Below are 265,366 nucleotides of genomic sequence, written 5' to 3'. Positions count from 1 at the left end.
CATTTTCACAACATTTGTTCTTCCTATCCAGAAGCATGGAATCTTTTTCTATTTTTTTTTTTGTGTGTGTCTTCTTCAATTTATGTCATTAGCTTTCTATAGTTTTCAGTGGATAGATTTTTCACCTTTTTGGTTAGATTTATTCCTAGGTATTTTATGGTTTTTGGTGCAATTGTAAATGGGGTTGATTCCTTGATTTTTCTTTCTGTCGCTTCATTGTTGGTGTGTAGGAACGCAACTGATTTCTGTGCATTGATTTTATATCCTGCCACTTTGCTGAATTCATGAATCAGTTCTAGCAGTTTTTTGGTGGAATCTTTAGGGTTTTCCATATAGAGTATTATGTCATCTGTGAAGAGTGAAAGTTTGACCTCCTTCTGGCCGATTTGAGTGCCTTTTATTTCTTTGTGTTGTCTGATTGCAAAGGCTAAGACTTCCAATACCATGTTGCATAACAGTGGCAAGAGTAGACATCCTGTCTTGTTCCTGACCTTAGGGGGGAAGGTCTCAGTTTTTCCCCATTGAGGATTATATTAACATTGGGTCATTCATATATGGCTTTTATGATCTTGAGGTATGATCCTTCTATCCCTACTTTCTTGAGGGTTTTTATCAAGAAAGGATGCTGTCTTTTGTCAAATGCTTTCTCTGCATCTATTGAGAGGATCATATGGTTCTTATCCTTTTATTGATATGATGAATCATGTTAATTGTTTTGCATATATTGAACCAGCCCTGCATCCCAGGTATAAATCTCACTTGGTCGTGGTGAATAATTTTTTTTATGTATTGTTGGAGCCAGTTGGCTAATATCTTGTTGAGAATTTTCGCATCCATGTTCAGCAGGGAAATTGGTCCATAGTTCTCCTTTTTAGTGGGGTCTCTGTCTGGTTTTGGAATCAAGGTAATGCTGGGTTCATAGAGTGAGTTTGGAAGTTTTCCTTCCATTTCTATTTTTTGGTTCAGCTTCAAGAGAATAGGTGTTAACTCTTCCTTGAATGTTTGGTAGAATTCCCCTGGAAAGCCATCCAGCCTTGGAATCTTGTTTTTTTGGGAGATTTTTGATTACTAATTCGATTTCCTTACTGGTTATGGGTGTGTTCAAATTTTCTATTTCTTCCTGTTTCAGTTTTGGTAGTGTATATGTTTCTAGGAATTTGTCCATTTCTTCCAGACCACCCATTTTATTGACATATAATTGCTCATAATATTCTCTTATTATTATTTTTATTTCTGCTGTGTTGGTTGTCATCTCTCCTCTTTCATTCTTGATTTTATTTATTTGGGTCCTTTCCTTTTTCTTTTTGATCAAACTGGCTAGTGGTTTATCAATTTTGTTAATTCTTTCAAAGAACCAGCTTCTGGTTTCATTGATCTGTTCTACTGGTTTTTTTGTTTGTTTCTTTGTTTGTTTTTTGTTTTGGTTTTGATAGCATTAATTTCTGCTCTAATCTTTATTATTTCCTGTCTTCTGCTGGTTTGGGGTTTTATTTGATGTTCTTTTTCCAGCTCCTTAAGGCGTAAGGTTAGGTTGTGTATCTGAGATCTTTCTTCCTTCTTTAGGAAGGCCTGGATTGCTATATATTTTCCTCTTATGACCGCCTTTGCTGCATCCCAAAGGTTTTGGGTTGTGGTGTTATCATTTTCATTGGCTCCCATATACTTTTTCATTTCCTCTTTAACTTCTTGGTTAGCCCATTCATTCTTTAGTAGGATGTTCTTCAGTCTCTAAGTATTTGTTACCTTTCCAAATTTCTTCTTGTGGTTGATTTCAAGTTTCATAGCATTGTGGTCTGAAAATATGCACGGTATGATCTCGATCTTTTTGTACTTGCTAGGGGTTGATTTGTGTCCCAGTGTGTGGTCTATTCTGGAGAACGTTCCCTGTGTACTAGAGAAGAATGTACATTCTGCTGCTTTAGAATGAAATGTTCTGAATGTATCTGTTAAGTCCATCCAGTCCAGCGTGTCATTTAAAGCCACTGTTTCCTTGTTGATTTTTTGATTAGATGATCTGTCCATTGCTGTGAGTGGGGTGTTGAAGTCTCCTACTATTATGGTATTACTATCGATGAGTTTCTTCATGTTTGTGATTAATTGATTTATATATTTGGGTGCTTCCACATTTGGCACATAAATGTTTACAATTGTTAGGTCTTCTTGGTGGATAGACCCCTTGATTATGATATAATGCCCTTCTGCATCTCTTGATATAGTCTTTATTTTAAAGTCTAGATTGTCTGATATAAGTATGGCTACTCTGGCTTTCTTTTTTTGGCCATTAGCATGATAGATGGTTTTCCATCCCCTTACTTTCAATCTGAAGGTGTCTTTAGGTCTAAAGTGGGTCTCTTGTAAATAGCATATAGATGGATTTGGGTTTCTTATCCATTCTGTTACCCTATGTCTTTTGACTGGAGCACTGAGTCCATTGACGTTTAGAGTGAGTACTGAAAGATATGAATTTATTGCCATTATGTTGCTTGTAGAGTTGGAGTTTCTTGTGGTGTTCTTTGGTCCCTTCTAATCTTTGTTGCTTTTTGTCCTTATTTATTTGTTTATTTATTTATATTTTCATCTTTTCTCCCCTCAGAGAGTCCCCCTTAAAATTTCTTGCAGGGCTGGTTTAGTGGTCACAAACTCCTTTAATTTTTGTTTGTCTGGGAAACTTTTTATCTCTCCTTCTATTTTGTTTTTTTTTTTAAAGAGGATTTTTTTTAAATGTTTATTTATTTTTGAAGGAGAGAGAGACTGAGTGTGAGTAGGGGAGGGGCAGAGAGAGAGGGAGACACAGAATCCAAAGTAGGCTCCAGGCTCCGAGATGTCAGCACAGAGCCTGATGCAGGGCTCGAACCCATGAGCTGTGAGATCACGACCTGAGCCAAAGTCAGACGCTTAACCAACTGTGCCACTCAGGCGCCCCTCTCTCCTTCTATTTTGAATGACAGACTTGTGGGATAAAGAATTCTTGGCTGCATATTTTTCTGATTCAGCACATCGGCTATATCCTGCCACTCCTTTCTGGCCTGCCAAGGTTCTGTGGATAGGTCTGCTGCAAACCTCATCTGTCTTCCCTTGTAGGTTAAGGACTTTTTTCCCCTTGCTGCTTTCATGATTCTCTCCTGAGTATTTTGTGAATTTGACTATGATATACCTTGTTGAAGGTCAGTTTTTGTGGAATCTAATGGGGTCCTCTGTGCTTCCTGGATTTTGATGTCTGTGTCTTTCCCTAGGTTAGGAAGATTGTCTGCTATGATTTGCTCACAAAACCCTTCTACCCTTATTTCTCTCTCTTCCTCTTCTGGGACCCCTATGATTCTGATGTCCTTTTTTTTTAATGAGTCACTGATTTCTCTAATTCTTAAATCATGCTCTTTTGCTTTAATCTCCCTCTTTTTTTCTGCCTCATTATTCTCCATAAGTTTGTCCTCTATGTCACTGATTCTCTGTTCTCTTCATCTATTCTTGCCACTGCGGCATCCATTCGTGATTGCAGCTCAGTTATAGCATTTTTTTATTTCATCTTGACTAGTTTTTACTTCTTTTATCTCCACAGAAAGGGATTCTAATCTATTTTCGACTCCAGCTAGTATTCTTATTATTGTGATTCTAAATTCTGGTTCAGACATCTTGCTTGTATCTGTGTTGGTTAAATCCCTGGCTGTCATTTCTTCCTGCTCTTTCTTTTGGGGTGAATTCCTCCATTTCGTCGTTTTGAAGGGAGAAAAGGAATTAATGAGGTAGAAAAAATTAAAATTAAAAAATATTAAAATTAAAAAATTATTAAAATTAAAAAATTAAACACACACACACACACAAATCGAATAAGTGATGCTAGATCCTAGGTGTGTTTGGTCTGGGTTGTGAAAGTGGCTTGATAGAATAGAGAAAAAAGGGCGGGGGGAAGAGAATAGTTTGAAAATTTGAAGACATGAATACACTTAAGGAGACTATAATGAAATGATGGAAGTAAAATAGAATTTGTTAAAGTGTACACAAAAGTAAAGAATATAGTAAAAAAATTTAAAGAAAAATATTTTTAATAAAAATGGAAAATAAAAATTAATTTTTTCTTTCTATATTCAAGAAAAAGAAAACAAATGAACAAGAGAAAGAAGGACAAAAAGGAAATCGTTTGAAAATTTGAAAAAGTGAATACACTGAAGTAGACTAAAATAAGATGATGGAAGTAAAATAGAATTTGAAAAAATTTACTTTTTTTTAATGTTTATTTATGCCATACAGAGAGACAGAGCATGAGTGGGGGAGGGGCAGAGAGAGAGGGATACACAGAATCAGAAGTGGGCTCCAGGATCTGAGCTGTCAGCACAGAGCCTGATGCGGGGCTTGAACTCACAAACCATGAGATCATGACCTGAGCCGATGTCGGTCGCTCAACCGACTGAGCCACCCAGGCACTCCTGAAAAAATTTACTTTTACAAAAGTAAAAAATACGGTAAAAAAAATTAAATAAAAATATTTTTAATAAAAATTGAAAATAAAAATGACTTTTTTTCTTTCTGTATTCAAGAAAAAGAAAAGAAATGAAAAAGAGAAAAAAAGAAAATTGAATAGATGGACCTGCTAACAGCCTGTAATATGACTGAAATTACTTCGTTTTCCCCTAGAAGTCAGAATATGAAGCACTTTATAGTCCATAAACTAACCAGGTGGTGAGACTTCTGTTCTTGAAGAGCAAGGTTGGCCCAGTTGGGTGGGGCTCAGTGTAACAGCGCTGTTCTCCACTAGATGGTGCTGCTAACCTACTGGGGTGGAGTGTTGCCCTCGTAGGTGGGTATGTGCATGCGCGGGAACAGTGAAAATGGCGTCACCCAGCTACCCAGTCTCTGGTATCGGAACTCTGCTCTCCCCGATCAGCAATTGCACATTTGTCCTCTGTCTTCAGCTTTCATCCATTCCCTGCTTGTTCATTGTCCGCAACCAGGCCCCAGGCAGTACCTCTCTCCCTAGTTTTGTCTCTGATATGGCTGTTTTCCCCAACCCCTTACTTCTGAGGGACTGAGGCTTTGACCCGATCCGCCCCTCTGCAGAGGCTCTCATCGAGCAATGGCTGGGTGCTGCACCCAGGAAAGTTCATGGGACTGTGCTGTAGCCGGTGCCCTGAGACTGTGGCCAGGTGCCAGCCCACCCCAGATAAAGTTCACGAGACAGTGTAGCAGCAGCGTTTCAGGGATTATGGAAAATCACAACACATGTGGCACCAGGCTTCACCCTTAATGACCTTGTTCCAGCACCAGTGAATGTCGCCATTCTCTTGGATCTGCTGGGCCCAGGTTGCCTCACAGCCTCTTACAAATGTCTTTCCAGCAGTGGACCCGCCTCTCCCTGTGTGACCTGAAGAACCCCGGACTCCACTCTGCTCCTGGAAATTTGCCCTTCCCACCAGAGCACCACCAGGTATCAAGCTGTGGAGTTGCAGACTCTGCACTCCCCCTATTTACAGTCTTAATGGAATTTAAACTGTCTCCTTTCTCCTTTCTCCCTTTTTTAGTTTAGTCCCTGTGGCTGTTTCCAATTTTCCACTTTCTCTCCAGCTGATTTTGGGGGGGAGGGGTGCTTTTCCTGAAACCTACCCCCCCACCCTGTCTCCATCCTCTCTCTGCATGTAAAAGTGACTCCCTGCCCTCCACGTCTTCTCTCTCCCCAAGTTCATCTCTCTGCGCCGTGTACCTGCTGAATTCTGTGGTTCAGGTTGTGCAGATTGTTGTGTTAATCCTCGGATTAGTTTTCTAGGTGTGCAGGATGGTTTAGTGTTGGTCTGGCTGTATTTCACGGACGCAAGACACACAAAAAACTTCCATGCTGTTCCGCCATCTTGGCTCCCTCTCGGCTTGTGCACTTTTAATGAGCAAATATTAGTTTTTATAACTAAATTACACTTTGCTATTTTGTATTCAATTACAAATTAGTAATTAGCAATGATTCTTTATTATTTATTACTACTTAGTAATTTTTTAATAATTAAAACATATTAAAAATTCTTTTTTTTAAGTCTTGATATGCTCTAGAAGTGAGGCCCTCAGTGGAGAAGGTCATGGATAGTAAAGAGATAATGAGTAGATTCTCTAAAGGGCCTGGTAGCATGAGAAAGGCTGTAGCAGTTCTTGGAGTCACTAGTTCAGGTCCTCAAGCCCCGCCCCAAAGAGGTCAGCAGGAAATGCTAGTCACACTCTTCTCAGTCTGTATTTTCCCAGTGTCAGAACCATCCTGGGCACTGAGTCCACCTTAGTGATATGGGGAATCATCCTTAGTAGAAAGCAATAAAGCTGGATAATGGAAAGCCACATGCTAGTACTTTGGAAGAAGAGAGGAGAGGATATGTTATATTATTTTTCAATATACGGTATGTTTTAAAAATAATTTTAATCATACTCCATTTATAATTGTATATCCTTTTCACTTGTTTTATCATAAGCATTTCTATGACATTATATATAATTGTAAAATTTTCTAATAAGATTTTAGTATTTTCTTGGATAAGCAAATGCTACTTTTTATTTAGGCTACATTAATTCTTCTTTCATTAATACAGATGGTGACAGAGAGATCACCTTAGTGCATACACTTTCTCATTTTTTAAAATTATTTCTTTGGGATAGAATTCTTATCCTACAGTGATAAAACTGAGCCACTAAAAAATATCATATTGGCCATGTTACAGAGCCTGCTCAGCTCGGCCCCTATTTCAAGAAAGGAAACCCAAAATCACAAATAATGCTTTATAGAAGTGATTTATGTACGAAAAATGAAAGTATACAAATACATTATGTACATATTATTTTATAATAGGTCAAATGAGAAGTTTCTTCAGTATTACCTATTTTTCTCAAGGGAAGTATAGTCAACATCTGTGTGTACCTTCCCAAAACACAGAGTATGACTTTGTTCTTCAGAAGGGTATTTGTGATGTTTGCAATTTTCCTATGAAGAACATCTCTATAAAAATATTATGCTGGTTATTTAAAAAATATTTCCATTAAGGAAAAAATTTTTCATCCATCATTGTCTCTGAGAGTTATGACTGAGTGTCTCTTCTAGTTCACATTTTATGTCCCAAAGAAAGAAATGAAAGCCTTCAGGACACCTCTTTTTGGAACAGTCTCCTGCTCACCTTGGCAGAGATTCAATGGCCTGGGGTGGGGACAGCCACAGCCCTGCATGACCCACCCCATTTTCCGGGGTCCTGGTGCTCTGGACTATTTGGATAATTAAGACATGCTCCTTCAGGCAGAGGTGCAATAACAGTGCAGGTGAGCTCAGGGTAATAACGTCTGGTCTCGTATTTCATCAAGGACAAGAGGGATAGTAGCATCCTTTTGTCCATCCTGTGTCTTCAGTTTCTTCATCAATAATAATGCCAATGATGACAACAATGATGAAAGTTCTGTCCCAGGCAATGAAAGCACCTTCAGTTTTGACAGATCATAAAATGGAGTCTTTTCTAAAACCACTAAGACATTTTTTTCTGTCTTGAGCTATACAGATGATTAAAAACCCTGGCCAATTGCAAACTAGTCCTTCCCTCATTTTTTCCAACTTCCTGAAGCAAAACCAACAGTCAGCATATATCACAAGTGTCCTGAATGAAGTTGAGTACTCTGATTGCTTTTTCCCTGCCTAACTATTGTCACAGGTAGCGTGGTCATTACAAGAAACTTCATAGCTGAACTTTGTCTTCAAAAACTTATTTAAATCAAGCATTTGTGGTTTCCAACAGTGACAGTAGGAAGTGGGGTAACCCACACTCTGTCTACCCAACCACAACATGTTATTAATGCCCTTTGTTCTAAATCATGAAAATGGACTGGTGGAGCACCCCAATGGCAGATTGGGGGGGGTGTCAAATTTTGAACTTGGGACATGGCTAAGACATCGCTGTTTCCTGGATTAATTGTATATTCTCAGGGAACTCTCATACCCTCCTTTTTTTTTTTAAAGCATATGACTTAAGGGGTGCCTGAGTGGATCGGTTGGTTAAGCAGCTGACTCTTAGTTTCCAAGCAGGTCATGATCTCATGATCTTGAGATCAAACCCTGCCCCAGGCTCTGCACTATGCTTGGAGTCTGCTTAAGATTCTCTCTCCTCTCCCTCTGCCCCTCCCCAGCGCTCGCTGGCTCTCTCTCTCAAAAGCATATGGCTTAAAAGATGATTAAAATGGTAAATTGTATGTTATACATATATTTTACCACAACAAAAGAAAAGTTGTATCAGAAAAAAAAGGTTTACTCTGAACTTCCTGTTCCCAGATGAATGGACTATCAAAGAAGGAACTTTAGAGATCACCTAAACATTTTGATTGTCAAGTGCTTACTCTTTATTCATTTATGCCCCAACTTATTTCAGAAAGGATTTAAGGCAACTTAAAAACTATATAAAATATAGCAAGGCAATAGAAAATCAAAGTAACATAAGATTTTTTTAGAAAAAGATAGAAACAATGACAATTTTCAAAAATATTGTTTTCAAAATAATTTCATAACTTCAAAAGTGATCATTTCAAAATATAATTTTCAAAATAAGGCAGAACCATGACATAAAATATAGATATACAGTGAAAATGTGTTAAAAGATTTTTTTCATGAGACTGGTAAAGGTCTTACAATGAGTTTAAGGAAGAAGTTAAAAAAATTAAATATTTAGGAATGTCTTGATGGCTCAGTCAGTTAAGTGTTGGACTTTGGCTTGGGTCATGATCTCACAGTTTGTGAGTTTGAGACCCATGTCAGGCTCTGCTTCAGATTCTGTGTCTCCCTCTCTCTCTGCCCCTCCCCTGCTCATGCTCTATCTCTGTCTCTCTCTGAAAAATAAATAAACATTAAAAAGATTTTTTTAATGAAATATTTAAAGAGCAGGAATATTGAATGTACAAATAGAGGCAAAACTGACCCCTTTCACTGTAGGAGTAGGAAGTCCATTGAGCCTCTCCTAGACAGGACAGGATTTGCATGTCTATTCACAAGAATTACTCTGCATCCCTCCTGCATTATTACTATCAATAATCTACAGTTTGCAAAGTTACAAAATGGCTTCCATGTCATCAGAATCCTGTAACAGCCAGAGGGGTATCCTCTAGAGTATAAACAGCATACAATTTCCAACGAAACACAAATTTTTCCCTACATATTAAAAGTGCCAAGAATGAAGCTAATATAAAAATACACACCAGGCTGGAATAGAATGGCAAGCAACCTGTTTTCACAAAGTACTTGAAAACCAAACTACTGCAAATCTAGAGAGTTACCAGCACTTTGCCTTGTGTTTTTCTTTTGCCTCAGAATCCAAATGAGAAGTTGATTTCCAAGCTCATCCGGTGAATTTTATTCATCTCCTAATCCCTGTAATACTCCCATATGTGTCATGATCTTTTATGGTATTATTATGGTAAATACTTCAGGGTAGAAACATTTTTTCAGCTGTGTGAGTTTCTTCCTTTATCATTTTGGATGTTTTCATTTATTTGCACAATTTATTCGTTTCATTATTTAAAATAAAGACTCAGAATATGATGTGCCTGTGACACTAATAAAATTGCAGGAGCTCTCGCATCTGGGGAATCGTAGACTGTTGAGGACATTCTGCAGCGTCAAGCGAATGGCAAAAAAGATGAAATTTAACCCTGCTTTTAAAATTGACTGTGGTGCTCCTCTTGTTCTTGAGAGAAGCTATAAATGAAGAGCCAACCAAAATTCATCGGAAACGAACACCTGCTATGCCCCTACTCCATAGTTCGAAGTCGTAAATTGAGACTTTCTGTAGACCAGTCTATTCCAACCCTCCGCTCAGTTTATTTAGCATACAAATTGTAGGTAACAGCCCAAATTATTTCTCAGAAAATTCAGGTCAGGGGAGAACCTAACCCCCAAAGTTACTCAAAGAGCATTTAAGCTCAGAAGAATTTTTTCCTATTACTCAAATTAAATTATGACTCTCAACCGACCCCCCTCCCCCCCCCCCCCCCCCGCACCCCCGCCCCGGTCCTATCCACCAAGTAAGTGGCTTTTTCCCTTCTCTGGGGACTTCCCTCCTCAGACGACTTCAAGAAACTTTATGGATGTTTATTCAATACAAAGGGTCGGTCTCAGTTACTATTACCTGAGGAAGAAAAAAAATGGAAAATTGGCTCAGTCAGGAATTCAATTCTTTTCAGCTAGAGCTACTTACTGCCACTAGGTGTCGCTATTGAAACCTGAGTTATCCGCCCTACAAGGGTCCAATTAACTCTTTTTCTTGTTTTAAGAGATTTTTTTTTAAAGGAACAGATTGAAGAATGTAAACATAAATGTATAATCCTGTTATTAAATGTCAAGATATAATAAGATTATAATTTACAAGAGAAATTTGAACATTTGAGTACATGTGTTACCTATGATTACCATCTACCTGCTCTAGATCTGGGACCCTTACCAATTTATACTCTTGATGTTAGTGAAGCAGGTAGGGAAGGAAGGGAGCATACATCCTGGGATCCAAAAGCTTTGAGTAACTGGGTTATTTGTTTTGGGATTCATTTGGACTCTTGCGTCATCACATTTTTTCTGTTCTACTGAATCATTCCAATCAGCAAACAAACATGCTACAATATCTCCCATTTTAAAAAAAGTCCTCCCTTGGCCCCACACCACCTCCAGTTTCTGTCTGATTTCTCTGCTCCGATTCAGAGGAAAATTCAAGAGTTTATTACACTCAGGGTGTCTACTTCCTCTTCTCCCATTTTCTTCCCCCATCAGGTTTTATGCCCACTATGTACCTTGAAAACCCCTCTTTTCTCTCTGTTGCCCAATCCAATGGTCAGTTGACTCATAGTCCTCATCGATCGTGATTGTAATTGTCAGGGTTGATCACACTCCAGTTCCTACTGAAACCCTCTCATCTCCAGGTTGCACTCTCCTGACTTGCCTATGACTTCCCTGGCTTCTCCTTCTTAGTCTTGGCTAACTCCCCCCTTCATGATCCCTCACTGAGGAGTGCTGGGCCATGGACATCTTCTCTAGCTGTGCCTCTCCCTAGGTGATCTCATCCAGCCCAGCGACTTTGGATATCATCTATACTCTATAATTCCCAAATTAATATGTTATTCCTGACCTCTCCCTCTGCCCCAGCCTCCATATCTAGCTGCCTGTTTGACATCTCCACTTTGTCACTGAACAGGTGTTGCAAGCTTAGCCTATCAATAACTAACTCTTACCTTTCCCTTCAAAGCCTGTTCTTCCTCAAGTCTTACCCATTTCAGTGAAGAGCATCTCTATTTACCCAGGTGCTCAGGTCAAACGGCGGAGTCATCCTATGCTCTTTTCTCTCAGATTCCATCATCCAATCCAATCCAACCCAACAGGAACTCCTACTGGCTTCAGCTTCAAAACAGATCACTTCTCACCATCTCCGCTATCACACCTCCACAAGGCACGTCACCACTGTCTTACAACTAGGACTGGCCCAGCTGTCCTGACCTTACCTACCACCTGCAAGCCAATTTTTGCATGGCAAACAGGGAACTTCTTCCCAAAAACTGATTTAACAAGGTAGATTCGATCAGGTCGCTCCCCTGATCAAAATGTTCCAGTGGCTTCCATTCCACTGAAGATGACATCCAAATGTCTTACCAGGGCCTGCCTAGGTCTACCTGACCTCACTCCTGGTTCTCTCTTCAACTGTAGCTCCTAGGGCTCTTTCATGTACTCACCTCCCTCATGTCACGGGAGTTTTCTGACAGCCTCAGGAGCCACTACGGGGCCTTTCACTGGCCACGTATGTTCAGAGTCCTCTTCCCCCTTCAGGACCTGGCTCCCAGGTGGCCTCATGAGGGAGGCCTCCCCTGATCATACTATCTAAGATGACATACCCCTCCCCACTGCCCTGCTTTATTTCTCGTCAGAGCACCCATCACCTCCTGACATTAGGCTATATGTTAACATATTTGTTTATTGTTTGTTTTCTTCTGCTACAAATGGAAGGTACATGAGGTCAGGACTTTGCTGAGTGCTCTCTCTCCAGCACCCAGACTAATAGCTGAGATAGAAAGGCCAATCAGTAGATATTTACTACAACAATGGATGGAAAGGAAGCCGGCTATAAGTGGGGGCAGTCTGCTGGAATTGGCTCCGCCAGGATATATTGATCTGGGGCGTTAACCAGAACATTACCTGGTGCTGACCTGTATTGTGCCTGGGCCTCAGGAGCCAGCCAGTCAAATTATGTATTCCCCACATACTGTCAGTGCCACACATAAATGCTTCCAACTATTTATTTGTTTGTTTGTTTTTAATGTTTGTTTTTTTTTAAGTAATCTCTATACCCAACACGGAGCTCAAACTCACAATCCCTAAATCAAGAGTCACATGCTCTACTGACTGAGCCCGCCAGGCACCCCTAATGCTTCCAACATTTAAATCCTCTCACACGCTGACACTTCGAACAGCCAATCAGCCATCCACAGTTCTGACATCATCTTACCAAACATCCTCACAAAATCAATGAAATTTATTGCATTTAAATATTTAGTTATTGTTAATAGTCAATAGAAAACAATTGTAATTGATTTTCTTATAAATTCACAACCGTTTTTGGTATGATTTACAAACTCACTAATAATATCCCTAAACTGTCACTGCAAACATTTTCAAAGCGTCCTGTCCAGGGTAAAAATGATCCCTATAAATGAGCCAGCCGGGGATGCCTGGGTGGCTCAGCTGGGTAAGCGTCAACTTTGGCTCAGGTCATGATCTCACAGTTCATGAGTCCAAGCCCCACATTGGCCATCAGGCTCTGTGCTGACAGCTCAGAGCCTGGAGCCTGCTTCAGATTCTGTGTCTCCCTCTCTCTGCCCCTCTCCCACTCACACTCTGTCTCTCTCTCTTCTCAAAAATAAATAAAGATTTAAAAAAGCAAAAAAAATAAACGGGGCCAGCCAGTCACCTGATACCCTCTTTCCAGTCACCGTATGATCATCTGTGGTGTTGCACAGGCAGATTTCACCACCGATACCTGTTGATAGTATAGTCTGATATGATCTCTGTTCACCCAAGTGAAGGCTTTGATGAGTTAGAACCACTGATGAGCTCATGATTGCTGGCCTACCATCATGCCTCTGAGTCCTGGGTCACTATGGGCACTTCAGGCCAACACTATAGCCCTTTAATGACATATCTCTTTAGATGCGAACACACACATTTTTCCCCAGAGACATCCCATCAGCACCAAGGTGGCTGGGTCCACAGAAGGTTACCGACTGCAGCCCAAGAATGTCCTGGAGAATCCCCTCTACCCTGACCTGTGCATCTTGGGGTCCACAGTCGGGGGAATCCTTTCTCTCTTTTCATCCTCAAGCCTCAGACCATTTCATATATGTAACATTCCTGGGGGGTAAGGGAATTTGCCCATTATTATGTAATCATCAGTGGTTTTTAGGCAAATATCAAATAAGCCAAAAAAGCAGAATGACAAAAAGTACAAACTACCTTTACTTGTTTAAAGACAGGGGGTCACCATTAACCTGCAAATGTGTAACTTTGAAGTAAGGTAGTATTACCTCAGAGCCAGAAAGCAAGCAACAAAAATTAACTATTATACCTGGCTTGTTCTTTTGGAAAACAAGTAAATCAAAATGTAGGTGGTTCTTAACCTTTTAGATTATATGCTAATTACACCGTTGTTAAAAGGGTAATGGAAAAAAATATCTCCTGGGTAACGTTTCCTACCAGGGGGTGAGATGGTCTGAGGTGGGGTGGGGGTGGGTCCCCCCAGGAGAAGCATGACTCTGTGTATTGGCTAAAAGGTCAAGAAAAAAAAAGTCATAAAATGACTTTGTGAAGGGGTTGGTGCAATTAAATGTTAATCTTGCACTCTGTTCCTGGCTAAGGAGCCTGTTTGAAGCCATTCTATCCACTTGCTTTGAAACCTTTGCTCTCCTCCTTTTGGTTTAGCACAGCAACATTTTTAAAAGACAGAAGGACAATTTAAAGGGGGGACTCCTGTTAACAGATTTTATGGTGGCTTATTTATGGTGAAAGCTCCTAACATGGCCTCAGGCTCTTTTGCCCTTCGGGATGAAATGCGCTCGCCCCGAAAAGCACAATCTCCAGAACTGTAGCCTGACATTATGGCTTCAAATCAGAACATCTGAGTTCTTCAACCTTTTTTTTTTTTTTTTCAAAGTTGTTTCTTTGCTTTTCTAGATCCTGTGCAGTTTCATATAACTTTTGGAATCAATTTGTAGATTTTGCTTGGGATTCAATTGAAACTCTTGATTGATGCGTAGATAAATGGTATGTTCGGGTTGATGAGTATTCCAGGGCACAGATATGACATCTTCGTTTATTTAGCTTTTATCAGTTTATCTTAACAATATTATAATTTTCGGAGTGTAAGTCTCGCACGTAATTTGTGAGATTTACACCTAAGCATTTCATGGTATTTTTTTAAATGTAAAAAGTATTGTTAAAAAAGAATACTACCAGGATGAAGGACAGATATTTAATTATTTACAAAGTACTTTGCAACACTTTTATTTACTTTTCTTCACAGCACCCTAATACTGATAGCTTCAGATGGGGTAATGCATAGGAAAGATTTTAAAGTAGAGTCAGATGATATTATTATATCGTTATTACTACTATTATACTTCATTATATCACTGTTAGAACTATTCATCTTTCCAGAAAGCAGTGGTTGGAAAGCGGCGGCTAGCTGAGACTTGCTCCATTTCAGAGAAGCAGCTCGGAAATGGAGAACACAGCTATCTTCCTAAAACTGCTCTCTGACCACAGTGTAGATGACATAAGGAGACTGAAGAATCCCCTCCCCACCAACCCTCACCTTCACTGAGCATGCTCATGCATGTGCATTGTGTGCACATGTGCCCCTTCATCCGCTCCTAATCTTTCCACTCCTAGTCTTGGGAAGAAAGGACAAAGAGGGTCTGGAAAGTTTTTCCATTGTAGAAATCTCTTTGCTGATGTTTGCTGACTTGCCACTCATGGCCAGTTCATCATTAATTTCACCCTTAACTTCATCACTAATTTCTTTATCAGTCTCTAACCAGCTCATTCCCCACACAGACTGGGTCCTTCGCAGAAATCATCTTCCTCTGGTGTCACCTGTTCCACCAACCCACGCAACCACTAATTGACATAATGGGCAACTGACAACTTGTTTTCTCTGTGGTGACAGTCTGCTTGGCCCTGGTCACCTAAGCCTCAGTGTCTGCGACTTCCTGCCACCCCATGCAGTGCAGCCCTGCTTCCTGGGGCAGTGACAGGCATTTAAACTATCAGAGTGCTCTGGGCTGAACTGTTTAATATTTCACACCCTCTGCTCAGTGTGACTCATTCTATCCAAACAGACAGCCTGAGCTTTCTCACGCCTCTGGTTTCACTCTGAGCACATTCAAGACCACCTAAGGGACCCTTGAATGTCACTCTTTAAGACGTGTACAGGCACCCCCTCATTTGCAATGCCTTATGGAGTCACGGAGCAGGAAAGGAGAAACTTTTGCTACCCAGGCAAAGGAAACCAATCCCCCCCCCCCCCCCATTGCATCTGAGAGGTAGCACCTGCAGCAGCTGGGGGCAGGGCAGAAAGGGAGAGTACTAGGCTTCATCCTGCCTGCATTTCAGACAGAGGCCTTCTTCTCCAGGGACAGAAAGGGGTTGAAGGTCCTTGGGGGGGCAGCACAGCAGGAGCACTCCTCTCCTTTAACCTGGGTGGGAGGGCATGCTGGGCACCTTCGTGCTTAGTGATGCTAGCACTTGCTCTCCCGATCCTTTGGGCTGATATCAGCAATTGAAAGCACAGGATCCACAGGGCTGAATCTGCCTCACATGTTTCAGGAGGGGGATAGTAAGCTCTCGAGGCCCCTCTGTGTCAGGGACACTGCGGCTAGTCCTTCTGGTACCTTTTTGTGAAATAGAAAGGATGTCCCTAGTTGACGGTATTGTAATAGAGCTGTATGGTGATAGATGGTAGCTACACTCGTAAGCATAGTGTGATGTATAAAGTTGAGTCAGTACCGGGGCGCCTGGGTGGTTCAGTCGGTTAAGCGTCCGACTTCGACTCAGGTCATGATCTCACGGTCCGTGAGTTCAAGCCCCACGTCGGGCTCTGTGCTGACAGCTCAGAGCCTGGAGCCTGCTTCGGATTCTGTGTCTCCCTCTCTCTCTGACCCTCCCCTGTTCGTGCTCTGTCTCTCTCTGTCTCAAAAATAAACATTAAAAAAAAATTTTTTTAAGTTGAGTCAGTATGTTGTACCCCTGCAACTATACTCAAAAACAAAAAGCATCCCTTCCTGAAGGCTCCAGACTGCCATCTGTTGGAGTGTTTTTACAATTGACATGCATATGTACAGCCTCCGGGGTGTGAATGGTGCTGTAGAGATTTACGCTGTGTGGTCAGAGGAGTGGGTGAGGGGACGGTAATGAGGCCTGGCTTCGGGGACCTCATTGGACAGGCCTGGGTGGGCACACAGTCCTGCAGAACTGGCATGTGGGTGGTAACAGCAACAGTGTAAACCCTGTCATGGGGCCCCCACCAGGTAACAGGTGGAGACCTGGAGAAGGTAGGTGTTCATGGGTCCGGCTGTGACTTGGCTCAGGACATGGCCCTAATCTCACCAGTTTCGCTGAGGCTGCCGGAACATTAGCAGAGGATGGAGGGAGGTGCTGCGTACAAGGGAGCACAGGCAGGGTCCACTGCTAGAGAGTAGTGGTTAGAAATGTAATCTGCAAGAGGGATAGCTTTTGCATTGCCCCACATCTCCATTGGGACTGAAAGGCTCTTGTGGGGATGGGAGCATAGTTTGGAGGTCCTATAATTCTGCAGGCCGGGGCTTCCCCAGAAAAACGCCCTTTGGTTGCTATTATGGTAGCCAGTTTTGCTCCCAGGACCCTGACCTGGGAAAACACGTGTTAAGCCATGAGTGAAAATGGAAGAGGCCACCAGCCAAGGAGTGTAGGCAGCCTCTAGAAGCTGGAAAAGGCAAGGAGACACAGGGGGATGGCAGCCGTGCTGCCATCTTGATTTTAACTCAGTGAGACCCACTCACGACTTCCGCCCTCCAGATACGTACATTTGTTTAAGCCACCACATTTGTGTAAGTTGTTAGAGCATCAGTAAAAAACTAATATGGTAGGTATTCTTGTCTCCATTTTACAGGTGAGAAAAACAAAACCTGGGTCAGGATCAAAATCTAGTTCTCTATGACTTCAAAGGCCACACGTTCCCTATACTCCTCTGATGCCTTCTTAAATTTTTGTAACTAATTTCCTTACTGAAATCATCAAATATTTAATTGCTAGAACAACCACTTTAGAAAGAATCACTAATGGCATACCCCTGAATATATCTGCTTGCTACAAATAATTTGTTCAACAGCAAAGAAACCGTCAGTTGAATCTTGCCTGGAGAGTTCATGCGAAGAAAACCAGAATATCCACATTTTCCTGCGGAAGCCCTTAGGTCTAAGGATACTAACAAAATTATCACTCTTTAGCTTGTTTGTTCATTTGGTTGGATTTATAAATTATTCTGTATATGCTTAATAGTACATTGGTCATAATAAGATGGATTTTATTAATCATCAGCTAAATATAAATTAAAACTGTAATAAGAGAGCACTATACAGTCGCTAGATTGGTTAAAATTTAGAATACCGAGCATACAAGTGTTGGTGAGGATGTGGAGAAGCTGGAGCTCTCCAAGTTATGTATCTACCCTATTACCCATTATTTGACTCCAAGATACAACTTTTAAGGTGATTTTATTTGTCAAGATTCATCAATCTATTTGCTTAAAACCTCTGTGTATAATTTATATCTCAAGATTCGAAAAAAGAACCAGGAATTGAAACAAGAACCCCACCCCCACCCCTCACACAGGGATTTTTCGAATTATCAGTGCGGCAAAATTAGGGCTTTTAAAAGGGAGACCGCTAAGTGGAGTGGTAGAAAGAGCACCAGGTAAGAACCAGAAGCTTCCTTCTGGTCTCAGTCCCTTCCCTGACTTAGATATATACATGACCTTGTGGGGTTCATTTTGCCTCTCTGGGTCTCAGGGTCCTTATCTGCAAAATAAATGAACTGCGTTAGATGACCTCACAGTTCCTTCTAACTCTAAAATTCTATTATTTGCCACTTTAAGCGGTAAATCAGATAGCTTTAGAAGTTTCTACTTGATATAAAACACTGCTTTTCCAACACACTCTGATTCTAATCTGTGATTCAGTTGATACTGGGTCATTGGCAACGTAATTCTCAGAGATTACATTTTTCTACGGGAAACTTGGATTGGCTTTATCAGATAGTTTCCAGGAATATATCTTTGAGCAAAGCAACCATGGACAACATACATTCAGATTATGGACATTTTCCATATTTAGATATAGCACATACGTGTATATTAATAGAGATATGGGGATTACTAAAGAACACGTTTTTTTTTTAAAGCTTTAAGCAAAAGGGTAATGTGACCACAGTAATGATAACACTGGACTGAAAGGCTCTGTGGCCTCAGACGAGCCATTTTCATGTTCAGAGGACATGTCAATATCTGCACTGTCTGCTTCCTCAGGGTTGTTTAAAGATGAAGTGACGCTTTGTCAGATAGGTAAAGCACGTTTTAACTTGCAAAATGTTGTACAATTATAAAGTGATTTTTTCTTATAGAGAATGAGAGGACACTAACCTAAAAAGTGTCCAGGAGAGACCACTCTATTAACAAGCTGAGGTCTGGTCAGTACCAATCACTGCTCTGATGTGATGCAGGAGATAATGAGAGAGGTGAGCTTTTTAAATTTTCCTAATGTTTATTCATTGCTGAGAAGGGGGTGAGGGGCAGAGAGAGAGGGAGACAGAGGGTCCAAAGCAGGCTCTGCACTGACAACGGTGAGCCTGATGCAGGGCTCAAACTGACGAACAGTAAGATCATGACCTGAGCCGAAGTTGGCTCCTCAGCCGACTGAGCTACCCAGGCACCCAGAGAGAGGCGGACTTTTTAAGGACACAGAGATAAAGGTATTTTAGGTAGTTTAGGATTCCCTTGGTTTCATGAACTCATGGTGATTTCAGCTGCTTCCTGCAGTCTCTCAGTTCATCCCTCAGATTGTGTCTGAAGAAAACCCAGCCTCGCGTCATCTGCAAGATGACCAGTCTTTGGTTTGCCAGGCTAGATTGGGAAGACTCATGAGAGCCGAGTGACCATAGCTGGAGGTAGGGGAAGGAAAATAGAGCGTCTTGGGGAAACTGACTGCATAAGCCTGCTGAGGCTCTGCCCAGGGTGGAGTGAGGATGGAGGCGGAAAAGTTGGATGGGAGGGTGGATTGGTGGAGGGATGACCCAAAGAAAGCTTTATGGCACAGTGGGGAGGTTGTAAGGAAGAGGGAAGAGAAGGGAGGGATGGCGAATAAGTCTCCCACAGAGCACAAACTCTCCCAACAAACTGTTGATATTTGATGGTGTTATTTCCCTCCTGCTGTAGTCCCAAGACCTAAAACAGTGTTAGCCATGCAGGAAGTGCTTAATAAATACCGGTTGAATGGGTTGAATGGATGCACAGTGAAAGAGGATCAGAAGGCAGCACTAGGCAGTGCCCCATCACCTCTCCTGTGCCTGGAGAATGACAGTCTTGGCTCATCTCTCTGGTCTTGGAGGCAGGCAAAAAGAAGAATTCAGAAGGATAATACGGCCAGATATCAAAACATGCACCATTAAAACCCTTTGTCTGACTATCCAAACCCAGGAGGCTTATTTGATTCTTTCCTTTCCTACACATCCAGTCAAGGAGCCCCATCAGCAGCACCCCCAAAATGTTTTTCGAATCTTCCGGTCTTCACTGTGGCTCTTTCCCAAACCCATCATCTCCCACTGGGACCGCTACAGTGGCCTCCTAACTGGTCTCCCTGCTTCTTCTCTGCCCTCTCATCTGTTGTCCACCCAGCTGCCCTACAGTCATTTATAAAGTTAGTCCTCTGCCTGAAGTCATCTAGTTGCTTCCAACGGCACAAAGAACAGTGCTCTAACTCCTCATCGTAGCCCTTGAAGCCCTGTGAGGACTGACCTCCACTTTCTTTCTCTCCTTGGTCACCCACCACTCTGCTCCTCGCTCACTTTCCTATAGCCACACTGGCCTTCCCTCTGTTCCTCAAATTTGCCAACTCTGTCTGCGTCAGGACCTTCGCACTTATTTCCCTGGCCCCAGCTCATGTGGCTGGCTTTTTCTTGTCATACTTTCCCAACTAACACGCCTTCCCCTCGTCACCCAGTACACCTTATCTCCTCGTCTTGTTTTATTTTCTTTATAGGACTTATCTCTATCTGGAGATAGTTTTAATTGTTGTTTACTTGTTTCTTGGCTCCTCATCCTTAGGAATGTGCCCCCTCCATGGGCAGGGATTTGTAAATATTGTTGCCAGTTGTAACCTCTGTTCCCAAAGGTTTCTGGTACCTCTAATAGGCACTAAGTAAATTTTTCAGAATGAATGCTTGCTCACCAAGTGACCTTCTGACTCCAGTATTGTTTTCCAAATAGACTGCTTATAGAGAATGTGCCAGCCAGAGGACACGGATATCTCCTGTTCCCTGCATTTTTCATATAAATAAATACAGGCATGCTTGTGTTTGTGTACTTTAGCTTCTGTGAGTTTAGTTAATGTGAGCCTGTTCCTAAAAGATGGATTCTCTTTTGAGGCACTAACAAATCAGGTATCTGAGCTTGTGGACCTGAGAACGGTGTTCCACAGTGAGAGAGGCGTTAACAGGAAAGGCACACTGCCTGAATGAGCCCTGACCTTCCACTCATGACCTTTATGGCCTTACCATGAGTGTTCCCTGGGCTTCTTTTTGGAACTCCTCTAGGAACAAGAGAAGAGCTCCTGATAGAGAAAAACCTCCAAAAAGGAAAGGAAGGCTGTATAGATATTCAACAGGTCTTCATGTCGAGCGTTTGTATTTGTGAAATCTTTCAACTCTATCCCACATGCCACTGCCACATGGTGCCCTCTCCTGTTTTCCATCAGCATAACTGAGACAAGCCTACGCATCTGAAGAACAAGAAAGAGGATAAACTAGTATTGAATGCTGTACTATGTATCAGGCACAAGGGTTTTACAAATATCTCACCTAAAGCGATATTTCTAAAAAAATAAGGGAAATAAAGAAATATAAACTATGTATAAGACTTGGATATTCAAGATAAGATAGCACAAAGGGTCAGATTGTCAAATCAGACTCACAGGAGATACGATCTTGCCCAGTAATAAGAGTTACTAATAATTTCAAGAGTAAAGGTAATTATGGGGTACAGGTGAATTCTGGAAACCCTGGGTCTGTGAAAACTGCCCTATGGGTCCTTTCTTGCTATGTTAGAATTTGCTCTGGCCCAGATTTAACATAGGAGATCTTCAAGTGATACATGTTGTCATTACTAAAGCAAAAAGAACGACATGGGTCATGAAATACCTCAGTGTTATACTCACATAGTTACATAGTTTCCATGCCATTTTCCAGAGAGCTCTGCCCCATAAATCCTTAGATTCCAGGCGTGTTTATCATAAGCCACCCTAGATTGACCAGGTACATCCTGCTAAAAAGTTTTCATAGATAAGGGCTCTCTCATTAATAAGTACCTATTAGTTTCCTTTCCAGGAGGCATATCGTTAGAATTTCACAAGGAGATTTGATAGAGTCAACTGCCTTTATTTTCCTTCTTTCCTTCGTTTCTTTCCCGTGGCTTCTCAAGGAAAAAGGGAATAGCCAGCTGCTAATCCTTTCCTTTCCCCAAAGAATAGATCTCTGATCCTAAGAATTCCGTTGAAAGCAGTGCAGTGATTATTTTCCTATGCCCCTAAAGCCTTTCACCCCAAATTAACTCTGCCCCCGTCTTCTTAACCAGCCTCTTGTCCTCTGTGGCTTCCAGACCTTTGCTGCTGCAGGGTTTCTATGTCTCATCACTAACTATATTTCTACCACTAAGTTCACATTTGGTTATTTTTCCACATAGTTATTAGTTTTTTGTTGTTTTTTGGTTTTGGGTTTTTTTGTTTTGTTTTGTTTTGTATTTGAGTAAGGCTTCATCTCATGCAGAGCCAACAGCACGGCTTGGACTCATGACCCTGAGATCAAGACTTGAGCTGCAATCAAGAGTCAGACACTTCACTGACTGAGCCACCCAGGCGCCCCTGAAGAGCTCTTAATAGTAATGTTTTGTTTCTGTTGTTCCACTGATGGACATATACCACCACCAACCAGTAGGACCGGGGTGATGGAAGCAGTGTTAGCACGCTGAGTCCAAGTTCTAGTAAAATGTTACCGAAAGCTCACCACGTGCCTACTAGCGGATAAGAAAGACGCGATCCCTGTCTTCGGGAAACTAACAGTCCCCTGGGAAATGAAAATGCGTCTATCCCCAAAGCTTCCAATGTTATGGAGTCACCTTGCTTTTAATATCTAAGTAAAAATGGCTTGTGCCCTCAAAGAGGACACAAAGACAATTCTGTCCCCAATGGTATTCTGAAACCAATTTAAAGCGAACATTTGTTCTTAATACACCGATAAATAAATAGTAGCAATGGAGTGTGTTTGACAGGAGGAAGCAAATAGTAAATCCTAATTGGAGATGTAAAAGAAGGCTCAGAGAGGTGATGGTTCAGCTGGGGCAGATGAATGACTAGGAATTTATCAAGTGGGAGAAGAGCCTTCCAAGCAGCAGGCTTAACATATACACCAGACAGAGGTATGAAAAGGCGAAGAGTATTTGGGACCTTCCGAGGGTTTAGTAGGACGAAAGCATTCTGTAAAAGAGGAGACTGAAGAGTGGCAAGGTTGGTGTCATAGACAAAAGACAGCTTGCTGTCCTCAGCTAAACCTAAAAGCAAGTTGGCGATAGTATCTTAAACAATCCAGGAGTATCCCAGCCAGGGCCAGGGCTAGGGTAAGGCAGGTGAGGGCAAGGCAGAATTTAAGGGGGTGCCAAAGCCTCAGTCATCAAGATAATATTTTAACACAAAATTTTTAAAATAAAGATAGGATCAGAGTTACTGAGTTTTCCTTTTGCCTCAGGCTCTAATATGGCTCCGCAAGGCACTTCTTTATTTAAAACTTTGGCATTTGCTCATCATTTCGCACTGATTTTTATTTTTAAAAGATATTGCATTAGGAGCACCTGGGTGGCTCAGTCAGTTAAGTGTCTGACTTTGGCTCAGGTCAGGATCTCATGGTTCCTGGGTTCGGGTACCCGTCGTGTTCCCCGCATCGGGTTCTGTGCTGACAGCTCAGAGCCTGGAGCCTGCTTCAGATCCTGTGTCTCCCTCTCTCTCTCTCTGCCCCTCCCCCCCTCACACTCTGTCTCTCTCTCTCAAAAATAAGTAAACATTAAAAACAATAAAAGAATTGCTGAATCACTGTGTCGCATACCCGAAACTAACATAGCCATTATATGTCAACTATACTTCAGTAAAAAATTAAAAACAAAAACACCTTAGCACTCAGATGTCAGTTTCTGGATAATGATTTTCCAGTACAAGGAATCAAGGCTTCTTGGAGAAGTGGTTGATTCCAGAGTTTGGGTAGGAAAAATTCAAAATGAGCTTGGAACATTTTATGGTACCAAAAAATAAAGAAGTGCCTGAAAAAGTTTGGGGGCTTCTCAAAAAAACTATAAAACCAACTGAAAGTGGGCTCCCAGAGGGCAAAGATGGAACAATTTAACCAACAAAGTAAATGATACCACATTGATTATAATCCATAAAATAAAATGAATCCGTGATTTTAATTAATTAACTTTTAAAAGGAAAAGCAGGGATGAGTCTTTCTTATAGAAAAATTCTCATTTAAAAATGTTGAACAAAGGAAGAAAATAGCAAATCACCATTGCAGGAAAGATCAACCTGGATGTTAATATCAGTGGGTGAAAGCTTGAAAAAAACAGTACGTAAGCATAGTCTCAAAGCCTCTCCTCTAGGATATTGGGTAACTTTACAGTAAAAAAAAAAAAAAAAAAAATCCAGCAGACATCCCCTTAACCAAGCAATCAAAGGTTTAATATCACTAGTCGCGAGACATCTGGACATCATGTGCCCCCAATACTATGCACTCAGAAAGTCCCAACATCATTTCTGGGGGATTCCTCCCCCAAGTGTAGGATCTCAATCTATTAAACATCAGACAAACCCCAAATGAGGACCATTCCACAAAATCACTGACCAGTACTCTTCAAAAGTGTAAAGGTCATGAAAGTCTCTGGAATGATCACAGATCAGAGGAAAGTCAGGAAACATGACAACTAAATATGACGTGGATCATGGATTGGGTCCTGGGACAGAAAGAAGACATTAGGGAGGAAATGGGTGGAATTCAAACACTGTGCTAATTTAATTAACAGTACTATACTAATGATAATTTCCTGATTTTTATACAAGTACTAAGGTTATGTAAGATGGTAACGTTGGGGGAAGCAGTTTGAATGCTATACGTAAACTCTGTACTTTTGGGAGCATCTTTGTATTTTTTTTTCTTAATGTTTATTTCTGAGAGAGTGAGAGAGCATGAGCGGGGAAGGGGCAGAGAGAGAGGGAGACACAGAATCTGAAACAGGCTCCAGGCCCTGAGCTGTCAGCACAGAGTCCAACATGGGGCTCAAACCCACAAACCGTGGGATCGTGACCTGAGCCAAAGTCAGACCCTTAACCGACTGAGCCACCCAGGTGCCCCCTTGTTGAGCAACTTTGTGTGTTTAAAGTTATTCAAGAAAAAGTGTTTTTTCTTTTTTCTTTTTTTTTAAGTTTACTTATTTTGAAAGAGAGTGAGCAGGGAAGAGGGAGAGAGAGATAGGGAAACAGAATTCCAAGCAGACTCCACGCTGTCAGCACAGAGCCTGACATAGAACTCCAACTCACAAACCGTGAGATCACAGCCTAAGCCAAAACCAAGAGTCAGGGCCTTTAACTGACTGAGCCACCCAGGTCCTCCTCAAAAGAAAAAAAGTTTTTAAAATTCCTAATGGACATAACTTTATGAGGGAAACCTCCACAATACATTTCATTATTTTATGAATTAACTACAAATGCTCTTCTGATATTTTGCTAAAGACACGTTTCTCAATATATAGTTATAGCCAATGTTTACATACTGGTGTGGTTTTTTTTCTCCTCTTAAATACATTTCACACATTCTTTAAATAATTTGACTAAACAGTGGTATTTTGTCACTATAAGTGGCCCTGTGCTAGGCACTGGGAACATAAGGATGCTCTTGGAAAATGTACAGAATAGTGGGGATGATAAACATGAAAAGAAGAGAACTAGGTATCATGTGTTAAGCTTTATAAAGGGTAGGTAAGCAACAGGCCATGAGATATAGAGAAGCTACTGTCTTTCCCTTTTTAAAAAGAATTCAGAGTTGAGGCACCTGGCTGCCTCAGTTGGAAGAGCATGTGACTCTTAATCCCGAGGTCGTGAGTCTGAGCCCCATGCTGGGCATAGAGATTACTTCAAAAATAAAATCTTTAAAAAAAATTTTCAGGGTCTAACATGTTGATAGCATCTGCATAATTATGTGTGAAGAACATAGAATCGTCTGCAATGTAATGTACTAACGTTGGCAGAGCTTTTCTTTCCTGGGAACAGAAGTGTTGGGGATCTGGTTCTCTTCCCACTGTTTGAAGAAAGAGAACATCACCGTAGGCCGTCCTTGGGATCAGAGGGTAGAGGAGGTAGAAAGACTGTCTTCTGCAGCGGGGAGAGCGTTCCCCACCTCCCAGCTCTGTACCTATGGGCTGTGCCTATGCTATTGAAAGCCATCAACTGCAACCGAAATCAATTTTCCTAAAAGGAGACAAGAGATGGCCAGAGCTCCACTAAATGAAGGGAGAGGTCAAAGAGATTCTCATCAAGGAGCTCAGCTAATCTATCTCAGTTTTGAATTACAGCTTCCCCTGAGCTGCCTCTTGCAGGCACCAACTATCATGCCAATTTTTATAAGTGCAGGTAATTGAATAATTGGCACAATTCATTTCTGTGAGAAGACTTTCCCACCAATTCTGTCCCTAGGAGCCTGTAAGGACCTGAGGCATCACTGAGGATTACTGCTCTCAGTGTCCCATCCAGCAGACGCCCCCGTGACTCCCCTCGCTCCTGTGTCTGCAGCATCCTCCTCTTTTCTGGTTCCTCTCCTCCTGCTGGAAACATGCTGTCTCTATCTCCCTGCTTCCAGGCACCCATCTGAGTTTGCACTCTCCTTGGACAAAAGTCAGGTGGCTGGGAGCAGAAAGGAAATACAGGAAAACCTTGGTTAGCGAGCATAATTCATTCTGGAAACATGCTTGTAATCCAAAGCACTTGCATATCAAAGCCAATTTCCCCGTAAGAGATAATGGAAACCCAGATGATTCGTTCCACAACCCAAAAATATTCATATAAAAATGATGATAATACTGTAATATAATATGAAATAAAGAAAATACAAAATGCAAAGAAAAATAAATTAACCTGCACTTACCTTTGAAAACCTTCGTGGCTGGTGTGAGGGAGACAAGAGAGAGGAGAATTATTGTGTAGGATGATTTCACTATCACTAACGGAATCACTGCAATCTTTTAGCTCAATGGAATCTTTTTCTGGATGGGGGCCATTGAATATGCTCACACAGATGTTGACTACAATACAGTATTCGTAAACTTTTGTCATTTACTGTATGTAATGTAACTGGCAATAAGGCAGCAGAGAAAAATGGTCTATATCTGTAGGCAGCCTGACCTAGAAGGAAGCAAAGCATTCCTAAGCTTACTTTTGTATGGAAAAACAAAGGACCGTTCATAGGTGCTTTGAAGTGACAAAAAATACACTAGTGCCAGCTGTGGGCACCTTCCAACGTTCTGAAACATCACTGATTTCTGCTAAACACCGTGGCCTGAGACCGAGCATCCGAGTATGGGAGATGATCACCCACAATCCCACAGGGAAAGAGAAAGGAGAGAGACAGAGAAGAACCATTGGCTCAGTTGTGATCACATGACGTTTGGCATCACAAACTATGTGTATTGCAAGACATTGCTCGTTTATCAAGTTAGAATTTATTAGAAATGCTTGTTCATCTTGTGGGACACTCGCAGAACAAGTTACTTACAATCCATGGTTTTACTGTATCTTGCTCCACTCGAGTAAATAAATAAAGGTAGCAAATAAATGTACAAATATAAAAATTCCTTCCTTGATCCTTTACCCATCTATAGCCACTCCCCTATCTCCTTCCCATCTCATAGGTAGCATTTGGTGCCTCTAAGTTGTTGGGTCAAACACTGAATCTGTGGTTTATCTCCACGTTGGCAAACAATCTCACCAAACTGCTCTGCCCTGGCTTCACCAGGCTTTTGGTTGCAGGACCCAACATGCCTTTCTCTTCCTTGAGAACTATGCCCATGCGGGTCTTCTACCCAGAACGCTCACCCTGTCCCTGCTGCCCGCTGTGCCCCGTTGCCTCCTGCTTGCTCTTTGGGTTATAGCTTAAATCTTTGATCCTTCAGGGGATCTTTCCTGGCTCTTCAGACTTTCAGTGCCCCCTGACTGCACTTCTGTGCCACATTGAACTCATCCGTGAGGATTTGTTCAATATCCGGCATCCCCTCTAAATAGTATGCTTCATGAGGATGGGGCCGTGACTGGCTGTTCACTGCTATCTCCCCACCACTTAGCCCAGTGCCTGGTTTGGGAAGGGATTAACAAATATTTGTTTAATACTTGTTTGTTAAAACCCACCTAAGGATTTTAAGTAGGTTTAAGAGAGATGATCTTATGTAGGATTTTTAACAGAGGTTCTCAACGCTGATGTCCGAACATGTCTGGGGGCATTTCCTTTCTCACAGTGACTGAGGGGTGCCTCTGCTAACAGTGGTGCAAGGCCAGGCTTGCCAGACATCCTCGATGCTCAGGACAGCTCCCTGGAGAAACACTGTTTACAAAAATCACTCTACCTGTGCCGGGGAAACATGTCAAGTGTGGAGGGAGAGGAAGTGGAGGAAGTCAGAGCGACTGGTAGGAACACTATTGCAATCACCCCAAATCAGGAGCTGGCCAGGTGGCTGGGGAGGAAGCCTGAACTGACTTGAAAGAAGGCAGGTGGAGAGGTAACTGAAAAATAGAAGCAACAAACTCTGTCATCAGTGGGATGAATCACCCTTCAAGGAGCGAGAAGGGATGTAAACACAAAGGAAGGTAGACAGATAGATAGGAATTGTGTGACCTTGGGCAAGTGACTTAATCTCTCTGTGTCTAATTTCCTCATCTGTAAAATGGAGATAAAAACAATGCATCACAGGGTCGCCTGGGTGGCTCAGTTGGCTAAGCAACCGACTCCTGATGTCGGCTCAGGTCATGATCTCATGGTTTGTGAGTTCAAGCCCCGCATCAGGCTCTGCGCTGACAGCACAAAGCCTGCTTAGAAATGTCTCTCTCTCTCTCTCTCTCTGCCCTTCCCCAACACATTGTCTCTCAAAATAAGTAAATTTATAAAAAAACAATACATCACAGGGATGTGAAGATTACAGGAACTGAGTTCATTCACATAAAGTGCACTGCCTGACATAGGGGAAGCACTAGGTGAGGATTTGACATTTTATAGCTGTAGATACATGAATAAATAGATACATAGAAATATTAGCAGATAAATGGTGAGAAGGATAGGTGGGTGGATAAATGAAGGGGTGGAAGGATGGACAGTTGGACTGATGGATGGGTGGATGGATGGATGTTGAAGAGACTGATAAATGATTTTTGGATGTGGAGGATGAAGGGGAGAGTATAATCCCCACAATTTTTTCCAAAAGCAGCTTTGAGCACAGATCTGAGTGATTCTACCGACCGAGAGTCTCTCTCGTCTTCTTCCTTTATGTCCAGTGATCAGGATACCAAGGCGTCTGGTTTACAGAACAGCTGTGACGACTGACCTACATGGACCACTGGAAGCATACATTAGGCAAAGGGCTGATGGACAGGAATGTGCCACAGGAGTCTCCTGCTACACGGAAGAGCGAAGTCAGAGAGTTCTTGCCACTCTGGCTCAGGGTACTCACAGGGGCTCCTAAACAGCCTCGCCCTTCTCAGCTCTTTGAACATTTTGTCACTCACCCACTTTCTCTATTCTGTTGTTTATAACATTCACCACTGCACGATACATTTAGGAATCAACACATAATACCTAGAAGGACACTGACCTGGGAGTCAGAAGATCTGTGCTCTAGCATGGACATGGAAGCTAGTTTTTTGGTCTTGACCTGGTCAATGTCACCTCTCTGGCTTCAGTTTTTGGATATGTAAGATAAATGGATTGTGCGAGAACAGATCCAAACTTTCTTGTAGCTCTAACGCACACACACCTGCAACCTGACCAGCCTCTTCTCTCGTTGTCCTTGCCCCTCAACTCAACTCTGTAACTCGACCCTCTCATCTGTATCTTTGCCATTTCCTTGGTGCGCAATGCCCTCCTTTTCTTGCGCTTCTGCTAACCTCCTCAGTGTTTCAGATTTCAGTGCTGCCTTCAGTGAATCATTCCTTTGCACCCTCAAGTTTAGATATTTGCTCTTCTTTGCGTCCAGGGTACTCTGTATGCACCTGAATTACAGCAACATCCTCAGGGACGTGTTCACATGCCTCTCTTCCCAAAAGGCTGCAATGCCTTTAATGCAGAAATTACATTTCTATCAGTCAGGGCTCAATTTCAGAGAACAGAATCCACTCCAACCAGTTCAAGCAGGAAAGGATTTACTGCGGATATATTACGTGGCTTATCAAGTCATTGGGAGGGGAAAAGTACGCTCAAGACTAGGCTTTCAGGAACCACTCACAAAGCCACACTGCAGATAGTAAGCCACTGAGAGAATTGCTACCTCTCTTGGCATCAGGAAATCTCCACCTTCACAACAGTACCACCACTAGAACAATCGGAAACTAAATTCTCTCCACATATACCTCATAGTCAAATTCTCAAAAAGAACGAGAGGCCGCGGAGCCATCGCCATCCGTTGTTTAGACAATGTTTCTTGCACCAGGGCCGACCCTGAACTTCTGACCAACTTGCACACTGATTACACAGGGGTCAAGTGATGCATGTGGTCCAAAGAACTGCAGCTAAAGGAAGTTATGTTCATCTGGCACAAACATGGTGAAGGGGTCTGCAGGGGATGAGGGTGTGGCCGCTACGTTTCCTCTTTCCTTTGAGGAGAGCAATTTTCCTGCTGCCAATAGTGGTGATGGATGGCGAGTGAATCACCTGGCAAGATATCAATTAAATATAAATCTGCTCTTAACTCTAGGAATCTGTTCAGCTTGTGCCTTCTACAGAAAACAAGCTGTGTTAACAAAATAGGGCAGGATCATAGAATCTTGGGAATAGGAAGAGGTTCAGGGGTCATAAAATCCGGTAGTTACCAAACAGCTTTGTAGCAAAAGGAGAAAAATCAGACAACATAGTGTTATTTTATCTAAATGTATTCAATCTAAAGGCCTGGCCTTATTCTAAGATTTTTCTTATCTTACTATTTTTTAGTGATATACAGTATTTGTAGTTTTCATAGGTTGTTTGTTTGTTTGTTTGTTTAGGCTTTTCTTGGCCAAATAACAATTAGGTGATCACTGTTAGTCCTCCCTTTGAGTTGCCTGCCGATTTTTAATCATTCTGATCACATCCCTAGAGGTCTATACCCCAACTTCATCATGACCCCTTGTGTTACTGTCGCTTTGTCCATTTCATCCTTTATTTCTGATCATTTATCAGGATATAAAGTACAGAGTCTCCGGATACTGAACATGTGCCTGGACATGCAGTTAAGACTTCAAGATAGAGAATCATACCTTCTATGATTCTTTGTCACTGGCCCCACTCACGTCATAATGCAGGGAATTACTTTGACACTCTACTGTTATGAGTAAGGCCCAGCTCATTTGTGAGAAAGTAAACCGTAGTGTGTAGTTTGCCTTGGCTTGTTTTCTCTGTTTCGGCCAGGGTTATTCCCCTCTCTGTCTCTTATTACTTACAAATATGTGTTCTACTTTCATCTATCTGAACTCTAGCTTTTATTCCACATATATTTGTTACATTTCCGGGACCTCTTATCCTGGAGTGCTTCTGATGATCTCGTTTCTCTTAAATCTAAACTCTTTGTAAGAAGGGACAGGCATCTATGACCTCACCTACCTATTTGCAAGCAATTTACTTATCAAAATACATATTGTTTCACTCTAGGTTGCTTTCCTGGGCCTGTGAGCCCTCAGAGCCACTTCTTGCCCTCCCTGAAGACTCTGTGTCCCTGGCAGTGGGAAGACCCTGCAGGCTGGCCTCCTCAGATTCCTGTGTCCATCCATTTCCAGGGGGACTTGTCCAGTGGGAGGTAAGAATGGGAGAGGGTGGAGGGGCCTTGGGCTCCTGCACTGAGTCTTTCTCTCCTCAGTGGTCCCACCACTGCCCGGCAGGTGCATTGAGGTCCTCGCTTCCATCAGGTGACTCTAGACCCTGGTCCTCTCACCTACTTCCTCTCTGGCTAGGGAGCTGGAGAGGCTTCTTGATGGTGCTCCGCTCTGGACAGCCCTGCTGTAACCCCTCAGAGAGATTGCTCTTTTTCAGGTTAGACCCCCACTGATGGAAGGATAAATTCTCAGAAGTGGAATTGCTGGGTACAAGACTAGGATTTTCAGAGTGAAGTTTAGGGGGCCTGGGTGGTTCGGTCGGTTGATCATCTAACTCTTGATCTCTGTTCAGGTCATGATCCCAGGATTGTGGGATCGAGCCCCATATTGGGCTCTGCTCTGAGCACGAAGCCTGCTTAAGATCCTCTCTCCTTTCTCTTTCTCTCTAAACTAGAAAAAAAAAAAAAAATTGAAAAAAATTGAAAAAAATAAAGGCAAAGTGTAAGGACATTTATTCCTGCTGTCTTTCTTTCGTGTAAGTCCTGTCTCCCACCTATAGATCTCCATATACAGTCAGGGCCCTTCTCCTTCTGCCATCCCAATCTGTTTACATGTCTCAGCCTCTGGGCACTGGAACTATCCGTCTGATCACATTACACTTTTAAAAAAATGATAAAACAAAGACGTAAGGGGGAAAACCACTTCCTGGTGGTAATTGATATCTATGCTTTTAGAACATGCTCAGGCAAGTGGAAAGAATAAGCAATTATCTGGATAGTTCAAACAAACATTGACTCCCCTTTGTCTGGCATGAGTGAGTGGTGGAAGGGAGGGAAAATTGGAATTAATTATTAACATCTTTAAAGTTGCTGGAATTAGGTAGAGAGTTACTGAATTCACCACTTTATTTTCTATGAGGAGTCTGGTAAAAGAAAGACATCTGCTCGGCCATTCCAACGCCAGGTTTTTAATTTTGGTAGGAGTCAGTTGAGGAGCGAAGTGTCCTTTGCTATCTGTGGAACTGAACCAGTTGGGGACTTTGACTCCACGCTGCTGGTTCGAAGTCTCCAGGCACTGCGTCCGGGGCAGTGGTGATGGGTGCTGTAAATCTTTTCATTGCATCAGTCTCAGCTCTCAGGAGAAATGAGTCTATCACCCAAACTTGGGGAAATGTCTGATTTAGTGTTGTAATTTACCAAATAAAAGCTACCAAGTGTCTCTTACAGGCTGCTGATTTATCTTTAGCTTTCCCTGAAGTTGTGGCCCTCAAAGACTCTGCGTATTTAGCAACACAACATAGTTATGAAAAATAATTATTATAGCAAAACCATTCTTTGAATGTAAAGATAGAAAGTCAGGTGCAGTGGGAAGAGCCCTGATCTTGGAGCCTAGAGGTCTGAGTTTCAATTCTGGCCTTGCCACACTAACTAGCTGAAGAACCCAATCCAGCCATGTATTTCATCATGGTGAGTTTCTTACTTACTAGGTGCTGTGAAAGTGAAGACATTAGGATCATTAAGAGTAATGTGCAGGCACGAACTAATCAATAGATGAAACAACACATGTGTTAGGGTAACAAGTTAGGAGCCATCATTAACATTGGTATATGCGTTAGGGGTGGGGGACAGGATCTACAAGCCATAACCAAAGTGACTCCCTGTTTGATAGTGCGGTTTCAGAATTACACAGTGAAAGAGCCTGGAGAGGCTCCGATGAGAGCATGGGCTATTTTGTCTGCCTCCTCCCTCAGCTTCCAAGTGAGTCTCCAGGAGGTTTCCTCCTGGAGGGACGGGGTACCCTCAGCAAGCCAGAACCTGCCTCAGGCTGACACGTGAGCTCAGGGACAGTGAGAATGACAAACGTGAGCATCCTTATGGAACGGACCCAGAAAATAATATTAACCCAAGAGCAAAGTAGACATCGTTTGCAATTTAACGTGTGGCACCATGGGAACAAGAGTACTTTTACTGTCATTGGAGCTCTGTTTGCCCAGGCCAGGGAACTAACTAGGAGACAACAGCTAGAGATGAATTTACCAACTTTCAGTTCGGTTCATATAAATGCTGGGCCACAGCATGCTGCCTCAACTTCCCTCATGCCTTCTGTCCCTGCGAATAGCCAGCACTTCCCTTTGTGAAGATGAGCCAACTTTCCCCATGCCCTTCAGACATGAATTTCATCCTTAATCCAGTGGTTCTAGAATTGTATCATGCACTGTGAGACCATGAAAATAGCATGGAAGTCAGAAGCAGATCAGAGTTGTTGTTGTTTTTTTCAATGTTTATTTATTTTTGAGAGAGAGAGTGGGGTGGGGGAGGGGCAGAGAGAGAGAGAGAGAGAGAGAGAGAGAGAGACAGAGAATCCCAAGCAGGCTCCACACTGTCAGCGCAGAGCCCAACATGGGGCTTGATCCCATGAACCGTGAGGTCATGACCTTAGCTGAAATCAAGAGTTGGACACTTAACTGATACCCAGGTGCCCCAAACAGATTGGACTTTAATAAAGTGGTTAAACAAATATCTGTTGGGTGCCTTCTGTAAGTCAAATACTATTCCAGCCAGCATACTGAAAATATGACGATGAACAAGAGATGATCCCAGGCCCCAAGGAGCTTATATTCTGGTGGGAGCAGATAGAGAAATAACTATGTAACATAAATTCAGGTAGTGATAAGCGTTGGGGAAAAAAATCATAATAAAACAGAAAGAGGCTGGAGAGTGACTATTTTAGGTGAGGTTGTTAGGGTAGGTATCTCTGAATGACAATTGAATTGAGACCTAAATGCGATGAAGGAATGGCCTTTAAGCCTGTTCTGGGCAGGGGGAAGGGACCCCACTAGGCTGGGCATTAGCTTGTGTTTGTGGGATAAACAGTCTGGCCAGTGTCACTCAGCAGAGTGCGAGGGGGAGAGTGCACCAGGGTCTGAACCCCATCTCCTACCACTAAGTAGCCACAGAACTTTTCTCAACCAATTTAATCTCTAGCAACCATAGATTCCTTGTAATTATGAAGATTTTCAGCCACAACCGTACCCAACTTTGAGCTAGGCTGAACTAAAAAAGAGAATTTATAGTAAGTACACAGTATGTCATCCAGAAAGCAGGGGCAGGAAAGAACTTGAACCAAGACCTGGGAATAACAAAACACCACCCACAAAACAAGACTTTTACTCTGTTACTCACCTTTTTTTCTCTTTTCATGTCAGATTTCCTCGCTGTCTGTTATCCAGCTTTACCCATTCCTTCTCCACATGGACCTTCCACAGCCCCTGAGTTTACCCACTCAGCCCAAATAATGCAGGTTGTCCCCATGTTCACTCCCTGTTCTTGTCCCACCCCTGACACCTGACTCAGCACCACTCTGGAAACAACCTGCTCTCTGGAGTCTCTCATGAGCAACTCAGCCACTTGTACTGTGGAGTTCAAGGGAAGGACAGAGAAGGGGTCACCCTGCACACTGCCCAGGGTATTTTCCAAATCTCTCCAGTGTTCCCAAAGTTTCCCAGCAACGCGCCAATCAAGGGCTCCTCTCTTTTGTCCCTACACATCATCAAGTTTGCCCCGGAGTTTCCCCTTCCCCACCCACTTCACCTCCACCAGACTTACCCATCTCTCACCCTTTGTAAGCAGGGGCATGAACTTCTCCCAGCTTCTAGAGTTGACTGAATTCTCAACACACGACCCGACCCACCATGGCAATCCTCCAACAATGATTCTCCAGACATGAGGACCCACTCTCGGAGAGGATTAATTGTCTTACAAGTTCTGGTTCCCTCTCTGAATCGCAATTCCAAATTTCTGCGAGAGAATATCTGATTGGCCCACTTTGTGTCACATGCTTACACCAGTCAGAGCTGGCCAGAGAAGCCAGTCCCTTTGTGGACCAGGAATTTGACAGGACAATCCCTGGAGAACGCAGGGCTCCTTAGGAGATGGATGGACAGATACACCAAAGGTGTCTGTTACATTTCTCACATATAAAATGTTCTTCTCAGGGTTGTTGTGCCAGTTGAACAAAATCACATGTGAATCCACATGTATTCCACAGTATCTTACACTCAATACATGTCACTTTCTTTCTCTTCTTAAGAAACAAACAGACCACAAAAAACCTCTCCCTTGATTTTCCAAAATAATCTGAGCTTCAATATGTTGCCCTGTTGTCGACTGTGCATATAAATTGTTCATCTGAAAAATATAGTCATGGTAGGTTTAGTTAACATGCACAAAAAATATATTAAGCAGAACTATCTAGATTTTGTCCCATCTCTCATGCCTTCTCCCCTCCTGCTAGGTTTATTTTGGTGTTGTCTGATGGGATTGTGCCCTTCCTTGTCTGCCCCCTACTCCAGGGTTCCAAAGAATGCATCGGGGACAATTCATTGGGAAGAACAGAGAAGTGAGGATGGGGATTGGCTTTGGAAAGGGAGACACTAGAGAGAGCTACAGGAAGAAAGGCATTTAGCCAGACTTTTGAGAAAGATAGGTAATGCAGATGACTAGGGAAAGAGCATTTGGAGAACTGTCACCATAGGCTATGATTTGGATCCACTTTAATGATATTTGAGAGATGCCAGTAAGATTGGAATTACTCCTAATTACTCTTGACTGCTGGAATCAGTCTGCAACTCCCTGTTGAGACAGAGCCAGGTGGGTGCCTGGGTTTTATTTTGTCTACATAGAGATTCAAGAATCCTTTTCTCCAAGAAATTACCATATTTGGGGGATTCAGGGCTTAAATATTTAAATGAAATGATTGGAATATATAATATAAGACAGTATGCAGAAATGTATGGAACTGAGTATAATCAAAGATTTAAGCTACATCTAGAATGACAGAGGCAATTGTGAATCACAAAATATTCAACCAACTGTTTTCTGGGCATGAGAAATATTTACAAAAATTATAGAGTCCTTTGACATTTAGACAAATAATCCATTCTGTGCAAAAAGCAAGTTTCCTCAAGGGAGTTTCTAAATAATAATTTGGCTTTTCCACTGTGCAAACAGGAGTCTTTCTTGATGTAGCATTCAGTATAAGAACGCCTTCCAGATCACTGATGCACCCTTTCACAAACCATCTTTGATGAAAAATTAAACAGGGACTAAAAGACTTCCTGCTTCATACCTAATGAGCTATGTGAGACAAGAACACATTCTGGAAACTTGAATCAAATTGAAAATTTGCATCTAAACTCCTTTAAAATAAAATATGTGCTTTCCAAAATCTTGATTATAAAAATAATGGGTACTATGGAATGCTAAGTGGAAAAGAATGAGGCAGATATACTGATATGCAAACATATTTATTATTTGGTGTTTTGTGGGGTTTTTTTTTGTGTTTTTTTTTTTTAATTTTACAAAGCAATATGTTAAAGAGATGAGGGTGACAAAGACAAAAACCTAGGTAGGTCAGGCACGTATTAAAACTGTGAAGGGCCAGGTACATGACAACAGGTGCCAAGCTGTTTATGTTGTAGAAGAGTACTATTTGTGTAGCTATGCAACCTTTTAAATCATTATGTCTGTCAAACAAAACACTATACTGGGAGTAGCCAGTTTCCTGAAGGCTGTTCGTAAGTAATAATTTAAAAAACACTAACTAAAGAGGTAAAAGATCTATACTCTGAAAACTGTAGAGCACTTACAAAAGAAATTGAAAAGCATTCCATGCTCCTGGATTGGAAGGACACATTTTGTTAAAACGTCCATACTGTCCAAAGCAATTTACGCATTTTATGCAATCCCTATCAAAATAGCACCAGAATTTTTCACAGAGCTAGAACAAACAATCCTGAAATTTGTGTGGAACCACAAAAGACCCCAAAGAGCCAAAGGAATCCTGAAAAAGAAAAACCAAACTGGAGGCATCACCATTCTGGATTTCAAGCTATATTACAAAGCTGTAATGATCAAGACAGCATGGGACTGTGCAAAAACAGACACGGAGATTGATGGAACAGAATAGAAAATCCAGAAATGGACCCACAACTATATGGTCAACCAATCTTCAACGAAGCAGGAGGGAATAGCCAACGGGAAAAAGACAGTCTTCAACAAATGGCGTTGGGAAAACTGGACAGCAACATGCAGAAGAATGAAGCTGGACCACTTTCTTACACTACACAAAAATGAATTCGATATGAATGAAAGACCTAAACATGAGACAGGAAACCACCAAAATCCTAGAGGAGAACACAGGCAGAAACCTCTTTGACCTTGGCTGCCTCAAGTTCTTACTAACCACGTTGCTGAAGGCAAGGGAAACAAAAGCAAAAATGAACTAATGGGACCTCATTAAGATAAAAAGCTTCTGCACAGAGAAGTAAATAATCAACGAGACTAAAAGGCAGCCTACAGACTGGGAGAAGATATTTGCAAATGACATATCTGATAAAGGGTTAGTATCCAAAATCTATAAAGGACTTCTCAAACTCAACACCCAAAAAACAAACAACCCGGTTAAGAAATGGGCAGAAGGCAGGAATAGACACCTTTCTAAAGAAGACATCCAGATGGCTAAAAGACACATGAAAAGATACGCAACATCACTCATGAGCAGGGAAATACAAATCAAAACCACGATGAGATACTACCTCACACCTGTCAGAACGGCTAAAATTAACAACTTGGGAAACAACACATGTTGGTGAGGATGCAGGGAAAGGGGAACCCTCTTGCACTGCTGGTGGGAATGCAGACTGGTACAGCCACTCTGGAAAACAATATGGAGGTTCCTCAAAAAACTAAAAATAGAATTACCCTGTGATCCAGAAATTGCATGACTGGGTATTTATCCAAAGGATACAAAAATGCAGATTCGAAGGGGTACATGCACCCCGCTGTTTATAGCAGCATTATCAACAATAGCCAAACTATGGAGATAGCCCAAGTGTCCATTGACTGATGAATGGATAAAGATGTGGTATGTACACACACACACACACACACACACACACACACACACACACACACACTTTGGAATATTACTTAGCCATCAAAAAGAATGAAATCTTGCTATTTGCAATGACACGGATGGAGCTAGAATGTATTATGCTAAGCGAAATAAATCAGGGAAAGACAATTACCATATGATTTCACTCATATGTGGAATTTAAGAGAACAAAATCGATGAATATGTGCTAAGTAGAGGGAAAACAAGAAGAGAGGGCAACAAACCACAGAGACTCTTGACAGAGAACAAACTGAAAGTTGATGGAGGGAGGGAGGTGGGTGAGAGTTGGCTAGATGGCTGATGGGTATTAAGGAGGGCACTTGTGATGAGCACTGGGTGTTGTATGTGAGTGATGAATCACTGAATTCTACTCCTGTATGCTAACTAAAATTTAAATAAAAGTAAATAAATAAAATAAAAAACTCTGATATGCATATTTACTTATATATGTACGCATGTTTACAAATACAAAATAAAATACCTGGAAAGATACATATAAATTTTTCTTGGTCCTTATCTTTAAGAAACCAAACTTGGGGAAGGGGGATTGGTGAGAATATGTTAAAGGGGACTTATTATGTTTTACTTTATCTTTCTCTTGTTTGACTTGTGCAATGGGGTTTAGTCACTCATGTGTGAATGAATAATTATGCTTTATAGAAATAAAAACTTAGGGGCATCTGGCTGGCTCAGTCAGTGGAGCATGTGACTCTTGATCTCAGGGTTCTGAGTTTGACCCCCACTTAAATGTATAGATTACTTAAATAAAGAAATATATCTTAAAAAGAAATTAAAAAGTAATTCATAAAGATTGCAGACATTTTGAAAAAAATGAAAAGAATAGATAAAAAAATATTCATAATCTCATAAACCCAAATCTGACTATTGATCACTGCCCTAATTTGCTCTGTTAATTTGGCTGTTATAACAAAATACCATAGACTGGGGTGGCTCCAAGAACAAATATTTATTTCTCACCGTTCTAGAAGCCAGGAGGTCCAAGATCAGGGTGCCCACATGGTCTGGTTCTGGTGAGATCTCTCTTCTTGGCTTGTCGATGGCTGTTTTCTTACTGTATCCTCACATGATGGAGAGAGCGAGAGAGAGAGAGAGAGCGAGAGTGAGTGAGCGAGTGAGAGCAAATGAGCGAGTGAACAAGCTCACACGTCTCTTCTTAAAAGGGTACTCTTGGGGCACTTGGGTGGCTCAGTCAGTTAAGCATCTGACTTCAGCTCAGGTCATGATCTTATGGTTTGTGAGTTCAGGCCTTGCTTTGGGTCCTCTGTCCCCCTCTTTCTCTGCCCCTCCTTTGTTCATTCTCTCTCAAAACAAATAAACTTTAAAAAGGGGGGGGGGGTACTACTTTCATCATGAGAGCCTCACCCTCATGATCTCATCTTAACCTAAATACCTCCCAAAGGCCCCACCTCCAAATACTATGACATTGGGGATTAGGATTTGACACATGAATGTGTGTGTGCAGGTGGGGGACACAAACATTCAACACATAACAATCATATTTGGGCATGGTTCCTTCCAGTGTTTTCTTTTTGTTCTAAATGTATTTAAAATAGTTGGGATTGTATTGTGTGTACGTTGTTTTAGGCATAGCTTTACATCCTGTCATCAATCTTTTTCCTTGTCAGTTTTTTGAGTGGATAATCACCTTAAGATAGATTCATGTAGATGGAATTAATCGGTCAAAGAGCATAGACTTTAGAAAAATTTATGCATATTTTTAATGTGTTTTCCAGGAAGGTAGAATCAATTTGTAGTTCTGCCAACAGTATATGAAAGTACCCATTTTCTGTTCCCTTGCCAACCTTGAGAATTATCAATTTAGAAATAACAAAAAATGCTATTTGGTTATTATTTTTAACCCTTTTATTGAAGCATAAAGATATATATAGAAAAGTGTCTGATTATCACAAGGCAAACACATCTAAGTAATCAGCATCCACAACACTCACCATCTTCAGAAGCTCCCTCATCCCCCAATCCTGTTATTACTGACAAAGGGATAACCGCCATTCCGATTTCTAACAACAGATTAGTCCCATTTGGTTTCTCATTCAGGTGCAGCATTCCATTTTATAACTACAATGTATTACAATGTACATAACTGTTCTGCTGTTAATGGACATCTGGGAGTTTTCAGTTTGGGATTAAGAACAATTCTGTACATTTCCTTTGGTGACTATATGTATGCATTTTTGATAGGCATGACCCGGGGAGTAGAATTCCTGGGCCATAGATTATGCCTATATTCTGTTTCAATACATACCACCAGAAAGCAATTTCCAGAATGGTTGTGTCAATTTATATTTCTACCAGGAGTATATAAGAGCTCTAGCTTCTCCAAATTTTGGTTAACACTTAATACTATTAATCTTGGGGCACCTGGGTGGCTCAGTGGGTTAAACGACCGACTCTGGATTTTGGCTCAGGTCATGATCTCACAGTCATGAGATTGAGCCCCATACAGGGTGGGAGTGGAGCCTGCTTGGGATCCCCCCCCCCCCCCATCAAAATAAGTAAATAAATTTAAATAAAAGAAACAGTATCAGTTTCTGACTGCTGTATCTGACTGATAGAGCATCTGACTCTTGATCTTGGCTCATGATCTTATGGTTCCTGGGTTTGAGCCCCATATCGGGCTCTGCGCTGACACTGGAGCCTGCTTGGGATTCTCTCTCTCTCTCTCTCTCTCTCTCTCTCTACCCCTCCCCTGCTTGCACACATTCTCTCTCTCTCAAAATAAACAAACATTTTAAAAGTAGTATCAGTCTTTTTTCACTTTAGCTTCTTGGCTGGGCTATGTAGGGATTTATCATTGTGGCTTTAATTTGAATTTCTTGGTGATTTGTAAAGTTGAACTATTTTTCATGTGTTTAGTGACCATTTGGAAATACCCTCTTTTGTAAATAGTCTATTTGAGTATTTTGTCCTTTTAAAAAACATGTTTTTTTTTAAGTAGCCTTCATGCCCAGTGTGGAGCTCAATGGCTCAACTCAGAACACTGAGATCAACACCTGAGTGAGATCTAGGGCCAGATGCTCAACTGGCTGAGCGACCCAGGTGCCACCCAGGAGCCCTTATTTTGCCCATTTTTAAATTAAATTGTCTCATCAACTTGTATAAGCAATTTTAATATTTTATTTATTTTAAATGTTCATTTATTTTTCAGAGAGAGAGAGAGCATGACCTGGGGAGGGGAAGAGAGAGGGGGAGACAGGATAAGCAATTTTAATATTTTATTTATTTTAAATGTTCATTTATTTTTCAGAGAGAGAGAGAGCATGACCTGGGGAGGGGAAGAGAGAGGGGGAGACAGGATAAGCAATTTTAATATTTTATTTATTTTAAATGTTCATTTATTTTTCAGAGAGAGAGAGAGCATGACCTGGGGAGGGGAAGAGAGAGGGGGAGACAGGATCTGAAGCAGGCTCTGCACTGAGAGAGGAGAGCCTGATGTGGAGCTCGAACTCATGAACTGTGAGATCATGACCTGAGCAGAAGTCGAACACTTAACTGACTGAGCCACCCCACAATTTTAATATTTTAGATTAAAATCCTTTGTAAGGTATCAAGTATCTTCTACCTTTTGGGTTGCTGCCTTCTTCTTTAAGTGGTATTTTGATGAACAAAAGATACACTTTTTTTTCTTTTTTTTAATTAAAATTTTTTTTCCTTTTCTGCGATTGGGCAGCAGCATGTATTCAGTGTTGTTTTTTAATTCCCATTTAGGTAACATATAACATAATTCTGGTGCACAAACAGTTCTATACATCATTACTTAGTGCCCATCATGGTAAGTGTACTCTTAATCCCCTCGATTTATTTTACCCTGTCCCTCACCCACCTCCCCTCTGTTCTCTACAGTTAAGAGTCTAGTTTTGGTTACTTTTTTTTTTCCTCTGTCAATTTTTTCTTTTTTTAATTGAAATATATTTGACATATGAAATTGTGTGAATTTAAGGTGTGCAATATATTGATTTGAAACATTTATATATTGTACTATGATTGCAATTGTAGTGATAATTAGCACCCCTATAGTGTCACATAATTATCCTTTCTATCCATATCTATCCTTAATGGTTGGAATAAGTACGGTCTAGTTTCTTAACATGTTTGATGATTACAATACAGTATTGTTATCTATATTCACTATACTTTGCATTAGCAAAAGATGCCCATTTCAATAGACTCGTTTATCCATGTTTTCCCTTTATAGTTAATACTTGTGTCTTTTTATTTTTTTAAAAAAAATTTTTTTTTTTAACGTTTATTTATTTTTGAGACAGAGAGAGACAGAGCATGAACGGGGGAGGGGCAGAGAGAGAGGGAGACACAGAATCGGAAGCAGGCTCCAGGCTCTGAGCCATCAGCCCAGAGCCCGATGCGGGGCTCGAACTCACGGACCGCGAGATCGTGACCTGAGCCGAAGTCGGACGCTCAACCGACTGAGCCACCCAGGCGCCCCGATACTTGTGTCTTTTTAAAGAAAATTTGTACACCTCAAGGTCCTGAACATATTCTCCTCTTATTAAATTTGCATCCTCTGATGCTCAATGAGACTGAACTTTTTTTTTTAATTTTTAAAGAATGTTTGTTTATTTTTGACAGAGAGACAGAGCATGAGTGGGGAGGGGCAGAGAGAGAGGGAGACACAGAATCTGAAACAGGCTCCACGCTCTGAGCTGTCAGCACAGGGCCCGACGCGGGCCTCGAACGCACGGACCATGAGATCATGACCTGAGCCGAAGTCGGAGGCTCAACCGACTGAGCCACCCAGGCGCCCCTGCCTTGTAATTATTTTTAAAAGATTTTAATATAATCATATCATTTCTTCTTTTGTGACTATTTTCCATTTACTTTAGGTTTAAAAAGTCTTAGGAGGGGCACCTGGGTGGCTCAGTTGGTTAGGCATCCGCCTTCGGCTCAGGTCATGATCTCACGGTCCGTGAGTACAAGCCCCGCATTGGGCTCTGTGCTGACAGCTCGGAGCCTGGAGCCTGCTTCTGATTCTGTGTCTCCCTCTCTCTGTTTCTCCCCTGTTCTCACTCTGTTTCTCTCTCTCTCAAAAATAAATAAGGATTAAAAACAAAAATTTAAAAAATAAATAAATAAAAAGTCTTAGGACAAATATTTTTCCTCTAATTTTGTGGTGATTTTTTAATCTTATTTTTTTTTTTTTATTTAGCTCTTAGACTCATGTAGGATTTATTTGGATGATATTGTGAGGTGAGAATCTAAATAGATTTATTTCCCACTAATACCTAAGTCAATTTCCCTTTTATTAATGGCATGATTCTTCTTTTTCTAATTGATTTATAAGGTTTCCTTTATAATAAATTGAGTCATTTTGTATACTTTGGTTTGCTTTTTAGCTATCTATCCTGATCCACTGGTTTGTATGCCAGTTCTAGTATATATAGATATAAATTAAAATTAAAATTAAAATTATGTATATAAATAATATATATTTAAATTTAAAAAAATGTGTGGGCTTTTTGTGGGCAGGGCTAGGTATGTTTTCCAATCATTTTCATCTTTTTCACACATGATTTTGACTATACTAGTCTGTTTACCCTTATGAATAAACTTTGGAATCTTCTTTCTCTTTTGAGTTCCAAAACAGTCTTTTGAGATTCTAGATTCTAATACTTTAAAATTATAAGTTAACTTGTGAAGAGCTGTTTCTTTTTTGAAACATACCTTTTTTGAAGCATACCTTCAACATTTAGTCTTCTAAATACATAATTTGAGAAGTTGGTAAAATTATTATTTAAAAAAATTTTTAATGTTTATTTATTTGAGAGAGAGAGAGAGAGAGAACGCATGAGCAGAGGAGGGTAGAGAGAGAGAGGGAGACACAGAATCCAAAGCAGGCTCCAGACTCCCAGCTGATAGCACAGAGCCTGATGCGGGGCTCAAACTCAGGAACTGTGAGATCATGACCTGAGCCAAAGTTAGTCGCTTAACTAACTGAGCCACCCAGGCACCCTGAAGTTGGTAAAATTATTAAAGAGACTGCATCTACAAAATGTAATAAAGGGTCTGCAGGCAAAGTTAAGGTGCACAGAGATAGTGCATACCTCATGGCTGGAAACAGTGGTCATTTCCACCCCTACATGTAAGAAGAGAGGATCAGTTACCAGAACACAGAGGAAGCACATCTTGTAGAGGCCAACCCGACAGGAGCTACACCTTTTGTGGAGACTGATGGGACCGTACGGGTGAGCAGCTGGGGAAACAAGTAACCTATGCTCAGACACCTCCTCCCTCTCACCTGTCACACGTGCTTCCTGGTTGATGAACCTAACCTGAATCCAGAGGGCAAGAGGGCCTTCTGATGAAGTCTAGTGGTTCGGGCACTTGAGCCAGCATCAGAATCACCTGCAGGTCTTGTTGAAAAACAAACTTTGATTCAATGGGGGCTGATGGGGGATGGATTTTACAGTTCTAACATGTTCCCAGGTGATGCTGATCCAGCTCATCAGGGAATCACACTTGGAGAACCATTGATGATGTCCGGGTGCAAAGGTGGAGAACGGTAAGGAGTGGCTCTGAAGGCATAGGCAGAATATGCCAGGCATGATTTTGCTAGTGTCGTTAGTGGATTAAGGAGGATGTGTGTTTAGAGTGCTTGTCATGCTGTAGGTGATCCATAAATATCCCCTTCCCCTGACTTTGTGCCCCAAAACTGGGTCCAGAATGCTCTTAGACTTCTCCTGACCCTTTTGTCTTCTACCAACTGCTTTGCTCAGATCTCCAAGAACTGAAATAGAGGTTCACCAGCAACCTGACTCTGAAGTTAGCCTCACCATCTAGTTTCTGCAACTTTCAAGCTCAGACCCCTCCTGTGCCTGCCTCAAGTTTGCTCAAATTCTGACCCTGGGACATGTTCTTCTCTGCAAGTATCACTCTGGGCCCAATGTGCCAACACTCTCGTTAGTGTCTGAGTTTGATGCTAACTCTCTTTGGTTGTGTGAAAATGAGTAGAGGAAACCTTGTTTAAAATAGAAATGGGAGGGGCGCCTGGGTAGCTCAGTTAGTTAAGCATCCGACTTTGACTCAGGACTGCAGTTGGTGAGTTCCAGTTGCTATTTTGCAACTCTTTGTAAATTGTAGGTAACCAGTATTATGTAAATTCCATCTTGTCAGGTAGTGATTGTAACTGACTTCCTCTCCTCTGTGGAAAAACTAGTTTGTCTTTATTTGCAATTGTTATGTGAGATAATAAGTGTTTCTTATTATGTAAAGTGGGTTTTCCATTACTTGCTGCTGAAGTTCTCCTGACAGGTGCCTCCTAAATTGGGGTCAGTAATACTTCCTGCCTGTCCCAAGAGATTGTTCTTTGAAAGCACTTTGAAAGGTGTTTGACGATACATGTTCTAAAGGATGATATACGGTAGGTGGGAGGTATGATATATAGACCCTGAGGGTTCTGGATGCTTAAATATCCACTTCTCTGCTTCGAAAGATTAGAAAAGAAATTTGTTCACACGCACTCCCTCTAGGCTTTAACATAGCTGCAGTGCTTGCTTTTTTTTTTTTTTTTTTTTTAAATTTTTTTTTCAACGTTTATTTATTTTTGGGACAGAGAGAGACAGAGCATGAACGGGGGAGGGACAGAGAGAGAGGGAGACACAGAATCGGAAACAGGCTCCAGGCTCTGAGCCATCAGCCCAGAGCCTGACGCGGGGCTCGAAGTCACGGACCGTGAGATCGTGACCTGGCTGAAGTCGGACGCTTAACCGACTGCGCCACCCAGGCGCCCCTGCAGTGCTTGCTTTTGATAATAAACTACAAAACCAGATCCCACGTATTTGCAGTAAATTGGAAAGTGCCTGTTGGAATTCAAGGACAAATGGTCAAGTAGGAAGGCCACCATGAGAACCACAGTGATCAATATTCAAGATTTAATTAGCTGCCACTGCCTTTCATTACCAGTGTGTCATCTGTGTTTGATCATTTGTCTCAGTCCTGCGGGTGGTTGAGTTTCTAGCTCATTGTAGAACTGAGTGCTGGTTCCTAGCAAAATATGTAAGACCCTTCTGTCATCTCTCAAGGGTGTTAGTTTGGGCAAGTTTTAGCACATAAACAAGTGACTGTTTATGAAATCCCCTTCAATGGTTAGAGTTACTACAGAACTCCTCTCCACTGTTCCCTCCCTCCAAAATAGTTGCAAGCATTTGGACATTAGAGTCTAAATTTTTTTTTTCTGTTTGGCTCAGCATGTTTGGAAAATTGGGTCAGAGTTAGGGTTTATGAACATTTGGTCTTCAGACTACAAATCCCTTCATCCCCAATGTCCTCAGTCTTCCAGCAGCATCCATTGAATGGACAGAGAGGAGGAGACACCATCAAGAACATTTTTTTTTTTTTTTCTACAGGGTTTGAAATCTTGTGGTCAAAGTCACAAAGTCTTGTGATTGTTAGAGTCAGTAGGGGCCAGGCTTAGGCTAGCTAATCTTTGCTATGGTTTAGAATTTAATATTAAATCATTTTAAAAAGCCATTTCAGACTCCTCATATCTTCTATTTCTAAGCACAAAACTCTGGCCAACCAACCCACATATCTGTGAATCTATTGTGTTGTGTTTTTTTAATGTCTGCTTTAAAAGGGTGTGTGTATATGTGTGCATTCACTAGTTTGTTCTGATTTTCAGATAATGTAGGTATGTTTGCTATTGATAAGAGGTTCTCATTTCCTCTTCCTCTTCCACTGTTGTGTATTTTAAAGCCAGTAGTGATTCTCAACCCTGACTGCACACCAGAGTCAGAAATATAATCAAAATATAATCAGTATAAAAATTATTCACGGCGTATTTTACTTTTTTTTTCCATACTAAGTCTTGGAAATCCAGTGTGTATTTTATACTCAAAGTGCATCTCAATTCAGACCAGCCACATTTTAATGCTCAATAGCCCCATGTGTCTAGGGTGACCATATGGGACAGCACACATCTAGACCTAAGAGTGTAAATGACTTTAAGAAAATAAAGAAGTAGATGGGGAGTAAAAGCATCCTAAGAGACTTGTCTTATTAGGTAGGTAGTAAGATACAGATCCTGACAAAAATATCAATTAATCAACACGAATACCATGTATAAGTTCCAAAACACTGGAGAAAAAAGTAGAACCAATCAAACAAAAAGCAGGATGTGAAAAGAAAATTCAAGAAAATAAACAAGAAATCATGGCTAATAGTTAAGAAATTAGTCTGTCCAAACTTTGGAATACTGTGTTATAACTTAAAGGAATAAGGTAGGCAGTCTCTGGTGGCCCCCCAAAATCCCTGCCTACTAGCATTCATGTCCCTGTGTCATCCCTTCTTCCTGAGTGTGGCTGGACTTATTGATTCTCTCCTAATGAACAGAATAGGACAGACGTGATGAGATGTCACTTCCAAGATTAGGTTATAAACAGGATTTGGTTTCTGTCTTGAACACACTGTCTCTCACTCTCTTAGATCACTTACTCACCGTGGGGAAAGCCAGCTGCCATGTCCTGAGGCAACCTTGTAGAGAGGCCTGTGTGGCAAAGGACTGAGGTCTGCAAGCATACGCATGAGTCTGAGGCTCAAGAAAGTTTTGTGATGTAGTGTACCAGAGATCCCAGAGGAGCTTGAAAAGTATAGGAGATGCTGTGAATTATAGTATGTGCCCTGAAGTGCTTTAGGGCAACTTGAAGGCTTTTCATGAAGTGGGTACAAGGATTGGAAATGCTTCTTAATTAATATTTTGTGGATGAACTACATTTCTTTGAAATCAACACTATTCAGAGACTGGACTATGTGGAAAACAGACTCATCACATTGTCCAGCATCAACCCAAGGAGGTAATTTGGGCATTTGTAAAAAGGTTACTGAGGGGAGAAGAATTAAGGGACTTACTCAGAATCAAACAGTGACCTTTTCCCCTCCCTCTCTCCCTCTCTTCATTCCTACCTAGCAAATGTTTATTGAGCACTTACTATGTGCCAAGCTCTATACTAGGTTCAGGGAATAAAAAAGTTTAAAAAACCCTGGCCTTCAGGGGCACCTGGGTGGCTCAGTTAGTTTAGCGTCTGACTCTTGATTTTGGCTCGAGTCATGATCTCACGGTTTGTGGGTTCGAGTCTTGAATCAGGCTTCCCACTGGTGGTGCAGAGCCTGCTTGGGATTCTCTCTCTGTTTCTCTTTCTGCCCCTCCTGCATACTCTCTCTCTCTCAGGATAAATAAATAAACTTTTAAAACAAATCCAAAAAAACCAGGCCTTCAAATTTCTTGGAGCATGTAGGGGAGAAATTCCATATAATTACACAAATAAATATAAAATTATAATTTTGGTAAAGTTACAAAGGAAAACTATATCACTATGAGATTATGTCACATCATTAAGTGGGATTTAAGTCTAGTTCGACTCCAAATTCCCTACTTCTCCTACTAACCACCTTTGCCTTTTGCAAAGTAGACAAAATCCCATTCTAAAGACATATGACTAATCCTACTTTTGGAATTTCCATTTCTTCTTTGAGGCTGTCATGGTAGGTCACTGTGCTTGCATCATACTTGTCATTGCTGGGGTGTCCAGCATGATGTCAGGTTTCAGATTCAGAGAGCCCCAGTTTTAAATGCTGAGTTTGTCATTTCCTGTGACATGGGGCAAGCCATTGTCAGGAAACAGTCTCAGTTTCCTCAACTGTAAAATGGGAATAATAGTACATGTCAAGCACGTGGGATATGATATACATGCAATAATTGGCTGTTATTATTACTTACAACTGAGAATGTATTCTCTTTAAATCTGGACTTCTAAACCCAGGAAAATTGGGTAATATGTCCAGAGTTAGAGCCATATCTGATATCTACATTAGAATTTTGTAAGCTATGTTCACAAAATCTTTCTCAGGATAAAAAATAAATGTTGCAGGTTTGAAGACAGAAAAGCAATGGAAATATATATCCACAAGAGGAAAAGACAAGACCTTTATTACTTATGTTTATGGAGCCATCATTGTCTGTTAAAGAAACCCATTTGAGTAAGAAGCTTCTAGCTAAAGCACTTTAGCTGTTGGTTTGGCAGCAGTAAAGGGCATAGTGTTGGAAATTTTAAATACCCTAAGATTCTGAAAAGCTAGAGTCAGGGGTTTTTGTTCCTAAAAAAGTGACGTTAGATTGTTTGTCCATTTACATTCAGCAAGACTATTATTCACTGATTGCAATGCATCACCACCCTCTGGAGATACTCGGACGTCAGTTCTGTTCCATTCTTGGCTTCTGGCTACAACTTTTTGTTTTGTTTTGTTTTGACACCTCAGCTTTTCCAGATGAACAAATTGTTGCCAATGGACGTACAACATTGTGATTAGAGCTCAGGGAGGAGGCCAGCCGTGCAACTGGAGCTGGTCACCAACCTCTCTGAACGTCAGCTTCTATGACTTGGTTTCCTGTGCCTGGCCCATAGTAAGCTCTTCTTAAGAGTTTTAGGTATTACTCCTGTGCCATAGGTTTTATTTGCCCGATTTTTCATAGGGGAAGATGGAGTGAGGTTCAGCGGGGTTAAGCTCAAGGCCATGATAGTGTTTAAACCAGGGTTTCTCAACCTCAGTACTACTGACCAAATAATTTTGGACCAGATAATTCTCTGCTGTAGAAGTTGTCCTATGCATTTTGGATATTGAAACAGCATTTCCAGAAGTCAATTTAAGGCTAATTGTGAAGTCAGAACATCTTGTCCTAAATTCCCCCCTTTTGCTCTTTGGCCTTTTATCTATTAGTGTTCCGCCTTTGACTTCAGTCTACTCCCTCCTCAGGTGCCCACTGATTTCATGGTCTTCTTTTCTCCATCAGAATCGTCTTTCTACCTTCAGATGGCTTAAACCTTTAGCTATTAAAAGTTTGTTTGGGGGGCGCCTGGGTGGCTCAGTTGGTAAAGCATCTGACTTCGGCTCAGGTCATGATCTTGTGACTCACAAGTTTGAGTGTTCGAGCCCCACGTGGGGCTCTGTGCTGACAGCTCAGAGCCTGGAGCTTGCTTCGGATTCTGTGTCTCCCTCTCTCTCTATGCCCCTCCCCCGCTCACACTCTGTCTCTCAAAAATAAATAAACATTAAAAAAAATTTTGGGGCTCCTGGGTGGCTTGGTCAGTTAAGCGTCCAACTTCGGCTCAGGTCATGATCTCACGGTCCGTGAGTTCAAGCCCCGCGTCAGGCTCTGTGCTGACAGCTCAGAGCCTGGAGCCTGTTTCAGATTCTGTGTCTCCGTCTCTCTCTGCCCCTCCCCTGTTCATACTCTGTCTCTCTCTGTCTCAAAAATAAATAAACGTTAAAAAAAATATATTAAAAAAAATTTAAAAAACACAAAGTTTGTTTGGTTGTTGTTTAGATTTGCCTTTTGGTTTTTAATGTGGAGTCCAACATTTTGAATTAAAAGCATGGATGCCCCACTAGCAGTTCTCAGTAGAGGTTGTTCATTCAAATCACCTGGGGCATGTTTAGAGCTCATTCCCTAGACCACTGATGGGGGCTCTGCTTCAGGTGGACAGGAGAGGTTGGGAGTTTTAAAAGCTACTCAGTTGATTCTAAAGGGATAAGTGCAGGAAAGTTCTCCAAAGGTAGCAGAGTTCATTTCCTGCATTACTAGTGCCGGTCAAGGGGCTCCTGGCTGGCTCAGTCAGTGGAGCATGGGACTCTTGATCTTGGGGTTGTGGGTTTGAGCTCCATGTTGGGTGTTGTGACTATTATTTTTCTTAATCTTAAAAAAAAAAAAAAAAAAAAAAAAACTAGTGCCTGTCAATCAGAGGCACCAGGAGACTTTGTGTTGACAAACAAACAAAAAAAGATTTCTCAGGAGCAGGGATGAAGTAATTCAGTAATTCTGGGATTGGGTCCCAAACTCTTTATCCTCTCAAGTGACTAGAATGATCCTGATGTGGCGGGCCACTGACCAAATGCGTTGAAACACTGTCCGGAGTTGAGTGTGTTGGAGCCATACTGGGTTCTGTCACATGAGAAATGTGTAACCTGGGATAAGAGGTGAAGCTTCTGAACCCCAGTTTCCTAGTCTGAGAAATGAGGATAAATTGAGAGCCATCTTGCAGAGTTTGTGTGAGATTAAATGAGATGTTACATAGGTGTAAAGCCTCAAGAAGGCTTTATGGTCATCAATATTATTAATGGTTTAGAACCTTAAGCAATCTTTTTTTTTTAAATTTTTTTTTTTTAAGGTTTATTTATTTTTGAGACAGAGAGAGACAGAGCATGAACAGGGGAGGGGCAGAGAGAGAGGGAGACACAGAATCGGAAGCAGGCTCCAGGCTCTGAGCCGTCAGCACAGAGCCCGACGCGGGGCTCGAACTCACGGACCGCGAGATCGTGACCTGAGCTGAAGTCGGACGCTTAACCGACTGAGCCACCCAGGCGCCCCAAGCAATCTTGATTAGTACTAAGTTTTTTTGTTTTTTGTTTTTTATTATTTAGTTAAACCTAACAGTATAAACTACTTATAGATACTTTTTGGGGAGAAAGGGATCCTCCTGAAAAACAGACAAAACAAAGCTGGGAGTTTGCAGGGGTGCCCGGCAGCCCACAGTGTGTCCGCCTGGGTGTCTGTCTGTCTCTCCCCCTCCCCCTGCAGCATGCCACAGCGTGTTTTCACCCCCATGGCACCTAATTGTCTTCTCTGCCCTTTCTGGGCTCTGTTGACTTTTGCTGAATTGAATGACTCATCCTCTTAGTTTCCTAGAGCTGGTGTAACAAAGGACCACAAACACAGTGGCTTGAACAACAGAAACGCATCCTCTCGTGGTTCTGCAGACCGGAAGTCTGAGAGCAATTTGTCAGTAGGATTGGTCCTGCTGGGACTGGTGAAGAAGAACCTGCTTCACGTCTTTCTCCACCTTTTGGTAGTTTGCTGGCAATCTCTGCCATTCCTTGGCTTGTAGACATGCCATCCCAATCTCTGCCTCGCTTTCCACATTGTGTTCTCTCTGTGTGTGTATCTGTGTTTGGATTTCCCCTTTTTACGAGAACACTGGTAATGCTGAACCAGGACCAATCATAATTACCTCAATTTACCTTGGTAAAGATCCTATCTCCAAACAAGGCCACAGTCTGAGGTACTGGGGGTTAGGACTTAAACACATGAGTTTTCGGGGACATGATTCAATCCATAGCAATGGTCCACTTAGTTGCAAATTAAAGGCACTGCGAAAAGCCAAGATACCGATTTTTCACTGCAGAATGAAGAACATTCTATTCTTGCCACTCCCAACCAACAGCTTGAGCAACACAAATCCATCATCATACTTGGGAAAATAAATCAAACCTGCAACTACTTTGAAGGAAAGGCTCCATAGGATTGCTAGTGATCATCCTCTTCCTAAACCAGGGGCAACACCTGCTGCACAGACTTGGCTACTATGTCCCTACCATGACACTGTGGGATGTCCCTGACATGTTGGCTGACATTATGAGGCCTTCGTTTCTCTATTATGAACATCATTTGAAAATGTGACTTCCCTTCCATTAGCGAAGCCAACGATGGACTTATTTTCTTGCTCATTATTAAAATAAGGGCAAGTGCTTAGAAACAGATGACTACTTGGTTTGTATCTCATGATGACCAATGACACTGATGGCAGACAAGAGAACGGACAAGATGGACGTGAAGATTATATATGCCACTGAAGAGTAAGGCCCTTTAAAAAAATGAGAGTGAATACGTGTACTCATTATTTTCTCATGTGGCCAAGGCCTCACTGACATGTCTTGGCTGTTCTGTGAACAGCCCTAGAAGGGCTTCCACACTAGCTCCCGCAGTCTAACTTTACACATTTCCCAGGAAAACGTTGCTTCATTTCGCTGAAAGCAGTTGTGTGGGTCCTGCCGTGAACACACAGCCAAGACAGAAAAGAGGTCCTTGAAAATGCACCTGCTCCGCCCACTCTTGAGAAGCAAAGAAAGTTCATGATCTTAAGGAAGTTTGTGGGTAGGTAAGACACGCTTCAAGTGTAGAGAAGATGTGCGGAAAAGAGTTAATGACAGGCCTCACACTACTATCCTGTGAAAGGCTCGCTTGCGAGGTTGACTGTTGGCTGGCATCAGGAACTTAGATGTGGGGAAGTTCCCACAATTCCCTAACTGCAGAGTGGCTTGCTGTGCCTGAAGTATTGGTACAAACCATGCGGCTTATGCTCAATACCTGCTCTCCTTTTGGGCATCTGGAGTTGCGGCATATGCTAGGCAGGGGGTACCTACGGGACCAGCCCCCAGTAAAAACCCTGACACTTAGCTTTCCTTGTTGGTGGCCCTTCACTGGCTTGTCACAACACTCATTGCTGGAGAAATTAAGCATGTCCTGTCCTGTGTGACTCTATGGAGCGAGGATTCTTAGTTGTGCCTTGTGGCTGGTTTCCTCCAGACTTCACCCCATGTGCCTTTTCTTTTTGCTGGCTTTGCTTCGCATCCTTTTGCTGGAATAAATCATAGCCATGAGTATGGCTGGGTGCTGGGTCCTGTGCATCCTCATAACGAATCCTCCAACGTGGAGGTGGTCTCGGGGCTCCTTGACACAGAGAAGCAGTTGTTAGCAGAAATAAAAGACTCTTTAAGCCAAATGCTTACAAAACTGATTGCTTGACCTCATTGGAACTTTTACATCATTCAACTGATAGTACTCCCATTGAGGTAACTATAGAATATAGTCTACTATACAAAAAATAATTTTCTGGGTTACAAGCAGGAAAAGTCAATCAAACAAATGGGAGACTATTTTTACCTTTCGTGGAAAACACACTAAGAAAACCACGAGGGTGCTGGAAAACAGGGACTGGCCAGCTGACGTTAATTAAGCCAGTTTTGTTTTCTCCTTAACCGTTAAGTGGCACCCGATCTCAGGTCATAACTCATTTGGAAAATTCAATTTTTTTCGTAGAGTTAGGCCAAGCTTTGTTTTTACTAAAGTGATAGGTGCTGTAGAAATATATACAAACGCTACCCAAAGCTTGAAGAGAACAAAACTTCAGAGGCGTGACATTTTAGAGAATGACCTAAAGCTCTTTAAGAAAGGGAAACAAAAATGAATAATGAACAAGGAGTATACAGGAAGCTGAGGTTGACTGTCCTCAGGGAGTTATTGGCTGAAGCTTGGACTTCCATTATGTGCTTCTCAGAGATTTCTTTGAAGTGAGTCTCTCATCCAGACTAGGTGTTTCAGAAGCTGGAACTCTGTGCCACACCCTGGAATTTCTCAGTGCACTTTTTTACCAGTTGGATCATTCTCAGGGTGCTCAGGACAGATTCAGGAACCAAAAGATATGCTAATGAACAGTCCATGATTCACCCATTTCCCCTCATCTATGGTGGAGCCCACATGGCCCAGAACCTGGCAGCCCCAGGCATCGAGGGCAATTTTCTGCTGTCCAACTTTGGGAACGACAACTCCAGAATGCTTCTGACTTTTGTGTGACTCGTTTGTTTTGACTAAGGAATGGGCAGAGAGGTGACTGCAGCTGTGTTAGCCAGGAGGGCAGATCCAGCTACAATAAACAGACATGCATTGCTGATAGCCTTTGGTATACATAGCATGGTCTGAGGAAGCAGGGAGCAGTAGAGGTAGAGAAACCATTCTTGGCCTTCAAACTGTGTACAATTGAAATGTATGTAGAATAAATGTAGCCAGAAGAGAGAAGAGTGTTTTGAAGGATTGATTATCTGGTAATCCCAGCTTTCTGAAACCCAGAAAAAACTTAAAAATTAAAAACAAAGGTCCCTGTACAGTCCCTGTATGCTTCCCTCATGGCCTAGAGTACATTTATTTTTTATATGAATCATAAGTGAAATCATAAGTGAAAGTTTAACAGTGAAACTATGGTCAGTATATATTAAAATATTATATATATATATATATATATATATATATATATATATGTCTTTAACCTCTAAAACTGCTCTCAACAGACATCAAAGCCTTCCTTGGGAAAGTAACACTCCTTATTTTATGATTTGTTTCTCTAGGCAGCATTTTTTAAATGTTGACTCTTTCCCTGTCCCCTGACTTTTTAAAAATTACTTTATTGAGGTGAAATTCACATAACATAAAACTAGCCATTTTAAGGTGAGCAGTTCAGTGGCATTTAGAATATTCAGTGTTGTGCAACTACTACCTCTATCTACTAGTAAAACATTCCTATCAGTCCGAAGTCATACCTCATACTCATTAAACAGTTACTCCCCATTCTCCCCTCCCCCTAGTCCCTGACAACCACAAATCTGCATTCCATGGATTTCTATGGATTTCTGTATTCTGGGTATTCCATATTAATGGAATCTTACAATTCTTTTGGTGGTCTTTTGTAAAAAGCTCCATTCCCTCAGCATAAGTTTTCCTCAAATTTGAACCACACTAGACATCTTATCAGTACTCCACTCGATTTCATGGTTAAATAATATTCCATTGGATAGATATTCCAAATTTTGCTTGTCTATTCATCAGTGTAAAGATGTTTGGGTCGTCTTTACTTTTTGACTATTATGAATAATGCTGCTAGAAACATTCATGTGTTCCCTGACTTTTGCCACTCTCTACAATGGTGGTGAGAATAGTACCTATCTTTTGGGACCCTAATGATTAAATGAGAATTAACCATTTAGAATAGTGCCTGGAACATGGTCAGAGTTCAACAAATTCTTATTATTGTTTTATTATTATTTTTTAATATATAAGAACTCAAAAAGCACCAGGAATCAGTGTGCATCAGGGTGGATAACCTTATATATCCCAGTAATTCTCGAGGCCATCATTGTATCACTTCAACAATCAATGTAAGAAATAGAGACTCTGAATCATAAGTGAAAGTTTAACAGTGAAACTATGGTCAGTATTTTCTGGGTAAAAAGGCAGGGATGATTATGATACCACATTGATGCATTTCCATCAAAACTTAGTGTTAGGTATGGGAAACAAACATGACTTTACAGAGACCTGCAACAGAATGTCTTTATTATTATCATTATTTTAAAGACAGAGAGTGAGTGTGTGAGTGGGGGAGAGGGGCAGAAGGAGAGAGAATCTTTTGTGTGTGTGTGTGTGTGTGTGAGAGAGAGAGAGAGAGAGAGAGAGAGAGAACCAGCAAGCACGAGGTGGGGGGGCAGGACCTGGGGGGGGGGGGGGAGGGCGCAGAGGCGGGGAGGCAGAGAGACAGAATCTTAAGCAGGCTCCATGTTCAGCACAGAGCCCGGCATGGAGCTCGATCCCACGACCCTGGGACCATGACCTGAGCTGAAATCAAGAGTCGGATGCTCAACTGGTTGAGCCATCCAAGTGCCTTTGAGGGCTATTTCTTGAGAAGTAGAATTGTGTGTGGGGAGAAAACTGTAAATGAAGAAGAGCGTGCCAACATTTCTGAGCCCAGTGGATTTGAGTGTAAGCAGGAAGACCAGCATGGATACTTGTGCAGGAATTACGGAGTTATCCTTGACAGGTGGCTGGGCTTAGAAGCAGCAATGTGCCTGTGAGTCACCTTTATGACAAATTGACAGCAAATGGGAGGAGACTGGCAAGAGAAGGGAAAATTCAGAACAAGTGCTGTGAACTCCGGTGAAGGGAAGGGCGGTGATGCCGTGACTGGTGACTGGAGAGTTGGGAAAGCACAACTAAGGCAGCTGCTGTGCGCAAGGGACTGCTTTGTGTCATGTCACTTCTATGTTCATACAGGTGATACTTTCTATTAGGAATGAAAGGAAACACAGCAACCTCTGGGTTGCATTTCAGTGTCTAGCTCCCACTTTTTCCTGCTATCACAGTAGGAAGGGGTTAAGATATGCTACAGTAACAATTCCAAAATTTCAACGACGTAACAACAAAAGTTTATTTCTCATTTGTGCTGAGAGAGCATTTCAGCTCACTTGGGTCCGACTCCTGCCGCTTTATCTTGCCAGGCAGATGGAGGCCCTCACTGGAATAGTGCTGGTGCCTATGGTAAGGGGACGTTTGCATAGCAAAGCAAGGACTGGCTCTTAAAGCTTCTACTGTCATTTTATTGGCCGAAGTAGGTCATGTGGCCAAGACTGAGCCTTCTTCAGTGGGTGGTAGGGATGGGGTTGTGGGTGGGAGGAAGGGGATCATAATTCTGTTTTAGTGAAAGAGGATATTGGTGAAATGTGACACATTCTACAACATTTGCTGATTGAACTCCAGCTTTTTGTTTTGTTTCATTGTTCTGGTATGAGCCTGTGGTCTAAATCAATCATGGCTGACACTTGGCCAGTGACTGCTGTAAGTGTCAATGGGCGTGTGCCCCAATTCTGGCCAATGAAACATGAAGATCACCTGGCTGGGGGACTTGTAGCAGAGGCTTCTTATAGAATGTGACTCAAGGAAGGGATCTTCTTTCTGCCTCTGAACATGATGTTGGTAACTGCTGCATCTGCTTCACATCCAGCCTGAGGAAGAAGCCCTCAGGGCGAACCTGGCAGAGCAGAAAGACAGAAAGAACCTGGGTCTATTGCTGACATGTTTGAGCTACTGAATAAACCGACACTGAAGTCACTATGTGTACAGACTTCCTGTTATGGGAGGTAAAACATCTCCTTCTTGTTTAAGTGATTTTGAATTGGTTTTCTCTTGAAAAAAGAGAACTTCCTATTGAAGCCAAAGTGTTCTAGCAGACAAAAGGAATATAATTTTACTACCTTGCTAAGTGAATTTAGATTATAGTTTTGAGGAAAATAGGTCTATACATTTGTTCAATAAACAATTGTAACACATCTTTTGTGGGAGGAACACTGTGCTATGAGAAGGGAATACATCCTGGAAGAATAAAAAAAAAAGGGTTTATAACCCAGAGGGGAATATAAGATGTGCACCCAATGAAATATAGGCAAGAAATGATGGTGGTTTGGACAACAGTGGTGTTGTTGGTGGAGACAGAGATGGATATTTAGGGGGATTGGTAAAGGAGTAGGCCTTCTGGGTTACTCTGTAACAACTGAAACACATCAAAGAAGGTATAACATGTAAATCTTTTTTCTGCCAACACTCTTGGAGTTTTGAAGGAAAAGGCATGGTGGATGCTGTGGTTTGGTTCACTCCAAGTCTTACCCAACTTCCTCCTGATGTGCCTTACTGCAGAGGCTGGAAAGCCAAAAATCACATTTGCCAGCCTTCCTTGCAGCTACTTTTGTGACTGGGATTTGGAGTGTACCAACCAGCTACCTTTAAGCAAGGCATGAACTGGGAAATGAGGTAACAAAGGAGAAGCAGGATTCGAGGCATGGGGTTTGCTGGTGTGGCTTGTAGCGGGAGGGGTGTGGTTCCAACAGTTCTGCCGAGCCTTTCTGGTTTGACAGGCAGCCTCCTGGCAGTGGCAGGAGTGACAGTCATCTTAGCAGCTTAACTGCGGCAATGGCTGCTACATAAATGCTTAATACGTGTGGGCTGTTATTATACTTAGTATTTACCAAAAAAGAATACTTACTGTTGGATGTCTGTGTGCTATGAAGATAGTACTTAATGGATAATGGAACGCTCAGCCTGACTTCTGAGGTAGTTCAGTCCTGAAGGAAATACTGGCTTAATGTATATGACGTTGATGTCCCTTCACTCCTTTTATGTTCCTTTTTACAACTAGCCTATGCTCCCAAGGTATCAGGTGAAAAACTGGTTCTGTCAGATGCTTGGGAGAAAGCTAGACTGTTGTCATTAAAGATGAGCAGTCTTCCTCTAGAACATCCCAGAAATTTTAAACATCTGATGACAAATGCTATGAGAGTCAGAAGGAACTGTGCCTTTCAGCTGCACTGATAGTATCCACTTAAACTAAGCAGAAACTGTGTCTAAACCAGGAAGCCTAACAACATCGCAACTTCCTCTACGGGGGATAACTCGGCTGTGATACATAAGAATTTTTGGTCAGAAAGTTAAAAATGTCAACAAAGACATGCAGGAAGTGACTCTTTGCTCCCAATTCCCAAAATAATTTCTTCCTTCTCTAAACATATTTTTGGTACATTTTTCAGCCTGTATCAGAGCTATATATATCCATTTCTGATCTGTCCAATAGACAAAACTATAAAAACATGGAGGGCAGGTCACCCACTGATTCATCTTTGGATCTCTTAAAGTGCCTGCTAAGAATGGATCCTTTTACAAAGGAAGCTGTCAATCTATAGTTAATGGAGGAATTGGTGAATTCTTGTGCCTTAGTCATGAGGACTAACACCTTTGAAAGAATGCTTAGAATGTGTTGTAACTATTCCACTAAATACTTTGATTCATACTCCAGATTAAAGTGAAGGAGAAGAAAAAATGGGTACAGGATGGGGAGGGTTGCCATACTGCTTCGGACTAGTGTTTCTTCCACCTTCCATTGACGGGGACAGTAGTAAAAAGAGGACAGACACTTTAAGAGGGTAGGGACCCAACCTCTAACCACTCACGGGCTGTATGATTTTAGTCAAGATGCTGAAACTCTTCCTCTCCCTCATAAAAGGGATTGATGAGGTGATGGCCTATCATTCCTTCTCATCACATTGGTCTCGTAGAGTCACCATTCTAGAAGATCGAAGCTCTCATCTTATGATGATTTAAGATCTTAATCTTAAAAAACTTAAAGATCATACGACCCCAGCATGATAAATCTGCATCACCTACATGCTGACACTGATCTATCAGTCGTAGCTTCTGAAAGCACAGTGTTGAGAAGGATTCTGAGGCCCTTTTTGGACTCAGTGGGAAAGACAGCCTTGACTCCATAGTGATGTCTGGCTTGAGGCATGGACAGGAGTGGCAGCAAACAAGCCAAAATATGTCACCCCTGATCTAGTCCAATGCCTTTATTTCACAGGAGGAAAATGAGAAAATGAAGAAAGGTGCTCTCAGGGTCAGGAAGTGGCCATGCAGGACAGGAACCCAGGTCGTCTTGATTCGGTCTCTGGAGTTCCCCACCATGAGCCTCTATTATCACCAGCTTCCTTTACCATCAAAATATGTATGCTCAAGACATGTCTGCTTACCTATTATGAATTTCAGAAGCTTAGAACATTCAGCCAGCTCTGCAAAATTCCCACCGTGGTGGGTATGTCTCCAAAGATAACAAGTATTTGTTCAACAGTTCAAAGGAGAAGGTCTTTAGAAGCTCTTACTATGGCACCATTGATCTCTACCATAGTAGACATTCAGATCCTTGCTTTAAAATAAAACTCTGAGGAGAAAGCTAATTTAGGACATTAATGAGCTTTTTCAAGAATAATTAGCTCCGCGTGGTATTCAACTTCAATTTTTTTTTTTTTTCTTTTTGTGTTTTAGGAGCTGGTAAGCCTGGAAGCTTGTTTAGGAGAAGAGGAAATGAAACCATGAAAAGGCACAGTACTATTCCTTTTTTTTCTTGGAGGCAGGGGACAATATGAATATGAATAATTCTCTCATCCTGTCCAATTAACTGCCTCAAGTACGGATAGAAAAAAACAAATAGACACACTTGGTGAATTTGGAAGAAATTGAAGAAAAAGCCAAGAACAGTAAGCTAGTTTCAACAATGACGCCCTATGCAAATCACTTCCTTTAGGATTTAAGGCTTCTCTCCCGCAGGGAAAAAAACAATGCTAATGAAACAGGGCGAAGAGTGGGAGGTGGAGAGAGGAAATGAAAAAAGAAAAAAAAGAAAAAAAGAAAAAAGAAAAAGAGCTTGGAGGAGGAGGAAAGAGCGAGCTTCTCGGTCGAAGAGGAATCACCGAAAAATGGAGGAAGGACTGGGAAAACAAAGTCTGGGCTTCTCAGACATTCCGGGAGGGGCGTGGGCCTGGTGCCTCCTTGAATTCGGAATGAATGGTCCGGGTACCTGCCAGACAAGTTCATCCACCTGGCGTTCCTCGGGTGCCGGTGGGGGAGGGGGGTGACTTAAGAATTCCCGAGTCACTAAGATTTGAGATCTCCGCTAGGGTTCTCCGTGTGTCCGACGAGGGCAGCAGCACAGTCAGTTCGTTCTGCCGCGTGTCCGGCCTCCCAACCTCGCTCGCCGCCTGCCACATCGAAAACTGACAGTCCCAGACATTCCGCGACGGGGACGGTTCCAGAGAGCGGAAAAACCGCGAGCTACGAATGACATGTGAATAGTGGGGCTCCGGCAAGAGACTTAAAAATTTCAGTTTGGGGTAGTTGGGAGACTGGAAATACGTCGAGGGCCACAGGTCATGTGTGGCGCTGGAATTTAACATTTTGGAGCCTGTAGTCTGTGCCAAGCACGGAGCCTAGGGAGCCACACTCCTTGTTCAGCTCGGTCAGGTAGGTTAGTTACATGGGTCTTCAGGGAAGTTAAACAGCTTACGTTTTCCATTTCCTTTGCCTGGAACGCTCTTCCCGGAGACTGGGGTGTGGCACCTCTTACCCGGAAAAAAAAAAAAAAGCCACCTCCTCCAAGAGGCCCTCAGGGCATTTCACAGCTCCCTGTCTCATACATCAACACTTTAGGAAAACTCTGCTTAGCAATTGCGTCAGTGTTCATAGTTCATCAGTACTTTCCCGTTTATATTTGTGTATGTTCTTGGTTTATGGTATGTCTCCCCACCAAGACGTAAGCTCCTTGAGAGCAGCAACCTGGTGTGCCGCTATCCCTGAAGCAAGGCCACATCTGCTTCAGGCGCACATAGTCAGGCACCCCGTAACTGGTCATTCCTTTTCCACCCCGCCACCTGCGGCACTCGCACATCTTGCAGGCTCCAAACTGACCCCAGGTGAGCAGTTGCTGCATTCACGCTAGGATCAAAGGAGGCCGAGGAGCGACTGGGCAGTTAAGTCGGGTGGACTTCCTTGTCTACCAAGGGGCTCTGGCATTTTAATTGTAACGATGATGCTCTCTCTTCCTTCCCCTTTGCACAGGAACAGCTAAAACAAAACAACTACACTCCCCTCAGGTCTTCTCTTGGGGCCCTGGCACCAAACTGCGCCACTGCCTCTGGATGTTAGGGTCACTGTCTTGGGCGGGGTCCCACACCGATTCTGCTCTTCGTCGTCCAATGCCTGCAAGCCTCCCTTCACCACGTTTTTTCTCCGTTCTCAATCCCTTTGCCTCTGACTTCCTCAAGAGATGGAGTCCTCTTTGCCTGTTCGCACGTGTATCCCCAGGAACATTCTCCTTAAGCCCCTCCCACACCGCCCTCTCTTCTCCCTCCTTCCCGGTCCTGGAAATGCCACTCGACCAACATTTATTGAGCTCCTACAGCACGCAGTTGCGCGCTGAGCTGCCAGTAGCCCCTCTTTGACGCTGCTGCAGCTCTCCCCTCCTTCCGCCCTTCCCACCTGCGGAAAACCAGGGGTCCCAACTGCCCCGACTGCGTCATGGAAACCGCTCGCTTTTTACGAGACCATCGCCCCACCTCCTTCCTCGGGTCGACTCCCGATTGGTGGGAGTGTGGCCACTTTGCCACGCCTCCCGCGGCCCTCCTCTGTGTGGCTCCGCCCCCGAAGGCTCCTCCTCCTCGCTCCCGCCCCTGGCGGTGCTCCTCCCGCTAATCTACTGGCGGCGCGGAGAAGTTCTGGGCAAAGTACTGGGAACCGGCTGCGCGTCCGCAGCGCCAGCAATCGTGGCATCGCCGGGGACCCCAGCGCACGGCGGCCAGTACGCGGCGCGAACTCCGGCCCGGCTGTCCATCCGCTAGTGGCCGTCCCCGCCGCCGCCTATTGCTGCTGGCACGGGAACTGTCAGCTGCGCGTTGCAGGGGGACCGGAGAAGCCGGCTTTGCCTCCTCCCGGGTCTGCGGGCGAAGCCGGGAGACGGGCACCGGAGAACTAGGCGGAGTCCCCGACGGCGGAGCGTGCAGGTAAGCGCCGGGAAGCTCGCCAGAAGGGTTCTGGGGTGGTGAGGGCCAGAGGCGGTGCTGGCTCGCAAGGACTCCGGTTTGACGGACGCCAACAGTCTCGGTGGGACCAGAGTCTGCCTCCTGTCGCTCCTGGCTGGTGGGGCAGCCCCGAGCAGGAGAGATTGCTGTCGGGGCCGGCGCCAGCTTCCGGGGAGGTAGGGCCGGGGTGCTGCCCACCCTGGAGCTCCGTCCTGGGAGGGACGGTTTGGCCAGGATCGACGGCGAGAAGGCTCGGAGCGCCGGGGCCTGGGTCCGGGCGCCGGGGGGTTCGGCACGGAGAGGCTGTCCTGGGCAGCCGAGAGGCGCGGCGCCGGGGCGAGAGGCACAGGAAACCTGTTTGTGTGCCGAGCGCGCGGCCTTACCACATCCGCGGGATGGGGCGTGCTGGGGGGACGCGGGCGACGCTGGCCTTGCAGCGCCCGGCTCGCCTGGGTCCCCTGGCTCGGCCCGCCCCACTCCCGGTTTTCCCGGCTGAGGGCATCCGCCCCTTCGGGCCTTCCAGCGTCCTGGGAAGCGTTTGCAGCCTCTAGAGTCATCGGAGGGCATAATGGTAGATCGTTCAGGTACTTCTTAACAGGGTTAATGAACTTGCCAGCCACCTTCTGCACACTTGTACTCTTCCAACCCCGTTTCACAAACTACCAGGCTCAGTCGGAACCCCTTAGCCGAGGGGTCTGTAAAGTTTGTGCATCTGAAGGGGTCTGTGCTGAAGTGCATCCGAAGCCTCCACCGCCTCCCCCTCCCCCGCTGATGTTGCACTGAGCCTCAGATTTTGAGAACTGGGTTGAGTCGTTTAGAAATATTTTAAGCTGCAGCTGCAAAAGAGATCCTCACACAGACAGGAAAAAATGTAGGTCTGACTTCTGATATCCACACTCTACCCCTAAGCATCATACAAGATGAAGTTCCCCCTTCTGGCCAAAGGAGACCACTCACGCAGGCCTGGGCAGAAATGCACCTAGCTAAATGAAGATTCCCCCTCGCCACCCCACCCCCCCCCCCCCCCGCAGCTTGCTAGCATCCACCCCCCTTCCCAGTTTGGTGTTCCTCTTAGCTCTGAAACGGTCGCCTTGGGCTGTTTACTGTCTGGCTTCCCCTACCAGAATGGAAGTTCCAGGAAAGCAAAGACTTTGTCATGTTCATCGCTGCATCCCCAAAGTCAACAACAGTGCCTGCAAGAAACGAATAAAAACTTCTCTGTAAAATATGAAGAATGGTGATTACATAGCTGGTTTTGATTTTCATCCTTTTTTATCCTTTTTTTTTTTTTTTTCTATTCAGAAAATTAACAAATACCAGTAACTACTATTGTTTGAGTACCTACTAAGAACTGGATATGTGCTGGGAACTTATATTGATTACCTCATTAAACATTACTGTAATGTTATTATTAGGTATTTCTAAGCAGATGGGACCTTAGGCTCTAGCAGGTTAACCAATTTCCCCAGGATTATCCTGGCAGAACTAGAATTCCATTCCGTTTTCTGTTGTGCTGGACCACTTCCAAGAAATTAAAATGTATTTTTCACCATTAAAACCAATAGATGTTTAGCTTTATTTGTTTTTTTAAATTTTTTTTATTAAATTTTTTTTTTACATTTATTTATTTTTGAGAGACAGAGTGAGACAAAGTGAGAGTGGGGGAGGGGCAGAGAGAGAGAGAGGGAGACACAGAATCCGAAGCAGGCTCCAGGGTCTGAGCTGTCAGCACAGAACCCAACCCCGGGGTTGAACCCACAAACCATGAGATCATGACCTGATCTGGAGTCAGACGCTCAACGGACTGAGCCACCCAGGTGCCTCTGTTTAACTTTATTTGTGACAAAACTGTATTGCTTAGCCAAAAGAATATTTGTTGCTTTATCATTGAGGTAACAGTTTCAATAATAGCTAATAGTTATGTTGTAGGACAGATACTACCAGGCTGCAGTAGGTTGTATTATCTCATTTAATTTTTACCATCTTATAGGCAATGTTGTGAGGTTGTCTCCGTTTTTTTCAGATCAAAAAACCACAGCCTAGGTTCAGGAACATGCCCAGGGTCAATAGTAAATTGCTGAGCTCGGTTTTGTCAATGGTTTTTCTGACTCTAAATCTTTAGATCGTTCTACTACATAGAAATCTCTCCTGTTCCCACTGTTTGATTAGTTGTTAACTTGTGATAGGGTCCAATGATACAATATATTAAAACCATGTGAGGTTGGGCTATAAAGTTATCACTGACGATGTCAAGTGTCTAGTTGTACTATTTTCTGAATTGTTGAGACTCTTACTGCCATTGATTTTTGTGGTTGAGTTTATGGTTTTGTGGGCTTGGTAGATGGGGGACTTTTAATAATATAAAAGGGAAGGAAATTCTTCTTCCACATAAATCTAAATTGAAACTTTCACTTAAATCTGAAGAGAAATCTGATGGGTTTTATTCACTGTGGTAAATGAACTTTGAACGCAGTAATGCTTTATGCTTCTTAAGGAAAGTGCTGGAAAGACAGCTAGTTCCTCTGTTCCCATATGTAGAACAGAGGAGAGTCAGAAATCACTACTAATTCTAAAAGCTTCTGCAGCAACCTTTTAGTAAAATAACTACATTTCAGCTCTGTACTCTTGTAATAAAACTGAGGGCAAGAAGTTAGATAAGAGTTTTAAGGTTACCATGCCTAAAGGGCTAATGGCAGAATAGGGTGGAAAGGAATTTGCGATCATTTGTTTTTCTTCTTCCATTCCCATTTTAGGGGGTAATATAACATTTTTCCCTGCATGAGAGTCTGGATAATCCAGTTTTATAATGTGCCTCTTGGCAGTACTATATTTTCTTAATGGTTAATTCCATTTTAGGAGTACTCCAGCGAGGGTTGGGGAACCCTCCAACCCAGAATGTCCACAGAAGTGATGGGCGGGTGCACAGGAAGGAAGATAGAGCCTTCCAGGCATAATTGAGAGCTGTCTAGTTCTGTGTGAATTTCTTTTTTGTCTACATCTCACTCATCTGCTTTTTAACCCCCTTCTTCTGGAAAATTCCCTCTTGACTTTCCAGTCACTACTTCAGGCCACGTTTAAGCTCACCCCAACTCTCGTCCCTCTCTTCCTCAGCATCTTTCACACGGATCCATTCCCATTCCCCCTGCACCATCTCAGTTCGGGGTCTTAGGGACTGCTGCACTGTCCTACCATTACTTACAGGCAGATTTTCCTCCTACAGTGTCTCCTTCATATCACATTCAGGTCAATGCTTTAAGTGCTGTCCTTATGTGGCTAAAACTTCCTGAGTGGCTTCTAGAGTTAATAGTAATAACATTAATAACAGCAGCAGTAGTTGCCAAACGTCTTGTGCCCTATTGTCATGCGTGCCGTATATGAGTTACTACCTTTAATCCTCAGAGCAACACCAGAGCAGGCACTGTTATTATAATTCCGGGTCAGGGTTGGAAAAGTTGTGCTCCAGATGAGGCTGCTTCACAGCTAGTACAGGTGGATCTGAGCCTGAAATGCCAAGTCCTTTCTCTTCCCATTTAAGTGTAGAGTCCCCAGCCTATAGTCAGGATTCTGCAGCCTGGGCTCAGGGCCGCCTTCCCCCTTCATTCCCCAACTCTGTGCACCGGCAGCAACTGAGCACTTTATTCAGCAACTGAGCATTTTGCCTTGGCCCATACACTCTCTCATTGCCTAGAAAGCTCTTTCATTGTCTCTAGCTGTGAAAAACCAACTCTTTAAAGGCTGAACTCATAAGCCACTTCTGCCACAATAATGTCTTTGAACTTAATCTCTCACAGCATTTAAAAAAAAAAATGAGCCCTCAGTTTAGTTTCTGACCACTGAATATGTTGGCTTCTTTCTTTCCTTTAGTACTTTGTTCCTTTCCTACCTCCGCCCACCCAAGCAATCCCCCTACCCCTCTGCCTCCTGGCCTAGTTATTTATTCAAATGTATTGCTTCCCTTACTAGATTGTAAATGCCTTAAAAGCACAGCTAGTACACTTTCCTCATATTTCTGTTCCTCAGATCACTAAGTGTGGTATCCTGTCCACAGCAGGTGCTCAATTAAAAAGAGAATATGAAAGGATTGTATTTGGTTATATTCTGTTAGAATATTCTGTGAAAAATGTAATTGGAATGTGGCATTTTGTTTCCTACTTTTTGATCCACAATATTGTAATGCCTTCATCAACTTATGATGAAGTAAAAGAAATCCTAGTTATTTAAATCCCTGGGGAAGTACCTATTCTGATTGTTTTCACCTTGGAGATATTGTAAGGAGATCTCAGACCCATTCACAAATAAACATTGTAGAATAAATGCCTTTTATATGCACTATTTTTTCATATATATGGTGGTGTTATTAAAAATGAATTAAAACTTATGGAATTTGAACTATATTTTGGTCAATTTTTTATCGATAAATGAGCATTTCACATTTGTAACCTGATTTACCAGAACCTTTGTGAATCACCTCTGGCTCACAGTTCATCATTCATCACTTTGCTCTGTGGTTTCCAGTCACATTGAACTAAATGCAGCACCTTGCCTGTATCCCCAGGGCTATGCATAATGTGCTCTGGCCTCCCCATTTTGCACTTACGTCTTCTTTGTAATCTCTTCTTTCTCACCCATATTCACCTGGTTAATTCCTACTCGTCCATCACATTTCAGCGTGGATGTCACTTGCAAGAAGTCTTCCTCTCCCACCTCCAAGTTAAAGTTGGAGAACACTCTTGCCACTCTGCCTACCCATTTTATAGAGAGCCATTATCATACAGTTTTGTAACTGTTGATCACTTGACTGAATCTTCCTTGAAACCGCTGACCCTTGTTTGACTTACATTAGAATCCCTTAGGGATCTTTTAAAAAATTTTCCCTACCCAGGCCCCACTCCCTAAGCTTCTGGATCAGGTGGCTGGGGGTAAGGAGGGTTGGTCACTGGAATTATTTTGTTTTAAAGGACTTTTCTCATTCTGTATTATAGCTGGATAGTATTCCATTGTGTGTAACATGCTTTATCTAGTTACTTATTTTTAAATAACAGCTTTATGGAGATTTTCATATTTTATACAATTCACCCACTTAAAGTATACAAATCAATGATTTTTTAGTATATTCACAGGTGTGTAACTATCACCATAATTAATTTCAAAACATTTTGTCACCCCCCCCAAAGAAATCCGCCCCTATCTGCAGTCTCTTCTTTCACCCTGAAACCACTAACCTACTTTATGTCTGTATGGATTCACCTATCCAGGACATTTCATGTAATTGGAATCATACTCTGTGGTCTTGTGTGTAGCTTCTATCAGCAAACATATTGTATTCAAAGTTCATCTCTGTTACAGCATGAATCAGTACTTGATTCGGTTTTATTGCCTAATAACGCCCCCATTGTATGTAATACCATGTTTTATTTATCCATTTGCCCATTGATGGAACTGTTATTGTTTATTAAAGCTTCCTTGAGTGGTCCTATTGTGCAGGCAGGAACTAAGCCACAAGTTCCTTTGAGTCTTGTTTGTGGTTGTGTCTTGGGACTAGACCAGTGTTTGACACAAGATAGATGTGGAATAAACATCTGAATGAAGGAAGCATTTTACTAAAAGTACAACTCCTGTTATGTTGGTGTCATCAAAAATGTCATTAAAAAGAGATCCTCATAGTTGATTGTTTAGATTCCAATTTGAACAAATGTACAACTGTTAAAAAAAAAGATGAAGGAAATTTGAACATGGATGAAATGCTATGATTTTTAGCATTTGCTTCAAAATAATCTGAGGTTGGGGAGAGAGTTTAGAGGAAACAAGGCTGTCTATGAGTTAACGATTATGGAAGTTGGGTGATGAATTCATGGGATTTTTAAAAAAATATTAATTAATTAATTTATTAATTTACATCCTAGTTAGTTATCATATAGTGCAACAGTGATTTCAGGAGTAGATTCCAGTGATTTATCCTCTATGTATAACACCCAGTGCTCATCCCAACAAGTGTCTTCCTAATGCCCCTTACCCGTTTAGCCCACCCCCCTTCCCAAACTCCTCCAGTAACCCTCTGTTTGTTCTCTATATTTAAGAGTCTCTTATGTTTTGTCCCCCTCCTTGTTTTTATATTATTTTTGCTTCCCTTCCCTTATGTTCATCTATTTTGTATCTTAAATTCCTCGTATGAGTGAAGTCATATGATTGTCTTTCTCTGACTAATTTTTCTTAGCATAATACCCTCTAGTTCCATCCATGTAGTTGCAAATGGCAAGATTTCATTCTTTTTTGATTGCCGAGTAATACTCCATTGTATATGTATACCACATCTTCTTTATCCATTCATCCATCGATGGACGTTTGGGCTCTTTCCATACTTTGGCTATTGTCAATAGTGCTGCTATAAACATGGGGTTGCACGTGCCCCTTTCAAACAGCACACCTTTATCCCTTGGATAAATACCTAGTAGTGCAATTGCTGGGTCGTAGGATAGTTGTATTTTTAATTTTTTTGAGGAACCTCCATACTGTTTTCCAGAGTGGCTGCACCAGCTTGCATTCCCACCAACAATGCAAAAGAGATCCTCTTTCTCCACATCCTCGCCAACATCTCTTGTTGCCTGAGTCGGTAATGTTAGCCATTCTGACTGGTGTGAGGTGGTATCTCATTGTGGTTTTAATTTGTATTTCCCTGATGATGAGTGATGTCGAGAATTTTTTCATGTGTCTGTTAGCTGTCTGGAGAATTCATGAGATTTTTAGCACTATTGTCTATATTAGCTGTTTACTAGGGCAGCCATGGGCCACAAATGGCTATTGAGCGCTTGAAATGTGGCTAATCCTTATTGAGATATACAGTATGGGTAATATACAAAGAGTGCAAAAAAGAATAAGATTATCTCAATATTTTTTGTTTATATGTTCAAATGATAATATTTTGGATAATTATGATAATATATAATTAAAACAAATTTTACTTATTTTCTTTTACCTTTTTTAACTGGTTTCTTAAAAATTAGAATTCATATATGGGTCATATTACATTTCTTTTGAGACAGTGTTGCTGTATACTTTTGCATATGTTGGAGATTTTTCGTAAGTTAAAATCAAAGACATTTGAATTTTTTTAAAAGTCTGTAGTAGGGGCGCCTGGGTGGCTCAGTTGGTTAAGCGTCCGACTTTGGCTCAGGTCATGATCTCACGGTTCATGGGTTCGAGCCCCACGTCGGGCTCTGTGCTGACAGCCCAGAGCCCGGAGCCTGCTTCAGATTCTGTGTCTCCCTCTCTCTCTGCTCCTCCCCCACTCAGGTTCTGTTTCTCTGTCTCTCAAAACTAAATAAACATTAAAAAAAAAATTAAAAAAAAAGTCTGAAGTAAAATATTTTTCGGAAATGATTCCTCTTATGTGAAAAGATTGATAAATATGGATTTATTCAAAGATCATTCTTTGTAGAAGCTTACAACAGGCAGACTGTAGCCTTGTACAGCCCTTCCTGGGCTGCTTGTATGTGAAAATTTAAAAATTCTTTTATAATAGATGGAATAGCAGCATGAGGGAGTTGTTCCTTTAGTTATTTATCTGATTCTTTTGTTTTAAAGTTGATTAAATATTTCCTTCATCTTGGAGAAATACAGAAAATGCAATGGTAACTTCATTGTTCTTAGTCATAGTGTTTATAGCCTGAAGTTGAATTTTTCTGGACTTGATTTATAATCACTTTGCCTAAATTTGTTTGTTTGTGAGTCAGAATGTGATTGTTTCTAGGCTCCCCAAGACCCCTGAAATATGAGTGGAATATAATTCTTAAATAGCAATACATGTATTTACAGCTGAGAAACACATTGCCTTCATATAAAATTTTTTAGATGATTATCATGTTGCTCTCTGAATGTCTGTGTTTACTCCTAGAGAGTGGACCTGAATTGAAAAATAGCTTTACTGTAAGCAGAACAGAATTAAATCACCATGAACAGCCCAAGAGATCATCAAGGGATTTGTGACTGTCAGTATAAAATCAAGTTTATTATTTTGTTTACTCTCTACAGTTAACATATTAAAACCTGATTTTTCAAAAATGTGTGGGTCACTTTTCTCAATATAACATTTCTCCACATATGTATTAAAATATAGTGCCATTAAAGATTCCCACACTTATTTTCTTTCTTGGTATCAAATGTTATAATACAGGAAATGTAAAGTTACAGTGTAAGTCTAATAAAACAAATTTCTTTCCCCAAATCATTTGTGAGTGGGCAGTGATCTTACATGTTTCGAAGCAAGAGTTATTTTTTAAATCTCACTAAATAATATTATGTTTTTAGTCTCACAGACATTGTTAAACTTGAAGTAAATGCCTCCCTGGAATGAAAACATGGAATATGATTTCTGCTCAGACACGTAAGAACTGTTTATTGAGGACACACGCTATGTCGGGTACCACATTGTGTACATAGGATATGGTGATGAACTGTCCAAACGTAGAACCTCCCCTCGAGGAGCTTACAGTTTCAAAGGGGACAGAGATATTAAACAATCACAGAGAATTTGTTTGTTACAGTGGGGATATGTGGCTCAAAGGGAATGAGTCTGGATTTTAATTGGGGCCCTGGGGAGGAAAGTTCTATTTTTCTGTAGGTCATGATTCAGGCTGCTGATTGTCTGAAGAAGGAGGAGGGGAGAGAATGGGGTTCGGGATCCTCCGAGGATGATGGTCCAAGCAAAATCTTACCCTTTTTGTGTCTTTGTACTGCTTGCCGGAGGCCAGGTGGAACTGACTAGAAGGAGGGGTTTAATCCCTGTCCTGAGCTTTTGAATTGCTTTCTTTGTTGCTACACAAGGTTTGTTTATTTGCTGCTGGGAATTGAATCCAAAGTTGAGTTTTTACCACCTTTGTAACTGAAACTGAATGAGCTATAACAATCTGTTCTCTAGCATAGCCATGAAAGTAGCTTAAAGTCATTTGCTGGCTCAAATTCTAGAGTTGCTCCGTTGTCTAGCATCTGAGATGCAGTGAGTGTGGGGTATTTGAAAGCCTCAAAGAATATGGGGAAGACCCATGTGGGTTTTTTCCTCACAGGTTCAGGACTGCTTCAATAAGATTTCTGCTGTCTATAGAATTAACTGAGGTGTCCTTTGGAGTCATTGGGGAATTTGGAGCCATGCTGCCTTTAAAGGCATGTAATTACAAAGAATAATGAAAATAGCAATGGCACCTAGTAACTGTGAAGCACTTAACCGCGTGCCAGCCCAAGCGCTTTGCTTATACTATCTTGTTAGATTTTCAATAACTTGTAAGGTGGCTATCATCATCTTAGTTTACCAATGACTGAACAGAGGCTCAGGAGCGATTACTTGCTCTTTAGTTGTCCAACATCCACTTACCCTTCCTGATTTCCATTTGAGGAATCACTTCTTTGCCTATAGTTTGCTGAGTCCAGAACCAGGGCTCCATTCTCCTTGGCCATGGGTGGCCCTGTGAGCCAGGCCAGTCACATGCCTCTTGCTGGACTCTGGGTGAGTGCCAAGGGCCATGGAGATTCTGCTGCTGAGGGTGTGTCCTGACGGGTCCATTCCTGTCTGTACCACATTGTTGTGGCCTGGCTTCCATTCCCAGGAAGCTATGCCAGTGCTTGCCTCTCCAGCCTCCTCTTAAATTCCTTTAAGTGGTTGTAGAGAGCAAAATGGAGTCTCACATGTCAAGCAGGGGCCTTAGTCAAGCAATGACGCAAAGAGTTAAAGGTAATGCAGCTATGAGGTATCTCCGGGACCAGCATCAGCTGACACCCCAGAACTGATAACAAACAGAAACAGAGGAGGTCTGCAGGGGCCCATGACCGATTCAGTCCCTTTAAAAAGGGGAGGATTTTTGCAGCAAACTGTCAGATCCTTCAGTCCTAACCCCTTAAAAAAAGACAACTGCTGCTGAAAAGAACCGAGATCCTTCCTGCTTGAACATAATAAGCAGTTAGTGCCCAGAGCTGACCTGGGCCTGCCCAAGGCCTTATCTCAACTACATGCTCGCAGATTGACTTCACATTTGGTTTGTTAACTTCCTACACCCTTCTGTTGTCTGTTGTGTGGTTTGTCTTAGGTTCTGCTCTGTGTGCTGCGTAAGAAGGCAGGTTTAATCACATGGTGAAATGTCACTGAGTTTGGAATCCTGAACCTGCTTTATAATTATGATTAACTTTGCTTTAGGATTGAATAAAACCGACATGGTGGAAAGACACAACTTGTATGTGCGCCTGCATAGCGTGCTCATGACACTGGTAGTTTTCCAAGATACTGTGTTCGGTTTCATTTGCCAGGTTGGTTTCTTTTGCTTCCACTCAACCCCTGACCATCACAGGACTAGAGTGGCTTAAATAGTTTACTCACATTCCCTAAGGGAACAGTCTGGTCATTCTGCTTCTAATGCCAGGCCCTTGACCAGAGGGCCCCTCAATGCGGGGAGAGCACTGGACTGGGAGCCAGAGAATGGATCTAATTATAGCAGTGTCTCTACCTTGGTGGTCATGGGCCATTCACTACCTTTTTAGGATGAACTGGATGGACAAGAAAAAATCTACCCATATCTAAATGACACCCAGCCTGAGAAGATTTCCTTCTCCATGAGATTTTTGGACATACTGTGTCCTAGTTTCTAAAGGCTTTCAATTTGAGGTTTGTGATGTGGTTTGAGGCAGTGGTTTTCAAAGTGGGTTCTAGCAGTTGCTGTATCAGCATCACCCAGGAGCTTGTTAGAAATGTGGATTCTTGGGCCTCCCCCCCAACACCTACTGAATCAGAAGTTCTGCAGGTGGGCCCAGCAATCTGTGTTTTTACAAGCCCCTCGGGTGATTCTGATATACACTAAAGGCATTTTCATTTCATTAAAAACAATTTCTTGTGCATGAGGTGCTACGTAGAAGCAGGGAGCATGAAAAAATTAATTGGTCATAGCCACTGCTCTTAAGGAACATTGTGAGAGACAAGGAGGGGTGGTCCTTGCTGTGAACAAGGTATTGCCATGCTAGAGAAGCGCAGAAAGAGCAATGTGAGGTGCTTTTGCAGAGAAGTGGGCATTTGAGCCAGGCTTCAAAGGACACATAGTATTGGGACAAAGGAAGGGAACAGAGGACTATGTAGAAAGCACAGCCTGCCGAGAATGCTGGATGAGTCAGGGTGTAGCATTTTTAAGGAGTGAGGAACCCTCTAGTATGATGATAAGGACTGTTTTAAGGAAAAGTAGACTGTTTTTTATGGGAAAAGTGACAGGATATGAGAATGGAGAGGTAGGTTGGGGCCCAACTGGAGTGGATCCTGGTCTCATTCTGTAGACAGTGAACAAGGAGGTGACATGGTGGGAGCTATCTTTGAGGAAGTATTCTATAGCTGGTGGAGAACGTCAGAGGCTAGGAGTGCTGGCACGGTGAGCCCGAACTGGGGTGGTAATAATGGAGAAGAAACGAAAGATCACTCAGAAACGCTGGAAGGTTAGGATGACGGCCCCTTGGAACTCCAGGGATCTGAGGAACGGGGTTGAGGGAGAAGGCAAATAGGATCCAATGGGAGATCATAAGCAGAGTTGGTACAATCAGGTAAAAATGTTAGAGCCTTACCTCGTAACTTCCACTAAAATAAATTCCACATGGATGCAAACCTTAGCATTGAAATAACTCGGAAAAAAACCAAAATGTCATCTTAATAATAATGGCGTTAAAAAATTCTTTCAAGATATGACACAAAATCTAGACCTTATAAAACAAAAGATTGAATCATTTGACTACATATAATGTTTGCAGGGCCAGATTTTTTTTTTTTTTTTTTTAAACTATGTCAAGAGGTGCCTGGGTGGCTCAGTCGGCTTAGTGTCTGACTTTTGATTTTGGCTCAAGTCATGATCTCATGGTTCATGAGATTGAGCCCTGTGTCCAGCTCCACACTGGACAGCACGGAACCTGCTTGGGATTCTCTCTTCCTCTCTCTTTGCCCCTCCCCACCCCTCAAAATAAATAAAGTAAACTTAAAAAAAAAAAAAAACAGAACAAACAACTACGTCCAAAGGCATACATGATACGCTATGTAGAAAACCTGAAAGACTCCACCAAAAAAATTACTAGAATTGATACACAAATTCAGCCAAGTTGGAGGTTATAAAATCAATGTACCGATATCGATTGCATTTCTGTTTAATTAATTAATTTATTTGAAGAGAGAGACACACACAGTGATGCAGTGGCAGAGGGAGAGGAAGAGGGAGAGAGAGAGAGAGAGAGGGAGAGAGAATCTTAAGTAGGCTCCATGCGCAGCGTGGAGCCAGTTGGGGGCTCAATCTGACGTCCCTGAGATGATCACTGGAGCTGAAATCAAGAGTTGGTCGCTTAACTGACTGAACCACCCAGGCACCCCAAGAAATCTATTACATTTCTACACACCAATAATGAAGCAGTAGAAAGAGAAATCAAGAAATCAGTCCCATTTACAATTGCACCAAAACCATAAGATACCTAGGAATAAACCCAACCAAAGAGGTAAAAGATACATACTCTGAAAACTATAGAACACTTAAGAAAGAAACCGAAGAAGACCCAAAGGAAAGGAAAAACATTCCATGCTCATGGATTGGAAGAACAAATATTGTTAAAAGGTCTATACCAGCCTAAGCAATCTACACATTTAATGCAATCCCTATCAAAATACCACCAGCATTTTTCACAGAGCTAGAACAAACAATCCTAAAATTTGTATGAAACCACAAAAGACTCTGAATAGGCAAAGCAGTCTTGAAAAAGTAAAGCAAAGCTGGAGGCATCACAATTTTTGACTTCAAGCTGTATTGCAAAGTTGTAGTAATCAAGATAGTATGGTACTGGCACGAAAACAGACACTTAGATCAATGGAACAGAATAGAAAATTCAAAAATGGATCCACAACTATATGGTCAATTAATCTTTGACAAGGCATGAAAACAGACACTTTGATCAATGGAACAGAATAGAAAATCCAGAAATGGATCCACAACTATATGGTCAATTAATCTTTGACAAAGCAGGAAAGAATATCCAATGGAAAAAAGACTATCACTTCAACAAATGATGCTGGGAAAACTGGACAGCTACATGCAGAAGAATGAAACTGGACCACTTTCTTACATCATACACAAAAATAAATTCAAAGTGAAAGACCTAAATGTGAAACAAGAAAGAATCAAAATCCTAGAGGCAAACACAGGCAGCAACCTCTTTGACCTCGGCTGTGGCAACTTCTTACTGGTCTCTGGCAGTAAAGAAAACAAAAGCAAAAATTAATTATTGGGACTTCATCAAGATAAAAAGCTTCTGCACATAGAAGGAAACAATCAACAAAACTAAAAGGCAGCCAACGGAATGGGAGAAGATATTTGCAAATGACATATCTGATAAAGGGTTACTATCCAAAACCTATAAAGAACTTCTCAAACTCAACACCCAAAAAACAAACAAGCTGGTTAAGAATGGATAGAAGGCATGAATGGACACTTTTCTAAAGAAGACATCCAGATGGCTAACAGACACATGAAAAGATGCTCAAAATCACTCTTAATCAAGGAAACACAAATCAAAACCACAATGAGATATCATCTCACACCAGTCAGAATGGCTAAAATTAACAACACAAGAAACAACAGGTGTTGGTGAGGATGTGAAGAAAGGGGAATCCTCTTGTGCTGCTGGTGAGAATACGGACTGGTGCAGCCACTCTGGAGAAGAGTATGGAGGTTCCTCAAAAAACTAAAAATAGAGCTACCATACCATCCAGCAATTGCACTACTAGGTATTTACCCAAAAGATACAAAAATACACATTCAGAGCAGTACCTGCACCCGATGTTTATAACAGCATTTTCAACAATAGCTAAACTATGGAAAGAGCCCAAATGTCCATTGACTGATGAATGGATAAAGAAGATGTGATATTTATATACAATGGAATATTACTTCACCATCACAAAGAATGAAATCTTGCCATTTGCAATGACATGGGTGGAGCTAGAGTGTATTATGCCAAGTGAAATAAATCAGAGAAAGACAAATACCATATGATTTCACTTGTATGTGGAATTTAAGAAACAAAAGAGATGAACATAGGGGAAGGGGAAAAAAAGAGGGAAGCAAAGCATAAGAGACTCAACTATAAAGAACAAACAGAATTGATGGAGAGAGGTGGGCAGGGGATGGGCTAAATGGGTGATGTGTGTTCAGGAGGGCACTTGTGATTAGCACTGGGTGTTATATGTAGGTGATGAATCACTAACTTCTACACCTGAAGCCAGTTTTACCATATATGTTAACTAACCTGAATTTAAATAAAATCTTGAAATGAAAAAAAGAAAACTGTGTCAAAGGCAATCAATAAACTTAGAAATATAATTTCAATACATGTCACAAAGATGTAATTTCATCAGTATATAGAGAACTACAGGGGCATCTGGGTGGCTCAGTTTACGTGTCCTGCTTGATCTTGGCTCGGGTCATGATCTCAAAGTTTGTGGGTTTGAGAGTTGTGTCGGACTCTGTGCTGATGGCAAGGAGCCTGCTTGGGATCCTGTCTCTCCCTCTCTTTGCCCTTCACTGGTGTGCACGCATGCACGCTTTCTCTCTCAAAGTAAGTAAATAAAAAAAAAATTTTTTTTTAAGTATATAGAGAATTACAACAAATCAGTAAGAGAAAGAAGAGTTACTATAGAGACAAAGAATATGAACAGTTTACAAAAGAGCACACAATTACTCTTAAACATATGAGAACCTTAACCTCATAAATAAAAAGAGAAATGCCCATTAAAACTTTGATAAGATGCTGTTTCCCACCTATCAGATTGACAAATATAATGAGATGTGTTAACACTGTTGGCAGTAACCTATTTGAGGACTCACTATTTAGGGTGGATGGAAGTGAAAATGGCCCTGTGTAGCGCTGTTGGCAGGATCTATCAAAATTGCAAATGCATGCACCCTTTGAACCCGCCATAACAATTCTATGAATTTTATCCTACAGATATGTGTATGTGCACAATGACCTATGTGGAAAGTTATTTATTGCAGCATTGTTCAAATAAATAAAAAATTGCAAATAATCTAATTGTCCATCAGTAGGGACTGGTTAATAAATGATGGAGCAGTTAAAAAAGAGGCAGCTCTACAGTTGCTGATTAGGAACAATCTCTGAGAATATATTTTGTATCTATCTATACATAGACATGTACATATTTATGCTTTTGTACACACAGTCCTAAACTGGTGGGCTGAAGTCAGCTTTTACCAGCTTGTGAGAACCAATTGTGTGCATCTCTTTTTAATTCCTTGGTCAATGACTTTGCATTGGTTGTTTTGACATTGGCCATGGTGGGAGTCTTTAGACCATGGAAATCAGCAAAGGCAATAAATCAGGGCTTTTGTTTTTGTTTTTCCAGAGAACTGGTTGGTAAGCAGGTATTCTGATACACATACCCACGGTGTATCAGAAGTATAAATATCTTTTGAAGGATCAGCAAGAGGTTGGTAACATCAGATTCCCCAAGAAAGGGAGAATAGGTGGTAAAGGACAAGTGTGAGACTGAAATTGTATCTCTCAAATTTGGTTCCACATAAATGTATTATTCTGCAGTAAATATTAAAGCAAACAAAAAAAGTAACTCTAGAATTTCAGGCCTATATGACTATTTTATTTAAGGTGCTATGAACACTATAAGGGAAAATAGAAAGATGAATAGATTTTAGGGAAAAAGAATGCTTTTGGTTTTGAACAGACTAAGCTTGAAGTATATGGGTGACATCAGTGGAGATATCCAGCAGGTAACTCCGAAGAGAGGGTAAAGCTGGCGATCACCTCTGTGAGCCTGCGGTTTTAGTTGAAATTACGGCATTTGAGGTTTCCAAGGGAGGCCCCAGCTGTACAACCTTTTGGGCAGGTGTCCGGAGAGAATGGGGGATGGATGCATGTGGTCCCTTGGGGAAAGCCAGCTAAGAGGTAGGTAGGTTGGGGAAGGGTAACTAGTCATGAGGTAGGAGGTATATAATGATAATAACAGTAGCTTTCTTTAATGGATTATCTACAAAAAGTGAGACACTATTCTCAGTACTTTTTGAAAAAATGTTACCTGATTTAATTCCTGGAACCAATCAATGGCGGGGGGGAGGGGAGTGTTACTTCCATGATTGCCAGTGAAGGCAGGAGAGTAATTCAAAAGAGTAAACTTGGAGAGAGCTCCTGGGGGGGATGTTAATAGAGCAGGTGGTAAGATTTTAAAGGTCAAGACATTTCAGGCAGAGGGAGTATTGAGCAATGGCCGAAGGAGATGCTGTCTGATGTAGCTGGAGGATAGAGATGCAGGGAAGCTTGAGGGCAGTGCAAGGCTACCCGTTTTCTGCATTCGGAGAGCCACAGAGTGTTTCTGAGCTAGGGAATATGCTTTCACTAGTCTGGCTGGTATTCAAATGCTGTGTTACTGTGTGTTCATTGGTGGGGAGGAGGGATGGTGGGAAACAGGAGAAGCTAGCTCATGTAGATGGCCTATGAATACAGGTATTCCGAGTATCTGCAGGCAGGAGCTGTGATGGTTCAGTCGGGGTGAATTTACCTATGTGATAGGCATGTCATTTATCTTGTTTCTTTTCATCTGTCAGTAAATTATGGGATACGGTCTATATTTTCCAGAAGACTGTCAATGAGGAATAAGGAAAGTGGAGGTGAATGAAGGAATGATTATTGGATGACATATATGTTTAAGCATATGTTTTCTTTGTCAGTTGTGCTGAGACATAATATTTCTGTCTCCAGACACAAGCAAGTCCTGTGTCTGTTCTTCTGAGAGACACTGTTCGTGCCAGCAGCTCTCCTATCTTGTAAATATACCTGTGCACAAGCAGCGTGAAATTCACCCTAATTAGGTGTTTAACTCCATCTTTTTCTAGCCCAGTATTGTCTTACGTTTATTGTATGTGTATCCTTGGGAATAATATCAATAATGAGTTAACAAGGAAAAGGGTAATAGCTGTGGCCTAAACGTGGTTCCGGAAAGGATTGTATGGACTTCATGCAAACCTGCTAACATGGGGCTCTCTTGACTGGTAATTCCTGTTTTTCTAGTAGTATTCTAGTTTGTTTATTACTTTTCATTCTGCATTTTTTGTGCCTTGCTTAAGGGCCTGGAAGTCTCTTTTGTTTTCTGGCATTTAAAGGTTTTGTTTTCATAGGTGCGTATAGATAGGGCGGATGGATGTTTATCTACCTTTTCTGATCCACAGATTAAGACACCTTGTTTGACAAATTTGCCTGGGACCAGAAGGACAGAATGTTGGAATTTGGGTGTTTGTAAACTGGTGTATGGTCCCGAGAGGTGCCCTGATTTTCCTTTATCGCTAAGAATTTCACAGATTACTTGGGAAAAATAACTATGTACTTGTGTCTTGCTCTAGCTAGTTAACTCACACGTTAGCATATCACGGACTTCCCTACATCCCTGTGGATAATACTGTTTCTCCTCCACTCTCTCAGGAGTTATGAGAATTAGCCAAGTGTTAGTAGATGTGAGGGAGTTTCTGGAGAGTCGCATGGTTGCTAGTTGGGCAGGAAGCCAGCTAGAGGAATGTGGCCCATGTGAATGGGCCTCACAGTTATCACGATTATCTGTCATTTTCTCTGGGGAGGTGGGTCCAAGCTTCAGCAGCTCCAAAATGACCTTCAGGGCCTGTCAAAACACAGGTTACTGGCCACCACCCCCAGAGTTTCTGATTCAGTGGATCTGTGGTAGAGCCCGAGATACTGTGTTTCCAAGTTCTCAGGTGATACTACTGCTGTTGGTCTGGAGACCCCTTTGAAAACCCAAATACTGGTTCAGTAGGCAGAAGACTGAGTTTCAGTAACCCTGAGTCTGCTCTGATTTGGGAAGGGACCAGAGAATTCTGGTTAACATCATGGTTAGGTTATCATAACCCCCATATCTTATATGGTTTTTCCACATTTGTAACTCACATATATACTTTGCTTCTCACAACAAAACAACCCTGTGAGGTAGGCTGGACAGGTATGAAACCCTGTTGCATAGTTGGGGAAAATCAGACTGAGCACCTTGGTAAGTGGAGTGCGAATTGCAGAGCTGAGACTGCGTCTAGATTTTCTCACCGTAGCTTTAGAGTTTCTTCTAGTTTCACTAGCCTTTAAAGCCACTGAAAAGCTTAGAGATTAGCTGCTCTGATAATGCTCAGAGTTTGTTTTAGTCACCCTCCAACTCCAAAATAGCTTTTTATTTTAGAACAGTTTCAGATCTCCAGAAAAGTTGTGAGTTCCCTTATGCCTCACACTCAATTTCCTCTGTCAATTCTGTTGGACATTTTGAAGGTCCATTTGTCACAGTGAATGAACTAACACTAATACATTATTCTTTTTTTTTTTTTAATTTTTTTTAACGTTTATTTATTTTTGAGACAGAGAGAGACAGAGCATGAACGGGGGAGGGGCAGAGAGAGAGGGAGACACAGAATCGGAAGCAGGCTCCAGGCTCTGAGCCATCAGCCCAGAGCCCGATGCGGGGCTCGAACTCACGGACCGCAAGATCGTGACCTGAGCTGAAGTTGGACGCTTAACCGACTGAGCCACCCAGGCGCCCCACTAATACATTATTCTTTTTTTTTTTTTTTTTTTTTTTATAAATTTTTTTATTTATTTTTGGGACAGAGAGAGACAGAGCATGAACGGGGGAGGGACAGAGAAAGAGGGAGACACAGAATCGGAAACAGGCTCCAGGCTCTGAGCCATCAGCCCAGAGCCCGACGCGGGGCTCGAACTCACGGACCGTGAGATCGTGACCTGGCTGAAGTCGGACGCTCAACCGACTGCGCCACCCAGGCGCCCCTCTAATACATTATTCTTAACCCAAGTCTCTACTTTGTCCAGATTTCCTTGGTTTTTACCTGCTATCCTATTTCTGTTCCAGGATTCCTTGTTTTTTATGCTCTTGACAGTTTTGAGGCATGCTGGCCAGGCATTTTATAGAAGGTCCCTCACTCGGGATTTGTCTCTTGGTTTTCTCATGATTAGATTAGTGTTAATGGGTTTCTGGGAGAAAGATTACAGAGGTGAGGTGCCATTCTTCCCGCATCATATTGAGGGTACATACTGTCAACATGATTTATCGCTGTTCGTGTTGACCTTGATCACCTGGTTGAGGTAGTGTTTGCCAGGTTTCTCTACTGTCCTGTCACTCTTTCCCCAACCCACTATGTGCAGTCCACATGGAAGGAGTGGGGGGTTATGTTCACCTCCTTGAAGGTGGAATATCTACATACATTGTTAGGTATTTTCTGCATGTGAGGTTTGTCTGTCTTCCATTTATTGATTTATTCGGTTAAGCAGTATTTATATCCGTGTGGATTCATGGATATTTATTTTACACTTTGGGCTATAATCCAATAGTGCTTTATTTATTTTGTCACTATAATTGTACCAGCTTTGACTAGTAGGTGCACTTTCAGTTGGCTCTTGTGTTGTTTTTTTTTTAACATTATTATTTTTTTAATTTTTAGAAAGTGAGAGAGTGGAGGAGGGGGCAGAGCAAGAGAGAGAGAGAGAAAAAGAGAGAGAATGAATTTTGAGCAAGCTCCAGGCTAAGCATGGAACTTGACACAAGTCTCAATCCCCAGACACTGGGATCATGACCTGGGTCGAAATCAAGAGTTAGATGCTCAACCGACTGAGCTACCCAGCCACCCTTCCTGTGTTCTTTGACATAAACCCATCGTTGTCGATTTTTTTTTTTTTTAACATGTTCTTACTTTTTGGAACTACAAGATGCTCTAGACTCATCTTGTGTGATTCCTGCCTCAGCCCTAGAATAGTGTTTTTAATGTTGGTCTTGATCCACTAAATTGATTTCATCATCTGCTACCTGAGTCACCATCCGCAGTGAAAACACTGATCCATTTCTACCCATCACGTGTGAAAAGTAAGGAAATCAGCATCTTAAACAGTGAAATGGCTTATCCAGGGTCATGCATAGTTGGAAGCAAAGCTGGTGCCAGGACCAGGTCCAGGTCCTCTAGACTTCCAGTCCTGGGTCTTTTCTATCATTTTATGTTGGCAGATTTTCCACTCAGAACCTAGTTCAGCACAGTCCCACCTCACCCACTTTGTGTGTAGATAGTCAGATGTGAACTCAACCGGATGTCCTGCTGTCTACTCACAATAGATATAAGAGAGTACTGGCCAGATTCTTTGTGGAATCTGCCATGGCAAGTGTGTGTTTTCCAATTAGAATGGGATTTTGTAATGGTGGACAACTTACAAACCAATAGTATGTTACTGCTGACATTAGCACTTAGCAACTGAGGTTCAATCACACGACTGGCTTCTGTTCTCTGGGGAAGTGGAGACAGAAGGGAGGTTCGTAGAATTCATGCACTCTTCAGTGGAGTTCTCCCCTTTCAATGGAGGGGGCAGAAAGAATTGAATTCAAGCAGCAAAAACCTTCAAATTTTACTTCATCCTGTGAACTCCTGGGATGCACAAAGACAGAGCTGAACAAAAAGGTTTTCAGTGTTCTAAAGGCCCAAACAACCTGTTATTAGGAGCTGGTGTGAATAATCAATTACCCTGAGAAGCTTATTTTCCTCTGTGGGAGGAAATAATCCAGTCACCAAAAGGTTCCTAAAATGTAGGGAATAATAAGGGACAAACTTATTTCATATCCATTTCTCAGAATGTTTCATTTCAAAAGGTGTTTTTAAAAAATTTAATAATTGAGGGGTGCCTGGGTGGCTCAGTCAGTTAAGTGTCCGATTCGGCTCAGGTCATGATCTCGTGATCTGTGAGTTCAAGCCCCACGTCGGGCTCTGTGCTGACAGCTTGGAGCCTGGAGCCTGTTTCGGATTCTGTGTCTCCCTCTCTCTGACCCTCCCTCGTTCGTGCTCTGTCTCTCTCTGTCTCAAAAATAAATAAATGTTAAAAAAAATTAAAAAAAATTTAGTAATTGAGGGTGAGTTCTCTGGCTGAAACATTATTCCTACAAAGGGGTTTAAAGGACTAGGGTAGTAGTGATACATTAGGGCATTTTGTTTGTAAGTAATGAAACCCATTGAGCTTAAAGACAATTTAAAAGAAAATGTGCTGGCTTATGTTGCAAAAAGTCCAAGAGTAGGTCTGCCTTCAGGCATGGCTGGATCTAGGGGCTCAAACCATGTCATCATGGCCCTGTTTCTTGCCAGCTTCCACCCTGTTCTTATCTGGCCTCATTCTCAGGCAGAATTTTTGCACCTGAGTAGCTCTTAACAGCTACTGGCTTATTTCCTACATGCCAAGCACCTGTATTCTGCAGATGTTTATCGCCCCCGATTGCCCCTGCCTTTCGTCATGCTCCTAGTTCTGAGCCAGTGACTGGAACCAGAGTTATCAGGGCTGTCATTGGCCAGGTGCGTGTCTGGTGTTTCCTGTGGAACAGGGAAGGGGAAGTTTAGGTGCTGGTACCAGACAGATGAATTGGCTGGACAAGCAAAAATAATGGATGTCCATTCTTCATAGTGTTTTTAACCCTAGAGTAAATGCTTGGTGGGTGAGTAAATGCTCAGCTCTCATGCTCTCTATACATTTGTTGATTTAGTCCCTTCTCAAGCTACTCATTTATTTTGTGGACTTGTGAGTTCTTTTAGGGAGACTGCCTAGTCATTCCTTGATTAATGTACTAACTTGACTGCCAGCCCTCGTTAGGCCTTCAGCAAATACTCTTCTTGCTGTTTTTGCTCATTTCAAGGCCAGTTTCAGTTGGTCTTGGCTAGATGATGGTGATCCTCTCTTTGAACCTATGTTAAAGCTAAACAATTTATGATTGGTTTTGGCAGAATAGTCAGCATAGATGCCTGTAATAAATCTGCTTTGCTATTGGGGGAAGCGAGGTAACTTCTGATCTTTTTTTCCTTACTGCTATTTCTAGCTCAGATCAATGTAGTTACTTCTAGTCCTTCTTTCTATAAAGGGAGACCAGTTTTTATTTTTTATCATTACATGAGCCAAGAATTATAATAAAAAATTTTTTAAAAATGTTTATTTACTTTTGAGAGAGAGAGAGAGAGACAGACAGACCGAGCACGAGTGGGGGAGGGCAGAGAGAGAGGGAGACACAGAATCCTAAGCAGGCTCCAGGCTCCGAGCTGTCAGCACAGAGCCCCACGAACTGCTAGATCATGACCTGAGCTGAAGTCGGACGCTTAACTGACTGAGCCACCCAGACGCCCCTCCATGAGCCAAGAATTATTAGTTCCAGGTTTAAGAAAAAACTTACCTGAAAGTTTGATTATGCAAATCTCTTGCTTGTTTTCCTTGTTGCTACCTGCCTTCTGCAAATTTCACTGCTTATTAGCACCTTTGCCTGAAGGTAGATAAGATAAGATCAAGGAATCTATGTAATTAAAACTTTGACAGCATCCCATCTTTTTTCTTTTCTTTTTTCCTGGAGGGCTACCTCCTTGGCGAAGTTTCTGTGCAAAACCAGTTTGTACGTTGGCCAACATGAACTGTGATGGATTATGTGAATTCTACTTAATCATCTTTCTCATGTCTAGTTTTACAACAGGAGTTTGAATGTTGACTGCAAAGTCACCTCCCTCTACTAGTTGCCTGGACTTCAGCTCTTTCTCTTTGCTTTCTTGAGTCCTGTTGAGGTCAAGTTAAACATGAAGTAATGTCAAATTCAGAAGAGGATAAGGGTTTGTGTCTGTTCATCAGTCTTGGAGTGTGTGTTATTTTTATATTTCACAGCCAAATAGAAAAGATTTTTCTTTTAAATTTTATTTATTTTTGAGAGAGACAGAAACAGCGCAAGTTGGGGAGGGGCAGAGAGAGAGGGGGAAAGAAAGACTCCCCAGTAGGCTCCACGCTGCCAGCACAGAGCCCAATGCAGGACTCGAACTCATGAACTGTGAGATCATGACCTGAGTTGAAACCAAGAGTCAGATGCTTAATCGACTGAGCCACCCAGGCACCTCCAAATAAAAAAGATTTTTAAAAATCTGCCTTCATTAGCACAGACAATTGAGTTTACATTTATTTTGTCTATTTCTGTGTTTACTTGAAGCACTGCTTGACTGGCTCAGTGCCATTAATTTTTTAATTTCCATTTTGAATCTCTAAAGTATTTGTATCTGGGCTATGGTCGAGATTCACAAAAACCATTTTGATTAGGTTTCTCATTCATGTATATATACTACATATGCAGGGCATGCCTTTGTATTACGAGAATATTTTTAGAACACTAATGAAGTGGAAGGGTTTGTGTTTCATTTCCCTTGGTTTTCCTCTACTCAGACACCTGCATTTGCCATTAATTACTACTCCCATGGCACTCTCTCTTTCTTTGTCTGTTGTGCAGTGTTTTAAAATAATACTGGGACAGAAGCAGGGTTCTGAGGCACATATCTGCATTGGAATAAATAGTTGGTTTTTTCTTAGTAGCTCAACAGAAGTCTCATTTAGGAGTAATTGCTATTTTTGTGCATTTTAAGGAGCTTCTGTTTCTTTTCATCTTTTCTGCAATCTTTGCTCATTCCCTATAGCTGATCTCCTTTGGTCATCTCATTTTTTTTTTCCTTAATCAAACAATTCTGAATAGCATTTGCAGCTCCTGCCTTGTTTCAGAAATAGAAAATTGCTTTTTCTGGGTTCTCTTCTTAGCAGTAGGCTCTTGGGTCAAACCAATGCACATCATGTAGGTTTCCAAGTGGCTGGTAATCACCATGACATTAAAAAGAACCCATTTATTCATGAAAGATATTTTGGGAGAAATATATTCTCTTTTGGAGGGTTAGCCTATTGCTTGTATTTTAGGTAAACTTTTTACCGAGGTAGAATGAATACATGTGCAGAAAAGTATACAAAGCACCAATGTATAGTTTAATGAATTTTCATAAGGTAAACACATCTGTGTAACCAGCATCCAGATCTGGAAAACCAGAATATTATTTGCTCCTCAAAAGCTCCCTCATATATCTCCCAGTCCCTATGCCTACTCCAAAGGGCTTTCTTGATTTGTAGCACCACCAGATTAGCTTTGCCTATTTCTGTAATTTATATAAATAGGATCGTATAGACTCTTTGAGTGTGTGAGGTTCACTGATATTCTGGTGTGAAATTGTGGTTTGTTCAGTTCCATTGCTGTTAGAATTCCATTGTATGAACGTACCGAAATTTCTCAATTCTGTTGATAGAATTTGGGTTTTTCCCATTTTAGACTGTTACGATGAATGCTGCTGTACAGCTTTTGGTGAGCAGCATGTGTGCTTTTGTGGAGTATATACCTAGAGTAGAATTTCTGGGTTACAGGGCTGGCATATATGTAGCTTAAATTGATTTCCCCCAACAGTTTTCTAAAATGGCTGTACTCATTTACATTTCCTCTAGTGGTATATGAGAGTTCTAGTTGATCTATATTCATACTCGACATTTTTTGTCTTTTTCATTCCAGCCATTCTGTTCGTTGTTTATTTATTTATTTTTTTTTTTTAATTATTTTTTTTTTAATCTGTTCGTTGTTTAATGGTATCTTGTGATTTTTAGTTTGCATTTCCTTGATTAATAAAGAAGTCAATTCCCTTTCCTTGGGCTTATTGGGAATTAATATATTGCTTTACAAAAATACTTTGATCTTACTTATGTTCTTTAGTCATTTAAGTCACAGCCAGGATTTTGGTGTTCAAACAAACATTAAACAAAAAACTTAGAAGAAGGCTTTACTAGCATTTATTAAGTTGTGATGTGATGTTCTAGGCCAAAGAACAAGTCTCTAGATCTTTATTTTATTATCCCCATCATTAGATTTACAATGTTGTTTTGGAAGGTTAAGGATACACATACAATTAGAAATTCATGGTTTCTATTTCTTTCTTTTTTTTTTTCTTTAAGTTTGTTTATTTAAGTGATCTCTGTACCCAACATGGAGCTTGAACTCATGACCCTGAGATCAAGAGTCGCATGCCCCTCGGCCCAAGCCAGTCAGGCACTCCCACAGTTTCTATTTCTAATTCAATCTTTCATCTCACATTAGTTGAGCAAATGTGTTGGACATCATAGGGGATGCTAAGGTGGAGAATTTGGTGTTAAACTTTAAGAAGCTCCTATATGTACATAGCAGAGTGAAATGATGCTATATAAAGTTCTAACACTGCGCCCTGGGCTCCTTAAGGAAGGAGGAATTAAGTCCTGTGGGAGGAATAACCAATGAAATGCCTTTAAACTTGACTGTCAAAACATTTTGTGAGTGGAACTGGAAGGAATGGGCATTTCCCAAAATGTGGCCCATTTAGGGGTAGCAAGCAGCACAGAGTGCCTGAGTCTTAGAATGTGCAGAGGGATATAGAGGAGGAAAGTTAAATAAATTTTCTCAATATTCATAGAGCGACTATCAATCAATAAAGGACCAAAACAACTCATTAGAAAAAGCAAATTAAAACACACAGAGATACCATTGTTTACTCTCCTATTGGCTGAGACTTAACAGTATTTGACAAGAGATTGTATTGACAAGTATGTGGAGAAATTGTTTCCATTTATGGCTGGAAGGAGAATAAATTGCTATGAGCTCTTATGGAAGGCAGTCTGGCAGTCTTTTTCAAAGTTGAAAATGTGTATACATTTTGACCCAGCAATTCCCTTTTGGAAATGTATCTTACAAATATGTTTATATATGAGCAAAAGGCTATAACAGTAAAAGATTGGAAATAACCTAAATGTGGGAGACGGGGAAATAAGTCATGGTTCCTCCACTCAATGGCTTGTTGTGCAGCCAGTGAAAAGAATGGCTGTCTCTCTCTCTCAATGGATATTTGGAAATGAAACAATTCCCAAGATGTATTGTTAAGTTGGAAGAAAGGTGTGAAATGGTGAATAGTACAATAGCCTTTATTTAAAAATTGAGGGAAAATGCCCATGTATCTGAAAAAATAAATAAGAAGTTGATTACATTAGTTGCTCCCTGACAAGAGAATTAGGTGGGAGACTTTTTGCTATACACCCTTTGGCAACTTTTACATTTTGAACTGAGCGAATGTATTACTCATTCAAAATAAGAAAAATTATCCCCTGCCCCCCCAATAGGAAATGAGATCACAGAGTACTTTGAAGTGTAGTCTCAAAACTATGCTTATGTGTATTCTGTTAGGGTTTATAAACTTCTTTCTCATGTGTTCCCTCTTTTAATCTTTACAATAGCCAAGTGAAGAAGCAGAATTTATTTTTGTTTTACAAATGAGCAACCTGAGACTTAGACCTTTAAGCGATTTGCACAAAATCTTTCAGTGGCTGATATTAGATTTGAGGCCATCAAGTATATTATTTAAGAAATGACTTCTTTTACCAGAATTTTAATAAAAGGGCAAAAGGTGAAATGTGAAGGTAGTTTTAGGCAGAAAGAATATGTTCTGAATAATAGTAGTTGAAGCTGTGATTTGAGAAGTTTTTTTAGCAATTTTTATCTGCATCCACTGTTAGTGCTGTGATCAGATCTCAGCTGTTCAATTTGGATTAGAGCTGGGTTTCAAACTATCTCTGGGTGAAAAAGTTGAAATTCATTAAGAAGGAGGTGGTTGAAGGCTTGATAACACTTTGCTTAATGCAACCTGTGGATTTGTTTGTTTTGGGGGTCTGGAAGTATAGTATTGTTGTATCGATGGGAAGCATTTGTTTCTCACAAATCTTAGTTGATGAGGGTGAATTTTGTGTGTGTGTGTGTGTGTGTGTGTGTGTGTGTGTGTGTGTTCTGCCATGATCTCAACAAAGACCACATGAGTGAATTATGTTGCTTCAGTAGGATTGGACCCCTTCCTTTCAGAGTATTAAATTACTCTTTTGTCAGAAGCAAAGGGCCTATTCAAGTATAAAGACAAACTTTCTAGAATGGTTTGAGAAACCATTCCTATCCAGTTGGTCTTATTTGACCAAGTACCAGGTGCCAGGTGAGACAGATAGGACATGATTTATTCCAGTTACACTGATATGCAGTTAGAACATTCTGTTGAGTATTTAACATTGGAGCTTTGGATTGGGGGAGGCATTGATGAGGAGGAAAAAAAATGTGAAAGGACATGCCCAAGATCTCACTACTTCAATTGGTGGAGCCAGCCATGAACCCAGGAACTAGAAATTCAGTAGAGCAGAGGGAATCTATCGTAAAAAGAAATTTCAAAAAGAAGTTTCAGAGGAACTCCATGAGAAGAGAGTAATAGCTGAGAGTAAAAGAGTTTTTAAAAAGTAGAGGAACAAAACAGTATGTACTCACTGAAAAATAAAATTTGATTATTAAAATGAAATTACGCAGGTAGCCTAAAAACAGTTGGGAAAACCAAAAAATTTAGAAAAAGGGCCAAATTCACAAGGAAGAATACACAAAATCCAGAAGTTTTAAGTAGAACAATAAGACCAGCTTTATAAACAAAAACACCTTCTGTGAGAAAGACACTTATCCTGTGCACAAGACAAAGACCAGAGAAGATGCTGATTTGGTAGTTAAGAGAAGGAAGACAGGAAGAAGGCAACAGGTATTCTAGTCTTTGCTCTTCAGTTCTTCATAACAAGTATGTGGAATAGGCAGGTGGGCAATAAAGCCAGAGTAGAGAAAAGCTCCCAGCTCATTGCAAGTGCTCAGTGTATCTCTGTTGCAGGGATAAATGAATCCCTGAATGACATGGCGGCACCCAGTCTTATGGGAAAGGTTTAAGTGTTTTTTGCCTTATTATTGGGGAGCTAATTGGTAAATTCATGTGCTATCGTCTTTAAGCAAATTCATGAGTACCTGCACTGTAACAGTGTATTAATTCAGAAGTAGTTTTTTTGGGGAGCCTCTTATGGGCCCGACACTGTTCAAGTGCTGGCGTTATGTATAGCAGTAAACAAAATAAAATCCCTATTCTCATGAAACTTCTGGTGATCAGAGGATATCATGGGTCTTTGAAGTCCTGATTATGGAGGACATAATAACATTTTCCTTATTTGCCCAATTGCTTTATCCTTGACTCCATCCCCTTTAGTACCATTGGCAAGAACCCTTGGCCGGAGTGACCACTTACCAAACTCAGTATGATATTTCTTATGCTTAAAAAAAAAATCCTTTTGATGTGTCTTCTACCCTTACTATTTCTAGGTGACATGGTCTGCCACCATAGTCCTGCCAAAAATTTTTCTAGGTTTGAATGCAAAGAGAATGTGTCAATGCAGAATGATTTTTTGTTTTGTTTTATTTTTGTTTTTGTTTAGGGGTGAAGTTTTAAATTCTTTTTACTATGCTATTTGGACAGAACCTAAGTTTATCTACAGGAGGTGGGGTGAGAAGGATTGTAGGACTTCCCTTTTTGCAAATCCCCTCCTCTCCTTTTCCTGATCTGTATGAGAAAATTATCCAGGCAGCACTGAATGATATGGTTGGAATGGTGAGAGTGCTGTTTGTCTAAATACTGTCTTTGGAGTGGAAATACTCAGGTTAAATGGGTCTCCAGGGAATGTGTTTATATGAATTCAAGTGGTGTAACATGATTCTTGGCATAAGAGTAGCTGTAACAACATTTATAATTGTATGGGACTTTTTTTTTTTAATTATATGGGACTTTTAAAGCCATTTTGGTTTGAGGCCTTACCTTGAGGCTGAAAGATTTTGACATCCATATGGAGAAAGGATTAAAAAATAACAGCCTGTCTTGGTACAGACAATAAATAATAAATTCATAAAAATAGAACAATCCAAAATGTTTGACTCGAAAGACTTTTTGTAACTTAATAAAGCAGCTAGTTTATTCCTGGGATTCAGGACAGTATTTTGGGTTGAGTGACTGTATATTTGGACCTCATAGCTCCTTTGCTTGCCTACATGAAAACTGTAATTTTTGGGGAAGGTAGTAGAGCGGAATACAATGAAAGAGGAAGAATGGTCTTGAGTGGAAAAGAGCATCATGTGATTTAGTTGGGGCTGCTCTCCCTGGTGTTACCCAGACCCTTTCTCTGAGTGTGTTTCTAAAGCCTGTCCCAACGATGGAGGATGTGTTTCCGACTATCACTGTTGCCACGTTGATTAGCATGAAGATTATTTTCTTTGTGAACTGTTGTATCTAACAGTTTAGCAAGAGGTATCCTGGGCTACATGCAGCATCCTTCTAGCTCATGCCATTGAGCATGTAATGCAGTGCCAGATGGCGTTGACCGTCTATAAAATGGAGCCTCGGCTGTGACTTGGTGTGAAGTGATGTGGGGTTTTATCTTCATTCATTCATGCAGCATTCACTGAGGATCTGTTGTGCCAGGTCCTGAAATGGGAAGTGGATATAAATCTGCAGCTTCTGTGTAAAGCAAGCTTCTGGCCATGGCCACAAAGTACTTAATCAGTGATACCATCTGACTGTTTTTTAATTCACTAAATCCTTTTTCTGTTAATCTATTTGGCTGTCATACTGAGAATAATAACAGGTGCTCAGTTAATAAACTCCTCTTTAAGGTGATGATTGAAAATTTGGTCGTAAATCAGCAGGCAGGCTATACTTCAGTAAGGGGCATTAAAACTCAAGCTCTGAGCAACCTTTCCTTCAGGGATGGGAAATTAGAACTTGCTGGTGTAATTCTCCCTGAAAAAAACAAAAACAAACAAACAAACAAAAACCCAGGGAAGAGTTGCCTGCTTTGGAGAGATACGGACTGATTCCCTGGCAAAGCTGACAAATGGTTGGGTATTTATTGGGAATCGAGCTGTCAATGGGTCACCAGAACAGTTAGATTGATGAAGCCACACTACTCAAGTGAGTTAAGGTTTTCACCTTTTAGGGTGGTATTGAGTTTGAAAAAGCGCAGAGTTATTTTGGGTGAGATGGAGGAGGGGAAAGGGAATTTGTTGGGGGGATGTTTAGATCTGGGAACTCTGACGGTATTCTTAATGGTACTCTTATTTATAGATGTAGATGGTGGTTTGCAGATTGTTAGGGTGGGGGAATCCTGGAAATTACCTAAGCATAATCTCTTTAGGGTTGAATTAAGAATAGAATTAAGAACACAGAAGTAAGAATGTTGTAAAATTTTGTCTATAAATATATGTCTGCCTGGCATGAATTACGTTGAACTAGGTGAAAAATTTTAACACCTAGTCGCTTGAGATGGCTCAGGGAGGCTTTCCTTAATTAGTAGAATGACACCAAAAATGTCACCCAATTGTATGTACTGTTTAAGGATGTTAAAAATAGGGGCACCTGTCTGGCTCAGTTGGTAGAACATGCGACTCTTGTTCTCAAGGTTGTGAGTTCAAGTCCCACTTTGGGCCTAGAACTTGCTTAAAACAAACAAACAAACAAAAACAGCAACAAAAACCAAAAAACAAAAACCACACACAAAGTGAAAGGATGTTAAAAATAATTTTTCAGACAGGGAACATTAGAGCTTATCTTCTGAGGTTTCTATCTGCTATAGTGCATTATACTGACTGTCAAAGCAGTCACAAGATAGACCTAGATAAACAGCTATATGGTTGCTGTCACATCTATGGGCCTCAGTTTCCCTGCCCCTAAGATAAAAGGCGGACCTACTTATGTTTTAATTAGCTTCTTAAATTCTTTTCCTTAATTTTGTTTAGATTATTGATCCTAACCCAATCAAATACTAGCCTTATTCATAGAATTTTGTGTGTCATTTTGGTACCTGGGTAGTTCAAGTGCCTCTTGATTGTTGCATTCTAAAGCTATCCATGCCTGAGCTCTGTTTTCAAAGCATTCAAAGAATGGCTGGGAGGAGGCCCCTCCACATTCACTAATGTTCTTCCTTTTAGTTATTCGGAGATATAATCCAGTTAATAGTATCTCCAAGAATTGCTGCTATCAACAATATAAAAGCTCTCTACAGTCCCGTTCATGCTTAACTAACATGACTCCCTTTTATGTTTTAAGAAAATGAAAACATTTGAGGTCTTGCTAGAAGTGTTTATTCATTCAAGCTGAAAGATGTACTGTGGCTGTTATGTCTGATTTCTGAGAGCTTTTGCAGCAGGTAGTGTCTAGAGTGTTTTGTCTCTGTTTACTCGTATTTGTTTAGACAGAAATTAATAAAGAGCTTTTCTTGCAAACCATGAGGATGATTAATACAGGTTTCTCCCCTGTGGTGTTTTTTGTCAGCCCTTACATGGGAGAAAAAAGTGAAAGAATATTGTTTCTTTAAGCTCAACTCTTATGTCTTTACCAGTAAACTAGGGAACTTGGGGGAAAAGAAAAAAAAAAACAAAAACAGAACATGTACAATAATAAGATTTAGGTCATAAGCACTAATAATCTTCTGGCTTTTGTAATCAAATTTTTTTTCCTGCCTCTGGGAGTGTTTTTTGTTTTGGTATCCACATTTTTAGCCATGGGCTGTATATATATAGTTAATATCTCTTTGTGATGGTTTTGGTTTGCATTTACCTTTCATTTTTCTCTTCTTTTGACTGGAAGGGATATGAAATTAAATACAAATCCTCTGTGCACAATTGAAAAAATAATTATGGTTTACTTTTTACTTGATCAAGGAGTTGTTTTCCTTTAAAAGCATTTTTATTTTTAAGAAACTTGAAAAAAGATCACCTAAGGATCCACTCATGTTAGGGCATTAAAAAAGATTTTTACATAAGATTATGAGTAATTTATTTGACAATTTCCATAATCCCAGATTTCTTCATTTTTCTCCTATCCACTTTCTATTCCCTGATGCCCCAGTTATCAGTTAATTGGTGTTAGGAAAGTCAGTCTCCCTCCCTCCTCCTCTTCCTTCCTAGAACTTTCAAGGTTTACTCTCAGCAACTTTTAAATATGCAATACAGTATTATGAACTGTAGTCACCATGCTGTATGTTACATCCCCAGGACTTATTTATTTTATAACTGGAGGATTTTATCTTTTGATCACCTTTACTCATTTTGCCCACCCTCCAATCCCCACCTCTGACAACCACCTATCTGTTCTCTGTACCTATGAGTTCATTGTTTTTCTTCCTTCCTTCCTTCCTTCCTTCCTTCCTTCCTCCCTCCCTCCCTCCCTCCCTCCTTCCCTTCCTTCCTTCCTTCCTTTCTTCTTTTTAGATTTCACCTGTAAGTGAGATCATATAGTGTTTGTCTTTCTTTGTCTGACTTACTTCACTCAGGTCCATCTATGTTGTCATCACAAATGGCAAGATTTCCTTCTTTTATGGCTGAATGATATTCCATTGTATACAAATACCACAACTTTTTTTATCCATTCATCCAACAATGGACACTTGGGTTGTTTCCATATCTTGGCTATTGTAAATAATGCAGCAATCACCATGCAGGTAAAGATAGCGTTTTGAGGTTGTGTTTTCATTTTCAGATAAATCCCAGAAGTGGAATTGCTAGATCATGTGGTAGTTCTATTTGTAATTTTTTGAGGAGCCTCCACACTACTATCCACAGTGGCACCAATTGACATTCCCACCACCAGTGCACAAGGTTCCCTTTTTTCCATATCCGTGCTAGTATTTGTTTCTTGTCGTTTTGATGATAGCCATTCTTACAGGGATGAGGTGCTATCTCATAGTGGTTTTGATTTGCATTTCCCTGATGAATAGTGACATTGAGTATCTTTTCATGTACCTGTTGGCCATCTGTATGTTTTCTTTGGAAAAATGTCTATTCAGATCCTCTGCCCATTTTTAATCAGATTGGTGTTTTTGCTGTTGAGTTGCATGAGTTCTTACTATATTTTGGATATTGACTCCTTGTGAGATATGTGATTTGCAAGTATCAGGAGAGTCTTTTTATGAGGGTGGGTGGTGGTGGTTGGTGGTTGATTTAAATGTTAAGTGAACAAATATTATTTGTATGGTTTTTATAGAATTTCATATTTCATAGATGCAATTTTGATCTATTAATTAAGATTTAAGGCTTAACCTTATATAAATATGGAACTGTTTTTTTTTTTTAAACTCAGATTTGGTCTCTTGTGATTTTTGTAACTTGGTTTTCAGCTGTTGGGCATTGACTTTAAACAGTCCTTTGTGGTGATCTGAGTTCCATATTATATAACGACTTTAATTCTGAGCACACTTGTTCTGAATGGCCCTTTTTCTTTCCTTTTACTCTTGTCTTTGGCCAAGAAGTTTTACATGTTTTATTGAACTTAATTGTCTCTGTTTTCACCTTTGAGAGCTCTGGTGAGAGTAAGGTTTTTTTCTTGATTTACCTTCACTTCAACACCAATTATAAGGACTTAAATGAACGTGGTATAGGCATTTTGATTCTTGAGAAATTATCTTTCACCAGAATGTGTGTTTGTAGTCTTTGTGTTGGGGTGGGGTAAATATTTGTTCTGGGAGTCTTGGTTGCATAACTAAATACTTTCTGCGGTTAAGAAATGAAGCGTGGTAAAACTATGTGTTTCCTTAGGAACTTTTTTGCGGGTGCTTTTGCAGAATAAATACTTTCAATGGCTTGGCTTGGGAGCCTAATCATTTATAGCATTTCTGAGGGAAAAGTAAATTGCAAATGCTGAGCAGTTGATTTACAAACATACTTTTGAAACATAAAACGTTGGAAAATTGGAGGCTGTTTAAGTAGTCCGTAAGGTCGGCTTTCCTGTTAGGCTTATATTTCTCTGTGTTAATGATTTGTCGAGTGAGTTCGTTAATGGGATTATCACCATTTTGAAGCAGATCACTCATCAACTATGGCATCTAAGAGTGGTTCATGCTTCCTCTTTGTCCTACTTCAAAGGCCTGGTCCTATATTTACCAAAAAGTTTCATGATTAAGTTTCGGAATATCAGAGCTTATTGGTGTGATGACGGGTTACCAAGCTTCAGAAGAAAGTAAGAAGCAGTTTGCTCCTCTAGGTTGAAGAGGTCACCCTCATTATGATATAAAGAAGGAGATCCCTTAGAGTCTAAGAATGTGAGAGTTGGAAGGGATTTTAGTTCCATTTTCTCATTTTATAGATAAAGAAACAGACCTAGAGATAACCGAAATGACTTAGAGATAACCGAAATGACTTAGCTGCCTTAGTTTTGATTTCCCCCAAAACACTGCCTAAGGAAGAAGTTGTGTGCGTGGTAGTTTATTTGGGAGACAATCTCAAGAAGCAGTATTGAGGGAACAGGGGAAGGGGTAGGGTGGCAGGAAAAGCCAAAATTAGAATGTGTAATGATGCTGATACTATAGGCAATTGGGGCTTGATCCTACCCCCCCGATTCCTCCTTTGGAAAGGAAGGAGGCTAGTGCATTTACACAGCTTCCCTGCAGCCTCCTGGTTGAGGTTGTAATCTAGGCTATGAATGCCTTCATACTTCTGTCGTCAGACTTAGTTGGTGTTTAGCTTCAGAGATGGCCCTGGAAAACAAAGGAGGTCCTTGGATTGCCTGTGGTGGGAGTCGTCAGCCTGTATCTTCCCCATTTGGAATTCCCTACCGTGGCTATGGCCAAAATCAGAACTAGGCTGGGGGAATGTGATAAGGGGCATCAAGAGTATCTGTTGTCAACACCAACACCAAAAGTAGATTGGTTATGTAAAGTACGTGTGAAGTACAGCTGACTATATCATTGAATCAAAGGCTGTTAATAGTAAGATCCACCATTAATTTATGTGTCACTAAGAAAGAAAATGTACCACTAAAGAAGAAAAATATGCTGCCAAGTAAACTATGGTGGCCATTAAATGTGAGGCACACCTAATATCAGAGATGTTAAAATGTAGGAAAAAGCATTTCCTAAAATTGGTGAAACACAGTATATAATGAATACTATGAAGCTATGCTTTGGTCTGTATGTATCATGGAAGGATACCCAGAATGTGTTGTTAAATGAAATCTGCAGTATACATTACATACAACAATATGTAAAACATGATTCCATTAATGTAAATAAATAGATCCGTAAATTCTAGGTGGATTCCCACCGAGCTGCTAACATTAATTCTTCCCGGTGTGAGATTGCCTAATGATATTTCACAGTGAGAATGTATATGGTGCCAAGAAATTGACAAGGAAGAAATGGAGCCCCAGAGAAATCATGACTGTGGTGTCTTTCGGTAACTCAATGGCAGATCATGACAGTCACGTCTAAAACTTTCTCCTGAATATTGTTCAGTTAATTACTGCTCTGTTGACTAAGTGGCGATACCGCCACTAAGAACAACTGGTTTCCTTTGCTGAATCATATGCAACCGTATACTCTCCATACACATCTTAGAAAAGCTGTTTTCCAGAGAGTTCCCCCCATGCCCTCCCAACTAAGATGCTTTATTCAGAGTTTCCTAGCCATCTTTTTCTCTATTTTTAATACATTTTTGGAAGGATAGTGAAGTTAATTTGTAACACATTTATCGGAATTCAATTTTGCTTTTATTTTATAAATCCTATATTATGGAGTTATGGAGCTCTTGCTCAGAAAGGCCCTTGAGAGTCTTTGAGTCCAATCTCCCTGTGGTGTTTTACTCCTCTTTACACACCTTGACTTGACCATTGTCAGCAATGGGCAACTCCCCATCTTTGCTTTAGACAGCTCTAAGCCTCTCTAGAACTCAGTAGTCCAGCCTCTGTCATCCAGATTGTCTTCTTTGTTTCAGTTATTTAAAGGTATGAATGGGGCAAGAATAATGAACACTAAGACTTTGAACACAGGTGAAAAAGCAGACCTTTTTTGGGTGGCTGCTAGATGCTGTGGGATAGAAAGAATTCAGATAGTTCTTATCCTTACAAAACTAATCACAAAGATGGAGTCTCTTCTCTGTCTCTCTCTCACTGCCTCTGCTCCCACCTGCTTCTGTAGCTCATCAATTCCAAGTACATGATGAGAAGTGAAGGGAGCAGAGAAGAGGAGGGAGAAATCATTGCTACTTGGAGCTGGTAAGGTGGGCCTGGAGCCTGTCCTTAAGAAGTCCTTACGAGCAGGACTTCCGTGCTCTTGTGGCCTTTTGTTGCTTAGGAGTACCAAAGTTTGAAAGCTGTTCTGTGACTCTCTTGTTAGCAAATCAATTGGGTAAGCTTAACTCATTTAACAAAAGAAGACATTTGGACTGAGCAAAGTAACAGATAATATTTCCCTCATAATGACTCATATCTAGAATGCAGTATTTTACCTAGCCACATTTTATTTTATTTTATTTTATTATTATTTTTTTTAATTTTTTTTTAACGTTTATTTATTTTTGAGACAGAGAGAGACACAGCATGAACGGGGGAGGGGCAGAGAGAGAGGGAAACACAGAATCGGAAGCAGGCTCCAGGCTCTGAGCCATCAGCCCAGAGCCCAACGCGGAGCTCGAACTCGCGGACCGCGAGATCATGACCTGAGCCGAAGTCGGATGCTTAACCGACTGAGCCACCCAGGCGCCCCCCTAGCCACATTTTAAAAATAATTGAAACTTATCCCTTAAGAACCGTGGCAGTTTTTAAAAAGTGGCCAGGATTCTCCTGACATTGATAGGTGGGGCCTGTGTACCCTTCTTCTTAAATATGAGTTGGCTTGTGGCTGCTTCAACCAATAGAATATGGCAGAAATGACACTATTTGACTTATAATACTAGGTCATAAAAGGCCATCAAACTTCTGCCTGCTTCTATTGGGATATTAGTTCTGGGGAAGCTAAGTGTGGTATAGAAATAGGACTACTCTGAGGTTTCCATGCTGGAAAAGCGATGTGAAGGAGCTCCCAGCCAACAGCCACCATTAGTTCCCAGCCTTGTGAGGGAGCCATCTTGACATCCACCCAATTGGGCCTTCAGATGACATCTGCCCCATCTAGCATCTGAGACCCTGAACTAGAACTGTCCAGCCAAGCCTTTCCTAAGTTCTTGATCCTTCTGAATTATGAGCCATATAAAATAGTTGTTCAAAGTTGCTAATGTAAATAGCAATAGTAATTGGAACAAGTACAAAGAAATAAAATTTTTCAAATCATCTGTGTCTTGCAACTCTCTAAAATGTATTATCTGCACTTTTGAACAGAGTGCAGACATAATTTAAACCTCTTATGAACCATGAACATCTTATATCTTACACTGTGACTAACGTAGTTATGTCCTTGAGCTATACAGTGAGTTGCAAAGAAAGTCTAGACAGGTAAGCTTTTCAAAGTCTTGTACCTACTACTAGTTTTTTCTTTTCCCTAGCTGTCAGTAATCATGTCACTATAACACATATAAAAGTATGCCACTTTTAACACAAACTTTATATTTGGAATCATCGTGTTCAAATGCAGGTACTACATTTCATGAGAGATATTTAAAAAAAAATTTTTTTTAACGTTTATTTATTTTTGAGACAGAGAGAGACAGAGCATGAATGGGGGAGGGACAGAGAGAGGGAGACAGAATCTGAAACAGGCTCTAGGCTCTGAGCTGTCAGCACAGAGCCCGACGCGGGGCTTGAACTCATGGACCGCGAGATCATGACCTGAGCCAAAGTCGGACGCTTAACCGACTGAGCCACCCAGGCGCCCCTCATGAGAGATATTTTTAAAAATAATTAGTGAGTGCTTACTTTGTGTCAAGCATTGTTCTAGGTGCTCCATGAGATGCTAAGCTTGGAGAGGGCAGTGACTTTGCCAGGGGTGTATCCCCCATTCCTAGAGTAACACTTGATGCTCACTAAGCGTTTGTTGAGTGAGTAGATACAGGACGCTATGTCAGGTGGTCAGAACATGTACTCACAACAGACTCTGTCCTTAGGGGAGTGGCAGGGATGGAGAAGAGACAGGAAACTGTTGTGGGAAATGAGTGAATGAAATGGAGATGCTCAGCCTGGAAAAAGAAGACTTGCTTGAAGGGAGGAAAGCTTGTCATGTGGAAGAGAAATGGTGCTTGATTTGAAATAAAGTAGATTTTCTTTTGTCTCTTTATTATCAAACAGTGCCTTCAGTGGAATTTATCAAGTAACTTGGCGGTGGCTGTTTTGGCTTATGGATGTTGCTTGCTCAAATATAAGAAATAAGCTAACCATGGAATACTTCGGGGAAAAAAATTAGATGTTGACTCACTGGGCCAGAGTTATTGCTGGTTATTTGTGGTTTCTAAAGTATTTTTGATGACAGTGTAGATGTAGGTTGCTCATTAATTATAAGAAAATAAGAATGGCCTCACAGAGGAGTTACATACCTTGCCCAGATGAGAAAAATACAAATACCATTTTGTGGTACAAACCTTTGGATAAAATAGAGCCTACAGAAGAGTCCTTGGCATTCCTTGTCTTTTGGGAGGGAGTGAGGGGTCAGGTTTATTGACACTTTTAATTCTTTTTTTTTTATATTAAAAAGATGTTTATTTATTTTGAGAGAGAGAGCATGCGAAAGAATGCCTGTGTGCAAGTGGGAGAGGGGCAGAGAGAGAAGGAGAGAGAGAATCCCAATCTCATGAACCCTGAGATCATGACCTGAGCCAAAATCAAGACTCAGATGCTCAACCGACTGAGCCAACCAGGTGCCTTGAGATTTTTGATTCTTAAAGACATTGTTAACACATGAAATTTCTTTTTCTTAGCATCACCGTTGTAATCTAAGTAACTGAGTCAGGTAAGTTTAATGCAAATAAGAAAATAAAAGCTTTTGCTCAAAGTTTCGTCATAAGTGTAAGTAAGATGTTACAGCCACATTTGTAACCAGAAAGTGGTATTTTAGAATATAAAGAATGTGTTCACCCCATTATCCCTCCAAGTCAAATAGCTTTTTAATCTTTGGTTTCTCCCCAATAAAATTATTTTTATTTATTTATTTATTTATTTATTTATTTATAACGTTTATTCATTTTTGAGACAGAGAGAGACAGAGCATGAATGGGGGAAGGTCAGAGAGAGAGGGAGACACAGAATCCGAAACAGGCTCCAGGCTCTGGGCTGTCAGCACAGAGCCCGACGCGGGGCTTGAACTCACGGACCGCAAGATCATGACCTGAGCCGAAGTCGGACGCCCAACCGACTGAGCCACCTAGGCGCCCCAAAATTATTTTCTTGAATTATTCTTGACTTCAGATTGACACACTTTAATTTCTTCCTTTTTTTTTTTTTTTGCATTTTAAAGGAAATTATTGACTACTTATAGTTTCGTATTCGTGTGGGGAAGACTGGTTGAGTAAAGGATTCTTAATTTGACTGTTATTGCCTCTTCTAGTTTGTGCTTAACCTGAAACACAAGGTAAACATCAGACACAGATTACCCCAGAGTACAATGATGAGTGTCAAGGAAGATTCAGAATGGACCAGCCGAAGTCATATCTGTTTATAATACTGACTCTGGTTAGTGACATTTTCAGTAGTTCATCCCAATTTAGTTGTGTCATAGTGAGGATACAGTCAGCATCAGGGAACATGAAAGCTCTTCTTAGAGTCACATTTCCATTTTATTAAATTCTACTTGCCTGGTTTCTTTCAAAATTGAATCTGTTTCTTAGCATGGCTCTAATATTAGATGGGTTTCCTTGGAGATATGCATAGATATAGATTTATGGTGTTAACCCTGATCTTCTTTAATGGCCCTCTTAGAAAAGTATGTTCTTATTTAGGTCATTAAAATGTCTAGAAAAGCAAATATAGAAGCTATGAAGATGAGATTTGAGGTGCTACATTTCTCATTGTGAGTTTGGTATTTTGTTGTAGGGGTGATTTTGAAGGTGGAGATATGGATGGGGGGAAATAATGGCATTTTTAGGTGTCACTACAAATAGGTCTTCCAAAAGGAGCAGATAATGTGGATCCATGTATCTGGCAAATCCCAAGCCCCATCCCAGCAACTTATGCAATTCATTGGACTGTTGAAAGAGAGTGAGCATTTCCTATTTATTGATATGAGAAAAAGGATTCTCCTTTCTCAGTTGTAAGCTTTGAAGACTTTAGAGAAATATAGAGAATATAGAGAAATATAGGTTTTGGTTTTGGTTTTAATATTGGGCTATGTTTCCTCCAATCTATGTCAAATACAGGTGTGCCTTTATGCCAAAACCTAATCTGTGGAAATGCAAACTGACATCACACATAAATAATGAGACAAATTGACATAAACACTTTTATTTACATCCCTGGGTATGCATGTGCCCATTTTTTTCTGGCTCATTTTTGTTTATTTCCTGTTTAAACTTTATGCTGATGAACTTGCTGATTACTAAATACCAGGAAGCTGGGTCCTAGAAAGTTGTAAATGGGCGTGTCCTCATGCTCAATAATCTTTGGTGGAGAGGGGCCAGTTGAGAAGCTGGAGTCCTTTTTTGTGATTTTTGTTTTGGAATGAAATGACTGAATGAATGAACACACTGACTTATTTCCTCTCTGTTCCTTGAACTTGTAGGAGTAACAAGCAGATATGTAAAGCTGCCTCTGTGACATAAGCATTCTTGGCGTGGCTCACTGTGTCATGACTTGCTATGATCTGAACCAGAGCACAGTGGAATGAGTCAGATTCTTGGGTGTGAATATTGCCATACAGCACTGTGCCTAGTGCAATTATGAAAGTGGCATAAATCGGTTAAATCCTAACACCCTGCACTGCCACAGTCAGGATACATATTAGTGATATATGGCGCTTAAAATAACTAATAAATTGAGGAAATTTGTAAGTTATGGGGGAGCCCTCTGAGCATCCATCTGACTTGGAAATTTCTTGTGGTCCCTGAATCCGAGTTCTCTTCTGAGCCACAGAGGATGGCCTTTCCAGGCAGGCATTGCCATAACAGCCTGCTGACTTTGCAGAACGGACAATAGCAATGGTCACCTCCTTAAGCTCAGCATTGCACAGTTAGTTATAGCTCGGTCTCTTCCCACAATTGTGAATCTGAATAGCAACAGGTTTTGATTTTGTTTTATTTTGTTTTGTTTTGTTTTGTTTTATAGCTCATTTGATGGCCAAGTCTGGCCTGAAGCTATTTATGTATGGTCTTTGTTCGAGTTAATAGGAGCGTTCACACATTTTGCTATAAAAATATTAATGTGTTGGACCATGAGATGCCATTCCAGGTCCTGCTGGAGCTGTTCTTATATGACATACATGCCATATTACCTTTCTAAAATTAAAAACAAAACTAATTCTATATATTTCTGGCCTCAAAGATTTCAGCAAAGGGACTGAAGACTTGCACCCAACAGGAAGAAGAATGGCCACGATCCTAGAAGCACAGAAACATTTGTATTTCGCATTTGTCCTAATTTCCCATTTCGGGACTTTGAATTTTCTCTCGCTTAGTAAGTGAGACCTGCTACCAGGACGTTCCTATTCCGATGACCAGCAGCATGGCATATGTGGATTGTCATGCGGCAGAGTAGAGGCCTGTGAAGGATCTAAATCCAGGGAACAAAGCAGCAAAGTGTCTGGATAGGAGCTGGACGGTCATGAGTTTAGTCACCCACGGCTTCTAGTGAACTTAATGCTGTGTCAGGAGGGGCGGCTCTTCTCTTTATTTTGATCTCTGCACTCATTATTATCGTGGTATATGGGAACGTCTATACTTACCAGGACTATTTAATAAATTTGGCATAGAGTATTCCATACTCTGCAAGTTCTGTTATTTTCAGGTAATCCATTATTTTCTTTCTAAAGTTTCATAAAATAAATTCCTGAGATTTTTAAGGTAAGGTTACTTGAGTCAGGTGGACTCAACATTCATTTATGGTTGTGGCCAAAGTATGTGAAGCAGATAAGCAGCGGGCCTGCAGAGCAAAGCTTTTTCCTTCCTGTTGTGTTATATGTGACATAGATAAGTGTGAGCAATACGCAGCTTGTGTCCTTAGGGAGATCAGTGTGGATATAAATAACTAGGAAGCCGGTCCAGCTTGCTTCGCATTTTAGGGTAAGTGGACTAAAGTGTGAGAGATAAGATTGGAAAGGGAGGTTGGTTGGGTCAGAACTGGGGAGGGCCTCAAATACCACCTGTACATAGATAGACTTTATTTTGTGTATCATTTGTTTGCAAGATTTGCACACAGAAGAATTCTATGAAATGATGTACTCATGCTTCAAGTAACTAAATCCATTACGTTACATTAGGTATCTCTTCTATTAGATGGTAATGCGGACAAGAGGGAGTTGGTGAAAAAGAGAGAAACTTAAAATGGAAGAAAAGTATCTGTTACATCTATTATTTTTTTTCTTCTTTCAGTTTGAGAAAAGATTGCCTCATTTGATTTCCATGGTGGGAGCACGTGGAACCCTCTCCGGGAATGTAGTGGCTGTAAGAGCTCAACCTTGAAAGCCAGTGCCCTGGGCCATGATGAGTCACTGCAGATATTTGCAGGGAGGAGAGATGTGATCACAGAGCTACTCTAAGAGGACTGGTTTGGTTTGAGCGAGGAGCGCCCAGCGGTTGGCAAGCTAGGCAGGAGCTTATTATAGTCATCTAGGCAAGGAGCAGTAATTTGTACCTGAGCCTGTCAGGTGGCAGTGGGAAAAGAAAAAAGGGAAATGCTGGAAGCAGAAACTTTAAGAAACATCTTAAATGCAGTTTTCCCACTTCATTCCTCAAGGGCATTTTAAATTGGTAGGAAGGAAGACCCAATTAGGAGGACTTATCTGGTAATACACTGGGTTTTCTAGGATTTACCTAGGGTTCATGGTCACATTTTGTATACATCTGTAAAAAGCTACCTGCCTGAAACCGTTGCCTAGGCTAGAAGAGTTCTCCTTCTTAAAAGAATCTTTGGATTTCGTTAAGTGTCCAGAAACGAGAAGAAACATGAGAAGAATTGTTTGGGGCAGGTATCAGCTCTCAGTTTGTAACTGTCTCCTGATTTCCTTTGGGCTCCTGGCCTGGGCTGCACTGTTTTGGGGACTAATCTGATGTCCTCATTCACTGTGCCCCGTCTTCTTGGTGTCAGTGCCCTTCCTCTTCACACCACCTTGACAACCCACTCAGTGGCCTAGGACTCTCGCTTCTGAGATACTTTTCCCTCCATCAGAGCCTCTACCTTTCCTGTCTGCGTTCTCTCACTAAACCTGTTCTTCAGACTGTCTGTGTATTTATTCCCTTGATCCCCACCCTGTTTTCTGTGTTTGGCCTTTACTTTCCCCACTCCTTCACTTTTTCCCTGGTGTACCTGGACGGCATAGTCAATAGTTTTGATTATCTGTCACTGGCGGATGACTGTCACTGTCAACAGCAGTTTCTTCACGATTGGCCTTCTACAAAAGTACTCACTTCTCTTTCCATCTCTGAATTGAAACCACAGACTCTTCTAACTCTGAACTCTATAACTGGCCGCTGGCTTCCTTACCCCAGTGTATGATTTTAAGGTTAACAGAAGTTAAGAGATTACTTGGAAATCTTTTTGCTGGTCCAAAGTTGCACCCCTTCCCATTTTCTGTAGCAGCTGTTCTAAACCTTTATTATTTTCTTTAAGGATGCAACTTTTGGGGCGCCTGGGTGGCTCAGTCAGTTAAGGGGCCCACTTCAGCTCAGGTCATGATGTCACTGTTCCTGGGTTTGAGCCCTGCCTCAGGCCCCACGTAGGGCTCTGCACTCACAGAGCCTGCTTGGGATTCTGTCTCTCTCTCTTTCTCTCTCTGTCCCTCTCCCACTTGCATGCATTCTCTCTCTCTCTCTCTCTCTCAAAATAAATAGACTTAAAAAAAAAAAAAAGATGCAACTTTCTTCCACCTCGTTCTCAGCATTTGAACTTACCCTCATTTTATCTAGAAATAGGTCACTAAGGAGCAATTTTCCCAACTTTATATGCAGCCCCCAGAGTTATTGATACTTTCCCCCCTCAGTGACAGAACTGTGTTATTCCATTCTAAATCCCATGTCCCAGGGCCTCCCAATGACATCTTGCCCGTCTGTAAGTTTGATACTGTTGACTATTCCATCATTTGGAGTGATTTTGGCCTAAATTACAGGAAACCCAAACACAAGAGGCATAAATTAGAGGCTACATAAAAGAAATCTAGAAGTAGGGCAGTTTCAGATTAGCTTATTGTAATGGTTTGACAGCATCATTAGGATCCCATTTCTTTAGTCTTTCCTCCTTGCCATTCATAGCATGGTAGATGTATTTCCTCTTCAAACTGGCCCTGGGCTCCCATTGACCAGGATTGTATCATGTGCCCTTGCCTAAGCCAGTCGATGGAAGGGGAATGGGACTCACGAACTGCGAGATCATGATCTGAGCCAAAGTCGGAGGCTTAATCGACTGAGCCACCCAGGCGCCCATCCCATGACTTTATTCTTGCTGGTGGTATAGAACTTGGCTTATTGAATTGCAATTTTGACCTTGTTAAGAGCAGGATATTTGTCTTCTGCATTTTGAGGTCCGTGGAACCCTTTTGTGTAAGTTAGCCCATGGTCTGTGGTCATTGAAGTTTGTATCTAAAGAATGTAGTGGTTTTGTTTTGTATTTGTAAATTGTGAGAGGAAAAGTTAGCCCTAAATACAGTCTGTATTTAGTGTGTCAGGTTCCTTTGAAAAATCACGACATATTCTAACACACTGAGCTTCAGGAAGAAGGCCTTTTCAAGTTCATCTTTTACTAGAACTGATAGCCTGAGGCCCATTCATTGTAAAGTTGACTTACATTGCATTTTAGAGGAGTGATAAAAAGGATTGTACTGGAGGTATAAAAGTTAACTTTTCAACCAGGAGAAACCTAAGAATGAATTAGGTGGTGATAAAAAAAAAAAAAAGATTCCCTCCTTGAAAATATATGCATTTGGGGGGGGGGGTCTTTCCCTCTGTTTTATTAAAGTAATTCTTATACATTACAAAATAAATATTCAGAAACATAAAACATAATTTTTAGAAGATAATTAAATTTTAGCATTTTGGGATTTCTTTTTCTGGGTACATAGAGACATATAATTATATGAAAATGGGATCCTCTCATAAAGACTGTTTTATAACTTGTTTTAACCTAATCTGAAATATTTGTCCATGTCAATCAATAAAGCTTTATCATCATTCTTAAAAAAAATTTTTTTAGTGTTTATTTTTGAGAGTGACAGAGAAAGCATGAGCAGGGGAAGGGGTAGAGAGAGAGGGAGACAGAATCTGAAGCAGGCTCTAGGCTCTGAGCTGTCAGCACAGAGCCCGATGCAGGACTTGAACCCACAAACTGTTGAGATCGTGACCTGAGCCGAAGTCAGGCGCTTAACCAACTGAGCCACCCAGGCACCCATCATCATTCTTTTTAAATTCAGGCATAACTTACATTCTAAAACACATAAATGTTAAACATCACCCATATCACCAGATGGTGTTAACCATCACCCAGATCAAGACATGTTAACACTTAGTGGTACTTCCAAAGGCTCTCTGTTTTAGTTCCTTTGTGGTGATGGAACAATTCTGTAGGTTAGTTGTGATGGGTACATGAATATACACGTGATAAAATTTTATAGAAAACTGTGTACATGCGTACAAAATAAATGCATGTAAAAACTGGTGAAATCAGAGTAGGCTCTAGTCTAGCTAATTGTGTTGTACCAATGTTAATTTCCTGATTTTTTTTTTTTTTTAAATTTTTTTTTTTTTAACGTTTATTTATTTTTGAGACAGAGAGAGACAGAGCATGAACGGGGGAGGGGCAGAAAGAGAGGGAGACACAGAATCAGAAGCAGGCTCCAGGCTCTGAGCCATCAGCCCAGAGCCCGACGCGGGGCTCGAACTCACGGACCGCGAGATCGTGACCTGAGCTGAAGTCAGACGCTTAACCAACTGAGCCACCCAGGTGCCCCGTTAATTTCCTGATTTTGACTAGTTATACATAACTAGTCCCATTGGTGGGAGCTGGGTGAAGGGTACACTGAACACTCTGCATTGTTTTGGCAACTTCTTGTGATCCTATAATACTTTTTTTTTAAGTTAAAGAAATCTTCCTCATTCTTGTTTTACTATTTTAATGGGTGTCTTACAGGTTACTGTATGGATATACAATAGTTTATATAACCAATTCTCCATTCATTTTCTGGAGGTTTTATTTGTACAAATAACTTTGTGATGAGCGAACTTGTACGTATTTTTTGAAAGGGATCTTATCTCAAAAAAGAAAAAGCTACTACTATGTTCTTAAAAATCACTTTTCAATGACTACATACACTTTTCAAGATCATGCATTACATAAAGTGAGTCAGCCCTGTGTGGTGGGGATGCTTAACTCTCTCAGGAAGAAGGCATTTCAGCAAAATTGTAACTTCTGTTTTTTCCATCTGCCCAAAGCCCAGGGATATTGAACTCTGCACCAAGGAATAGAAGATATAAATGAAAGTACATCCTGTCTAAAACATAGGTCATTACATTGCTTCTCCAGGGTGAAATTTTTCTAGAAGATTCATTCAAAGGTGAGTTGCATGGCAAACTCAGTTTTATAGTCTTTAAAGGATAAAACCATCTGAGTAGTTATACTAAGTTTTTCTGGTGGTGTTCATCCTGATTTATTTATTTTATTTTTTATTTTTTATTTTTTATTAAATAAAATTTTTTTTTAATGTTTATTTATTTTTGAGACAGAGAGAGACAGAGCGCAAGTGGGGGAGGGGCAGAGAGAGAGGGAGACACAGAATCTGAAACAGGCTCCAGGCTCTGAGCTGTCAGCACAGAGTCCGATGCGGGGCTCGAACCCACGAACCGTGAGATCATGACCTGAGCCGAAGTCGGACGCTTAACCGACTGAGCCACCCAGGCGCCCCCATCCTGATTTTTTTAAAAGTAAGCTCTACCTACCCCATCGTGAGGCTTGAACTCATGACCCCAAGATCAAGAGTGGCATACTGTACCAACTGAGCCAACCAGGCACCTCTGTTCATCCTGATTTTTAATCTGATTTTAAGAAGACCAGCCTGGACACAGGTTTCTGGAAAACATAATGTACTTCTTACTCCTCAGTGCTTAGGGGGAACAAAGATATATTTTTTGGCAAAGTACCTGTTAAATGAGGGTTGTTTTCCATTTTGGCTCAGCAGGTACCTTATACTCTAATATTTGCTGTAGGTATTTTTTTCTTGTTGTTGTCTTTTGACAGTTGTTTTCATTTTACTTCTATTACTGGGCAATTTTGTCTTTGATCTCAGGAACTCAGTCATTTGTCATTAAAGCTTCTAACTCAGACACAGGAGAGGAATATAATGAAAAGATTATTGCTTCTCACATGTCCAACAAAGAAGACTTCTACTTGTCCATGAGATCAGTGTTGAGCATGCTGTGGTTATCTGTTAGCATTTGAATAAAAATGTGTTGAGGTCATGGATGTTGGTGTTTTATACCGGAGGCAGGCAGAAAAACTCATTCAAGTGGTGAGATTTACCTTTTCACATGTAAAAAACTGCTCTCACATGACCTTTTTCCTCCATCACTTCCAGACTCTTTACTTTTGACTCCAGCTGAGAAAATTGACTTTCTCTCAGAGTCCCATTTTAGAGCAATTACACATATGGCCTGCTTTTTCTCATCCGCTTCATCACATTCTGTCTCTTCCTTCTTTTAAACTTTGCTTTTCTCGTCTTATCCATGCTGCTATTTCTAGATTAAACCACTGTAATGCCAATGAATTTTAGTGTTTATTCTTTTACCCTTTCCATTTGTGCTGTATGTAACTCTTATATGTTATCTTTGCATAGGTATGTTTGACTCTCTTTGGCTGAAGTACCAAATTCGGATAGCAAAAGCAGATAGTGATTAATTTTGTGAATTACCCATCTGTGTACTTGTCTAATAGCTAATTATGTAAACATTGACTTCAGATCAGAACTGGAAGCATGTGCAAATACTTGCCTCAACTGGAATTTAAGATAGATTAATTATCGAAAAGCCAATTTTCTTTCTTTCTTTCTTTCTTTCTTTTTTTTTTCTTTTTTTTCTTTTCTTTCTTTTTTTTTTTTTTTTTTTGCATAGCATGCTTAAACTTTTGCTCAACTGTTAGTTTTCTTTGGGAACAGAAATATAATCAGAAATATCATTAATGACCTAAGTGTTCTGTATTGGGACATTATTCAAGTTTGGTTTTTAGACTGGCTATTATTGTTGGTATCTTTATGATATTCTGAGTAGTTTTGTTCTCCTTTACATCTTCTGTTTCTTTTCAACTATTCATAAACAGAAGATAAATTTTGATACTAAATCAGAGAGCCTTTGAGAGAGAAGACATGCTAAAGGCTTTTGTTTGCATGGTTGCTTTTGACCTTTATGAGTCTATTGCTTTTAGAATCTAGGACAGCATTGGGGCACCTGGGTGGCTCAGTTGGTTAAGCATCTGACTTCAGCTCAGGTGATGATCTCACGGTTTGTGAGTTCAAGCCCCGCGTTGGACTCTGTGCTGAAAGCGTGGAGCCTGGAGCCTGCTTCGGATTCTGTGTCTCCCTCTCTCTCTGCCCTTCTCTGCTCTCTCTCTCTCTCTCTCTCTCTCTCTCTCTCAAAACAAACAAACAAAGCCATTAAACTCTAGGACGGCATTAATAAATTGTCAAGGTGAATTACCTCATATTTGATTTCCTTTTTGGGATTTTGCAGGTGGTACTAATGATCTTTCCCTCCTTGAACATGTGTAATGAATGTCCTCTTTGTTCTCTGTTGTAACCTTGAGCCGTGAACCCCCCTCTCAGCTGGGCCCCAGTTCTGCAGGCATCTGCCTGCTTGGCCTGTTATTACTCCATGAATCATTGCTGGCCTTATTAAACTATTTTGGGCAGCAGCCTTTCCATTCTCCTTCTGTGAACCGTGAAGACTGGAGTGGCTGCAGCAGTGTAGGCCCAGTGTGGAATTTGAATGTGAAGGAAAGACGTTTCACTGGCTTGTGACATAGCATTTTACTCTATAGAACAGTTGGGTGTCTGCCCTCTGAGGCCACCTTGTGTCTTGAAAGGTTTCTTTTGTTTTAAAAAGTCATCCCAGAAAGTTCATTCTTGAATGTCTGGCATTTAAAATGCTTGGATAGGGGCGCCTGGGTGGCTCAGTTGGTTAAGCGTCTGAGTTCAGCTCAGGTCACGATCTTGCGGTCCGTGAGTTCGAGCCCCGCGTCGGGCTCTGGGCTGATGGCTCAGAGCCTGGAGCCTGCTTCTGATTCTGTGTCTCCCTCTCTCTCTGCCCCTCCCCTGTTCATGCTCTGTCTCTGTCTCAAAATTAAAATAAACGTTAAAAAAATAAATAAATAAAAAAAAATAAAATGCTTAGATATGAGGCAGTTTAGTCTTCCCACTGCCCTACAATGTTCTCCAGCATAACCATGCTCCTGGTTTGTGTTGGTGGCCATCAAAGATAGCACAAAACAATGAATAAGAAGGTGGCCTCCAGTCAGATAGACCTATATCCAAATCCCAAAGATGATGAGCAAATGACATCACTTCTTTCAGGTGAGAACAGGAAATGTGTGGCCAGCCTCACAGGGTGGTAAAAGGATTCAGAAAAGACATGTAAGAAGTAGGTAATGCGAAAACTTAGCCGCTGGTTAGAACTAATCAGTAGAGAAAGTCCTCTGGCCTTTGTTAAGGAGACGTTAGAATTCGTGTAGTCTGTGTTTCATTTTAAAAGTCAGTCACTGGGGCGCGTGGGTGGCTCAGTCGGTTAAGTGTCCGACTTCAGCTCAGGTCACGATCTCGCGGTCCGCGAGTTCGAGCCCCGCGTCGGGCTCTGGGCTGATGGCTCAGAGCCTGGAGCCTGCTTCTGATTCTGTGTCTCCCTCTCTCTCTGCCCCTCCCCCGTTCATGCTGTGTCTTTCTCTGTCTCAAAAATAAACAAACGTTAAAAAAAAAAAAAATTAAAAAAAAAAAAAAGTCAATCACTGAGACCCAGAGTTTGTGCTTGCCTGATGACACATAGCTGTACTTAGAGCGAGGATGAGAATCCATATTTTCTAACTCCTAGTTCAGTGTCTTTCACATAACTTTCTCATGTGTTGCTAGCTCAGAGCCACATCTGAACTATTCTTAGCCTTGTCAATGGAGGTATTTGTTGTTCATCAGAAAATACTTTTTTCATATGCAGTTTCATACTTCCCTTTGCTTCCTTACCATCTAAAAAAAAAGATGGAAAATGTATTAGTTTCCTATTGCTGCTATAACAGAACTAAATTGTTTAGTTTCGTGGCTTCCAACAATACACATTTGTTCCCTTACAGTTCTGGAGGTCAGAAGTCTAAAATCAGTTTGTCAGCAGGGCTGTGTTCTTCTGGAGGCTTTTGTGGAAAATGTACTTCTTTGCTTTCTCCAACTTTTATAGACTACCTGCGTTCTTTGGCTCGTGGCCCCACATCAATCACATCTCATTTTCCATCCTCGCATCTCAATACATTGCTGTCTACTAACTGATCTCTTGCCTTTCTCTTGTAAGGACCCTGTGCTTGCATGGGCCCTGCATGGATAATCTTGAATAATCTCCCCGTCTCCAGGGCCTTACTTTAATCACATCTCTAAAGTCCATTTTGCCATATAAAGTAACATTCACTGGTACCAGAGATTAGACTGTGGATATATTTGGGGGTTGTTATTCCACTTACCACAGACACTTGCCTTATGAGCCAGAATTCTCAAATTATCTTTTTTTTCACCCAGATTTCTGAATGTCTCAACATTAAATCATATCAGTTTGTTCACATACATTTTTCTAGCCATTTACTCTCCTTCCTCTGTGCCCCATAATGAATTCCTCCTTTTAGAATAAACCTATTCTAGAAACAGAAGGCACTGACATCACCCACTCAAATGACTATGCATACTTGTTGGCTTACTCTGATGTTGGAGGGGCCATGATTGGGGAATGGATGTCCAGGAGCATCCCCAATACTCACTTTCTACCTGTGAACATATACTTCTTGAGAGAATATTCAATACTTTTTGGAATTAACAAAAAAATCTTCAGCTTATACCATGTATATATTGGGGATTTGGGTTAGGAGAGGTTTGTTGCCTTCTTTTTGGATATATAGGCTATGTTTGAATTATTGTCAGCAGAAATCACACTGACGAATTTATTTAATCGTGCCCTTCTTCTAAGCCCGGGGTCCTTGAGCCTTTAAGGCTCCACAGAAGGCCTTCATGGTGCTGAACCTCTTGGGGCTATGCAAAGCCATAGGATTGTTTTTCTGGAATGTCTAATTTTCATTAGACTTTTAAAGATGTTAGTGACCCAGGAAAGGCTAATGATCAACTGAATTGATGGCAGGTGGATTATTTTCCTTTTCCCCTTGATAGATAAAAGCCTTTGGAAGTACACTGCATACACACACACGCACACACACGCGCACACACACACACACACACACACACACACACACTCACACACACACACACACGAGCGAGCAGGGGAGGGGCAGAGAGAGAGGGAGACACAGAATCCGAAGCAGGCTCCAGGCTCTGAGCTGTCGGCACAGAGCCCGATGCCGGGCTTGAGCTCACAGACTGCGAGATCATGACCTGAGCTGCAGTCTGACGCTCAACCGACTGAGCCACCCAGGTGCCCTGATACAAATTCTCTTTGATAACTATGGGACATTATGTAAAAATAATGCATAACTATTTTGAAAGGAATTTGTTGCTTTTGATAAAACTCACTTATGTTCATTTTTATTTAGAGCAAGAATTTAAGACTCATTTGGGCTGACTTAACCGTTTTATGGAGAGGGGGAAAAATGAGGTCAGGATGGATGGGTTTTACAGCATTATGCAACTGTTTAGGGACAAAGTTGGTGATAAAATTCAAGACTCCAGAAACTGACCCAGTGATCTTTTATTATACCATCTTGCCATGTAAGGTAACATTCAGTTCCAGGACTGAATGCTGAAGGAAACAGGATTCATACCTTGTAAATCAAACCACAATGAGGTACACCTATATCCACCAGCATGGCTAAAATGTAAAAGACTGACAATATCAAGTGTTGACTAGGATATAGAGCAACTGGAGAGGTCAGGAGGCATGGCTGGTAGGAGTAGAGAAAGACACAGCTACTTTGGAAGGCAGTTTGGCAGTTTCTAATGTTAAACACACTTTCCCTGTGGCCTAACAGCTCTGCTCCTATGCATTTACCCAAGAGAAAGGCCCATATACGAATATTCAATGCAGCTTTATTATAACAACTAAAAGCTGGAAACAGTTCATATGTTCATCAGCTGGTGAACAGATAACTTGCGGTATATATTTATACAATGGAATACTAGTTCGGCAAAGAAGGGGAAGGGATTGCTGATATACCGTAGCTGGAACCCAAAACCATGTGGAAAAAAGCAGACACAAGAAGCAAATTCTGCATGATTCCATTTATATGAAGCTCTAGAACAGACAAAACTAACTGAAAGTGACAGAAATCCGAGGGGTGAGTGAGTGTGGGAGTTGATTGCATAAGGGCACTTTTTGGTGAGGGAGGTGTTCTGTAGTTGGCATAGGTGTATACCTGTGTCCAAATCATCAAATTATACACTTAACAGGGGTGGATTTTGTTGTATATAAATCATACCTCAATGTAGTTGAATTTTTTACAAAATAAGAAATAGGATCATGAGAAGCCAGGGTGTCAAACAGCAAAGCACACTTGGTATAAAGCATAAAATATTTTGACTATGCCATTGAATTTTCTGTGGTCCCATTTTCTCTCTCAAAATATCTGTGGTCCTTGTGTGATGGTCCCTGTGGCACTCGTCTGAGAACACAGATGTAACTACAAGCAAGCCTACCATGGTGAAAAAAACTGAACAATCCACCCATGTACATTTCCATGAGCAAGTTTCTTCTGTGCTTGAGGATATTTTGCCAACTTAAGCAGTAATCATGGGAATCATTTAGAGCTTCAGTTATTAATTCTTCTCTAGTTACCAAAATTTTACCAGCATAACTACATATGCAAATAAAATAATACCCGGAGAAATGCCAAGTGCTTTTCTGTTCTCTAGGAGGAAGTTTAGAGGATTTGTAGACTGAGTAGATTGAATTTATAGCCATATTCTCTGCTAAAAAGTCTAAAAATAGAAATGTTGGCATCACAGTCGATGTTCTGAGTCCTATTTTAAATTCTGTAAGCCTGTAGCTTAGCAAAATGCTATTCAGAAAAGTCTCTACTGCATATACAATATATCTTTGTCTTGCCAATTCTCCTGCAAGCTTCTTTCAGAGACTTCTTTCAGCAATATCTGAGACTAGAAATGAAGTCATAGGAGTCCCCTTGAAATGAGTTCTAGACATAAGATGAAAGCCGCGTTGCTTCTAGCAGAGTCTGAGATTCCCAAGAGCTTTCCCTTTAGTGTGCTTGAGGATATTTAAGTAACTTTTAGAACCCAAGGCACCTTATGGAGAATCTAATTGAATAAAAATGTGATTTTTATTTATTGAAGTTTTCTTTTCCTCAGCTGAAACAAAAGAATGCCAACAGGATCCTTTGTTACACTTTTGGTTATGTTACTTTCACAGGGGTGCGTTTATTAGTTCATTCACCAAAAATTGATTGAGTACCTATCATATGACAGGTATTTTTCCTGACAGCAGGATATAAAGAAGAAAAAGAGTAATGTGGGTTCTCCAGGAGCTCACAGTTCAGTAAGGAGGCATGCAAATAAATACTGCATCGTGACAAATGTGATTGCTAGCATAAGTTATGTGCACGGGCGGGCTGTCTGGTTGGTGTATGCCAGCCTGGGGATGTTAAGTCCATCTAGTCTAACTTGTCATTTAAGGCCAATGTTTTCTTACTGATTTTCTGTCTGCATGATCTATTCATTGACAGAAGTGGGGCATTAAAACCCCCTGCCATTGTCGTATTGCTACCTATTTCTTCTTTTAGATCTGTTAACCTTTGCTCTATACATCTAGGTGCTCCTATGCTGGGTGCATAATAAATATTTACACACATTACACCTTTTGTTGGATTGACCTCTTTATCATTATATAATGACCTTCCTTGTCTCTAATTATAGTCTTTGCCTGAAAGTCTATTTTGTCTGGTAGAAGTATAGCTATCCAAGTTTTCATTTCTATTTGCATGGAATATCTTTTTCTAATTCCTTCACTTTCAGTCGATGTGTCTTTACTTCTGTCATTTTTTTTTTACCCGTTCAGACACTCCATCTTTGATTGGAGAATTTAGTTCATTTACATCTAAGGTGATTTTTGATAGGTATGTACTTATTGCCATTTTTGTTAATGATTTTCTGGCTCTTTTGTAATTCCCTTGTTCCTCTGTTCTTTTCTTGTTCTCTTCCTTTGTGATCTGATGATTTCTGTAGTGGTATGTTAACATTCCTTTGTATCTATTGTGTATCTGAAAATGTTAGGGAGGGATGGTCAGAAAGCCTCATTTGAGCTGCAACCTGGATGGTGGCTAATCTTTCATACTCACAATGGGGGCAGGGGTGGCTCCTGCAAAGGCTCAGGGACAGTTTGTGCAGAACTGCACGTGGTTTGGTGTCCTTGGAAGGTGAAGTTGGAGGTGGCTAATTATGGGAATTGAGGCTTGTGTGTAGCACATAAGGCTTGAGACCTCTTTCAGTAAACCGGTAGCCCTCGATCCAGTGTGTTTTAATCATCTGGAAAACTTGTTTTTAAAATGTTCATAGGGGCGCCTGGGTGGCTCAGTCGGTTGAGCGGCCGACTTCGGCTCAGGTCATGATCTCACAGTCCGTGAGTTCGAGCCCTGCGTCGGGCTCTGTGCTGACAGCTCAGAGCCTGGAGCCTGTTTCGGATTCTGTGTCTCCCTCTCTCTGACCCTCCCCCGTTCATGCCCTGTCTCTCTCTCAAAAATAAATAAACGTTAAAAAATTAAAAAATAAATAAATAAATAAATAAAATGTTCATACCTAGATCCCAAGACTGTTGAATTAGCATCTTCAGGAAGAGGACTTGAGCATGTTTGGTTTTCTTAAATGTGCACAGATGATTCTGATTTACAGCCAGATTGTCAGTTATTTGTAGGTCATGAGTATCCACTGAAGACGTTTGAACAGAGGCATGACACATCCTGACATGTTCAAACCAAGTACCGCAGAGCTTTATATGAAGGGTGTCCATCTCGTAAACACTGTTTCCATAGCTGCGAATAGTTACTATCATTTCCCTCAACTCAGAACCCTCAGAGGGTCATTGTTCTAGTCGTAAAGATGTAACAGTTTCCAGTGGCCACTCGTCCCAAATGAGAGGGGTCCACCTAGCAATCTTGTCTGCCTCTTCACCACACGGGTGCGACCCTGAAGGCTGACAAGGTTTTACTCTAGAGCTATTTAAGGATCATTTTAATGTACCAGAGTAAGTTTTATATCTTAAAACTCTGTCTTAAAAGTGATCCACGGAAGCCGAAACAGCTGTTCCACTCAACCTTTTTCGTGTCACAGATACGGGGAAGATCATGGCTGCGGGCTTGTCCATGTCAAACCAGCCAGCTCTCTGGCATCTAGCCACACTGAAGCGTAAAGGAGAAAACCTGACTTCAACACACTGTTAGTAGAACCTGCTCTCTTCCTGTTTTCTCCTCTTCTGTGCAAACCAGCAATACTGTTTGCCACAGTTGACAGAGAAGGGCAGTGGAACATTCCCATGGGAGTAGGAACTGCCGAACGCATTTGTAGCCCCGAGAAGTTAGCGATTGCTCCTGCGGTGAAGTTTTCCATCCTCAGGAATTGAATCTGAAAGAAAAGCCGTCCTTGTAGAAATCATCTGATACCTTTCAGTACTACTCGCTTCAAGCAGGCCTGCCTCCTGGCCGCTTGGAAGGAAGAAAGTTTTTGTTATTAATTGAGAGGCCCAGCAAGGAGAGGTGTAGGAAATGCCTTGGGCCTTGGAGTATTTGGGCCGGAATTAGGATATTACTTCCAGTCTTGAAAAGGCATCTGGCCACGTTATGACAATAGGTAGGCATCCTTTCTAGGGTTCCAAGGCCTGGATGACAAATAAGAAAGTCAGGTAAATACACCGACCTTACTACCTTCCATCTACCCATGCTTCTGGGCTGCATGTTAAAAGGGGTGACCTACCAGGGTGATATGTTTCATCTGTTGGCTCCTTTTACTCAGACCCCATGCTCACCTATGTGGGATTTGAAATCTTGAATTCTGTGGCACTTAGTAATCTTTATTTACTTACTTGTTTTTTGCCATTTAGTAATCGTTAATAACACTTTTGAATGTCTATTATATGTATAGGTCTCCTGTGCTCTTACGTTGTAAAGACCCGAAGGCATATGTAAAAACAGTAAATTACTATATGCCTCCTCCCTTGTCCCCTTTGCATGTAGGCACGTATGTACGTAAAAAAGAAATGAAAAAGGGGACACGAGTGACAACTGTATGTAGCTACTTTGAATTATCCCTAAAGAAGGGAAAATCAACGACCAGCCTGAGCCAGGACAAGTCTGATTCCCTGGGCAGAACTTTGAGCAGCACAGCTATAAGTCTCAGTATCTGGGGGGAGAGGGGACCTTGTGGGACACGGGATAGTCTTCTGACTTCCGGGAGGTTGACAGGCCTCTCCCATAAGCCTCGGGAATGCAGATTAAGCTGGACATCATTGACATCATCAAAACATTTAAAAGTGGAATGGCTGCCTTGGAAAGTAAGAAGTCGCCCCATCAGTGTATCTGCACCAGTTAAACTCAGTTTCATACAAGGTGGGCAGGCATGTGTAGTAAATAAATGTCCACGTAACAGTATTGGCAAGAAGGTTAACTGGGCGACCCCGGTTCTTGGAGTAGCGGTTCTTTGCACGAATCCATACCGAGACCGTAGTAATAGGGGTGAGTCACAGCCTGAGAAAATCAAGTGCAAAAGTGGAAGGGAATAGATTCTCACTATTTCCTCCGCCTCATTTTAAGTGATCAGATATATCATCCTGAATATATTCTTTTATTTTTTTAATTTTTTTTAACGTTTATTTATTTTTGAGACAGAGAGAGACAGAGCATGAATGGGGGAGGGTCAGAGAGAGAGGGAGACACAGAATCTGAAACAGGCTCCAGGCTCTGAGCAGTCAGCACAGAGCCCGACGCGAGGCTCGAACTCACGGACCACGAGATCACGACCTGAGCCGAAGTCGGCCGCCCAACCGACTGAGCCACCCAGGCACCCCCTGAATATATTCTTATTAAAATGTTGAAAGTACATTAATAAGAAGGAGAAAGGGAAAAACCCCTTCAGTTTGCCATCCAAATGTAGTCTCCCATTATCTCTTTGAATGTTAAGTGTATGATCTTTATAACTTATATTTTTAGTTTTCTGCACTTTTATATTTAGCATGTTTCTTTTAACATGAACGATTTACAGATTACATTCCTCACAGATGATTTTAGAGGCAGTATTACTCCTGACATGAAATAATATATTCTAGTGTTAATTTGCTTAACTTTCCCCCTACTGTTGGGCCTTAAGATTGTATCTACTTTTTTCCCTATTATAAATATTGAGTGAGAATATTTTATAACATTTTGATAAACAATTGCTCAATAGGTTTCCCAAATATTTTTACTTATTTATACTGCTATCAGTAATAGGTGTCAAAATTTTCCAGTCCTTCCCATCATTGGGTATTGACATTTTAAATTACTTTTCTAATTTTCCATGTGGAAATAGAACATACAACTGGGTCAGGTAAGGAGGGTTTTGTTGCATGACTGGGGGGGTGGCGGGTCATGCCCAGGGCAGGCCATAGGAAGCACAGCTGGAACTTGGCAGCAATCCACCAAAGTCTGCATTCTCCCGCCAGGTCTCCCACCCCGCTCGGCCTCTCCATCTAATTTGTCTCTTCTGTTCTCTTACTTTGCCCCTGGCTGCGTCTTGTTGCCTGTGTGTGTTGTCTGTCTGTCTTTCTGTGAGCCTCGTTCTGCATTCCTCTGTGTTTCTGGTCGGCCTGTCTCTCTTCGTCTTTCAGTCCCTCTCTGTCTGCCTACCCTGCCCTGCGATTCTCTCATGTTTGCTTGGTGCCTATCGTAAGACTGTGTATAGTCATCTCTCTCTCTCTCTCTCTCTCTCTTTTTAATGTTTATTTATTTTTGAGAGAGCGAAAAAGAGAGAGAGAGAGAGAGAGAGCGAGCACAAGCAGGGGAGGGACACAGAGAAAGGGAGACACAGAATCCTAAGTAGGCTTCAGGCTCTGAGCTGTCAGCACAGAGCCCGACACGGGGCTTGAATTCACAAACCGAAAGATCGTAACCTGAGCCGGTCAGACACTTAACCGACTGAGCCACAGTCACCCCAGACTCTGTATAGTCCTGACACCACCTTCCCCCATTACCCCCGTTGTGATGAGCTCCTCTCTGCAAAGACAACTCAAAAACGTGTCTTGTGTTCTTTGTGGGCCTATCCAAGAAAGATTACTGCACACCCTCTCTTGAAAGGTAATCTATGACAGTTGATGGAAACTATCTCTTAGGATGAGATTTGCTGTCCCTGAAGTGGAGAAGAATTTGCTCGGCTGGCCCATCTTTGACCCCATGTGTGCAGGATGGGCAGATGGGGTATACTGCAGAGTATCTCTGATGGTCCTACTTAAACAGGTTTGCTTTTCTCTTTTTCTTTTTTTTCTGCTCCTAGAAGTGTTAACTCATCCCTGCCATTTCTTTTTTCTTTCCTTTTTTTTTTTCCTCTTTCTGTATTGACCCTAAGGTAATAAGCTCACTTTGTATTCAGAATCGACCCTGTGGCTTTCTGTAAGGAGGGCAATTTGTCACTTTTACCCAAGAAGCTCCAGGTTAGTGCACGCATGGCAGGTTGTGGTTAGTGTGGCGGAGACAAAGATCCTTGACCTGAAAACCTGAAGCGGGGCTGGGGGATTAGCCAGGAGGGTGAACGGCAAGGCTGTGAGTCAGAACCAGGTGGTCAGACTAGAATGAGGTCAGACTAAACTGGGGGCTGAGCCGGCAGCTCAGGGTACATCAGAGGAGAGCCAGGAGGTGGTGAGAGAAGGGCTTCGGACAGGTGGCCTCAGCTGTTCCACGCTTCCCAGTTCTCATGTGGGGTTGTTGTAACGGTCAGTCTCCTGATGCATCCTGTTTCTTCAGTTGTTCAATGAGTGGTTCAAATTTGTGAAACCACATTCTGAAGTCACCAAGGGTATCCACTGAAAATTTAATTTCCCTCCCACCTTGGCCACTCAGCCACACAATTCCCTGAGTGAGACTAGTTCTGTGGTTGAGGAACTTGGGGCACAAAGAGGGAGCTCTTTCAAAGTCATGCCGTGGTGAGGTCAAGCCTGCCTTTCTACCACCCAAGTTTGTGCTTCCCCCAGTGTATCTCACTGCTTCCTGTTGGAATTCTTTTTTTTTTTTTTTTTTTTTTTTTTTAAATTTTGAGAGAGAGAGAAAATGTGCATGAGTAAGCAGGGGGAGGGGCAGAGAGAGAGAGGGAGAGAGAGAATCCCTAGCAGACTCCATGCTGTCCATGCAGAGCTCGACATGGAGCTCAGTCTCACAACTGCAAGATCATGACCGAGCCAAAATCAAGAGTTGGACACTTAACTGACTGAGCCACCTAGGCACCCCTGGAATTCTTTGTGACACAGCCCAGACACTATAGCATTTGTGGCCAGTTATTATTTTTTAATCATTATTTTCTATTTTTCACCGAAGTGATATCTCTTCTAGGGCAGGCCAATCCTGTTAGTCCCTGTCACAGTGTACAAACACTAGGGTATTTTAAAAGTAAATGACATGTACAATACTGATGATGTTAATAGTACAGATTCCACGGGTGTCCTTGCGGTGTTTGCTATATGCAGCCTCTCTACTAGGTACAGGATACAGGAGTGATGAAAAGCGGAATCTACAGTGACCGTGGAAACATTGGAGAAGTTGCTGAAATCCATCACTTTTCATGTATCTTCTCTAAAACATGTATTTTTATTTTTATTATTTTTATTTATTCTTAAAAAATTTTTTAACGTTTATTTATTTTTGAGACAGAGAGAGAGCATGAACGGGGGAGGGTCAGAGAGAGGGAGACACAGAATCCGGAACAGGCTCCAGGCTCTGAGCTGTCAGCACAGAGCCCGATGCAGGGCTCGAACTCATGGGCCGTGAGATCATGACCTGCGCCGAAGTCGGACGCTCAACCGACAACCAACCACCCCGGTGCCCCTAAAACGTGTATTTTTAAAAATTCAGCAATATGACTTGCTATATGAATGTTGAAGTTCAACAAAGGTTGAAAAAAACCTTGCACTGTGAATTCTTTGGTTTGCTTTCGTTTCCGGATAAGCAGACATTTACTGAAATTAGAACTTTGGGAGAGGAGCAAAGAACCACATACTCACCCAGCCTTAGAGGTCCTTGTGAAGGACTCTTGTGTCTGCATGGGAGTAAGAAGGGGTTCCCACTGTGGACTGTGTCTTGTATTTGTCCACCAGTTTGGAACATCTGGGGAGTGATGGGACCAGAGCATTCCCATCCTATTTCTGGATGCTGCGGTTGGGGTGCTGCTGCTGAGCTGCATTCTGGAGTTGAACTTGGAAGGCATTTCCCTCCCTGTAAGAAGTGCCATCGTCTCTCTACTATAAGTGCATTGCATAGGTCTCTCTGGGCTAGCCTGAGTATATGATCACAAGCTAACAGCTTTCTAGGGAAAAATGTTTTGAGTTTCAAACAGCTGAGTTATAACTGCCTTTCAGAACATAACCTCTCAAAAGTTGGAATTACTTGTGCTTGCTCAATTTTATCCTGCTCTTTTACTGTAGACAATGGGATTCAGGGTTTTCACTAGCTCGGCGTTCTTTTGACTGGTGATGGGTTGGCTCACGTGACTATGTGTGTACACGTTATCTATTTTAACCTACATGGCGGTATTTCTGAGAATTAAAGTCATAGTAAACTTTTTTCTTTTTTTTTTTTTTTTGTGACGTGGGTCTGAGTCATTGCTAAATGTAAAGCAGGTGTACAGATCAAAGATCAACCGTTTCAGAGCTTGAAAGTCATTGTAATACCATATCCAGATTTGGCTTTTAATCATTCGGTGAGGGTTTTCGTTAGACCCCTGATTGCTTGTAAATAGTCCCTTGGTGGGAGAGGCTGGTACTGCCTTCCAGAGAAGAACGGCTTCGAGATCTTGGAGGGAAGACCCTGTGTTTCACTTCTGGGTATGCTTGTCAGCAGCCTCTCACTTGAGGAGGCGTGTCCGTGATCTGTTCATGATTTGTAGGATGACTAATGAGGCATGCAGGGTGGGCCACTCTTGTCATTTGTAATGGTGTCTCCATGTGTTGGAGTCGACTTTGACCTTTGACTTAGCTCTTTCATTCTCTCCTTTCTAGTGCATTCACTAGAGCATCTAGATTCAGAGGCCTCATGTAGACTGATCTGAAGTGATAGGCTCCCATGTTGATATTAACATTGCTCATGTGTTTGTAATTGAATAGCCTGCGTTACAGCAGTCACGGCAGGGGGTTCGTAAAACTTCCCACCGAAGCGTCGTCTCTTTCAGAATACAGAATAGTTCTTTTTTGGGTCTTAGGACTAGATCCCAGTGTCACATATCTGACTCAGCAAAAGTGGATTTACCTCGTGCCAGTGGTTGTTGTGGAGAGATGGATAACTGAGTGTCTGGTTCTGTTTTATTCAAAGGTTATTTTTAGGAGGGGGGATTATTTTATCGATATACAATTCATATACCAAAAAATTTACCCCTCTAAAGTGTATAAGTCAGTGTTTTTTTTGTTTGTTTTTCTTTTTTTTTTTAGTAAATTCACAAAATTGTGTGACCATCACCATCATCTAATTCTGGTACATTTTTGTCACCCAAAAGAAATTCTGTCCTTCCCCATTTGCCCACCTTCAGACCACTGATCTACTTTCTGTCTCTGTAGATTTGCTTATTCTGACATTTCATGTAAATGGAATCCTATGATATGTGGCCTTTTTTTTTTTTTAATCTCTCTTCCTTCACTTAGCATGTTTTCAAAGCTCATCCATGTTGTACATGCCTCAATGTTTTATTCCTTTTTATAGCTGAATAATATTCCATTATATGGTATCTTAGTCAGTTTGGGCTCCTCTAACAAATGACTGTAGACTGGTTGGCTTCAATAGCAAGTAGGCATTGCTTTCTTACAGTTTTGGAGTCTGGGAAATCCAAGGTCAAGGTACTGGCAGATCCAGTGTCTGATGAGAGCCCCCTTCCTGGCTTGTAGATGGTTATGGTCTTCCTATAGTTTTACGTGGCTGACAGCAGAGAGAAGCAAGGTTTCTTTGTTTCTTTTTTTTTTTTTTTTTAATAAGGGCACTAATCTCATTCATGAAGGCTCCACCCTCATGGTCTAATTAGCTTACAATGGCCTCACCTCCAAATAACCATCACATTGGGGATTAGGCTTCAATTTATGAATTTTGGGATGGCAACACTTTCAACACATAACATATAGATATTCCACTTTTTGTTTATCCATTCAGTAGTTGATAAGACATGGGATTTTCCGCTTTTTTTAAAGTTTTTTTTTTTTAAACATTTTTTTAATGTTTATTTATTTTTGAAAGAGAGAGAAACAGCACAAACGGGGAAGGGACAGAGAGAAAGGAAGACAGAATCTGAAGCATCCTCCAGTCTCTGAGCTGTCAGCACAGAGCCCATCGTGGGGCCTGAACTGACGAACTGTGAGATCATGACCTGAGCTGAAGTCAGACGTTTAACCGACTGAGCCACCCAGGCACCCTGTGGATTTTCTACTTTTTAATGTTTATGAATTAGGCTGCTGTGAACATTCTTGTATAAGTTTTTCTGTGGACATGTGTTTTCAAGTCCCTTGGGTATATACCTGGGCGTGGAATTGCTGCCTCATATGGTAACTGTGTTTAACATTTTGAGGAACCCTCAGACGGTTTCCCAATGTATACATCCCCACCAATTTCTCTACATCCTTGCTGACATGCCTGTGGGCTTGTTGGTTTCTTTGTTTATTATCGTAGCCATCCTAAAGGGTGTGAAGTGGTATTTTTTTGTAGCTTTTATTTGCATTTCTCTCATGATTAATGAGGTTGAGTGTTTTTTTCATGTGCTTATTGACCATTTGTGTTGTTTTCTTTGGAGAAGTATCTCTTCAGGTCCTTTGCCTGTTTAAAAAAAACTGGGTTGCTTTTTCACTGTTGAGTTGTAACAACTCTATGTTTTCTGGATACTAGACCTGTCTCAGGTATATGATTTGCAAATATTTTTCCCATTCTTGGATTGTTTCTTCATTCTGTTGATGTTATCCTTTGAAGCATAAAGGTTTTTAATTTTTATAAAGTCCAACTTACTACTTTTTTCTTTTATTGCTTTTGCTTTAGGTGTCATAGCTAATAGAGCATGACCTAATTTAAGGTCAGGAAAGTTTATCCCTGTGTTTTCTTTAAAAGATTTTAGAGTTTGAGCTTTTACATTTAGGTCTTTAGTTTATTTTGAGTACATTTTTTTATATGGTATGACATTGTGAATATCCACTTTTACATGAGAATATCCACTTTTTTTCCAGCACCATTTGTAGATAAGACTGTTCTTTGCCCATTAAGTTGTCTTGTCACCTTTGTTCCAAATGAATTGACCACGTTGTGGGTTTAATTTCTGCATTCTCAATCCTGTTCCCTGCATCTGTATGCCTCCCTTTAAGTCACTGAATACTGGCTTGATTCCTGTAGCTTTGTAGTAAGTTTTAAAATTGGAAACTGTGATTCCTACAGATCTGTGAAGATTATTTCTTGATACGATGTTGATGTCCACTCTCTTACATCACACGTTTTGATACATCTTTTCTCTGCCATCTTAAAGTGCTAGGAGAAATGTTGCTTTGAAGCAGCCTTGAATTCTGTTTCTGGTTGAGTCTCACTATCCACGTATGAAATGTATGGATTTGGAATCGGGCATGTTGCAAAAGTTTGACCACTAGCTTTGTCTCGGTTTCTTAACCGTAAGGATGAAGCTTAAAGCCTAAGTCAAGGCAGCATTCTGAGAATTAAATATCCTAACATATGTAAAAGCATCTAGCATGGTGTCTGGGAAATAAAAGGTCCAAAATAAGTATGTATTGCCTTTCCTGTCCCCTTTTCATGGATGCCAGAAAATTTTCTTTGTGCCTTATGAGATGGTTTTAAGGTCTTCCTTAAAATCAGCCTTCTTCAGTTTAGAAACTGTTTTCCCCAAGGTTATCATATGGTTAAGTTTCCTAGTCTGGTCTGTAGGATTGTTTGTAGTACACTGTTTCAGGCTTTGTTTACTGTTTGATCCCCGCCGTCTAGGATTGTCCCTGACCAATAGTAAGTGCTCAGTAAACATTTGTTAAGTAAATACTAAGTGTTGATCCCATTTTCTTCTTTATTTGGGTAAATACAGTGCAGATTACTGGAGATGTGTTTTTTTTTTTTTTTTTTTTTTAAATTTTTTTTAACGTTTATTTATTTTTGAGACAGAGAGAGACAGAGCATGAACGGGGGAGGGGCAGAGAGAGGGAGACACAGAATCCGAAACAGGCTCCAGGCTCCGAGCTGTCAGCACAGAGCCCGATGCGGGACTTGAACTCACGGACCGTGAGATCATGACCTGAGCCGAAGTCGGCCGCTCAACCGACTGAGCCACCCAGGCGCCCCTGGAGATGTGTTTTTAAGTGAGCCTGCATAACAGTGGCATAAGTGCTTACTTTCTGAGATAATTTCCACAAGATTTCTTTTAGCAATTTGTCCAGTCAATTTACAGTACCTTTCTCTGGAATGCTACTTCTTTTCTCCAAATGATGCCATACTTCCCATTCAGATGTCCCCTCTTCGGGGCAGTTTCAGACTGAAGTTGAAAGGACTGAGTCCCGAGTATAAATTTGAGAAAGCAATAGGGGAACGGGAGTTGGGAAGTTGGGTTTGGGGGAAGGTATGTGATAATGCGAGACAAGGGAAGGGCTTTTAGGGGAAAATTGGGTCAAATAGGGAACTGTGTTCTCAGTTCTGAGACTTGCTTTTGTTTTTTATATATGATTGTCATGGTTTCTTGTGGTTTCTCTAGACCAAGTCTAGACATGAAATTATAAGCAAAGAATATCTAAATGTTATTTACTGGCTGTTGTGAGCCTGAATTGTAACCAAGAAATGGTGTCTGTGCATGTTAAGCTATTATCTGCATGATGGATAGACCAACCTTTAAAGGTAAAGGTTCAAATCATTTCATGCACTCAGAGGATAACTGAGTTTTAAAGCTAGACAGGATTGCCCGGCTGAGGGAATATCTTAAGTGTCACCTCAAAGAAGACATTCCATGGTCAAATAGGTTTGGAATAGGTTCAACAAAATTGTTTAACAGATTTGGTATTTGTTTTAAGTGCAGGACTTCTCAGAGCCTTTAATGTGCCCACATATATTACACTGTGTCTTCAAGAGGGAAGGTAGGAGCAGCAGTTCCCAAGGTGACTGGTGTGGGGGGACTTATTTTTCTCTTCACAGAGAATCCTGTGGGTCTGGTATTTAGCAGAGCACATTTTGAATAATTATGATCCAGGGTAACACCTTAATTTTTTAAACATGAACTCTGATTTTATACTCTTTTTGAGTTGCTGTTTCTAGGGAGTCATGACTTTGGTATACGTAGAAGCTGATTGTGTCTGTTGTGTTACTAAGAGGCCTGTCCAAAAAAGTCAGCCTTTAAACTAGGAGCTCTAATCAAACTCCTGAAACCCATATATATGTACATAAAATTTATAAAATACCTTATCTTCCAGGATCTAAATATTTATTTATTTTTAATCTGTTACATGCATGGCTTGGTTTAGCTAATGCCTATTAATCCCTGATCTGATGAATTTGTCAAATTTAATTTCTGCAGCTTTTTTGCTCTGATACATACCCCTTAAGGTAAAGGACAGGAAGATGCAGGGGAAAGAGGACCCTTAGAGAACAAGGCCACTGACTTCTATGGCATAAACAAAGCATGGACAGCCACCTTGTTCTGGGTTGTCAGACCCAGCTTGTTACGACTGGATGCCTTCCCGGAGTTCTGGGGTAGAGCAGACTGTATCCAGTCACCAATGTGGATGCAGGAGACTCGGATCCTCCCCTTCTACCTTCCCTCCCTGCACCCAAACACCCACCCTTCCTTCTTGCTTCCAAGTCTGATGGGGGCTTATTTATTTAACTGTCTTTAAAAGAGAGGGGGTGAAGGGGTGGGGAAGAGTGGAGCGAGAGAGGGAGAAAGAGAAAGAGATAGAGGTTAGAAGAAGACTTAGTGGTATAGCTACCTTCACTTCTGGTAAATCCCGTGGGTTGGTATGTCACCCTTGTGGTGGCACAGCAGCCCAGATGAGATTTCCAGTGTCAACGGTTTCCAGTCAGACCTCTAGTTAAAAGACCCAAGCACCACTGTTTTTTCTCATCTACGTTCTTGGGCGTTTCTGCATTGCCCTCCTTGATGACGGTGGAGGCAGGGTATGACACAGGCAAGTTCCCTGTCCAGGAGCAGAATGTTTTTCAAACAAACAGGGACATAACCAGAAAGAAAGAAGGATCAGAGATGAAGGACTGCTGAGGGTATTCGAGTCCAAATCTGAGGTTGGTGAGTATTGGGGAAATAAGAGAAGCATGGATCTGGTGACCGTTTGGGGAAAATGGACCGTGCAAATAAGAAAAGTAATTGTTGTTTCATTTTTGTATCCCCGATACGTGTTCGTTATTTTTAAAAATCAAGCAAAACAAAACAAAAAATCGAAGGAGAACGTGTTCGTTATTTTTAAAAATCAAGCAAAACAAAACAAAAAAAATTCGAAGGAGAAATTAAAACATTACCCAAAAAATCTCAACCAGAAAATAACCAGTGTTGACGTTGATTTCAGGCTTGCCTCTATGCATAGAGTGAGAGAGATGGACAGAGGGGGATGGACAGATCAACAGTGGGCAGAAATAATTGTATAAGCCTGAGGTCCAACTAAACAGTTATACAGGAAAACTATTCTAGTTGATCTTGCTTACATTTAACAAAAGGAAAATAAATTGCCAATCTTCTGAAAAGTTATCCTTTATCCGAAGAGGTTAGTTCTGTTAGTTCAGAAGAAAGACGAACACCTCCAACAGCTTGGGAGTCCAATGAGTTGCACACACTATGGCAATATAATAAACAATCTGACACTTTTGCCTGGTGTCCCTCCCTGATTTCAGGTGTCTGTCACTTGTTTTATTTTTAATCTTGTTAGGATTTATACTTTTTAAAATATTTTCTTTAATGTTTATTTATTTTTGAGAGAGAGAGAGAGAGAGAGAGAGAGAGCGAGCATGAGTGGGGGAGGGGCAGAGAGAGAGGGAGACACAGAATCCGAAGCAGGCTCCAGGCTCTGAGCCATCAGCACAGAGCCCGATGTGGGACTCGAACTCACAAACCGTGAGATCATGACCTGAGCCGAAGTCGGACACTTAACTGCCTGAGCTACCCAGGTGCCCCAGGATTTATACTTTTAACACTCACTAGCTTTAATTCCCCTGGTTGTTCCCCTGCTTCTTTAATCCTAATCAGTGCACTGTTAACCATTGGTCTTTTCTCCGTGACTTTGTCGTTCTTGGTAATTTAACGTTTGGTGGGCTTCATTGTCATTAAGGTTTTTCTTTTTGGGGGGCGGGGGAAGGGCCTGTGGATGCCATATTTTCTGAGTTGTTTTTGGAAACTGTTGCCCATTGCCTTTATTTTTGAAGGACAACCTTGCTGTGGCCACATTGTCTTCTGAAGAGGTAGTGCTGATTTACAGTCTCCTTGCAGTTTGTGAGAATATGCCTGTCATGAATTGGGAACTTTTAGGAATGTCTGCTTGCCTGAAATGGTCGTGATTATTATACTGGGCAGTGGCTGAGAAGTTTAAGTTGGTAAATTAGACATCAGATTATAAAAGCCCTTGACTGTTGGGAGACTGGCTGTTTTCTTGGTGAATTTCCTATTTGGTTGCCACATTTACAGCTTTCCTGCGGGCCAGATGGTAACTACTGGACAGCTTTGTGGAACTGTTTCTAGGACCTCGTCACTTGTGCAGGACCACTCTTAAAAGGCTTCTCACATTCACTCCCCACTCTGTGAAAAGGCACCTGGCTGGTGGAGAGTGGATTTTGATGACTTCTGAAGATAGTGGCAAGTGGAAAATATTTTTATCTCCCAAAAAAATTGGTGTCTGATAGTTGTGTGAACTAACTTTTTTGTTGTTGTTGTTCCGAAATATGATTTTTTCCTATCACCGACTATTGCCTTAAAACTAAGCAGCCGTTATAAGCCATTCCTTAAATGACATGTGAACTTTTTACAACTTTTTGTAACATTCCTAATGGTTTTCAACTGAAGCTTTATGAGTTGGAAGATCTGATGTTTTTAATGTTTGTTTATTTTTGAAAGAGAGAGAGAGAGAGAGAGAGACAGAGTATGAGTGGGTGAGGGGCAGAGAGATGCCCAGGCTCTGAGATGTCAGCACAGAGCCCGACGCGGGGCTCGAACTCATGAACTGCGAGATCATGACCTGAGCCAAAGTCAGATGCTTAACCCACTGAGCCACCCAGGCGCCCTGAGGATCTGATCTTTTTAAAGAAGCTCATCTCTGTACTGGCATAGTTTGAAGTACCTGTTGGGCTTCTTACTAAAATTCCCCTCTGATCTTATGTAGAAAACTAATAGCCCATCTCACCTTTTAATTCATTCTCTCCAAACGATGGAGAGGATGGGAAGGAAAGTTTCCCAGATGAGTTACAACATTTAAATTTTGGCCATCATCCTTTATGGTGACTCAGCTGTATACCAGCCGTTGACTTTTTCTAGTTGGTATGGGTGAGCACACATCTGGAGGATTTCAGGAGCCAGACGTCCCGAGGTGTTCTCTCGTCCTGTGCCAAAGCAAAGCGCAGAGAAAAATCAGCCGCTCAGAATGGTGTGGTAAAGCTGTGTTTCTGACATGGCAGCTACCAGCCACATGGGACTATGTGAGTTTAAATTATTTAAAGTTAAATAAAATTTAAAACTCAGTGTCTTAGTTGCACTGGCCACATTTTCAGTGCTCAACCGCCACATGAGGGGAAGAGACTGTGGTATCAGACAGCACCTAAAGTTCTATTGGGTAGCTTCGGTTTATATGCTGATCATGATTTCATGATCATCCGGGGCTCATTATAGCCCTTATGAGTTGGTCTTCTGTTTTTTTTTCCTCCCTCCCTCTGCTTTCAGTCATTCATATGCTCCAGCTCAGATGGTGAGGCGGTGTTCTTACTGCCTCGCTGGTGCCCTCTGGGAACCCTGTGTGTGGCCCAGATTAGATCGTTGCTCCGAAGGGTCAGCTGGACAACTCTCTGGCCAAGGCCCAAGAGTTCTTAGTTGTAGTCAGTGTTCTTACCAAAGGATTCAATGGTTCTTGGGATTTTGACTCTCTAACAATAAAACCGCTCTTTAGAAATATTTAAACGTATCTGCTTAGGACTTTTACTTTACTTTCCTCTTAGTCTCTGGATGTTTGCTCCTGATGGAGAGTACAGCCCTGGGTTCTGTCCTAATATGCCCATGCTGACCCTATGACCTCAGTAAGAATTTCTGTGTGGCTCATTTGCAAGCTGAGAGTTTACTCCCAGCCACTCACTGCTTAAGCAGTTGATAAATGCCCAATGGTATGTGAGAAATTTTAAGGTTTGTGCTAAAAGGTATATTTAGGGGGTTTTTAAGGGTTGGTTTGTCTTCTCATCTTTGCGCCTAGCTTTAGATCCCAGTGTCCCATTTATTGTCTCTCACTATCAGGCACATACCCACCTTGATCAGCTAATTGACCCATACGCTATACTATGTACTTTGTATAAGTGACTTTCTAGGGGACGTCTGGGTTTGTTGACCAAGGAGCCCTCTTTTAAGTCTGACCTACACGACAGGAGCAGGATGCTCTGGTAGGAGGAGCCTGCTGGTCTGAGGGTCAGAAGAAGGAGACATAACCACTGAGTGAACTGTCTTTTGACCCCATGTTCTCATGCTTCCCACCTGGAGGGGAGTCTGCCAGGGGTTCCCACCTAGTGTTACAGTCATCTGATGCCATGTGACAAACGACCCCAAGACTTGGTGGGTTAAAACATTGACATTTAGCCCTCAAACCTGCAATATGAACAGGATTTGCGAGGGCGGGAGGGGGGGAGGTTGGATCCCACTCCACTCATTGTTGGTTGGGATGGTGAGAAGGCAGGGGATAGGAACCTCTGAAGACTCACTCACATGCCTCAGAGTTAGTGGTGGCTGTTAGCTGCTGTGGGAGTGTGGCCTCACTTCTTTTCAAAATGGACCTCTCCAAGCGTTAGTCTGGGCTTCCTTATGTCATGATGGCTAAGTTGTAGAGTGAGCATCCCAAGAGAGACACAACATCAAATGGAAGCTGTGTTAACCTTTCTTTCTTTCTTTCTTTCTTTCTTTCTTTCTTTCTTTCTTTCTTTCTTTCTTTTATTTGAGAGAGAGCAAGCAAGTGAGCATGTGCGAGCAGGCAGAGAGGGGCACAGGGAGAGAGAGACAGAGAGAGAGGGAGAGAATCTTTTTTTTTTTTTAACATTTATTCATTTTTGAGAGACAGAGACAGAGCATGAGTAGGGGAGGGGAAGAGAGAGAGGGAAGGCACAGAATCCGAAGTGAGATCCAGGCTCTGAGCTGTCAACACAGAACCCGATGAGGGGCTCAAACCCATGAACTGTGAAATCATGACCTGAGCTAAAGTTGGGCACTTAACTGACTGAGCCTTCCAGGTGCCCAAGAGGGAGAGAATCTTAAGCAGGCTCTATGCTCCTCACAGAGCCTGACATGGGGCTTGATCCCACAACCCTGGGATCATGACCTGGACTGAAATCAAGTGTCAGATGTTGAACCAACTGAGCCACCCAGGCACCCCATGTGTTACTATTTCTAATGTAACCTTGGAAGTCACATAGTGTCACTTCAGCCATAATGACAAGCCCACTGAGGTTCAAGGGAAGGGAACATAGACCCCAGAAATCAATGGAATGGTGTCAATGTTACTTTGTAAGGAATCTTTGGAGATGAAATGTATGTTTGTGTTGTCATCTTTGAAAAATATGTCTTCCACACCCGGTAATGATGAATCAGAATTGGCATGAGCTCTCTCTAAGCCATAAATAAGGCTTGAGATCTGACCTGTGTCTAGAAACTGGGGCACTTCTCCTTTTCAGGAGATGAATGTCATTGCTGGGTGCTGGAGCTGCCCTGCCTTTGGTGGGGGATTGCTATTTGCATAGCAGTGGGACTTCTTTGATGAGAGATGCTATCCGAATACAAAGTAGGGTATTGAAATGCCTTCAGTGTGCTAACCTCCCTGCACAACACAAGGGAATTCAGGATGAAGAGCGGGATCCTGGCTGCTGACAATCATTTCTAACATTAATTTAATGGAATCCAGCTAGAGTTTCGATACATTATTTACACCTCACATTCTGACTTAGGTTTTCTTGTAATTTCTATTACGTACTACTCTTTCATAGTGCCTTCATAAGATACAAGCTTCTAAACAGGATCCATTCAGCCTTACATGTGTACGTTATTTTTTAAATTTTTATTAAAAAAGGTTTTTAAAAAATTTTTTTTAAATTTGTTTTTGAGAGAGAAAGAGAGAGACAGACAGAGAGGGAGACACAGAATCCAAAGCAGGCTGCAGACTCTCAGCTATCGGCACAGAGCCCAACACAGGGCTGAAACCCATGAACCGTGAGATCATGATCTTAACTGAAGTCAGACGCTTAACCAACTGAGCCACCCAGGCACCCCACATTCTTACATTTGCTAAATGGGGATACTTGTATCTTTTTCCAGTATTGAGATTAAAATAAATTTCAGTAAAAACCTCCTAGTGGCTAATGTAATGGGGGAGGGGACACACAGGCCATCAATTTGATAAATAACCTGCCACGTGCCAGGTTCTGTCCAGTTGTAGGCAATTTAGAAGATAAAACCAAAAAAGAATAAGACACTGCCTTCAAATAGCTTCTGGTCTGTGCACTACTGGAGAGAAAAAACAACCGCGGCCTTGTCAGCATTAGTTACAGAGGTGCTTTTACGTTTTTCTTCCCTTTTTAGCTCTAGTCTCCTGATATCCACCCCAGTTTTTAAAAATCTGTTCTCTCTGCCTTTTCCATCCAGTTCTCCTTGTAATTTTGTTCAGCTTGCACAATTTAAATGTGTTGCACATTCATTTTCTTGCAACAGTCCTTCCCCTAGGAGTGTGTAAAAATTTCCTATGTCCCTTTTTCTCCCTGCCTGCATTCACTAATTTAGTGATTTCTTGCTTTCTTTCGAGCCTCTTACAAGGCATTGTTTATTTTATTGCAGTTCTGGAAGGACACCCCCAAACTGTATATCGAGAAATTCGTTTCATAGAATTTTTTTTAAAGCTTAGATTCTCCATCCTAGGGTTATTTTTAGTCGGGCCGACAAAGGGACATCAAATGTGCACATCTGATACACCAGCCACTAGGTATTTAGTTTCTTGTCATTTGAGTCGGTTCGGCTAGTGCTTCTGGAGCATTATTCGTGTTTACGTTTAGCTTCATGTTTACATTTCTGAAAAGACAATTAGTAGATTTTTAAAGGAGATAGAGAAGTTTTTAAAATGTGTATTCACATTTCACAGTGACTCAGTTGATCGTCTTTTTAGATAAATACTGAAACAGCCTGTGGTTGCCAATTGTTAAAACTCTACCCCGCTTCCCCCGGCAGTTGTCAGTTAAGGATGGATAACAACACCCACTGATAAAATTCAAACCACCAAGATGTTATTTTAAGTTCTTGGGTGGCGCTCTCTCTTCTTACCCTTCAAACTGCTAAGTCACATCCTGTTTTGCATTTTAATTTGCTATAAATTAGATGCAGTAGACGTAGGTCTGGCATTAGATACTAAAATGAAATTTAGTGCCAAAATAAAGGAAGGCAGTTCTGTGGAGTAAATCTTTCTATCATTTCTGGATGCAAGATTTAGGGCAGTGGTTCTCCACCCTCACCGTGCATCAGAATCACCTCGGGAGCTTTTTAGACGCCTTCGTCTGGGCCGAGACCTCATCCCAGAGAGCCTGCATGAATTGGTTTGAGTGGGGTGACACTGGTATTTTGTAGAAACTCCCCAGGGTGATTCCATCATGCAGCCGGGCTTGAGCACTATTGCATGAGGTGTCCTCTCCGCCTCCACCTTCCCCTCTACCTGGTCGGGTCCTATTCCCATTTTGCTCCCTGCAGTCCATCTCTTTCAAGCTTTTGCTCACAACTCCAACCCCACTGAGCTGTTCACCAGTGACTGCCCACAACACCGACTTGATATCCCGCCCTGAACTGGGTTCTCATTTGTTTCATCTACGCACATCTTATCTCTTTGATCAGAGTGGTTTCCTCCTTGCATTCAGCTTCAGTCACTCAGTTTCCATCATTTCGGGGTTAGCACAGCTGTGGATGTTCAGTATGTACTTTATAGACATGTACTGAGTTGGATTTTCATCAGTGTAGCCATTCTCCTTTGGCTTCTTGCATTTTCACTGTAACTTTATTAGCCCACATGCATCCATAAGTGTTTCTTCTCTTTGAGATGTGGCATGCCAAGTAAGAGTGGCCACACTGTAGGAGGAGGGAGCACAGCCCATTTCTGATTGTGCCATTCAGGCATGGAGGGGTTGACCTGTGGACTCCACCTTCTCCACACAGAACATCTTGTTCTAGAGCGGCTCTCGGGACCTCGTGGGTGAGTGGCACATACAACGTGAAGCGGGGTGTCCGGCTGGAGAAAGAAAAAAAGCTTGGGGGAGTGGATCTCTGCCCGAAAGCCCAAGAATATGGGGTTGTTCCAGGAGAAGATACCCCTAAAACTGGAAAACAGTAGCTTTCTTTACTTTGTCAAACTGTGAGGATTCTCACTGCCGGTGTTTCAGGGGCCCCTGTTTCTGGCCCAGGACGCTGACCAGGGAATGGCTGGTTGGTACCTTTCTGTTGATGGGTACAGAGGTGACCAAGATTCCTAATTTTTAGGTATGCTACATCATTGCCATAATGATAGCATACGTTATTGGCACTAAACCACCGTAACCGAGAGATCCCCGAATTCAGTGGTTTTTGACAAGATGAAAGTTTATTTCTCTCATGTAACCGTCCAGATATGGTTATTCCTGAGCTGGCACAGTGACACTACCATCCTCCACCAATGACTTTCATTTTCTGTGTCTAGTTGTCACCGTGTCTCAGCCCTCAGAAATGGAGAAAGGGCAGAGAGCGTGTGCACATCTCTTGTTAGCACAGCTTCCACGGTACCTCATTGGAAGAACTTAGTCATAAGCCCTCACCAAGCTGCAAGGACGGCCGGAAGTGTAGCTTCTATTCAGATGACCTTGTGGCCAAGTACAACTTGAGAGTTCTCTTAGTAAACAAAGAGAGAATGGATACCAGTGAGCAGTAACCCAAGTGATGCATAATAACCTGCCCAAATAGTAGATGTACCAACTATCACCCCTGTTCACTGGTTTGGTTAAAAATACACTAAACTGTCAAAAATTCAAATGAATGTCTAGTGCTGTAATGTCATGGTAGGAAACTGAAGGTCTCGAGGGGGCCATGTGGTGTTTCTACCTTTCAGAGGAAGGTAGCCCGTGAGTTGGAAGAGGATATAGAAAGTGGACAAATAACCATAGCACAGGTGGTGGTGACAGACAGATTTGGTTTATGGGGAAGCCTCATGGCATCTTTGAGAATGAGCGTGTTTGGCAAGAGATTTGCCATCCTGATCAATAGAGTTCAACTGAAATTTAATGGCATGGAAAAAACATTAAAACTTGATTGGACGGAGAACAATAGGCATAGCAAAGGGGGAGTGCGGTAACAGAGGAGAACTTTAGCAGTTCATAAAAACACCTGGGAAGCAGGGTGGTTGTGTATTATCGGCCTCTGTGCAGCCTATGAGGACTAAGCAAAATAAACGGGAAACATTAAAATTTGGACATAGATAAGATGGTCTGATTCATCTCATCAAGAAGGTGAGGGTGGTTCTCATGGCTAACCTATGATTCTAGAAGGGAATATTTTGCTTTAAAGAAGTAGACAAATGAAAATCCAGACCTTAAAGGTGAATTTCTGGGTTAGAGAGAAAAAAGCCACAGAAATGTTGTTGTAGTAGGACCGATATTATGGATTACTAGACCGATGATGCTTTCTCCCCAGAGACTGTAAGTCTAGAGGGGCTGCCACATGTGCTGATAAAAGCACTGGAAGTTTCATTCCGCTAATTTCTGATAAACTTTTGACTTGTTTTGATGATTGTTTAATTTTTAAGACTGAGAAAATAATGCAAGGGTTGAGGTATTTGGATTTCTGGGAACTCAGCCCAGGTATCAGCATGAAGGATGGATGAGTTTGCTCTCGAAGTAAGCAGTAGGCTTCGTGTTCCAGTGACAAATCCAGGGGCCATCCACCAGGCTGTGGTCTGGAGGAGGGTGAAGGTAGCAGGGTGGGTAGACAGCTGCCTTGCTAAAGTCAGGGGCATGGGTGAGATGATTAAGAACTAAAGCTCACAGAAGGAAGTGGAGGAAGGACCAAACTTGAGTCAATGCCTATGTGCCTGGAGAGAAAAACAGGAGCTAAGGAGCCACACTTGAAAGCTAAGAGGAACGAACTAAGAGTGTTACATGAGCATGCTAGAATAAGGTCTGCAGAACTAACGTCAGGAAATAGCTGAGGCTTTCAAAAAGTGGCTAAAAGCTACAAAACGTATATCCAGAGCCAGATGAACCAATAAAAGTGAGCTTCTGAGCGTGGAAACTCGCTCTTTGCAGAACATCATGAGTGAAAAGAATTGTTCCAATTCTACTTTTTTCCCCCTACCTCTATTTTCAAAAGGAGAAGTACTATGAAAAGAACTGAATACACATAGAGAAGAGGGAATTGAAAACCAAGACAGGTGAAGGAATAGGAAATAGGTACCTAGCCCTGTGAAACAGGTTCTGGATGCCAGTTCAGACTAAAACCAAAACTGAATTACTTCGGTCTTCTCGAACCTCTGAGAGTAAGTAGTGTCAGATGAAAAGGATTGCGATAGGTATCAGAAGCCTAAAAATGGGTAGATGTTGTCAAGATCATTAGAAAGAGAGGAAATTTCTGGAAACTCCAGAGCAGTGGTCCTCAATCCTGGCTGCACATTGGAATCTCCTGGGGAACTCTTACCAAACCACTGCTGCCCATGTCCTACCCCTACATTTATGATTAAAGCATGCTAAGGACATGATACCACCCTGTAGGATCTTCCCACAAGCACCCAGGGGTCAGAATCCCAACTGCATACAGATGAGTTCTGTCCATCCACGGCAGAATTCTTTAATGTAGTATTCCTAATCAGGTGAACGTTTTACGTTTAGAAAAGGAGTCAGTGTGGGTTTACTTAAGACAAGTCATCCTGAATTATTCCAGTTTCCCCTTGTGGTTTGGTTACTGGATCATAAAAATGAATAAAAAATTAAAAACCTCACAGATATGATAGATCTTCTTTCTGCCAGTTGATATGTGAGGATTGGGGGAGGGTCATTCTGAGCTCAGGAACTTGTTCTGGGAGGGTTGGGACGGACTAATACATGTGATCCACCACCTCGGGACCACCTGGGAGGCAAAATAGTGAGAATGTGGTAGCTGGGGAGGAGGACACAGCCTCATGAAATCATGCCAGCAGTAAAAGCCACTATCCTGATCCCTGTGAATCAGGCAGAAAACTAAGGTCTGAGTCCAAAGCTCCTCTTTTGGGAGGGGATTCATCTAGGTGTAGGGATGGGATTCAACTAGGTTGTAGGACATGGACTTTTCATAATAATCATTTGGCAGGTACCTTTACGTCCTTCCCCATATCTGTGTGCAAGTGCTCTGTCCTAGAAGCCCTGCCAGCTTTGAGTCGTCCATCTGTACACTTTGGAAAGGCTAGCGTGAGCAGCCGTGGCCACCAGGATCTCCCCCAATTGTCCTCTTCCCTTTCTTCACCAGCGGGTACCTTTGATACGCTCCTTTCCAATCCTGTGAGCTGGGGGTTATTGTGTGTCTTTCCCTCCCTCCCCACTCACTTGTTCCAAGCATCTCGAGGCAATTGGACTGTCAGGCTGAGGCCTGCAGCTCCCCCGAAAGACAACACGGAGGCATCCTAGAGAGCTGAGTAGAAAACTGCCCACTATCAGGACATCTTGCCAACAGCAGCTTGTGTAACTTTCTAGCTTAAAATAAAAATTAAATATAAATATTGTCTTATTTCATAAAGTACTTGAAGTGGTTCCCAAGAATACACACACTACCCAGGCAAATAGTGGGAGGTTGAGAGAATTAGAACACAGTGGCAATAAGGTAAGCCAGGCACAGAAATGCCCTTCTTGGCCACTGTCGTTCAGCAGCAGCATGCCATTAGCCTGACTCTGTCCGTCCTGCTACCCCAGAAAAAGAGGGGTATGTTCTCATACATAAGTTCCCAGGGTCCAAAAGCGGAGAACACGCCTGTCATTTTAGAAGTGGCACCAAGTCCTGGAAATTTTCTTGTGAAGGTCCTCTCTCTTTTAGAAAATCACACCACGGCCTCACAAGGGGTGGACCCCGCAGCACTGTTTCTAAGAGCAAAGAGACAACCCGAAGGAAGAGTAAGTTCAACAAGGAGACTCATACCATGAAACCGTGTTACAGGAATGAACTAGAGTGTGTGCAGGTGTAATGACTGTAAGTGAAAATAAGCCAGCTGGAGAAAGAAATGTATGCTATGATATTATTAGATAAGTTTTTTAAAAGCCAGGAAAATGGTAGATATAAAAATAAAATACTGTATAAATAAGGATGGAGACCTATTAACGTTGGGGGGATAGGAATGTGGATATTAATGAATTTTTAAAAAATGCTTTATTTTTTGAGAGACAGAGACAGAATGTGAGTGGGGGAGGGGCAGAGAGAGAGGGAGACACAGAATCCGAAGCAGGTTCCAGGCTCTGAGCTGTCAGCACGGAGCCGGACGCGGGGCTAGAACCCACGAACTGTGAGATCATGACCTGAACTGATGTTGAATGTTCAACCGACTGAGCCACCCAGGTGCCCCACAGAATATGGATATTTATAAATATCCTTTTTATTTTTCTGATGCTAAGAGAAAAGCAGCCGCTGTGATGTTGTGCACAAGAGTAACAACAACTTCGTTCATATACTGGCCGTCACCTTTCATGTGTTTCTGTGCACTTAGCTCCTCTAATCACCTCAACAGCCCCTTTGGGGTGACCCTTTCATTATTTCCATTTGTCACATGGAACACTGATGACATAGAGAGGCTCAAAATTTGCTGAAAGCCACTTGATACGGATGGTTGGGGACCCAGGCAGTTTGAATCCAGAGCTTGTGGCGTTAATTATCACACTATTCCATAAAGCTTCCCAAGATCAGAGGGTGGGTTGTTCGTTTTTGTATATTTGACCTCTCTCATTGTAGGCCAAGGGCATAGCCCAGAGGGCACTGCTGGCAAAGAAGTTCTTCCGAGATGAGGCAGTGCCGTTTGACCAACTCCTCTATGTGATGATCTGGCATGAGCTATGTGCACACACTGTGTTAGCTTTTTGGATCAGAACTCATGCCTCTCAACTCTGGATCTGCATCAGAGACACCTGTGGAGGTTTTAGGACTTTTAAAGTCTAGCCCCACCATACTAGATCATGGATAGGGCCTGGTCATTAGCATTTTTAAAAGCTCCCCGTATAATTCTAATGTGTAGTCAGAGTTGAGATCCACGGCTCTATAGAGTCTGGACAATACAGCATTCGAGGTTATGATATCTGGCAAGAGCCTCGAGCGTAGATATTTTGTGTTGAGGATCAAGGACAGATGAGTATATGGTGACTTTTGTGATCAGACGGCAGTTAGTGTCTCATGAAATGAAGGCTCCTAATCGGGAGAAAAGAATGCAGGGACCTCCACGTACCCCATCATGCCCATGTGGGCCTCAGCAGGATAGGATCTATCTGGCCTATTCTCTCCTTTAAGTTTTTTGAAGGGTTGTTTAAGAAAATTTGCCATGGTGAGTAAGCATGGGAATGGGGACTGGAAGCACATGTATCTGGCATTTGCCATCTCTGGTTTAAAGGAATAGTTAAGCAACAGGACAGAATCTTCCTCAGAGGAGAGCTCAGGGTCCATTCCAGTCTCCTGACAAATAGATACCAGAGGCCTCAAGGATCTATGCCATGGGTAGCATATTAACCTAGGGCAGTGGTTCTTAAACTTGTGTATCAAAATCACATAGAAAACTTAGTACGAATGGGTTACTTGGTCCCACCCTTAGCTCCTGACCCTGCAGGTCTTTGATAGGGTGTGAGAATTTGCATTTCTGAGAAGCCCATGTGATGGTGCTGATCTGAGGACCACTTTTTGAAAACCACAGGTCTAAAATAATAAAAGGGATTTTGGGCTTCCTATCCACTCTGCTTATCACAGACACACAAATAGAAAGATTGGCTCAGTAAAATAAGAAGGGTTAAAGACTACTGGCTGTGTCATGCACAGAATCCCACGAGGAATGTGTTACTTGTATAGGTTAGCAGGCCCATCCCCAGATATTCTGATTTGATCCATCCAAAGTAGAGCTTCCAAAGTCTGCATTTTAAACGAAAATCCAGGAGACTTAGAAGAAGATGGATCTGGACACTTTGAGAAATTGGATGTGACCATACCATTAGAGGGTTAGAGTGGGTTGGCACATTTGAACCCAGAAGTGTGAATTAAGGGATAAATTAACATCAAGCTATGGAGAGGATTTCAATGCCCTTCATGCTCTTCTTAGTAAGTCTTCCGGTATAATTTATTAGATGGAAGACAGAATTCACATGCCTACGCAGTCTGTGAATGCTTCCACAGAGGAAAAGCCGGCCAAATACACTGAATGCCGACTGGTCCCAGAAATGTCTTGACAGACTGGAATCATGGGTCAAAACTAATATAAGGATAGACGATAATAAAAAAGAATAGTCAAGTCCTGAATTTCAGCTAAAGGAAGGAGTCTTGTTCAGAAAGAAAAGCCCAGCTTCTCCACAGTCCCTATCACTTCAGAGTCCTGGAGAGCACTGTCCAGACAGCAAGTGCCAGGAAGAGGTATAGGTATCCCCAAAGCTAAGACAAACTTAGGCATTGGTTCACAGTTGCTGTGTGCACATGGCAAGGGAGGCGAGTGTTCCCCTCTCTCCTACTCTGAGCCAGACCACACCTGGAGCTTGTTGTGAGATCTGAGCACCATTTTTGGGGAAGCACAGACAAACTGAAGTCTAATCAGAATTGGATGTCTGATCATAATGATCTGACATACAAAATGGCGGATGAAAATGTGACCGTGTGCTCTGGAGAGGAAAAGGTTTGCTGGATAGGATAGGGATGGTGCTGGTTCCAATGCAGGTGTTGATGAAAAAGAAATTATTCATCTCGTCCTCTGTCATGGCAGAGGGCAGGTCTAGGAACAATGTGTCCTACTGAGACAGATTTCAACTCTACATGAAAAACCCTCTAGGACAGACTTCTTTGGAGATGAGGTTGTCTCGTGAGCCTCAGTACTCATCCCTCCCCCAGGGATAGTCAGCAGCATCCCAGCATCAGGCCAGCCGTCCAGGTAGTCAGATTGGCCGGCATTAAACACAGAGGTCCGGGATCAGCTATTTGAGGGCATTGTGGTTAGAACCCACTTCCAGAAACCTCTGATCAATTTTTGGATTTTAGAGCCAAATAACCAAAGCCCTACTGTTGATCATGTAACATCTTGAAAATCAAGGTGTTTCAGTGGGCATCATTTCTAAGGATTTGAATAATTTGGATTTGAACACCTAGGATTTGAATAATTTTCTTTTACCAAAGAAGACCAGAAGATCAGAAATGGATATTCCAGTATGTATTTTTCTGGTGTTAATTCCGGAGATAATTTTTCGATATATTTTACCGGGAAATTTTAAGTTAACTAGAACTATATGCCCTCTGGTCTTCATGTGAGTTGTTTTCAAGGATGGAAGCAAAACCTGGTTCTCAGCCAAACATGACCAAGTGTGTGAGTGCAGACCCCAGGCCTAATAGCATAAAAAATAGCTGTGTTATACGCCACTGTTTCAAACCCACTAGTTAATATTAAATTGGTTTCTTGGAAAGCCAATGATGAATAATGTGGCTTTCTTTCTTTCTTTCTTTCTTTTTTTTTTTTTTTTAATAATGTGGCTTTTATCTTTTTGCATTTATGTCTTGTTCAAAGTAAGCATGCTGCTTTGTTGATTGCAAAATCTGTTCACACTTGTGTTACTGATTTGGGGAAATGTTAATAATGTTTTAAAATTTCATAGAGTCCTTATTTGTTTGTACTTATTTATTTGGTTGCAAGGAAAGTATAGGATCTAATTTGGTATTGTATATGCCACTTTCAGGGAGCCAGGAGAGGAGGAAACGGAGCTAAAATCGGTGGAGTATCTATTCTGTCCACACCAGACACCTCGTCCTCATTTTTCATTTAATCCTCACGATGCCCCATTTCCTCCATAAAAACCCTAAAGATCAGAGAGGTTACTACATCTGTCAGGGTGCACAGTTTATAATAAGGGAGCACCGATTCAAACCTAGGTCTGGCTGCTTCCAAGGCACCTACATCTTGCTGTGTACATCTCCTTTGCATTTTTTCCTAAACCATGTATTCTTTTTTACGGGAAAATGGCCAAAATAAATCTTAAAATCAGCCTTGTTTCCAAAAGGCATGGCAGTGCCATGATCATTTATTCTTCCCCATTCTTGGTGGAAATCAGAATTCTGTTTTCCCTAATGGAAGCCCCATGCTTGTGTGTCTCATGCCCATTGGACTTTTAGTTGGAACCCATTTTCACCTGGGCCTGACCCCTCTGCTCCTAAGGTGAGGAGCAATGGTGAGAGAGGACCTAGCTCATCTCAGAAGCACACGAAGGATATTTTAATTTAAAAAAAAATTTTTTTTTTAACGTTTATTTATTTTTGAGACAGAGAGAGACACAGCATGAACGGGGGAGGGGCAGAGAGAGAGGGAGACACAGAATCGGAAGCAGGCTCCAGGCTCTGAGCCACCAGCCCAGAGCCCGACGCGGGGCTCGAACTTGCGGACCGCGAGATCGTGACCTGAGCTGAAGTCAGATGGAAGGACATTTTTAAAATTGACCTAAGCACATTGAGCTTTTCACACCTGTTGGATTTGGCAACAGGTGGTTTGTTGAAATGAAAGCAGGTCCCAAACTAAAATCTGTAATGCATCACAGTTGTATGAGCAGTCATATAAGCTGTTACTGTAAGTTCAGGAAGTCCCAGCAGTCTCTCCCTGGGGATTAGATAGAAGCCCCAGCTGCCCATCCCTGGGGCACAGACAGGTACTTGCCAGAGAGGGCAGGTACAAAGCATTCAGCAGGAGGATAGCCCCCCCTCCCCCAACTTGTCAGATCAATGCCCAAGCGATGGAGGAAATTTCTGAGGAGGCTGCAGACATTCTTTTTTTTTTATTTATTTTGAAAGAGAATGAGTGCAAGTGGGAGAGAGAGAGAGAGAGAGAGAGAGAGAGAGAGAATCCCAAGCGGGCTCTGCACTGTCAGTATGGAACCCGATGCGGGGACTGGAACTCATGAACCTGGAGATTGTGACCTGAGCTGAAGTTGGACTGAGCCACCCAGGCGCCTCTGCACACGTCCTATTTCTTGATCTGGGTGGTGATTATTTCAGTATTTGCAAATGTAAAATTTCATAGAGCTGTCTGCGTGGTTAAGATTTGTTCACTTTCCTATGTGTAAGTTATGCCTCAGTAAAAAAAAATAAGGGAGGAAATAAATTATTATCCTTCACAGCATGTTCACAGCGTGTGAGCAGGGAAACTATTATATTTTATACAGACCCCTTCAGGTAGAGGTTTTCCACGGAAGGGTCATGGAGAGATGGAAGCACCAAAGCTCTTTTGTACCTGCCTCATCATCCATACACCCCTGAATCAGCAGCCCCTGGCCTATATCTGTCGCCCCTAAAGGCTTTGTCCTCCCCATTTTACTAGGTCAGCACCGTGAAGTCAGCTAGTTGGAGTAGAAGACACCAACCTTCAGTGTGACCCCTCTTTGTTAAGGTCCTCTGTATTGGGACTCCCATCAAGGTTTTCCCTCCGATGACCCGGGCCAGCCCTTGGGGTCCCCTAGGGGGACACAATAACGACCTCATTCCCCATGACCACTTTGCTCCTAGGGCACCTTAGTCTCAGGCCTCTGTTGCCCTCACATTTTGACCTGCCGTGTTTTAAGTATGTCCTTTCCCCAGAATTTGACCTCTTTTGTCCTTTGAGCCCATAAGTGAACTGAATTTTAACTAGTGATTTTAACTGAATTTCTGATGACGCGAGGCAGGAAGGTTCTGGCTGATGAAACGAGACATATTTCCCCAGGTGATAATCCCAGGCTCACTCCGGATGGATGTGGGAGGGGCTGGAGTCCCACCCTCTTATTTCTCTGAAGGAGAAAAGGAGGCACCACGAAGGGTTTCTGTACTTGAGGAGAAGCCTTACTTCTAAATACCAACTTAAATGAGTATGGTGGTTGGCCTGCTCACAGCCCTGGCCTTGGTAGCTCTCTCCTCCAAGGGGAAATGCAGCAGAGCTGAGAGATAAAGATGACCCTATATATCAGTTGACTCTGGGACAGGGTTATTGTGTTTCTAATTTGGCAGTTTCAGGATTCCTGTGACTCTTTTTTCCCTGAGGATTCCTTTCTGTTCTTGCTGCACCTGTTATACAAGAACCCTCATCCTGCACTCTCCCTGTCAGAACCTCAGCTTTTTAAAACACAAAAAGAATACTGTCACACACAAACAGAAACCCTTGGTTGGTATTCCCAATCCACTGTGGAATTAGTTGTCATGGCAATGGCTGCACCCCCACCCCCTACCCCCAACACACAGAGTTCATCGTTTGGGGTTCCCGTCATGGTTCTTTTCCTCTTCTCTTTCTTAAACAGCAACAGCCAACATGCTATTAAACAAACTATTAATATATCTGTACAGACTTTCTTGGCAGTTTTGAACTCGACTGCACTGGCTTCTGACTTCAATTAGTCGTGCCCCACAAGTAAAGCTAACTTTATGAAGAAGCTGGGGTTGGTTTGGTTTTAGTTTTAGTTACTGTTGGATCTAACAAATAATGAATACAGAGATTTGGGGGGGTTTCTATGAAAGCAACATGGGAATTGAGTTCTACAGCTACAAGTACCTTTATTTTCTGAGATGTTGATATTTCTCATTGTGTTGGTTGTAGTTGATGGCTTTAGCATAGTCATTTAAAAATTTTTTTTAAATGTTTATTTATTTTTGAGAGAGCGACAGAGTGTGAGCCGGGGAGGGGCAGAGAGAGAGGGAGACACAGAATCCCAAGCAGGCTCCAGGCTCTGGGCTGTCAGCCCAGAGCCCGATGATGTGGGGCTCAGACCCGCGAACTGTGAGATCACAACCTGAGCCGAATTCAGATGCTTAACCGACTGAGCCACCCAGGCACCTGAACATATTCACTTTTTTAAGCTTTTATTTAAATTCCAGTTAGTTAACAGACAGTGTAATTGGTTTCAGGTGTAGAATTTAGTGGTTCATCACTTCCGTACAACACCAGGTGCTTATTAGTATACTCAGTTGTAAAGAACTTGGTGTTAATGAAAGGCACAGGAGATTATGTACTTAATAATTAACCAAACGTTTGATATAATATCTAGCTGATAGACAATTATGTAACATCCTTCTTCTAAAATTAGACTACGTGGGGGTGCCTGGGTGGCTCAGTCGGTTGAGCGTCCGACTTCAGCTCAGGTCATAGTCTCGCAGTTCATAAATTGGAGCCCCGCGCCGGGCTCTGTGCGAGCACACAGCTCAGAGCCTGGAGCCTGCTTCGGATTCTGTCTCTCCCCCTCCCCTGCTCATGCTCTGCCCTCTGTCTCTCAAAAATAAATAAATGTTAAAAAATTTGTTTTTGGATTGGATGTAATTTTTTTTTTTTTATTGTTGTTAACATGCCTGGGAAAATTGTACAGTTTATTTGAACTTAGTGCGTCACATAAAAGGCTGGCCTGCTGAAGGCAAAACCAAACATGTCTGTCATGCTTAACTCAGGGCTGTGGATGAAGGTTCACCCCTGAAGAGCGGCAGGTGGCAGGTGGCAACCCAGCTAGCTACTTGTAAGGGTGTCCCTGTGTCTGCCTTGGTCTGTCCCCTTCTCCACTGAAGACGCGCTGTCATCTTAGAGATTGGTACTGTGCTGGGGGAAGGGATGGGGCAGTACCTCTGCAAAGCTGGCTTATGACATGCTTCCTCCAGAGTCTTTCCGGTCAGCTCCTCAGTTCTGTAGGTCGCAGAGTTGGGCAGTAGCGCGTATCGCCAGACCTGACTATTAAAGCACGCTCACTTCTGACAGCAAGGTTAAAGCCCTGGGGTCTAGCCTGAATTCAGTCTCTTGGCAGCTGCATGACTGCGCAAGTTATGTAACTTCTCAGAGACTCAGTTTCTTTTCTGATAGATGTCTGTGTGCTTAAGATTTGTTCACTTTACTGTGAAAAGTGAGATAATCCCCTCCCATCAAACGGTTGATTAAATGAGATCATGTTTATGGGAAACTCTTACTCTAGGATGTGGCCGTTAAGTAGTGTGGACACCACAGATGATTATCGTTTCAATTACTAGTATACTAATAGATGATACGGGAAATTCTGTTTGCCGTTACAGTTGTGTCACACAATGAAATAGTGTTTTGAGAAGATGTCTCCGAAACCTTTGGCAGAAAAAATCCTCCACCCCATCCCCTCAAAAAACAAGAGATTTTTTTTAATTGTAGTAAAATGCACATAAAATCAATTTTTAACCATTTTTAAGTGTACAATTTAGTGACATTTAGTAATTCGCAGTGTTGTGCAACTATCACCATTATCTAGTTCTAGTTAATCACCCTTAAAGGAAACCCCATAGTCATACGCTGTTTCCCGATTCCCCCAGCCCTCGGCAACCACTACTTGGCCTTCTGCCTCTAAGGATTTGCCCACGGTGGGTATTTCGTATAAGCAGAAACATATGTATATGGCCTTTTGTGTCTGGCTTCTTTCACTTAGCATAATGTTTTCAAGGTTCATCCATGTTATATCACGTATCACTACCTCATTCCTTTTAATTCCTGAGTAATATTCTGTTGTATGGATATATAGCCTTAGTCCATTTGGGCTGCTGTAACAAAATACTACAGACAGCAACAGAAATTTATTCCCCACAGTTCTGGAAGCTGGGAGCCCAAAACCTCTTCAGGTTGCAGACTTATTGTATCTGCTCGGGAGCTCTGTGTGGTCTCTTTGATAAGGGCATTGATTCCACCCATAAGAGCGGTGTCCTCAGGCCCTAGCTGCCCACCAACCACTTCCTAATGGCATCACATTGGGCTTAGGATTTTTAACATAGGAATTTGGTGGTGGGCAGGGGTGGGGGTGGAGGGACACAAAATTCAGACCATAGTGTATACCATAGGTAGTTTATCCATTCGTCACTTGATGGACGTTGTGTTGTTTCTGCCTTTGGCTATTGCCAATAGCATTGCTATGGACATTTTTGTACAAGTTTTTGTTTGAATACTTGTTTTCAGTTCTTTGGGGTATGTGCCTAGGAGTAGAACTGATGGATCAGATGATTGTGTTTAACTTAAAAAAAAAAACTGCCAAACTTCTTCCAGCCGTGCTGTTGTGCCTCTTTATATTCCTACCAACAATGCCCAAGGGTTCCAATTTCCTCCAGCACTTGTTATTTTCCAGTTAAAAAATGATGCTTAGGTATCTCACAGTGGTTTGGGATGGTTTGTATATACTGATTTTGTGTGGGTCTGGACCCATGTTTTTCTTACTAGTGTTCGTAATTCTGTCATACCGCAAAGCTACATGATGAACCACCTATACATAATTGCCAATAAAAGATGGGTGTAAAACATCTTTTCCTTCACAGCTCCTGACATGGCTAAGCATGGCTCTGTAATCTGTAGTGTAGACAAACCACTTGTAGAGAATCAGTGGCTAATCATAGATGGTGTCTGATTCCTCTGACCTTTCTGTAATCCTTTTCTTTTGCTTTTAGAGATTTCCTCTGGGTCATCCAAAATGCTGTTAAAACATATTGGATAAGAACTGAGCCACCTGCCTGTGTGGGACTTCCATACTCTCCTGTATTGTCTTCGGATGGCATTTTGATTTTCATCGAGGCCAAGTGACCTGCTGTTCAGGATGAGTGATGAGAAGAACCTTGGGGTGTCTCAAAAACTGGTCTCACCTTCAAGGAGCACCAGTAGCTGCTCCTCCAAGCAGGGAAGTCGACAGGTAAAGTTTAACCAACGCAAATTTTAAGATGCAAATATATACCAAGAAATTTGCAGATTAAGATGTGTACATTTACTTGGGAACCTCTACTATTCAGTGTAATAGCATTTGCTTTCAGTCATACCTTAATTATATGAGAAGAGTAAATTTTAGGTAATTTTTAAAAATATTTGAGAGAGAGAGAGAGCGCTTGCATGCATAAGCAGGGGAGGAGCTGAGGGGGGGTGGTGGGAGAGAGATAATCCCAAGCAGGTTCCATACTGTAGGCTCAGAGCCTGATGCAGGGCTCAATCTCATGAACCATGGAATCGTGACCTGAGCCGAAATCAAGAGTCAGATGCTTAATCGACTGAGCCACCCAGGTGCCCCAAACTTCAGGTAATTTTAATAATGCAGCTCGAGTGCTCACCAGATGGGAAGGAACTGTATTTGGCTTTTTGCATTATTTCATCCAATCCTTGGAACTGCCCTCTGACACAGATATTAATATCTCTTTTTTTTCCATGAGGAAGCTGAGTCAGACCAACTGAGTTATTTGCCCAAGGATACACAGCTAGTAAATAGCAGAATAAGAAACCACAGCTCAGTCTGACTCCAGAGTCCACACTTTCCTTTGTACCCTACTAACCCAAACAAAAAAACCCCACAATCACTTTTCCAGTAAGCTTAATATCCTCTTGCCCTCTTCTTCCTTCCCTTTATAAGTCATTTACGACCGCTTCCAAGCGCAGATTGCCCTGCTGGTGACTTTGAGTCTCACCTGCTTTATTTCTCCATGGATGAGGGAATCGAATCCACAGAGCAGTGGTCAAAAGGTATTAAGTAGGAAGAAGCAAGAAGTGAAGCAAAGAACTGAATCATTAACTCCTAAATAACTGTCAGCTGTAATTCTATGTCGTTTCTTGGTTTTCTTTCTAATAAATCTGTTGGCAGAACTCGCGGGTTTTAGGTCAGGGGCGGTAAATGCAGATGAATCATTATAATTCTACCACCATAAGTTCAGTAGAGAGAGAAGTTGTGTCAAGATTGTGGCTTCACAATCAAAATGGTCTCTGAGCCTTTTCAGCATCTGCTGGCTGTGTTGGCATTATCTTTCCCTCATGGGAAGTGCTGGCCTAGGAATTGTCCCAGCGAGTTCTTGGTTCCAGATTTGGAAGCACCGATCAGGCGACCTCCCACGGCAGGCACGTCCGCACATTTATGACACATCATCACGGGTCTCTCCGTCGGAACACTGCCTGGGCCATGGAGCTTGCCACCTCATGGTGCTGCTTCATGTCATCAGAATCTGTGATTGTAGACACATTAGATTTTGCCTGAGGCTGGACATTCACGGAGCCCTCCAAGATCTCCTGTGAGGGGTTTAGGAAGAAAAATTTTTTCAGCACAGTAATCACTTCTGTCTCTGATTAAAAAAAAAAAAAAAAAAAAAAAAAAAGACTAAAATTAGTCCCTGGCTAATGCATCATGACTCCTTTTGGAGTTCTAGTTTCGTAAGGGTGGCTGTATGCTCGCCCTCCTTGCCAGCTTTCCATGGGGGTGGAGGGGTAGGGGGGTGGTTCTCTCCCTGGCCAAAATTCTGATTGGGATTAGAGGTTGAATATGTGATCTTTCCCTCACCCTTTGCACCTAGTAGCATCCGTTGATATCTCCCTCTTGGATAAAAGGAGAAAGAACATGATTCATTTATTTATTTATTTTTAAAGCTCATTTATTTATTGAGAGAGAGAGAGAGAAGGAGCAGGGAGGGGCAGAAAGGGAGAGAGGAGAGAGAGAATCCCAAGCAGGCTCCATACTGTCAGTGCAGAGCCCGACGCAGGGCTCAATCCCATGAATGTGAGATCATGACCTGAGCCAAAATCAAGAGTCTGATGCTTAACCGACTGAGCCACCGAGGTGCTCCAAGAACATGATTCATTTCAATGGCCAGTGCTTATAACACCAGAGGAATTGGAACAGTGCAGTGACATCCTACGATTGAATACCACAGAAACTTCTTTTACTGTGTTATTTGAATTGATTAATTTTGGTTTTCAAAGGACTCTTTTGAGCTTATGCCATAAAGACTAAGAGGAGGGGCTCTCTCTCTCTCTCTCTCTCTCTCTCTCTCAAAATAAACAACAAAAAAGAAATTTAATGTGAGCAATGTTGAAATCTGATAATCTGTGCAACAACCTACTTGTTTTTATTTTTTTTATTTTTCCATTTTTTAATTTTTTAAATGTTTATTTATTTTTGAGAGAGAGAAACAGAGACACAGAGCATTAGCGGAGGAGGGGCAGAGAGAGAGGGAGACACAGAATCTGAAGCAGCCTCCAGGATCTGAAGCTGTCAGCACAGAGCTCAACATGGGGCTTGAACTCATGAACCATGAGATCATGACCTGAGCAGAGATCAGATGCTTAACTGACTGAGCCATCTAGGTTCCCCCAACCTACTTGTTTTTAAAGCCCCAGTTTAAAGTCAATATTAGCTAGTTCTGTTCTTTTCACTTCATGGGGGAGTGGTGCAGAAGTCTGATGTTGACTGTACTTGACCCTCTAAAAGGCTGGTTTTTGTCATGTGCTTTGGAATTATGGTTTAGAGTGTCATCTTGAGTTTGTCTCTCCATGTTCTTTCTCTGCTACTCACCCTGCCGTATCTAGGGATCTGCTATTTCCTGCTTCTTACCTCTGGGGACCCCGGTTCAGAGCCAAGTGTTGTATTTGCAGTTTGGGGTTTCTGTTCCACGTTGATGATCGAATATCCAAGATCCACCAGCAGCCAGCACACATGGGCCAAGTCTGGTGGTGGTCTGCCTCCTGCCACCTCCCAGGATGAGGAGTTTTCAAGCCCCCTTTCATTGTGGTGTGGAGCTCTGCCTCCTTATTTGCTTATTTCCAGCAGTGAGGCTAGCTCAGATCCCAGCCTTTTCCTGTGGACATTTTTAGCCTCATTCACCCACAGAAAGAGGGCTCCTGGACACGTCTGTCTACAGTATCCTTTGCCTTTCTATTTTGTGTTTGAGCGACTGAGATGTTTAATCTTGTGTTGTTGTTTTTTTAAATCACACACACACACACACACACACACACACACACACACACACACCCCACCCCCCCCCACCCCCCCACACCCTACATGCTTGTAACTTTGTATATTTTTGCTGTTTGGAGCTAGGGTGGTAATCGGAGAGGGCCACTAACTGCAAACTTACAATACAGACCTGGCTGAAAAACTTGGTTGTCTTAAATTCTCCTTCGTCATCACCAGGTGACATGGAGAGTCTCTATACTCCAGCCACACTGGCTTTCTTTCGGTTCCTTGCATTGGCTTTACCCTTGTCCTTGTTTCTTGAAGTGAATTTGAACTTGTCCTTCCTGTCCCAGAGCCTCCTCATGTAAGATCTCAAGGAGCTAGTCCTTTATGTGTCTTTTATCTAAATGTCTGTTAGAAGAGCTTGCTTCCTTGAAGGACAGAATGATCGAGACCTGGGCGTTAATTGTGATTGGTGTCTTTGCTTTTACATGTGACCTAAGACAGAGTTTACAGCTTGGAACCATGAAAACCCAAGGAGAAGGGTTCTATCATCTTTTAACTTAAATACTAGGGCTTTTGATATTTTAAATGCGGTATGCCTCATTTTGTCAGTATGGAAACAACCTGCAAATACAATCTTACCCAGATAATATGGGGAGGAAGGTATGTGCGGTGATTAGAACCTGAACTCCCAAGTCTGGGTTCCACCCATTCATTGGTTCTCTGACCTTAAACACTGAAACTTAAGCCTCCGTTTTCTCTTCAGTAAAATTGGAATAATAAGAGTTCTTTTTGCATAGGATTATTGTGAAGATTGAAACTAAAGCGTTTAGGGGCACCCAGGTGGCTCAGTCAGTTGAGCATCTGACTTTGGCTCAGGTCATGATCTCGTGATTTGTGGGTTCAAGCCCTGCGTCAGGCTCTGTGCTCATAGCTCAGAAACTAGAGTCTACTTTGGATTCTGTGTCTCCCTCTCTCTCTCTGCCTCTCTCTCCCCTGCTTGCCCTCTGTCTCTCAAAAATAAATAAACATTAAAAAATAAAAAACTAAAAAAAACTAAGGCATTTAATCCAGGGTCAGACTCAAACTAGGTGCTGAGTTAATATTAACGCTTATTTTTGTTATTATAGTTAACATTAACTTGAACTTCATTCTTATTTATAAAAAGATAAGTGCTCATAGCAAATAGATCTGCTTTTTGCCCCAGAAACTTGTACAGGTGTCATACGTGTGCCTACCCATACCTCTTGAGTATACAAAAGCCCACAGAAGTATACGATGTACATATGAATATATATGCTTAAAATAAAAAGTGCCTTCCTTTATACACATTAACAAAATGCTTCTAGAGAAGAATGTAATAGAATATTTAACACAGGGGCTGCATTTGATATCGTCAATACCTGGCATAATCCATACCTAAAACAAGTGAAAAGAGTTGGTGAATTCTTAACGCTATTATTCCATTCTACTGAGGCTTGTCCTTTCTGGGTGTAAATGCTTTTTGTCTTCCCATGCCAGCAACTGTCCATTGGTCATAGCTGCTTAGAGCATTGTGTTGAGAAGGATTCTACAGTTGAGTCTGAGTTCAGTGGGAGAGAGTGCCTTGCTTTTAGCTCTGGCTCCCATAGGCAGGGTGAACGGCAGCACAGGTGCCACATTGGTCACCCCCTAGTGACATTGGAGTGTTGAAATCAAGCCGTCTCTGCTATAGACTCTGGATTCTGCTACTTGCAGGAAATTTAGGCAAGTGCAGTTTGCCTCCATTCTTGTTGCATAAAATGGAGACAGAGCTCTCCTCCTGCTTCCTATGCAGGGTTGTTGTGAGAGAAAATGGAGTGTTTTTACTGACCAAAAAACTGTTGAAACTCTTGGGAGAAAGATCCTCTATAAATTTAAGCAACTCTTACAATCACAGATCATCTCCCTTTGAACCCAGGCCAGTTCCAGAGCCAGAATGGAAATGGTCTTGTTTCCAGAACCCTGATAGTCTGTGGAAGAAGTGGATGTCTTTGAAGAAGAGCAGAGCATCCTTCAGATATAGTGCCTTTCTTTACCTATATGCTAGGAACCTGTTCTCCTTGAGGAAGTCCCCGGCTGACTGTCGCACTCATACCCTATTTATACAGTGTTCTACGTCAGTCTTTGCTTTGGCATTCCTTCCCTGTCTCGGGCTTTGGTTCAGCTACCCCTTTAGCTAGACTGATCCATGGGAAACTGTTCTGTCCTTTTGAATTTTGTGATTTTTTTCTGGAAAAGAATCTTCATTTATTGCTGTAACACTTTAAAAATAACTTTTATAAAAATAATATATGCTCACTCTAGATCACTGCTGAGGCACATGCAATCTATGTTAAAGTGCAGTACTTTAATTCATTTACTTTTATTTATTAAAAAAATTTTTTTTAATGTTTAGTTATTTTCGAGAGAGAGAAAGACAGAGTGCAAGCAGGGGAGGGGGCAGAGAGAGAGGGAGACAAAGAATCTGAAGCAGGCTCCAGGCTTTGAGCTGTCAGCACAGAGCCTGATGCGGGGCTCAAACTCGTAGACTATGAGGTCATGACCTGTGCCCAAGTTGGACGCTTAACTGAGTGAGCCACCCAGGCGCCCCTAATTCATTTACTTTTAAATGGCTGCTGATAGATCACATAAACTGAAGCCTGAGAATGACTGTTGGTTGTGAAGGTCATTGGTGGCATTGTCTAGTGGGTGAGGTAGGTGTGAAAGGCGGATTAGAGCTCATTCATGACAGAAGAGGAACAGAGAAAGAGGGCACCCCAACTTTACCGGGCCTCCAGACGGGATTTGAGAGAGGCCTTCACACATGTTCTGTGTGGGAACCTTGAGCCTGATGAATGCCATGCTACCTACCCACTGCCCTTTTCTCTCCCCACGTGGATAACCCTCTTTTGATTAATTCATTGGTTGAAAGAGTGTATAGTTTTCAGAGTCCTGGGTTTCTATTTACACATCTTTTTAGTTCTCACAGCACCCAGCACAAGGCTTTGCACATGGCAGATGCAAATTACTGAATGCCAGCAGCAAATATCCAACAGGGTAGCTTAGAATATATGGCCAGGTATACATGGGGAATGGGAGCAAAGGCCCACAAATTCCTGAGCTCCCCTCCTCCAGTGACATATTGTGAGGATCTTCAAAAATGAACAAAGCCTTCGGCATTGAGTTTCTTCTGCCAAACGATGAAATCCTTAAATGCTTTTTATACCCGTGGTCTCTGCACAAGCACTCTATTGGAAGGTATGGAACAGAAGCAAAGATTGTCTTTGTCGAAACTGACCTGTATTCCCACTCACTGGCTCTGCTTTTTGCTAGCTGGGTGACCTTGCCATGTTATATAAAACCTCTGAGTCTCCGTTCTTCAGCTGTGAAATTAGGATCACTGTGCTTACTTTGGAGAACTACATGAAATAATAAATATGAAATACCTAGGCTGGCACATGGTAGACATTAGGTAAGTGTGGATTAATGAATTGAATAAGCATGCAGTTGCTGGGTTGAAAGATGACTGTTTGCAAAGCTCTGTGGATATATTAAGTAGGTTAAGGGATACCTAAGTGGGAGAGAGAATTGCTATTTCCAAACTTGTAAAATATGAGTAATTTCCTCTCGTCTTTTTCCCACTGCCCCCTTACATTTCCTTCCTAGAACTTTCAAAATAACACATTTCAGGAGCCAGACTGAGCTAGATAAAGATGAATGAGTAAGTTTTGTCTTTATCGAAAGAGGTCCTACATGCCCAAGTTTTATTTCTTCGGCCAATATGTATTGAGAAGCTATTATTAAAAGACCCTGGGCAGGGATTTGTGAAGCTACAAAGGACAGGACAGCTGAATAGACCACTATAATTAAGAAATTGCGGGGCTCCTGGGTGGCTCAGTCGGTTAAGCGTCCGACTTCAGCTCAGGTCATGATCTTGCAGTTTGTGAGTTCGAGCCCCGCACCAGGCTCTGTGCTGACAGCTCGGAGCCTGGAGCCTGCTTCGGATTCTGTGTCTCCCTCTCTCTCTGCTCCTCCCCAACTTGTGCTCTGTCTCTCCCTCCATCAAAAATAAATTAAAAATGTAAAAAAAAAATTAAAAAGAAAAAAAAGAAATTGCCTCTGTTGGGAAGACTGCTTTGTAAAGAGAGCATGCTTCCTTTCTTCTTTATGTGTTGTTAGTATTTGCTGTATAATAAGCTGGAAATCAGAAAGTGAATCCTTTTAAAATACTTGGCAAGGGCTTCACTCATGATTCAAGGGGATTTGAAATGGAGAGAGCCATTACTAGGTAAGTCTCCATACAATTATGCAGTTTGCTCTTGCCACAGTCCTGCCCCTGGGCCAATCTGGGGTGGTGGTGTAGTTCTCCCAGGGTCACCCGGTGAGAGTTTATTTAGGCAGGCTATTAGATTATGTTGTACTTCAGGGAGCCCAGGCTGTCTGTGTTTGGTGCCAGAACCCATAAGACAGGGGGCCGAATGGGAGAGGATATGCCAAGGGGTGAAAAGTGAGTTGAAGCTACAATGCTCAGGTGTTTATATTTTCAGCTGTCTGGGCATTGAAAATGCTTAGTCCTACTTCTTCCTTTTAAATAATCATGTCTTTAGAGACGCTGCAATTTGACAGCTGCCTTTTGTAAGTCTCAGCTGTATGAACACCACCAGGAGGGCCAGTCAAGGAGGAGGCATGTGACGATGTCATGATTGTGTCAGTTGTTCTGGGATGGTCACAAAAGGTGACAGGCAACAAGCATGAACTTGCTTGGGAGCTGGATGGCCTGAGTTTAAATCTTGGGCCGTCTATAAACAGTTTGACCTTGGACAAGTTACTTAATCCCTCTGTGCCTTGGTGTCTTATAAGACTGTGCAAACTGCTTCGTTAGAAGAAAAGCCTGCATTCAGTAGGTGGTGTGAGTGTCGGATACATTAACCATTCACCTTCCTTCCATAAGCAGGAGGCCCTGGAGCCCTCCAGCAATACCACATGGTGACTGCTTCCCTGCTTCCTCCTTTCAGCTATAAGGCGCAGTCAAATGGCTTGGCTGCTTCTGTCTGGGCTGCTCTGAGAGGAAGAGTATTAGCAAGGGACGTTAGAAATGACCAGTTATCTGTTAGCATTTTTACAGTTTGTACTATCCTTTCACACTATCCCTTGGAGTCTCAAAACAACCCAGCGAGATCCATATTATTTTCTACACTTTGGGAAAAAAAATATGGCTCAGAGACATTAACCGACTTGTTCATCACACCTCTCCTAAGTGGTAGGGGAGCAGGTAACCATGTATTTGGAGAAAACTGGATTTCTTTAGGTACTAGAAGCTTATAGCTTCTTTATAAGTTCATTCAAGTTCCAGGTGCCTTATGTACAAATGATTGCTGTTGAAACAAACCTCCATGAGCTAACATCTCTGTGAATGCAGGGATAAGAATAACATCCATGAGGGGCGCCTGGGTGGCGCAGTCGGTTAAGCGTCCGACTTCAGCCAGGTCACGATCTCGCGGTCTGTGAGTTCGAGCCCCGCGGCAGGCTCTGGGCTGATGGCTCGGAGCCTGGAGCCTGTTTCCGATTCTGTGTCTCCCTCTCTCTCTGCCCCTCCCCCGTTCATGCTCTGTCTCTCTCTGTCCCAAAAATAAATTAAAAAAGTTGAAAAAAAATTAAAAAAAAAAAAAAAAAAAAAAAAAGAATAACATCCATGAGGGAAGGGGCCTTAGGATCCCTGAGGTGTCTGTCTAGAGCTGTTTCTTTGTTTTTTGTGTTTCTGGTGGGCCCAACAGAGAAAAATAATTAGCTATATGTTTCTGTCTTAGTTTTCCAGGTTTTTGTTTTCTGGGCCTTTTATGTCTTACTGCCTACCTTTCGGTCATACCTAAACAAGTCACACTGGATGTGATACACTGAAAGTAGGGAGGGCAAAGATACAAGGCTCAATTCTCATTACATTTCCACTCGAAGTCTTGGAAGGAAAAAGCAAACAAACATTTGATTGAAGAAGAGAGAGGGGAAGACGTCAGCTAAAATGACATATTTGAGTTGTTGGGACCTCTTTGTTACTCTCCATGTCTGCAAACAGTAGATCGTCAGCTACATGCCACACTGAAGAGCAGGAGAAATTGAACTCTTGAAACCCTTCTGGAAGTTGCTGACCTGTTTGTGCTGTTATGCAATCCCAGGATGACAAGCTCAGCAAATATCTGCTGGTGGGTTTGAGAACCACTACTTTAGTAGAAACTACATGGGGTGCCTTAAGAAAGTCCATGTATTTGGGGCGCCTGGGTGGCGCAGTCGGTTAAGCGTCCGACTTCAGCCAGGTCACGATCTCGCGGTCCGTGAGTTCGAGCCCCGCGTCGGGCTCTGGGCTGATGGCTCGGAGCCTGGAGCCTGTTTCAGATTCTGTGTCTCCCTCTCTCTCTGCCCCTCCCCCGTTCATGCTCTGTCTCTCTCTGTCGCAAAAATAAATAAAAAACGTTGAAAAAAAAAAAATTTAAAAAAAAAAAAAAAAAAAAAAAAAAAGAAAGTCCATGTATTTATTTATGGTTGGCATCAGCCATAGTGCAGGATACATGGAAGCTGAATGGTAACCCACAGGTTTTTGTTGAGAACGCAGCTTACTGCTATAGCTTCTAAGAGCTATACATGCAGATATGAACTGAACGGACTCAACAGCCCTTTCCTAGGAAGGAGAGAGTCTAAATCTACCTCAGTGATATGATGATATTAATATGCTAAAGGCCCAGAAATGACAGTATAAGAAGTAGGACAGAGGCAAAACAGAAGACTTCTCTAGATAATCTGACGTCCTCCTGAAGTCCTCCATATGCTGACTCCATGATCAAATGCAGTTGTGTCTTCCCTTTGCATCTGTACACAATCCCACAGCGCAACTAAAACCTCCTTCTCTCTGTTCCACGCCAGAGGAAGCACATCCCTGGCACAACTCTGGCTTAGCAGTTCCTACTGCCGGGTAATGGGCTGAATGTTGTCCCCATCTCCTGAATGGTACGTCCAGCCTGTTTCTTGGAACTTGTGAATGTTGCCTTATTTGGCAAGAGAGTCTTGGCAGGTGTAATTAATTTAAGGATCTTGAGATGAGGAGATCATCCTGGATTATCCAGGTTGGCCCTAAATTCAATGACCAGTGTCCTTATATGAAGTACACAGAGGAAAATACAGACACGGAGGAAATGGCGATGTGAACACAGAGTCAGAGATTGGAGTGATGTGGCTACAGGCCAGGGAATGCCAAAAGCCATGAGAAACTGGAAGAGGCAGGTCATGCTATTATGGGGTGCATGTTTGTGTCTCCCTGCTGGCCCATGCATATGTTGAAGCCTTGACCCTCAACATGATGCTATTGAGGGGTGGGCCTTCAGGAGGTAGTTAGGTGTAGACGAGGTCATGACGGTAGTGCCTTCCTGAAAGGATTAGTGCCCTTAAAGGAGAGGAAAGACACCAGAGCTCACTCTCACACACGACCACGCAAGCACACAGCCAGAGGGCAGTTGTCTACAAGCCAGAGAAAAGATTCTCACCAGGAATCAAATCTACCAGCACCTTGATCTTGGACTACCCAGCCTCTACTGAATCTGTGGTATTTTATCATACCAACCTTAGCTAATACAAATGCAATCTCCCCTGGGGCTCTAGAATCTCTGCTGATACCTCAATTTTGGACTTCTGGCTCTGGAACTGTGAGAGACTAAATTGCTTTTGTGCTAAGCCACCCGGTTGTTAAGGCAGCCTCAGAAACCCTGCTCCTCACTCTGTGTCCATTTTCCTTTGATTGCCAGCTCAAGCTCTCCGCCTAAGGTGGGTCTGGCTCGTGTGATTGTGCTCAAGAACTCCTACGGCGTATTTCTTGGAATCTCCCATTCAGCATCTTCAGGTTTTCAGCTTCGTGGTATCTTTTTATTTTTAATATATGCTAACTTCTTAAGGGCCAGCACTGGTTTTACATCTTTTAATCTCCAGTACCTGGTGCTAAGCTTCAGACCTTTGAGTAGAAGTCTGCCCTATTAAATAGAAGGTCAGCGATAAACCAGAATATAACTCACTTAACAGCAAAATCTTTCCTTCCTTGAGTCATAAGGCTCTCCAGGATCTTATCCTGTCGCTAGGTTCTCGTTATGAGAACAGTTATTCTTCTACAGACTGAGGGAAAAAAATCACTGATGATTTGGATCAGAACAGGAAGAGTTTATTCTGGCGCCTACTCCTATGATTCTAAATTATATGTGCATTAGTTAGCCAAAATGTGTCTCTACTTTGATTGCAAATTTCAATTAGCTCTGAAAAAACAGTTTTGAGCACACTTGTCAGAGAAAACACTGTTATCAGCTAGCGCCACCCAGCAACGAGGTGGGTTTTCTTCAGGAGTTGTGTGCCCTGTAATTGAGGTGCAAAATGTTATGTCTGAATACAGTCTGTGATTCTCTTCAGACTCAGACACTCTACGATATGCCAAAGACACTATGATTTTTTTTAATGAAAAGGTATAAAATATAAAGTATTAAAATGATGCTGGAAGGTATTCAACTCCCCTCCTTTGTGCCTCTGGCCAAGTTCCATTCACCTAGCAATCTGTATGGGAGATTCTCCTGGTCGTCAGTCACGTGCACCTGCTCCTGTGTGATGAGTGAACCCTGGGGCTCCTCCATGAGGCTGTCTGCCACTGAGGCAGGGAGGCAATTCTTAGAAAGGGGCGGTGGGCAGAGCACTAGGTTGGAGTTGGAAGACTGGTCCTGGTCCTCAGAAGTCCTTCACTCATTTTTGTGGCCCTATGCAAACCATTTATCTTAGATTCCTCGTCTCTAAAATGAAAGAGCTGGGTGGGTGACTTCCACATTCTCTTTCCAACTTGGAGGTTTAGAAGAACTGTTCCATGACTCTATGAGGGAACACAAATCGTTACTTCTGCACCCTGAAAAAAGAAAAGCAAAAGAGACTCTTGAATCCCTTGAGTAGACAGAGTCTTTCTGTCCTCACTGGCTAACATGCGTGCCTATTCAGTGCAGGAACGTCCTGCCAGAGATAGACCGATTCTGCTAGAGGTAGCAGCGCTGGGGGTGAGGGGCTGGACTGGCAGGGCAGTAGGTGGCCTTGGATGGACTCTAATGTACTGTAGGTGATCTTATCCAGGGTGGACGTTGAACAGAGATGTTCTGCGTGTGGTCTGCAGCCCACAAATGGGGTCTATCACTTAATAGTTTGTAATGTTGGGTAGACTGCTTTGGAGCTTCATTTTCTTAAAAAAAATTTTTTTTTTAAATATTTATTTATTTTTGAGATAGAAAGAGTGTGAATGGGGGAGGGCAGAGAGAGAGGGAGACCCAGAATCCAAAGAAGACTCCAGGCTTTGAGCTGTCCGCACAGAGCCCGATGTGGGGCTTGAACTCACGAACCACAAGATCATGACCTGAGCCGAAGTCAGGTGCTTAACTGACTGAACCACCCAGGCGCCCCTTCATTTTCCTTATTTGTAAAATAAGAGTCATAATACCTCCATTATAAAGTCATTGGGGGCACATAGAAGATTCTCAACAAGTAGTAGTTGTTATTTGTATTACTATCATCACTACTACAGTGACGATAAATCGCCTCACTCTTTTGGTGGACTGCATGGCCAGAGCACAGTGACATTTATGGGTTGGGTGTCTCCATCTTTAATGGTCGCTGTAGCTCTCAAGAGGCCCTCATTGACAGAGCAGAGCATTACAGAGAAAAGAGTGCATAGAAGATGCTGGCCAGAGTCTTGAATGGCTTACATACAATTAGGGGGATGTTTAACAGATATTAATAACCCACAAATCTACTTGAAGATCCTAAAAAACTACCAGTGTAATTGCAGCCGTAACTGCTGAGTGCTCAACAGGGTAGAAATAATATTTATATATACATTAAAGGTTTTTATTAATACTATTTTAATTATAAATCCATCTGTGGTTAGCACAGGTGGATTTTTTCTCTTATTTGGACCTCAGGTGGAGTCAGCAACAGAGCTGACAGCTCACATGTTTTTTTTCTCCGCCTTGTCCATGTCATCTGCTGCCAATGACCTTCCTTTTCTTTCCCCTACCTCCTGTGCTATCTCAAAAGTTCACCCCCAAGACTGAGTGCATATGCTCCATTATCTAAGAAATCAAGGCATCAGTGTTTTGGTCTGTGACTACCCAAGTAATTAAGACTTAACACATTTGGGAGACTGAAGTCATCTGGGTGTTCCTCACCTGCCCAGGTGTGGGTTGGTGAGGTGTGTGTCTGGGGGTGAAAGGAGAGGAAAGACATGGCCATTGGCAGGTCATGACTCTATTCCCCGCGTAGCCTTCTGAGTCTGAGTGGGCTCTTCCCTGCTCAGCCTTCCCTTTTTCTTCAGCCTTCTCACTTAGATCCTAAGATCAGGGATTATACCTGAGGTTACTAGTTAGAAGCGAATGCTACTGGTTTTTTATTTGCTTTTAGTAGGCTTTATCAGTCAATATTTTTATTTTATTTCATTTCTATTATATATTTATTATGGTAAGAACACTTAACAAGAGATCTACTATCTTAATAAGTTTTTACACGCACAAGACAATATTGTTAACTGTTGGCATTGTGTTGTACAGCCGATTTTCAGAACTTTCATTCTGAATAACTGAGGCTTCATACCCATTTTATATGACATGAGTTTGCAATACAAGATTTAGAAGGGATTTTATGGCTCATTTATTCTGACCTCCTTCCTGGTCTAGGAATCCTTCTGTAGTCCCTCTGCCAGCCTCTGATGGAGGTCTCCAGTGATTAGGGAACTGGATCTTTCATAGAGCCGCCCGTGTCACTTTTGTTATTGTTCATAGTGCTAATTATTAGATATTGGATGATCTGTCCTTGATGCAGAGGTGGGATCTGGGGCCTTATAGTTCTCACCCCATTAGTTCTGGTTTGGCCCTCATAGCCTATCAAGTGAAACCCCAATTCTTCAAGACAGCCTGGGCTCCTAGAGCGAGGCTACTCTAAGTGGCCTGTGGTCCAGCCGCAGGGGCCTCACCTGTGCTGGTGTAGAAGCTCAGAACTCGCCCCAGACCTACTGACGTGACATCTGCATTTTGACAAGATCTTCAGTGATTGGTATGCACGTTACACTTTGAGAAGCACTGCATTAGATCATCCCACCCCCACTAATTCTTTAAAAAAAAATTTTTTTTAAATGTTTATTTTTGAGAGCGAGAGAGAGAGAGAGAGCGAGCAAGCGAGAGCATGAGCAGGGGAAGGGCAGAGAGAGGGAGACACAGAATCCGAAGCAGGCTCCAGGCTCCAAGCTGTTAGCACAGAGCCCGTGCGGGGCTCGAACTCACAAACCGCAAGATCATGACCTGAGCTGAAGTCGGACACTTAACCGAATGAGTTGGACCCTTAACCCAGGCACCCCTAATTTGTTCTTTTAATTGCTATTGTTACCAGGCTTGCTGGTGCTCAAAAAAAAATTTAAAAAAAAAAAATTTTTTTTTTACATTTATTTATTTTTGAGAAACAGAGTGAGACAAAGTGTGAGTGGGGGAGGGGCAGAGAGAGGACACACAGAATCTGAAGTTGCTCAAAAATTTTTAGTTGAGGAAGAAACAGTTGGACAAGAAGTAACAACCCCAACTCACAGCGATTGAAATGTAAGTACAGAATTGATCTGGCATCAGTTAAAGCTGTCATTATATTAACTGGAAATCTATTGACAGGTATTTCCATACGTTCACAGTACAATCCTAAAAGATGATATTGATGATCCCAAGTCTTCACAAAATCAGAAATGCCCTTAGAGTCCTTAAAGACATGTGAAATTATACTCCATATGATTTAATGCTGGGTACTGCTTTGTGAATTTTAAAAACCGGATAAGCAGATTAAATAAATAATCAGAACAGCCTACTTCCCAGTCATGCCAGAGAGAGGCAGCCACCAAACTTCCTTCCGCAGCAGTCTTCAGCTGCAGGAAGAATGGAACTTTTAAGGCATTTTCTATTTCTGATATCACTACAAGGACAACGCAGAGAATCTAGCCCTTGAAAGTTTCAGAGGAGACGTACACTGTGGAGACAGCTGTGCTGTGGGGAGGGGTGGCGGGGGAGGGGGAGCGCTTTCAACTCACGCAGTCAGCAATATGGAAATGAACTGTGCCAGCGCGTGAGCATGGATGAATGCTTAGCTGCCTTTCCAGCCACAAAGCAGCTTTCTATATTTGGCACTTTTTTGACATTCAGTAAAAGAGACTGAATTTAATGCCGGACGACAGTGCCAGACTGTCTTCAGTTAAACTGAAGCAAAAACCTTAAGAAGCCGCTTCCCCCTCCCCCCGCCCCCCCCCAAGACCCTGTCACATTTCTCTACCTTGTATTCTTGGTGAGCTTTTAGCCTGACACCCCCAGGGCGGGAGATCGGCTCAGCTGTGTTGGGCTAAGTCAGCAGGACCTTGATCTTCGGGGGCCCAAGTCCACCCTGTGCTGCATTCAGCTCAAGGTACATATCCTACTCCTGGTCACCAGGTGTGCGGAGCACAAACAGCCACTTCAGGACACCTGGTCCCTTTAGTCCAGAGAAGCCGGCATCTTGGCTTTTTTTCTGCCCTGAGTACCCGCTCACCCCATTCCAGCACACATGATTAAAATCCCTCGCCCTGAGGGCTCTGTTGGCCCCTTTTCATACCCGCCTTGTTCTTCAGACTCACTCAATCAATGACTCATTTATTCAGGACCCCTATGTCCCCGGTAGTGAGATCTCTACAGAGAGGACCCTGTCCCTGTCCTCACAGAACCCACATTCTTCTGGCTCAAAGAGAGACTCATTTGAGATTTGCGTAAGTGCTGAGGAGGGAGAGAATTTGTGCCCTAAGGAGAAGGTTTGGGGCAAGTGAGAATTCGCAGGCTAAGAAGTAGACGGCGAAGACATTCGAAATATAAAATATGCAAAGAATTGGCTGAGTTAAAATGTACAGGCTGATTTCCTGCCCCAGTTTGGTGGGACTATAGGATAGGAAACGTGGTCGCTCTGAGCAGTACCCCAGAACTTGCTTGTCTTCTATCCATAGGGCAAAGCTTCCTAACCTCTTCAAGTTGCTTCAGGATCTTGGCCACTGCTTGGCATTTACTCTGGTACATCATCAGAATTTATATATTTAAATTATAGCAGAATATGCAATATATTATAAAACATAGCAGAATGGTTAAAAATGTAGGTTCTGAAATCAGGTGGCTTTACTACTTGGTAGCTTTATAGCATTGGGGAAGTTATCTGATGCTCTCTTCCTCATTCCAAAAATTTCCAAAAGTTTCCACGTTCCAAAAATAAGGATACTAATCCAATCTCACAGGCTCGTTCAAGGATTAAGTGCAATAATGTAAGTGTATTACCTGGCAGATAGTACATGCTTAATATATTTAGTTATCGTGTTTCATTTATTTGTTCAACATATTGATTCATATCTACTGTGCCCTATTAGTAGTGAACAAGATAGAAAAGGTTCTTGCTTTCATGGAGCTAGAAAGTGTTCTCCAGTTATTTTATGTTATTATTGTTTATATTGTTGTATTTATGTGTTAGTAGACCCGTTTGATAGTATTTCCTGGGGCACTACCCTTTTGTGTTTTAAATGGCAGGCTATAGGGGCGCCTGGTGGCTCAGTCGGCTGAGCATCTGACTTCAGCTCAGGTCATGATCTCCCGGTCTGTGAGTTCGAGCCCCGCATCAGGCTCTGTGCTGACGGCTCAGAGCCTGGAGCCTGCTTCGGATTCTGTGTCTCCCTCTCTCTCTGCCCCTCCCCGACTCATGCTCTGTCTCTCTCTGTGTCAAAAATAAACAATAAAAAAAATTTTAATGGCAGGCTATATTAAAGTGTGGATACAACTTAATTCTTCCTTGTTAACCAACTACCTAGTACTGTTTACTTGGCTTGAGAACTTAATCCATTTCCTGGTTTGAAACCCTAACAATTAACAAGCCCAGGAGAATTCTTTTATTTATGCATATTTAGTTCATTGCTGGGGTTTTAAAGAGCAAGTTGAAAAGATGGTCAGGGAGAAACCATTTCAGAAACTTTTATCCTTGGGGATAAAAGTGAAAAAAAATGATGAATTAATTAAACCCTGAGTTATTTGGTAGCAGACAGTAATATTGCTACTGTATTTACAGGAGTATACGATTGATGGGTTTTGGATAATGTAGGAAAATTTCAGAAACTGAACTAAAATTTTGAAGCGTTTGCATAGGTGGAAAAGATCAAGAGAAGATTCTGGGAGGCTGGAACAATATAAATGTACCACAGAAGTGGAAACGAAGACAAGCGTTACATTATATTCATTTTTATATTGGATGGAGGGTAGGGCATAATGGAGCCCCATAAATGATTATAGAAGTGGAGAGCCTTGGGAAACCACGTTGGATGAGGGCCTGGGTCAGGGTGGTGCCTAGGGAACAGAAGGGACACAGAAGAGACACAGAAGATAAACATTTTGAGGATAAAACCAATTGTACTTATTTATGAGAAATTAACTAAGCCCTCCCATTTGCAAAGCAATTTCACTATGCCATGTCCTGGCCTGGCGTTTCTTCTCATAGAATTTGTGTCAGGTTTAGCAGTGGTTCTTAATTCCACCAAAACAATGTCCCCTTATTATGACCATTATTTTAATAACCCCTTTACTCCCCTCAAATGAAATTTATTATTAAATTATGTTATTAATTTATTAACATCTGCACACATAATTTTGAAAATATTAATATAATGCTTTATTATAATATAAAGGAAAGCTCAAAGTGGTTCATACTAAAATATTTATTTTAAGGTATGGAAACCCCCATGTGATTATACCAGAAGATATAATGATGTGGTCAGATATACATGTATATAAAATGTGGCAGCTACTGATGCAGACCCATACAGGTGTGTTGTGCTAATAGCTTAAATACCACAAGTGACATCGCCTTCAGTGACACAATTCTCCAAAATGGCGTGTGATGCTTGTTAAAGTCTCAAACAGAAGGAGATATAGTCTTCCCTCAGTTATCTGGTAGTTGCATCACCAAGAATTCTAAGTGTATAAAAACTATGCAGAAATACTTTGGTATGGATGTGAGACAGAGTCAAGTTCTGTGCTCAAGTAATTATAAACTGGTTTCACCAACAAAAATGTCCACTGGCACTTTGGAAAGTCTTGAGTGGGACAGCTTTTTCATTGTCTAAAAGACTGAGGCATTGTGGGACATTTACCATTCCTGGATCTCGGCCATTAGACCAGAGATACCATGATAACTAAAAGTGCCCCCATGATTCCAGCAGCCGCAGAGGGGAGAGTATTGTCCCCCCCCACCCCCGCCCGCTGAGAAGGCTGGCTGCATGTTGGCTCTCAGGTTTCAGCATGACTCAAGGACAGTGACAGAAAGGGAAGTTGGGAGGGGAGGAGTTGGATGGCAAGCCCAGAAAAGGAGTTGGCTACAGAGCTTTCTTCCTCAGTCAAGAAGAGTCTTCACTTTCTTAAATACTTTAAATCTGGCTTTTCCAACCTGGTAAGAGTTTTAAGTTCTGAGCCCAGGTAGAAATAAAGTGAGGAAAAAGATGATACTTGGTTTAGAATAAATGCAAACCCTTTCTGGCTTATTTACTTTAAATGCCAACAAGTGTAGTATAATTCCCTGCCCTCCACGTTGGCTCATTGGCAGGAATGTATTATGTCTGAAGAATTTAGGAGAGATCTAGTTCTAACATGAATCCTTGAAACATTTTTGAAATTTAATTCTTGTTTTTCTTTCAACTACAGATATGATCTCATTCCGTTTTTTTTTTCAGTTTTGTAAAGTATGCAATAAACGTCTAATCCCTCTCGGCATTTGCATTCTGCACAACTGAATGTGTTGAGCAGATGCGTGTGATTGTCTAGTATTATCACTGCATGTTGCCTTCTGCTTGGGTATCTTAAAACAAATCGAAAGGACCTAGTACCCCTTAGAGTACTTTCCAAAAGGTTTTGAGCCATAGATTTTCATTTCACAATGATAACGCACACGTACACCCTCTTTCACAAATATGAATGTGCTGTATTTAATTTGTAAATAGTCATTTGGCCCAAAGATACTGGGCACATTTCAAATGCATACCAATATTTGATATTCCAAGAACATAAATCTGTGTGCAGTGTTACTCCAAGACTAAGTTTACTTATTTGCCGATCAGAAGCATATTATTCACAGGACAGCAGGTCAGGCATTGTGAAGAAATCAGAAGTGAACCAGACATTTGACACCCTTTAGGAGTCTGTTGTCTAGTAGGGATGATAAAATTTCACATATACTATCATAAGTAAGCACTGAACCATTTGAAAAGTAAGATGGAATGCTGATGGAGTTTCTGGGATGAAATACTACTTTCCTTTGAAGAAGGCTTCCTAAAGGAGGTAGAATTTTTAACTTAACCTTAAAAATTCATTAACATTTTTAAATTTTGAGGAATGGCTTTTTAAGCTGAAATACATGTGAACAGAAGTTGTGTGTGTGTGTGCACCTGCACGTGTGTGCATGTGGCTTCTCAAAACTTAATAATATGAATTCTCCATTTGTTGTCTGGATATAACTGACCTTGAATAATTGGTAATGCTATAAAGAAATCTCATTTGACATCACTACCTTTCTGAAAAAGTCCTCTAATTTAAGAACTAAAGATAAGCTTTGCTTTTTTCCATTGAAGAATTCCCTTTTACAACTCCAGATCTTGGGATGCCACTACCACATTTCAAAAGTCTGGAATGTACCTTTAACTGTACCTTTTAACTGTAAAGTGCAATCAGATATAAGGCAGATCCGCCAGGATTGTTATATAAAGAGTTCACTGGCTAAAATAGAGGAGTGTTCCTGTTATCAGGTGTTTCCCACGTGTTGAACTTGACAATACAGAAAATGAGCCAGAGCACCCAGGACCCCCTGTGGTTCCCGTGCCCTCCCATTAGACTGTTCCCTGAGACTTGAATCATAATACTTCTGCTGCCTGGTTCCGGTCCAGACTTACTGTCGCATCCCTGATTCCTCTGGCCTCTACCTGTAATCCTTGCCTACAGTCTGGAGATTTGATGAAGAGCAAGTTAGTCAACATGAAATCTTGGCCAAAAGAACAGGTTTGTTTTTTGAAGAGAGATATTTGCACCCCACGTTCATTACAGCTTTATTCACAGTAGCCAAAACAAGGAAACAACCTAAGTGTCCATCAGTGGATGAATGGATTAAAAAAAAATGAGTTACACAAACAAGAGGGGAATATCATTCAGCCGTTAAAACAAAGGAAATCCTGCCCTTTGCAAAAATATGGGTGGACATTGAGGGCATAATGCTAAGTGAAATAAGTCAGAGAAAGACAAATACTGTGTGTTGCCACTTATATACAGAATCTAAGAAAGCTGAACTCTTTTTTTTTTTAATTTTTTTTAATGTTTATTTATTTTTGAGACAGAGAGAGACAGAGCATGAACGGGGGAGGGTCAGAGAGAGGGAGACACAGAATCAGAAACAGGCTCCAGGCTCCGAGCCGTCAGCACAGAGCCCGACGCGGGGCTCGAACCCACGGACCGCGAGATCATGACCTGAGCCGAAGTCGGCTGCCCAACCGACTGAGCCACCTAGGCGCCCCTAAGAAAGCTGAACTCTTGGAAAGAGAGAGTAGAATGGTCTCTCACGGGGGTGGGAAGGGGTGGGACAGGGAAAATGCTAGCCAAATGGTACAGACTCCTGGCCCTAAGACGAATAAATCCTGGGGGATCTAATGTACAGTATGGTGGCTGTAATGAATGATGCCATATTATATACTTGAAAGTTAAGAAAGTAGATCTGGAATGTTATCACCGCTCCCCCCCCAAATGTGGTAGTGATGGGGAGGATGGAGGTGTATCAATTCATCACATCGTATACTTTCAACTTACGTGTGTTATAGGCCAGTAATATCTGAGAAAAGCTGGAGGGTTTGGGGAAGGACATGTTCGTCCAAACTTATTTATCCTGTGTTGGAAATGTTTCTGTCTGATCTGGATGGTAGTTACTGATGGTAGAGGTGTTGAAGGTCATCAGGCTGTACTCTTAATATCTGTACATTTCATGTATGCTAATCCATTAGTAAAATAAAAATCCATTATCTCAGCCTCTAAAGTATTGTCAATTTTGGTCTATCTTGGTAGCTTTGCAATAGTTTGTGCATTTTTAAGCATTTAAAAATAAATTTTCAGAATCTTTAGTGTTTTTCTTTAGTGTTTCCCTTTTAAATCCTTTTTCAGTCAATTAGTTGACACAACCTAGATAGCCAACAACAGAAGATTGGTTGTAATAACTGTTTGTCCCTCTTCAAAATTACAAACAGCTCAGTAGAGCAAAAATTGCCCTCCCCCCAAAAGTTTTTGAAACAAAAGAAGGGTGTGGAGGACATTTCTGGGAACAAAGGGTAAAAATACTTGTTTCAAAAACACCTTTTTGATGCTTTACAATTTCCAATATTTAAATATCTGGAATTTGAAGAGATTAGCTTGCAACTGAATCATCATTTCGACCAAAGTGTTGTGTTTACCAACTTGCATTCCATCTCATACTTTTCAGCCAGTTCTTAAGCCAGTTTCTTCATATTCCCACCTGACTTATGTAGCTTTTGGTTAAAATTCAGACTGAAGTCTCGTGGCGAGTAAAGAGTAAATGTGTGATGATGTCAAAGGTAACCAAAATAGAATTTAGAGGAAAAGCTTTACCATTAACTGTGTTCAAGCACCAAAAGAGAGAAACATTCCCTTCTAGGCAATGTGTTTTTTTTTGAAAAAAAAAAAATCAAATTTGATGCCATTAAATTACAGTGTTAAATCCATGAAGTCTAGGACCTGTATGAAAATTAAATTTTAACTTATTCTCCCCAACAAACCCAGCCAACCTCACCATCTTGCATGGATTTCCCACTAGGACACAGTGCTTCTGAACATGGTTATTATTTTTAAAGGTAGCCATTTAAACACTAGCCGTTTTATTGGAACAGGACAGCTGGGAGGTGGTGGAAGGGCTGAGAGGAGAGATGAGTTACACCCAGGAGCCGCCCATGCAGAAAGGATTCTTGCTGAAAAAGAGGAAATGGCCCTTGAAAGGCTGGCACAAGGTAAGACATTGGCCTTGACATTACCTTTATTTGCTCCCACATTGCCCTCATCAGTACTTAGGTGCTGTACTTAGTCGATTATCAGGCACTTGCCTTTAATTTGAAGTTGAAAATTGGGACCCAGGGAAGGATGGATCTTTAAATGGAACATCTTAGTGAATTTTACTTTCTTCCCCACAGAGATTTTTCTATCTGGACAAAGGAATCTTGAAATATGCCAAGAGCCAAACCGATGTAAGTCTTCTTATTAATCAAATATGTTATAAAAGTACTCTGCAGGGCTAATTGTTGTCACCCCATGGATGAAATCATACACATTTGGGGATGCCCTTTTTCTGAACTGGAAACCATAGGGAGGAATAGTTCTTTCACATGGACCAGAGGTGTGTGCTCCACGGTGTCCCGGCCCTGGGTTTTGGGTGGGCTCAGTTTGCCCACCAAGTGAAGGGTGAAGGTCTCCTCTCCACACCCAACTGCACATCCAGGGGTCTTTTCTGGTCTTAGGTTTGGGCTGAGGGGTTGTCTGGGTGGGAAAACATGTTTTCCTCCTGAGATAACCGGAGCAAAACATACAACAAGTATCACTCCCACTCTCACAGTGGCCAAGGGGGTTTGGTGGAGAAGGCCCTTGATGAAGGTGATGTGAATTTCCCTGTTGTGTGAACACCAGGCAGATAGCCCCCGAGGGCTGGAATGACTGTTGGTCCTGCCCCTTGTGCGGGTCCTTCTCTCACCCAGCACTTCTCTCTTCTTTCTCACTTCCCTTAACTCCTCGAGTTCTTGTCTTGTAGGGTTGCTTGTAGAAAATTTGTAGAAAATGCCTCACCCACAGTGGCCTGTCTTAGCTTTCTGCCTTTACTCCTCTTTTTAAATCACTTCCAAATGAATTTAGATACTAGAAACTAATTCTGTGGAAGGCAGTACAGCTAACCGGTGAATCCATTGCTGTGGGAGTCAGTCACTTACTTTCTCGCTTTCTCACTCACTGGCTGTGCAAGCCACTTGTTACCGAACCCCTCAGAGACTAAAACGGATCATGCATGTGCAGCACTTAATTCAGTACTGGTTCACACCAGATGCTTGATAAGTCATAGTTATTATGCTTATATTAGTGGATGTTGAAAGTGAGGCTAGAGGAAAGGAACATCAGGGATGTTACTACTGTTTTTAACACCACGAACCTCAAGTGGCCCTCTCCGCGTCTCGGCAGATAGAGAGAGAGAAGCTTCATGGCTGCATTGACGTTGGGCTCTCAGTGATGTCTGTGAAGAAGTCATCAAAATGCATAGATCTGGATACCGAAGAGCACATCTACCATCTGAAGGTGAGATTGCTTCCCAGATGCTACCTCCTACTGCACAGTTTCTTTGTGTTGCAAAGGGATGTCAGTTATAGTACTGTCAGTGATGGCTTTTGAATATTTCAAATGATCCAACCAACGTGTAGAAGATCTTCACTGTGAGAGTATTTTTAACAGATGCTATTGATCTTAAATGGGACGGTTCTTCATTGTGCAGGACTGTCTCTCACACTGCCAAAGGTTTAGCATCTTTGTCCCCTATCCCCTAGGTATCCCCCCCACATACATACCATGATTGTGACAACAATCAATAATAAAAAAAATCCTCATGTTTCCAAATAACCCCTCCTTCCCCCAGATTGTACCTACTTTAGTGAAGAACCATTTACCAAAGGTTAACGTACGTTTCCTGAAATACCATATTGAATATTTAGTCTTACCACTTCAGCTAATTAAAATTCTCATTCTACAGCGGATGTCAGGAACCTTTCTCCTTAAGTATGGGCTTCTAAGTAGGACCTCTGAGAGCTGCTTAACTACCATCTTCTGCCCTGTCCCCTACAGCTGGTGTAGGTGGTTCTAAGCATGATATAAGAGCTTCTGAACCAGATCTGGACCTGGCTACTTGCTAGCTGTTGGCCTTTGGCACATTTTATAATCCCTGAAAGTCTCCCATTTCCTCACCACCCTTCCCCAGAATGGGAATTATTATAGTGCCCATGTAGAAAAGGCTGCATGTAGGAAACTTGGCATAATGCCCAGCCTTCAGTAAGCTCAATAGGTTTAGTTTTTGTGTATAATTATTAGGTGGTACCCGAATGTTAGGAATTAATTGAGAAGATATTAAGACTCTTTTCTTACCTGTGCAAATTACTTGGAATATTGGGAATTAGAGCTGGGGGATGGAAAAATGAAAGCATGAGATGATGAGTTCCAAGTCTTAAGATGCCCCATACTCTCCCCATAGCATATATGTGGTGCTTATGCCAACATATGCATAAGACAGGTGCTTGATTGACTGCACAGGATGGTCAAATCTATACTGTTTCCTAGCCTTAGCCCCTAGTTACTTGTGTAAAGGAGGGTTTCTCACCCTTGACACTACTGACATCATGGGCTGGAGAAGGTTTTGCTGTGGGGCCTGTCCTGTGTATTATAGGATGTTGAGGGGCATCCTTGGCCTCTACCCACTAGATATTGGTAACAAGCCCCATTCAGTTATAACAGCCAGAAAAAGTCTCCCATTGCCAAATGCTCCTTGGTTGAAAATGACTGAAAAAAAAAAAATTAAGAAAGAATATCCCACCCACCCCCTGTTCCAAAGATCATTCTCCTCTAGAATAGTTTCAGTTTCTCCACGTACTTCCAGTGACTCTTACTACTGTTATGACATGGTCAGGAATTAAGAGGTTCTTGTTCATCCACTTATTCTAGTTAACAGAATAAAAGTAATGATTAATTCCTAATTTTTAAAGAACCAGAGTGCCTTAAAATAACATTGAATACTGATATCATGATAAATACAGTTTAATATTTCTCTGTGTTGATTCACTTTAAGTTCTGTATTTCTTGTTCATTTGTTTGACCATCAGCTGTGTTAGTGTGGATATGTGTGGTCATCTGAGGGTCCTCCTTAATAGCCTCAGAGTCTGGCAGTTTGTTTTTTTTTTTTTAACGTTTATTTATTTTTGAGACAGAAAGAGACAGAGCATGAACAGGGGAGGGGCAGAGAGAGAGGGAGACACAGAATCGGAAACAGGCTCCAGGCTCTGAGCAGTCAGCACAGAGCCCGACGCGGGGCTCGAACCCACGGACCGCGAGATCATGACCTGAGCCGGAGTCAGACGTTCAGCCGACCGAGCCACCCAGCTGCCCCGAGTCTGGCAGTTTTTAAATGGTGGCCATCCAGTCCCATTCTGTTATTTTTATAGATGAAGAGTCTGGGCGGCTGAGAGGTTAAGTGGGTGTCTCCCTACAGTCCTATAACTACTTGTGAGTTTGGAACAGAACCCTGAACAGTTATTTAATAAAGTACTTTTATTCTGCCTCATTTAACCAATAAAAAATGAGTCAAGATGAATACTTTGGGTGCCGATTTTTTAAGGGCCTCTAAGAACAGATCAGTGCAAAGGATGACAGAAGATTCCTGTAAAATTCCTGCTGTAACCACATCGGGGAAATGAAATACATTTTGAGAACATAATTTAGGGGGAGACAAAAAGATCTAAGTCTGTTTTGCTTTTTCTTATAAATGATCTATTCAATAAGCACCTGGAGGGGTTTTAAGTCTTGTATGTACTTCTAATCAACACAATAAACCTAAGAGCCAACGTAACATTTCCTAAATGAGTGATGGCTGCTGACATTTATTTCCACATCCTTGCTCTCAACAGTAGCATTAGTGACGATTTTAACAGATTGACCTGGATTTTTCTTTTTGGAAGTTAACCTACCATGCATCCTTTTGGGTGATTTTTAAGTTGCCACTTCATGAGTCTCTGTTCTAATATATAGATATTTATCATTTTTCATTTTGAAAATATTAATATACCCTTATACACACAAAGCATTAACTACTAAGAAATATCTACTGTATAGGTGCTTGTTACATTCTGTTCAGTGCTTTTATGAAATACTTTATAATAAAAGTTGCTAGTTATAAACATTATTCTTCGTGGGAAGTAAACTTTGATAGATACTCATTTATGGAGAAATGGCTAAATGTTTGTGTAGGTGTGTTTGAAAAATCTCGGAAATCACCAATAATACTTTTCCAGATTTTTTTTTTTCTATTTCCAAGGACAGAAGAAATGTGTTTCAAAATAACCTTCGCATTCCTGAGCAATGTATTCTTTGTCAGAGAAGGTTAACAAGTTAAATATTTTAGGAGGAATCTACAAATTTGCTCCAGTTCAGAGAAGATTGATTTGAAAAGTCTGAATTATAAAAGTGCTAGTGTCTTCAGTAAGAATACGAGGAGTGGGGACATGTGAACTTGGAAATGCTTTAAGAGACAGATAAATATGAATTCTAGTTGATTTGTTTAATATAAGTAGTAATGTTTTGCTTTTGTAATAATAGCATAACAATTGGGCCCCTTCATTGAAAGCCTAAGTGAAGGTTTTGATCATTTTTATTCTCCATTTCCTCCTCAAACTTGCTCCTATAAATCACGTAAATATAAACTAAATCAACAAACTGATATTTCTACATTTCTACATGTGCCAACATGAAAACAGAGGGTGTCTCAATTTGATGAATAATTGCTTCTTTGAGTGAGTGACGCTCTTGTTTCCCTCTTTCAATTTAATATCATTTAGGTAAAGTCAGAAGAAATCTTTGATGAGTGGGTATCTAAACTCCGCCACCACAGAATGTATCGTCAGAATGAAATCGCCATGTTTCCACATGACGTTAATCACTATTTCCAAGGATCCACGGTCACAGACTCTGCGTCTGGTGTCTTAGACTCCATTTCAAGTAGGAAGGTAATTTAAAGGAAGGGAGTGGCTTTGTGTGGGGGTGTCCCAAATGGGGGGGCTCTGACTAAAGGAAGAACAGCTTGTGGGGAGAAATCTGTTTGTCCAGTTGGTCAGACTCAGGGTCCGAGGAGTATCCGTTATCTCTGGGACAGTAACTGAAGAATAGCACATAAGGAGGGATTTAATAGTCCTGATTCTTCCAGATTTCCCTTGACCATTTTGACTTTGGTTTTCTTATCTGCTTGTAAAATGCAGTAAGTATGTTTGTAGCCGTACAGGATTACAAAATTTCCCAACATTTATGCTATTATTTTGTCATGATTATCATTTGACAGAAGAAGAAATTAAGGACCACAGCCCAAGGCACAATAGCATGGTTTGGCCAGGCTGAGGTGACAGCCAGAGCTTAAAGTCTCTAGTGGAGCGCTTTGTGGAAGCTTATTCCCCATTACAGGCAGATGGCTTCCATTAGCAACTAGCTTACTTTGTTGTCCTTTACCCTAAAGTGTTCTCACTGGGCTCTGTTTTCATTTATAATGTGCTTTTGTCATCTGTGCAACAGCGTAGCAGTATATCAAAGCAGAATTCAATTCAAACTGGAAGCAATTTATCATTTTCTTGTGGTGGTGAGACCCGTGTTCCATTATGGTTACAGTCTTCAGAGGACATGGAAAAGTGCTCGAAAGGTAAAGTGACTTGAAAACTCTGCTTCTTTCAGTCGTGGCTTGTAGATTGGACTCGGTTAGTATTTACACCTTGGATGAGTCTCCCTATCAGTGGTCTACATTTGAACTTGACATCCGTGCCTGGGTGTGTGTGCACACAGGTTGCTTTTCATATTCTTTAAGCACTCAGGTCTGATTTCCATTTGGACCTACTAGATCACAGTCTTCAAGGGTGCTATTTCTTTTAAGTGCCAAAAATGACAGGGGTGCACATCTAAGATTGGGAGTCACTTCTAAAGGTGAGTGGGTGAACCAAATGGAGATCCCCACAAAATAGGAGTTCTCTACCCTGGTTGTACTCTAGAATCACCAAGAGAGCTTTTTTTTAAGTTCATTTATTTATTTTGAGAGAGACTGGGGGAGGTGGCAGGGGGGAGGGCAGAGAGAGAGAGGGAGAGAGGGAGAATCCCAAGCAGGCTCCACATGGTCAGCACAGAGCCTGACGGGGGGCTTGAACTCATGATCCATGAGATCATGACCTGAGCCAAAACTAAGAGTCAGACGCTTAACTGAGCCACCCAGGTGCCCCAAGAGAGCTTTTAAAATGCAAGAGTACCCACTGTTCACAAGAGTGTCTTTAAATTGGCCTGGACTGGGGTCTTGGTATGACTGATTTTTTAAAGTTTCCCAAATGACTCTGATACAAAGAGTCAGGATTAAGAACTCTTCCATAAGGAAGCTCAGTGGTCTCATCCCTAATTAGCTCAGAACCACCCAGGGAACTAAAAAAAACCAAAACAAGTCACCAGTGGGATTGGGAACACTCTGAATTAATTATCTGAGATGGAACTTGCACATAGATAATTTAAAAAATTTCCCCCATTGATTTTAAAGCAGAGCCATGATTGAGAGCCACTCTACCAGGTGGTGGCCTTGAAAATTGCATTTTTTCCTGTTGAATGCAGATACTGTCACACCTGGAGCCATATAGGTTTGGCCCTCACAGTCAAGAGCTTCACGGACTGACATTTTGGCACAGGTAGTCCTTAAAGTGCCCTCTAGGCTGGCAGCATTGGCCTGGCCTGCAGACTTATTTGAAATGCAGATTCTCAGGCTCAACCCAGATAGACTAAATCAGAAACCGGATGGGGGGAAGGGGGGCGCGGATCTTAATGATCTGTGGTTTAACAAGTTCTCCAGTTGATTCTGGTGATGCCAAAGTTTGAAAGCCACTCTCTTAAGGCATCATCCAGTGAGCGGCAAATTAGGGACTATCTTTGGAGTTAGTGACGGAGGAATTGGTATGAGAACTTAGGTTAGTTCCTCTGAGGTCAACCTGCAGAGGATCATCAAAGTCTCATATGGGTCCCTGATCCACAGTTTTCCTTAGAGACCAATATAACCTTCATTTTGTTTTATTCATTTAGCCTGTCTGGAGTCCTTATAAGCAGATGATGTAATACTTGAAATAGTGGTAATAATGATGATAGCTGATTTATTTAGTGTTCACAGTATGCCAGCACTCTACAAGCATGCTGCATATGTCAACCATTCAACATATGAAAGCAGGTATATAATTATCTCCCTTTCCCAGATGAGGGAACTGAGGCACAGAGAGGTTACGGAATTCACCCACGATTCACAGTTCATGAAGTGTTCAAACTGAGGCAGCCTGGTGCTCCAAATCTGTGTGCTTAACCGTGACAGTGTACTGCCTCTTCTGTAAAAAAGGAAATAAAATTTCTTCCCCGTACAGATGAAAATCAAATAGTATAGACGAGTACAGAAAGTAGTTGGCACTAGCATAGCGAAACCTGGATGCCAAGATAAGAACTATGAAGGTTCCTTTTGCTCCTGTCCCCCAGACCTGGCACACTGTCATGCCTACCTGGTGGAAATGAGCCAGCTCCTACAAAGTATGGACGTCCTGCATCGGACCTATTCGGCGCCAGCTATCAACGCCATCCAGGTCAGCCAGATCCCTCTTCTGTGTGCATTCTGGTGTTTTCCTGCTTTCCTCTCTCCTCCCCAGCCTCATACTAACAGTAGGACATTATCTGGCCGGTTGCTTCAGCCAAATTCAAGGGGATGGAGGTGGGCACTTTGCTTGCAGTTTTCCCTTACTTTCTGTGCTCTCTTTCCTGTTTTGAAACAAAGGGTGGAGCTTTTGAAAGTCCTAAAAAGGAAAAAAGATCACACAGGAGGTGGCGGTCCAGAGCTATTGGCAAAGATGCTAAAGGAACACTGCAGGTAACCATCGCTTCCCTGCTCTCCATGCCGCATGCTGGGGGCTGCTTGGACTCAAATAGAATAGACAAGTGGATTTTCTATAGTTGTTCTCATAAATACCCTGGGCAGAGGGAAATTTAATCACTTAGATTTTCTGGATACTAGGATAAGCATGTAGTAGAATTGGGTAAGGGGAAAATGGTATGAGGTTGGAGGGGTTGCAGCCATTTCTAGGACTTTGGTTTCCCCTTTATATATGCTTGGCCTGCCTGCCCTCTTCCCTCCTTGTGTGTGTGTGCTCTGACCCACCTGTTCTCCTGCCGGTCCATGGATAACTCATCCCTTTGAGCCCACTGACTGAGTTCTCTGGAAATGGGACATTGTGCAGACTCTCTCTTGTCTCTTGTCTCCAACCTCCCAAACCCCCATCAGAGTTTCACTGTGTTACACTGGCCACCTACTTTCCCAGTGCACAGCCGAGCCAGAGGCCAAGATTTGCAGCTTAGCCATTGCATATTAAATTGGGACATTGTTAGGGTCAAATAAATCAGGAGCGTAATGGATAAGTCATCTGCTATACTCTTATACACTCTTTGTTCAAAGCACCTTAGGGGTGGAGATTAAGAACTTTTGAAGCAAAGAGTGATTTGTGTACAAGCATGTGAGAAGTTGCTTTTGTAGAAGCACCAGATGCAAATTAAAGAAACATTTTTAAACCTATGCACTGTTAACAACATAGATACTGGGTGATTATTGCCAGGAGGAAGGAATTGAGTATCAACAGGAAAGAGCCTGGCAGCTTTAGCTGTCATTTCAACCTAGAGCTTTAATGCTTCTATCATCTCCAAAAGAACATGTGATTTCTCACCCATTTTTCTTTTGCAAGAAGCCAGAGCAAGTTGCTGGAGAAAGTGCTTTCCTGGGTTTTCATTTATTTTTAAGTTATCTCAACAGAAAGATGTACCTAGAAAATGTTCTTCTTGCACTACTTTCTAATCTTAGAAACAGTAAATATTCTAAGCCATTTGCATCTGAAAAGAAATGTCTCCCTTTGGTGTCACTTTAGGTCCCTAAACCTTTTCCTGGCCCAGTAAGACTACATTCCTCCAACCCTAATTTGTCAACATTAGATTTTGGAGAAGAGAAAAATTATTCTGATGGCTCTGAAACCTCCTCAGAGTTTTCTAAAATGCAAGAAGAACTGTGTCATATTGCTCATAAAGGTAAATGAGTTTTCTTTCTTCCTAATGTGTTTGATGAAAATGTTAGATGCATGTCTGGATGTGGGATGTCCTTGGAGAGGGAATCTTGATTGGTTCATTTTCTACTCTGTTAGGATTTGGGGCAATCTAATTTTTACTTTATTTCTTGGGTACTAGGGAATGTATTGACAAGAAGTTTCTTTTTAAGCCCTTAGGGGAAATAGTGAGAGTGTTAGGTATTCTTTAAAAGCTGAGTGGTTCACATGCTGCTGATGGGGGCTATCAATTGGTACTCTTCCAGAGAGCAGTATGACATTATGTTTCAAGTTAAAAAAAAAAAATCTATCCAGCAATTCCACTTTGAAGAATTCACTCGTAGGAATTAATTTAAAATTCACCCAAATAGAGATACCCATTGTAGCACTGCTTATATCAAAAATTAGAAATAGATGTTCAACATCATTAGCCATTAGGGAAATGCAAATTAAAGCCGGGATGAGATTACCATACCCCGATTATAGCTCCAAAACAAGACAGGACCGAATGCTGGTGAGAACACAGAGAAACTAGATCTCTCATATATTGCTGGTGGCAATGAGAGATGGGGCAGCCACTCTGGACAATGGTTTGGCAGCTTTATATAAAACTAAACATGCACTTACCATATAACTCCACATTCACATTCCTGGGCATTTATCCCAGAGAAATGTAAACTTAAGTCTACACAAAACCATACACACAAATGTTCCGAGCGGGTTTATTTGTATTAGCTATTAGCCAAAGATTGGAACGACCCAAATGTCCTTCAACAGGCACATGATTAAACAAACTATGGGACGTCCACACAGTGGGATACAGCTCAACAATACAAACGAACAGATACTGATATGCATAGTTCCTTGGATGGATCTCAAGGACATTATGATGAGTGAAAGTAGCCAGGTTCAAATGGTGACATAGTGTACGCTTCCACCTATTAATACTTTTGAAGGGATAAAATGGTGTTGCTGGAGAAGAGATTAGTGGTTGCCAGGGCTTAGGGAGAGGGAGGAGGGAAAGGGGAAAAGTATGGGTGTGATTATGAAGGGTATCAGGAGGGATCTTGGTGGTAATGCAAAGTTCTGATCCTAATTGTGGTGATGGTTCCATGAACCCATGCATGTGATAAAATTGCCTTGACCTATATTTTACACACATAAGAGCATGTAAAACTGGTGATGGCTGAATAAGATGTCAGTTCTCCTGGGCTGGATATTGTAGCATAGTTATGTAAGATGTTACCCTCGTGGGAACTGGATACAGGGTACCCCAGACTTCCCTATACTACTTTTGCCACTTCCTGTAAATCTATGATGATTTCAAAATAGAAAGTTTTTTTTTTTTAATTAGAAATAACCTAAATGCCAAACAATAGGGAAATTGCATTTTTTAATGTAGTATAATTACACGGTAGAAGACTCAACAGCCACAATAATAAAAATAGCAACCTCATATTGAGCACATAGCTATTATGTCAGGTATTTGTTAAGCACTTTCCATGCACTGTTTCATTTAATTCTAGAAACAACCTATGGAGCAGATGTTATTGTAATTTTTGTTGCACAGATAAGAAAGCTGAACCTTCAAGAAGCTGAAGAGCTTCCTGTGTAAGACAGTGGTAGAAAGTGGACAATCTGAGACTTGTATCCTATCCTCCCTGGCCCACAGTCTATGCTCCTTACCTGTGTCTCACCACCCTGAGGGATAGGGTGACCAGGGCTACTTTTATAGACACAGGAAGAAGTTCACAACATACCACTGTGTAAAAATACAGGTCTCAAAACGATATAGGTGTGATTCTATTTTTTTAGAAAAAAACCCCAACTTTATAAATCTGGCATATATAGGCATACTAAAAAGTCTGGAAGGATCTACACCAGCATTTTAGTGATGGAGGCTAGAGTTATAAGTACTTATTATGTTCTTACTGCTTTTTTTTTAAAGTTTATTTATTTATTTTGAGAGAGAGAGCGTGTGTGTGAGAGCTGGAGAGGGTCAGAGGGAGAAAATCCCAAGCAGACTCCATCCTGTCAGCACAGAGCCCGACACATGGCTCAGTCTCAAGAACCGTGAGATCATGATCTGAGCCGGAATCAGCAGTCAGACTGCTTAACAAACTGAGCCAGCCAGGTGCCCCGGTGTGTTATTTTTTAAAGGAGAAAATGGGTTTAAAAGTTTTAAATGGGGGCGGGGGGACAGTGTTTGAAGTGAGAGAAAAGAAGGTACTAGATCTGCTGCCTTCTTCTCCCAGCCCCATGTTTTTCTCCCATGACCTTATTGATTCTTTCAGCTTTTTTTCCCTTACCCCACAAACATGAAGCATGTGGCTATGAGGAAACCACTTCATGTCCTTTAAAAATTCCCGCCTCAAACCCTTGTTCTAGTTGCCATTAGAACTCTGTCACTGTTCGCAATACCGTTGTACGACCTGTGAAATGGGAAGAATTGCTTCCCCCGACCCCTTCAAAGCTCTTCACACAGGCTCTTGCATGTTCTCTAGTATTAAAGGGTTGAGTGCAATTACGGCATTGCATTTTAGGCTTTGTGAGAGGGAATTCCTGCAAAAGAGCACTACTTTTTAACAACCCAAACTGTCTTTTTACTGAGAAGATAATGCCTCCTCAGAGAAGGGATATCCTGAATTTTATACGTTGAAGAAGCTGCTTCCTCAGCAGAACAGAGAGAGGTTGCCGTATTGAGTTAATCCGCTGATCCTTTCCTCCTGCAGAGGGCTCGACCTTGCGGAAAGTCTACACTGGGCTCCAGCCAGCTGTTTTGTCTTTCAGGCTTTGTTCAAAACAGCTGGCTGCAGGGCTGCCCCATACCTAGACTAGGTCAAGGTTTGTGCTCTGAGAAAAGACCAGGTGCGTTTATTGAACAACAGCCTTTGCCCCATGGGCTTACAGACTTGAATTCCACAGGGAGCCTAACAAGCTGTGTTTCATTGCTGTGGTTCTAAAGTACACTTGCATACACTGAAAAGATCTCTGGGAGTCCCTTTTACACAGGCTGGGACTCAGAGGCCTCGTGGAATAGAGATACTTCTCAGGTTTGTCCTCAGTCCTGTGACCTTGCGTGCTTTCTCACTTCCATGCATTCAAGCTCACAGCATCTTGACCTGTCTGCCTTGTGTGAGCCTGATTTTGTCACTGATGGTTTTTATTGCAGTTTCTTGACTGTATGACTAATCTATTGATTACTTGTGATTCGGAGCAAGTAAACTAAACGTAAGAATTCCACGGATGTTGTAACATAGTCTCTGTAACCTACTTTTCCTTTAATTTGTTAAATGCATCTGAAGCCTGTTTTGTAGAAGATTAGATCAAAGGGTAGACAGCTAATGTATACCCATCATCGTTGAAAAAGTCCTTCTTACATATTATAAACTAAATTTGACTTTTAACGGCGTATCGTTGAAATAGTTTTCATTGGTTCATGTGTCTGGCTTTGCATGCAGAATTGACACACATGTAAGCAAATAGAGAACAAAAAGTACTAAAACTTAAAAGTCCTTAAGGAATTTACATTGCATATATTAACTTTTACATCTCTCCAAATATATTTCGTGGAACACTTTGCCCATAAAATGCTTTTAAAAACAAAAGAATTCCATGATTAAAAATGTTGGGAAAACACTGCTGACTATGGTTCCCTGTGAATTTACACACGAATAGTAAATATTAAAGGCTCTGAGAAGTCCTGCAGCAAAGAGGTCTGTTAGTTTTGTTCAAGTCAGTGATTTTCCCCCCACTTCCTAGTAGCTGTTGGCACTCAGGAACTAAAGTTCTTGAGAAACACAATGCAGGAAACGTGGTAAATAATAAACCTTTTTGGAGCTAATGCTCTGTATTGTCTGAGTCAGAAGACAGGCATTCATTCTAGGCCAGTCTGTTATGATCAGCTGTGGAATTTTGATCTCACCAGTTAATATCTCTGGGCCTTGGTTGCCTCATCCATTAAATGTCCTACAGCAGTTCTACTGACTTTTGGGTCTCAGATTCTGTAACTCTTTTCTCTGATTGGTTATTTTGTCCTGAATAGAAAGAAGTCATGTTGTCGCTTATTGATACAAGAAGGTTTTATGAGATAGGGTTCTATTAGTAGCCAAAACAGGAATGACTGAATATGGTGAACAGTTTTAGGGTGGGAAAGCAAGGGATAGGATAAGAACAGGGTCCAGGGTATGGAAGTGGCCATTTCTTTCTTTTTTCTTTTTTTTAATTTTTTTTTTTTTAACGTTTATTTATCTTTGAGACAGAGAGAGACAGAGCATGAACAGGGGAGGGTCAGAGAGAGAGGGAGACACAGAATCTGAAGCAGGCTCCAGGCTCTGAGCTGTCATCACAGAGCCTGACGCGGGGCTCGAACTCACGGACCATGAGATCATGACCTGAGCCGAAGTCGGACGCTTAACCGACTGAGCCACCCAGGCGCCCCTGCAGTTAGGTTTAATGATACTTCCTGAGGGCATTTTCAGTGAGGGAAATCCTCATTTACAAATGAAAAGGTTAAAAGTAGAATAAAATTAAACTGTATTTTATTATTTAGTATTCTTTTGTTCCTGATTCTTTTGCTGTGCTGAGTTTTTAACTGTTGAAGGATCATCTTCTGAACTGTTTTGAGTTTATGGAAGCATTGGATAAAAAGCCAAGCATGTCACAGATTAAAAGTCAGAAGATATACAGAACTTAAAGAAAAGCCAGATCATTTATCAAACATAATTTAGGATTCAGCATAAAAATCTGCTGAGCAATTGTATTTATGTAAATTATCAGAAAGTAAGTAGGACCATTCAGTCAAATTACCTACTGTATCTAAATGAAAGGACCATTTGGATAGAATATCAGTTAGATAGCCTGTGAGGTTTGAACCATGGATATCCTATGAGGTTTGAAAATTAGAGCAAGCAGATTTCAGAAGATCAAGTCTGATCTTTTAGATGTGTTATCATTTTAAAGAAAATTCATACGCGTGCTTTTCATTAAAAAGGGAATGAAAAATTGGGTTGGGTGCTATATGATAGCATATTTTCTCACTGATTCCTTAAAGCACTCTTGAGATGTGGGCATTAGAAACATGTACAGATGTGAAAACCAAGGATTTGTCCAAAATCTAAATGGCAACAAATAGGTAGGGGTAGGATTTCAGTTCACATTTGCCTTATTACAAAATGTCTTCCCTTTGGACCACACTGCCTCCATAGAAGTGGTGTCCATGGTATTCCTAACTGTCTTCCCCAAGACCTATTTTTTTGTGATGCTGAGAAACTCCTGGAGAAGGAACACATTAAACAATAGAGTTCAGGTAAATTAAGACGACAGCTGTCCTTAAGTACCACCTTTCACCATCCAAACGTGCTAACCGTACTCTCACCGTGTAACTCAATAAAAGAATACCATGGAAGCCTGTAGAAGCGGGAAAGGTAGTGGTCACCAAGTGTCAATAGTCTGAGGCTTATGGCGTTCCATTCTGTCAAAACTCAACCTGCGTCCCACTCTTTTAGTACAGTGAGGAGGTCTGAGGAATGGCTAAAGACAGTCTGGGAAAGACGTGTAAATAGAGATGTCAGAATTGCCTTTCGATATTTGAACACCACTTGAATGAAGAGGTAGTTCGGTTTGCCAATGAGGAGGCCCTGAGAAAATTTCGACTTGGGAACAGGAGGGCTTCGTTCCCCACATCAGAGTCTGGGAGCAGAACAGACTGCTGTAGGAGACAGCAAATGCTCTGGCAAACATGGCCCAAAACCACTGACAAGAAAGTTTGGAGATGGAGAGGAGCTGGTCATCCTATATGGCACGTGGCCTTAGTGATCTTTGGGGTTCTCTGTGGCTCTGAGCATTGAAGACTTTCTGTGTGGTTTTGCTCATTGTCAGATATCCATAAATGTGATATATGTATTTGGATTTTCTCTCCTTGTAAATTTTTTTATTTTTCTCTAGCATCATGTTAGAAATTAGTAAGAAAACATTCTGTCACAGAGAATATTCCTCACTTCTGGGATCATGTGTCTTTAATGATTAATATACATATCGTCTCCCGTGATCAGCCCCTAGCAGTCCCTCTGTTTATGCTGGATCCTTATGCTGTGAATGACCTCTGAGTGGGCCTAAACAGTCATTTAAGAAATTCAGTGCATGGCGGTCTGATCTTCTAAGCTCCTTTGTCAGGTGGTTTAGAAAGCCCTTCACACCTTAAAACCTAATATAGTGACTATCTGAGTTTCTTTCTGCTTATTTTATGCCCACTGCACTCTTATCAGCTATCCATTTTGAGCCAAGTGGTGTATATTCTGCCAACTTTAAATGGAATGTTCTCATCAGGTTGAAAGCCTTGCTTTACGGCAGGCCATCTGAAAGCCAGAGGAATTGATCTGCTAAAGTGCCAGCCAGCTGAGTGCCACATTTACTTCATTTAAAGCACTACACGTGACGTAGGGGAAAAAATGTTTCCTCTGTAACTATGTGAAGTGACAGATGTTAACTGGACTTATTGTGGTGATCATTTTGCAGTGGATACAGATACCGAATCATGGTATACACCAAAACTAATATAATGTTGATGTTAGTTATACCCCAATTTAAAGAGAACAACTTAATTGTCATAATAAATTAAGGAAACTTAGGCCAAAGACAAAAAAACAGGGGCACCTGGGTGGTTCCCTTGGTTAAGTATCCAACTCTTGGTTTCAGCTCAGGTCATGATCTCGTGGTTCATGATTTCGAGCCCTGTGTCAGGCTCTGCACTGTGCTGCGTGGAGCCTGCTTCAGATTCTCTTTCTCTCCTTCTCTGCCCCTGCTTTCTATCAATCAATCAATCAATCTTAAAAAAAGACCAAAACACAACAATGAAACCATGACAGTGAAGAGGTATTCCCCCGGGGCCCTCTCAGATGGGCGTGGGTGTCTTCTGGAGCGTGTGTGTTGGGTGGCTTGTCTATCTACTAGGACGTAAAATGCTGAGTTACTTGTGGGGTTTGTTGCCCGCCAGCTGAGAATGTTCTTCTGCTGAACAGACGCTGGTCATTCCCTCATTCATAGACCCTGCACCCTGTGTGCAGTTATTTACCAGAGTTGCCCCGGCAAGAGACCCAAGGACTCCCTTAAAACTGCTGCCATATTTCAAGAGAATGCAGTCACCACTGCTCGCCTCCATGTTGCTTTTATCGCCATCACTATTATTATTGCAGCAACATTGATTATTTATTCTGTGCTATCCATTGGGTCATTTGCTTTTGCTGCATTACCTTATTTAATCCCCGTAATCATCTTACAAAGTAAACACTATTATGACCCTTATTCACAAATGAGGAAACTGGGGTTCAGGAATGGCATATATTTGTCCAGAGTCATGCAGTGAATAAGTGATAGAGCTGGGAAGAATCCAGGGCTGGTTCAGAGCCCACACTGTTGCTTACTTGCTTGTACTGCCCATTATTTTGCTCAACGAAATTGGTTAAATCAGAGTTGAGTGTGTTTCGTAGACATTGTTAGAAAACTTGATGCCTGTTGGCCTTTAGTACCTATTTACCCTGTCTTCTGTTGACAAAAGAGAAGACATGAATTGTACTAATAACCTAGGAAACTGTGTGTGTGTTTAAACAAATTGCTTATTTGTACCGTGACTTTATGAAGATGGTCTAAATCCATCCCTGAACACCACAGCCTCAGACAAGTTCAGCAACAACCTATAGGGAGGTGCAGTTGTCGTTGTGGCTGTGAAATGAGGGAAGTAAGTCAATAATACGTATTTAGTTTCTGTGATACTAAATAGGCCACTCTTGAATGACAATGCCTCTAAAAATGCAACCCTGTGGAATTCAATAATATGCCAGGCCATCTGAGAAGAAGTATGTCTCTGTCTCTTCCTTGCTACCTTTCTAAAACAAAATGTAGTAAAGGAGACTGGAAAGATAATATCCAAATAGGGTATCCATGATCAATAATTTAGATGGTGGTTCCCCATCCCTAGGAGATAACTCAATGTGGTCAAAATTTGACGAATTTTTTGTCATATGTGTTAGTGGTTTTTAAAAACTTTAGTTCAGGCCTCTGAGCTCCTAGAGGTGCTAAGCTCTCACTAAAGTGAACAGAGTGGCTGGATGCCAGCCTTAGAGCTGGAGGATTCTGGGTCAAGCAGTTGGAAGACTGATAAGAAAGAGGGTAGGTAACACCCTAAAATAATTTCAAATTTACAGACAAGTTGCAAGAAGAATACAAAGAAGTCCCATGAATCCTTTACCAAAATTTATCATTTGTTAATATTTTGCCACATATATTTTATCTCTCTCTTTACACACACACACACACACACACACACACACACACACACACACACCCATATGTGCACATGCGTGCATGTGTTTATTTTTCTGAACCGTGTGAGAGTAGGAATCCTACATGATATCTTTCTGTATGCCTTTATACTGTAGTGTATATTTCCTAAGAATGGGGATAGTCTGTTACTTAACCACAGTTTAGTTGTGAAATTTTATGTTGAAACAATACTTTCGTCTATTCTATTTTCCATGTCCAGATGCTGTCCGTGGTCCCGATAATGTCCTTTAATGGTACTTTTCCCCTTCAGTACAGGATCTGGTCCATGATCATGTACTGCATTAATTGTCATGTCTCTTCAATGTCTTGCAACTGGGAACAGTTCCTCAACCTTTTTTTCTTTTTCTTTTTTTTTTTTTTTGGTGAAATTGATACTTTTGGAGAATCAGGTCAATTTTTAAAAATAAGGTGTTCCTCATTTTGGAGTTGTCTGTCCCTGGTTGCTGTACAACAAAAACGAAGGTATATCTTTTTCAAGATATTACACCTGGAGTCCAGCTGAGCCTCACGGGGGATTAATTTTGGTCACCTGGTTAAGGTGCTGTCTACTTTCTTGGCTGGATTGTCACCATTTCCCCCAACAAGCAATGAGCTTTATTTTCAAATATTTGCAGTCTTGAGGGATACAAACAAAACTAAATGTTGATAATTGAGAATCCAGAAGTGTCCTTTCAAGTCTTGAAATAGCTTGATAAGTCATAAATTATTGGGATTTTATAGTGGATTAGGGGGGCTGGAATTGACAAATGTGTATGATTTTAAATTTTTTAATAGACTTTATTTTTGAGAGCAGTTTTAGATTCATAGCAAAATTGAGCAGAAAGTACAAAGTTCCCATATACCCCCCACCCCCACCCCCCCACACACAACCTCCTCCACTGTCAACATTCCACCAGCATGGTCCATTTGCTACAACAGGTGAACCTACAGTGAAACATCATTAGCACCAGAGTCCATAGTTTAAGTTAGAGTTCCCACTTGGTGTTGTGCCTTCCAGATGTGTTTCTTAAAAGTCAATTAGTGTGCATTTGCTGCATAATTCAGTTCATTATTCAGGGCTGTTACTTTTCTAAGTTCTTTTGTAAGAAATACATCTCTTGGGGCGCCTGGGTGACTCAGTCGGTTAAGCGTCCAACTTTGGCTCAGGTCATGATCTCACTGTTTGTGAGTTCGAGCCCTGCATCGGGCTCTGTGCTGACAGCTCAGAGCTTGGAGCCTGGAGCTTGCTTCGGATTCTGTGTCTCCTTCTATCTCTGCCCCTCCACGACTTGTGCTCTGTCTCTCTCTGTCTCTCAAAAATAAATAAATGTAAAAAAAAAAATTAAAAAAAAAAGAAATACATCTCTCTTTATCTTGTTTTTAATTAAGCCTCTTCCTTTATTCCTTTTTATAATGATTATATCTTTATAGTTTACTTCACTTTAAGGTCAGCTTTTAATACCATATCAACGGAGAGAGAAAAACTCAAGCAGCTGATGGAACAGGACGTCTCCTCCTCCCCCTCGGCCCAGGTCATTGGTCTGAAGCACGCCCTGTCATCTGTAAGTTGCATGTCATGTGGCCAGGCTTATGATTTTATTTATTTATTTGTATTTTCCAACTCCATGGTTGTGTTGAAAATTCATGAGAAAACCGAACAAATTATCCAAATGATATTTTAACCTTTCATCAGATTTGCTAATTCTGAATACCAAAACTGAGTCTACTCAAATCTTAATAGCTAGTATTTCATTGAGCATTAGATACTTTAAGTTTGGTTTCCTTCTATTTATCTTAATTTTTTTTCTGTTTCTGTAAAGCTTTTGTTGTGTGTTTGCGTGACTCTTACAGACAGTTGTCTGTTGATATAAAATCCGACAGTTTGGAGATTTCTGTACCTAAGATTTCTTTTTTATTTTTTTAATTGTTTTAAATCTTTATTTATTTTTGAGAGAGAGAGAGAGCGAGCAGGGGAGGGACAGAGAGAGAGGGAGACACAGAATCGGAAGCAGGCTCCAGGCTCTGAGCTGTCAGCACAGAGCCCAAAGCGGGGCTCGAACCCACAGACAGTGAGATCATGATCTGAGCTGAAGTCAGAGGCTTAACTGACTGAGCCACCCAGGTGCCCAATGTACCTAAGATTTCTTATGCTTAGATTGGCTTTGCAAATGACAGATAGCAGAAGGACAATTTCGAATTCACTTTTATGTTTTCTGCTGCACAGCACTCATCCTGTTTACCACCCTTTCAAAGTTATTTGGAAGTTATTTTATTTGATTTGGGTAATATAAAACATTTAGCTTCTTTTTCCTGTACAGGCACAAAGAGATGAGTCATATGGAATGTCAGATAACCATTGTGTTTTCATAACAACGAAAATCACTGCCAAGCTTCAGATGTTTTTCACTAAGCCCTTCTGTTATTCACTCTCTCTACTTTTCCCCTTGATTCCAGTTGGGTTCCATTCAAGCACGGTATCCTAGGATTTTACTTTGAATAGTGGATGTTGTCTGGTTGCTCACTCTGTATCTATTGAAAAGCTGGAGAAATTTTAAAATTACATACTTATTTGCTCCTGATCTTTGCTGTCCTTTAGAATTCCTATTGTAAAGAGAAAGCATGTGCACTTTTGAAGTGAAAATTACTAGATGAAGCAATACTGAACTTTTTATTTAGGGTCAGGTTGGGCAGATGGACTTTAGGATCCTGTTTTCAGAGGCTAATTCAGGCTTTGAGAGAACTAGAAAATATCCATTCATCTTGTTACTGAGAAAAGTAAAGTAATGATTTTGGTGTGACGTTAATAGGAAATACATTAGCAGTAGTACATATTCTTGAAACATACTTGAGGAATATTTAGCCGGTGGAAGTTCCAAGTATATTACCCTTGAAAGAAATAAAAAAAATAATGTGGGCTTAGTCTATGTAGAGAGTCTCAATGTCATCCACCCTGAGGAACTCTGGGTTTTCCAAGGTCAGAAATAGAAACACCCCCTTTTGGATTGTAGTGGACAGCCATACTGGGTGCTACTCTGGTTTGGAAAAAGTAAAGTGAGTTCTCTTTTGAGTTTATTTTTTAGTGCTAAAAAGCTTTTTTTGCTGTTCCCGGTAGGTTGACTTTTCGTGCATTTAAAAGGTTCCTCTAATGGGCTCCCCAGAATTCCTTTCACTGTGGTCTTCCTCTCTCCTGCCCTCCTCCCTTGGAGGTCTAGCCTCGTCTTGTTAGTCTGCTTGTCTGGTAGTGGGCAGGCTATCCTAGGCCAAAGTTGTTACCTTTGATAAGGAATTCTCCCCCATGTCCAGCATTTTGGAAACTTAAGATATAACAGAATGATCCTTTCTTTCCTCTTTTCGGCTTGGATCCTGGATTAGATTCCAGACTTTTTTTTTTTTTTTAAGTTTATTGATTTATTTTGAGAGAGAGAGAATTCCAAGCAGGCTCTGCATTGTCATCAGGGAGCCTGACACAGGGCTCAAACTTACAAACCATGAGATCATGACCTGTGCCAACACCAAGAGTTGCTTGGTGACCAAGAGATGCTTAACCAACTAAGCCACCCAGGTGCCCCAAGACTTGTTTTTTAAAAATAAAATTTTTAGTGCCATCTCAAGGCTATCAGAATGGATATGTTTGGGCTGTATATGCAGTCTTAGTATTCTCCTTCTGCCCGTGGCTTATGAAGGAAAGAGAAGCTGCTAAAGTAACACATTTTTTTTCAGGCCATACTAAGATTCTAGCCACTGGTATAGATTCTAGCCACTTACACTTAGATACCAGCAACATGTTGGTCAGAAAAAAGGGACTACCCATAGAGATTGTTACATGTACTTGGGTGAATTAAGAACATTTACTCAGTATTTCCAAATAGCCCATTCTATTCCTGGGTATTAAAAAATAAAACCAACCTCCTGTTTGAGACCCAGGCAGTAGGCCAGACAGTGCCATATCCTTCTGTGGTCTCAGCAGGTAGACCCTGTGGGCACTAATGGATGGGAAAGGATCTGAGATTCTTGGAATAGAGCCTTGGAAGGCAGACAGACAGGACCGATTTTTGTGCAAGCACCCAAGGAGCTGATTGTGGGAGTGTCTGGGGGTCACAATCAGGCACATTTGTTCCTTTCCAAAGACAGATCATTTGGAAACATCTCCCTCTACCTTCAAGCCAGTTGCTTCCCACTGGGAGGTTAGGACAGGGAATCAGACCTGCCCAGGGGTGGATTTGTGTGTGCTCACATCCCTCCCCCCATTCCCAGGACCCTGGTTCCTAGCCTTTATCCAGGTAAGTGAAAGTACATTGTTGTTGTTTTCAATAAAATGTCTTAGTCATGAAGAATGAAGAAAACCATCATCACCTGTATTGGAAAATAATAAAATTAATCTTCCTCAGAATACTGCTTTTAAGCACACTTCCCAAGATCGAGTAAAACTGGTGTGAAAATTAGATAGCATTTAAAGACATCCAATCAAAAGGGGTGGGAGCAGCGTCAGAAGCGTGGGATCATAGGGAGAGATCTGGGGAGGATGAGGGCCCACGAAACCCCTGGCCTCAGTAAGAGCTGAAGGTGTTGGTGATTTCCTTCTCCACCAAAAGGAAAGCTTCGTCAACCCTTTCTCCCATCCCCAGAAGTGAGACTAGAGAAGGGACACCACTTCCAAAGTTTAGTATCTTTGATCCCCCTCGCATCTCCGAACCAGTATCCTGTGGGATAGCATTCAAGGAGAAAATCCAGGAAGTGCCCCACTCAAGGCTCCATCCCACTGGGCCCACTGCTGTGCTTTTCTGATACATCCGTTTATTAACAGAGCCCCACTATTTTTAACATGTTCCAGGCCCTAGCACAAAACACAGACCTTAAAGAACGCTTATGCAGAATCCATGCTGAGTCTCTGCTCCTCGATTCCCCTGCTGCTGCCAAGTCGGGTGACAGTCTGGCAGAGGTGGGTGAGGCTTCTCGTCTGGGAATGTTTCCACGACCGCCACCCCCTCACCTGACATCCTCTGTCATGTCGCCCCTGTTTCCCTCTCGGGAGCGGTGCTCACATCTCTGCCCACCTCCGGCAGCTGCTGCAGGGTCTGGGAGCCCCTGAAGGCTTTCTGGAATATGTGCCTCCTGCATTGTTAAACTGCTTCCTCCCCTCCCTACCCCAAGAAGTCTTCTTCCTTTTGTATTTCTTTACCCCATTTTCCTCCTAAGTATCACCTTTTACTAGATTTTTGCTGGAATGGGGAAAGACAAACATTTTCTCCTGCTACTTCTGAAGAGACCTAATTTTCTCTGCCCTACGGTATCTTAATTCCCTGCCAGTATCCCTTGCTCCCTCTGTGAGAACCCCCTCCCCTTTCTTTGTGGCTTTCCCTTCTCCCTCTCCTGTGATTTTTTTTTGTCTTTCAAAAAGCACAGCTGTATTTTCTGAGGGAGAAAATACTGTATTACAGTTGAAGTGTCTTGGTCCACTAATAGTATGTTAAAAATGTCTTTTCTCAAGACAGGATGTTTATCTAAAATGTTCTTTGAAGGTTTAAAATGAGAAACTGCAGAAAAATATAAATGGATTATTCAGAAAATAAGTAAAAAAGGGATAATAAGGCTTAAAACTGCTTTTAGCTATCATATTTATATGCCTGTCTCAGAATTGCTAAATTTTTTATTAACAAATCTGTTGGACTGAGCACATTTGAAATAAAAGGGGAGGAAGGTAATATACAAGGGGTGTATGTCCGTGTGTGTGTGTGTGTGTGTGTGTGTGTGTGTGTGTACGTGAGTGTTGTCTGTAAATTAATAAAAGGAGTTTCCAACGTTGAAGCTTAATCCCTCTTCCTCCTTTTCCTGTCCTCAAAGAAAACAAAACCCCCACATAGTTCTTTACTCTGTGGGAAGCCATGTGTACAGGCAATGAGAAGACTAGGGGTTGAAATTGGTCAGCACCGAGGGCGAGGCCGGGGCATCCGCAGTCATGTGGCTGCATGCCAAGGGGACCCTCTTCTCTGACAAGGGACCTACCCTCTCTCTGCAGAGGCTCCCAGGCCTGCTGCTACTTCTGAGATGTGTGTCAGTGGTGGACCACGACATTCCTCTACATACTCCCTCCCCACCAAGAGATCTTCTCAGCCATTTAAACCCATACCTGAACTGAATGGTCTTTAAAGTTGAACGCCCGAACATGACCTGTGGTGACATTCATTTTAGGCCTGGGCAAAGAAATGTGCTCCCCAGTTGGGCTTTCTTTTGAATCTGCACAGTAGCTGAAGCAGGGCTCAGTCTCCACGACTGGCCATCATGGGTGTTCTTTGCCACCAAACACTGGCATTCTGTGGGGTTTCTATGTCTTTTGGGAGGCAATGCCTACCTTTTATTTTTATTTAAAAAAAGTTTTTTACACATTTACTTATTTTTGAGAGATGGAGCTTGAGCAGGGGAGGGGCAGAGACAGAGGGAGACATAGAATCTGAAGCAGGCTCCAGGCTCTGGGCTGTCAACACAGAGCCCGACGTGGGGCTGGAAACCACGAACCATGAGATCATGACTGAGCTGAAGTTGGACGCTTAACCGACTGAGCCACCCAGGTGCCCCAGTGCTTACCTTTTAAATAGCATTTCCACCAACTACATTTATTTAAGCAAGTTGACACTTCATTTATGGTTCTATGTACTTATGCTCAGTGTGCATACTTGGGGCTATTTGTGTTTTGGAAAGGAAACCAGAATCAGTCTTTTAAAAATGCATGTTTTGGGGCGCCTGGGTGGCTCAGTCGGTTAAGCAGCCGACTTCGGCTCAGGTCATGATCTCGCGGTCCGTGAGTTCGATCCCCGCGTCGGGCTCTGTGCTGACGGCTCAGAGCCTGGAGCCTGTTTCAGATTCTGTGTCTCCCTCTCTCTGACCCTCCCCCGTTCATGCTCTGTCTCTCTCGGTCTCAAAAGTAAATAAACGTTAAAAAAATTTTTTTTTTAAATGCATGTTTTTAAACTGATCTCACAAGGAATGTACCTGAAGGCTTAAATGCTGTAAACTGTCCTGGAGGAGGAGCAGTAGTGTCCCCCAAATTCACACTTTCCACACCAGACTGAAGTCTTGAATTGATGGCATGTCGTCCTTGCTGTTTCCTCTTTCTGTAATTTTATATTCTCCATGTTTTATCCTGCTTTTCACTGAGTGACTCAGGCTCACTTTCCCAGAAATGGAAAAGCCATTCTTGTCTTCAGGAAACCAGAGAGTGACTGGAAGTGGCCGCCCCAAGAGCTTAAAAATTCTATTCCTGTTTATTTTTCTTAGGTAGCTCACAGACACCCCAAGCAATCTGTTAAGGAATGGCAGTCCCCACAGTGAGGTCAACCTAGGACCCTCTGTTTTCTGTACTTCCCTTCCCTTCCCTTCCATTCGAGTTGCTCAGATTACCCATCTCCCATCGAAATGACTCCCACATTCTAGTAAGTTCTCATACTTTATCTTTTTGAATGTGACTATTTAATACTTTCAGCTTATTAGTTCTTATATTATTTTAGGTTCCAAATGAAAGGCTAGGTGACTTTGGGTGGTAATACTCTATTTAATCTACAGTCCATTTCAGAGACTTAAGTAGGCAAGAACTTTGAAGATACATCTGAAAGAGAAGCAGGGAATTTAATTCTTTCAATTGCCTATCTGTTTGCTCTATTCCATGTGCATTTGAATGCGTTAACTCACGAAAACCTAACCACAATTCTATGAGGTAGGTGATGGTAGTTTTCATTTTAGAGACAAGGAAACCAGAGAGGTTAAATAACTTCCCCCAGGGCACACTGCTAATAAGAGACCTGGCTGGGATGTCAGTCCACATCTGGTGAGCCCAAAGCACAGTGTTTTCTCAATAACATCACACCTGCTATATAGTGAGGAAATGTGCCAGGCCAGTAGTGGAAATATGCTGGGGATGGTGTGAGAATGGACTGAAAAACTATCTCAGACGTAAACACCATTTCACATAAAAGAAACAAACACATGATAAAAGCAACGAAAAAAGCAATGGGCAGGAGATGGATTATTCAACAAATTCGTTTGGCACAGCTCAAAGGCGATCTTTTGACTGAGCACTTTAAATCTTCACATTGCACACTAAAATGAATTGTAAGTGAATTGGAGTTAAATGTAAAAACTCAAACTGAAATCCATTGACGTAAATATTTATCAAATGGCTAGAGTAGGGAGGACTTTCTAAATTTGGGAGCAATAGAAAAATTGCAAAAGACACATTAACTAGATCTGACCTTTGTTTTAGGAAAGAAATGGTGTATATGGAAAAATGAGAAACAAATAATAAACTAGGAAAAATATTTTCAGTGAAAATGACAGACTTAGATAATGCTAACTAGGTGATAATGTCTTTAATATGTAAATAATTAATAAGTAATAAGCAACTTAAGACCTCAATAAACAAATGAAGAAAGGGACCCAATTCACCAAAAACCCCAAATACATACAGTTCTTTTGAAACTTTTGACTTTGTGATACTTATAAATTCACAACAAAGTGCAAAGAAATGCAGAGGGAGGTCCCATCCACCCTGATGTACCCTCCCCTAATGTCAACATCTCTATAGGTTTTTTATTTTTTTAAGAAAAAAATGTTAGACCTAATTCTTAACAAAGAAATGCAAATTATAACAATTTGTTTAACATACAGCTTTTCTAAATTATAATATTCTATGCCCTTAAAGATATAGAGAAAACAGAGGTTCTTGTGTTAATGTGATTAAATCATATATGTATTACCTCTAACATTTTTAATAATTCTGCTTCTGAGGACTGATTGTAAGAAATAGTGAGATACAAGTATTATCTCATTGTTTACAAGAGACATTTGCAAACATGCTCATGATCTTTACAAATTTGGAAATGCCCTTAATTTCTAATACATAAAAGTGTCACTTTGTGACACATATATAACAAAGTATTATCTATGAACTAAAGTTAATGTCTCAAGAAGCTAACATCCTGGGAAAAAGTTCGTAATATAATGTTAAATGAATATAGCAGACTATATAAAGACTACAGTGTGATCTAGTTTTTCAAACTTAAATCTGTATCTTTATATAATATATATACACGCATACACATATATGTACCATACACACACACACACACACACACGTTTTAATAAAAAATACACCAACAGGTTAATAGGGGCCACATCTGGGCAATGAGGCTTTAAGTGATAGGTATTTTATTTACATTTTTCTTTATTTTCCATTTTAAACATGTTACTCTTATCCTCAAGATAAATGTTAATTTTGAAAAAATGACTATGGTACAGTGTTGTTTAGGGAAAGTTTATAAATATATATTATATATAAATCAATGGACTGGGGAACATGTTCACTACTCAGTTCCATTTGCCCCAGTTTTATATATTTATATAAGTTTATACACACACACACACACACACACACACACACAATTATTTTAAAGCAAAGCTATATGTATAAAAAGGATGGGAGAGAAATGTATCAAAATGCTTATAGTGGTTTTAGCCACAATGAGATACCATCTTACACCTGTCAGAATGGCTAACATTAACAACTCAGGCAACAACAGATGTTGGCGAGGATGCAGAGAAAGAGGATCTCTTTTGCATTGTTGGTGGGGATGCAAACTGGTGTAGCCACTCTGGAAAACAGTATGGAGGTTCCTCAAAACACTAAAAATAGAACTACCCTACGACCCAGAAGTTGCACTACTAGGTATTTATCCAAGGGATACAGGTGTGCTGTTTCGAAGGGACACATGCACCCCAATGTTTCTAGCAGCACTATCAATAATAGCCAAAGGATGGAAAGAGCCCAAATGTCCATCGATGGATGAATGGATAAAGAAGAGGTGGTATATATATACAATGGAGTATTACTCGGCAATCAAAAAGAATGAAATCTTGCCATTTGCAACTATGTGGATGGAACTGGAGGGTATTATGCTAAGTGAAACTGGTCAGTCAGAGAAAGACAAATAATCATATGACTTCACTCATATGAGGACTTTAAAACACAGAACAGATGAACATAGGGAAGGGAAGCAAAAATAATATAAAAACAGGGAGGGAGGCAAAACCTAAGAGACTCATAAATATGGAGAACAAACTGAGGGTCGCTGGAGGGGGTGTAGGAGGGGGGATGGGCTAAATGGGCAAGGGGCGTTAAGGAATCTACTCCTGAAATCATTGTTGCACTATATGCTAACTAATTTGGATGTAAATTTAAAAATTAAAATTTAAAAAATTTAAAAAATAACAAGTTTATATTTCCTTAAAAAATGCTTATAGTAGTTTTAGTGTGATAGGATTATGAGTGTTCCCTTCCTTCCCTTTTTTTCTGTTTATCTTTTCTTGATTTAAAAAAAATGATAGACAACCATGGAGGCCTTCCAACCTCGTGGGGAAATTGTTGAAGTGAACCGAGCAGGTTGATATGTAACAAGTGCGGTCCTGTGTGTGTAAGGTAGTATGCTGAGGCTTGGGGCTGCTGCAGTCCCACTGAGTTTTTTTTTTTTTCAGTGGGTATTGATAGGACGTTTCTGGAGGTAGAACGTCAGAAGGGGCTAGCGTTAGGTATATTGTTTTCATTGTTGATGAGCCAAGAAATCCTTCTGATCCATCCAACTAGGAGAAGGAAGATAGAGAGCAGGAGCGACTAGTAATGAATTAATGAACAGAACAAGTAAATAAATCATTAGAGTCTTATGTGGCAGCGACACACCAAAAGACACAGGAAGATTCTGCTATTTCAGTGAGCATTAAAGGAGCTCAGTCATTCACTATGGTGTCTCCTGTTTTGAGGAGACATTCCTTTCCCTTGAAGGTGACAGCTATGGCACTTGTTTATAGAGCCTAATGCGGTCTCTTTGTCAGGGCAGAAAAGAAGCCTGCTTTTCGCAAGGCTTTATGGGTATTAAAATGAGTAAGACCTTTGAATGACCAGGTGTCTTACATAGGAAGAATCCAAGAGGAAGGGATACCCATTTAAATGTGTTCCTGAAGTAAACATTTCATAAAGGGACCACTTGTCCTTTACTAATTATAAAAATCTGCTATGGTCCTTCTGTTATCGCACCCCCATCTTGGATATAATTTGTTTATGAGACTGAAGAGCGTATCCTGAACTCATAAAACTTCTGGAAAAGACATAATCTGCTGAAACTTTTGCTCTCCAAATATTCTGAGACTCCTTTATGACATACGTATGATGCAGAAGCTGTTCCTTTATCAGCCCCATGAGAATTGTGAACTGTAGGGAAGTTCAGGGCAACAATCTTCTCTGAATTGAAGGAATTTAGACTGGGGAACATTCCTCAAGGTGTCACCTCTCCCTCCAAACCAAAGCCCGAAATAGAATCAGCCTCACCTTCCTCTTCCCTTCTGTAGTTCCCTCTCTTCTACAGTCTCGGTCTCATGTGTTGAGTGCATTCTTTGCGCCACTCTTTCAGGCCAGTGCATCCTTATATCTCTCCAAAGCCAGCATAAAGCAGTTGCTCAATTTGTTGAGTTGTATTAAATTTTCACTTGCAAATTGAATAGAATGCACATTTCCAAACAAAGTATTTAGGACTTTCCCCGCGGGGAAGTTTAGACCCAGTGAAGTAGGGAAGGGAGGGCCATGCAAGATGGAAAAATCATGATACCCCATTATGTTGTTTGTAGAGAGGTTTATAAAGGGGATTGGGAGTTTCCATCCCTCTCAGAGTCATTTGTGGTTGGAGAGAGACAAAGAGAATTTATCTCATTCATCCATGAATAATGAATGATCTGCCACCAGGGCCACTTCTGGACCAAAACACGCTGTGTATTTGTCAAGGGACGCCTCGAGAACAGCATATTGGCTTCTGGGAAAGCGTGGAGGCAGAAAAAGGCATTGTGGCTGCAAATCAGCCATGCAAGGACATACATTGAGTACAATTCAGAGGAAATTTTAGGATGAAAAGAAACATCCTGCAGTGGTAGAGAATAAGAGGATATGATTCAGAGAGTGTTAGAATTTTCCCCCTCTTAACTGGAACCGAGACTGACCTTGGACAGTTTCTTTTTGCTTTGAGATTTGTTGCAGGTGCCTAAGCAGTGATAGTGCCTATAAAGTGAGGTGTCCGTGTGGGGGACACTTTTGTTTTTCATTTTGTTTTGTGTGAGGCTTGCTTCTCCTTGACTTTGGGGCTGACCTCTGCTTTGAGCTGCTTGTTTGCATGTACCTGTGACCTTGTGTATCATGCAGCGAAATCACTTGTTTATTTTTGCTTCTCTTGAGACTGTTTCTAATTATATGCATTTTTGTGTTTGTGTTTCAAATAGGAAAACTCCAGAGATGACAACCGAGCTCTGGTCCATCAGCTTTCCAATGAAAGTAGACTCTCCATCACTGACTCCCTTTCAGAGTTTTTTGATGCACAGGAAGTTCTGTTATCTCCAAGCTCTTCAGAAAATGAGGTTTGAGCACTGTTTTCAGTTAGGTGCCTCAAAATCTCTTTTGTTGCTTTACTCATTTGTTTAGAAATACTAAACTCAGTGGGCTCTTTCTGCCGTTGCATTCTGAGGATCTTCTTGTAACTCCCACCCCCCCCAGAGAACATGAAAAGATAACAAGACCTCAGGGAAAAGGTTGCAAAAGTAGAAGGTGTTGGGTACTTCCTCACTTCTGTTTCTTGATTTGTTATACCTCTTTTCAATTAGTGGTTAATGATTTTGACTATTAGCTATTTCATAATGTAATATTTCTACTACAGGTTTGGAAATTAGTATCTTATTTTTTTAATCACTGAATTTGACCAATATTAATTTATAACATGCAATTATTTTACTATAATTATTTTAATATGGCTATTATAATAATTAATTTATAATATATAATAATACGGTTTTATATTGATGCATAAAAATCATACTTTCCTAAATATGCAAGTATCATAGTTGGCATTGCTTTGTGAAAATGTGAATTGATAATTTTACACCTTTCATATAGAAGTACTAATCTTATTTAATTTCCATGGAAGATCCTTTTTTTCCCCCACAAATAGTTGAAAGACAAATTATAATTATTCTGTGCAAACACTAGCAAATTCTGAAAGTGCAGTCTGAAATAATAAGAATTTTTTGTAATAACTAAGATCTTGAGTGTTTTCTTTGTGATAACTGCTCAAGAAAGTATAAAAATTTTAATAACAGATGTTTGCCATGAACGGCTTTCAGGCAGACTGGCGTTTGGACCTCTATGAAAGTAATCCAAAATTATTTCTGTAGGTTTTTAACATGGGATTCAAAATGTTTGATGATTTGGAGTAAAGGTTTAATGAAAATCTGGTTTGTTTATTCTTACTCAAATGTATTTTTCTTTTCCCATAGATTTCTGAGGATGACTCCTATGTCAGTGACATAAGTGATAATCTTTCCTTAGACAATCTCAGTAATGATTTAGATAATGAGAGACAGACCTTGGGTAAGATTTAAATTATTTGATCTCTGAAAGATTGCATCTTCAGTGAATACTAATAAGCATTAATAGAGTATCTTCTGCAGGTATAGAACTGTAACATGTTTTATATAAGAAAATTAAGACATGGTCCCCATCCTTGAGGTTTATATAATCTAGGTGGGGAATCAGCACTGACATGTGAAATATATATTCATTCAAATAAATTTGTCTGCCCATGAAAAATTTGATTTTATAAAGTAAGGGTATACCAGTTATCATATAAATACCAAAAATTAGTGCAATAGATACCCCTAATATGGTCAAACATTCTCTCAGCAAACACATTACAATATAGCTTTTTGCCTTTAGATATCTAGTGGTTTTCATGCTTTAGGAATTCTGTAAGGCTTATGTAATAAGAACACCTGATCTAAGTGGTAATTCAACCTCAGATTCTTTAAGATAACACATTTAAAAGTAACAAATGGCTACCTCCTAGAAGGGGGGGATGGGCCGTCAGGGTATCTAAGACATCCCTTTATTACTGTTTGATCCCAAGAGCAAAACGATGCCGAGGAAATGTTAGTTTGCATTGTGGGGTACCTAGAGTGTTTGCCTATCCCCAAACAGCTCTGATTTAGGAGTTCAGTAAGCATACTGAAGTCTGTTTCAGAAAATGTGCTTAAGAAGAATTGGCCCATTGGACAGTTTTCTGCATGGGTCCTGTAGCATCAGACATTCCCAGTCTTGGTACTCAGTGTGCCTCGGGGTCTCCAGGTTGGCCTGTGCCACATACTGGGTACCCAGAGCACCACCTATTTTCATATCTACCCAGAGGATAGGGACCATGTCGGGGCTTTTTGTATTTTAGTGCTTCCCAGTTCAGAAAGTATGTGTGAAATATGATGATGAATTTTTATATGAATGCCAAAGAGCCTACACTTTGGGGACCACAAAAAAGGCAGGTAATTTTACCATTTTCTGGAAGTACATCCTTTTAGCATCATATCTGTTAGAAGTCTGATGCTCATTTTGCTCTATCTTGCTTGAAATGTTTCCAGAGAGATGAACTTTGGTGGAAAAGTCCAATGGTTCAAAGGAGAAGACCAATAATGTAGGAGCTCCTTGTTTTTCTAGAAAAACAAGTAGGTGAATTGAAAGAGAAATCAAGAAACATCACACCCCTTTGACAAACAGCACACACACTAAAATGGCACTCCCACTATGGATGAGGAAGATGGACAAATGCTGAAGTCTTTTTCTCTTTGAGGCCTGAGGGAGGGGCCAAGGGGAGCACAGGAATAGAGGGTTCAGAGGTCAAGGTTAGAAACTGAAGACTTGCCCTAAGACTCCAGCTGTGCTGAGGTGACATCAGCCAGGAAAAGCATAGAAGTCAAAGCTCATTCTATCTTATTCCACAGCCATTTGGCTGGAATGGTGATCAGTGCATTGCCTTGGCTTCAACAAACACTGGGCCAAACCCAGCTTTCTTCGTCAGCAGAATTTGGAGGCAAAATAGGTGTCCTTCAGTTTAACTGTCTCTGTGGAAGATTAGATTTCTAAACGTCAGTACTCTACTGAAAAGATTGGATGTAGACCTAACCTTATTAGCATCATACGACACAGCTTTGCCTACAAAAGGAAATAGGGATTGGATCAAGTTCTTGATAATTTATGATGTTAGAGTTTCTCTGAACCTATAGTAAATGCTAGATATTTAGAGTGATTCCTGTTAATTTCTTCCTCCCCAAATCAGGAGGCAAATATTGGGATCTATCACCATGATGGGTGCTGTGGGAGGTTCAGGGGTTAGGAATATAGATTCATGACCGGACTTCCTTGGTTAACCTCAGCTCTGCACTCACTGGTTATGTGTTCTAGTGCAAGTTACTTAAGAGATAATGTATGTAAAGTATATGTAAAAATAGATAATATATGTAAAATGCTTGAAGACTTGCTAGATAGGTATTATTCATTCATTGGTAGTAGTCACTCATCTAGTGTTGTTTCAAAATCTGGATTAGCAGAATCAAAGAAACTATTTTGAGATGACATGGAAAACTGTTTTTAAAAACTACCATCATTTGCAGCTGTTTACTTGGGTAAATCAGACTTTTGCTTACACCAATTCAACAATTAATTGGATGCTTAGATTAACATGAGACTATAAGGTGTGACCCCAGTTTCATACTTTTCTGTTCCTCAGAGCAGCCTCTTTATTCAGAGTAATTGGCTTTATAATGAGTAAATGTTAAACATTTTAAATAAATAAATATGTAGAAATAAAATGCCTGTTTCTCATGTGTTGGCGTAATGCAAAAGATTTTATTTGAAAATAGGCTCAGCTGGGATGGGAAAAGAATTTCAGAGCCTGAGTCAATGGAAGTTGTTACAAAGGAAAAGATTGATAGATGTAAATACCTAAAGTGTAAGTGTTTTATGTGTCAGCTAACCACATGGACCAAATTTAAAGATCAGTGTCGGGACGCCTGGGTGGCTCAGTCGGTTAAGCGTCCGACTTCGGCTCAGGTCACGATCTCGCGGTCCGTGAGTTTGAGCCCCGCATCGGGCTCTGGGCTGATGGCTCAGAGCCTGGAGCCTGCTTCTGATTCTGTGTCTCCCACTCTCTCTGACCCTCCCCCGTTCATGCTCTGTCTCTCTCTGTCTCAAAAATAAATAAACTTAAAAAAAAATAATAAAAAATAAAAAAAGATCAGTGTCAAATGGGGATTTGATTGTAAAACAAATATAAAAACAAAAAATTTATGCCTTAATATGTAAATAGGAAAACAGATGATGCAGAAAAGAAGAAATATTCATGAAAGAATTACTAGGAATTTTTTAATACAAGTTAAAGCAAGGAAATAACATCGTCCACCCAACAATTTGCCAAAAATTCAACATGAATGATGACAAGCCTGAAAAGGCCTCAGGAGATAGATACACATATGCTGTTGATAAATGGGAAATCAATGTATCTTTTTTGAGGAGCCATCTGATCATCTGAATCAGATGTCTAAAAATGTTTATAGTCTTTGACATAGTAATTCCATGTCTATATATCCTAAGCAAATACTCAGAGATATAATCAAATATCAAGAATATAAATATTGAATACTTTTTTTTTTTTTTTTTGCATCATAGCAAAACACTGAAACAAATCTAAAAGTCCAACAGTAGATGAATGATTCAGTCGATTATGGCATATCTATAGCATGGAATTTTTTTTTTTACAGTCATTACAAATGGTATTTTGGAAGAATTTTGAATAGCATGGAGAAATAGTTACGTTAATAAGCAGAACATAAAACTAGACGTGCTATATGAGCTATATGGATGGAGAAAATGCTACATGAAAACACTCCAAAACATAAACAGCCATTATTTGCAGGTAGTGGGATAATGGACGACTGTTAGTTCCCTTATCATTTTTCTGTAGTAAGCACAATTGTTTTTTATCAGAATTGGACGTGATTTTTTAAAAAAGAGCTTAAAAGCGTTGTTAAGCAGGGTTTCAAGTGCTTTTTAAAAATTTAAAGAGTTTAAAGGTATAAATAGTAAACTGCTGTGAGCATAGAAATCTAGTTTCCAGTTTTATCATAAGTGTATATAAGCGGTGAGTCACTAGCGTCTGAGCAGGAACTTGAAGACTTCCCTTGCGAATAAACTCCGTGAGTTTTAGTGCGTGTAATTTTGGGTACTTCATTTAGCCGTGCAGAATTCTTTTTATTTTCTGACGTTTGGTCATATTCCAGATAACTGAGATTAATAGTAAACTTGAGTACTTGTCGGGTCAGGTTTTATTCACGGTTTTGTTTTGTTGTTTGTTAGTTTGTTTGATTTTACCTAAATAATAAAATGAAAAGTCTTCTAGAGACAGTGAGGCTGATGTCCCTTTCAGGGCCTGTGCTTGAAAGCGGTGGGGACGCAAAGTCCAAAAGAAGAAGTTGCTTGCCAGCTCCGTGTCCCAACGCCAGTAACATCAGCCTGTGGAACATCCTGAGGAACAACATAGGGAAGGACCTGTCCAAGGTAGCCATGCCGGTGGAGCTGAACGAGCCGCTGAACACCCTGCAGCGGCTCTGCGAGGAGCTGGAGTACAGCGAGCTTCTGGACAAGGCCGCACAAGTCCCCAGCGCCTTGGAAAGGATGGTGAGGAGTCACTCTTCCGGCTGTGCTGTCTGGCCCCTGCTCCGGAGTCACCCGGCCCCTCGCGGGGGGCCCGGCAAAGCTAAGACGGGCAGGGTCAGAGCTCCCTGGCTCCTCTGGTTTTCTTTTGGATTATCCTTGAAATGGGTTCATTTCTCACCAACATCTAGTTCCCCTGTGCCTGGTTATTTTCAGTCACCTCAATAGGATTTGCCATGTGGGGGAGCTTCTCTGTGACAGTTGGTGCCTGTGGGTAGTTCTGCTCTGTGGTTTTATGCTTCCTTTTTCTCCAGAACCTTCCAAGTGATGGTTCTGTTATGCCTGGCTGTAAAACATTGTCTTGAGGGCTGTCTGCGTGTTTATTTTTACTATCCCGGGTGGACAGAATTTAATTTCTTGTGCTGTTTTTCTTTTCCAGGATAAATTTCCCTTGAGAATGTTTTTATTTTGGGAGTTGTCCCACTAGCAACTAGATTTTTGAAAAATAACATTCGGGGTTTTTACGTAAGAAACATTATTGTTCCACCCCCACTCGTATTCTGTAGAGTGAGTTTTTGTTTTTTTTTCAAAAGCTCTACTTAGAGCCTAGAAACAGTGGTGTTTCTCATCCTTCTCCTGTCTTATGGGGTGGAGATAAGGGGACCATGGTTATCAGATGATGGCCAAATCAGCCCTTTCTGTGACGAGCTGAATTTGTTCTTTGAAAATGAGTATTCTTTCCTCTTTTTGCTCCCTTGTATGTTACCTGTTCCACAGTAAGGTCAATGTTTGGATGGGAGGCTGGGACTTCAGTGTCTTCCCCCAAATGCAGAGTCTCTGTCCTGGGTGTTTACTGATGGGCCATATTGGAGTCGGCACACCCCCTGGGCTTCATGGACCTAACCCTAAGTCATCCTCGCACTGATGGAGGACACCATTCTTTTCTAAATTCTAAGCAGTCCCTAGTTTTGACCCTCATTAAAACTTCATTATTTTAGTGATTTGAAGATGAAGGGGAAATCTAACTATGGATGAAAGAGACATCCTGCTGTAGGTCCACAGTCTCCAGGGACTTCTCCATCAAAGAGACTTTCTTGATCCTAATGATAATAAGAGGAGAGAAAAAAACAAGCTGTGTGTGTGTGTGTGTGTGTGTGTGTGTGTGTGTGTGTTTTATCTTCTTTGTTACCCTTTCCCAGAGAATTTCTGTTGAACAAAGGGAGGCAAGTAGCTTCTAAAGCAAGTGTGAAAAGTCAACATTCGTGGACAGCTCTTTTCTTTAAAGAAAAGATTGGCTTTGAAGATGAAAATATTCTTCAAGGTGTTTCATTCTTGTGGCGATTGAGAGCCCCTTAGGATGTCAGCTGATTGATTGGTGGAATTGACCTTGAGAAGGAGTTTGAGGGAAGGCTTTGCATTCAAGTACAATGCATCTGGAAGGGAAAGTGCAGGAAGGCATTGTGCAGCAACCCCGTCCGTGGGTGGTTTACTGCCCTGCAGGTCAGCTCATGCCCCTGAATAGATTCTCTCTCATGTTGCCTCAAAGGAGGATGCTTCATTGTGCCTGTTCCCTCCCTCACTTCTCCCCCCCACCCAGCATTATGGATGACACCAGGTTCTGTCATAAATGTTGTTACATTTTATTTTACTTTATTTTTTTTAATTTTTTTTAATGTTTATTTATTTTTGAGACAGAGAGAGACAGAGCATGAATGGGGGAGGGGCAGAGAGAGAAGGAGACACAGAATCAGAAGCAGGCTCCAGGCTCTGAGCCATCAGCCCAGAGCCTGACGCGGGGCTCGAACTCACGAACCGTGAGATCGTGACCTGAGCTGAAGTCGGACGCTCAACCGACTGAGCCACCCAGGCGCCCCACTGTTGTTACATTTTAAATTGTGAAGGTGATTCAGGGTCGATCCAACATTCCAGAGAGACAGTGTGAACTTTCCTCAGCCAGTAGAACACATATGGGGAAGCAAAGAGAAGAGCAGATACCTGGACTTTGAGAACAAAGACAGAATTGAGCTTCCTGAACTGAGTTTTTATAAGCTAACCAGATGCTCTGCAGTATTCTATACTGTGAGTGGTTAAGGTGGGTCCTATTGCAGAAGGCTTAAGAAAAGTTATATGACTAGTGAAAGACACTCAGCTTCCCTCCCCCCCCAGGCCCCCCCCCCCCCCCCCCCACACACACAATATAAGAAACCTCATGAAATGTGCTGGGAAGGGGAGACATTGGGATTGTTAACTAGGTTCAATGTTCTGCACCCCACCCTTTGCCAAAAAAGGCAAAAAGAATAACGCGTCTCCTTGGTGCCCCAAAAGGAGAACTTGATGGTGACAGCCTCACAGTGAGTGCTTATTTCATGTTTACCTATAGTTTTTTCCTTCCTTTATCTTTTGATTTTTCATTTTTCCTCCCAGAAAGCAAGACACTTTTAAAGGCACTGTGCCCTGTCCTGGGACTTGTTACCCAGACAGGGAATTACTATCACATATTTTCTTTTGTCAAAATGAGTTTGTAGGTTTCTACAGTATCAAATTAGGAAGGGTTGCTTGTTCCTGGATTTGGGGAAGTTTGGCTCTTTTTATGCTCTTCTTCTTTCTCCTTCCTGAAAATCAGGATTCTCAGATTTCATCAGGTTTAGAGGTACTGAACTTAACAGCTCAAAAACAGGGTAGATCCCTTGATAAATATCATGCTCTTGAAAGCCTCTTTTTAGGCATCAGAACAGATGGACAGTTTGAAAATGTTTGGTTCACTGGTCTCTAGGCTAAGATGGACATTATTTAAACCTGCAACTTTAAGCCAAAGTTAGTTTGGTGGTCTCTAAACCAGAGACAAATTGTTGGCTTTCCAAAACAAACCATAAAGAGAGAAATAAAGGTTTTATTTTGTTCATGTGTTTGTAAAACGATTTCTTGGAGACCAAGAAATAATAAAGTTCTTTCTTCCTTCTCCTCAGGTGTACGTGGCAGCCTTTGCTGTATCAGCATATGCATCTAGCTATTTCCGAGCTGGGAGCAAGCCCTTCAATCCTGTTCTTGGAGAAACCTATGAGTGTATCCGCGAGGACAAAGGCTTCCGGTTTTTCTCAGAGCAGGTGGATATGTACCCTTTCTGTTTGTTATGTACACCCTTTTCGTCCACTGGTGCTAGAGGAGTCGCTTACGCCTTCTATTACATCTGCTTTTGAAATATTTATTGTCCACTTTTCACTGGCTTTAAGCAACTTAGATAATTACAGTGCTTTTACACATAAAGAGAAGAAACGATTTCCCTTCACCTGAAACCTAGTTGCCCCCAGGCACATGAAGGTACTAGCAGTGCTGAGCGAGCCTTTGACCATAGGCATCAACAGCACCCTTTGTGTAAAGTCATAGTGAGGCAACTTTTCAAACTGTGATTTAAGGTTTAAAGTAAGATGCCCCCTTACTCATTGACATTGTCCTTCTAGAGGATGAATGCCCCCATCAGAATGGATAGCATCAAATAACGGCATTATTCTTGATTCCATTTAAGAGGAACCATTCATTCATGTATTTATTTAATCACTGAATCTTTCCCGAGCATGTCACACATATCCAGCCTTGTTCCAGGTGTGGGGAGACTGCAGTGGGCTGGGGGCTGGGGTCAGTGTCGGTCTTCCTCTAATGGATGGACATACTTTATACTTATGTAGCCTGAGTTCCTTGAGGTTCCATGAGACTTGCCCACCTAAGCATTAGCAGGTAATAATATTTAGGAACAAAGACCAGGGTCTCTGGTGCTGGCCTAGGTTCAAATCTCAGCTCTAGCTCTCAACAGGTTTGTTTGTAACCCAGCGCAAATTACTTAGCTTCAGTTTCCTCCTTAAAGTGGAAATAGTAACAGTGGTACAGACCTCACACTGCTTTGTGACAGTTAAATGAGATGCTCTCTACAATGCACTCGGAACGGTGTCTGATACATGGAGTATAAAGCCTTAGATGAGTGTCTGCTGTCATTATTATGACAGTGTAGTTGGTAATAGCGGAATATTGGGAACCTCTCAAGGATCTGTCAATATGGAATTATTTCGCTAAGATAGGATGCATTGATACAGAAAATAAAAAATAATCCTCTCACCCCTGCTTATGACAGCAACTGGACACGTCCGCCCTCTGTATGTCCCTAAATGTTAGCCCAGGAACATGAAACACAGTTGCTTCGCTACGTTTCTCTCCTCCCAATTCTTAGAAAACTGAGGAAAAGTGGGTGGGTTGCTAGAATATTATTGCTTTCCTTCCTGTTGTCTTGCTGCCCCCTTTATCAGTGGATTTGCATTTGGGGGATAGGAAAGGAAAGCTGATATAGCTGACAGACTTAAGAGTATGGTGCTTGTCTCAACTAGAAATTACAAGCAGTGTTCTCTGAAACCCAAAGGAGAATGAATATACAATAATCCCAAAGCACATTTTTAGTAGATTGCCAATTAGAAGCTAAAACAGGAAATTAAACACTGATATTGGGGATGTGGGGGGTTAAATCAGTAGTTAAAAGGATAAGATAATTAGATTCAGATTCAACTGGGTTATTTAAATACTAATGCTAAAATGGAATGAGAATAAATGAAAATATAATTTGGTTACCATGGCATTATATGCGTTCATGCGAAAAAATAAAGGCCAAAAATAGCCCGGACTACAGCAGACAATCAGGACAGGATGAGTGGTATAAGGAAAGAGTTAGTAACGTGAGCTGGTGTAAAGCTGAGCTTCAATCCCATGAGCCCCTGACAAGGCAGGGCCAAATTCTGGATCTGCTTGTGTACCTCCAGTGGTGCCATGGAGAGAGAAAGCAGAGCTCCTGGGCACATGGGCACAAAGACAGAAAGAACATTACATAACTTCGTCTTTGGTTCCGTGAAATGGATCCCAAAGAAATAAGCAAGAAAGAGATCTAGTCATTGTTAGTAGCAGAAGGTGTGCTCGATGTAACGTAGACCTGCTTTCCAACCCTAACCCCACCACATGCTCTGTGTGTGGCCTTGTACGAGCTACTTAAACTTTCTGAGCCTCAGTAGTGTCTTTATAAAATAGGAATGATTGTGCTTAGCTGCGATTCATAGGTCGCAGTAAGGCTCTAGTGAAATAATACACTGAGATATAAAATACTTGCACTGAAGATGGTAAACGTTCAGCACGTGGTTATTGCTCTCATATTTAGAGGCAACTTTTAAAGTGCTTTCTAATATGCAGTGTCAAGAATAGTAAATAAGATATACTGTATCTATTCCACTAATTCAAGTGGTTTGAAGAGGGCATCCTGTCACTGGCGAGTCTCTGACAGAAAGTCAGCCACGAGGCGGCCGGGAGTCCTCACAGCTGACGTCCCTATGGTAGCACCAGCAGTCCTGCTCACGATGGAGCCACTTCACCCGTCTGGAATTTAGCCTATGGCCTCAGATACCCAAGAATGGATGAGTCTTTCAGGCACAGACTCACTCTAGCTAATCCTTTAGGAAACTGATATATAAACAAGAGTGCTGTTCTGTGCATTTACTATAAAAAAATAGACCTCTTACGGGGACCAGAGGGCCTTGGTCGCATGACCCAGCGTACTTTCGCCATAAACAGATCACTTGGGAACCCGGAATTTAATCACCAGGTATGTGTACAATAAGAAGGGGAGGTGGCTGTGGAATTTGGTGTGCTCCGCTGCCCGTTGCCCCAGGAGTGGAAAGGGTTTTGTCCAGGGCTCCTTTTCCGGGCTACCAGGAGACTCTTCAGTTCAGCCTCCTGCACTCCCCCTCTCACCCTTATTTATGATGACCAGCTGACCCGTTGTGCAAGAAGACCTAATTTAACACATCTAAAGAGTGTGCCAGGGTGTTTGTTGTGTCTCATGCCGGCACCTGCCAGGATGGCCCTTTCTGCTTCCGGCCTAGGAGACAGTCTCCCTTTATGGAGACAGCGTGACTCTACCGTCGTGCATTATATACGTGTGATAATACATCAGCTTTCAGAGTTTGGGGCCTTCTTTGCTTTATTACACCTCTCCACAGTGAGTAGAGTTTACCGAATGATTAATAAACTGGGTAGGACCTCCAAATGGGTATTTTAGGGTGGAAGTTTATTCTAACAAGGACCTTGATAGAAACCATGTATCCAAGTGAAAGGACCTGGAAGGAAACTAGGGTAATTCAGCTCTTCCACTGAGTTTTCTAGATTTGAAAAGCAGTGTCTGTCCTTTTCCGGAAGCCTTTGAATGTTGTTGCTTTGTGGTTTGGTTGGGGGTGTGGATGTTCGACCCAGTCAGTGGCCAAAAAATTTGAAGTAATTGCTACTTCGCAGAGTTTGGCTGCATCACAGCTTGCTCCTCTGTATTGTTTCTCACCTAAGCAACCCCCAAATGCAATATGAAAATGACTCATGGGGTCAGAAACCAGAGAAAGCATTTGCTGTTCACATTTTCCTCAGAAAAATGAACTGTTAGGTTTGCGGAGTGCTTTATGCTTTTTGGACTTGTGCAGGATCTTATGTGATCTTCAAAGTACCCGCTGTGTGGCAGATGAGGTGAGGATCAGTTCTAGGCAAATGCTTTTCGGACTTGTGCAGGATCTTATGTGATCCTCAAAGTACCCTCTGTGTGGCAGATGAGGTGAGGATCAATTCTAGGCAAGAAGACGGAGGCCTGGAACATTAGCATCTCCCAGTGCCCTGCACCAGAAATGTTGGAATGTTTCCATTCCGGTGGCCTCCCTGCCTCACCTTTCTTGGAGTCTCTTGTAAGTGTAATTACTCAGAGCTGCCAAGGCCATTGGCTACCAATGGGAATAGAGCATTATGTGCGCCGATCAGACTCTGGGACTTTGCCTGCCATTGTCACTTACACCTTTCATCCTCCAAACCCACATAGGACTTTGTTCCCAGCTCCCACTGTGGTCTGGGGAGTGGCCTTTGTGAATGAGCAACATTCAGGAGTAAGTCATAAACATTCCTGTCCTGTGTTCTAACCCCTGGCAGTTCTACCTTCTCTGGGGAGGAGTTTGCTTTGTGCCAAGAAATGTGATTCAGCCTCGGTTGTTTAAATAAGCTCAGAAAAAGGGGAATTCAAAAATGACTTCCTTTTTCTGAAGTCCTTTCTGAATTCCCCCTTTTTCTCCTCAGGGACTAAGCATCCTGCTGGCAGTTTCTTCCTTACTCAGTTCCCCTGCTGCCTGGCAAAGGGCTAGCAAGCTGGCTCAGGGCTTCATCAGGGACTGGACAGGTCAGAAAACTTGTTTCAGTTAACTTTGCTTCTCTTTTTATACCTTTGGGAGAGGTTTGGTATCTAAAGCATATGCAGTTAAGCTATTACCTAAAAGTGGCTATCCCTGATTATCTGGAACGTCAGCTGTCTGATCACTGTTCGAGTCATTTTTACCATTTATCCCACCCCCCGGACCCTCCTCCTCCAGCCATGTACTGTTGAGAGTTCGTGACAGAAAAGCTGAATGGAGTTACTGAAGGTTACTAAAATGTAAGAGATTCAAATGAAGTCTTTTTTCCTTTGATCTCCAGCCTCAGCCCTTCTTGCTTTTCGGTTACTCATCAAGAGAACCCTGAACATACATTCTTGGACAGACTTATAAATACCACTCCTATCACTTCTCTCCCTGCCCGTCACCCCTCAGTGGTTCTTTGATCTACTAGTAGGCAGAGTTAGTTACTACTGATTAAAGTGGCATCTTATTTAAAGACGTTATCAGAAAGGAAATTCAGGCTGTTCAAATAAAACTAGCAATAAATGGAATACAAGGCAAGTAAACCAGTGCTTTTCACGTCTGGGTCAAGTCCTCTCTTCACGTGTTTTTGTTTCTGTTTTGGCAAGAAGCCACGTGCTTGTCAAACCAGGTGATTAACTCTGAACATGGGGGAATAGAAAATAATTGGCAGTTGCATTCTCCCAAAGATCAGGCCAGCAGCCTTGGCGTCATCCTTAATAGCTTTTTCTTAGAATCCATATCCTATTTATCAGCAAATCCTGGGGTCTTCCTTCAGAAGCCTTCCTTCCAAAGCCAGCCATTTTCACTGCCTCCCCCACTGGGGCTAGCCTCCAAGCCCAAGCAAAGGCAATCAGTGACTGGGATTGTTGTGATAGACTCGTTCACTGGTCTCTTGTTTCCATAGCCAATTCCTCACCCAACAGCCAGAGCGATTGCTTCAAAATGCAAGTAACACCTGCTCTAAAACCTCCAGTGATTTCCCTTGTCACTTGGAATAAAATCCAAACTCCTGGCCATGGCCCCACAAAGCCCCACCAAGATGCTAGCTCCAGAGAGCATGCCTGTCCCACTTCTGCTCATTCAGCTCCAGGCACTTGTTGCCCCTCTTCCAACATACGGAGTGTTTGCCAGCCCTGAGTAGTGCCCGTGCTGTCTGGGATGCACTTATCCCAGTTTCCCACGTGCTTAACTTCCTTATTTCTCTTAGCCCCAGACCCTCCCACTGTAGAGTCCTGCCCCTACCACCATGTCTGGAATAGCACTCCCGCTTACCATCCCCCCATCCTCATGCCTTGCTTTCTTCTTAACGCATGGCACAACTGAAAAATTATGTACTCATTTCTTTATTATCTATCTTGCAATCATGAAGGTTTTTGTTTCTTTTATTTCTCATTGTATCCCCAGTGACTAGGACAGTGCCTGACATATCATATGCTTTTTCTTTTTTTTTTCTTTCTTTTTACTGATTAGTAAATGACGAATGCTGTGGGAGGAATGGCCACTTGGTCCCTCTCTGCATGATTTCTTACCTAGCACTTGTCCTCTTTTCCATAAGCTGACCTTCAAGATAGGAGGCGAGTCAGGAGCTAGGAAGACTGAAAAATTAGGTCTCTGGACAGCTGCAGAAGTGATGTAGCTAAGGGATATTTTTCTAAATTTAAAAAAGATATACTTACAAAAATACACAAATATTGAAATATACTCTTTCCCCATCTGCCTCTCCCCATACCACTTGCCTCTTCTATAAAGTACATTCAAAGCATAAATCAAAAATGATTAGGTTCTAATCAGAAATTATTAATGATTAGGTAAGTCTTGAGATATACAGATAAATTATAAGAATTTTCAACCACTAGGGGAACTCACTGTTTTTGGGCTTGTGGAAAGAAAGATGCATATAAATACCTGCACAATAAAAACCATATATACTAATTTCCTGAATGTTTGAGAATTTTTACCAATTAGAAAGTGCTCTTGTTTGATTGGGAGGGTGGAGAGGGATGATAAGAACCCCTTTAAATTGGATTTATCCAGTAGCCTGACAGACAGGACAGTGTCTGCTTCAGGACTGGGTCAGTTCAGACTCAAACTCAAAATCCAATGCCTTTCTGGGTTACATCTGGGTTAAGATATAACAGGAATAGAAACTCAATCAAATCCCATACTAAGGTTAGATTGTGCCCATCATTCTCTACTCCAGTAGATTTTAGAAAGATTGCCATCAACAAAGATTAAATTACGAACCTTGAGTTACCCCCTTTCAATGGGCCCTTTGAGTTAGTCTATGCCTTGGTGTAATCTTTTTCCATTTGGCTGACATCCACTGATGCTGGGATTTGAAGAAGACATTGGGAATAGATGTTAGATTTAGAGCATTTTGAAGTCAGAGGGATCCTCAGACCTCATTTTACAAAGAAATAAATGAGACTCAGAGTAGAAGATCAGACTCCAAAGATTCTTTGTCTAAATATTCTCGAGATGGGAACTTAATGGTGTGCGGAGGCTTTGGGAAGTGACCAGAGCTCAGCCTTGAGAACAGCCATAGAGAAGCAGCTAGGACCTAAAGCAAAGAGCATTGGATTTGGAATCAGAAGACCTTGGTGTAAAGCACCACCCCTTGTCACTTAGTAACTGTGTAGCATTGGACAGGTCCTTTGTTTCCTAATTTATAAAATAAGGTGAATGAAGACACAAGGTTACCATGATAACTAAGTGGAAATACTACTCATGAAAAATGGCTAAAATTTAGTCTCCGCCCACTTCATACCGGTGGATGATCCTGACATGTTAATTGTGTCTTCTTTTTGTTTGCAAAGTCACTGGCATTAGCCCTATTTTACAGATGAGATCACTCGGGCCCAAGATGTTTAAAAACTTGCTCAAGGCCATTCGGCCAGTAGATGATGTTGCCTGGTTAGGACCTATATCTATGGAACCCCAAAAGTGCTCCCTTGTTCCCTGACACTTAGTGTAGCACATGGCAAATGTTCCAGAAATGTTTCATGAATAAATACCTGTTGTGAGGAAATATATCGAAGAAGACGAAAACACCAATTTCATTTTCCTGAGAAGCTTTGTAAACTTCTTAAAAGAAATGTGCACCAAATAAATCACTCCCAAAGGCCTTTTTAAGCCAGAAAAAAACAAATAAGCAAAATCATTGATACTGTGAATGTTGAGATTTACTCATTCAGGAAACATCCTTTGAACCCATGTAAAGTCATTCTGCGAAGCACTGATTCATGTATCTGACACAATAGTTTTAAAAGGTCGAGGTTGCCTATAATTTTATGGGACATATATATGCTTTATGGACTGATAGGGCTTCTTTTGTAATTCATGTGGACAGTATATTTATCCCTGTTTTCTGGGATTTAAAATTATTACAGAAGACGTTTATAGTTTGTATATACTGTATTTTGCTTTAATGTTTACATTTGGCCCCACCTACAAAATGCCAAATTCTTGATCAAAACTGTGAATCCTACATTTTTTACTACATTGTTTCTGCAGGAATAAATACGATCGCCTTTTAATAATTTACTTTAACATATGCCTACGTTATGGGGGAGGGGAAACATTCCATAGCTCCTCACCTGCTACAGGGGGAAGGGAGGGGAGAAGTAGGGTGTGGGTGTTGTCTTGCCTCATTTAGTTTTATATGATCCCAAGGTTTAAAAATTAACTCCACTGCTTTCATTGATAGTCCGGAGTGGGTGTGGGGTAGGCAGGGGTGCGGAGGCAGTGGGGAGAAAAGAGGGATGGGTTTGCAACATTTTGTGAGAAAAAGTATCTCCAAAGGAGTTCAATTAAAAAAGAAGACAATGGGGCACCTGGGTGGCTCAGTTAGTTAAGCATCTAACTTTGGCTCAGGTCGTAATCTCAAGGCTTGTGGGTTCAAGCCCAGAGTCGGGCTCTACACTTATAGCTCAGAGTCTGGAGCCTGCTTCGGATTCTGTGTCTCCCTCTCTCTCTGCCCCTCCCCTGCTCATGTTCTCTCTCTCTCTCTCTCTCTCTCTCTCTCTCTCTCTCTCAAAAATAAATAAACATTAAAAAAATAATTATATTAAAAAATAAAAAGGAAGACAATGAAGGCCAGCAGAGAGTTGCATTTTAGGAGTTAGGCTTCTAAAGCATGCTGGAAGTAAAAATTGACCTGAAAAATCCCATAGGCACAGAGTGGGGCTACATTTTTTTTATTCATTACTTACATATAAAACCCAGTGGTCATCCCAACAAGTGCCCTCCTTAGTACCCATTACCCATTTAACCCACCCCCCCCACATCCTCATCCCCATCAACTTTGTTTGTTCTCTGTATTTAAGAGTCTCTTATGGTTTGCCTCCATCTCCATTTTCATCTTATTTTTCCTTCCCTTCCCCTATGATCATCTGTTAAGTCTCTCAAATTCCACAAACGAGTAAAATCATGGGATAGCTTTCTCTGACTTATTTCATTTAGCATAATACCCTCCAGTTCTATCATTGTTGCAAATGGCAAGATTTCATTCATTTTCATACCGAGTTGTACTCCATTATATATATATATATATATATATAAACCACATCTTTATCCATTCATCCATTGAGGGACATTTGCGCTCTTTCCATACTTTGGCTATTATTGAGAGCACTGCTATAAACATTGGGGTGCGTGTGCCCCTTCAAACCAGCATTTTTGTATCCTTTGGATAAATTCCTAGTAGTGCAATTGCTGGGTCGTAGGGTAGCTCTGTTTTTAATTTTTTGAGGAACCTCCACTCTCTTTTCCGGAGCAGCTGTACCAGTTTGCATTCCCACCAGCAGTGCAAGAAGGTTCCCCTTTCTCCACATCCTCGCCAACATCTGTTGTTTCCTGAGTTATTGATTTTAGCTACTCTGACCAGTATGAGATGGTATCTCATTGTGGTTTTGATTTGTATTTCCCTGATGATGAGTGTTGTTGAGCGTCTTTTCTTGTGTCTGTTTGGAGAAGGGCTACATTCTTAAGAGGTCTGTGGTAACTAAAACCATCCAAGGGACAGCAAATTTGCATCTCCCACCTTGTATCAGAACTAGGATTTATGGTCACTGAGACCTGAAAGATACCTGCCCTGTTGAAATCGGGTCAAGCTGGCACAGTTGAAATGCCATCAGTTAAATGTGTATGTGGCATGGCTCTCTCCCTGAGTTCCTCACCCAGCAGAGTGGCACCTATGAGTGGTTTTCGTATCATGTTCCTTGTTACAGCTGAGGGTCCAGAGCAAGGTAAGAGGAGTCACCTCCTCCCTGGAAACCACTGATACGCACCAAAACTGCTGCCTTTCACCTCTCTCTCTTCCCTCTCAATGTGTTTGGGAAATGTTACTTAGTTTCTCTGGGTTTGGTCTCCTCATGGGTGACGTGAAGGTATTAGGCTAGATGCTCTAAGTATAAGATACTTCACTGAGAACCAGCTAAGTCACAGAAATTTTGAAACATTGTTGTCGGCATAACTCTGGTTTCACTGGTACTGAATCCTAGTAACGGTACATTCGCCACTCACATGCCTGGAGTTACTAAGATAACAAGGAAATCTAACTCAGGAGCCATTTTTCCTTTAGCTTCTTCATTAGTGAATAAAACAGAAATAATGACCCCAGTGACAGAACACAGGGGGATGTGCCATAGTCTCCATTCCAGGGGATTCTCTTTCCTAGAACAAAATTACATTATTTAATGAAGATATTTTTATCTTGACAGAAAATGAATAAAATGTGTATCTTAGCAGTTGGCTAACATTTCTTCAATGACTGTTTGGCTCTTTAAAAAAAATTTTTTTTTTAACATTTTGTTTTATTTTTTGAGAGACAGAGTCAGAGCAGGGGACAGGCAGAGAGAGAAGGAGACACAGAATCTGAAGCAGGCCCCAGGCTCTGAGTTGTCAGCGCAGAGCCTGATGCAGGCCTCGAACTCACGAACTCACGAACTGCGAGTTCATGACCTGGGCCAAAGTCAGATGCCTAACCGACTGAGCCACCCAGGTGCCCTGGCTCTTTTTTTTTTATAGAAACATTATTCTTTTAAAAAATTATCTTGGATCAATCAGTCTTTTAGGTGATTTGGAAAGAGGCTGGGCTTTGTGATACAGAGCTTTCAAAGGAGCAAAATCTGAGCCAGACATTTTAGTGTGGCTCAGAAGTAGCATTCTAAAATATCTATTATCTGACATCTTAATTAAGACATTTGCAGGTACTTTCACAACAGCTAATAGAGATTTTGACATTGGTAGCCAGTGTCAGATTATATGGTTTATGAACAGGCTCCCTTGCATGCCCTTGCTTTTGCTTCACACTTTCCAAAACATCTCTTTATCCTCAACATTTGCCTCTTTGGCTGTTTTTCCCAGAGCTTCCAGACGCTTCCATCACCTGATTTCTTCTTAGGCCTGGGGAATTTGAGCAAATCAGGGCTGAGTGTATCAGGAGCGCCCTCTTGAGGACAGACTTGTTGAAGGAAAACTAAACTTCTCATTCGCTTTGACACTGCACACTGTTACATCTCAAGGCCAAGGGTGAAGGAATGGATTTTATGAGACGCGAAAGTCAATTAATTTTTTGTTTTCTGGATTTTACTTCCATTAGGTCAGCCACCATCCACCTATCTCTGCATGTCACGCTGAGTCTGGAAATTTTGTTTTCTGGCAAGGTAATGTGCTAATATATTTGGCCTCCATCATTTTTTGTAATGTTATAGATTTGTTTTAATCAGGAACTATGGCAAGTGCTTGTTAAGATCAAAAGTATGCCCTGGACTTGGGCTTTGTCAGATGGATTTACACCACTTGGTGTTCATGCCTTCATCTCCGAACAGTTACTGATATTTGTCTACTTCATAATTAAGGATTCAGGAGGATAATTTAAGTTGTTCCCTTAAAAAAATTTTTTTTCCATCTATGTCTAGGCCACCACCATTTTATTCCTGTAACTTTTTTCTCTAATTCCACAGCCACTTGAAATGCCTTGTGTATTTCAAGAGACACTAAATACTTACAGGCATTTATGAGTCTAGACAACAGGGTTCTTTTTGCTTTTGAAAAATTTAATTTTTTTTCTAAACATCACATTTTATTATTAAAAATTTTTTTTTAATGTTTTTATTTATTTTTGAGACAGAGAGAGACAGAGCATGAGCAGGGGAGAGACAGGGAGAGAGGGAGACACAGAATCGGAAGCAGGCTCCAGGCTCTGAACTGTCACCACAGAGCCTAACACGGGGCTCAAACTCACAGACTGTGAGATCATGACCTGAGCTAACGTCAGACGCTTAACCGACTGAGCCACCCAGGCACCCCTAAACATCACATTTTATATTGCTGACTTTTTTTTAGTTGGGGAGTTGTTGTCCCTATATTCAGTTTATATTTTGGATTTGGGAGGAGGGTGGGTTGTTCTGAAGAATAAATAAGACTGAAAATATTTCCTAAATGGATTAATTAATTTTGTTAAGTTATATATGTATTCAAAAGGCAGAGTGTACTTTAGGAGGAGAATTTGAACATCCTGGGTTTTCAAACAATGATTTTCAAACAATGAGCACACATCAGTTTTTAAAGCATTTTTCTCTGCTCACAGTGATAACACCTGAGTTACCACATTGCCTTTTCAAAAAAACTCTGTAAAAGTTAAAAGATATAAAAGAATATTTTGCAAAAAATAATAATAATAATAATCCCCTCCCTCCACCCCAACCCCCAGCCACTCAGTTCCTCTCTCTGGAGACAATATCGCTTTAGGTTGCAAGTACCGTAGTTCCCTTTCAGAATCTTTGCCAGTAAAGTTTAGAATTGAAGCTTGATTAGAAACTTCTCTAACTTTCACTGAAACCCTCTGGGAAGAATTCTTATAAGATCTCTAACTTCCTAATTGCTAAGAGTCACTGACCACGGAAGCATATTATGATGATGATGATGTGATGTATTATGTGATGGGAAGGATTTTCTCCCAAGTAGTTTCTGTGTGCCCCTTACCTTACACAACAGTATTCTCTTCAGCCTCCATTCTCCTTTCTCATCAGCCTTTTCCTGGGCAATCCCACCTATTCCCATAGGCTCATGACTCCCAAATCTTGCTTTTTTTTTTAGTTTATTTATTTATTTTGAGAGAGAGAGAGAGAGCAGGGGAAGGGCAGAGAGAGAGAGAGGGAGAGAGAATCCCCTAAGTAGCCTCCATGCTATCAACACAGAGCCCAATGTGGGGCTTGACCTCACAAACCTGTGAGATCATGACCTGACCCCAGATCAAGTGTCAGACACTGAACCAACTGAGCCACCCACGTGCCCCTCTTGCTTTTTAACCCAATCTGACATTTCTCTGCCTTTTAATCAGGTTGTTTAAGCCAGTTACACTTATTATGATTATTGATGAAGTTGGGTTTAAATGTGGCCTCTTATTATCTGTTTTCTGTTTGTTGCATCTGTTCTTTGTTCACCTTGTTTTTTTCTCTGCCTTCTTTGGGACTGAGTACTTTCTATGATTCCATCATACCTCCTTTGTTGGCTTATTAGCTAAAACCTCTGTTTCATTGTTTTAGTTGTTAGTTTAGGGTTTATATTATGTATCTTTAATATAGCCTATCTTCAAGTAATATGCCACTTCACATATAGTGTAATAAACTTACAAAAGTATACCTCCATTTCCCTTCTCCTAACCTGTGACCTCTGTGCTACTGTGAACATAACATTTTATTTACGTACCTTATAAACCCCACAATACAACATTACTGTTTTTGCTTTAAACAGCCAATTATCTTTTTATGGTAACAACTTTATTGAGATAAAATTTGTATGTCATACAATTCCCCTATTAAAAAGTATAATTCACTGAGTTTTAGTATATTCACAAAGTTGTCCAGTTACCATCACAATCAATTTTAGAATATTTTTTAATATTTATTGTCCAATTGGCTTCCATACAACACCCAGTACTCATCCTAACAAGTGCCCTCCTTAATACCTATCACCCGCTTTCCCCTCTCCCCCACCCTCATCAACCCTCAGTTTGTTCTCTGTATTTAAGAGTCTCTTATGGTTTGCCTCCCTCTCTCTCTATTTGTAACTTTATCCACCTTTCCCTTCCCCCATGGTCTTCTGTTAAGTTTCTCAGGATCCACATATGAGTGAAAGCATATGGTATCTGTCTTTCTCTGACTGACTTATTTCACTCAGCATAATCCCTCCAGTTCCATTCGTGTTGCTGCAAATGGCAGGATTTCATTCTTTCTCATTGCCAAGTAGTATTCCATTGTATGTATCCATCCATAGTTGATGGACATTTAGGCTCTTTCTATAATTGAGCTATTGTTGAAAGTGCTGCTATAAACATTGGGGCTCATGTGCCCCTATGCATCAGCACTCCTGTATACCTTGGGTAAATTCCTAGTAGTGCTATTGCTGGGTCGTAGGGTAGTTCTATTTTTAATTTTTTGAGGAACCTCCACACTGTTTTCCAGAGCAGCTGCACCAGTTTGCATTCCCACTGACAGAACAGTTTCATCACTCCAAAAGAAACCACCCCCACCTACCTACCAGTACCTACCCCACCCCAGCTTCTAATTTCCATCAACCTCTTCCATCCTTAGGCAATCCCTTACCTACTTTCTATCTCTATGGATTTTCCTATTAGGAATATTTTATAGACGTGAAATCATGTGGCCAAGGGCTGCCTGCTCCCAGCCCTATCACTCCCCTGCATCATGACCATGGCCCCCTACCAGCCTCCCTCCTTTCACCTTGCTCCCCTATGGCCTGTGTATTGTCATGCAGCAGTCAGAGGGATCACCCTCTCTGCCATTGTTTTTCTATTCCTTTTTTTAAAAATTCTGTTTTTACTCTGTTCTTTTTCCATTTGTGTCTTCCAGTTGGTGCCACCATTTATGCAAATGAGAAAACTATGAGACCATCTACAAATTCTCCCTGTCTGTCACAATCGGCATCTAATTTGTCAGCTAGTTCTATTCCTACTTCTTTCCTGGTTTTGGGATCATTCCCTTCTACTCTGTCTGCTATGGCCTTAGGTCACTTCACCCTCACTTATCCTTGGAGCAATTACAGCAACCTTGTAACCTGTCACCTTGCTTCTCATCTTTTGTGCTCCTGGTCCATTTTCTGTATTGGTCCCAATTGCCTCTGCAAAGTCTGTATCTAATCGCATGAGTTTTCTGTCTAACCAAACATCTTATTTTCCCCCAGCATATACACACCAGATGTCTTAGCCTGGCTTCTAGAGCCCATTGTTTTTGTACTCAGTCTGTCTTTCAGCTCGTCTTGCTGAACAATCCAAGACCTGTGGGACAGAACCACACCATGTTCTCTTATACCTCTCTCCCTTTGAACAAGCTGTCTTCTGCCTTCTTTTGCTTTTTTTCCTGCCTAGTGAACTCCTGCTTATTCTTCGGAGCCCAGTCTAAGTGCCCCCTTCAGACAGGCCTCTTCTGATGCTTTCCCCCAAGCATGTTGGTCATTCCTACTTCTATGGTTCCATTTCTTAAATATACTCAGTTACAGCCTGTGCCTCTCTTTGTGGGCATTACTTCTTTTCACTTTTGTCTCCCTTTCATACTGTGAGTTCTCCTAAGGGAAGGAACTTACCTTATAATTTCAGTTCCCCGATTCTCTTCCAGATACTCAATTGGTACATATATTGAATGAAAACTTATCCTGTATAATAATGAATTTTATTATGAAGAGGTTCTATATAGTGGTTGATCATTCATGCAGCCTAAGAATTCTCTGATCTGTATGGCTCTCCTTTTAAATATGTACTAATTGGTATTTCATTTCAGATGTGAGATGGAAAAACAAATTCTGGGGCAAATCCATGGAAATTGTCCCTATTGGCACCACCCACGTGACTCTGCCAGCGTAAGTTCTTCTGTGCTTAGGAACTTTATAGAATTTAGGGCCAAGATACAGCTTTAGGAATGGGACTCCCATTGTCCCCCATGGTGTTGAGTATATGTTTTTTCCCTTTTCATTGGTTTGACAGTAAGTTCAAATGTACCTCATTTTGACAAGCTCACATTTTCTTCAAACAGAAATGCCACCTGGAAACCAAAGTTCATTGAACAAAAGCTCTTTTAAAACTCGTTTCCACTTTCTAACAAAATTAAGAATGGTGGTTTGCCTTAACATTGTTGTCCTACCTAACTGTCAGAATTCCTTTAAAGAAAGATATGGACTTGATCCTACAGAGATTATTGGTACTCATTTATAAAGCCAAATGGCTGTGAGTGTGGCCTCTGGGACTGGGCTAATAGGACTCATGTACTCACCCTGCCACTTACTAATTGCAAAGCCTTGGGCAGGTTACTTAATCATTCTGATCACTAGTTCCCTCATCTATAAAACACGAGAAATAAACCACCTACTTTGCAGGGTTTATGAAGATTAAAGGAATAATGTACATAAAGCACTTTAAAGAGTACTTGGCAAATAGTATATGCCATGTAAGTGTTTGGTCTTATTATCATTATCCTCGTAATTATTATATGACTCTGTAAGTCTGAATACTTTCTCATTGTAAAAAGATTTAAGATATGTGTAAGATGTATATATAAAATAGGGGCGCCTGGGTGGCTTAGTTGGTTAAGCATCTGACTTTCACTCATGTCATGGTCTTGTGGTTTGTGAGTTCAAACCCTGCAACCAGGCTCTGGGCTGACAGCTCAGAGCCTGGAGCCTGCTTCAGATTCTGTCTCCCTCTCTCTCTTCCCCTCCCCTGCTTGCGCTCTGTCTCTCTCTCAAAAATAAATAAACATTAAAAATTTTTAAAGAAAGATTTATCTATAACATAGATGTGTCTTTGCATATACATATATACATATGTATGCGTGTGCACATATATACACATATGTGTGTATGCATGTGCGTATGTGTGTAGAGAGCAGATTGTAGAAGATGCCCCCACCTTCCCCATTGCCTCTTCCGTTTTCTAGTTTGGTGACTTTCGGCAAGTCACCTCTGGCTCTCAGTTTTCTCCTCTGTCAAAGGAGAGGTGGGTTGTTCGAGGACATCACCAGCTTCCAGTGAAGGCCCTGTCAGCTTCCAGAGTGGCCGTCTCTGACTGCTGCTCCCCTCTGTGACACGGATGACTCCTGGGGGAATGGAAGTCAGAATGCCCAGCATGGCTTAGGCACCCAGTTGGTTCTGGAAATGAAGGAAGGAGTAATTCATTATGTGACTTTTTTTTTTTTTTTTTTTTTTAAATAGCAATATCTGTTTGCATTTGCTGCTGGCTCTTCTGGGAATTGTTAATGCCACCATTTCCTCCTTTTTAGCTTTGGAGATCATTTTGAGTGGAACAAAGTGACCTCTTGCATCCATAACATCTTAAGTGGGCAGAGATGGATTGAGCACTATGGGGAGATTGTCATCAAGAACCTGAATGATGACTCCTGCCACTGCAAAGTGAATTTCATAAAGGTAACCGCCAGAAAGGCCTTGGCAGAGCAGGGCCTCCGGGCACAGGACATCCCAGGGAACTTTTCACCTTCACCCTTGTGCCATCAGGCAAGCAATGCCGGGGGATCCCTGGTGTTCCCCCCTCCCAACCCCTCTCACCTGGACCAGGGTTGTGGCCCCTTCGAGCCTCCCTCCTTCCACTCTTACTCCCCTGTGGTCTGTCCTCAACTGCAGCAGCCAGAGGGACTCTTATACAATGTAATTCATCATGCTACCTTATGGAGGAAGCTTGAAGACATTATGCTAAGTGTAATAAGCCAGACACAGGACAGGTATTGTGTGACTCCACTTTTGAGGTACCTAGAGCAGTCAGATTCATAGAGACAAAAAGTAGAATGGTGATGCCCGGGGCTGGTGGGTTGGGGAATGGCAGTTAGTGTTTCATGGATACACGGTTTCAGTTTGGGAAGATGAAAAAGCTCTAGAAATATAAAATGATGATGGTTACACAACATAGTGAATGTGCTTAGCGTCACTGAATTGTACACTTACAAATGATCACAATGGTACATTTTGTTATTTATGTTTTACTAGAATGAAAAAAATAAAAGTCACGCTGTATTTTCCTAGAGTAAAAGCCTGCCTCCTGACAATGGCCCACAAGGCCCTGTGCACTATGCACTGCCCACCCCCACCATGTTCACACATGCACACAAACACGCACACTGGCACATACACACACATGCGAACACAAGTGCATGCACACACACCTGCACACACACAGCTGGCCGCACATATATGAACACGCACATGCACACATACCTGCCTCTATATGGATATGTGCGCACGCACACACACACACACACACACACACACACACACACACACAAACACACTCATTCCTCTCCGATTTCAGCTTCCACCAACCCTTCCTCCCCTTCTGACCCCACTGGCCTTTCTCTCTCTCCATTTCCTCCTGCTTGGAGCCCTTCTCCACAGATCCTTCATCATCAGCCCTGTCTTCTTAGTCAGTCTCTATCATATCCCATTTTCTTCAAAGTTTTTATTCCCATCTATAGTTAGCTTGCTCACTGTTGGTTTACTTGTGTGTTTTCATCTTCTGTTCCCCACACCCGCCTCACCATCCGTGACTCTGGAGAAGCAAAAGCCTGGTCTAATCTTGCTCACTGCTGTAGGCTGATGTCTGGAAAGGCTCATGAACATTCATAGGGTAAATGAACAGATTGGCCAAAGGCAAAAGTGTGGAATAGTCTGCTTACCTTTCCAAATGCCTCAATTCCCTTAGATTCCTCTTCCCCTTAAAATTATCATGTACTTAACATGGTCTTAAAGGAACATTTGCATTTAATTACGGTCAAAATCAGAAGCCAAGAGATTAGGCTCTAATTGTGGCATTTCATGCAGGACCTCTCTACACCACCTGTAGCCTGTAGGGGATATTATGGAGAGATAGATGGAGGTCTGTATTATATCCTATAAATCAGACTAGTAATGTTTGAGGTAATATAAAAATGACTCTGCCTTGAAAACTTCATGTAGCTCAGCACCCTGAGCCAGGTGAAGGCCACCTGGTTCTCAGCACTTTCCCCAAGGAAATGTGCTTGAATCCCATTTCTACCATCTACTTAGTACTCACACACTTAGGGCCAGAGAATAGATTTCTGTGGCTACAAGAAATGAGGGGATTGGCACACTGGACGTACCTCTGGTGTTGAAAGAGAATCTGAAAGCAGATGTGGCCCTTCCCAATGGAGCACAGCCCTTCCTCTGTGGCATCCCCTTGTATTGCCAGCATTGGATTTGTCAGCAAATGTCTATAATAGAAAACCAGACTTCTGCTTCAGAATACACTTAAGAGCCTGGACGGTATCTGTTGCCACTTTCCTCCATTATTACCTGAGTAGAGACCTCAGGTTTACATTTCTGATTCAGCTGTGTGATGCTGCTGTACTCTGTCCTTCCTTCCATCTTCCTCGTAGACACAGAAGGGGGAAACCAAACCACCAGAATATGGCCCCAAAATGCCACTCAACTTTATTGGTTTCCAAATATGGATTCTGTTTTGGCTGAAAATAGCACTGGGAGTTTTGATTTATGAAGTAATGCCTTCCGTTCTTTTTTAGAGATTTTTTTTGGGGGGCAGCCAGGTAATGGGGAGATTAAAAAAAAAAAAAAAAAAACCCACACAACTCTAGGGAGTTAGACCACCCTCTGCTGGCCACCTTGTGGTACTGTATAAAACCCACAAGGCTGAGCTGAGCTGAGCTGCTCTCTCAGCCCAGGACCATTCCACAGTGTAAATAAGGGTTGCCTAACGTTCCAATGGATTCGATGAACAAATCTAGTTTGGGGGAGAAATAATCGGAGAAACTGAAAATTGGTTGCTTTATTATGACCAATGTTAACGAGCCTCCTTCTTGGTTTACAAAAAGCTATCTAGTTACCATCTAGAAAAATAAAAAAATACAAGTTATTTCTCTCTTAAATTGCAGTAGTCAGAGCCACAGGGACATCCAGGGAATGGCTATTCCAGAGGAGGGGCTTAGAGGCCAACCACATTATTTGGCCGAAGTGTGAGACCTGAGACTTTCCTTCTGACGTTGCATGTAGCAGAAGTAGGGAGAAAACCCGTATCTTTCACAAATGTTGCTTGTTCAGTTGCACACTGTAAATAAAGAGTTAGCTGTTAATTTCTATGAAGTAATTAAAAGTATGATTTGTTTAAAAAGCCAGAACCCGGGGCGCCTGGGTGGCGCAGTCGGTTAAGCGTCCGACTTCAGCCAGGTCACGATCTCACGGTCCGTGAGTTCGAGCCCCGCGTCAGGCTCTGAGCCCCGCGTCAGGCGCTGGGCTGATGGCTCGGAGCCTGGAGCCTGTTTCCGATTCTGTGTCTCCCTCTCTCTCTGCCCCTCCCCCGTTCATGCTCTGTCTCTCTCTGTCCCAAAAATAAATAAAAAACGTTGGAAAAAAAAATTAAAAAAAAAAAAAAAAAAAAGCCAGAACCCAGAACCAGCACACTATATACAATGCAGAATCATTCTTTTTTTTTATTTTATTATTATTTTTTTTTAATGCAGAATCATTCTTGTGGTTTTTTTCTCTTTCCTTTGCTTTTCCTCTTAATATCTGTAATAAGTTGACCCCAAAGTACTAAAAACAGATAACTTATATTTGAATCCTAGGCAAAATACTGGAGCACTAATGCCCGTGAGATTGAAGGTACGGTATTTGACAAGAATGGAAAAGCCGTGCATCGGCTCTTCGGGAAATGGCACGAAAGCATCTACTGTGGGGGCTCCTCCTCGTCCACCTGTGTCTGGAGAGCAAGTTAGTATTCGGGTTAATCAGTTCTGGGCCAGGGGTGGGGGACATGGCCAGAGGAACCGCAGGCGGGCTGGCAGCAGTGTCTGTCTCGTACCTCTAGCCTCTACCTGCTTTGAACTCCATTCGAGCGGCCAGCCCTTCTTTCATTCAGTAATCATTATCTCAGCCTCATCCTTATGCTTCTCAACAACACCTCAGTTGGCCTGCTAGGTCCTGGGTTCTTAATCCTGGAACAAAGCCATTGGTCACTTAATCCGTGGTCACTCTGAGGAAATCTTCCAGGCCACACACATCACTCCTGTGCCTATCTTGGGCACTAAGGAGTGTTAGTGAAGCACAGGAAGTCATTCTAGAGTAAGAATGAATAAAGAGGAAACTGTCAGTAGACAAGAAGAGTGACCTGGGGCTTCTACAAAAGTCAGGGGTCTCCCGGATTCACCCAATACCATTAGCCACTCTGATGTCTCTTGTAATTCTAGAAAAATAGCCCTTGAGCAGCTATGGGGAGAAAGGGCTAGGGAAGCCAAACCTTCATAATATGTCCCCAAAACCTTTTAAGACGTTTGTCCATCTTTTAAGTCTTGGTCATATTATAAAACCATCATTTTGAGATACCACCACAAGAATGCTTTGGGCTGATCAAAACAAAACAAAATAAAACAAAATCATTCTAATAGTGACTTAAATCATTAGGATGTGTGCTATTACTTAACAAGGAAGGGGGAGGATGGGTCCGTGTTTGTTATACAGGCAACTTACCTGTGTCAAGAGCACAGACCATTGAGGACACATTCTGTCACTCCCAATGTAGCAGTGATACATTGCAGGGGCCCAAGGCTCTGGGTGGTGGCAGCCTGGCAGCTTGAAACTGTGGCAGTGGCCCCATCCTTTGAAGGGTGGAGGCATCCTTCCCCCACTGGGCCTTGTCGTCTGGGCCTGTGGTGGCAGTGGTAACCCTGATGATCTCTGAATCACCTTCCCACTCATTCTTCCCTTTGCTTGAGGGTTAACACATGTTTGCAGCTGGGTAACTTGATGGAAGCATCCTGTAAAATGCCAGTGGTCCAACAGCCTTACTTCATTCGGTCCCCTTGACATCCAGCTGGCGGTATTTCTGCCGGTATAATCCCACGTCTATTCCCGGCTTCCACTGAGTTAGTTTTAAATATAAATGTGTAAGATATGGAGGGACAAGACTTGGTAAAAGGAAGGGCAGAAATGGAAAAAAGAATAACGTTGACCACTTGCTATGGGTTCAACACTATTTTAGGTACTAGACAGAGTTCCAGGAGGATTTGACATTTCTTAAATGAAAAATGGATTCTCCAGAGTGAGAGTGTTGTTAGTCAGGAAAACATGGACCCAGAGTTCTTTTTCACATGTTTATTTTTGTAACAAATTATTTTTATAACTTGCACAGTATAAAAACTTCACAGCATTACATAAATTCCCTATCTGACCACACAAAAGAGGTCTTATCCTTGTAGGTAGAAGAAAACTTACAGAGAAAAAGATTTATGGAGGAACATTCAACACCTATTTGTTAGCCAGAATATTTTAATAGAAATGGAAGAATTTAGAGCTGAGAGAGAAAAAATAATAGCTGGTTTGAGATGAAAAAGGTGAAGGAATTAAAATGTAATGTAAATGAAAGGAAGTTGGAAATGAATGATTTCTTTTTCTTTTAGATCCCATGCCAAAAGGCTATGAGCAATATTATGGCTTCACACAGTTTGCCCTAGAATTAAATGAAATGGATCCATTGTCAAAGTCTTTATTACCACCTACTGACACTCGATTTAGACCAGACCAAAGGTAAGGACTTTTTAAAGATCTTTATCTCCAGAGATGTAAAACTCTTTTTTTTTTTTTTTTTTTTTTTTTTTTCAACGTTTTTTTATTTATTTGTGGGACAGAGAGAGACAGAGCATGAACGGGGGAGGGACAGAGAGAGAGGGAGACACAGAATCGGAAACAGGCTCCAGGCTCTGAGCCATCAGCCCAGAGCCTGACGCGGGGCTCGAACTCACGGACCGTGAGATCGTGACCTGGCTGAAGTCGGACGCTTAACCGACTGCGCCACCCAGGCGCCCCCGATGTAAAACTCTTTATAAAGAGTCTTACTAACAACTCCCAGGCCATCAGAGGAGCCCGAGAGAGACAATGTCGTTAGGAGTAGAGGTCTAGGAGGATTGAAAACAATCATGTCATGGGAGGTATGGAGCCCAGCTTAATTCTATGTGTGGCCTGGCCTTTATTCATCAGTAAAGGCTTAATTCTATTGAAATATCCCCCCAAAGTGTTTATTTTTAAGAGTTTTACTGCCTATAATAATATAGAACTTATAACTGTGTATTTGAAAGAGTGAAAAACACCCAATTCCTTTACACTTCAGATTTAAATTATTTTGGTGCATAAAAACCTAACTTCTCATTCTAGGTTTGCTGGCCACAAGCTGTGTCATCTTTCTTAGTCTCAGTTTCCTATTCTGTATAATAGAAATAATTATCTCTGCCCTGGGGCCTAATTAAGACTCAAAACCCAGAAAGGAAAAAGGAAAATTATATATTTGACTTTATTTAAAAAAAACAACAAACTTCTTCATGGCAAAGTAAAAAAATATTTTTATACCCAGAGCCAAAAAGACAAACGACAAACTGGGAAATCTATATTTCAACTCATTTCATGAATTGGTTTCAAAAATCAAGACTAACTCACTAAAAAAAAAAAAAAAAAAAAAAAAAAAGACATAGGAAAATGAACTGTTCACAAAGTAGGAAATGCAGATATCCCTTAAACATATGAAAAGATGCTTAGTCCCACTGAAAGAAATGCCTATTTTCAAAAATTTTTTTAAAAGTTTATTTTGGGGGGGGGGGGAGAAATAGAGAGCAAGCAGGGGAGGGGCAGAGAGATAGAGAAGAAAAAAAAAAAGGAAAAAAAAAAACCCAAGCAAGCTCTGCGCTGTCAGCATGGAGCCCGATGCGGGGCTCAAACTCACGAACTGTGAGATCATGACCTGAACTGAAATCAAGAGTTGGATGCTTAACCGACTGAGCCACCTACGTGCCCCAAGAAATGCATATTTTTAAAAAATATATAGACATACTAATTCTTAATGTATCAGGTAGCAAGATTCAAAAGTTTGATGTACTCTGAGGCTACAGGCAAAAGGTATGGTGAGGAAACAGGTGGGATGAGAGATGGGGATGAAAGGGACAAATTCCTTTTTATAGATCTGATTTTTTGAGCCATGTCTATGTCACCAGTTCAAAAAATAATATCTTGGGGCACCTGGGTGGCTCAGTCAGTTGAGCGTCCGACTTTGGCTCAGGTCATGATCTCGCAGTTCATGAGTTTGAGCCACACATCGGGCTCTGTGCTGTCAGTGCGGAACCCACTTTGGATCCACTGTCCTTCTTTCTCTCTGCCCCTCCCCTGCTCACTCTCTGTCCCTCTCTCAAAAATAAATAAACATTTAAAATAATAATGATGATGATGATGATGATGATGATGATGTCTTCCCTAACTACCCCAAAATACTGTTTTAAAGGTTGAAGGGGGGTTCTTACCTATAGGGAAGCATTTTGAATATCCAGTCTTAGATACAGAATTCTAGAAGTAATGATTACAGTATTTTCTCGGAATTTGTGTTGCTTTTTTTCCCTAATTCCTCAGGTTCCTAGAAGAAGGGAACTTGGAAGAAGCTGAAATACAAAAGCAGAGGATTGAACAGCTACAGAGAGAAAGGCGACGGGTCTTAGAAGAAAATAATGTGGAACACCAGCCGCGGTTTTTCAGGTGTGTGCGCATATTGTGTGGGTCATTGGTGGATAGGTACTGGTGACACCTGATGCTTCCAGTATGAAGAGAGTAAATGGGCTGTCCCCTCCCCAAAGGAGAGCCTTCTTGGTGTTTTTCTTGCTTCAGAGTGCAGAAACTTCTCCCCTGGAAAATGGAAATTCTGAGTGGTCTAATTCTTTCTTTTTTTTTAATTTTTTTTTTTTTTTTTTTTTTTTTTTTTTTTTTTTTTGAGAGAGAGAGAGAGAGCACAAGTTGGGCAGAGGGGCAGAGAGAGGAGAGAATCTTAAGCAGGCTCCACACTTAGCACAGAGACCAATATGGGGCTCGATCTCATGACCGTGGGATCATGACCTGAGCTGAAATCAAGAGTCAGGTACTCAACGGACTGAGCCACCCAGGTGCCCTGCAAGTGGTCTAATTCTTGAATTGCAGAAGTTACAAAACACTTCAGTTTGGATTTGGAACATTTACTGTTAGTTTTAAAATAACTTGCCATTAAAGTCCTGTTAAAAATAAACTTAAAGATCTAGAAGGGGCATCAGAGATCATCAGCCCTTTACCCCCTCTTTTATATTAACTGGGCAGAAGCAAAGGCCCAGGGAACATAGGAGGCCCCAGTGAAATGTCCTGGACTGGCACCTGGCTCTCCTGGCTACTGGCCAGGGCTTTGTATGGTTTTAGGGGCTTTTTTATTGGTTTAATAAAAAAAAAAAAAATCAACATTAAAACAGGCATACACAGAAAAGCCACAGGCTTCTGCCCTACCCCTTCCACCCCAGTCTTGCTTTCAGGGAAGCCAGGGTTTTTTTGTTTGGGGTTTGTTGGTTGGTTGGTTGGTTTTTCGTTTTTTTGTTTTCTGTTTCTGTTTTGTTTTGGTTGCCATTGTGTTTTAATGGATAACATGAACACTTCTAGGAGGAATTAGCTACTGATCTGTCAGCAGCAGAAATAAAGTCTGTATTCCAAAATAGCAAAAAGTACTATTCATCCCCAAAATATAATGCTTTTTCCCCCTGGAGTCAATGTGGGTTTTGCCAGATCCCTTCTGATCATTTCCCCAGACTCAGGAGATAAGCAAATGAAGATCAACCAGAGTTTCATCCCAGAATATTCATAACTTTGTTTAAATATTTTAAAAACAAGACATCTTTAACTATTTTTTAAAGGCAAGAGATAGATAAATGGATAGATTAACAGACTGATCAGTTGATTTACTGATCAATTGATAGATATACACATATACCTTTAAGTAGGCTAATTTTTTCTTTTTCTTTCATAAATCATCTAGGGTCTTGTGTCTGGTTTTTTTTTGTTTTCTTTTTTTTTAAGTAGGCTTCATGGCCAGCATGGAGCCCAACATGGGGCTTGAACTCACAACCCTGAGATCAAGACCTGAGCTGAGATCAAGAGTCAGACACTTCACTGAGCAAACCAGGCGCACCTCATGTCATTTTTAAACAAGGGAAATTATATTTATAAAGATGTTCATTGCAGTATATTCAGGATCATTAAAAACTGTAGGTAACTAAACTGTCTCAAGAACTAGGTAGGGAGATTCATCAATTTTACCTAATGTGAAAGTCCACAAAGTCTGTGGAGCTCTATGGGAAATAAATTAACATTTAAATGCAAAATATAAACCATTATCTAGGCTGTTGTTGAAACCATCTAGAATTATGTCTGGAATGGAAAAGGACAGAACATGGATGCAGCCAGGTGGCTCTTTTTCCTCTTGATTGTCTGTTAAATTATCACGCTATTAGATGTGGCAAATAAAGAGCTGGAGAAAAGGCAAGAATTCTTCAGCAGTAGTGGTCCTGGCAAAGAGGTGACAGAGGAATGTAGGAACAAGGGGAGTGTCCACAGAAATTCCAAGTGGCAACTACAGTTCCTACAGAACTGGGCTCCTCTGTTTCATAGTCAAGTACTGGGTATGCAGACTGGCTTATTTTAGACACATCCCTTTATTAGAATAGGGAAACAAGTGTGGTAAGAATCCCTGTTCCTGGGAGGTTGAGAAACAGGCACTCTCCACTTATGCTTTTGAAGCATATGAAATATCAGTCAAAATTATAAATGTACACCCTCTTTGACATAGTTCTACTTACTGGAATTTTTAATGTGACTATACTCACATATGTATAAAATTACATATTGTTATATGTTTATTATATTATTATTAACATTTGTCTGTGATAGCTAGAGATTAAAAACAACCTCCTAAAGGCTCACCAGTAAGATACCTGTTAAATTGTGGTCCATTTCTACAATGGAATATCATGCGACTGTTTAAAAAGAAATCAGGGTCACCTGGGTGGCTCAGTCAGTTAAGCATCTGACTCCTGATTTTGGCTCAGAGCATGATCTCACAGTTTGTGAGTTCAAGCCCCAGGTCGGGCTCTGTGCTGACAGTGCTGAGCCTGCTTGGGATTCTCTCTCTTCTTTGCTCTCTGCCCCTCCCCTTCCTCAAGAATAAACAAATAAACAAATAAACTTAAAAAAAAAAATCAGGATTCCCTATTGCCACAGAGTCCCCAAACTTTTGGGGACTATAAAATACAAATGGTAAATATTGTTAGCTTTGCAGGCCATAAGGTCTTAGTTGTAATTATTCCATCCCACTGAGCGGCATAAAAGCACCAATAGACAACAGTTAAACAAATGGGCATGGTGGTGTTCCAATAAAAAGGGATTAAGATTAAAGGGTATCTACTTATAAAATAAATACGTCACAGAGATGAGAAACACAGCATAGGGAATATAGTTGATAATATTGTAATAATGTATGGTAACAGATAGTGACTACGCTTATTATGGTGACCACTGATGTAGTGCTGTGTACAGAATTGTTGAATCAATATATTGTACACCTAAAACAAATATAACAATGTATGTTAATTATACTTCAACTTAAAAAAAAAAAAAAAAAAACAGCATTACAAAGATAGGCAGAAGCCTGGATTTGGCCCTTGGGCTGTAGTTTGCTGATCTTACTGTGACAACAGAAAATGATCTCCAATATGTATTGTTATGTCAAAAACTCAAAAGGTAGGACACCATAGAGTGCTGTCATTGTGGAAGAAATGGGAGAGGAGTGGAGTATGTATGTGTATGCATGCGTGCTCACACATGCATGAAATTTCTCTGAAAGAATGAAGCTTATAAGATCATCATTGCCTCTGAAGAAAAGGACTGGAAATCTGGGAGATAGGAATAAGAAGAAAACTTTTAGCTATCTACCCTTTTGTACCTTTTGAATTTTCATCTATTTAATATATTATCTATTCAAAGGATAGTGAACCAAGGCTATTCTCTCCTGACTCTTATGTCTTCCAATTCCTTTTGTTTTTAATGTTAACTTATCACTTCATTGAACAATCTAGTTGATTTGTAGCTTTTCCATAGTCACACCCAAGGTGTGGCTGTCATCCCAGCCATGTTTTATATATGACAAACTGTTCCCTTATCCATGCTTCTCTCAAGCACCATTTTTTTCACAGCCTCTAAGTTTGAGAAGTCAAAGTCAGAAGTGACAAAATGGCCTCCAGGCTTCCTGTTCCCTCATAGTTCCCATATGAGATTATCAGGGACATTGTATGTCTGTAAGATTGATAGCCTGGCCCAGGGTTGGGAGGAAGAAAGGAGGGAAAGGGAAGGAGAGAATATGACAGTGTTTTCAGTAGCCTTCAAGAAATTCTTTTATCCTTCACAGGAAATCCAATGATGACTGTTGGGTGAGCAACGGCACCTATTTGGAACTTAGAAAAGATCTTGGTTTTTCCAAATTGGACCATCCTGTCTTGTGGTGAAAAAGGAAAGAAGAATGATACACCTGTACTTCTCTTGTGTTTGCTTTCTGAAGCCACAAACCTGTGTCTATATATTTAAAAGAAATTATCTAGAATGATTACCTGTGCTTAGCTTAGCATTGTATTTAAGTATGTATTTTCTTCAATAGTTTCCTTTATAATTTCAAATGTTATCACAATTGTTTATATGAATGTAGAACACCTTGATATTTCATTTTATATATAAGCTATTTAATAAAAATGAAAGACTGAATGTTAATGTGTGGGTTAAAAAAGAAGCTTTAACACTAATTTTCCAAAGGTTAGGAAAATTCAAATTAAATTCATGCCTTATAAAATTATGTTGGAGAAAAAAAATTTATCTCTCCCAGGTGCATTAAGAACTAAGAATACCCAGGGTTACTCACTCATGCGTAAGCTACCCAAGTTTAATTTGGTAGCTCAGATATCTTTTTGCCTCCGACAGCTCTTGAATTGCTCATCCAGAACAATTCTGCTGGTGCTGGAGTCCGAAGAATACTTCCATTTTGGTGGTTGGGAGCCTGGTAGGAGATTAGTAGGATGTACGTTTTTACATGACATAGATACGGCACCTTCCTGAAGAGGAAAAGCATTTGAGCTCATCCCTCCCTAGAGTTCTTATTGCCTTATGTGCAAAACTGTACCCTGTTACTCAGAGAAATTGTCAATCTGAGAAATGCCCATTAGTTAAACACTATAATGGCATCCCAGAGACATAGTAGGAAATCTCTCCTTAGTGAGAACCAAATTCTTGACAAGAAACTGTTTTCTGCTTCCCTCCAGCCCCACCCCTAGATTCCCCACTCCCTACTTTTCTGTTGAGTATGGAATGTTCCAGTTTAGCATAAAACATATGGTGCATTCCACACAGCAGTTTGACTTTCTAAAAGTTTAGCAAAATAACTGATTGTTTTCAAGAACTCAACAGTTTTTTCTTAAATACTGTTTTGGTATTTTCTACCTCTTAATAACACCATATTTTAGATCTTGTATAAGAAGTTTGACCATCTGCCTTATAGACAAATGTAGAGAATTGATGTTCTTCCTTTGTGTTGTGTTCTGATGAAGCTTTGTCTTATCTCTTTCCTACACTTTCTTCTTACTCATTTCCCTCTTTTGTGAGTCTTGCAGCAGTCTTGAATAATACAGATTATAACTCCTGAAAGGGGAAACTTTGTCTTTTTAAATATGTTATTTTAAAGTACGATAATAGAATCTGTGCAGTAGTTGAAGTGTGTTATCAAAGTAGTTCCAACTTCTGCCCAGATTACATTAAAACCAAAGCGTAATTTTTAAGTCTTTGACTCTATTGTCCATAACAGTCCTATGGAATATCAAGTATAATGGTGTGTTAAACAGTTTTCGCCAGAAAACACTTACAGATATTTAAATAATTTCAGAGCACGTAGAATTCCAGAAATGAAAAGGAGAATAAGTATCGGGAAAAAAAGAACACATGATTTTTTCAGTTTACACCAAATAATCAACTAGTTGGACAGTATTGCACTTTCAAAATGTAGAGTTACAGAAAGTGAGTCGTGGCCTTTTGGAATTTGCAGATGATTAGCATTTTAAAACAACAAATGATTCCTTAAATATTACATTCATTCATTCCATTTTATCAAGAAGTCAAGATGAACACAATGTGAATGTCATTTCCATTTCTAAGCAGTTAAAGGACACAATCAGATTCTTTGGTACGTGCTTTGTTCTTTTCTTTTCAAGCATATATCCAAAGTCTGCTCGCAGAGAGGAAGAAGCAGGCTGTAGATGTAAGGATACTCTAGGGGAAAACAAACCTAGTTTTCACAATGTGAAGGAAAATGTGGACTTTTAGCCATATCAACTATGAAATAGGCCTCCTCCAGAGGCTGGCTCAAAAAAGAAACAACAACAACAAAACCAAGATGGGCAGCCTGAATGGGTGTAGCATTGTTATATAGTATTTGGAAATTTTTTCATTGTCCCCGTGCTGTTATTTCAATTGATTTTATGCTTTATATTGGAGTCACAAAGATAAATGGACCAAATATCACCTTTGTAGTCCTCTTATTTGAGATGGAAACAGAGGTGAATTAGAATATAGTACAGAACTATATGCAAATTTAAAAAGCTATTAGTACCAGCATCTGTAAAGGGCTTTTCTAAAATTTAAACAGTTTAGTGAGTCATACTGTTATAATCTTAAAAGTACCTTGAGGGGGAAATGGCTTCTTTTTTCCTTTAGTCCCTATTCTCAAAAGCACCTTCCCATGTCATCTGTAGCTCAAGGGTATTTCATATTTTTAAGATAAAGAAAACAAACGTGGCATTCTTTGGGAAGAATTGAAGTAGAATCTGACTTTCTGAACTTTGAAAATCCCAATTAAACAATTGCAGTCACTGCACCATCTAAGATATGCTGTAACCAACCTCCATTTTATTCCTGATGATTCTATCCCAAATCCATGGGGAATTACACAGATACTCTTGGGAATGGGACTTTGCACCGTCAACCACATTGTACTTCAGAAGTTCCTATGGCCACTATCGATTACCCCAAGTTGCAGGTGATTCATTCAGGAAGAAACCAGCACTCTCCAGTGTATCCAGACAGCACATGGCTTCCCTCTGCTGACCCCAAAGCACAGTCTGGTATTTCCCGAGTCAAATGTAATAATCAGAATCACAGGGTGGCTCTCCATGCCATTTGCCTCCCAAAAGTCAGGCCAGTTCTGGTACTAATTTAACCAGAGTTCACTTTAGGACAACAGTCCAGTTATCTATCAAGGAAAGTACCCCAATAGCCCACAATCTTTGTTTGCTTCCTGTGGGGCTCTCTGGAAGAGAAAAACAAACCTCAAAAATACTTGATTGTTTATTTCATTTGAGCTGCTGCCTTTCTCACATTCTGCTTATAATTACCATCAGTAAATCATTTACTTGAACTTCAAGTATTGTCCCTCATCCGTATTTTCCAGATTTATGATGAGTGGTCTTGTTCGACCATTAACAGTGTCAACCCTAAAAGAAAAACCATAAAGTTTTTATTTCGCTGTTGAATTTTGTTGTAGGCTTACTAACATATTCCAGAAGTTCTATCATGCCCTCAAACTATCGTATAATTTTCTCAGACCTTTTTTTTAAAGTTATGAGTAGGAGCAATAAAGTTGTTCTTGTGATGTTAGGAAGAATAATTCCAATGTATTGGCATAATTTATTTGAATCTTTAATTTTGATATTAACATCAGCATAAATCTATTTTTGCTACCAGATGATAGCTATTTTCATGTGCTCAACTTCCCTCTGCATATATGAATCTGTTATTCGGTGTTAGTCTTTATTTCCCTGTGTTGGAAATATGTATCACATAAGTATCTGTAAATCATGACAGAAAATGCAAACCACTTCCTGAGACTTCTGTTTGGGTTATGCAATGATAAAAAGTTGCTAATTTATTTTGCTCATGATGGTTTTATCTTCCTCTGTTACCCTCAGAGGATACTTAAAAAAAAAAAAAAAAAAAAGGATGTCTGTAAATCTTCTATCTAGCTGTGTATAAGATTATTTTCTGTTTAAATCCCACCCTTCCACCTATACCTCATTATCTCCACAAAGCTCCTACTAATTTGTTTATCCCCCCTCATGTAGCTAGTTGACTGGGAATAAACAACATGGAAAAAGGCCAACTTTGTCTTTGTTTTTCCAGATTAATGGGTATTAGTGGCTGCTGAAAGGGACAGAGTAAGACTCTAAACTAGGTTCTTTGGAGGAAGAAACACACCAGGTTACCTAAAATGATAGAGATTTGAAATAAGAATACCCTGAGACATAAACTGGGAACCCAAAAAGTTGCCGCACATTTTCAGGATGTACTACAAATGTAGGTCCCCCAGCCCTCAGGACGAGGGAGCCCTGTGTTTACCCCAGCACACTATGGAAATAAGATTTTCTGCGGGCCCTAACATGAAAAAGGAAAGTGCTGACTGCTTACACCAATTTAACGGCCCTTATGAGTGACTGGCTCCTCTCCTCCTCCCATATCCAAGTTGTGTCCTTTGCAATGCTAGGAACATTCTTCGTCTTCACTAAAGGCCCACCTGGTTCACTGACAAGATAAATACATCATGTTCCACAAGGCACTGGATCGCAGTTATGTGCATAAACTCACATCTCTGTATCCCTAAAAATACTTAGACAACCAAAGGCAATTTATGAAACTTGGTTGGATCCTGGCTTAAAAGAAAAATAAGCTATAAAAGACATTTTGAGGATAATTAGTGAAAATTGGATAGAAGCCTAATGAAATTATTGCTAATTTTCAAATATGTGTTGTTGATATTGCCTGTTGATCTGAATCAAATCTGCCATCAAAGGAGGACTATTTACCAACCTTATTCAAAATAATGGGTTATGAACACTAACGGAAATCTTAAAAAGCAACCTGAGAATATTTTAACATGTTGGCCATTTAACATGTTGGCCATTGCTGAAATAGGTCTTAAAGCATCTAGAAGTGTCGACTTCAAGGAGGCAATAAAATTTGAATCTACGAGTTCCAGGCCATTGGTTTACAAACTTAGTCCTATGATTTTCTAGCTGTACCAATAGAATACCAGCGTTAACGTGATGAATGGACACCAGTGCCCTGCACCTCAGGACATCACTGTCCTTTGCACACTCAGGTAAGGGTTTCTTATTATGGACTTATTACTAAGGGTCCCTGCAGAAAACCAAATCTAATTCCAGTACTTAAAGAGACGAAAATGAAGGGGTTACTTGAGGGGCTTCTCACAGGTTAAAGGCATGTTAGCAACAGCAGGAAGTTGTTACTGCCGCCCTGAAGGAGCCGAAGCTTCAGAGGAGGGAGGGGCCATCGGGCCATGGGGAGCTGTGGTGGAGGGACGGCTCTGCTAGAAGATCCAGCCCAGAGGAAGGAAGAACTGTCCCAACCTCAGTCTCCAATGGCCTCCATCCTACCTGGTGGCTGAACCCAAGCAAGCAGGCAACCCCAGTTCTTAGAGTTCAGCTGCTGGGGCAGGGGGAGGGCAGTGGCGAACAGAAATACAAGCACCTGCAGGGGGCCCTTAAAGGGCTCAGTCAGCTGAGCTTCCGACCCCTGATTTCAGCTCAGGTCATGAGCTCCGGCTCTGTGCTGACAGCGAGGAGCCTGTTTGGGATTCTTTCTCCCTCTCTCTCCGCCTCTCCCCAGCGCCCCCTCTCAAAATAAACACACATTTTAAAAAAAGAAAAGAAATACAAGCACCTGGACCTTATATTCACTGGAGGAGTTCACATCTGGGCTTTCAGAGGAATTTTCAGTAAGTAAATAGCTTAAGAGCCAATTTTTCTTTTTTGAGAGGATAGAATTTATTAAATCATTTTGACTCTGAGTTATTTTACCAAGGATGAATTATGGTTAGTTATGCTTTGTAACAACTCTGATTCTCTGTGATATTTTTTGTTGTTGTCACATTTTTTTTAAGTTTACTTATTCATTTTGAGAGAGAGAGCATGAGCAGGGGAGGGGCAGAGAGAGAGGGAGAGAGAGAACCCAAGCAGGCCTGCACTGTCAGTGCAGAGCCCGATGCAGGGTTCAAACTCACAAACCATGAGATCATGATCTGAGCCAAAATTGAGTTGAACACTTAACCAACTGAGCCACCCAGGTGGCCCACAGCTGCGTGTTTCTTTTCACGAAATGTTGTATATTGCTTTTATACCTTCTTCGAAATGTAAAGGTAAGGGCCTTGCCACTTCTTTCTCCTGTGACACCTGATGGGTGCTTTAAAAAGGGCTTGCACAGAGGCAGCAACCAGCAGCTGCCATGAGGGATTCTTTGAAAAACATTTGCTGAGCCAGGAATGGTTGCAGACACTGGGAATATACAGTCCTCCCTCTACCTTGGAGCTTCCAGTCTGGTGGGAAGCCAGTGGGTCGGTCAACAACCAGTGTGGTTAAGAAGGCTCAGTACAGAGGATGCCCAAGTGACTAGGGGAGTGGCAGGTGTGCCCTGAGAGGAGGGACAGACCTCAGACAGCGAAGAAAACGAGAGGACTTGGCAACGGTGGAGGCTGGGGGGTGGGGAAAATGCCACATGTGACTCACGGTTCCTCTCCATGCCAGTTAAGCCACAACTCAGCTTCCCAACTAACACCACAGTGAAAGTTTTGATGTGTAGCAATATCTGGGGTTTCCTCAGCCAGGAGCTATGAGACAAAGGGTGGTGAGCCCTGGCAGGCAGCCTCCAGGGACCCCCGGGGATTGAAGAAGGCCAAGGAAGTCATATGCCAGGACCTCACTCTTCCTCCTCTGCTGCAAGATCACATAAGCTGCCATCTCCAGTGGTTCCCCGCACCCACTCACCCACTTACATAACCAAACACAGTTTTAGTGAGGGAAAGCAAGCCTAAGCCTGAGGAATCTGAGGGGCTGATCATCTTTCCAAGAGTGATTAAGCATTACCAGAGTAGAGCATGTGAATTATCTGAATAGATAAAGGGTTTTTTTTTTTTTTTTTTTTTGAAAGAGAGAGAGAGAGAGGTCATGTGTGAGCAGGGGAGGGGCAGAGGGAGAAGGAGAGAGAGAACCCCAAGCAGGCTCTGTGCTGTCAGAATGGAGCCTGACTCAGGGTTCTATCCCATGACTGTGAGATCATGACCCTAGCTGAAATCAACAGTCGGATGCTTAACCCACTGAGCACCAGGCGCCTCTATTTTAATTTTTTATTGTGGAAAATATACATAAAAATTACCATTGTAACCATTTTTAAGTGTATAGTTCAGTGGCATTGAGGGCATTCATGTTGTCAGACCATCACCACTCCCCATCTCCAGAACCTTTTCATTGTCTCGTCCTGGAATTTGTACCCATTTAAACTAAGCTTTAAACAAAATTGGATCTTGACTTAATTTTTTCTTGCCAATCAATCACTGAAGGGCTCATGAGGAAAACCAGATCAGTTACTGACAAGATGAAAGCCTTGTGTTTTCCTCACTTGTAAGTGGAAGTGTGGGTTACAGTTTTGCAGCCGCACTGCAGAAGCTTCACGGCAGCCCCATTTAGGTAATCCCTGCATAACAGAATGGTTCGCTGAGGACCAGAAGTTAAGCGACTTGACCAAACTCTCACACAAGTAGTTAATAGCGGGATGGGGACATAAGCAAGCTCTGGTCTGAATCCAGCTCCTTCTGCTACAGAATGAGAGGCAAACAATGGGACCCCAACACCCCTGTCCCTTCCAAGAATGAGAACTTGTTCTCCAAAGCTTTCCTCAGGTCTCTGAGGCTGACACAGGCAATTCAAGGATGGGAAAGAAGCGTGGGATGGGACTTGGGAAACCTAATTCTGGTTAGTGGTGAGACCTTGGGTAGGTCACTTACCCTATACAAGTCTCTGTCAACCCCAACAGTAAATGGAAAGATTATTCTTAAGTTTCTCTCTATGCTGCCACTGTGTGGTCTCAAGAACAGGGGGAAATGTTCTTTGGTCAATCAACAAATATCCATGAGCACCAAATAGGTGCCAGACACAGTCCCTGTCCTCATAGAGCTTACCTACAAATTGCAGAATCTGTTTTAAAGTATTCTTTTTGGGGGCGCCTGGGTAGCTCAGTCTGTTAAGCATCTGACTTCGGCTCAGGTCACGATCTCATGGTTCGTGAGTTTGAGTCCCCACATCAGGTCTGTGCTGTCAACGCAGGGCGCACTTTGTATATTTTGTCTTCCCCTCACTCTGCTCCTCCCCCACTCATGCTCTCTCCCTCTCTCTCAAAAATAAATAAACATTTAAAAAATATTCTTTTCTATTTTATCCTGAAAGTGGGAATTATTTGGCTGTATGGAACAATGATGATCACATATTTAGCAAAAGCTGCCAGCTTCTGAATCATCATGCTTTTGTAGAATCAAAATTATCCAAGAGTGAGCAGTTGTCACAAACCTATCGAGATGGTCCTTTGCCTCTACATGTTCATCCAGCCAACAATACAGGGAATGCAGCAGAGAGAGAAAAAATTAAGTTTCTGTTCTCCTGGAGCTTAGAGTCTAGTGCGCAGAGGGTGGGGGTGGCACGTAAACGGACAAGTGTGTGATGCGACAGACACGAAAGTGTTGCAGAGCAAGATTCTCCAGGATGTGGAGAGGCAAGCCTGGAGGGTGTTACTACTGTATGTTACAGGGAGTGGTGAGAGAGGGTTTCACTAGTCCAGGACTTGAAGGGACTTGAAGTGAATGCAGAGGAAAAGCAGAAGAAAGTTCTGGGAACAGCAAATATAAGACTGAAGCGAGGCGCTGTGGCTGATGCTATTGGAGAAGTGGCAAGGGAGGCCAGTGCAGGTGGAGCCATGAGTGGAGGGGGCAGGATGGTAAGTCAAAATGAGGGCTGGGAGATATTGGGGATCAGAGGGCTTGGGTTTTTCCTCTGAGTGAAATTAAAAGTCAGTGAAGGGTTTTGAGCAGAGGAACACGATTTAACTTATGATCTGGCTGCCTGGTGGAGACTAGCAGGCACAGGCAAAACCAAGAGCCCAATCCAGAGAGAGACAGTGGTGGTTAGGACCAGGGCAGAAGTGGTGAAGGTAGAGGGAAGCAGTAAGAAACTGGCGATCCTTTGAGGATAGAATCAGTAAGACTGGCTGAGGAGTTGGATTTGGGAGGTGTGAGGAGAGAGGTCAAGGGCAACTCCAAGTTCTGTGTTGTGATCTACTAGAAGGATGGAGTTGCCATGAGCTGAGATAAGGAATGCTAGGGACAGAGTCGATCTGGGTGCTCTGGTAAAAAAAGTTAGGCGGTGATTTTTTCCAAGAGGTACTCTTAAGTAAGCAACTGGATATAGGTGTGTGGTAAAGGGTAATGCAGCAGGCTTGGCTTGTTTAAACCCTGCACGTGTGAACAAAGACTGGCCCTTGCCCATCTCCTGGGAGATGCCCTCCAAGCCTTTGGAATATCCCTCCTGATAAGAGTGGTTTGTATACCTGGGACCTTGGCCCTGCTAAATGCTCAAAATGTTATATAGTGGGGGCTTTGGTTACGCTGTATCAGTTTGACCTCTGGGCAAGTCAGAGACTAAGTAACCACGGTCAGCTACATGGGTGTTCCATGCCTTTGGGACTGAGCCTGGACACCAAGTTCCCTGGTTGACAATACTCTGAATATGTTGACACACAGTTGCTGGGATGTGTTCCCTGAGAAACTGGAAGAGATTTTAGACTCCACCGTCTCCCTCATTCCCACACATTGAGACTGAGTCCTGCCCAGCCTACCTGTGAATTTCGTCCTCAGCCCCACTGCCCCTGCCTCAGGTCAGGCTCTTGTCAGTTCCGGTCTGGCAAACAGAGCCCCTGTCTGCAGTCCCAACTCCTTCCCATCCATCCTCCAAGCCGCAAAGAGAGTGATTTTTCTAAAGTCTGATCATATCATTAATCTCTTTATAATCCTTCTCTGCTCAGAACACGTCAGCATGGGATGTGTGTAACGCAGTGGTCATAAGACCAGACGTTGGGGTCAGAGAGACTAGGGTTTGAGCCCGGGACTCTGCTGTTCTGAGTGTCAGCTTCCTCAGTTCTAAACTGGAGTCAACCCCCAGGGCAGCTATGAGGATTCCAGATTGCTGCCGTCTGCTGAGCACTTACTCTGTGCCAATCACTAGTTCAACTCTCCTTTGGCATTCCTGCTTTACCTAAGAGAAAATTGGGACTTAGGTTAGGTAACTAGAGTATAGGCACAACTTCATACTCGATAAAGCCAGGATTCAGGTGCTCTTAGCTTCTAAGCCAGCGGTTCTCAGAAAGTGGTCTGGGCCCCCCTGCGGACCCTCAAGACCCGTCCAGGGGAAGTGCGAGATCTTATGTTTTCATCATAATATTAAGACACCATTTGCCTTTTTCACTCTCATTGTCTCATGAGTGTACGGTGGACTTTTCCAGAAGCTACAAGACATGAGAATGCAGCAGGCCGATGCTATGTCCAGCTGTCTGCCATTAAGCCAGACATTTAGTGATATTTGCAAAAATGTAAAGCAATGCTATTCTTCCCTGTATTTGTTTGTTTGTTTGCTTTGGCAGTGGTAGTTCTATTTCATTGAAAGTATGTTTGTAGGTCAACATACGGTATGTTTATTGTTGATATTTTAAATTAATTCATATTTCTAAATATCTCAGTTCTAAATTTCTAAATTTCTCTATTGCCAGTGAATGTCAATAGGTATAACCCACATAAATATAAGTTTTCTAGATTTCTCTATAATTTTCAAGAGTATAAAGTTTCTCTGGAGAACATATCGTTTTTTTTTGTTTTTTTTTTTTTTCAACGTTTTTAATTTATTTTTGGGACAGAGAGAGACAGAGCATGAATGGGGGAGGGGCAGAGAGAGAGGGAGACACAGAATCGGAAACAGGCTCCAGGCTCCGAGCCATCAGCCCAGAGCCTGACGCGGGGCTCGAACTCACGGACCGCAAGATCGTGACCTGGCTGAAGTCGGACGCTTAACCGACTGCGCCACCCAGGCGCCCCGAGAACATATCGGTTTTAAGAGCATATTTGGTCTTGAGACCAAATTTGGTGTTGAGAAACACAGCACTAAGCTGTACAGAATATATGTCATTGCTTACCCCAGTGTCTAATGGAGAACGAGGGCTCAGTAAATGATCACATTTACTATTTTATAAGACTCTGTAAATGAATAACAGATTTGCCGACTTGTGACTTCCCTGAGTCGTCTCATCACTGCCCTGCATGCACTATTCTCTCCTGAGCTATGTGCAACCTTGGGTCCCCATGCCTTTGGATACTCTGCCATATCTACCAAACTCACACCTTCTCTCTTTGAGGCCTCAGCTCAACCAGCTACACCTTTTAGATGACTGTCTTGAGTTAGACACTCCTGCTCTAATTCCTTGTCCAGTGGTCTTTCCCCTGAACCACACTGACTTGAGCAGAAACTTGGAGATTTTGTTGATTTCCTTGGAAAGGTTTTACAGAGAAAGATTTGTGACTGCCCATTCAGTACACTTGAGAAAAAGGCCTCCTTCCGGGTGAACAGCGATTTCTCCATCACTAGAACAATATATGCAAGGAAGATCATCAGCCAAGCCTGTGTTTCCCAAAATGTGGCCTAGACTCTGGCTACCAGATCACTGAGGTACATGTTAATATGCAGATTCCTGCCCCCATCCATGATGTACTGAGTCATACTCTGGGAATAGGACCTAAGAATATGATTTAAATTTTTTTAATGTTTATTTATTTATTTTGAGAGAGAGACAGAGCATGAGAAGGGGAGGGAGAGAATAAGAAACCCAAGCAGGCTCAGTGTTGGCCTGATATAGGGCTCGATCTCATGAATTGTGAGATCGTGACCTGAGCTGAAATCAAGAGCTGGACGCTTAACCTACTGAGCCACCCAGGTGCCCCTGAGTATGATTTCTTTTTACTTTGGCAAATTTTATTGAATGGAAATTACATCTCAATAAAGCTGTGTAGAAAAATATGAATGTATTTAGTACTACATTCTATAAATATGTTCTTTGAACTGCCACCAATCATTAATACAATAGGTACAGTTTGTATGCCAGCTGTAGGTTGTTTCCCCTAATTTGTTGGACTAGAAATAAGCTTAGATGTCAAAGACAGCCAGTTTTATTTTATTTTATAGTGTATAGTGGATATTCTAGCCAAGGATATGATTTTTAAAAAGAAAGTCCTGTGTTGATTTTGTGATTCTTATACACACAAAAGTCTGAGAACCGCTCTTCTAGATACTTCTAGGTTCCAGAAGAGCCACTCACTCTGCCATCGGACAAAGATGACTACTAATTATACTACACTGGGAGAGGAAATGGTCTAGAAGGAATATTGGCCACATATGGAAGCTTAACAAAGGGAGTTTGGATCTATTGGGAAGGGGATTGGGGAGCATTTCACAGAAGATGTGATGTTGGAGTTGATTTGAATGGGCATTTTTATGCAGGGAAAGACAATAAGGGTGTTCTAGGCAAGAAAAATAATGTGTGCAATGGGAAAGAAACATGGAAGCATGTCACACAAATATAGAAGGACACAGACCATCCTGCATCCTTTGCTTTGATGTTATGCTCAACCAAGAAACTTTCTGGATATTAATTGGGCTATATTTAGCTACTCTGTCTTGGATAGTAAACATGAGTTTTTCAGCCATTGGAGAGACATTTTGTGCATTCTGCATTACAAATAAGTTAACTGATATCCCAAGTTTTAAACTGGCCTTTGATGTGTCAATTACTCTAGACAGTATCAGGTGGCAAAATTACATTTCTAACCTGCAACACTAAGGAATTCAATGTGATTTCACAAGACATGTGAAGGGGGAAGGTTAGCTTTCCCCCATGAGGCTAGCCAAAAGAGCCAGCTGACCTTCAGACCCGTAGCACACACTATGGATGGTTTCCCAAAGTCACGTGTTCATCCTCCTTCTTACTTACTAACAGAACTTGGGTTCTATTTCGATATGGGCAGCCTTGTGTTTGAAAGGAAGCCAAGCCCCATCCCTGGCCCCAGTGTCTTGATGAGGTGAAGTCTATATGGCAATTCTTCCTCCAGTGACTGTCTTGGGAATGGACATGGAATGCAGTTCTGGGCAGCGAGATGAGGCAGGGACGGGATTTGCTGGCAGCTTTGGAAATGTTTTCCTTAGTTTGACAAAGGGAGTAAAGTAAGGACCCTTCCAGCCTTGGCCCATCACTTGTGTGGATTGTTTCTGCAGTCATCCTGGAGCCAGGAAAAGGTGAGCCTGAGGATGATACCAGGGGGCGGAGATTGGCAGTGAGAAATGGCAGACAGAGCTTAGGCTGCTGATGATGTTGTCGAGTCTCTGAATCAGCCCTCCTGGAGCTGCCCTATCTCTGTACATCTTGATATGTGAAATGACAGATGTCCTTATACATTAGGCCAGTTTTTGTTGTTTGTTTTTTCCAGCTGAATGCACACGAACGACACCCCACCCACGCAGACACACACAAACACAACATACCATGTTGTCACTTCCCCAACCTGGGAACTGAAATTAAGGTGTCACAGGGAATGTAGGAGCAGGCTTACTCCTGGGGCTCTAGACACTGGAACCTATTTATGGAACTGGAAGATTATACAGCATCCCACCTACTTTCATCAATAAGATTATCTATTTGGGGCACCTGGGCGGCTCAGTCAGTTAAGCGTCCGACTGCAGGTCATGATCTCACAGTTCATGGGTTCGAGCCCCCCATTGGGCTCTGTGCTGACAGCTCAGAGCCTGGAGCCTGCTTCGGATTCTGTGTCTCCCTCTCTCTCTGCTCTCCCACACTCGTGCTCTGTCTCTCTCTCTCAAAAGTAAATAAATGTTTAAAAAAAATAAGATCATCTCTTCTTCTTCAAGGACAAGTGAATCCCTCCTGAGCGCTTCTCTGCCTCTACACCTGCCATTCTAACATTACCAACAACCTCTTACCTGACTATCTTTTCTCTCTCTCATGGCGTCTGCTTGTTCAGTTTGTACAGCCTAAATTCTCTCTATATATCTTTCAACTTCTGCAACTAAATATATCCAGAATTCAATTTTTCTAGAAAAGTTCACATCTTGGTGGGTAAGACTGTCACCTCAGGCCATCTCATCAACTACTGACGACACTATAACTGACCATACTTGGGTCATAGGCCCAGCCCTCCTCTACTCAGAGAGAGCCTGGGCAGAGGGTCACGTGGTACCAGTATGACAACTTATGCAGAAAACCACTTAGAAGAGGGGTGTGGACTATAACAGGCATTATGAAGTATTATCTGCTCAGTACTATGGCAGTTTGCTAGATGTCCTACCTATATTTATTCTCCCCTTAATCCAAAAAGTGGAAGTTTTTGTTGGGTACATGGTTACCAGCTAATGACATTTCCCAGAGTCCTGCTAGGTACGGCCATGTGACTATATCCCGACTATAAAGTTGTGAGCAGAGGCGATATATCTGGGATGTGTCTTTATTGTTTTTTTTAATGTTAATTTTTTCTGAGAAAGACAGAGCATGAGCAGGGGAGGAGCAGAGAGAGAGGGAGACACAGGAACTGAAGCAGGCTCCAGGCTTGAGCTGTCAGCACAGAGCCTGAGGCAGGGCTCAAACCCATGAACCACAAGATCATGACCTGAGCTGAAGTCAGATGCTTAACTGACTGAGCCACCCAGGCGCCCCTGGGATGTGTCTTTAAGAGGGAATGTGCCCTCTGCCTCCCTGCTGGCTGCACATAGACATAATGATGACAACTAGAGCAGCTATTCTACCTTTCAAGGTGGAAACTGCATGTTGGCAAACCAGCAAGGTCAATGCTGATACCCAGGATCACCAACTTATCTTGATTTGCCCAAAACTTTCCCAATTTTAGCACTGAAAGTCCTGCAAACCAGGAATCTCTAGAGTCCTGGACAACCTGGACAGCTGATCACCCTACTCCGTCGAGCTGCTACACCAACTCTGGAGCACCTACTCGAACTCTTGTTTGAGAGAGAACAAAACACAAACAAAAAGCAAAATCCTTCCATCTTGATTAAACCACTGTACTGGGGGTAAAGGGGGGGAGTTCTTTGTCTGCATCACCCTCTCCTGTCTCCTAATAAATACAGACACATTTGATTTAAAGATCCTTGTTGACCACTTTTTCATTGCTGCTCAACCTGAGGTCTGATGCTCCTTGGCTGGGCTCCCACACCCTGTTGTCTGGTCTGCCCATGTCTGGGTTCCAGTCTCTCATTACTGAGCCTCCTGGGGAGGCTGAGGCCTGATCATCTTCTGGCTCTAATCTTGTCCCTCTCTTTACCTTTCTTAGAGGGAAGTGACTTTTTGAAACCTATCGATTAGTCCAGGCCAACTCCCCTACATAAACACACACACGTATATACACACAATCACATGAATTTACACACACATCCACATATACATTTTCTCTCTTTCTCTCTCTTCCTCTTCTCTTACTCTCATCCCCTTACCCTTTTATGATACTCAGCCTTTCAGAGGGAGCTTTTGTGGGGAACAGATGGGAAGCTGAAGTGGATTCAAGGGCAAAATAAATTTGTTTTCTTTTTTAAATCACATCATACATGTTCTTTGTAGAAAAATTAGAAGATGGAGTTTGGTTCCATAAACTTTTTTTTAAGACAAAATAAATGCAAACAATAAATACAGCTCATTAGGATTTAATCTCCTTTGCTACCACTCTCCTATCAAAGGTACTTGAGCTGCTCTGGTTATTTGGGAGTGAGAGTGGGAGTTATGCTTCTTGGCAGTAGAGGCCTTCAGGCTCACAGACAAGTATGACATTGTTTTTCTAGAAGCTATCTGCAGGGATGGCCCCACAGAAGTCAGTGACCCTCCTCTGTATCTCTGGGATTTCCAGGAGAGCCCTAGCTTCAAGAATCCTATCCTCTGTCCCTAAGGGCCATCTAAAAACCCCCAAACTCTCAATGGTGGGATTCCTCCAACGTCCAACGTCCAACTACATTTCCTCCACCACTTCCTGCTCCCTACAGTAACCCTAGGGGCCTCTGTCAGGCCACGGCTATGGTTTTAGTTCAGATAACATGCAGAGCCACATTTTGATCTCTCCATGAGCACAGCACAGAACTGCAGAAAACTGCCAGGGTGTCCACATTTTGTCGATGGATTAAAATATTTTTTCCATTTTTCATGTGTTCTGAAGCGTTCAACCTGTGGAGGGAGCCCAATATATTTCTTTTCCATAAAAACTTCTTTGGGATTTATATTCTTCAGGGTGGACATTTTTGTTCATTTCTCTAATCCTAAAAACAATTCTAGAAATAGAAAAAAATTTAAATGATTATAAGCTAACAGGCAAGAATAAACTGGAAATTTCCTGAGTTTATACTACTCTGAGACAATGCTGTTAATGTTTTGGCATATAACTTTTCACTTTTTAGCACTACTTCTATTATACACATTTCTGTATCACACAAATAAATAAATCTGTGGTCTTTTAAGAAATAAAAGGACACAATTTGCATCAGATTGGTTTGGGAAGTAAATCATCATCTTTGGGGCAGAAGGTGAGAAAAGTGACCTAAGAAACAGTAAAGAGAGGCCAGCACTAAGCTGACAAGGCATGTTTCTAGTGTCTACCTCATGGGTTCTTTTGTGTAATAGCAGTTTAAGTTTATTTATTTATTTTGAGATAGGGAGAGAGAATTCCAAGCGGGCTCTGCACTGTCAGCACAGAGCCCAACATGGGGCTCGAACTCATAAACTGTGAGATCATGACCTAAGCCAAAATTAAGGTCAGATGCTTAACCAACTGAGCCACCCAGGCGCCCCAAGGCTTTGCTTTTAGTTGAAATTTTTAATGACCTAAAAGCAAATCTTGGTGAGGTGGTGAAGACCTGGTTATCAAATGAAACCAAGGGTTTGCTTTAAAATAAAATGGAGGTGGCGGGGTGGGAGCGGGGGTGGATATAGATGAAACAAAATTGTCCGTGAGTTGGTAATCATTGAAGCTGGTTGATAGATATGGGAGTTTATTATACTATTCCATCTTTATTTATTTATTTATTTATTTTTTTGAAAAAATTTTTTTAACGTTTTTATTTATTTTTGAGACAGAGAGAGACAGAGCATGAAGGGGGGAGGGGCAGAGAGAGAAGGAGACACAGAATCGGAAGCAGGCTCCAGGCCCTGAGCCATCAGCCCAGAGCCCGACGCGGGGCTCGAATTCACAGACTATGAGATGGTGACCTGAGCTGAAGTCAGACGCCTAACCGACTGTGCCACCCAGGCACCCCATATTCTATCTTTTTTTAATAGAAGTTTGACTTCTTTCTTTCTTTCTTTCTTTCTTTCTTTCTTCTTTCTTTCTTCTTTCTTTTCTTTCAAGTAGGCTCTACACCCAACTTACCCAAAGATCAAGAGCTGCGTGCTCTACTGACTGGGCCAGCCAGGCACCCCAAGGTTTGATATTTTTCATAATAAAAAGTTAAAACAAGCAACAGTTAAACTCAGGAACTGCTTACAGTGAGAGACAAAATCTGACTCAAACCCTGCCATCTTCCCATTTTGGAGACTTCTCTTTTCTCAGAAACACCACTACCATGACTATTGTATTAGTCACATAAGATTAATTACCACGACCAACATGGCCAGCACCCAGGAGCTTTCTTGGCACGAGGCATCCTTAGCAAAGATTCCAAGAGGGAGGTTGGGGTCATTGGAGGGAGGGCAAAGCAACCTTGAGCAACCCTTTGCAAGCTTGAAGAATCACGGATTTCTAGGTGTTTTGCAAAATGTATCGATTTTGCATTCTAAACAATGTGATTTTTAGGCGAATTATTTAATCTCTGAGCCTTGGTTGTGAAGTCAGTGCAATGAAGATAAGAAGTAAACAAAACAATTTATGAAAAATTCTCAAGCAGGATGTCTGACATGCAGTGGGTGGCCATTATTCATGCCCTTCCCTTTTCCTGAGTTATTAAGAAAACTGAAAGAAGGTCTTTACCTTTCTAGACTTAAAACAGAGGCAAGAAGATAATGTGTCCATATAATATTGTGTAACAGGATGAGAGAACAATTACCATAAAACCTGGTATTGGAATTCTACTGAGGCTAATTGTCTTCATTGGGAAAATTAATTTGAAAAAATACTGTGACACAGCAAAAGTATGGCTTGGCAGAAGACACACCACAAAGATAGCAAAATGCCAGGGTCACTATTGCATAATTTATAGTTGCTTGTTTTGTTTTCTTGTAAGCTCTTCTAATTTCCCTAAGTCTTTAGTAGCATCTTCCGCACACATATGCCTTGTGGGGTGGTATTTGTGTAAATGAAAGACACGGACTAACTTCCGTAACTGGATCACCTCCAAAGACAGCTAAGCATAAGCAAGTTTGCAGACCCAGGATCTCAGAAGCAGATGTGAGAATGAGATTGAAATCCTGGGAAATGCGTGAAATCTTTGGAAGGTCTTGCTTCTTTCTGGCTTGAGGGTTCCAGGTGAAATATGACTCATTTAAAAAGTCAAGAAAGTGACCATGATATTGTTTGTGTCAAGTGGCAAATGAGTGATGCGGCCAGGAAATGACTTGCAGAGAGCATCCCTGAAGAAGTCATGGTAGAGCTATGGGGGAGACAGAGGATGGACAGTGCCCGGAAGCCCCTCACTACTCAGACTGCTACAAGACAAGAGTCTTTCAGAAAGACAGAGTATTCACCTCCTAAAGAAAGCAGGATGGGGATGTCTGGGTGGCTCAGTTGGCTAAGCAACTGGCTCTTGATTTTTGCTCAGGTCATGATCTCACGGTTTGTGAGTTCAAGCCCCATGTCAGACTCTGCACTCACAGTGTGGAGCCTGCTTAGGATTCTCTCTCTCTGCCCCTCCCCTGTGAATGCTCTCTCTCAAAAATAAATAAATAAACATTAAAAAAAAAGAAAGAAAAGAAAAGAAAGCAGGATGATTTGTTTATAACCTAGATCCCACACACTTTCCCAAGAGGTTTGTGCAACTGAGACACACATCTATGTAAACACAAAAAAATTAAAAGATAAAAAGGGGAGGCGCCTGGGTGGCTCAATGGGTTAAGTGCCAACTTTCAATTTCAGCTCAGGTCATGGTCTCACCATTTGTGGGCTTGAGCCCTACGCTCTCAGCACGGAATCTGCTTGGGATTCTCTCCCTCTCTCTCTGCGCCTCCCCTGCTTGTGCTTGTGCTCTCTCTCTCTCAAAAATAGACAAAATAAATAAACTAAAAAAAGATAAAAAGAGATCAGAAACCATGAAGAAAAAGCAAGGGGATGGTTGCACTGGGAACAAGAAATGTGGCTATGGCATTCGAATCTTCTGGAAACCCCAGGAAGTAGGAGTCACAGAGCTTTCCACAGCCGACAAAGGGAGTTATGCCAACTCAGAAGGAATGTACTGGATTCCAGAAACTGTTCCTTCCAAGAGATGTTTTTGTCTTTATATACGCAAGCTCCCTGGCTCTGCAAAACCCAAGGGCCCATGACATCACTATTTCAGAAGGAACAGAAAAGCTGCTAAAGCTTTTAACTTTTAAAGGTGGTGGAGAGAGGGAGATATACTGACAAATTACAATATGACTATGATAGTCTTAAAAATTTTTTAGATCTGCATAATATATCTGAAGCTGAGAGTCTCCATAAACTATACGAAAACAAGAACCAATTACAAATCAGTAAATGGCAGAACAATGTGAATTGCCATCAAAGATGAACACGATTAAAATGAATTAGTCATAAACTACATTAAAATGAAGGCCATGGATATATGGATTTATGATTTGCACTAAAATATGAAGGAATAATAATAGCACTTTATCTTAAGCTATCAAACTTAATTTTTTTCAATGTGCTTCAATACTGGCTATATAACTTGAGATGTCTAAATCATAAAACAGAATTGTAGCTCAAATGATTCCAAAGTGATGTAAAACTAAACATCGAGTTCATTTATACCCAAGAACTTATAAGTGCCTGAAAGGAATTGAGTTCGTGAAGAAAATAAGATGAAAAAGATTGTTTAAAATGTTTATTTATTTTGAGAGAGAGGCAGAGAGCGTGCATGCACTCCCTTGAGCAGGTGGGGGAGGAGCAGAGAGAAAGAATTCCAAGCAAGGATGTCAGCTTAGAGACGGACACAGGGCTCAAACTCACAAACAATCAGATCATGACCTGAGTTGAGATCAAGAGTCAGAGGCTTAATTGACTGAGCCACCCAGATGCCCTGAAAAATGTTTTTATTATCGCTAATGGGTTTCCAGGGGGCTCAAGACAAGCCCTTCAGAAATGGGGGTGAGGAAAGAAAAGCTTATTCTGTTGCTGAATGCTGTCTTGCACTGGTGCTGACTGTAGCCTCCCGGACCGCAAAGGCAGTTCAGGGTTCAAGAGCATGGTATCCTATAACAGTTAAATCCTGTGACCTAACCTGCACCTACTGTCTGCCTCTATCTCATCCCCACAGGTTCTTGAACATTATTGGGTGTTTTATTGTTTGAAATAACCCAAGTTCCTGGCTATTGGAGTCTTCATCTTCTAAGATTAAGTTTCTTCTCATGGTTTTTTTTTTTTTTTTTTTTTAATAAGAGACATTAGCATACAGAAGGAGAGGCAACAAACCAGAAAAGAACACCTCTCTAAATTCTAGTGACCTGGATTTCTGAAAAATTGCTGAACTATATGGAAACCCAGTCCTAAAATCCCAACAGCTTTTGCAAAGACATAAAACCAAGCTAGTCGTAGGAACTACTGCATCTGTTGAGAAATACACCCATGAACTCAACAGCTATCATTTATCAGACGCCAAATATATGCCAATTGCTTAACTGTGTCATTTGCTTAACCTAGAGTTATCTCTAAGCAACAGGTACTTGGTTGTTCATTCATTTATGCATTCAGAAACTATTTGTGGAGTGCCTGCTCTGTGCTAGACATTGTTAGAGGTTCTGGGAATGTAGCAGTGAGCAGAGGTAGGCATGGCTCTCCCTGTTACAGAGCTTACATTCTAGCAGGAAAAACAGACATGAGATAGTTACACACCAATTAATTAATTGCAATTAAGGAAATCACTAGGAAGAAAGATGTGAGAATAATTAAGAGAGACCTCATTAAAGCTGTGGGTCAGGGAATGCTGCCAAAAGAAAGTGAAGTTTAAGCTGAGACCCGAAGATAAGCAAGGGGCAGCCACACGAGGAGCTGGGGACACAGTGGTCCTTGCAGATGTAGGTCCTGTAGAAAGGAGCTCAGCTGTAGATGTGGACTGGAGGCCCAGAAAGTCAGGTAACTTGCCCAAGATCACACAGTCTGTAAGAACCAGGACATCAGTCTATTTATACTCCAATTGCACCAAGGGGACTGTTAGAGACTCCAAATAAACCAAAGCATTATTATTTGTTTTTATTTTTATTTATTTCTTTTAGAGAGATTGAGAGCATGCAAGTGGAAGGAGGAGGGCAGAGGGAGAGAGAGAGAATCTTAAGCAGGCTCCATGTTCAGCACAGAGCCTGACGTGGAGCTCAATCCCATGACCCAGGAATCATGAGTCTGAAATCAAGAGTCTGATGCTCAACTGACTAAGCCACCCAGGCGCCCCTAAACCAAAGCATTATTATTGTGTCCATGAATTCAAAAGCTCACAGTTAATTTGACTAAAAGGTCTCCATTGCAGGGAGGCCTTCCTGGCCATTCTATGGAAAATCGCAAACTTTTCTCCCTCCTCCACATACAATTCCTTAGTCCTTTCTTTATGTTTTTCTCCTTTAGCATTTGCTACTACCTAACATGCTTTATGTTTTCTTCTTCCAAGATTGTTTTCTTTTTCTGGTTTTCTGCAGTTTGAGTATGCTGTGCTCAGATGTAGTTTTATTCTTTGTGTGGTTTGGGTTTTTTGTTTTGTTTTGTTTTCTTTTTTTGTTTATTTTTGTTGTTTTTTTTTTTTAAGGTTTTTTTCTTTTTCTTTTTTGGCATGTGTTCTGCTTGATGTTCTCTGGGCTTCCTGGATCTGTGGTTTGGTATCTGACATTAATTTAGGGAAATTCTCGGTCATTATTCCTTCAAATATTTCTTCTGATCCTCTCTCTTGTCCCTTTGGTATTCTCACATATATTATACCTTTTGTCATTGTCCTATGGTTCCTGAACATTCAGTTCCTTTTTTTTTTTCAGTCTTTTTCCTCTGTGCTTTTTTAGTCTTAGAAGCTTCTGTTGACATATCTTCAAGCTCAGGGATTCTTTCCTCAGCTATGTCCATCTAATCAGCCTATCAAAGGCATTCTTCATCTCAGTCACAATGTTTTTGGTATCTAGTATTTTTAATTCTTTCTCAGAGCTTCCATCTCTTTGCTTATGTTACTCTCAGGTTCTTTATGGATTATTTTCTAACACCAACCAGTTCACCAGTTCTTCAACACCAAGTTGGGTGTCCCACAATTCAATTCAATTTTGACACCAACTCCCAAAGGTAGCACAGACCCCACAGGTTAAGGGCTCAATCCCACAAGATTGCCCCCCACCTCAGACACTAGTTACAAGTATCGCATTACCAGGTTACCCATACCTTTGTTTGACTTGGCCATAAATTTGCGAATCCCCACAACTCCTTCCTCAGTTTTGATAATTCACTAGAACAGCTCACAGAAGTCAGGAAAGCACCTTAGTTACTATCACCAGTTTGTTATAAAGGATACCACTCAGGAACATTCAAAGGGAAGAGATGCACAGGACAAGGTATAGGGTAAGGGGCCCTAAGCCTCCATCCTGGCCAATGCACCACTCTCCTAGCACCTCACTGTGTTCACCAGCCTGGAAGCTCTTCAAACCCTGTTGCTTATGGGGTTTTATGGAAGTTCCATTACATAGGCATAATTAAACCATTGTGGTGACTGAATGGTCACCAATGATCAACCATTGGTGACTGAAATGATCTCTAGTCCCTCTCTCAATCCCAGAGATCATGAGTGGGGTTGAATTTTCCATCCCTTTAACCACATGGTATGGTTTTTCTGGTGACCAGCTCTTATCCTAAAGCTTTCTAGGAGCTCCTCAACCAAGAATCATTTCATTAACACACCAGAGATACTCATTGCTCAGGAGACTCCAAGAGTTTTAGGAGTTCTCTACCAGCAACCAGCGACAAAGAACAAATATTTCTTCCTAAATTACAATTGTTCATCTGTTATTGAACATTTTCTACTTTTTTTTCCACTGGAACCCTCAGCATAGTTGTTTCATTTTTTTTTTAGTGTTTATTTATTTTTGAGAGAGAGACAGAGAGAGAGAGGAGGGGGGTTAGAGAGAGAGGGAGAGAGAGAATCTAAATCAGGCTCTGTGCTGTCAGTGCCAAGACCAACATGGGGCTCGAATCCATGACATGCGATCATCATTTGAGCCAAAGTCATGCACTCAACCAGCTGAGCCACCCAGGTGCCCTGCATAGTTATTTTAAATTCCTGGTCTCATAGCAAACACCCCTGACATATTCATGTCTGATTCTGATGCTTGCACTGTCTCCAGACTGTGGGTTTTTTGGGGTTTTTTGTTTTTGTTTTTTATTTTTTTGCCTTTTAGTATGTCTTGTGTTTTTGTGTTTAAAGCTGGTCATTATGTATGTACTGGGTACAGAAACTGTGGTCAATAGGTCTTTAGTAATGTGATGGTAAGGTGTGGGTGAGGGCAAGTGTTGGATACTTCTGATTAGATCTCAGTCTTTTAGTGGGCCTGTGCACATGGGCTGTGAAATTCACAAGAGCTTCCCAGTTCCTTACCCCCTAAGGTGGGGCAGGATGGCTAGAGGGGCTGAAATTGGGTGTTTCTCCTCTACACAGGTCAATTAGGCTCTGATAAAGCCTCAACAGATTAGGCTTTGGGGAAAGAGTTTCTCTTGAAGACAGTTAAGATGTTAAGCAGAATGGGATGCCCTGGTGTATTTTTAGATGGTTACTTTTATCCTTTCCCTGCTGGAAGCAGTAGAACATTTTTCTAATTACCCCCAAAGGCCCCATTGGCCCCACCTCCAAATACCATTACACTGGAAATTAAGTTTCAGTAGATTAATTTTGGGGAGAGATACAAATACTCAGTCTATGACACAGTTTAATATATTGTACAATTGTATAATTGCTTGTATAGCGATACAAGCAATAATGCAATTTAATATAAATGCTGTTTATGCTTGAACTGCTGATGAAAAACATTTACTGAGCAAATTAATTTGGTGAACCCGGTTAACTCAGGGTAGTGCTCCCAGTCTAGGCCATACCATGGCACACACAGAAAACCAAGTATGTAATAACCAGCCAGTGACTCATCTCAAGGGCTGAAGGTCTTGATTTCTAGGTCCACTCATCACCCACATGCTGTGCCATTTGGAAAATGCTGTTTTAAGGGTAGTATTCAACCCACTAAAGAGACCAACCTGTTTGGCTAGATAGACCTATTTGAATGGTTTCCAGGGACTAAAGAGAGCCAAGGTCAAGAAAGGGGAAAATGGTGGTAAAGATCCAACTGACAATTCTTCTTATCAGCCCTCCCCCAATCTGCTCTCTGCCTATCTTTCCAGTTTCGGTTCCCCACTCCTGCCCCAAACCTTACATAATGCTACACGTGCTTGCTTCTACTCTTCCCTCTCCCTACCCATCCGAATTTGTTAGGTCCCAGGCCACAGCCAGGAAGTGTTTACCAGGCTCCCCTCCCCTCCCCCCCCCCCCCCACCACTGCCTCCACCCCAGCAGTATCCCCTCTCCTGTGTTCCTGGGTTTTTGGTCCACAGCACTGCATTTTACTTCTTTAAATTTTGAAGTAATCTCAGAGACTGAGTCCAACCTTCAATTTTTAGTTGAAACGCATGGAGCCCAGAGAGGTAGAGGGATGGTGCTGTCCACGGTCTGGGGGCAGCCTAGGGATGGGTGTGTCCTGTCTCCTGTTCTTTCCATTACCCGGTTTAATCTCTCTTTTGCTAATCCTGACACTTGATAATTTATTCATGGGTGAGAACCTACTCATTGGAGAGCCTATATGATCTGTAGCAACTGCCAGATGGTCCTTAATAAAACATCAATAAAGCAAAAGCAGATGGCATTTACTAAAATGTATAAATAATAAGTATTATACAAACATGCCTGAGAGTCATCAAAAACAATTTTTTTTGGGACTCCCTAATAATAGACAATTATCAGACAAGACATAAAAGAGGAAAAATCAGCCTCTATATTGTGATCTGAAAGAATGTTTCAGGTTCTTGTAGATATTATGGATAATAAAGATTTTAAACTTAGTTTTATCCCAGAATTCTTAGCCCTACATTGACTATTATATGGCAATTTTAGAAGCAATGACAAAAGCTTTAAAATAAACAAAAGGGAGGTCCTACAACTTCTTCCCTTAAAACTTCAGCCAAAGCCAGGTGACCCAGTTTGCCCACTTCCTAGAAAAAGAGATTTCTAGAAAACATAAAAAATTCTACATTTTACTATCAGGGCAATCAAAATCACTAGGCTGGCCTGCAGGGTTGTCTTAGGAGTCAGTATTCCAGAGAACTTTTAGGTACAGAAGTAATAAGCTGTTTTGATTATTAATTTACCTGAAGGCGAACTTTCAGTATTTTGTTTAAATGTTTGACTTCTTCCCCAAGTTCACTTATTAGGCAGCAGTCAAAAATTAGGGCTTAGACTCAGACCTGAGGCTAAATCCTAATATCAACTGTGCCAGACTTACAGGCTGCCTCTCTAGGATTCAGTTTTTTTCATCGATAAAATAGGGATAATAATACTCTATGGAGTTGTACAAAGACTTACTGAAATAATGTACGTAAAAGACCATGCTGGACACAAAGTAAGCCTTCAAAGGATGTAGCAATTATGCATATCTAATCTGGTGCCCACCATTCTAACTAAGCTAAAAGTAGCCAAGTTGTGAAATAACTAGTGGTTTCCTTTTCCTAACCCTTCCATGTATCTTTAAACTTCTTGCTCAAACCCTGCTATTCAGAAAGACTCCGTTATCAATATTTATGTCTTATGTGATTGTTGCAGAGTGAATTCCCTTGGAGATATTTGCATTGAGGCCTATTTCTAATTCTAGAATGTGAGGCTAATCATTGTTGGAGGGAATGTTTGGCACTACCCTTGCACAGGCAAGGGTTCTGGTGTGGAGGGAGATAGAAGAAATACAGGAGCTTGCGAGCATGCTTGTTTGAATTCTCTGGATCCTTTTCTGCAAGGTTCTGGTCCAAAATACATTTCCACATGACTTCACCTCCCAAATCAGAATAAGTGGGTTCTTTTAAAAGCTTTTTTCAGCAAGTCAATGCTCTAATAGTTGTGAGCTTCTGAAGCCTCTTGATTGGCTGTCCAAACTGACAGTGGGATATGCTTATTTGGTTGGGTTTTAGTGTGTGTATTACAGTTCTCCCGAGAAACCAAACCAATAGGATACAGTTGACCCTTGAACAGCTCGGGGGTGGCAGGGGAGGGCTAGGGATACTCACCCCTCGCACAGTCAAATATCTGCAAATAACTCTTGACTCCCCAAAAACTAGTAGCCTACTATTGACTGGAAGCCTCACCAATAACATAAACCATTGGTTAATGCACATTTTATATATGTGTTATGTACTGTATTCTTATAAGAAAGTAAGCTACAGGAAATGTTATTAAGAAAATCATAAGAAAGAGAAAATATATTTATAGTACCATATGTATATTTATTGAAAAAAATCTGTGTATCAGTGGACTCACCCAGTTCAAACCCATGTTCAAGGGTCAACTGTATATCTACATAAATATACACAGATATATATTTGTATAGACATATAAAATTTGGGGGGGGGGAATTTTTCTGTATAACTATAGAACTACAGATGTATATAGTTTTGCCTTATTGGTTCTATTTTATTCTATATATAGACATCTGGATTATATCTATATATGAGGAGATTTATTTTAGGAATTGATTCACATGATTACTGAGGCTGAGGGTCCCACAATCTGCTGTCTATGAGCTAGAGAACCAGGGAAGCCAGTGGTGTAATTCAGTCAGAGTCTAATGGTTAAAGAATCAGGAAAGCCAGTGTCTGAGGGCTGAAGATGGATGTCCCAACTCAAACAGAGAGAGCAAATTCACCCTTCCTCCCACTTCGTGTTCTGTTCAGGGCCCGAAGGGATTAGTGGATGCCCACCTACACCGATGAAGGCATCGACTTTCTTCAATCCACAGATTCAAATTCTAATCTCTTCCAGAAATACCCTCACAGACACATCCAGAAATAATGTCTCTCTCTAGACATTCCTTAGCCCAGTCAAGTTGACACATAAAATTAACCATCAGTGTTGATGTTTTTTGTTTGTTAAAAATGTTTGTTTATTTTGAGAGAGTGTGAAGGGGGGAGGGGCAGAGAGACAGAGAGACACGGAATCTGAAGCAGGCTCCAGGCTCTGAGCTGTCAGCGCAGAGCCTGACTCGGGGCTCAAACTCACGAACCGCAAGATGGTGACCTGAGCTGAAGTCGGATGCTCAACCGACTGAGCCACCCAGGTGCCCCTGATGTTTTCATTGTTTTTAATATGAGAATGTTAGTAGAGGAAGATAGATTTACTTTCAGAAAGTGGGCCCTACTTGAGCTATGAAGTACCCATGTAGCTGTGTCCTACTGGCCATCTAATTCCTCAGAGAAAACTAGCCTTGCAGGAAGGTGACAGGTACAGTTCTTCTGGGGGAAAAGTGAAGCTTGAAGATTTCAAAGTAGACTGTTAGAAAAAAAAACCTGTAGAAACTTTGTTTCAACAGTTTCAAACAAAGTAAAAATCTTTCATGGTGTCAAAGGTGCACAGATTTGGCAGGGGCTGAACTTCTGAAGCTATTTTCTCTTCTATTGTTCAGACTAACAAATTTATTGTACTCAGTCAAGATTGAGTCAGATGCCAAGATAATTTTTTTCTTGCCAAATTGCTTTTTCCATTGTAATTAGCCTTTTTAAGAACCTTACCAAACAAAAAAGTGTGTATACAATTCCCATTCTCCCCCT

General features: G+C 41.6%; 1 protein-coding gene and 1 long non-coding RNA gene across 6 annotated transcripts; both read left to right on the top strand.

Annotated features, from left to right (window-relative positions):
* The first annotated feature begins 62,842 nt into the window (after window positions 1-62,842).
* On the top strand, window positions 62,843-241,524 carry OSBPL3 (oxysterol binding protein like 3). Of its 5 annotated transcripts, XM_060632738.3 has the most exons (24): window positions 62,843-63,156; window positions 109,280-109,401; window positions 150,070-150,308; window positions 172,336-172,452; window positions 172,633-172,686; window positions 173,663-173,776; window positions 177,073-177,240; window positions 177,797-177,920; window positions 179,765-179,868; window positions 180,057-180,149; window positions 181,195-181,351; window positions 191,116-191,246; window positions 194,516-194,623; window positions 201,991-202,125; window positions 203,038-203,131; window positions 207,009-207,259; window positions 210,202-210,339; window positions 221,066-221,129; window positions 225,264-225,342; window positions 226,758-226,902; window positions 230,085-230,229; window positions 231,915-232,041; window positions 233,905-234,027; window positions 237,743-241,524. In XM_060632738.3, the coding sequence occupies exons 3-24, from the start codon at window positions 150,216-150,218 to the stop codon at window positions 237,837-237,839; spliced, it is 2,661 nt and encodes an 886-aa protein (XP_060488721.1). In that variant the 5' UTR covers window positions 62,843-63,156; window positions 109,280-109,401; window positions 150,070-150,215; the 3' UTR covers window positions 237,840-241,524. The 5 variants fall into 5 exon arrangements, with proteins under 5 accessions (XP_060488721.1, XP_060488720.1, XP_060488722.1 ...); XM_060632737.3 differs by lacking the exon at window positions 109,280-109,401; XM_060632739.3 differs by lacking the exons at window positions 109,280-109,401; window positions 180,057-180,149.
* On the top strand, window positions 117,752-119,084 carry LOC144614002 (uncharacterized). The gene is made up of 2 exons (XR_013551537.2): window positions 117,752-118,276; window positions 118,363-119,084. It is a non-coding gene; the product is annotated as an uncharacterized LOC144614002 (long non-coding RNA).
* Window positions 241,525-265,366: the final 23,842 nt, after the last annotated feature.

Source organism: Panthera onca, chromosome A2 (assembly GCF_046562875.1).
Source record: "Panthera onca isolate mPanOnc1 chromosome A2, mPanOnc1 haplotype 2, whole genome shotgun sequence".
NCBI classification, from domain to species: Eukaryota; Metazoa; Chordata; class Mammalia; order Carnivora; family Felidae; genus Panthera; species Panthera onca.
Note: the sequence above shows the minus strand (reverse complement) of the source record. Positions and strands in the feature narration are given on the sequence as shown.

Coding starts and splice junctions, on each gene's coding strand:
- OSBPL3 (XM_060632737.3), top strand. CDS start 150,216: ATGAGTGATGAGAAGAACCTTGGGGTGTCTCAAAAACTGGTCTCACCT. Junction 179,869..180,056: donor CAGCTATCAACGCCATCCAG/GTCAGCCAGATC, acceptor TTTGAAACAAAG/GGTGGAGCTTTTGAAAGTCC. Junction 230,230..231,914: donor CACCTGTGTCTGGAGAGCAA/GTTAGTATTCGG, acceptor TTTTTCTTTTAG/ATCCCATGCCAAAAGGCTAT.